Source organism: Platalea leucorodia (genome assembly GCF_965183815.1).
Source record: "Platalea leucorodia genome assembly, chromosome: 6".
Lineage (NCBI taxonomy): Eukaryota > Metazoa > Chordata > Aves > Pelecaniformes > Threskiornithidae > Platalea > Platalea leucorodia.
Genome location: NC_138828.1, coordinates 57698072 through 57986429, shown reverse-complemented (window position 1 = coordinate 57986429; position 288358 = coordinate 57698072). Strand labels below are relative to the sequence as shown.

The 288358-nt window shown below is 39.9% G+C and overlaps 4 protein-coding genes across 10 annotated transcripts in view; 1 reads left to right on the top strand and 3 right to left on the bottom strand.

The window, feature by feature from the left end:
- Positions 1-7002, bottom strand: part of COMMD8 (COMM domain containing 8) — a 9068-nt gene extending 2066 nt beyond the window's left edge. Inside the window, exons 1-6 of one of the 3 annotated variants that reach the window (XM_082316578.1) lie at positions 6930-7002; positions 5686-5841; positions 4507-4659; positions 2621-2776; positions 1230-1270; positions 645-728 (exon numbers count right to left, since the gene is read on the bottom strand). In XM_082316578.1, coding sequence (XP_082172704.1) covers positions 1250-1270; positions 2621-2776; positions 4507-4659; positions 5686-5841; positions 6930-6974 — 531 coding nt within the window. In that variant the 5' untranslated portion in view covers positions 6975-7002 and the 3' untranslated portion in view covers positions 645-728; positions 1230-1249. Of the gene's footprint in view, positions 729-1229; positions 1271-2620; positions 2777-4506; positions 4660-5685; positions 5842-6929 lie in introns of all 3 variants that reach the window. The other 2 variants (XR_014228686.1, XM_082316577.1) reach the window with 2 other exon arrangements.
- A 14210-nt stretch (positions 7003-21212) lies between these two features.
- ATP10D (ATPase phospholipid transporting 10D (putative)) lies at positions 21213-69360 on the top strand. Its single transcript, XM_082315507.1, has 23 exons — positions 21213-21263; positions 31433-31741; positions 32527-32721; positions 36087-36291; positions 40372-40457; positions 41536-41642; positions 42380-42511; positions 43347-43474; positions 43621-43873; positions 47734-47969; positions 48632-48820; positions 50923-51538; positions 53000-53106; positions 54022-54148; positions 57065-57249; positions 58912-59221; positions 59883-59959; positions 60490-60615; positions 61096-61296; positions 64022-64102; positions 64348-64452; positions 65761-65948; positions 68652-69360. Exons 2-23 carry the CDS (start codon positions 31473-31475, stop codon positions 69172-69174), a joined length of 4446 nt encoding a protein of 1481 aa, XP_082171633.1. The 5' UTR covers positions 21213-21263; positions 31433-31472; the 3' UTR covers positions 69175-69360.
- Positions 69361-76528: 7168 nt separating this feature from the next.
- Positions 76529-231795, bottom strand: CORIN (corin, serine peptidase; the record flags this gene model as incomplete). The annotated part of the gene is made up of 22 exons (XM_082315508.1): positions 76529-76711; positions 77166-77299; positions 78973-79244; positions 82612-82786; positions 84336-84385; positions 85792-85914; positions 98250-98379; positions 100034-100144; positions 102615-102728; positions 107018-107125; positions 109730-109875; positions 113015-113246; positions 120404-120502; positions 124067-124183; positions 125104-125214; positions 126792-126899; positions 141117-141230; positions 153347-153528; positions 176163-176373; positions 202758-203210; positions 213469-213613; positions 231721-231795. 22 exons carry the CDS (start codon positions 231793-231795, stop codon positions 76529-76531), a joined length of 3393 nt encoding a protein of 1130 aa, XP_082171634.1.
- A 3495-nt stretch (positions 231796-235290) lies between these two features.
- NFXL1 (nuclear transcription factor, X-box binding like 1) lies at positions 235291-287968 on the bottom strand. Of its 5 annotated transcripts, XM_082315978.1 has the most exons (23): positions 287729-287968; positions 286215-286385; positions 285748-285857; positions 283410-283543; positions 281531-281709; positions 281202-281363; positions 280996-281096; positions 279634-279748; positions 279140-279264; positions 277807-277929; positions 276339-276429; positions 273218-273338; positions 272413-272569; positions 271573-271664; positions 267948-267969; positions 261378-261518; positions 258735-258901; positions 257898-257967; positions 248444-248548; positions 247100-247186; positions 243566-243619; positions 241906-241973; positions 238406-238553 (listed from the first exon to the last, which is right to left on the bottom strand). In XM_082315978.1, the coding sequence occupies exons 1-23, from the start codon at positions 287886-287888 to the stop codon at positions 238523-238525; spliced, it is 2586 nt and encodes an 861-aa protein (XP_082172104.1). In that variant the 5' UTR covers positions 287889-287968; the 3' UTR covers positions 238406-238522. The 5 variants fall into 5 exon arrangements, 4 of the variants coding, with proteins under 4 accessions (XP_082172103.1, XP_082172104.1, XP_082172105.1 ...); XM_082315977.1 differs by lacking the exon at positions 241906-241973 and having other exon boundaries at positions 235291-238553; XR_014228600.1 differs by lacking the exons at positions 238406-238553; positions 241906-241973; positions 243566-243619 and adding exons at positions 243628-246236; positions 246273-246835.
- Between the last annotated feature and the right edge of the window lie 390 nt (positions 287969-288358).

Below are 288358 nucleotides of genomic sequence, written 5' to 3'. Positions count from 1 at the left end.
TATGGCACAACAAACTATAGTGGAAGAAACTCAAGACCCTGCTTTTGAAACTATGAAGAAAGTAAGCCATCGATACTTTGCCTTTTTATACATACAAAATGTGTATATACACACACATGCATGTTAAGTACACATTAGTATATATGTAAACATTACAGACAATTTGCTTTTTACATAATGGAAGAATGCTTTAACAAATAGTAGAAACCGTAAGATTCCTGGTGTACTCTTCTCTAGTGTTACGGCTTCTAACTTTTATTATGTACTACAATCAAAACCCAATTTGGTTTCAGAAAGGTTTAGACTAGGATTTACCAGTTACCTGCTGTATTAAGTGGGCTGGGAATATCCTTTTCACAGTCCATGTAGATCAGCTCCTCTCCAGCACTGCACTCCCTTTTGAAAACATTAATATATTAACTGAAAAGCCATCAACCAAGATACAAAACCAAAGCTAAAAACCCAAACTTTACTCTGAGTAAAGCCCCCGTGCTTCTTCCTCAACTTCTGAGCAGTGAACAGGTGGCCTAGGGAGGTTGTGGTGTCTCCGTCCTTGGGAGATATTCAAAAGCCACAAGCCATCGGGACGTGGTCCTGTGCAGCCTGCTCTAGGTGGCCCTCCCTGAGCAGGAGGGTTAGACCAGATGACCTCCAGAGGTCCCTTCCAACCTCAACTATTCTGTGATTCTACCACTGCTTTTGTTTGTATAGCTGATTTTTCCCAGCATCTAAAAAAAAAAAAATTGAGTTTAGCGATTAATAAATCAAGAATCAATTTACTGCAATTATTCACACACAAAATCAAGTGTTTATTTCCTATTTACAAGTATAAATACACAAATGCTACAAAGACTCTGTCATGTTCTTCATTATCACGGCACCTTAGATAACAATAACGTATTATGCAAATAAGACGCCTTAGTTTCACTAGGCACCTGTGCAGTCACTGCCAAAGTTTAAGCAAAACAAATATGGCACATGTCGTTAGTGATACTTTTCCATAGTTCTACAAAGCTTTAGTACTAAAAGCAACTGTACATTGGATTTTTATATTTTTGGTCAAACAGATACAAGGTTTTATTATCTTTATCAAAGGATTAGTAGTTTATTTGGTCACAAGTCATAAGGCCTTCTCAGTTCAGTATATTATAGCATCAACAACTTTCGGCTTTGCAGACAACTCCCCCCCCCCGCCCCCAGTCAACTGGGGAGCCATTGCCAGCACATACTGTCGATGATCTGAATTCCATCATTTCAGTTGCAAGACAACCTTCAAAAAGGAGAAAAGGAATGAGATTAAAGTTGGATGAGACCAAAACTTAAGCAGTCTAGGAAATACAGCTTTTTGCTTTCTATTACAGTATAATATGCAAATGCATAAACATGTCTTTCCTCTGGAAAATACACCATCCCTCTCTCCACTGTCGTTTACAACCTCACAGAACTACCGCTTCCGATAACCTTCTTTAGCATTTACTGCACACAAACCATTCCTCAGCTCCCTGCAATCGAAAAGTAGAACGGTAACTTCCAGGTCCAGTCAGATTCCTTCCACACAAAGCAGAACCAAGGGACTCTATGAGCTATAAAACTATTATTGTCACTTGTCATATACTGACAAAGATTTTTTTCTAAATGCTAGTGTTCAGATTCCAGCTATAGCATCATAACATTATATAAAACATCTAAAGAAACCCCTTACTTGCTAAATGTTATGAAGCAACTAGGAACTGCTAACTTCTAAAACATGTTGATACACCACTTTCACATCCATCCTGCAAGATGTCAGAGAATTCAATCTCTCAGATAACAGACTTAATAAATATTATCCAGTCAGGCACTGGAACAGGCTGCCCAGGGAAGTGGTTGAGTCTCCATCCCTGGAGGCATTAAAAGGCGGCTAGATGTGGTGCTTAGGGACACGGCTTAGTGGTGGACTCAGCAGCACTAGGTTAACGGTTGGACTTGATGATCTTAAAAGGTCTTGTCCAACCTAAACGATTCTGTGATTCTTCCCCTAACAATTTTTCTTCAAATCCTCACTTCCCTTAGTCTTTTCTATTAAGAAATCTGAGACACTCCAAACAAAGTTTCGCTTAAAATTTTCTTCTTGGGTTACTGTATTGGAACGTTTGTAACTTTCTTCCTGATTGTTTGTAACTTTCTTCCTGATTTACTATGCCATGGAAATTAAAGCACTCCATTTGAACCAAGCAACTCTCCCATGTGCATTCCCAGCCACTGATATTTTGTGAAGCTGGGAGAACACTGGAGTTCTTTCCAATCTTTCAAAATCAACTCTCATCTGACACTTTGTCATTTCATTTGCTTCTCCTCCTATTCTCACAAGACTTTTTAATGGTGCTCTGAACAGACTATGACACTTATCAGGATTCTAATTACATTTTAAAAAAATTCTAGACTAAACTGTGGTAAAAAACCTCTGAAGTATATCCACGATAGTCTGCCTTATGTAAGGCTTTCTGTAACTCTATAGTCATTTTGCCAATGAATTATTTACTTTGGGTTTTCAGCAAGATACCCAGAACAAAAAATTTCAGTCAAAATAAACTCAGTACATGAGAAGTCAGAAACAAAGGATGATATCCATAAAAGCTACCTTATTAGCGGCTTCCAGTGCATTTATTAGGTTCTGCAACTCTTCCTTATTCATCTCTATAGAAATTGGTTTAATTTCACCATTTTCTCTCACATCCAAATCAAGATTGAGAAGCGGCATTTGCAGCATGGAGATCTTATCACTGGAGAGAGCAAGCTATGCAGATTGATGAAACAACAACAACAAAGTGTAAGGTGGAGCCAGTTTTTAGTGTTTCATAGCATCACATCTGCACTTTATATTGAACGTGTACTACCAGAACAAACATCAACATGACAAAACTATACTCTCACAAGTCATCTCTGCAGTCTTTGGTTTTGTTTTTTATGCTCCCCGCCCCCACCCCCCACCCCGTTGTTGGGATTTTTGCTTGTTTGTTAATACCAACAATACACTGAAATACTAAAACGCCTCTTCATAGCAATATATTTGTCAAAACAATTTGTTAAAATTACTGGGCTGCCACATTTTTGTATTCTAGGTGAAAAGAAAGGATACATTTGATCATGACTCTTTAAAAGTGAAGTATATGAATTATGAAGTCACTGTATTCAAACAGTTCTGGTACTCAACACATAAAAAGGGTCTTATAGAAGCGGGCAGTTGGGAGAAAGAGAACAGCTCTGTGCATTTTGCAACTCTCTCTACAGCTGATCAAACACTGTTTGTCAGATATCCTATTTGACAATCGCTGATGAAGAGGATTACATACCAATTGTGCTTTCTTTTTTGTTTACCATTATACTCACTCTAGTATAAATAAGGTTTTTAAAATATATTAAAATCAAAGATCAGTTGATAATACTGTAGGTCAGTACTGTACACACCTATCTTGTTTATTTAGAGAGCAGAATGTGGTACAGCAGAGGAGAGACAATGTCCTTGGTAGGACTCAACTATGGTAACCAAAAAAAAAAAAAAAAAAATCACAACTAGCTCAAGGGAAAAAAAAAACCTGGTTTAAAGTAAAATGAATACAATAGTACAAAGAAACTAAAAAAATCCTCCAGAAGAAAAAGTTAAAACAAACCACAAGCAAAAAACAAGAGTTCACGTAAGTCTAGTTTATATTTTTGTCAGCAAAGGCAGTTAGCAAGAGTCCAAGCCCTAGTAATAGTTCCTCTGAAGCACATTATTTGCCATATTTGCTTGTGCAAAATCTTGTCTATTGTGGGCACTGCTCTTTGATTTCCAAAGCTGTTTGCTGCACAAATTATTTAACACTTGTTGAGATGGAAAACTATTTAACAGCTCCACAAATCTGTTTAACAGCTCCCATGGACTAACTAAACAACATTATTACTTATACTGTTTATAAGTGTTTGTTAGAGCTTAATTTAAAGCAGCTGTCTTCGTAACCCCAAAGCACCATCCAGCTTTAGGAAACACAGTTATCATTGGCTTATTATCAAAACAAGTCTAAAGATAAATGATTTCAAACTAATTATTAAATAAGTGTTTATTGCAGGAATCTAAGAATTTGAAAAAGGGAAACACATCCTGAATCAGTGTACTACTCTTAAACTTAAGCAAATATTTCTTCTTCCTTTGATTAAAAATACAGTCTATTCAAGCCTCAAAATCATAACAGCATATGAAACTTTCAGGTGTTCCTGAATAACACTCAATTTCCTTCTAGGAAAGAGATAGGTATTGCAGCTTTTGGGGGGGGGGGGGGGGGGAAGGGGGGCGCAGAGAATAGTTTTCCTTTTACAGTTTATACAAATTTCTGGCAAGTCTTTGACGTGTTATCATGAATGTGCTTTCCTGATACCTGTAAGAATTGAACCATGCTCCAGAATGAGCAGGCCGAAGGGGACTATATCAATAGTCACTTCTGTGTCCTGGAACGCTTCTTTCAAACAACATTATGGCAACACTCTCACCTTTAACTGCCAGTCAAAATCCTGCAGCTGGGCAGAAGAGATTGCATTCACGTTTTCCACTAGTGCATTCCTGATTTCTTCCTTTCTGCCTTTTAGACATTTTGTGATTGCTTCTTGATAGTTTGAATTTAACTCATTTATCTGCTGAGCAGCCTATAAAAATAAAAATAAAAATCGTGAGTGGTTAAAGTATGAACCACAGAAATAACATGTACCACCTATAATAGCTGTGCTCTGTAGATATGCAAGCTTCTATCCAGATAGCTGTTATACTAGACTCCATAGTTTCATCTTTCTTATACTGCCCTCAGTGGCTGCTCTCTATGTGTGATAGCTAGTCAGTATTTACCACAGCAACATTAAAAAAAAAAAAAATTTCTTGTAATTTCAATTGAAAGAGACCAGACAACGGAGGCTTTATTGGCCTTCTCAGATGCCACCCTGAAATCAAAACAAAAATCACATACACAAACAACACAGGTTTAGCTCTGAAAGTTTCTGAACATCAGAGTAGAGACAAAACACATTAGCTTAACTGAAACAGACATACTGATGTTCAGACTTTCCTATGCCTACACAAGGATCTTTCATTGATCTAGCTACTAGCAGGTAGTCAAAATACAAGCAATGGGCAAAAAGTGAGAATTAAGATTTCTGATAATGGAACAAGCTTTTGCAAAGTTTATACACATTGGAATGCCCTGAATTATAGTCCCTGTCCCACATCGTCCTCCATTCAGTCTTGGGGTTTTTTTTGGCTTTATATACAGTTAATATTTTAACACACTTCAATACAGTAGTAATGAGCAAAGAAAGCCAAACAAGTGTGTGAATTGCTTTTATTGCTAATAAACAGTAATGACAGGTTAAGTATTTTAAGGAAAACAGATTTAATTTGGTGGTACTTAAGATACCAATTTAAGTGACTCAAACAGTACTTTAACAAGTATTATGCAGTTCTATTGAAAAAAAAAAAAAAATCAGTGTCCAATTCCACTTTTTCTTTTAAAAGTCTTCACAGTGTATGTCTAAATGCTGCTAGCCTTCTACCTATTTAGGCTTAGTCTGCTACTATTCAAATGCTACACTATAAAAATACTTGAGTACTAAATAAACTACAAGACCACTCACTCCAGTATGACCTCTAAAAGTCAAGCCCAATCAGTGATGAGCCCTTACCTCTTCATCAGATATGTTTTTGCCAACTGCAGTTTTGAAATACATCGTTGTTTCTTCTAAAACCTCCATCCACTCTGACAAGCTCCAAATACTGCCATAATCCTGGTATCGAGGATATGCACGGCCACATATGCCATCAACTATTTTATGAAGGAACTGAGACAATGTGATACATAACTTAAGAACATGATTCTATCACAGTTAACCTACGCCAGATACGAGACCGATCAGGCAATTCAGTTATCACCCCTCCCTTCACTGGGTACTGTCTCAGTACTCTATCCGAGTGCAGCCCATGCACCATTCTAAAAAGTCAGGAAGAGGTAGCCTCTGAATAGGAACTGTCCTCCCCTCTCCCCCAAAGTCAATTCAAAAGGTTCGGCCACAGAAATCGCAATGTAATTCAGATTCACCTTCGACTTATATTTGGACTTAATAGTTTTGTGCACGACTATAGCGTATGGCTGAGCAGCAGAGCTGCCACACCAAAGGGCACCCCAGTCACCTCTGCACTGCAACAGTCAGGATGCAAAGCACAACTCAAAGGGCTGATCTCCGAGCCTGTGGATCTCTCTAGTCTCCCAAACCACTGTCCCCTAGCACTGAGGCTCTTCTGTATGCCTGGCTTCCCGGCCTGCTGTAGTCATTTTTTTTGAGCACCGTAGCGAGGCAAACCCAGCCAGTCCACTGTTTCACCGACTGGAAATCGACGGCGCCTCCCGGGAGCAGCCGCCAGGGACGCAGGCCGCCCCCTCAGCACCGGCTTACGGCGCCGAGCCCCCGGAGAGCGGAAGACCCGCGCTGGGAAGGGCTCAAGGACGCTTCCCACATTCTAAGAGCAAAGCGAGCGCAGAACACCCGCCGGGCGCACCCCCAGCGTATTCTGAGCTGGCACTTCAGGTTTCGCTTTGGAGAGGCCCAGAGAGGCCGGTGAGGGAGGGCAGCGCGGCCCACAGCCCCGAGAGGCCGGTGAGGGGAGCAGCACCGCCCTGCAGCCCGGGGGGCCGGCGGACGACGGGCTCGGCCTCCCTCACCGGTGCCGGAGAGCGGCACCTCGGCCCCTCCCGCGGCGAACACCGCCCCCCCCAGCCCCGAGGGGCGTTACCGGACGCCGCCCGGCCGGGACCGGGGGGCACCCGCCTGCTCCCAACGCGTCCCCACCCCCGGTTCGCTTCACGGCGGCAGCGGCCCGGAGGCCCGCTCCTCACAGGCGCCGCCGCCCTCCCGGGGCGCGGGGAGCCCACCTCGAGGGCCCGTCCCGGCGGGAGCTTCTCCAGCAGCCGCAGCATTTCCCGGCCCTTCCCGCCCCTCCGCCGAGCACGTGAGCGCCCCGGCGGCCCGCGAGCACGCGCTTCTCCCTCCCCTCCGGCGGCGAAGCGCATGCGCAAGGGCAAAGACCCGCCCTCTCCCGCCTTAGATCGCGGGTTCGAGTCCCGGCCCCGGCGCCGTGGGGCTTGCCCAGCGGGTTTGGAGGGCAAACCTTCAGTCAGACGGCGAATGACGTTGAATCCCCCCAAAATTTTACGAGCTTTTATCCAGCATTCTTCTGGAGAAACTGGCTGCTCACGGCTTGCATAAGTGCACTTGCCACTGGGTAAAAAACTGGCTGGATGGCCGAGCCCAGGGAGCGGTGGTGAATGGAGTCAAATCCAGTTGGCGGCCGGTCACGAGTGGTGTTCCCCAGGGCTCAGTGTTGGGGCCGGTCCTGTTCAATATCTTTATCGATGATCTGGATGAGGGGATTGTGTGCACCGTCAGTAAGTTTGCAGATGACACCAAGTTGGGTGGGAGTGTCGATCTACTGGAGGGCAGGAAGGCCCTGCAGAGGGACCTGGACAGGCTGGATCGATGGGCCGGGGCCAACTGCATGAGATTCAACAAGGCTCAGAGCTGAGTCCTGCACTTGGGTCACAGCAACCCCAGGCAACGCTACAGGCTGGGGGAGGAGTGGCTGGAGAGCTGCCTGGTAGAAAAGGACCTGGGGGTGTTGGTTGACAGCCGCCTGAACATGAGCCAGCAGTGTGCTCAGGTGGCCAAGAAGGCCAATGGCATCCTGGCTTCTATCAGGAATAGTGTGGCCAGCAGGACCAGGGAGGTGACAGTGCCCCTGTACTCGGCACTGGTGAGGCCGCCCCTCGAGTACTGGGTTCAGTTTTGGGCCCCTCACTGCAAGAAGGACATCGAGGTGCTGGAGCGTGTCCAGAGGAGGGCAACGAAGCTGGTGAAGGGTCTGGAGCACAAGTCTTATGAGGAGCGGCTGAGGGAGCTGGGGTTGTTTAGTCTGGAGAAGAGGAGGCTGAGGGGAGACCTTATGGCTCTCCACAACTACCTGAAAGGAGGTTGTAGCGAGATGGGGGTCGGTCTCTTCTCCCTAGTAACAAGCAATAGAACGAGAGGAAACGGCCTCAAGCTGCGCCAGGGGAGGTTTAGGTTGGATATTAGGAAAAACTTCTTCACTGAAAGGGTAGTCAGGCACTGGAACAGGCTGCCCAGGGAAGTGGTACAATCACAGTCCCTGGAAGTATTCAAAAAACGTGTGGATGTGGTGCTTAGGGACATGGTTTAGAGGTGGACCAGGCAGTTAGGTTAACAGGTTGGACTCGATGATCTCAGAGGTCCTTTCCAACCTAAACAATTCTATGGTTCTATGATTCTATATGCAATAACACTTCAGCTATTTTTACATTCTGCCTGTTTTGCAGCTTTGCTTTTGCACTCTTAACAGGCTAACCTTTCAACTGATGGCAGGGAAGGAAGCTCAAGGCTTACAACAAGCGCCACATCTCTGATATTAAATGAAATTGAGGAAGTTAGGAGAAGCACTAACTACAGAAGTCTATGCTGCTGGTACAGTGTTTACCATGAAAACTCATTTATTGTTTTTGCTTTGCCAAAGTGGGAGTTCAGTGCTAACCAGACCGTGGAGGAGGTTTACGGAACAGGTTTTAGCATTAGCAATGACCTTTCCATTCCATAAGTTGATTTGAATGTGAGCGTGAAGAAGCAAAAATGCCCTGACCATTTGTACGAGAAAACCAGTACGAATTCAAGTCCCAGCAAGACACAAAACTGCACACAAACTGAGATATCTGTAGGCAGACCTTATTTCACTGAAATCACTAGGCTAATTCACAGGCAAACCATTATGCGTATGTAAGTATAACACTGGGCCATAAGAATATGAAAGCAGCTACAAGTCTGTACTGGTGGATATAAGGTCTGTGGAAAACCCCATCCTGGTTAATTCAGTTTGCAGCACGTCTTCTCCAAAGACAGATATGTGGCCTTGTAGGAACAGTGTGGTGCGTGGGAGTTTTGGAGAAGAAACAGATAGGGAAGAACTGATTTCATGTTTTGCTGACTGTAAACTTTCAGATGCACCCAGCTTCTCTCAGGGTTTGCTACTGGTAATAGATTAGATTTTTAATAAAGGCTTCTGGAAAGTATATTTAATTTTATCATGGAGAAATTACTTGATGCTGCTGTTAAAGTCAGGAATAGCTGAAAATGCAAATAAAAATTATTTTATATAATTTCCAATAATAATTTACTTTATTCCCCTAGAACTTGCTTTGTTAGATAACTGGAAACCTACCCAAGTTTTTGACTGTACAATGTTGCACACTACAAAATAGAGCAGCAGGGGGAGCTTCTGCTCCAAACAAAACAGACCCAGAGACAACACTGGAGAAATAGGAAGGCGATCCAGACTTGGAGAGAAATAAGTTACAGGGAATAAGGAGAAAGGTATTGAGTGTCCCGCTCAGTTGAAAGGGATCAAACAAGTGACAAATGCAAGAGAGCAAAGATGTAACACATGAACGACAGGAGCACACAAAAGAGGACAGGGAACCACCATTCTGTCGGGCACAATCTCAGTGAACACTTTCAAAGCAGCTTATTTTTTGCAGGTCTGAAGAATAAAGAGTTTCACTTTTCATAGATGTGTAGTTTAAAATAATATTTTGGATTCAGCCTACTGACATATGAGGAGCAAAGTCAGACTGCGCAAGGAAACCAGAGCTGAGTTAGCTAAATCCATGTTTCTGATCCGATGTACAACTACGAAGTACTAGGGCATACAAAGCTGGCCTTTGGCAGTTCGAAGTTTGTTTGGACTTGCATTATTTGGATCTACCAACAGGTCTTAGGCCTTAAAAATACCAGCTTTTCATGCTTCTGTACCACAGCAGCAATAACCCACCCACCCACCCCCTGAATGTAAGCTGTCAAATAACCACAAAATCACTGACGGGGAGGCAAACTTGTAGAACAGTAAGTACGTAGGCAAGAGACTCCAGGACAGCAAGAAAACAAGCAGCTTTATGAGAGAGAAATGCAGAGTGAACTTTGCATTATATTATCCACATTGCTGCTGACTTACACAGGGGTTTGTTTGCTTTTGCAGATAACACACAACCTAAACTGCAGCAATTAAACATATTTTAAAATTGATCCTTTTGTTGCCCTTGTTTTTGGAGGAATGGCAATAATTAAAACATTGGGAAATAATTTAATAATCAGAGGTTCTTAATATTATCGTAGCATAAAGGTGTTTTACATTGCTCTAAGTATGTCCAGTTGGGGAGAGCATCTGAGCACCACCATAACTCTGATCCGCAAGGAGTTATTAAATTGGTATGGGAATAGAAATAAATAGATAATTCTGCATTTTACCAACACAGAGGGGCCAGTAAATGGGATTTTTAAATGCAGAGGATGCATGAGGTTGCAGTTCAGATTAAGCTGAACTAAATGTAGGTTGCCGTGGAAAAGGGTGGTCCCACTGGTCCCTCAGCCCCTGTTACCAGCTCTGCTTCATTTCCCCCTCCCTTTTGCCAGCATTAGGGTGCCAGTGGCTGCAGAATGACACTGCAACTGATATGGCTGAAAACGAATTATTTTTGCACTGATTTATTTTTTTCACGGGTTAGATTTCAGCCAGGTTGGAACAGAGCTTTGTCATTGGGACCAAGGGGGAAGACAAAACCACCCCTCCTGGCAGCCCACACTTAGATCAGATGAAATCGGTCCTGAAACTACAGCTTGACACATGAATATCAATCAGTGAACCACTTTAATTATTAAACCAGGAATCCTGAAAGCTTTTGTAGAAGCTTGCACACAAACATGCTCATAGTGATATGCTACAGCTGAAGGAGATTGAAAATTATGTATCTATTTAAGTTTTACGCTCTGACCAGCCAGTGAAGTTCTTAATAAGTGAGGCTGGATAAACAACATAGCACTGACATGCAGAATATTCTTTATCAGCTATTTGCTCTTCATAATCTATAATCATAATCTCTCCTGAAGGAGAAATCAGTTTCTTATATTATTTTACTTGTAAAATTTAAGCATATAAAACCATGGCAAGTTTTGGTTCTCTTCCTTCCTCCCCTGCCCCATTCTGTAAATATACTACTTGTGTATTCACTCTATGAGACATGAAGAGTATAGTACATCATGCATAGTGGATACAGTCTGTGTCCATAGCTCTATACTTGTCTCTATCTTCCCTAGCTTTTTCCAGTAACGAGATGTAACTAGAGGGACTTCCTTAAATGTTCTTGATTTCACTTCTCACTCTGAAATTTCAAAATCCTCTTGCTGGTTTCTGTAGCAGTTCTGTCCTTCCAACAGATTGCACTGAAGATCTAGCAATACCCGTGAGTGACATTCTCATGGTTCAACATCACCTCAGAGACACACAATTTATGTATCGAACTCTGTACTGCCTTTCACAGACAAGAACATACTAAAGAGATCATTCAAAACAGCTCTGCTACATTGCAAGATTTTCAGAGGGGAACTGCTGTTGCTGGACTCTCCAAGCATACATTGAAGTATCAGACGGGAAAAATCTTGTACATATTATTCTAAATCAAACAAGTTATTACCATAGGTTTTTTAAATATCTGTACTGTATACATCTCAACACCTGCCTGCCTGAGGTAGTGGAAAGACCAGGAGCTGGTATCCCAGCCACTGTTTGGTAGGACGGAGTCAGGGGAATAGTTTAGACCAGAAGAGTGACTTACTCAATAGGCCAAGGAGCTTGTAGTTGGCTTGAACCATATACCCACTAAAGTAACAACTCATAGCTCAGCACAAACTGGAGTCAGTAACTGGGGCTGTATGCTCGTGAGTCCCACTGGTCATCATCTGCTGCCCACAGCTGGGCAGGCACAGACTTATTCTGGGACCTGGATGTCTTTCCTTTCCTTTCCTGTCCTCAAGACACATTTCTTTGCCCAAGCTTCTTTGACAGGAGAGGGAGGAGCCTTCCTCTCCCACCCAATGGAAGTCTCTATGAATATTCTCCTAAGTCTCCTTTCCTGCAGTTCAGAACCATTATTTCTTATTCTGTGTTCAGGGAACCTGCAGAAGAGTTTATTTTCATCTGATTTATTGCTACCATTTTACAAGGAAAAATCTGTTGTTACCATTTCTATTCTTCTACATCTCTCTTTTCATGCCTAAGAGTTCTAGGTGAACTGAATACCAGGTATGCGTCAGGACTGGAATTCTACTCACCATGTGCAGGCCTAATAATTGTAATGGCTAGAATGCAAAAAGACAACAACAACAGAAAATTAATAATCACTTTTAGGGCAGATGCAGTAAAACTATAAACCAAATATTCCTCCCCTTCTCTAAGCCTAACTCTAAGATTTTAATATTAATTATGAATGGTAATAGTGTGTTGGTGCTTTTCAAAATTCTTTGGGCATCATAAAAGAGAAAAGAAAATGCCCTGTGGGTAGATTATGATGACTCTTAGCCCTATTAGTAAACAACAATTAGTAGACACTGGAATATGCTGCATAGCAAGTTCCACCAACACATCATAATAGCAGCGGGGAGAAAGTATTCCTAAAATAATAAACACACTACTAGGTACCTCTCCCCTCATCCATACAAGGAATTCATGGACTGCATGTATTATATGACTCTGAGTTGAGAGCTACTACAATAGCTACTATAGATTTTATTTTTATCACATAATATTTTAAGGTAATGAAAACAGCTGTTGGTCAAATAGTTATGCTGGCAAAACTCTGTTTTTGCTGACAGAGGTTGTTTCAACCTAGGGCATAGAAAGAGAAGGTAATTTTAACAGACTAAGAAAAAGCACAGTGTGTTGATACAGCTACGTCCATGTTAAGAGTGCTTTTGCCAGTACAGCACAGCAGTGCTTTTTTACCACTAAATCCCTCCCAGGGTAAATACAGCCAACTTGCTCCCAAGGCAAATGGCCATACACACAGTCTTGTCAGTCTGTGTCCAGTTTGGCAGCACATTGTGCTGGCCAGAATGCCTGGACTTCTTTGGGGTCTCTAAATAATATATAAGGGGCAGCTTTTCACATCTACCTCCTATTTCTGCCCTTCTCTTTTCCGTGAGAAATAACAATTGAATAGACTTCACTGAAGACGTTCCTCGACTCCTATTAAACAACAAATCCCATCTATCCATGCCTGTACCCAAGCTCTGGAAAGTGAAGTCAGTTAGCACACTTTACACATATAACTTTCCTTGAAGGATATTTGACATTTGTTCCCATTTTTTCTTTTCTGAGACAGACTGTGGGACTACCATACTTAGCACAGAACTAGGATAAAGAAAAAATTCCAACTCTGCCACTATATTATTTCCTACCCACTTCATCTTCTTGCATCTGAGTTTCTCCACCTGCAGAATTAAGATTGTAGTATCTGACTGCTCCTACAGGTGGTATAGGAATCCATTAAGTTTGTGTCTTTACACCACTATGTTTATTAACTTTAAATAATATCTGACAAGAACCAGCAGTTCTTCTGTATTTTGGGAAAAGTATGACAATGGCAGCAAGCCAGGTGTGTGTCCAGAATGATAGAAATTCCTTTTTCTTAGGAAACACATGGCAATGTATCAAACATAGCAAATGTGGTGCTCATGAGGAATACAAAGAAATACATTGCAGAGGAGAAGTAGGCCAGAAAAAAATAATTTGAAAGTGACATCTTCTCACAAAGCTAACTAAATATTCACGCATTAATTTGAAAAGTAGATTTTTGGGAAGCAGTTGCAAGAGTCCTGGACAACTTCTTTATAGTTACCAACTTTTTGAACCTTGCTAACTGTCACACTGTTGCTGCAGTTGTATAACCTCCATGAGCCATGACCTCCATGACTCCTGGAAAAAATTCTGCTTTGAATCATATTACTGCAACTCCCCTTTTTCTTCATCATGAGAGTGTCTCAAATTAACAAAGATACAAAAAGAATGTTTGCAATGGCAAACAATTTTCTCATGGCTTAGTCACTGATGAGTAAGAGAGTCACGCCAATAAAACCATTGTATCTCAGCTTGCCTATGTATAATCTCTCTTTCTAGGTACGAAAAAATGTTCTAATTTACCTAAAAGCATTACCAGCCAGCTGAAAAAGTCTGAAAACTCTCTGGCTCATTTTTTATAAGGTAGGAAAATGCATGTATTTAAAATAGGGTTTGCTATAGTGAAATAATGAATCTCATTATGCAGGTGACAATAGCTTTGATTAGTATTTTGCTCACACCAGATTTGCAGTGGTTTAATGTTAGAATCATAGAATTGTTAAGGTTGGAAAAGACCCTTAAGATCATTGAGTCCAACTGTTAACCTATCACTGCCAAGTCTACCACTAAACCATGTCCTCAAGCACCACGTCTACCCGTCTTTCAAAACACTCTCTAACATACAGGGCTACCCCACCACCTCTCCTTCCTTGCCTATCCCTTCTAAAGAGCTTGTAGCCATCCATTGCAGCACTCCAGTTGTGTGAGTCATCCCACCATGTTTCCGTGATGGTGACCACATCATAGTTTTCCTGCCACTCAATGGCTTCCAGCTCCTCCTGCTTATTGCCCACGCTGCGTGCATTGGTGTAAATGCACTTCAGTTGGGCTATTGATGTCTTCTCCAACACAGGCTTGCCACCCCTAGGCTCATCCCTAGCAAGCCTGGTTTTATCCCCTTCCCCCTTCGAATCTAATTTAAAGCTCTCTCAATGAGGCCTGCTAACTCCTGAGCCAGAAGCCTTCTCCCCCTTTGCGACAGGTGAACCCCACCTGTCTCCAGCAGGCCTGGTGCCATGTAAACTGCCCCATGATTGAAAAACCCAAAATTCCACCGCTGGCACCAGACTCTGAGCCACGCGTTCATGAGATGGGTCTTCCCGTTCCTTTACGTATGCCTCCCGGCTACTGACAGGATGGAGAAAAACACTACCTGCACTCCTGATCCTTCAAGTAATCACCCCAGTTCTCTCAAGTCCCTTTTGATCGTCTTTGTGCCTCTATCAGCTACCTCGTCACTGCCAACCTGAACAACCAATAGTGGATAATAATCGGACGATTTTACCAGCCTAGGTGGTAGCCTAAGTTTACCTACTGATGTTATTGCATCAGTAGAGATATTCTTAATTTTCAGTGAGGTAGCTGAGATGACATTTCCTTTTATTTAGAGTTACTCGGGAGCAAATTCTGGAGAAGAGCTGTCCAGATAATTTCTTTGCACTGTGAAGACATGGTCTACTCATTCTTCCACTAGCCACTGTAAGGAACATAGTAAGAAATTTTCCTTTTACAGTTTGGAGAATATTTCAGGAGAAATCCTGAGTGACTTAAAATAGAAAATTTACAATTACGTTAATTCTCCTAGTTTTCCTTAAATAGTTCCTCTACCTATAGGAGGAAAATAAGGAGAAAATATAAATTGTTCATCTGAAGACAGGATATGTTTTTTCCATATGTTAATTACAATGCATTATATGACATAAAATCCTAGCAAAGAGCAGTTGTTCTAATGTTGTCACATATAATACTAGTTAAAAGTAAACTCTAGGCTTCCTTCTAAGTTTGAACTTGACCTACAGATACCTGTAAAAGTATAAATCTCTCTTGTCTTTACCATGGCCATGGCTTTTTATTAATTAGTCTTGGATCTGTGCTGTACTGGGCTACCCAAGTGAGTCAAAACACATATGTAGTAACATTTTTTCCAAGTTAGCTAAAGCCGTACTTGTGCTTTGTCTTGGTCTTGGTCTATACTTTATCTTCATCTTGGTTTACACTGGCTCTAGAAGGTGAGATGATCAGATATAAGTCTGCTGGGACAAAGTTTCACCTTCCAAAATGTTTAAATACATGTGAACCATAAAAATGAGTTTTTATCAGTGTGGTGTCTTGTAGACACTTTTGATCTGATACTAGATATCCTAAAATTAGATTAACCATCTTATGAAAAAACAGCCTTGGATTTTCCCTTGCAGAAAATACCTGTGAGAACCAAAAGTCCAAATGGCATCTTCATATCCATCTGCTGGATTATTTTTATTTGTTCAAGAAATGGATATAGTAGTTGTGACGTAAGTAACTACGTTAAAATAATGACAAATTTTGTTTAGCAAGTTGGAGTCATCTGTTCAGCAGGAATTATGAGTTAGAAAAACTGTAAAAAAAAAAAAACTGAATAGAAAAAAAAAGCTTGAGAAAAATTATAACCCAGACAACAACTTTCTACAAGCAAAGAGAGAGAAAAAAGCAACATTTACTAAATAGTTCATTTGATGTCACTGACTCAGCTCATTTTATTAGCTGATAGAGTGGTTTGATAAAAAGAAGATGCAGAATTAAGGTTATTTTGTGGACCAGATAAAATCAACAAGTCAAATAACTTGCTTCTATATACAACGAAAAGGAAGGCACATAAGTACCTAAGTGCATATCAAAAGTGTTCTGATGCAGAATAAAACTGTAGCAGTGTAAACACGCTAATAACAAGTTTACAGCTGTAGATAAGATAAGGCTGAAGATTAGCCATGGGAAATTGCCACACCACAGCAAACAGAAAAAGAAGGGATAAAACTATTTATCTAGGTGCATCAAAGCTGTCTGTGTGAAATTCCACTTAGCTAGTACTACTTTCCAACCACACACACTTTCCCATCAGCCAGAAGCACGAGCATTAGATGGTGTTCCTTTTCTTTAGAGTTATAGTTTTGTGTCTTCTTATTCAATGCCCCCGTGTTAGTTCAGCAGGGTAGGGGACCTGGATTGTTAGAAGCTGGAGTCTCACTATAGATTACCAAATCAGCTTCCCTATTGTAGAAAGTACTAATGCCGAGATAAGAGGTAAATTCCTGCTGCATTAGGAGCTGCAGTAAGATGATGATATCTCATTTAAGATGATTTTCTGCTTGTCCTGGTAATTCAGAGCCCCTTAAAAGTGAAAGACTCTTTCAGATTCCTTGTTAAATTCCAGTTGATAGTTACTTTCTGCAGAACAGACAACAGAATGAAAATCCCTAGAACAGAAAGTCCCATCATCTTAGTGACTTTCAGGATGGAAGTTCCTAATACACATGATGGCCAAACCACAGTGAGTGGTATATCAGTAAATGCTATGTCAATAATAACTGCTACTGACTACTAATAACTGCCCTCCAGAACTGGGATATAAAGCAAGCTTTCTGACTCCTGGCATTCTGCAATTGGCTAAACATAATGGCATAAACCACAGGCAAAGCACGAGGATTGCATGAGTGAATACTACAGTCAGTTACTCCCTTAAAACTTGTCTACACAAGCTACCTCATGGCAATTTATCCAACATTCACTAAGGTCTGAATGGATTTGTTAAACTGCATTACACCTTTGGCTGGGCACTTTTATTCATAATTTAGTTAGCCTTCATTTGGTTTGATATAATTCATTCTTATCTGGTTTACTTTAGCAAAACAAAGGTGAATGGATAAGCACCAGGAACAAAAAGAACTATTTAAACCATTAAAACAGTGGTCACTGCTGGTATAAGAGCAAATGCATATGAGATTGAGTTTAGAAGCTAGAAGATCATTCTTAACCCTCACAGCAACCATAGTCTGGAACAGTTTTCTAATACAGTAATATGAGCAAAACACCTACTTACTTTTAAGGTAAAGCTCAGTCAGTCTATGAACAGATTACATGGCATGCTTGCAATAACAAGGGAATAGATTCAAGGCACCTTCTGGGTGCACCTTCAGGAAAGTTCCCATGATAATATTTACATACCTACTCTACCTCTCCCAAGATTTGCAAAATGTACATAATATACACAGAATATATCTTGCACTGTAAAAATATAAAAACAAATGTTAGATCTTTCAAACTGAGCATGTAGTCTCAGAATCACTGGCAAACACTTTCACGTTGTGGTGTTTATTCTCCCTTGTTTCCATTTTTATTTGTAACATGGAATTAGTAATACCTTCTTGTCTCACAGGGAGCTGTGAAGGAAAATTCATGAATGTTTATAAAACGTTCACTCCAGTGATGAACACAACCTCCTCACTAGGAAATCAATAAACCCATACAGATTTAGACGGTGTACAGTAAATAAAGGTTATAGCAACGCATAGACTAGAACAGATAAACAGCTGTCTCATTCACTGTGCATCCATCATCCTGTAAACTGAGTCAGACTGGGGTCCTGTCAGGAAACACATCTGAGGATCTTGTAGCAAGAGACTACCTTAGTGCATATGCAGAACAGATAGCTATAATTTGCACTAGCAAAATATTGGGTTTTCACAGGTAACATTGGTTAGGACTCTAAATACGTCATTTACAATGATCTTGTAAACAATAATTCAACGTCATTTACAATTTAATTTTCTGGTGACATCACTGCTACAGTTAAATGATTTGGGTTTACTGCAGAGCTAAGGAGGAAAAAGGTGGTCAAATTACTCGGTGATAATCAAGCCCCTTTCTGGCTATAAATTACGATTAATATGATACCACATCTTCAAAGATATTTGAAGCAGAGTGTGTATCATAGTATGTCACTATTTATACCATAAATACACACCAGATCTCTCAGGTACATCCACTGACCTGATATGAATGCACCTTGTACTTGCTAAGCTGGTCCAGGAGCATCCACACTGCAGTAATGATAACCATCAATGTCTACAAACCCAAATCCCCACTGGCACTGCTTTTTATGTGGATTTGGCACTGGAATGTCTGGGGAATCATACCCAGGTTCTTAGCATTTCATTAACTTGAGGTGCTCTGGGAAGTGTTTGATGGAACGCTATGACAAATTTCCCTCTTCCTTCCAGGTCTTCGTGGGAAAGTTTTGTCTGCCAGCATGTTTAGTTGACAGTTCCCATGATGTAAGTTCCTCTCTTTCATGTGTCCCAACCAGTGCCAACATGAGCACAGCTGGACAAGCTGTTCATGCTTGTACTTGCAGAGTTACTGCAGCCATGAACAGATAGAGGGTTTGAAGAGCACAGAAGACCAAATAGGTCTCCTGCTGTGCTGGAGTCATCAATGGCTCTTACACGCTCATATTTTCTCTTTTCATGTGGTGGTTCAGGAATGAATACGAAAGACACCTGCAGACCTCTCTGGAAAAAAAGGGATATATCTGTGTGGATGACATTCAGTGTTATTACCTCCCCACAGAAAAGCTATCAGTGAGATTTCTCAATCAAGCATTATCTTTGGTGACTATCATCTTTGTAGTTACTCTTCCATAGGATACTTGAGAGAAATCAGTTTACTTACAGTTCAGACATGCTGGATAAAAAGCTTTGCGTGCTTGCGATCAAGACCATTTGTACTACTGGACAGTAGTATAAAAGTGAAAACACGTATGTGTAATGGCCAAGTCAGGCACCAGTAAAGCCTCCCACCCACCCCATCAGACCTACCTCTCCAAACAGCTCATACACCCTGCTTCACAGCTAATTAAACTGCACAGAGTGCTGCGCTAAGGCAGCTATGCTCCTTCTAGCAGCGAGGCTAGCTCATTTATGGTTTGGTCAGGCATTTTTGCAGCACACTGATGTGCAGGCCTAATCGAGGCAATTGTTATTGCTGGGCAAACAAGGGAAACAAAATGATGCCTTTTGTAGTTGTAAGCTTACAGAATGGACTGACATGCATTAAAAAATATGAATGGGAAAAAATGTGGGACTCTGCATATGAATTATTTACAGCTCCGATGTGATTACAGAAGAGGTGGCTATTTTGTTAAAAGCTGTGTGATGTTCTCTTCTTTCTCAAACACCTATGGAACCTGAAAGTTCCAATACATCAATACGTCAATACGTTAACCAATTAAACAACATGAAAGCAACTGTTTTCTGGCAGGCCTGCTACCACCTTGTGTCTTGCAGCAGGTCGCCCTGCCCTCCCCAGGGCTGCATCCTCTTTCCTACAGCACCTGAGCCAGCAAAGGTGGTGGATCCTGCCAAGGAAACAGAAAAACCCTGTATCTTTTCCTGCCAGAAGAATAAACCTGTATAATTTTAAGGCAGCAGTTATGGAGTTCCCTGACGTAGATGTATTTTTATTCCATCTGACACGCCAATGTGTTTTGAAATTCCTGCTAGCCATATGGGCACTTCAAAGAACACACCGTCAGCTGACATGCCGGCCACTGACACATAACCGAAGTGTTTTCAGCGTGTGGTCAGGCGTGCGGGCCATGCTAAAACGCAGGACAACCGGGGAAAGCAAGGCCGCGCACACGGGAAGGGGAGCACCACCACCTACCACTGCTCGGCACCGCCCTCCCGGCTCTCAGGTAGGGATTCATACTGGACAAGTACTGGTAACTCCAGTCGATTTCAACAGGCAGCGAGGCGCCTGCAGATAACTTTTTCTGTGGTTTTCTTCTTCTTTTTCCAGCAGCAGCCGGCGGAGGGGCGGGCAGCACCGGCGGGGCGGGGCGGCCGCGGAGACGGAGCGAGAGCGGCGGGCGGGGGGGTCGCGGCCATGACGCTGGGATGTGCGCGGTGGCGGCGGTAAGCGCGGCGGGCCGGGCGGGGAGGCGGGCAGCCTGCCTGCGGGGCCGGGGGCGCGGCTGGCGGGGCGGGAGGACACCGGGGCCGGGCTCCCGGGCCGAGACCTGACGGGAGGGAAGCGTGGAAGCGGCGGTGGTGGGAGGAACCCGCGCTAATTCAGAGCCACCCGCCTCGCCGTGCGGACAAACGAGGCGGCAGGAACACGGGGCTGCCTGCGGCTGCCGGCCGGGTGCGAGGATCCCGGCCGTCGGGCCTCGCAGCCGGCCTCGGCCCCACGGGCAGCCGCCGGCAGGCAGGTGCCCCCCGCCGCCGGGGACGGGGCGAGGCGGGGCTGCCGCCTGCAGGCCCTGCGCGAGGGGCCCCCGTCCTGCCGGCGGCCGGGGGGGCAGGTGCCGCCCCTCAGCCTGAGGGGAGCGTGAAGCCGTCGGTTCTCGGCGTGGAAAGGGGCCGACCTGTCCGTTTTCGCCTCCCAGCCGGGGTCGCATGTGGAGGGAGGTCCCCTCTTCCTCACCGCGGGTGGCATTTTGAGGGCGTGAGGGGTCTGGTGCGGGCAAGTGCTGGGGAGGGCGAGCCGCCCCCCGCTGAACCCGGCGGCGGCTGCAGCTCGGCGGTACCGCGGCCGTCGGGAGCGGTGGGAAAGGGCGCTTCGTGCTGTTACGTTTTTAAATGTCTCCTGAGCTGCGAGGCCACCCCTGCCTACGCTGATCTCATCGACTGAGCTGCTCTGGAAGCAGACCAGAAAAAAAAAGGTAATTGAGACCTTGACTGCAGAAACAAAAGCCTTTGTTCTAATAGTTCGTGGCGATAATTGAGGGGAAAGGGTGTAAGCTTTTACGTACTTTACAGATTTATGGCAAGGAAGTAGACTTAGGTCCATATAAGTCATAGGGAAATCCCTGAAGCTTCAGGAAGGTACGGAGGGATGCATAGTGCACACGGTCAGTTACAGGGTTAGGCCACCGTAATAATTACTGGGCTTAGTGATGAAAAAATGTTTGCAAAGGTGGGAAAGAAAAATCAAAGTTCCTAAAAGGAAATTATCATTCTGTCAGAAGTACAGCTACTGAAGAAAAATGTACTTTTAGTATCAAAATTACTATTATTTTCATACTAAAATAATAGGGTATTCATGTCTCACCGATGACCATAGTATTGACAAACCTCTTATTTAAAAACAATCATAGAATCATTTAGATTGGAAAGGACCTTTAAGATCATCGAGTCCAACCGTTAACCTAGCACTGCCAAGTCCACCCCTAAACCGTGTCCCTAAGCACCACATCTATGTATTTATCTTCATATCATCACTATGATGTAACAGAAGTGTCATTATCCCTCTTGCAGGAGAGAGGCACTAAATAGTTTCCCCAAGATCAGAGTGGAATTTAATTCTCTTAACTCCCTTGCGTGCCCCAGAAGCTGGAATCTTTACGGTGAGTCTGTGGGCAGTTACTGTTTATAGGAGCAAAAGCTAGGACTGACAGACAAGGATCACACTCTTTTGTTAATTGCCACTGCTGTGGATGATCTGGATTTCAAAGGCAATAGCCGCAGCTGATATATATTTCTAATGAAAACTCGAACAAAATCAGGACTGAGTCCCCTACATAAGTATTCAAAGACACTCAGTCTAATCTGACATTCCTGTCCCACCTCCCTCTGCCAACATGAGTACTTTCACAGCTGTAAGCTGGATCGGGAAATCCAATAATGTTATTGTCTTTGAGTTAGTAAAAGGTCTTGTCGATCAGTGAGTTGAACCAGGTTCAGTAAGTATCACATCGATTATGAAGGAGGGGCAAAGCCAGGAGCAGGAGGTAGGAGAAGCAAGAGCAACTCCTGTCAGTGTTAGCTTTGAAATCAGTTCAGCTACTCACAGCGCTGCTTCTTTAGTGTCTTAAATAGTTTTGAGGTTACTAGGGTCAGAATCTGAGCATTCTTAACCCCCTGCATTTTTTTCTAGGCTCCTATATCTTTAGGCTTCATTTTTAATAATAAAACTTTTAAAGATTTGTAGTTGAGCCCTGAGTAGGACACTTCTCTCTTTCAGGCCTGAAATATCCTCTCAAAAGGCATGTTTTGTACTGTTGCAGAAACTATCTAGTGGTTAAAGTGGATTCACAGGTTATTCCTGTCAAAATATCCCTAAGCCGTAGACAGGTTTTATTGCTCCATGACGAATATCTGATTGTATTCCTGAGGTTATACGAGAGTCGGGTTTGTCAACAATTCACTACAGTGTTGGAAAATTATGTTCACTGCTGTCTTGAATTCTGCTGAACAGTGTTGTGGCTGATGACCACTTGCATCACACCTAATTGTGGTTTCTGTAATGACTTTTAAATGCCCCATCTTGTTCATATAAAGCCAGAAACCATCAATATATACTGATATGATGTTTAAAATGGGTATAAATACTGGCATAATTTCTGCTGTCACATTAATGAAATGAAAATACGTTTATGTGTTCCAAGTACAGGGACGATGCACAATTCCTGTCTTGGACAGCTAATAATTGAAATCAGTGTCATGAAATATTAAGTGAAGGCTGCAAGATCTGAGCCTAATTTTAGACCTGGATATAATAAACAGTACTGGAAGAGAAGTGAAAAGATAATGGGTGTGGAGATGAGTGAGAAAGGCAAGGACAGAAGAAGCAATACTAAATAGAAGTGCCACAAAGGATTTCATGAGGCTGAAATGAAAACTAGACACCCGCGTAGTTTGAGTCTGACCCTCAGAACTGCCCCTCCAAAGGGATCTCCCACTGAAAATCTTAGAATGCCAAGGAAAAAATGTGATGCATGGCTTATGTTCTAAAACAGCACTGTCACTTGCAGCTGGACTGCATGTGAGGAAGATGCTTTACTGGTAGAAAGTAGGAGCTGTGCTTATGCACAGCAGTTGTTGCTGAAGCTGCAACACAAATACACTGGATCAGCACAACAGCATTGACAATTAAGGTTCTGTCAGCTGTAGCATTACCACCCCTTTGAAATATGCAGTTATCTCACATCTGTTGTAGCTGTTGTTTCAGCTTCTTAAAAATCAGAAGGCTGTATGGAAATTGTTCATCTTTAAGATACACTTTTGGTAGGTATGATTGCAGTATGCCTAAGGTAGTTTTAATCTCTTTGGCCAAAATCCAGTGAAGCTGCACTGCTGCAGGCCTTGACATGAGCTGTCTAAGTCTGCACAGTACTTGAAGACCTTCATGGAAATCTGTACTTTTGTGGCTTAACTGCTGTTAGTTATCTAGATATTAAGTAGCTCAGGTTATGCCCACACATGTAGCATCCACATTTCTGGCTTGCAGTGTTGGCAGAGAAGTCTGTTTAAATCCAGAAGGTCTTTACGATAAAATCAAATCTAGTATATTCATTTAAAGTGAGTTGTGGAGGTTTTTTTGGATTTGGAGTTGTGCTCTTTTTGTAACCATATGTATAACGTCCTCTCCCAGATCCTTTGAAGAACCCTAGAGCATTAAACCTGAAAGCTTCTCTGGATGCCTTGGGAGTTTCTGCAACTCTTGAAGAGCTGATAATGTAGGTGTTTTAGAAAACCAGAAGAATATGACTAGACAGAGACCTAACCTAGGATTTTGGGAAATCAAGTACAGTTTCTTGCTGTAACAGGTACTTTCAGTATAAATTTCAATGAGTAACCTAGACCTTGTCTACACAACAGAGGTTTGGCCCTTTAAAGAAATCAGCATAGTTAAAAACCAGCAATACTGCCAATATGGATCCATGTCCTTTAAAACTGTTTACTGGAACTTAGGGAGCATACACTGACTACAAAAAAATCACATCCTTTTGCATCATATGAACACCAGTATAAATTTTTTAGCATAGCCCACACCTTAGTCTTACTGTGAAATTAATGTGAATTTCACACATATCAAAGCATCTGCAGTGATTAAATGCTGCATGACCATAAGCTAAAGATATACTTGTGAGAAAAGATGGTCATAAAAGAGTAAGGCTTAACCTGGAAAGTTTTGTTTTACAGTTTTGGGAGACCGATGTGGCACATGAGAACAGGGCATAAAGCAGAACTTCTCTGATGAATGGAGAAGAGGATGGAAAACATTTGCACAAATCATAGCTCTCCAGCAGTCTTCAGTTTTATTTTGAAACTGGTTACTTGTAGCAGAAATACATGATTCATCTGAGTTTTAAACCTGAAATCTGGTATTGCATGGTTCAGTTGTGTCTGTAGGTACAACATCTGATTGGCATCCTAAATAACTTTACCCAAGGTAGGGGCGATTTTTTGCTTTTATGTACCGCTCCCACACTGTAGCATGTTAATCAGCACTACTGCATGTATGGTTTACTATCAGATTACCTTGAGACTGACCTTGTGTCAGGGCCTTGGCACTTCCTGAGTTTTAATGCATCCTGCTGATTGTTTTTTAGTTGTGAAGATCTGCTCATGGCTGGCTTAAGGTACTCACAACCAAGAAATTTCCTTTCCAACATAAGGCATTTCAAGGCTTGCAGGTTTTCAGTGTTGCTCATGCTAAATCAGACTTTATAGGAAGGAGTGCATGGCAAGGCAAAATATTGCCATAGCATTTCACTTTTTGTAGTAACATCTGCCTTCCACTCTTAATCCAAGAGTTCGTAGCATCCCCTTTATGAATATAACTCAGAATATGTGGTTGCAAATAACCACGTATTTTTCTTAGTATTGAAGTTTTGATTCCTGCAGATTTTTGACTGTTTGTCCCAAAAATCAGCAGCACAAGTCTCTTATCCAGATCTATTCAGCGTATTAGGGTGTCTCTGCAGATTTCATATTGGCTTGCAAAGAAATGTTACAAACTTGTGAAACTGCATGTTACAGAGAAAGTAACAAACCTTAGGGGAAAAGAAGTATTTGTTCTTCAGAGTGTAAATTAATCTTTAGGCCATGGCTCCCTTAAGCTTCTCCATTGTCTAATAGGTTCTGTCAAAGATGATTAGGAGTCGTTTTTAACATTTAGCCTGTGTAGTTCTGAGGGTGTACTCCAGTCGTAATGTAGCGACACAAGTGCTAATGAGCCTGTGCAGTTACACTTGCTAAGAGGTTTAAATGGGACTATGTGTGGCTCAGGGAGGATCCACTCTTCCGTGGCGCTGCGTAGTGTGACCTCCATCGGGGTTGGTATTTTTTATTTTCCCTGGTTACTCCAGAACCTCAGACCTGCAGAGCATCCTGAAATATTTGGGTAGGGAGCTAAGAAAAGTGGTGTTGCTAAAGAGATGCATTGTCTGAATTGCTTCCCTTTTAGGTACTGTAGACATTTTTCAGGTAAGATAATGCAGTTTTATTGATTGCACTTATGTTTGCCAAGAATCGATTGATTAGTTCCTATGGGAAGCAGACCCAGAGGACACAGAAGGCATCCTGCACGTTGTGTCCAAAGACTCTGCCTAAGCAGGAACAGGATAGAAATAAGCACCATACACATGCATGTGCCAAAGGTCTGAGGAACATTCTTGTGAAATATGTCATTTACCAAGTGTATTTAATAAAGAATTTTCTGAAAGAATGAGAACTAACTATTTGGAGATCACAGCAAAAGAGAGGGATGTTGTCAGAAGGGAGGAAGTGGTCAAGAGAAGCCGGGGTAAATGGTAGGGCACTTCACATGACATGTGAGCAAACAACCACAACATAATAGTAAGGTGCAGTTTCAGAGCAGTATAAACATTGGCTAAATTGTCTACACATCTGTTTTGCAGACAGTCTCTAGAAAGAATTTGGGATGGGAGAGGTCAGTGAATGCCAAGTGATTTGCCAAAGGCTACCCAATAATACAACTGGAACTAAGAATTTTTTAGGCTCAGCTCTGTCTCCCTGCAGGAAAGTTAGGAGCGAAGGCTTGCAAGCAGAAATGAAAGTGATACTTCACAGAACTGGAAGGTGACAGAGTTTATGAGAGACAATGAAAGGCAAGTGACGGGAAAAGAAAGCAACTTTTGGACATGAAATGTACATACAAGAAAATGATTATACCGGGCTTTATGATGAAAGGCCCTTCTTTCAGGGTACAGACCATTTAAAAATAAGGTTTTTCACAGCATTACCAGTAGCAGAGTGTTATTAAAGGCTTTTTTTGCTGTGATGTAAGATGGTCAAACATGGATAGTGTGTAGTGCTTATCTGTCCTGTGATAAAAATGACACTGCTGTGCCTTGCTCTTACAAAGATTTGACAACCAGCTATTGCACATTAACTGTATCTAGTCCTTCCAGTTTTCCATTAGAGTATCTCAAAGTGTTTTATAAGAAGAGGAATGAGTCAGAGTACATGAGGCAACTGAGGTAGAGAGAAAGCAAATAGTATGTCCAGTGTCAGATAGTTCCCTTCCACATTTCATCATGATCATGGGACATTAGTGAGCTTGCTACAAAAACTTGGCTTTTTGCATGTAAGACATATCTGGATTAGCTGTATGTCGGCCGTTGCTATTTAGCAAGATCAAGTAGTCTTCACTAGAGTGTACAGTGTGAAAAAGAGAACAGAGCTTGTGTGACACTGTCCTCTAACTTAGAATATGATCATTTAGGCTTCCTGTTTTCAAATGTGTGAACATTATTCTTGGCTTTTTAAAACATTAACTTATTTTTTAAAATAAATGTTTACAAATACTGCTTCAGAGTTAAGTTCTCTCACGTCTGTCTAAAAGTAACTCGTCTTATGGGTCTTTTGCCAGTGTTTAAAGAAACATCTGTCATTTTGTATTACTGCTTCAAATTCACGTTAGGCTGGAGAACTCAAGAATTTACTATGAAAAATGACATGACAAGAGGGTCAAATAATGGTTTAAGAGAAGGAAGGGTTTTCTTAGAAAAATTGTTTAAACCAGCTTTTATTTGATCTTCAGCAACTTCATCCTTTACAGTATCTAACATGAAGTTGATGAATCTCCTTTTGAACTCCTGGCTAACCAAAGAAAAGGTGCTCATTAGTTTATGATCCCAGTTTAATGAGGAGGAGGAAGAAGAGAAACATTCAAAAGAGAAAAAAAATGCAAAAGAGATTTCTGAAGTTTGAAACCTCATAAATCCTATTTTAAAATGGAAATGCAAATGACTTAAAAAAAAAATAATTTGCTTGGTCAAATAGTAGCAATAGTAGCTCGGTCAAATCCCAGGTGAATCAGAGGGCGTTGTGGCAGAGCATGAGATCCAGATACTTTTTTCCCCAAGATGCTGGTTAACTGTATGATTCACCTTTTTGACCATACTTGTTGCCTCTCATACAGTGCTTCCAATGTGGTACGGTGGTGGTGGTTTTGTGTTAGTTATTTCTTGTTCATACAGTCTTCAGAGTTTCCTTAAACAACGTTACAATAAAATGCTGAGGATACTGGTAGAAATATGCAGTGCACACAACTGAGTCTGAGGTTTCCTGTTCCTTTTTAAGCTCTGCTTCTCTGAAAGAGGATGAGGAAGGGAGGGGCAGAGGTTTTGGAGCTGTGTCAGGGATGTGTGTGCAGTGAGGGGTGGCTGCTCTTCAGCAACACTGCGAATGCAGTTTAAACCTTTGGCTCCAGATCCAGTGGTGTGGAATTCTGTCTTAACATGCTGTCATGTTAAAATGTCCAGTGCTCCCCTCCCCCTTTTTTTAACAGTCGTCCCCAGGTATCAAATGCTACAAAAGGTAATAAATTATGAAAACAGAAAAGAGTTAGAATTTAGGAGGTTTTGAAATTTGTCAGGTGTTCTCTTTTGTTTTTGTCAATTCTCAATTCTCTCTTCCCATCTTTATTTGAATGTTAGTGATAATGTAATTCTTAAGCTTTTAAAGGTGGTTTAGCTGTATAGGTTATTTCACCTATATAATTTTCACTGAATGAACAGGATCAGCCGTTTAAAGCATTTGCATTCCCATTAGCCCTGGGAGTTTACTTTGAACAGAGTTTCTTTACTTTTGCTGCTGCTTCTGATCACAGAGGTCACCAATATCAGATGTTTGTTTGGTCTAATGAAAACAAACATTTTCTCTACAAATCTAACCTGCTCTCAGATACCTTGTTCATATGGCATCTTGAAAAATCTTGTGGTATTTGCTTCCTTAAGTTTTCCGCAAGGATATTGTACATTGTAACAGTATGTAGAAAGATGTCAGATTACTGCTCTTGGGCAAGGAATTATCATTTCCAGCAAAAGCATGGTTAATTGACACACCCTGTATGATTCGTGCTAAAGATGGAAGCTTGAAAGAGGCTGATAAACTTAACAGGACAAAGAAGAAATAATGTTAAAACTCTTCCTGATAATCCAGCAAATTAAAGCAATTTTTTCTTTAAAAAGGCCCTTCATTGCATAAGATCTGTGTGTGAAATTACTGATTTGTCACAGCAGAGACAGTTGAAGAGGAGTATTTTTTCCTCAAAATGGCCAAGCCTTAAGGGCGCCATCCAAAACCTAGAAGTTTTTTTTTAAAGAACTGAACTGCCAGAATTTGTGATTGCAAAAGAAGAAAGTACCATTTTTTCAGCCAGTCAGCTTTTAAACTCTTTGATTTTCGATAGTTTTTTACTTTTTTCAGTCCTGACTCATGTAGATGGGATGGTGTTCATTTAGTTTTTAAGAGCCCTATGTGTCTTGAAGAGCTCTGTATAGCAAAGTATGGACTCCACTAGCAGCAGGTTCTGCAGTCCCTGAATATTTTTGGAGACCTGGCTTCCTTCCAAATTTTAGACTTGCTTTCAGAATCAGTGCAGATGAATTGAAGCATCTCTTGTCACCTGTGTACAGATCAATATTCACGTGTCTGACTGTATGGTAGCCATACCTTAAAAGTAGTTCATTGCTGGGAAGTAGCTGCTTCTAGATGCTGGAGTTTCCATCTCTGGAGGAAGGACTAACCCTGATTAAAATGGGATAGTAGCTGCTGTGCAGAGGGCAGTCCCTCTGGGGACTGTGCTCCAGTCAGTAGGATTAGAGGGACCAAGGACGTGAAGATGCCACGTTCTGTGAAAATAAGAGGATGCCATATTTTTTAGAAAATCTTCACAATGTCCTTCTTGTTTCTCTGAGAAGTCCCAGACATAGTTGCCTTCCTGTGCAGCAGTTGCTTGCCTTTGGTAGTCTGATGGTTACTGGGACCACGAGGTTTAGCACTGAGAAAAAAGGAAAGTCTCTTTTCCTTAGACTGGTCCCTTACATTGCCTGGAGAAGTGCTACAGAAAGGCCTTGGGAGAACAGTAGTTCACACGGGAACTGCCAGGGGATGCTGAGAGGAGATGCTATATAGAGGTTTGGTTTTCTCTCGTCGTTCCTTGTCTCCCTTCGTGTGCAGATCAGGGTTTCTGAAGAGAAACATAAGTAAGTTCCACGTATGTGGTAACAGTCTTTCAAGACATTAAGATTGTAACAGTCAATAACTATCCACATTTAGTGATGATAGGACAAAAATGTACCGTCTTAATTTGATGAGAGAAAGAGACCAGTTAAACATTAGGGGAAAGCTTTCTAGCCAGGGTAGTGACGCAGTGGACCAGATTTTTAGGAAATCTGCAGAATCTTCCTCTTTTTAAGAACAGAATGGGTTGATGTAGATATTAATACTACCTCATTGTTAGAGGACCTGCTGAGGAGACCGTGCCCATGTTTCAAGATTTCTGCAATTGTGATAGAAGAAAGGAAAGATCAGGGAAGATATGTAAGAGAAGATTTGATGGTGTTAAATTGATAGTTTGGAAAATTACTTTTTACAGCAACATTTTGGAGGAATCTCAGCAGCACAGAGTGGCATTTGTCAATGGCAGAAAAAGAGATACCGCATGAATAGAAGTCTGAGTTGATTGAAGCCAAAATCAGGTTTAGTTTGGTGACTGCGTAGCGTAGTCCGTAGTAAAGAGATTTCATTTAGAAAGACCCAGCAAGTTTTAGAGGCAGCTTTTGTGTTGGAATTTAGGAAGAGTATTTAGTCAAAAATTTTGCTATAATGTATGCAGGTAGTAAGATACCAGAGGGAAGGAAAGTAATGTGCAGCAAGAAGTAGCTGTACTGATGATTTGAAGCCTATGCAAGTTATAGTTTTAAACAAATATAAGATGAGCTGTTCTATGGAAGAAGTAGTACAAGAAATATAGCAACTATTAATTCTAAAAACTCATTGTAAATTGTAAAAAAAACCTCATTGTAAAAACCAGAAGTTTTAAGTTTCTGTTAAAGCATGGTTTGTGTGTGTAAAAGTCCTTTTCTGACTACATCGGGTTGTTTGATAGAGTATCACCTATACCTATGAACTTTGGCTTTCTTTAGGAAAACAAATTCCTGGGTAGATTGCTAGAGCTTAGCTAAGGGGAATGAAGGAGAAGCATTGGCATGAAGTTCAGGTGTCCTCTATCAGCTGGTAAAAATTCTCAAACCTGTTTCTAATTTGATAGGAAGAGGGGTTTTGTTCATGATAGCTACTTCGTGCCTTTTAATGGCAATTCCTCACTTCATGTCTAAGGCTGTCCTCAGATGCCTGTTGCTATATTGTTGACTCCTGAGTTTAATAAAGGTTGTTAACCGTCAGCAAGGACGGCAGTGTCTGAGATAAGGATTGCTTCTGAAATGCTGTTCTCTGCAGAATTGGAGGCTTGTCTGCTTTTTCACCATACTACAGCACGAGAAACTGGTGGGCAGGCTGCTTACATGAGGTGCTCTTACAAAAATATTGTGCATTTTAAACAGAGTAATCAAACTCTGGGGTCCTGAAAGGGTGGATGAAGTTCAGATAAATTAAACCTTTGAAGCAGAGGTTCTTGACCTCACATAACCTATTAACTGTCTAGTTGTTTTTTTTTAAATCAAAATACAGAAGTGACTTTTTTCCTGGGCTTGTTCAAAACTGTAACTGTGACTTTTTAGTTGAAAAGCCTTTACAGAGTTATTACTTAACTTGCTGTATTTTAACATGTTTCTAGATAGAGGACGCTCCTTGGATTATAAAGCCTTTCAGCCACAATGGCAGATCCTATCCGCTGGGCCCGATACCGTTGGCAGCGACTGATATCTGCAGAGGGCAGAGAAGGTAGCAACAGCAGCAATTCAAGCAACAAGTGCTATCAATCATCAAAAACTATTGGCAAACATAGGATAGTGATACCCTGTTTGGGACATTTTAAGGAAGAGTATGAAAAAGTATCAAAACTGTACATGAACAACAAAATACGGACTACTAAGTATACTTTGTTGAATTTTTTACCACGGAATTTATTTGAACAATTTCACAGGTAATGAACACTTTTTGATTGTGGTAATTCTTCTGAAATTGAATCCTTTTATTTAAATGTGTGTATTACTATATAGATGAATATTCAAAAATTATTCTTCCTCGTGACCTGCCTATCACTTCTGAAAAGATCTGTGTTATTTGGGCAAAGTCTCTTGAGTATCATCAGTGTTGGGCTAATCCTTTTCTCCATAGCTTTATGTAACTTCCACTCATTTTGTTATTTGGATTATTGAAATATTCCTTACTCTTGGAGCACTGCCACACAGGAATCTGCAGTAGGATTTTCAGCTCACTTCCTGCAAATGTATTTCTCCCCTTCCCTCATGTCTTCCTCTGTTGCCAATTTTTTTCATCCTTCTTCTGCTTGGAGGACTGCTGATTTGTAAAGTTATGCAGGGAGGTTGTAGGATGGTTCCCTTTATAAAAACATGTCATCTCCCCCAGGAGATGATAAAATTAAGTTTAAAAGACCTGGAAGTCTGAAAGAGTGCAAGTTCACCGAAGTGTCACTAGAAGGCATGTGCCTGGAGGACAGGTTTGAAAACACAGGAAAATTCTTGGTTTCTGCATCTTCTGGTCATGCATATTAAACAATTGTGCAGCTAAGTAATCTATTGAGTGGAGAGTGAAAACAGAGTTCTGGATGCTTAGCTGTTAAATTGCAGGTGGGGGGGAAGGAAAGACAAATTACTGTTAACTTAAGTGTCTACATAGCATGAAGTAGGGGATTAAGGATGACTGTCTGCTAGCACAGCTAACTCCTATGTTCTCTCTTTGTTTCAGAGTTGCCAATTTGTATTTCCTATTTCTAGTTGTCCTAAATTGGGTTCCTCTGGTGGAAGCCTTCCAAAAAGAAATTACAATGCTACCTCTAGTAGCGGTTCTGACAATTATTGCAGTGAAAGATGGTCTGGAAGATTACTCAAGGTATAAAATGGATAAAAAGATAAACAACTTACTAACCAAAGTGTATAGCAGGTAAGAGACAATAGTCATTCTGGTTTATTGTTATTATTTGAATATGAGTATATGTGAAAAAGTTGCTTATAAATCTTTTGGTTTACTTTCTGGATACTCATAGAATCATAACACAATTTAAGTTGGAAGGGTTGTCTGGAGGTCATCGAGTCCAAACCCCTGCTCAAAGCAGGTCTAATTAGATCAGGTTGCTCAGGGACTAGTCTAGTTGAGTCTTGATCACCAGTTTTGCTAAATGGATATCAAATTAGTGTAAAATTTGCTGAAAAAAATTATTCTTTGGTTGAGGCAAGAGTGTTCATGCATGAGTTTGTACTGTATTAACCAAGGTAGTTTGGCTAGTTAAGCATTGTTGTACATAGCATTTGTTTCAAAAGGCGTATTTTTAATTCCTCTAAAATCACTGTAAGCATCATGGAAATTCAAGGGTTGTTACTTTATCACTATATTGGTAAAGCTCATTAATGGTATCAGGATGTACTCATAATGTAGTAAGATTTCCCTAAACAGAATTAGATAATTTTCTATTTGAGTGCATCACATAGTTTGGTGCAGATGTTAGCATCTGTTTCACAGTGCAGGACTGCAGTATTACAGGTTGCAGGTTCAGGTCAGGAGTGGAGCGTGCTAGTGGTGAGAGGTTTGCTGGCAGGCAGTTATTATGCATGGACAATAAAAAGACAGGAACGCAAACTGATTGTATTCCAAATTATCTGGCAAAAAACTTCTTTTAGTGCGCGTCAGTGCTGTCCACATCATTGTTTTTCTTTTATACCTGTCATAAAGGAGATTATGAGACTCATTAAAAGCCTGTAAAATACAAAGATAAGGGAGGTATAGTGGACCCTTTTTCTTTCTTGCATGCTCTGTGGTCATGCAGGGAAACAAGTATATCGAAAAAGGTCACTTTTCATGTGTTGTAGTAGCCATCACAAATAGCACATGTAGGAGAGGACTGATTGGCAGTTAGACACTTTAATGAAAAGAGGGAGCTTTAAATATGGTTTGGCACTACAGCAACTACTGTATGTTACTGCTCGGACCTTACTGAATTTGTTAAAGACGCACCTTTTCCTAATGAAGGCAATACACTGAAAATAAACTTTTCTAAAATCTTAATGTGCTAGCTGGTTATGCCAAACCCTAAACTCTGTACTGTACACATGACCTTAATCAGCCCGTGCAGCAGGTTTGCAATCTGGTACTACATAACCATTAAATATATTGTGATATTACTTAGAAGATGGAATCTCCAGCTTTCTGGCATTTGCCATTCTCTATTGGTATTTTAAGAGCTATCTTATGACTATAGAAAAAGTCTGGACTATCATTTTATATCATCAGAAGAAAAACAAACAGCTTTTTGTTCTGCAAACATGAATATATATAGCAGCTTTCCCAGAAACATTCTCCTCTATTCAACCTATAAAAATTTGAGCTTGAAACAAGTAAGTAACTGGGCTCTTAGGGAAGATAAACATTTTCTTTCTTTTTCATGTCTGCAGAGAAGGCTTATGGGAGAAGCTGGATTATTTCTGCTATAAATTGTCATGTACCCTGAAAGAATTCATTGCCAGAAAGCTGAAGCATTCAATATCTATATTCCTTAAAACTCTGTATTACTTGCAATCTCATATCAATGTCAGTGAAGCAGAATTAATTTCTGATCTTCTTTTCTGGCTTGATTCCTTCCCCGTCACCAAAAATGTATAATAATCAGTGGCCATATTAGTCATCTGTAAAAATTTCTTCTTGTGCCTATAAGTATTTAGTTTTTGTAACTTCTTTTTCTTCTTAGTTTCTTTATCATGAATTATTTTATATAATATAATCTGGTTTAAAAAATAAGCTTGGAAGCATGGTTCAGGAGAATTAAATGTTATTGGTACAAAAATGATTGTTCACCTCCATCTTATCTTCACTGGAGAAATTGTCATCAGTACACTGATTAATCGCGTGGGCTTTGTGCCTTGTGTTTGTAGACAAGCATTTTCAAAAGGGTAGTGTCAGATAATGCAGGTCTGAAAGGTATGGGTGCAAAGCTTGATACAGGGAATATTTTTTCTGATACTTTCTTTGTCATTACAAGTGTCTGTTTCTATTTCCGTATTTATCGGAAGCATTTTACATAGCTAGCAGTTTGATTAAAGCTAGTAGATAAGTGCCAGTCTACACACAATGGCCGTTTTGTGAAGCTTGTTAGCTTATGTTTGCACCATAGAAGCTAGGTGCACTTCCCAGCTCCCCGCTGTGAGTGTGCTTCTTGGCCAGCTTAGAATGAGATCCAGGGAAGGAAGCACAATGTGGAAGACAGCCCTAGCACAGCCCGGACTACACCCCAATCTGGATGACTGAGAAACGAAGACTGTGGAGAGTACGTGCTCCTCTCTTTAAACATAGCGCTAGGGTTAGTCTGTGCAAGGCAGAAAAGCCAGGCAGTCACTGAGGGTGGTAATAGTTTGTACAAAAACGTACTGCATCCAGACCTGTGCAATGTTTGTAACAGCAACTGTAGGTGTGTTTCATCACCCATATAGCAGTAGCCTACAACTGTGTGCCTCCGGCTAGCTTATCAAGCACTCCTTGCTGCTTATTACCTTGCATCCTATTCACCACCCTAAACCTGATTGTGTTTGCAATAAACTGCTGTGGTTGCGTGAAAGGAAGATTCTTCATCTCAGCTGAGGACAGAACAGCAGCTATAAATGGAAAGTTGAAAACAGTTCAAACTTACCTACATCATTCCTGGGTATTTCATATTAATAAAGAATTTCAACTCAATGCTGACAGGCCTGAGCTTTTATTGAATTCCTTGAGTACTGTGGAGTCTTGATACCTTACATTCAAAATTAATGGAAAAGGTAATTTAAAAGCCTGTAAATACAAGTATTTATACTCAGAGCATCAGTGCAGTGGTTGCTGAATATTCTGTGTTTGCTGGTAGCTGTTCATCGTCTTGGGAGACAGACATTTTTGAAAGGCCTTATCAGAAGGGAAAAAGATTTGCTGTTCTTGGTTGCATAATTGCAACAAAGAGTGGTGACCCAAAGAGAAATCCTGAAAGCACTGTTTGCTTTCTTGGAATAATGAAAATGCAGGAAGCAAGTGGGCTGAATTTTAAATACAGCTAAAATAATTCTGGGAGGGTGCCTGGAATGTAATTCCCAGAAAAACAGGGCTTGGTCCCCAGAGCTGATTCTTTGTAATTCTATTCACCTTGAGGTAATAGGCTATCTCATCAGAGGTTTTTTCAATTATATGGAAGCATAAATTAACTACTAGAGTAATTTTCGAGTTACAGTGTGTTTCCCTGGGCTTACAGTTTATGCATTTGTAAAAATATACTGTTTTTATATGTATTTCAGGAAGGAGAAGAAATACATAGATCAATGTTGGAAAAATGTCAATGTTGGGGACTTCATCCGGCTTTCACGTAATGAAATCATTCCTGCTGACATGGTGCTGTTATATTCTAGTGACCTGGATGGGATCTGTTACATTGAAACGGCAGGCCTTGATGGAGAAACCAATCTAAAGCAGAGGCAGGTGGTGAGAGGATATTCAGAGCAGGTGATAATTGTGCATTTCTAGTGGTGTAAGAAAGTTGACATGACAGATGGTCAACTAAAAGAACACAAACAACCCAATGTTCTAGACTGCCTAATTCTTGACAGCTCAGCAATCATCTGAAAACAAAAATAACTAGGTAACACAGTTTTAATTTTGCGCGAGTTATTTTGGAGCAAATCTTTGTGTGTTCACTTAACCCAGCGAAAGAGAGATCTATTTCACGTAATGCAAGCCAGTAAAAATAACTACTCAGGTAAATGTCAAGAAGTCATTTATGGTGTGTATCATGTCATGGTTGAGAAACTGGAATTTTTTAGAAGAGAGTTCTGTGCTGTATAAAGACCTAGAGAGAGAAACAGGTACTATCTTCTCTCTTTCACTGTTTTTTCATATTGCAAATGTATTTTTACCTCCATACAATACTTAGTATTATGCCTAGCAGACAAAATGCTGGAGGCTGGCACAAAGAAGATATCAAAAGAACAAAGAATTCTGGCATTTCTGCAATCTTCAACACACCTGGTACTGAGTTCTGCTGCTGAAACACCATGCTGAAAACAACAGCAGGGAGACTCTGTGCTGTCCATAATAACAGACTGTTTAGTCCTCTGGAGATAAAATTACCTGAACTGCCTCTGAATTGTCAGCAGTGGTGAGGGAGTGCACAGGAGTACCTTGTTGTGCATTAAGACTCCCCTGTTGCTTAGCGAGTATGGTAATACCAAAGGCATGATGTGATATACATGAACAAAGCTGTTTCTTATCCCCTTACAGTGACATGCATTTTTAATTTTTTTTTTCTTTCTTGATCTTAAAACAATAAGGCAGAAACCACTGTTTGATCTTTCTGTATATACATATATATATACATATCATTATGCAAGGCAAAATTCAAATGGTTCTACAGGCTTACATCATACTGAGGTGGCCCTGATCTCACACCAGCTCCTCCTACCAAGGTCTGATTTCAGTCTCACTCAAGAAAGAGAGTGTTTTCTCTGTTTCCAGAAAACTTGCACCAAAATGCTAGGAAAAGTCATACTGTCCAAAAAAGGTGACAATTCCTTCACTATTCAACACTGTTCATTTTTGTCTCAAATACAAATACAAAAAAAAAAAAAGGTCATTGCAGAGTCATGGTCAACTTCACAGACCTCTAGTGCCCTGCCAGCTGAGTTTCAGCCACAGGCTTTGTCCTTATAAACTCAGGCTCAATAAGACTCTGGCAGTGCTGTGTAGGAGGCAGGCTGGCTGATCTCTCAGTTTCTTAAGATGAGAAGAATAGGAATAAACTACATCAAATTAAAGAACATCTGAAGACAAGGACTAAAGAGACTTAACCTATTTGCAAGGCTGTTATGTTCTGCTTCTTTGTGACTGAGCAAGTAGAAACAAAATGAAAAAGGTTATCGGTGGGGCACCTGTTCTTTTACTTGGTATTCCTTTAAGAGAAGGCAAAGCAAAATTAAAGCATGAAACAGGAGCTGAAACTCTCAAAGTCAAATTTATTTTTTGGCAACTTAGAGTAGCATTTTTTTTTTAAATGCCTAAATGACAACAGGAATGAAATTGGGAAAGTAACTCAAGGCTTCTTAGGTAACAGCGGGTAACAAGGCACAGAACACAGTGTTTCCAACCATCTTGGCGTTCATAGAGGAATACACAAAACAGCTGAGGAGCTGCTCCCTGAGGATAATGAGCTGTATAGTGAACAAACTGACATTGCTCTGCTGCTTTCAAGATACTCAAATGTTGCTTACCATTAAAAAGGAATTAATCTCCTTTTCCTTGCACACCTCATATGGTTAGCTGAACCAAGCACAGGTTTGCTGGGGTGGAGAAGCTAATATGCCATTAGCACCAAGTCACTGTGAGCAGTGAATGTTTCCTATTATGTCATAAGAGAGGCCACAGTACTGCACTGGTCATTTCCTTCTCGGCCTACGTGGTCAATGACTGAATTCAGTCCTAGCTGTAGCATCCTCAAACCTAGTGGAGAGGAAAGTGCTGTCCTTTTCTTCCAGGCAGCCTATGAAGCCAAGCTCCTGAAAGGAGGTGCCAGCTCTCCTCTTCCACCTTGGCCGTGCACCCACTCCATTTCTTTGCTATGTTACCAAACCCTATAGTTTGTCAGAAACACAGCACGGCCAAAGCAGCGGGCATGGCCTTGGGAAGCTGCCTCTCTCCCCATTCCAGTGAGAGAGCCTGATGCAGGGCCCGTCACTCCCAGCTACCTTACTCAGTTCCCATCTTTATTGTCCCTCTTCTTTAGGGATCTTTACACAAAATCCGAGTAATTTTAATTCTGCCATAGAAAATCTTCTCTTTTGTGCCAGGAAACATAGGAAAGCATCTCAAGAAATACAGTGCAAAATCTTCTACTGTCAATATTTGCTTTGTCAAAGTTAAGATTATAATGAAGAAATATAGACCATAAACTTATAGTCCAGGAAGATCTGAGTGCCAATATCAAGATACCTGCTTTTGGACATAGGTTTTTGTCACCTCTGTTTTATACTGGCAGAGCGTAGACATAGCTTCTGTGGCCACTATAGGTTACACTCCAGGTTTCTGTGGTTGCTGTTTCAAGGTATACTGCAAGAAGCTCCTACTAACACCTTCACTGCTATTACAAATTGACTAAGTCAAATGGTTTAGTTGTCCATCAAAAATAAGATGCTTTCACCAGAAATACATATCTGGAGGCAGTTTCCAGGCTGTGGAAGAAAAGAATCGACTGCTTTGGCTATTTTATTTCCTTTTGGGGGTAGTTCTTATTCTCTTTGTGCTCTTTTTTGTGTAATCATCGTACAACATGAAATGCTTGATAAGCGTTCATCAATTATACTGTCTAACATTTTACAGAAATTTTGTACTTCCTGTAGAAATAAACGTAAGAAAGGTCAGTGGAGAGAGAGGTCTTTCACAGTTAATTAAATTTACAAAGAGACTGAAGGTATCTGTCTGTCTGAGACTGTGTTCATATTGACTTCAGGTTAATACAGTGCAACAAATCAATACGGCAAAACATAGCAAAAAAAAAAAATTTTTAATCAAGCCACCAAGGTACGTGTTGATAATATTATGTCTTCTGAGTTTCAAATTCTACTGACAGGATGGTGTTTTAACCTCACAGTTGCTATTCTGCCAGCGTGAAGTCACCCAGTTGTGGGAGTGCAGCCTTCTGAAGACCTGTTATTATGTAGAAGATATATTCAATTACACCTGTGAATTATAGATTTATCCTTGGAGTTTGAAACCTTAAATTGGTCATTCTTTTTTTCTAAAGAGCAGAACAAATGACTTCCCAAAGAGTTACTCAGCTTGGAAACAGCTCTGTTATACCAGAGGCTAGCCTCTGTTATGCTAGAGGCTAGAGGCATACTCATATGCCATTAAATGAAATTAAATTGCAAGTGCCTTTACAGGTAATTATAAAGATAAGGCCATTTGGTTTTTCTCTTACTTCTTGTCAAGTTTCATTCTTTAGTAATAAAGGATATTTGTTTTGCTTGGCTTTTCACTGAAAAGCTGACCTGTTCTTTATTTGCAATGTGTACTTCTAGTCTTTCATAACAGCCCTTTCTTTGGTACTGGTAAGGCTTAAACATCATTAAAAAGTTCTACCTGCTTTCTTTGCATTAGCACAGACAGCGTCCTGGTCATGGTATCGGAAACAATGGCTGTTTGGAAGTAATTCTACTTGTAGAGAAGACAGTGCCTCTTTTTTTTTTTCCCTTGTCATGAAAAAAACCTATGGGAAATTTCTTTTCAGATGTTCTTACTGCATTTTTTTAATTCTTCCTCACTCTTCCACCCATTTTCTCCTCTCCAGTGTTCTCAAAATATCAGCAATTCAACTGATAGTTACCAGGGCTGGATATTTACTAGGAAGTCCTTCCATGCTGTGTAAGTCTGATTTAGACTGGGTAGCAGGTCATCAACACCACCCACAACTTACAGTTTCGAAGCTAAATTGTTAGATAGTAATATCTGAACCTATGAATTTACGATGGTTTTAGGTTGCATCACATTTTGTCTGAGTTCTCTGTTGTTTTTTTTTTTTTTCTATGGCTTTAGGTCTCTGAAATTGATCCAGAAAAATTTTCCAGTAGAATAGAGTGTGAAAGTCCTAACAACGACCTCAGTCGCTTCCGAGGCTTTGTGTAAGTAGGCTTGGTGGCTCTTCAAACTATTGTCATTTGCTTTGGTGCTCTTCCTAATTTTCAAAGAGCTTGTAATGTTTGCTTTAAAAAATAATGACAATATGTATAGAAGTCAGTTTACACCACTGCATTTCTGAGTGCGGCCCAACATCTAGAGCTCCAGAAGGGCTTTCTGAGCAGCAGATTGTGAACTGGGAAGCCCACCAGTGCTTTTTATTTTGTATTGAATATTTTCAACATCTTGGTTCAGGCTGTTTTGCAGTAGTGTATTCCATATTTGAAATAGCTGTTTCAAATCTGCTCTTAATAACATGTGATATCTACAGCGTTTGGTCTGGACCATGGTCTGATTGGACAGGCTGCATTGCTCAGAATTGGAAATGGGAAGGACGGGCTTCCTCTCCTACTCTGATTTGTTTTGTGTAGCTATCTTGATCAGACTCTTTTTCACCAGCGTGCCTATCTGTGTCTTTTCTTCTCATGGGTTTATGATTTTCTATAGACAGTAGGAAAAGAAAATACTATTTCATGGGGTGACTGATTTTCAGTTTTTGAGAGTTATAATGTCTGTATTCTTCCCTGTGGGCACTGACAGATTAGAAATATGAAAAGAAAAATAAATATATATAAATCTTAGTCTCTGAGGAAACACGTTGACAAACAGTGGGCCTACCTGCACCGAAAGTATGCCACAGGAGTAAAGATGCTCACAGTATATTTAAAATGGGATTTTATATGTTTGAATTTTTTCTGGTGTTGGCAATCCAAGTAGAAGTTGTAGGCTTTCAGACTTCCAGTGTTTGTCTTGAGCTCTTTTCAATTGTGTTGCCTACTTCTCATATGCTAGCTGGCAAATGCTAGGCTTGTAAACACAAGAAAAAATTAATACAGTGCCTACATGCCTGGATTTTCAAAGGTGACCTGTATACCCCGTTCTTCTGAAAAGTCTGATTGGAAATTTCAGAATGGCAGTCAGTGACTAGCAGCTTCTTTGGGAAATCTGCTCCCTAATGGTTTTGCAAAGCCTGACTGGTTATTGCTGGAGTCCTACAGCTGAAGTAATGTGCTTTTTTTTCAGTGAGCATTCAAACAAGGATCGAGTGGGCCTCAGCAAGGAAAACTTACTGCTCCGAGGATGCACAGTAAGAAACACAGAAGCTGTTGTAGGCATAGTGGTATATGCAGGTTAGTGAACCACCCCAGCTTTGCCTTGCAAACAAGATAGAGTTATGTGCCCTAAGAAACAGTATTGTACAAAGGGGAATTAGGAGAGTAAAAGCTTGAATCTGGCAGAACGCAGCTGTAGCTAGAAATGCTAAGAACGCATGTCTGGATTAAGTTCCTTTCTATTTTAACAATGTAAAGAACTGATACGTCTGGTTATTCACGGGAGGCCAGCTGTGTTCTGTGTGGACAAGTCCTTGCCCTCAACTGTTAGTTGCAATAATAAACCCAGGTTTTGAAATGGACATGGAGATGTGTGGCTTGCTTAGGAATTTTTTCTGATCCAAAACTGAAGCTAGTGCTGTTCTTCAGTGTTCTGTATCAAAGGGCAGAGGTTTTTAAACTAACCAATATGATGTATCCAGCCAGATAGTTGTAAGGCAGGCACAGGATTTTGTAGAAAATATTAGAAATAATATAGAAAACATCAAGAATAAGATTGTTTCTATGGGAAGGGATATTATTGACAGTATAGAAGTTAATATGTACAAGACAGATTTTGGTTTAATTTATTCAGTTTTCTTCAGGACAGAATTCGAATTTGTATATTGTAGGAGCAGTTAGTTTGCTCATATTTATAATCTCTGTTCAAATGTTAGTTAACAAAAATGTCCCGTTTCCTAGAGCTTTATAAATATAAAGCACTTGTAGTTCTGATACCTGCTATTAGAGAATTTCAACCTGTGTTATGGTTACAGGTCATGAAACCAAAGCCATGCTGAATAACAGTGGCCCTCATTACAAGCGCAGTAAATTGGAAAGAAAAGTGAACACTGATATTCTTTGGTGTGTTCTGCTTCTAATTTTGATGTGTTTAACTGGTGCAATAGGTAAGTGAGAATCAGCAGACTGCAGCTATTTTCCTCTCTCAGCCTGCAGTGCTTAGTGTTTTATTTTGGGGCTAATTCATTTTAACAGCCCATCTCAGAAACTGCCTTTATCCATATGTAATTCCCTCGTGGTTGGGGATGCTGCCAGGTTTTAGTTCATGTTGTCATGTTTAATCTGGAGTGTGGTCAAGAAGTATGTTCCTGGTGGAAGTTCTTAGGACTGGAACCTGTTTCTCCGATGCATTTCTCGCTTTCTCTCACTACTTGCTCTGCAAAACTCCTACTCACTCTCAGGATTTTTCAGGTAACATGAGATGCATGTACAGCATTGTGGGGAGAGGCCTAGTGTGACCAGAGTTGTAAGGACTTGGTATTTTAGGGATTGATTAAATAGTGAGCTTGAGTACATCTAAGCAGACTAGCTTTTATGACAAATCAAAAAGGTGTTTAAAACATGTTTAAAAAAACTTCAGACTACACTTCATAATGATGACATGGTGTTCACAGGTTAACTAAAACCTGGACAAGCAAGGATAATACAATTAATTGCCAGAGGTTTTACTGGGGAAAAAAAAAAAGTGTTTATCAAGTGTAGTTAGTATTCCTTTAGTTCTGAGATGTCCTGTTGATAGAAATGCATGTAAGGTATTTATTCATGTGTGCATTGATGCTTAATTAATTTTAATGGGGTTCCTGTTGAGGAAAAACTCAAGGGATAAAATGGTGGTTTAAAAGCTTAGAAAGAACTGCAGAGTGTAACAGCTAACGCCATGACCCTGAACTGTCATACAGTTTACATACAACTGACTCACTTTATCTTGTTCTTGTTTTCAAGGCCATGGAATTTGGTTAAGTAGGTATTCGGAAATACCTTTTTTTAACATCCCTGAGCCAGATGGGAAATCGATTCCTCCAGCATTAGCAGGGTTCAATATGTTCTGGACGATGATCATTTTATTACAGGTAACTTTGGTCTGCTTTGAACATGGGTTATATTCTGGTCTCATTTATATCGTTGAAGTAACTCTTCAGCTTCAGTAGAGCTACTTCATGTTTGTAACTGGCCAAAGAGTTTGGTTTTATTTAATTCCCATGTTTTATTTTGGTAGGTCTTGATCCCAATTTCTCTCTATGTTTCAATTGAAATTGTCAAATTGGGACAAATTTATTTAATACAGAATGACATTGATTTTTACCATGAGAAAACAGACTCAACAATTCAGTGTCGAGCACTGAATATTGCTGAAGACCTTGGCCAGATTCAGTATATCTTCTCTGACAAGACCGGAACCCTTACTGAAAATAAGATGGTTTTTCGGAGATGCAGCATTGCAGGACAGGAGTATTGCCATGAGGAAAATGGTAAGACACTAAACCTATGTTCACAATGGGTCGTTTTTCTCTTCTCAGAGAAGCCGAAAGTTTTGGTAGGGGTCCGGTGGACTTCATGAGGTTTGTGTGGCAATACACCCATGAGGTTTGTGTGGCAATACACACCACACTAGGAAGGTGTGAATTCAGACTGATCCTACTAATAGCCATGCATCTTTCCCCATTGTTTGGATCCCTTCATATATAGTGTGTTAAGAGACTCGAAGGCTGTATGTAAGGAGCTGCTTTGCAGCTAGTTAAGTTCCAACATACTTGATACCACAAACAAAATATTCTTTACTCGCCCTGGAAGAAGTCATGCCTACTGTGTTTTGCTTCTCTCCTTGCAATGTTCAGATCCCAGAACGCTAGAAAGTTGCCCATCTAGTCTTTCCTCTTTTTTTTTTTTTTTTTTTTTTTTTTCAACTAGAGTGCCAATGCTTACCTAGCATTTTAGGGTTCAGACATCCTGTTGACTGCCACAGCAGTGTACCACCTTTATATAGTAATCTTAAGGCTTTGATTCGACGTGCTGTTGCCCTTGAGGATACAGTAACCCAAACAGAATACATGCTGAAGTCAGAGCTTTAGCAGTAACGTTAAGGTACAGTCAAGCAGGTGTGCGTGTTAAGGCTGCAAAGATGAGTACCTCTATCAGAAATAATGACTGTTGTATTCTTACTTATATCCTACACACCTGTTTATTGTTAGCCAGAAAGTCAACAAGCGGTGTTAATGGGTAGTTGCTGCCTCATTGTCTAATAGTATAGCATCTCTCCATATGCATTTCATGAGAGCCTACCTGGAGCCTTCTGGGAGCCAGGAGAAGATACAGCTCCAGGCACAAGAGAAAATTGGGCAAAGTGACATGAAGTCTTTGATTCAATTAGCTATTTTATTAATTAGGTAAAACCATGAAGTTTTTATTACCGTTACTGTATGTAAATACTAGTGGCTGCAGACATTTGCTGTTTTGCTGGTGGGCGATGCAAGTATTCCATATGAGATCAAAGGTGAGGTGCTGACAGGTGGACACGTGAAGCACAGCTGTGTATTAACCCCCCCGTGGTGGTTTTGGTGGTTTTGCTGCCCGATAGAACTGCTCACAACTGCGAGCAAAGGGCACACCCTGCTGGCCACAGCAATGAATCAGTTCAGGCCCTCTTTTATTGTGTCACAGATGGTTACAAACCGTTTTTACAGTAATTTCTGCACGTATTTTGAAAATTTTATGGTGCGGCTGTCCAGGTGCTTCTTTGGCTTTGCATAATTATACTGGGAAGGGTGACAAAGCGAGAAGAAACATTTTTAAGTTTTGAACTTGGTGAATGAACAACTTAAATAAAAAGTAGGATATATTTTCAGGCCATTTTCTAAAGGAAGGAAAAGTATTTCAGAAGAGATAAACCAAAGAGTAGTGTGAATGGTGTAGCTGTGGCTGATCCAGGTCTCATTGTGCCAGGGAAAGTGTATCTACCACTTACTTCTGCTAGTAGTTCACTTAAGAGTTATCTTCCAAAAAGATTAATGTGTTAATTATGTTTATAATTATTTCCTGCTGTGCCCTGTCTTTTACCTGAAGGGTAAGCATGTGCTTCTTCCTAACAGATCTAGAAGTTATATGAGCTCCGAAAATCAGTTTGAAAAATGTTGGAGGTCCTGTATTTTAGTCCTGTTTTACATTTGTGCAGTTGCATAGAGCTACTATTTGCAAGGCTCCTGCTACATATAACAAGAGTTGCAGTGCAAGACAGTACAGTCTTTTGCATATAAGCTGCTTAGTCTGTACATATATTTCTGTATTTATATTTGTATTGCCCAGGATAAAGGCGTGCGCATGAGGGAAGTGCACAACAGCAATGACTGTGATTCAGTATAATCTTCCATATAGGTGCCCCCATGCAGTGTTCTGTCTAAAGTATTGTGAGCCTCTCGGACCGTGGCAGCAGAGCAGTGTGGCGTTACAAGAGGTGCCGCATACGTTACTTCAGACAGACCGTGCAGGCTTCTCAACAGCCTGGAAGCAGAGCGGAATGGGCGTGTGTTGCCCAAACCTACCTCTACAAACACATACTAAGTCACTGTTGCTGCTTTCTGGCAAACGGTATCGATACCACATGTGGGATATTATATTTGGTAGTTGTGGAGAGCCACAGTTTGTTACGTTCCCACCTGTCTTTTTTTTTAAAAGAACTATTTTATTAATTCCATGTTGGCATCAGGGAGATGGCCTGCCAAGGAAGGTGTAAGCTCTGGTCTCCCTGCTTTACTTGGACTCATCAGAATGGCAGGATGAGGGACACGAGGCTTTCAGTTATGTTTCAGAAAGAGAAGACAACAGGAAAGAAGGAGAACTTAACAGGCTAGCAAATCCTGTAGCTCATTTCCTGAACATAGCTAAGCTCCTGTGCTTTGGCTCGGAGGAAAAGGACTCACAGTTGACATAAACCTATTCCCATCTCATTTTGAGCACCAGAGCTGGGGACTCTGAACTGTGGATAAGTTTCCCATTCGCATAAACCAGAGTAATATCCCACTTTTCACTTCTTTCCTGTACAGTACCTGCCACTTTAAGTAAGAAAAAAATAGGGAATTAGTGGTGTGGCAGGAGATGTCTGAATATTAATATTGTTTTTTTCCTAGGATGCCATTGTTTGTACTCAAGCTTTAATGAAATAAACAGGCAATGCACAGCTCTCAGAACAGTTTTTCCATGCTGTCAGTGGATGCAGACATTGAACTGCTAGTGTATGCTCACTGCATGCTATTTTCACAGTGACAGGTAAAAACTTGAAAGCTGAATAGCGTACAGTGATCCAGTGCTGACTGGATTGAGATTGCAACCTCTTGCATGTGGTCAAACACCGTCCCAGAACTCCACTGCAGACACTTGGGTGTGTTCTTAACAAGCACATGATAGCACAGGCATGTTTCCATTTGCTACAGGGGTTCTTTACACCACTGATCTTCCCAGCTGGATTTGTGGGGCACAGAACTGCATTTATATCTTTGGTGCAAAGGTATTAGACATGTCAATACAAAATTTTATTATTGAAACCTGCTTTTCAATTAAATACTCAGAAAATATGTGTGTATGTGTGTGTGAGGGGGTGTCCAATACAGAAATGATAAGAAACACAGTTTCAATGAGTTCCTGCTAGAAACTGTATTTGTCAAACTTGCATACAGTCCTGGTCCAGCATAAAATAATTACGCGAGAAAACATAGCAGAGGGTGATTTGGTCCCGTTTCTCTGGCCTAAGGCAGAGTTGTTGCTATCATTCTTTATGAATATTTTGTTTGTTTGTTTCTTCAGGACCTCCAGTGACAACCAATTCACTGCTTTTTCAGGCATTCTGTTCTAGTATGTCATGTCTTCTCTGACAAAGTTTTGCTGATACCTAGCCTGAGTCTGTCTTGCCATGATACAGGACCATTGTGTCTTCTGTTACCCAGTGTGCATAGAAAACAGGCTATTTCCTTTCTCTGTGCAATTGCCCTTCATGTACCTGAGGACTATTATTTGGCTCCCATCAATGTACCCTTCTGGAGGCTGTGTACCTCCAGCTTATTTTACTGTTTCCTTGCAGCTCATGTTGTCTAGAACCCTGATCATTCTTGCTCTCTCTTCTGAATTCACTCCAGTGGAGTGTTGCTTTTGAACTGCAGTGTCCCAAACAGAAAGTCAGTGTGATGGCGTGTCATGGGTTTTATTTTTCATAAATGGTGGATTATTTTTAACTATATACTAAATTCATTACTTTAAAATTTTGTTTCCTGAACTTCCAGGCAGTGTTTTGGACAAGTTTCTTTTTGCTCATGGAACAATATTTTTATTTCCCTTTCCATAGCAAAGAGGTTGGAATCCTATCAAGAGCTGGATTCAGAGGATGAGGATTCAGGTGATCGTCAGTGTGGCTCTTCAACCCATATGTCAAAATGTCAGGGGCACAACTGCAGAGCTGTGAATGAACCTTTGAACAGAAAGTCTTTGACTCAGTTGTCTGGTAGTTACCCTGCATTAGGAAGGGAAGATGGAGCAGGTGATGTTCCCCGCTTGGGACACGTTGCTTTCAGCAGCCCCATTGTAAGTAAAAGCTGTTGGTTTTGATGCTAAATTTCTGAAGTAACTCATGAAGGAATACCTTTTAATCCCCATTTGATCAGAGTGCTTCTCTTTTAAGAAATCGTTCCTCTCTTCCATCAAAACCAGAGCCTCCCATGATTGCTTGGCTGCATCCTATTTGCAGCTGACATTGCAGGTGTTTGTTAGGTCACGAAGGTATATGCTTTGGTTCTTGCTGCTGTGAGTCCGTGATCACTCCAGCTAAAATGACCAGCTTCATTTTAATAACAGTTTTTTCTTTTGTTTTAAGAGGTTTCTATCATTTTCTTTTGTTTTTAATAGGAAATATCTAGATGACCAATATTTATTGGAGGTTACGAGAGGTGGTAACTCTGTGTCTGTACCTGAAGGTGTCTAAATATCATTCATCGTATTTAATCTCTGTTGAAGTGTCTGTGAACTAAGGCTCTACTGTTTACCTGTCTGGGCATGAAGTTTGCCATTTTCAATGGGCAGCAAAGACACCAGAGTGTTCTTCTATTTCCTAGTATAGCCAACTCAACATCTGACAGGAAGGAAGTTGCATGAGCTTCTACACTTCATTCATCGATATCCAATTTAACCTCCAGAGACTGAGATTAAGCTTATATCCTAACGGACAGTTTTGTTCATTTCATCAATAGGAAACGGATGTTGTACCAGACGCACAACTGCTGGAGAAGTTCAGTCAAATTTCTTTTCATTCCTATCAACAATCAGAAGAAGCCAGCAGCAAGTTATCTTTGGAGACAACGTACATCGCTGACTTCTTTCTTGCTCTGGCAATCTGTAATACTGTTGTAGTTTCAGTCCCCAATCAGCCACGTCAGAAGGTAAGAAGGCCTTATTTTTGGCTATTTGGCCATATTCATAAATAAATGAGCTTCCTTTGGTTTGATTACAAAAGGAAAAAACAATTAACTGACATTTTAAAAATTATCCTTTTCTGCTCTATTGGTTTGTCCTTTTAGGAAGAACGGAATTACTGTAAACCCACAGAGTGCAATGAATTAGTATGTAATATGATGCTGGTAATGTTTTTCCGATGCAGAAAAAACTTGGCTTCAATATTTTTGCTTCAGTGTGTAGACTGTTCATAACTTTTACATGACAAATTCCGAGATTAAATTGCAATTGTGATTTTTTCTATATTCAAGTTATCTTTTTCCAGATATGCGCATAACTTCCTTTAAGAGTACCCTAACACTCAGGTTACCTTTACATATAGGTTATTGTTGGCTGAAAAAAAAGAATAATCTCAGAAGACTCCCAGAATAGTGGAACTGAGAATGCTCTTACCTTTTCCCTGACTATTCAAATAGAGTTTCAGCAAAAGTATGGAAGATCAAGTTTCGTATGTGTAATAATCTGAAGAAAAAATGCTTTGCAGTAAGACATAAAGTGGTCTCACCTTCAGTGTACAGTGCATTTGCTAGACTGTCCTGGTTTAATGGTCTGGAGTGTGTTTAAGTCTTCCTGAGACCACTTATTGTTTTCAGAGCACACAACCGAACATTTATTTAAAGATAGTACTATCTTTTTCAAATATTTTTTTTTCAAGGTGGGATTTTCATAAGCCCATCTTTTACCAATTTTGACTGTGTTGCCGGATAATTCCCATGTTCAGCTTCGATTTCCTTTCCCCTATCCCTTGGTGATTTCCATTTGTTGACTTTGTCTTCTGAAAATAATGTTTATGACATGTGCAGGACTAGATTTTTGGTGTCCATCTAGGCAGTGAACCTACAACCATGGCTGGAGACATTCCCAAAAGGTATCCTGTGGAGTATAAAGTACCTCCTATGTATAAATAAGCCTGGTATTTCAGCGTGCTTCCAAGCATTCCCAGAAAGCATAGTAGGCAGCTTAGGTCCATGTGTGGACGGGACAGCTGTGTTCGTAGTTACTAATCAGCTATTCCTTAAAGGTGGTGTAGAAAAATATATAGGTGAGATTCTCGTTTTTTTGAGAATAATATTTCTGGATGACTTGCTAGCAGGGGAGAAGATCACTCCAGGTCACTAGTAGGTAGGTTGGGAGGGGCAATGAGGCATGAGGTTTGAGTTCACACTTAGGGAATGATGTGAAAGAGCTCAAGGCAACGGAAGCTTTGAAGGTTGCTTTAGGGAGAGGCGATGAAAGGATGTTCCTAGTCTCTGTTTCCATGATGCTGAATGGAGATGCATTACAACTTGCACGCAATTGCAGTAGAACCGAAGCCGGAGTCTGTCCTTACTTTGTGGTTTTCAGTGGCAAAGGAGAACATGCTTCCTGGTGATAACTCATTCTTAACTCTTCACCAATAATGAGAAATGGATGTCAGCCTTGCATGCCTTGTTCCTTGTTTGTAAGCTGTTAGCTGCCTAACTGTTCCGAGTAACAGTAAGCCAGTTATTTTGTAACACTGATGAGAGGGGAACCGTGTTTTGTTTTAAATTCGGACATTAAAAAAGTATTGATAAGGTACGGTATTTTTAACAGTATTTGTAGCTAGTTACTGTGAGGGGTATGGAGTTGGGTTATTCTTCACAAGTATCTTGCTCATTCAGCACAAGAATTAAAGCGTTTAGTTCCATTTGCCACAACTTTTGAAAGTTACAATGTTGTACTAACTGTTTCATTACTGAAACAGTTCTAAAGAGAAGAACAGGGAGTCAGGAATCAAACTTGGAATGCATACAGTTTTCAGATCTAAATTATTTTTACAATTCTTTTCATTTGAATAATGAAGCTCTTAGAGAAGCTTTTTAGTGTACTCATATGGTTATATGTTTAATTGAGCTGGCCATCTTTAATACAAGCAATCAAACTCATGCTAAATTTTAAAATACTACATTCATTAAGAAACATACATAGTTTGTAAGCTGTCCTTCTTGTATATGTAATAAAATATGAAGAATTAATATAAATGCTTTCTCTAACTGTTCTGTTCCAGATGAGACTCTCTTCGATGGGTAGGATGCCTCTTAAATCGCTTGAGGAAATCAGGCAGATGTTCCAGAGGTTGTCGGTCCGGAGACTAAGTTCCTCCCCACTTCCAAGTGTAAAAGAGTCATCATCTGAAAGCCCCAATAGTTTTGTGAGCAAACTGTCTATTTTCAGAATGAAACTGGCTTCACCTGCTTTGGATGGAGCTGCACAAAGGGCTGCTGAGCCTGACAATACTGACAGCCCAGAAAATTCCCAAGTGCCTCGAGAACTAGATACGGTGATTGTAGCTGCTGGCTGTGAACACAACAGTGCTGCGTCATGTATTGAATTGTCTCCCTTACCTAAACTATGTTACGAAGCTGAGAGTCCAGATGAAGCTGCCTTGGTTCATGCTGCTAGGGCTTATAAATGTATTTTACAGTCCAGGACTCCAGATCAAGTAACTGTGGACTTCGCAGGTCTGGGATCTTTAACATTTCAGCTTTTGCATATCCTGCCTTTTGATTCAGTGCGGAAAAGGATGTCAGTGGTGGTTCGGCATCCAGTCTCCAACAAAGTGGTGGTGTACACCAAAGGTGCAGACTCCGTCATGATGGATTTGTTGAGAACTGCATCTGAAGGTATCTATAGAACTTCTAATTCTTGGCTCACCTTTGTCATTCTTTAGTACAGTTGAACAGATGGCCTGATTCATGAGAAGAGACAGGTAACCCAGCAGAACTATTATCTGTGAATAGTTCCTTATAGGGAACCCAGAAAGGTAGTAGTGCTTGTCACCTAGGTACGGCTATGCTGTGTGCTGGTGTGGAAACTGAGAAGAGAGAAGCAGCTGTTACCTAAAGAATTTAATGATGTCTAAGCAACCCTTTGGAGCCAACTGAAATATTTCCAGTTATGAAGTAAGGTCATCTGCTTCAGTAGTTGGCTTCTGCTACACAGAGCGGGGTGTTGATTAGAAGGAGATACTTTCTAGCCTTAACCTATGTTAGTGTTTCTGAGCTGTTGGAGAGGTATTGGTAGCAGATGTCACCTATCGGTGCTTTTTGAGGTTTTTTTTCCCTTGATTACTGACTATTTCTGTGTTTCTAGGTGTAACAATAATATCTGTAAAGTTGTGTGGTGCCTCCTGCTGGGCCCTGTTGTTCGGGAGTAAACGTTTTTTGAATCTGCCACAGGAGGGATGCACCATGTTGTTTAAGCAGTAACTGATTTATTCATACACTGTAGCGAACAGTCATTGATTTTTAACTGAAGGCAGTAAAAAGAAAATATAATCTGTGTATGTTAGAAATAAATACCTAAATATATTTAAGTTCAGAAGATGTTCCAAGTGTTTTATTAATGGTATGGAAAATAACATAAAGGAATTATTTTTAAAGGCTTGCTTTCTGCAAAAGGGAGTTTGGTTTGTATGTTCATTGGCTGGCTGATCTCAGTGAGAAAGAGGGATATTTCCAATTCCAAGAGTGGATTTTAGCTCACCCAACATTAGCCATCTAAAGTCTGGACAAAAAGCCTCTGTGGGCCATGGGGCAGAAACAGTACCTCCAAAATCTGTCGTCTCACAAGGGCGGTAATTTCATGTCTGGAGGTGCCTCTCCTTACTTTGATTCTCAAGGTGAACTTGGAACCTAACTTCTACATGTCCAAAGTTAGATGAGTTGAATGCCTGTCTGAATTGTCCACCCCTAAATAGTTATTTTTAAAAAAGCTTTTCTGAGACTGCCTTTTTAGCTCCCTCCCACTAGACCAGTGACAGTAAAGCTGCTGAGGTGTCTGCAGCCCAGTTCATTTTAGGAAATAATTTTATTTTAGAAAAACATTTTGATATACTAGTGGCATCCAAAGATGTATCAGTACCAGATGGGTTCCCCCTCACTGCTTGTGCAGGCTGGTGCACTGCATGCTCACTGTAGATACAGACACAGTACATTGTGCAAACATGAAGATACATTCATGGTTAAAATAAAACCTGTTAACATTTTGGTATTTTTAAAACATATTTAGACCTTCAAAATTTTCTGCTAAATTTAGCCTAAGAATGCGTATTTAATTTGCTTTCTTTGCTTTTTATGTGATAGTAGGTACTAATAATTCAGAAATGGAACAAAAGATTAAAGAGAGAACTCAGAAGCATTTGGATGGCTATGCCAGAAGAGGACTGCGCACTCTATGTATTGCTAAGAAGGTGTTCCTTTTAATACCTATTTTTAAGGATGTTTAGAGTCTGTGACCAACCTGAGTGGTATCGCCAATGGAGCAGACATCACAGCTTCTAAGCAGATGCTTCCATTGCCACACGTTGTTTATTCTTATGTTCTTTCAGGAGGAATTTTTAAGTTGACCCAGATCAATTCCTGACTTCCGTTAGATTGCCATAGTTGTTGTCAGTTTAGGAGGCCAAGCAGCTTAACAGCCTAATTCTAAAACACGGGTTGTCAAATAGCCTGTTTTTTTTCTTCAGGAGTCCTGAGCAGGTCTCCTTGTGTGAAACTTATCCTGGCTGGAATTCCAGACGCAGAAAACAAATGAAGTCAGACCTGTTTTATTGGGTTTCACAAACAGTTTGCAGCTTTACTAGCTCTGGATGCAAAACTTAAGTGATGTTTTGAGATTCCATTTTAAATTCAAAGCTGCTCAGAAGTAAAATTCCGTAGGGATTGAAACAGGCAAGAAAACTCTTTACAAAGCCTTATGCAAAGTGAAAGTACAGGCTGTGTAGCCATACAGTCGTCAAGCTGTATACGGCTGTGCAGTGATTCTGTGCCTGTGTCAATGCTGCAGTTAAAGAGCAGTAGGGAGATTATGCTATGCTCACTGGCCTGCCTGCCTTCCATCTAAATGGAAAGCTCTCAGGCAGCTCCAGAGCCTGCATGGTGCTGGTGAATAACCCGGCTTGTGAAGCCTGGCAAAGTAATCTAACACGATGAACATCGTACTATATCCATGGACATGTTGGGGCACATAAGCAATGTAGGGGCACACTGCCAGGGGCTGTCCTAGGTTCAGTATGTGGGCAGCAGAAGTAACTGTGAGGACACTTTTGAGGCACCCTTGAAAACACAATATAGATACATGCCATATGTTTTCTCTCCCTCTGTAGGTGATGAGTGATGCAGAATATGCAGAGTGGTTAAATCATCATTTTTTAGCGGAAACCAGTATTGACAATAGGGAGGAGCTGCTGCTTGAATCTGCCATCAGGCTTGAGACCGAACTAACTTTGCTCGGTAGGTACAAAATGCTTTAACTCCCGGGAAACTGCTTATGATGTTCATAATTGGAATTCACCTGAAGAGAGCTGTGCTAACCTCAATTTGTGTAACACATAGCTTTCTACAAAGCTAGAATTTATTGTCACTCCTGAATTTTCATAAATCTTGCTGGTAAGTTCGTACTAGTTGCAAAACACACTGAAGACAGGTAGTGCTCTTCTGTTGTTTGTAAAGGGTAAAGTTTTACTGATTTTTTTTTTTTTAATTGGGTTTCTTTTTTGTGCTCACTAGAGTTTTTAAGTGTCATCGTAAATAAGCACGTGAAATGATAATAACAAATCAAAGGGCTGCCTGGGCCAACATTCACAGGGATCTCCCTTCTGGGCATGTTTTCAATCACTGTTGCGTTTGTGGCACAGCAGGTATGCTTGTGCTGTGTCCTCCTGTAATAACATGGAGATGAGAAGTCAGGCATGCTTCTTCAGGAACCATTCCTCTGATGGTCATTCAGCTGTGCAGAAACGGGGAGGCCAAAACAAAATGAAAAACATTTGGTGTAGATCTGTAAAAGGTAAACTGCAGGCAGTCTGGGATAATAGCTCTAGAGGACTGCCCAGCAAATAACATTTGGAAAACAGAGGGCAAAGATCTGATGGTTGTAAAGGCAGCTCATACTAGAAGCTGAAGAGAGACAGATCCTATTGTGTGGAAAGGTGTTACTTCCCTCATTTTGTGCCACATCTGCTCAGGGCAAATGCCATAAACCTTGATACTAAAAGGAGTTCGGGGATTACTGGCTTCAGTTTCTGGAGAGAAGCCAGAGCAGTGCTGCTAGCTGCTGTAGTTTTAAGGGATGATGTGCTATACAGGTACCCCTTTGCATCAGTCAGCAGAGGGAAGTCTAGTTGCTGTGGAGACCTGCTGTCCTGCAGGCCAAGGTATTTCTTTGTCTCCTGTTTCTGGTGGGACAGTAAGCTGTATGGGTTGGCCCTAACATTAAATGGGAGTGAGAATAAGGGTAAATGGCTTCATACTGCCAAGGTGCTTGCTTTCAGTACCTCTGCTAGCTTAGTTACCCTTGCTTGGGCCATGTGTACATTGTGATCTGCAGAGTAGAACTACTTGCAGCACTTCTCATTCTGCTTCTCTGAGCCTTCCTTTGCTTTCTTAATAAACATTACCTGGTGTAGCTGCAGCTGTAACTCTGACTGTCCTCTTAGGACTGAGAAATGAAGACTTTGTCCTCAAAGAACAACAAGCAAAAATTCCAATCATCTCAGTATTGCCAGGATCATGGAGGACAGCAGTGGTTTGTAGTCCACTGCATAGGCAGGTATGAAATCCATATGGCTATATATAAAGCCTCAGGCCTTTATTTTGATGGAAATGCATTTCTGGAAAGAATAGGCCTAATGTGCAGTACTTAACTAAGCACAGATCTGGATCTCGGCAGTATACATATTGAAACTGGCTTCTGTTGGATTACGAAGTGATCAAGTACCTCAGAAGGGGCGTGTTAAGTGTATAGAGTGCCTCAGTTGAAACAATATTTTTCTCTCTTCCCTTTATGCCTGGCAGTGTCTCTCTAAGAAGCTTGCATCAAATAGATCCCAGCGTCTTCCTTCCTGCCTCTTTTGTTGACTTGCATCAAAATGCAGGCAGAGTGCAGAGCAAGACCTGGCGGTTTTCATCGTCCTGGTGACCAGGGACCGTGAGCTCTGTGTGCTCTTGGCAGCTACTTACTGAAGAAGTTGCTGTAGCATCAGAAATTTGCCTGGCCTGTTGGCTCTTATCCATCCCCATATGACAGTCAGTGTCAAATTGCTGGCCAGAGTCCTGCACTAGAAACATGCTAGGAGGAAAAATTTTGCTTTTAATTTTTTCATTGTTTGCCTTTCGGAATTAACCTAGCTGCAACTGGCTGAAGTTTCTTTCTGACAAACTCTCTTAGCCTGAGGATGGCGCAAGCCAAACCATGTCTCCTGGATATGATTTAGTAGTATTTGTATTGTGAAAAAGCCATGAAAATGTCCTGTACCATAAATCACGGGCACTGCAGCTTTTCAGAGGTGGTACTGCTTTACGCTGATGTTGTGTTACCTCATTGTTACCAGAACAGAAGATTTTGTAAGCTGGTTTTAGGAACACAGGTCTGCCTGCTGTGCACACCAGAAAAGAGGATATCTCTGTTAAAGTCTCTGGATTTTTTTGTTGAAAGTATTTTTATAACCACTGAGGGGTGTGTGTCAGAGCAGGTGTTTCCTCCCTGTGGGGGAATATGTCAAGGTTGGCAGCATGGGCAGGAGGAAGGGCAAAACACAGAGTTTAGTGCTATAAATTGAAAGGACCTGGGACAGGTGGTACTGCAGCGATAAGTTGTTGAGAAACCTGATGATGAATGGCAGGTCTTTGCAGCAGTGTGCAAAAATATAAGAAGAGGGGATTTTGGTGCGGAAAAGGTGAGGGCTTGTGACGAGAGGTACAGAGAATTCAGCCTGCAGGAGAGTTGAGAATAAGGAAGAGAAGTGGGCCTTGAGATAGGAAGGATCGAGGTGATACATGAAAGAAGGTTTGGGGTAGTCTGAGGTGGGAGGGAGTGGGAATAATGGAGTATATTTGTCATGAGAAGCCTGGGGGTCTGTGTCCCACAGCCACTATGGGATGAAACAACCGTGAGAATGAGAAAGGTTGGCTTAAAAGGGTCTCGTGAGGAGCTGGAGGCCCCTGAGGCTGTAAGGAGGGTATGTGTCAACAATCTCACATGTGATGGGCTCCCAGACAGAAAGATGTGGAAGGGAGGAATTCCTAAGCATCTCCCAGTAGGTTGTCTGTTTCGGGATGTGGATACACATGGGAGACCATCTTGTCCTGTCCCTCTGTTTTGGTTTTGGAAATACAGCAGCACTAATCCTTCTGCTTGTCGAAATTAAGGTGCCACTGGCATTGAAGATCGCCTGCAGGAGGGTGTTCCAGACACAATACAAGCATTACGGAAAGCGGGCATAAAAATATGGATGCTGACAGGTGACAAGAGAGAGACAGCTGTCAACATTGCCTATGCTTGTAAACTGCTGGAACCAGATGACAGAATCTTCACTCTCAAATCACAGAGTAGGGTGAGTGGAAAATTACACTTTTCTTCAGTCTTTCTCTGATGAAAAATTCAGTTAGGCTATATCACAGGGCAATATGGAAAAATAAAATGTTCTGTGCTTTCCCAACTGAGCAAACACAGCATGATTTCTTGGAAGATGAAAATACTGGAAAACTGACGGTTTGCTTCCTTGCGGGTAAAATACGGAATCTTTTATATGTATGGAACGTCTGTTTCTTTATATACTGTCCCTAAATGATGATTAATTATTTTAATTGAATGGACTGCTTAATTTCTTTGTGGTAGGTTAGAGAGTTGACATGCTTCACGTGTTATTAGAGATTTCAAACGGCTGTGTATTACAGCATATTAGCAATGTAAGAATTATTGTCATGCAAATTCTACTGAATTAAGTTTTGTGCTGCTTTGTGTAATATATTCCCTCAGCCCTGCTTGTCTTGCATAAATGTACAAAGAAGTGTCTCATTAAACTACATGGTACACTCTTCAAGAAAACTATCTGCCAACAATTTTATCAGAGAAAAAGCCACCTTCTGCCCACCACCCAGTAACTGAGTCATGTGATAGAGTCGTTAAAAATGCTGCTGTTTTGGGTGGCAAGTTTAATCCTACTTGATCATTGTGTCCTCTTGTGGATGCTTATAACCAGCTGTTTTTCAAATCTTGATTTTTAGTCAATTTGGGGTTTCTTAAGAGATGAATTACTAACTGTAACTGGTAAAGCCAAAGTATGAAGTGTCTCTTCTCCAGAGACACGAAATCTGAGACTTCTCTAAAGGACTGGAGGATTTTTCTAAGACCTTTCATTTTTTTTTTCTCTGCTTATATGTTACTTTAGAAATTCAATTTGTATCTACCATAAAAGATTGTGTGGCAAGTGGTAACTGTGGGGAAAATAAAGTGAAAAATAAAGGCTTTTTAGTCCATTTGTGTTTGAGGAAAGCTTGGGGTTTGATTTTCACTAACACTTTTCTTCCTTTTTTCCTACTGGGGAGCAAGTGTCTTAACAGTGAGAGCTAAGCCCCTTTTGCAGAAGTGCTCATCCTCCCTCTAACTGGGCTTTGAAACAAAGAATAGACAGGATCTGATACTGTTGCATTTCAAAGTAAAATAATGAGGAGATTTAAGAATACGCTATAGCACACGCATTACATATATTGATATCAAGAATCTTTTGGACATCTTATATTGATTCTGACAAGGTAAAAAATTCCACAAGGCCAGTTCTTCAGTAATTCATTGCAGCTCACCTATAATCTGGTTTGAAATGCACTTTTGGCTTTGCATGCCAGACAAAAGAAATGTAGAAAGCAGAAGTCTTCTATCAAAGCTGTATTTATGTTACAGAATCCTTAATGGCTGTTTTTTCTGCTAGTCTCTGAACATTTTCTGATTTGCTTCAGTTTTTTCCCTTCTCCTAGTACAATACCCAAGCCAATCTGCTTAAGCAAAGTTAAATCACAGGCCCTTTTATTAACAACAGACTGCATCCTTTCTGATTTTAAAGGGTTATTCAGCCTCATGTCTGAGCCTTTCTGGATTCATGTGAAATGCTACACAAGGCAGCATTTTGACCTTTTCTCCATATGTATTTTATAAATTGAAAAGGGAGCCAGCACAGAAACAGTATTTAATAAGTTGCCTTTCTCTTGTCTTTAATTAGGATGCCTGTGCCTTGATGATGAGCAAAATTTTAGAAGGCATTCAGAAAAATACTTCTGCCAAAAAAAGTCCCAGACAGAAACATGGGAATGTCACTGCAAGTTTCTCCACCCAAGCTCCAGGGTTCGGTGCAGGCCTGGTTATTGATGGAAGGACTTTAGAGCATGTCCTTCATGACAGCCTACAGAATATTTTCTTGGAACTCACAGAAAAATGTCGGGCTGTAGTCTGCTGCCAAGCCACACCACTGCAGAAGAGTGTCCTGGTCAGACTGGTGCGAAATAAGCTAAAGGCAATGACATTAGCTGTAGGTGAGTCCTGTGGTTATCTGCTTTTCTCTGAAAAGGAGTAGAAGCCAGTTTCTTCTCTCCTATGTTTTTGTTAATGTCTGTCGCAAAGGAATTTGTCTTCTTACTTGTCTTGTACTTTACAAGGAAGATAATCCTTTGAATTGTAGTTGTCTCTGGCATAAGACGATGTTAGTCTTCTGAACTAGCAAATTTAGTCCATAAACTTACTCATGGTAATTTAAAGCAAGAACAGCAGCAGCCGTGCATGGTGTTATGTAACACGTCCAAAGGAGCAAGTAAGGGGATTTTCCTCGTCATTCTCCATTACAGCCCCCCAAAATAGGGAGGGAGAGGAGAGATGACTGGCTGTGACTTAAAACACCCATATTTTCTGTTCCAGCATACCAACTAAATTTTGAGAAAAGGAAGAGCTAATATTCATTTGGAGACTATAGCTCAGTTCAGTCAGGCCTTCCGCTCACTAATCCTGCTTTCTGTAGGGTTTTCCATAGGCTGCACTGTTGGCCGTAAAAATGTTTTTCTCTGAACTCTCTGGTGTTCTTGTGTATATGTCTTTTCCTGCCACCTCCATGGCAATGTGATAACGAGCAAAGCTGCCGCCGGGCTGCATTCCAAATAAGAGAGGTTAGTTTTGATTTTTCCTCTTTTCTTTTCTCTGTAGGTGACGGTGCCAATGATGTCAGTATGATCCAGGTGGCTGACACTGGTGTGGGAATATTGGGCCAAGAAGGCATGCAGGTAGTGTATACAAAGACAGCTGCAAATGACATCAGATTCCATTTTAAATCGGTTCAGAGTTTACCCTGGAGGCCCAGTGGCTCCACAGTCCATTACCGTACATGGGCAAGAGTGTGCAGCCTGAGCTCACAGCCAGGCCTCAGCGCTCTTCCAGGAGCACTCAGAAGCTGAATGCTGCAGGGGTTCAGCCTCCAAGCAACAGAGCTTGCTGCCCGTCGCCGAACTCCCTATTACTCATGTCCTGCCGGGAAACAAGCAGCCTCATCATGGGTGATTTCTGTGCAGTTGTGTGGTATAATAAAGACAGCCATGTTCCTGCCTATGTTGTGTTGGGCTGAGCTGTGTGTGTTAGTGTAAAATGTTGTATGGAGGGGCTCAGATATGAGTGAGGGTAAGACCGTAAGCACCATGTATAAAAAAATCATAAAATAAGAATTTCCAACAGTAGGCAATTTGCTCACTTGGCAGTATCTGAAGCTTATCTTTAACAGTTTGGATATAATATATCGTTTCCTTCATGTGCATTGCAGGCTGTGATGGCAAGTGACTTTGCAATCTCTCAGTTTAGACACCTCGGGAAGCTGCTGCTTGTCCACGGTCACTGGTGCTACACCAGACTTACCAACATGGTGCTTTACTTCTTCTACAAGAATCTGGTACGTAGCTCTCCCATCCCAGGGAAATCACAGTTTGTGTATTTGAGAGCGCTGAAGGGTTTAGTGGGGCTTAATATTCTTTTTTAGTTTCTATTGTGAATGGGTTCAAAAAGACACAAAAAGCATATGTCAAACAATTCAGTTTCCCATTTATGTCTGCAGAGACCAGAGACTCTTATTCCTTGGATTGAATTTCCTACTCAAAGCCGTTGTCTAATTTGGTTAAGCAGTGGGTAACAGGCATTACTAATGTGGTGGCAACATGACTATTTAAACAAGTCGTGTCCAATTTTGAAATGTAAAGCTGCGTGCTACTCAAATATAATTTCAAAGAGGGGGATTGGCATGAACTTCACAGCATGTATACTTAATTTTCCCACAGATTACTGTAACCAGACCTAAGATCTGCCTATTTTCCTCCTGGCTTTTAAAACACTTGTCTACAGGTAACATTTTATCATGTCATCTTTGACTTTTCAGGCCTATGTGAACCTCCTGTTCTGGTACCAGTTCTTCTGTGGGTTTTCAGGCACATCAATGACTGACTATTGGATCTTGATTCTGTTCAATCTCCTTTTTACATCGGTGCCACCCATCATTTATGGTGTCTTGGACAAAGATGTGTCTGCGGAGATACTCATGCAGCTCCCACAGCTGTACCTGATGAGCCAGAAATCTGTGGTAGGTTAAAGAATGCTGGGCCTGAAGCAAATCAAAATGGTCAGCATTTGAGCCATTTCTGTCTTTCTTTCCTTCATGGTTTACATCAGGCAAACATGAAGTTTTAAACTACTTTCTTTATTAGAAAAACATCTAGGCCTGTGCACAAATGTATGTGCAGAAATAAAAGTGTTTTTTTCAAAAGTTTTTTGTAGGCTCTTTTCAGAGCCTACATTTCACCCAATCTTATCACACATTTGGATGATAAGAGAAATTAAGGACTTCAGGTGAAGCAATGGACTAGGTGAACATCGTTAGCAGCATGCTCGCTTCATTAACTGCCTCAGCTGTCAACATGCTTCCTCAAAATGGGTTCCTTTTGAGCATCTGGGCTTCCTTTTAAAGATAAGGGCACTAGATGCTGTTTTTTCACTGTCATATAAGGGTCTCAACTGCCAAAGTAATGAGGAATGCATAAGAACCAGAGCAGATTCCTTTCAAATAATCCTCAAGAAAGTTCTGGATTCTTTTTCCCTTATTGGTATGTTCTGGAATTTGCTGGTGGCACTTTTCTCCCACCTGAACACACTATGCATCATATCTGCTCTATAAGTAAATTCTGTCCAAACATTTAGCACAGAAAACCACAGGGAGCGGGGGCTAGTTTCTAAATCAAAATTATATAAATCAGTAAGCTTTTTCCTGGTTTCTGCTTTGCTTAGCATGAATTCTAGCATAATTTTAACTTTATCTTTTTTTTAAATTTAACACTTAATTAAAGTAATGTTTTTATTATAACAGTTGAAGGCAGTGACATACTGAGCCTGAGACAGAATAGATACTAGTACCCCAGAGAGAGGAAACATTGAGCATATGATTCACCTAAAACTCACCATTTTCTTTCTGATCACAGCCTTTCAATAACAGACTTGACATTAGGAAGCATTTCTTTACCGAGAGGGTGGTCAAACACTGGAACAGGCTTCCTAGAGAGGCGGTCAATGCCCCAAGCCTGTCAGTGTTTAAGAGGCATTTGGCCAGTGCCTTGAACTTTTGGACAAAGGCTTTTAACTTTCGGTCAGCCCCGAAGTGGTCAGACAGTTGGACTAGATGATCATTGTAGGTCCCTTCCAACTGAAATTATCTGTTCTACTCTATTCTGCTCTAGTCTAACAAATACTATTTAAAAAAACAAGCTACAACATGTGCACTAGTTGTGCAGTCTCATCTGTATAACCTGGCAGAAGTATAGGTCTGGTTTAGAAGGGAAAGAAGGATATACAGTGAGGGGACAATTTGTTTTGTTTGTTTGTGGACTTTTACATTTCTTTTTAGATACCCTTCAATATTTTATGTTGCTTCGTTTACAATATTTTTGCAAAATAAGTACTCTTTTGGTAGTGACACGAGCCTCTGTAGACTGGCTGGAGCAGGTTTGTGCTTTGTCAATCACAGAGAGTTTTGACTAAGTAAATCTTACAAGGCCTCAGGATCTGGCCCTTTGTTTTGATCTTCAGTATATGTACAGTGATCCGAGCTGAGATGAAGGTTTTAAGGCAACATAATCAGAATTACTGCATTACACAACAGGTTTTCTCTTTCACCTTTTTTTTTCCCCCCCCTTAACATTTACCAGAGTGTTTCTCTTTTGTGCAGCACAGCATTGCCTTGCTGTGCGGTTGGAGTTGTTAAGTAGTATATCATTTCCTTTCTTGCATGGAAGCACAGTGAAAGAATTGCTTTGAAATAAGTGCAGCATAGAAGAAAGAGAAATGCTTTCAAAGATGTAGTATCACAATATTGCACTGTGACATCACAGGTGCACAGCTCTGTACAAGCTATAAAAATGGCCAGTAACTTGGATTCATCTTCAGTAGTTTAAAGCACTTCCCTGACAGGCAAATAAGAAGAGAAGTTTCCCACACCACCTCCAGAGAGCAGTTCAGCTCTTGAAAGGGCTGAATGGCTTTTTGGAGAAACCCATCTCTCTCCGCTAATTGTAGAGGAAGCCCTGGGTGACTGAACTGCTCACCTACGTGTCTCAGTTTAGTGCCTGAAGGAACGGGATGTATCTCAGCCAGGGGACATGCAGCTATGGTTTCATAAGCCATTGCGCTGTCGTACCAGTTTACTGCCACTGGGTGAGGAAGGCTCATTCCTTCTCCTCCCTTCTTTTCTTCCCATTCCCTGTTTTCACCCACATAGTTAAACTACCTTCCTTGTGCCAGCTCGGTTGTCCCATATCTTTCCAGGAGCTGATTTAACTCACTAAAACAGCAATGTGTTATTCCAGCAGAAAAGTGAATTGATTTCTCGCGTTCTAGTGAGTTAAGTTAGGAGTCGACGAGCACAATTTAAGAGGCAGAAGCATATGTACCAAAAAGAAAGGGGGTGGAAACAGAAGAAAGTGGGACTTGGCATTCAGTGATGGTAAGCTGCTAGGGCAATTCACTGTCCCCTAGCCCTCTCCCTTCCTCAGTACTCAGTTAGGTGAGGCTCTGGTAGGTCTGTTCTGGCAGAAACAGCTGTAAGATCAGAGCTCCCGGCTCTGCCTGCTAACAGTTAGCTACCTGTGTGGAGTGAGCTCTTGATTCTTATTATCATAACACAAAAGATGCCGCTTCATTGGGAAACTAACTGGAGTTACCTCTGCAGATAATCTTTCCGCAAATCCAAATTAATGCTAATTAAGGATGCAGCAATTTGTTCAATTTGTTTCAATGCCATTATCTTTTTTTTCTTACAGGCTTACTTGCCTTCAACTTTCTGGATAACCTTGCTGGATGCGTTTTACCAAAGTCTCGTTTGCTTTTTTGTGCCTTATTTTGTAAGTGCAGCATGTGAAATCCATGTATACATTTTGACATACTAAAACCCCAGGCAAATTAGAGAATAAAGTGAAGCATTTGACTTTACTTCCTCACATATAAATGTGTACTAACAGATCGTTATTGGAACTGAGCTGAACTGTGTGAATGCAAATATGTATGGTATTGAAACCATTCATGCCACGTTGTGTATTAGGACTATACGTAAAGAATGTATTACGCTGACCGCTGTCTTCCTTTACAGACTTACTATGGCTCAGACATAGACATTTTTTCTTTTGGAAACCCCATAAACACAGCAGCGCTCTTCATAATATTGTTTCACCTTCTCATTGAGTGCAAGTCTGTGGTGAGTACTTTGTTTCCAAAAGAGTATATTCCTAACAGTATGTGCATACAGCTTTCATTAAAATTAAATGGAAGAAAGAGCTTTGTATACAAAACAGAAAAAGGGACAAAACCTAAATATTTTGTTTATGTGACCATGAGAGCTCTCCTATTGGAGCCAATAGAATTACTCGTATGACTAAAATTAGCAAAACGTGGCCTCAGAATTATTTGTAAATAGTGAAAGGATCCTGCCTCCTTAGGGTACGGTGGTTTTGGGGGTGTCAGTTTAGTTTTGCAAATGGTGAAACCAACCAGTGATCTGCTGAGCCTTCATTAGTTCCCAAAGCTTGCATCTCAAAGACAACAATGTGAACTGATGATCTGCTCTGTGGCCAGGATGAACAATTCAGAGGTATATTTTGGTGGCAGAACTAGAGAACCGATATGCTACAGAAATGCTATTCCAGTTTTTAATTAAGTCTGTGCAAGCTAAAGCATCTGCATTAGCTTGGATAAATTTACAGCCCTTACAAGGGTAATACTTGGCTATTTTGCACAATTTTAAAGAAAATACAATAATATTTACAGTAGAAGGACACAGATTAACGGGGCTTAATTTTTCTCTGTCTTTTTTTTGAAAAATATTTTTTAGGATTGTTTCATAATGGATGAAATTTCAGGTTGTGATCAGTCTTTTCATTGTTCTTTTGGGAGCATGGCAGCAGTGATAAAATGTCTTTATTGGGAATATATGGGCAGCATGAGTGTATCCACGCTCTGAATACGAAAACGTTACTTAAATGGGTTTTATTTGGCATTTTTGAATGTCAGCAAGCTGTCAGACCAATGACAGTGTTGTTTCCATAGTAACTATTATATCCGTTTAGGTATAAAATTACAGAAAACTCCAATGTAGAACAGTTAATCAATGTCTCAAGCAAGATATATAAGGGGGGGTGTCATGTGAAGATCTCGCCTCCATTTGCTTGAGAAGGCTTTGCTGCCAGTGGATGAGGTGGTCATCTAAGGCAAATGGCACAAAAAATGTTCTTCACAAAGGACTCAAAACCTATGCGTTTAGTAGAATAAAAAAAATTAAATGACTGGGTTACCAATGAACTGTAGGAAGGCGGCTTCATTCTTCCTGGAATGTTTTGTATAAAATTAGGAATGTTATCTGAACAGATCTATCCTCTGTTACATTAAGCAGCTGTCCTTGGAGGAGGAGTGTGTGCACGTTCATGCATGCGTGTGTACACACATACAGGTGTTACAGGTCTTTCCGTTTACAGCTTAGATCTGCTTTCTTTCCTTTTCTGGATTGCAGACTTGGATACATACAGCAGTTATAGCTGGCAGCATCCTGTTTTACTTTGTCTTCGCTCTGGCTTTTGGGGCAACCTGCAAAACCCACAACCCACCATCAAATCCATATTGGATCATGGAAAAGCACATGACAGACCCAGTATTTTACTTGGTTTGCCTCCTGACTACTTGTGTTGCTCTGCTACCCAGGTGCGTTTCTGTTTTATAATTGCAGATTGCTGTTGTTAACAAAATTAGTTTTCTTTGAATCAGTGATGCTATAAATCTCTCTGGCTAGAGGTCTTTCTCCCCCTCCCACATGCAATGTAAAGAAAATTTCATAACTCTACCAGACCAAGCTATGTGAGGACAGCTCTTTAGTGACGTGTTCTCAAAGTAGATTTCAGTAAATAAAAAATTTCTTTTGTGATATATATTATATTGAATTATTTATACTATATTAAATATTATCTTTGGAGGGGAAAAACTAGTAATCTCTGTAACCACAAAGTTTCTAATTTATATACAAATCAGTTAAATTAGTGATCAAAGTTGAACATGTACTATACATAGAAATACTGTGCTTTGTCTGTGTTTACTTGTGAAGCCATTTTCTGTTTGAAATTTATGTCATGAATATATATAAGAATATTTAGAATGAAGAATGCACATACTGGCTTCTTTGTGGGGTGGAAACACGCTGACTAGATTCACAAGGGGTCCTGAGTCGTGTTTTTATTGTGCCTAATGTTTAAGTGTTGTGCCTCACTGAAGAAGCTGTAACTCCAAGTTCGATAACTCATTCACGCTGGAAAGGCAGGAGCGTTGGGTGGAGGTCCCAGACACCAGCACGCTGAGCAGGGAAACGCCTGAGCGAGCCAACAGAGAAAAACAAAGGGTGTGAAAACCAGTGAAAGAGACGTCATCAAACTCTCAGTCTAGCTCCATTCAGTAGCCACAGCCATCTTCCTTTCACTGGCTGAACGTGAACTCAAGTCTGCAGCTTATTAGCGAAGTGCCTCCAGTGCTAATTTATTCATTCTTCTGTGTTATGTCTCTCTCTTTCCCTCTCGTATCATTTCAGAAAGAGTGGGACAGACAGATACCGAGACAAGTGTTGGGGAGAATAACTGCCGTTTCCTCCTCCCCTGACACCATTTTATATCGTTAGGCACAGTCTGAGCACACTTTCTGGGTCAAGTGCAGCAGTAGAGGCTGCGTGAGTTGTCAGTGCTGCCGGCAGAGCCGTGGCTGTAGGTGCCTGCAGTAGCCACCAAGTACCCGAGTCCCCGGTGAAGAAGTTGCATCTGTGTCTTAAGCACGTCAGCCAGGGTTTTGCCGCACTCACCAGAGGTCGTGACTGATAGCTTTGGTTCACACTTCAGTTCAGCAGAAGGACAAACCGTGAGGTGCAAGAAACATGTATGCCCTTCCCTCCCCATCCCTGATCTCAGCTTGGCTTCAGGTGCTGACGGTAGAGCCTTTTCTTTCACACGCAGTAAATCTCCTTACACAACAAATAAACAGATAAACGCTGCTCTAGGACCTTTTGGTAGGGCTGTAGAGAGCCTAAGTAGGAGAAAGCTTTCAGCTTGGTGACTGCTTCCAACGTACAGGTGTTTGGTTTTGAAGAAGACAGTGTTTTTCATGGTGAATTAAATGCAGAATATTTAGACTTACCAGTGAAATTCTTGGGAGTCATTTGCACTCTCCCTGGGCCCATACCTCAGAAGATTTGTAGCTGTTGTGGCTAATTCAAGCTTTTCTACTTCAGTGATTTGAACTAGAAGTGCCTATTATGGAACTGCTGCTGTCACGTATACTTTTTTTCCCTTGGTTATTTCTGATGTAATCCTTTGTAAGGTGCTGAAAAGCCACCACTCAGCGGGGACTGCGAAGCTAAAGGGTGCTCTACACCTTCCAGCCTGTGGGATTGAGATTGGGGCTTTCACTAGAGTTTTTAAGTGCAGTTCTCCTACAGAGGGACAGGCGTTGGATGCCCTGTTGACTGAAAATCCACTGTAAAAATCTATGATTAAAACCTTTGCCCAACCTAAGCTGCCAGTTAAGTCAGTTCTGATATGAAATGTTCCTAGAATTTAATTGTGGAACATCACTTGCACTCCGCATTCCTCTTACTGCATGTGATGCTTTGTTTCTTTGGCCTTTGCTTTCATGTTCATTCTTGCTTCTGGTGAATTCTCTGGCTCCTGCAAAAGTTAAAAATTTTAGAGTGATGCTCTGCCTACTCCTCCCAGCTTTCCAGGGCTATATTAGTGCTATATTATCAGTGCAGGGATAAACAGCTTCTCAGTTGGAAGCATGAATTTTTCTAGGCCTGATTTTTTCCACAGTAGCTCTTAACTCCTTCTGTCGGCACTAAAGCGCCAGGGAAACTCTAAACTGCGCACTGATTTTGATACCTTTTTTCTGGGGCCTGACACTGTACGCAGAAAGCTCCACTTACAGTGCAGTTGGGACCCTGGCCCTTCACTGAAGTTGCAAGTGCACATTGCTGCAGTGACTAGTCTGTAGGAGAACCGTGTTCAGGACAGAAGAGTGGAAGCACCTGAGATCAGTGCTGCCGGCAGAGCCGTGGCTGTAGGTGCCTGCAGTAGCCACCAAGTACCCAAGTCCCCGGTGAAGAAGTTGCGTCTGTGTCTTAAGCACGTCAGCCAGGGTTTTGCCGCACTCACCAGAGGTGAGTCTTTGAAAATGCCAGTTTTAAAACTTGTTCTGATGCAGTTGCTGGCCTTATAGTTCATGTTCACAAAACGGAACCTGCAAAAGCTGTTTCAGAGGCTGCTGCAGCCTCAGGGTTACTTGAATGGTGTTTGGTTTCCTTTAGCGTTGCTGGAAACAGTTTTGAGTCTGCTTCTAAACAGCTTATTTGAAACTGTGTTTATTTTGTAGATATTTGCTGAGAGTTCTCCAAGGAACATTGTTTCCGTCTCCAGTCTTGAGAGCCAAGCAACTTGACAGGCTGACTGCCGAGGAGCAGAGGGAAGCAATTAAAAGATGGAAAGATGACTGCGTTGTAAGCTGTAGAGTTGAGTTCCAGGCTACTTCTGGGTCTTCCAGCTCAGCCGCAGGTGCCGTATCAGAGGAAGAAAGCACTGCCAGTGTTTTGCCAACATCTGAAACACCTTTTCAGGCCTGTTCAAGAGATGGGTTAGTGGAGGACACCTCCTCCTTACCAGACATTCAGGAGGAGTCTGGGAATACAAATGGCTTGAACTCTGAGAAGACCGTATTTCTGAATTCATCAAAGGAGACTAATTCAGACACGTTTGGCAGTAATAACTCATGTGCCAAAGTCTCTGTGTGTGCTTCTGAAGAGGGCGGCAGTGCTGTTTCTCTAGCACACAAAGCAGGTTTGAATTCTGTTTTGTGTGAAGAAGATGCTTTAATGTATTTTACAAAGTTGGAATGCTAACTGTTTAAAACCCAAGAGTAATAACTGCTGATTTTTGCTACATTGAGGTTGTTTTCTTCAGCCAAGGTAGATGATGCGCATATTTCCTTAAAAGCTTTTTTGTTTATAAAGCTTTTCAATAATTTTATTAAGATGTTCAAGATGTAAATGGCTGGGTTGTTTTTTATATTTTTTTCACACAGTAGACTTTGCATACTGCTTATTTCTTGTATGCAACGTTGCGTAATACCTCGTTATGGACAGGACATTGCATGAAGATGGATTTGCAGGATCCAGTTCGGGTAAGCCAGCCTGCTCCCTTGCACTGCTATCCTAAAATCCTAGTGTTCCCTGGGATTCACCACTTGCTGAAGTATGAAGCAGAAGGGCGGGGATGTAGTGTTACTGGTTGGCTTGTTGCAAGACTCCTCCAGTATGTGTATACAGTAATTGTTTTAACCGTTGTGGTCCAGTTCGTTCACCAGGCTACTGCACGGGCCATCTTAGTGCTGGCCAAACACTATTTTAACCATCAGAAGAGTGGCCCAGGTGAGACATATGTGGCACGTGTCTCCCTCACCTCCCTCTTCCACAAAAAGAGCAAATCCTAGCGCAGCCTTTTGTTCTCCATGATAGTTCATCCTCGTGCTACATCCTTCCTTTTTGTCTCCACCTGCCGTTCCGTGTCATTCGCCACTGACTGGACTTCTTTTCCTCCGCACCCCACGCAGATGTTGGCTGCCTGACTCTCCTCTAAACTACCTCATGCCTGCACTGCAAAATTGGCCGCCAGTGCCAGCAGGTCGCTCCAGTCTGTCTCCAGGTCTTCTCTTATTCATAGCAGCCTCTAGCTGATGACATTACTCTTCTTCACTCTCAGGTGTTTTTACATTCCTCCAGACTTTTATAATAAACAGCTTAAGTATCTCTAAAGGCGACTCAAAAGAAGGTGTAGCCCATTGCGCGTCCCAAATTTGAGCTCTGTTGATCATCTGTCTTGGAGGTGTCCTGCCTCTGCCAGCTTCCCATTGCTCTGCACGCTGCACAAAAGCTGGCTGAGGTGCGTGTGGCTGCTTCTGGATTCCAGACTAAAATATTGCCTCCTTTTTACTTCCCTCCCCAAAAAGTTGCATGGCCAATTTATGGAGGAACTTAGGAAACAGTTTGTATCCACTCACACCTGTTGAACAGTTTCCTCAAACTGTAACTGCTAATGAATTATTAGAATTGAGCCCATTTTTTGATTCTGTTTCTTTCTAAAACTTTCTGATTTCAAATTGCCAAGATTTGTGTGTTTATTTTTAGGCACCGTGTTTGGAGCAAGGGCTCTACTTTTTAACTGAACCATGAGCTTTCCATGTCAGTGATCAACATTACATGTTCCACATCTTTTAAGATCTCTGAAAGAATTTAAACAAATGCTGTGAGGTCCGAGACAGCTGCTGCTATGCAAGACAGATATGGAGGGCATGCTAAGTTCATTCAAATGCAGGTCACCACATGTTGCCAAAAGTTTAAAACAGTTCTGTTTTCGAAAGGTAGAATGTAATTAGGGCTGACTCCATCCCTAGTGTTTGTGAGGAGAAAAATATTCTTTTTGTTTAGCCTGTAGAAGAAAAACAGTGGAAGGAGCCAGTGATGACAGCCATTTCTGCAAATATTTTTTTTTAATTTGGTTCAACATATGACAAAATATTTTTGCTAAGTTCTAACATAAGGTTAGCGGGGACCTTTGAAGTGATGGCAGACATTCAAATTCTAAGAGATCATGTCGAGCGTGTTGGTTTGCAGTTATGGTTTTCAGATGTTTGTCTGTAGCATCCTCCTTGCTGCCGGGGGCCCCTTGCCAGGAGTGGACGCCAGGTGTCCCGAGTGAAACACCGCAGCTTTCTCTACAAGCCACAGGAACTGCGAGGTGTCCAGGCAGATGCAAAATGGCTGGCGGGTTGTGCGGGGAGATGAGCGGGTACAAGGGCAGGGTCATGCAGGAACAGACTTGCTGGGACTCGGTGAGGTCAGGCGCCCGGCTCCGCAGCCCCAGGGCAGGCTCGGCTCTACCCTTGTCATTCCTAGCAGACGTTCTTCTGTTGTGAAGAGCTCCAGAGAAGCGGGCCAGGCCAGTGCCTTCCTGCCCTCAAAGTCAAATGTGGGGTTTGTTTCTGTTGTCTCACCTGAATGTTTCTTCTGCACCTTGAGTCTATGGCCTCTCTGCACTCGTGGCCCCAGAGAACAGGTTATTCTGTCCTGTGGTTCTGCCAGCCTGTGACCCTGCGACTGAGGTACGTTGAGCTCGCCTGGAGGAGCCCTGGGACTTGCCGTGACCTGAGACAGTGCAGGGCTCGGCTCTCTCCCTGTCACTCACTGTAGAAGGAGGCGGGGGACAGCCCTGGCCTGTGGCCTGCCCTCGTGTTGCCTCTGCTGCAGGAGCGGAACCTGCCAGCGCATTTGGCAGGTAGCTGATCACTTAGTCTGAGGAGTTCCTGTGTATCACACAAAAGCTGTAAGCATTCAGAGTAAGCTCTTCCAAAGTCCTCTGGGACTGCAAGCCGTGGCATCAGAGTAACTACACGAAGAAACATGCGTGGCAGTCACCCGTTAGGCCTGGGGCCCGCTGCACGATGCCTCCGGGACGCTGAAATTGCTATTACGTGGCTTTTCACAAAAAAGCCACTGCTCACTGCTCGTGTGGTGAGGCTTTCACGATGGGTCCTTAAATTGGATGAAGGATGATTTCATCTGGGTCTCAAAAGTGCCAGGCCCTGTGGGTTGCTTTGAAACTTTTAAGTCCTTTTAAAAGTTGCTCTGTGCTAAGATTGTAAGGACTTCTGTACCGCTTGAGGTGGTACCAAGTAACACACGCACAGACACATACTCTCTATTTTTTTTCTTGGTGTGTTGTTTCGCTGCCAGTGTGTGTTCCTTAAAACTGTCCAGTATAGGTTGTGTTCTTCTAGGACTTTGACAAGCAGCCTACGTGATAAAAATCCGTTGTGTAAAACCCATCTTTCCCTTTTTGCCTTTTTTTTGTGGACAAATAGCAGAAATATCTAAGGGCTGTCTGCTGTGATCACTTGCTGTTTTTTACTGAAGGGGAGATGAGGGTAGCGAGTCTCTAATAAAAGCTTCAAAATGTTAATTGGCCATATCTGACGTGGTGCCAAATGAAGGGTGCAAGCTGAATCAGTCTCCCTTTGCTTCGCAGCAGCTGAATGTTTCCTTTAGGTTTCTTTCGCAGTGGAGACGTCAGGACCCCCTGCGTGCTTCTGCACTTCGGCACAGCGTGACCTGCCTTTTCCATTTGGAAAACAAGCTTTTTAAGATCATCTCACAGGTGCCTTCCAGATGTCAGGAAGGAAAGCACAGCATTTACACTTTTGTCAGTTTAAAACGAACCCAACCAACCACCTTCAACTCCCCAAACTCTGTAGCTACACCTAGGGCAACTTAAACTCACTTTTTGATGTGCAATATTTGAGTTACAGAAAAAAATACAATTTTTTAAAATGATTTTTTTCACAGCAGCCACACCTGTGCTAAACATTTGCAGGTGGCAGCCAGCCGCAGCCTTTACTGAGTGTTTTTGCAGCACAGCGAGCGTTGGTCTGTCCCTGGGGCACGGTTTGAGCTGAATGTTTAACCCAAGCTGTGGTGTTTCCCTCGGCCCCGCTGGCTGCAGCACAAGGCTGAGGACCAGCCGACGCGGAGCACCCCCGCTCCTGCCAGCCCTGGCTCTGCCGCTGGCCGGCCCGGCCCTTGCCCTCTGCAGAGGCTACCGGACAAGTTCCGAAGGTGGCCGTGTCAAGAACGTTCTCATAGCTGAATTTCAGTATGGTTTTTGTACTGTTTGTTGCTGGTTTGTTCTGGTTATGTTACTCTTGCCCTCATGGTCCTGGATACCTTACTGTTGTCTGCAGTGAAAAGGCAAATTTTAACTATTTTAAGTTTCTGCATGCTTATTATTTTGATTTCAGCACATGTACGTGTTGCTGAAATGCTGCGTGCCAGTTAAAAGGAGATGGTTATTTCCAACTGATTGTATTCCTGAGGAAAGCCACAGAACAAAGCATGTTCAGGGAAGTTTGATTGCAGCTCTAGTTTTTCAGATGTTTCAATCCAGAGCAGTTGTTGGCAGTGGTATTGTTGGTAATATTCTGTACTGGAAGCATACATGCAGAAGAAACTAAAAGTTGTGCAGTGGTGGTAGTGCCAGAACCTCCACAAGTGGTGCAGTGCTAAGAGGGCTGTCAGGGCTGCTTCAAAAAGCTTGATAAGGGTATGCAAACACCTTTTCAAGGCTATTTTTAGGCATTATTGCTAAAGTTATCGCTTCACACCTCCATACTGTCACTGAATCTCTCTCTCTAAAGATTAAAACTCATTTTCAACAGAGAAGTTACTTGGAAAATGATTGTAAATTTTTATTAGTACGGCTAGAAAGACACACATCTGCTTGACTGTGTGACATTGCTTCCATTTGGAGCTACAGCTGTGTAGAAGTAAAACCAACAATTGTTACCTTACAGTGAGGCTACACCTGTAAGAGAAACAGCGTAACTGTGATCATAGCTGTTATGTCAGCACACAGGGAAAGGCTTGATACCGTGGAAGGAGGAGTATGTTTGCCTATTTCATGTGCACACATAAAAAAAGCAGTATAAAAATACATTTATAAAATTACAAATTTCCTCTTTACATGGAATGTTGTGTCAGACACAGTTGTGGGGAAGGAAAAGACCCAACTGCTCCCTCCTAAAGCCATTTGGGATGGAGCCCAGCCTGTAATTTCTTCAGACTGATCCCATACAGGAGGGGGCTGGACCATACGTTGAAGCAGGACTCTCCCTCATTTCCTGGGAGGGGCTGCTGGGAAACTGGTGGCAGGCCAAACCCCGTTAATTAAAATGTGTAATTACATATTATCATTTGGTAGTGCTAATATCTACATGAAATGATTATATGTACTCCAGTGCTTTACAAAATTCCAAGCTGCTAACCACTTCATCTGGTGGGGCGACATCGGGCTGGGCTGTTCAGTTCACGGCACCTCTCTGTTTTTCCTTCTGGAAAACAGACCTTGCTGAAGCCCGCCTGTCACGAGAGACATCAGAGGGACGGCGGGGCGGGCTGGCTCCCACAGCCCCTGGGCCGCCTACTCCAGTCACTCTCGGTAACCGGCTCCGGGATGCTGAATGGTGCTGCCCTACAGCTGCAGAGATCCTGGCCCCAGAGAAAAGCTGAAGTCGGGGACTGAGAGCTCCAGCTTCCATATCCATGAGGCAAGGGCATCAATAACCTGCTTCAGCTGTCATCTACTTGCACTGGAAAAACATGGTCACAGCTGCTTTCTCTCATTTGTAGCTGGGGGAAGAGGAGCATTTATATGTTATAGTAAAACCAAAAATCCTTAAAATATATATATATTTAAAAAAAACTAAACCCAAACCTGGCAAAGCCTAGAAGGGTTTTCTTTCTGAGCATGAAACAGTGATACCATAGTCATTTAAATAGAGTTTCAGAATCCATAACATAAACATTGAATACGTATTAATAATGCTGTCTAGAGTGCTGTCTAATATGTCTAATGTTAGGCACGTTAAAGGAGAAGATGTGGAAATAAGAGGTAAACCTTCACTAAAGCAATAGTCAGATCTGTGTGGGTTAGCTGTAACATGATTAGTAGTACCTGAAATGTCCGTTAGTTAGCTCTCTTAATGCATGTTTCCACATATGGCAGTCACGGGGTTGACAAGGCCCTGCCATATTGTCGTGGGGGCATGCCAGAGGTAGCAGAGAGGGTAATTATATGCCTTAGGCTGGATTCACAGCGAACCAGGCACAGCACTGAAAACATGCAACTTTTAAATGCACCGATCCCCGGTGAAATTCATCCTGCAGTCCTCGGGTTCCTGACTCCTCCTACTCTGGCCTCCCAGAAGCTGTGAGCTGCGCAGGATGTCACCCACAGCTGCCTCCTCTCGCACCATAAAGAGGTGCCCAGCTCCATCATCATGTTTTTCAACCAGACTCTCTTGGAGTGGAGGCTTAGCCTCTTACCTACTGCACAGAGCGCTCCGCCAGCTGGCTACCAGGCACTTGGGCTCTTTGAGCATTTGCTGATGAAGCTGTTGCACTTTGCTTAACATACTTCTAATATTCATTTGAACAGAAGCTGGAAGCCAAGTCTTCCATCATTCAGATTTCTTTCTGCCTTTTTGTTTCTCCCAATTGTTTAATCTTGCTAAGCAAAATGAAACTTTCAATGCAAGATACTAGAAGAGATCTATCCAAAAATACCCAGTTTCCCAGTGTCTGGGATACTGCTCACGCTGCATCTTCTGCACTTTAAATCTGCATTTTCCATATCTCACCAGATATTCAAAGTAGCTGAGTCGGGGCGGGGGGGGGAACGATTGCCATGGCATTGCCAACCCTGTTATGTTTCTAGAGGGCTGGAGATGCTCAATGCACGCTTTACAGGCTGTGGGGCACAGGTTTGATAAATGCACTGATGGGTGTAGTGCTGTCAAGACACGGGTGTTTGCTGGATGCATTAAGACAGCAGAAGCTTCAGAAAATTAAGTGGCAGAAAGCGTCCAAAGAGGCTGAAAAACTAAGTTTTGGTCTTGGGTGCCTCACGTGGTAGTTACGGGTCTGTTGGCCTACTGCTCCCTCCCTCACCCCGCAGAGATGCGCAGGCTGGCTCTGGGAACAGAAGCTGTGGAGTCGGGGTGGCGCAGGGTTATGCCCATGCAAGTTAGCCACCCCGAGGGACAGAATGCGTTAGCTCAGGCGCACCAGTGGCACCCGCCTACGTGCCTTTGGAGACCTGCAGGTGTACTTTGATGTGCCCTGCGCCCCATGGACATACGACCTCATCGATCTCTCCTGCACCCTCCAGTGTGTGGTGCGGCCATGCCTGGTGTTGCCCTTGTGAATATACGTCCTGTCAGTGCCCTCTGAATGCACTGAGCTAATTCCTGATGACAAGAAGTGAGTGAAAATGCATGTGCTACTGACTGAATAATATATAAAATAGGTTATCTAAAAAGGTTTTTCTAGTCTGTGCTACTGCTTAGTTTGAATAGCTGAAAGGCAGAGAGTGGCTGATTCTTTTCTTTTAAGCTTTTTGCTGTGTTTGGAATAGCACCACAACACAGTTAAAAGAAAAGTCGAAAGGATTATTAATTCTACCCCAAATATATTCACCAGCAGAGGGTTTACCGTTAACACACACTGCATATTCCATAGCTCCACAACAAGAACAGATAGAGCTTGAAACTCCTTTTCATGGAGTTTCTGGACTGCAAAATCTTCAGTGTTGAAGTGCTGATTGCTTTTTTCTTTTGTCTTTCAGCACAATTCTTACCATCTGGAGTTAGTTTAGCAGAAAGGTGTGGATGTATATTTGTCTTTCAATCCACTCAATAAAATGTGACACGTTACTGTAAACTCCAGGTCCCAAAACCTTGGAAAAGCAGACAGAGCCCCAAGATGTTAAACCAAACAAAGTCCAGCGCCCTGCAGGTTGCTCACACACAAGCGGTCCGCCACTGTCACCCTGCAACATGAAAGAAAAACACAGTCTATAGGGGCTACACGTGGCCAGCAGTCAGATGGTTAAAGCTATGTCTCAGTTACTACAGCGATTTGCCTTTAATAAATAACTCAGCTGTAAAAACTGGCTGCTCTGCTGAACTATGTAGCAGCACACAGCGTTACCAGTATTTATTCCCTGTTATATTTGTACAAAAAAATTACCTGCAAAAGGCTCATCATACAAATAAAATAAAAATCAGTCTAATAGTTAACTAATACAGATAAACCTTAGCGTCTTCCAGCAGCATTTCATTATCATAGACTGAAGTCCACACCAACAATAGAAGCTAGTTAAAATATGTAAATAACTTGTCATTCCTATAGTAGATGAAGTATGCTATACCTAATAATCATCATAGTACTTTGATTTCTAAAAGCAAGCCTGGCTGTGAGTTCCTCCTGAGAGAGAAGCCTACCATGCAAGAGTCCACAGTGCCAGACTCATAGCCAGCACACAGCATCCTGCTGGTGATGGTTTTCATGTCAAAGTATGACTGGCACTGTTCTAAGGAAATGATGCGAACCTCTCCTTCTTGAAGCTTGAAAGGCACTGAAAAACAGAATTAAGCATTAAACTATGCACACACAAACACTTAGCTATGATGGCTCTTTGAGATATAGGATAAATATTTTCATTAGGATAGATTATAAATATTTCTTTTTTTATATATATTAAACATAAGGTGAAAAGAATCCCCCTTTAGCACAAAGCTAAGGTGAAAGCAAGTCATTTTTTGCACTGCTGCATCGCAGGATTCGTGATCAGCATGCTCCTGAGTCAGGAGTGTATGTGTTGCATTCTGGAGCGGGACCAAGCACATGGGGACTGGTGTGACGCTGTTTATCGCGCATTTGCACCGACAAAGGAGGGAGAGCACCTTTACACGATATGGTATGGGACTTTTAAGGTGGGGGCAGTATTGGCTGGAAAACATGGCAGGGAGGAGGAGGAGAGGTTTGACTCATTGTTCCATGGCAGGATCTCCCCGTTTCTCAGTGTGTCTCATGGTAAAGCTTGGTATAATCACAGCCATTTTGAGTTATGTTTGGGTAAATTTGCCTTAGTGTACCAGGGAATCAGCATTCAAAGGTTACTGAAATTATTTTAGCACGTTCAGGAGACAATAAAGGACTTCTTCCTAGTCTAAACAGCTGACCGAGCTCAAATTCTAAGGAACATTGTTCCAACGTAGGGCATGAAGTAGTAAATGCTGTGTAGCCATGATGGGTTCTGATACTTCATAACATAAAACCTTTAAAAATAACACTGAAATGACATTAGAGAACAAATAACCTTTTTCCACTTCCTAGTGGTGCAAAAGCATTCTGTGGGGGTTTTTTCTTGCCATTACATGAAAGATATTTTTAGATGGGTAGAGCTCCTAGTAAACAGCCGATCCCTCACATGTGCAATTTAATTTTTGCCACACGTCTGACCTGGCCCCTACAGGTGAAGTCCCACTTGAAGCAATACTGAAAGGAAAATTGCCTTCTCCAGTGTACAGAACGACAGCCTTCCCTAGTAATCGCTATAATAGCAAAGAGAGAAACACAATGGCTAGACCACTAACAGGGTTGGGGCCAGGATAATTTGCATATGATGCATGCAGAATTGTTTTGTCTAAACAAACATTTACATAACACAACTGTTCTTGTCATGGGACCCAAGGATTGCAGTGGCCACAGAACAAGAAAACACACTAAGGTTCTGTCCAGAGAGACAAAAACAACACGTGGGATTATGCCTGCATGGAATAAATCGTGTCACAAGTCCGAAGTGTGACACAGAGGGCTGATGCGAGAAAATGTTCATTCAGCCTGCATGCCGATGCTTGCAGTGCCGTCCGCTTTCACTGAACTAAGAATGTTGCCCTCCCCGATGATCTGATACCTTCTCAATACAGTTCTGAATACAACCTAAACCAGTAAAATGATAACCAATCCAGGTGACTTTCTTGATAGGAGTTTCTAGATCTTCAATGTTTTTTTAAAATCAAGCCACTTGTCTAAGTAAGGATTAAGGAGCATAAATGCAGGCTGCTGATTTGGAAAGCTAGGCTCTAGTCAAGCTAGATCCCTTCATTGGTAGTTACAGTTCCTTAGTATTTAATAAGGTCCGGTAATAGTATAAACGGATAAAGCTTTGTAACGGGATAACTTATTTGATTAACTCAGTAGAAGGTTAACTTGTTTTTCCAAGAGTCCCAGAAATACTCATCTTACTTTTGTTGCCCATGTGTCCCCAGCCTGTGATGTAGCAGTAGGTATCTGGCCGAACCAACTGGTCCTTGCTGGGCAAACAGACAGGTCTTACGTAGCTTGTCTCGTTGATATCCTCGTCTAGTTCCACGATGCTGATATCATAGTCTACGACTGCTCTGTTGTAGCGTGGATGGAGGATAATGGTCTTCACTAGTCGGGTCTGCATGAAGCCTGATGGATGATCAAGATTGCTAATCCCAAACACGACTTTCCAAACAGCTGCATTTTCTCTCCTTCGTAAGAAAGAAAAAGACCGGGAAATTTCAATCAAGAGCACGCTTTTAAGCTAAAATACCTGAGAATTTTTTTCTCCCTGACTTTTTGCACATTGCACTTTGCAAAGCATTGCACATACAAATCCTACAAGAGAAAACAAATACTTGGGCATCATTACTTACAGCTAAGATCTGAGCAACAAAAGACAAGGCCTTCCATTGCCTTCCTGCCTGGTACCAAATGAATCAAAGCTTGCACCCTCAGAAGATACGTAACCACCTATTAGTTGCTGTGTTAAATGCCAAAGGCTCTCAAAATCATGCCTTGGATCCTGCCCAAGTCTTGGGTGCTCACATGGTCACTGGTGGGTGTGTACAAATTTCTCTGGGGTGACAATATTGTTCAGTAGTATGCTGCTGACAGCAGAAAGTCTAGCTGAAATCCCAAGAGAGTCTGAAAGAAGCAATTCTGTTATGAAATATCATCTTTTATGATAGCGATGGGAAAAGTCCCTTATTTATTGGGCAGTCAGTCTGTGCCAAGCATACTTCCTATGCCTAAAGTCAAAGGTTACTTTGGCTCTTACAATTGTTTAAGACTCTTTTGGTAAATATAGAAGATCACAAAAAAATGATGTATATGATACAAGAGGGAAGACTGAACTAGCATCTGGTGATGCACATGAGGAAAACATGGACTTTATGAAAGGCTTCAAGAGTGCAATCTCTTGATCGTAACTGGTCACAGGATAAGTCAGAGGTTCCTCATTAGTCTGTGATTCTAAAAACCCTCAAGAAAGTCAGCATTTTTTGCAACTGATGAAAGACAGTTCCATGTAACTGAGCACCTTTGACAAGATCGAAACTTCATCAAAGCAGTGTAAATCAAAGCATGCAATATTTCAGCTTTTTCACAGTACTCAACAGGATTGTAATTCCTGCAATTTGTAAGGAGATTTGGTTGCTAAATAAAGGCTATTTTTTCTGGAGTTGCATGAAAATTCTGGTATTTCAGACTATAATGATCACTTTACCATCATGATCAGTTTGCGAGTTTTTCCATAAAGTTACAAGATTAAGTGTTAAGAATATTCATATGCTAGTGTGTTTGGGAACATCACTGTAAAAAAGCATTGCTCAGAGCAATGAGCAGTCACAGCCAGAATGTATTGTCCTACAGTCAAGGGAAAAAACCTTAATGTCTTGGATGCTTTGGTGCACTGCATTTCCAAACCATCTCGACAAAACTCTGGGGACTATACTAATACAACTAGCAAAGGACACGATGTTTAATTTAGGCTCTCTACAAGTATTCTTGACTATTGGCATTAGTACTTTCTGCTGCATTACTGTTATATCATCGTCCTCATGTTTTGTATCCCAAACATCACATGAACTTCATAAAATACTTCACAAAATGGAGCATTTTGTTTAAAGCACCAGAGCACTTTAAAATCTGTTTTAATTGTTGGCTTATCTGGCCGGCTTGGTAAATTTTTAGATACTTCATATCAAGAAAGCTTCATGGCATCAAGAATGATCTTGCTGTTGCTGTATCAAGCTATACAAATGAAGAATTTAAAGATTTCAGGCTGCTGGGAACATACCCTCAAATCTATTCGGAGAGGCAGAACAGAAAAAAGTTCATATAACTCCTCGATGAATTATTAAACCAAAATATCTTAGTACTTTAAAGCACTTAGAATACAAATGCGAAAGAGACCTTTTACATGTAATATTCTGAGCTCACACAGATATTATATAGCCCTAAATGAGGGGTAAATGAACAGCTCCAAAATGTAGCGGCAGTCTTTCTGCATTTGTCAAAAATAGGAGAATTTTTACTTCATAAACTTGACGGCTTCTTTGCTTATCTTTCACTAATGAGCGAAATCCCTTACCTGTGAAATTCAGTAGCAGTCCAATATTGCTGAAGGATCTCCCTCTAAATCCCACCCTTTATTTTGGATCACCAGAAAAAATTCTTCCAAAGGTAAAGAAATATTCCAGATACTGCTTAGCTTTATTTAAAAATAGATGGGGAAAGAAGAGAAATTCCTTGTGCAGGACCCAAAGTCAGATAATACAGTATTCTTGTTTGTATTATTCAGGTTTAGCACTCTGTTAGTTTAGAAGGAAGGCTATCTAGGTTACTCTCTTAAGTTTCCGGTTATTACTCTTCTTCTCTCTGAATGGAATCAGTTCTTCAACATCCTTAGGGCTTGACATGATGTCAACTGAGGTCTCTCCCATGTCATTTCCTCTAGCCTTTCCATTAATAGCCTCACACCTTGAGATACTCACACCATCGCCTGCCTGATGTCTTCTGGCTTGGACACAAAGGCCACAAACTTTGCCCCTACCACAAGTTCCATCAAGAGCCAGGGCAGGGGGGATGAACAAATACCAAAGAACTCAGTGTTTCAGAAATAAAAAGACAAAATTGAAATTATTACTGAAAAAGGGAATGATTAATGTTATAAAGAAATATCAGTCAAGAGATACTTGCTCACCACAGAATTTCTGCTGGCTTCAACAGAAAAAAAGGTGTTTAGTCTAAAATAACTTCCAATGAGCAAGTACCAGTTTAAAGCAGGATTAAGCACTGATGACAACTGCATAGCAGAAAAGTACTTGCTAATTACAGCAGAAAACGCACATTTCAATTATCTTCAGAAACCCAATTTAAAAACTTCGGTACAAGACAAAAGAAACGAGGTAATAAACTTCCCTCCAACAGGGAGGTTCATTAAAAAGAAATGTTGGTTAGCACCAAAAAGCTGCCAATGACCAAGACAATTGCTAAGACATGTAAACTTCCTCTGCGCTCCAGACTCTCCATCCACCACAGGGCCTCAGATACTAGAAGGCACCGAGGAGTGGTTAATGCTGACTGTTTAATGATTGCAATCCTAATAAAGGAGTGGGGTGTTTATAATTAGAAAAGGCAGTGACTTTGACATGTCAGTTGCACTCTAAGTAAATACTCAGTTTTTATTTTTACTAATGGCCACAGCATTTTTCCAGGGTAATTTCTATGCTGGTGCCCAGAATGATTTTTTTAATCTACGGCAGTTGTATGAGAGCTATAGGATTACTGTTTTGGTGTTCTTCCTTTTCCAGTTTCCTGCTGAAAGCCAGAGCATCTTCATTTAGCTTTCATCAGTAGAGACGCCAGCAACAAATAACAAAGCATATGAAAACCTAAGCTGATGCTGTTTTATACCATTTACTTTCTTTTATAGTCTCTTAAAAGCAGGCCTTGGTGATTTGCCATTCTGCAAAGGTCATCACCTACCCGCAGTATGTTTGGTAGAGGAGGGAGGACTGGGTAATTCACATGTGCAAGTTTATACGAACAGTAAAAGTGTCTGAGCCCTCTCACCCTTCAAAGCAGTGTGCTACTGTCAAGACCCATCTCTTTGCAATCAAAACGCAGCCACATATGTGTCCACTTGGCTCACTCTGCAGGGAGCATTGCCACGGCCACCGGCCTGGGCGACTGGTCCTGCCACCAAGGATCCTCTTGTTCATGCGAGCAGCTGGGCGACGGCCACAGTCTAGGGAGGAACAGATGCAGATGGGAGTTAATCGTTACCACAAAGGCAGCGCATACAAGACCTTCTGCAAGATAACTGGGCACAGAACGATATTAACAGTCATGAAATTACACTGAACAATACAGTAAATGAAGTCATCAACAACCACACAATAATATCAAACACATTGAGCCATTTTCATCCTTCCTTTATATCAAAGGATTTGCTCTCGTGATATTTTGACCGGCTCAGCCTGAAATATTAACCAAGCTAAGTTTGGGATCCTGACTTCCTTTCTCTCAGGAGTTACCAGGCTGCCCTTGGGAAGGTTTCTTGGGTTTATGTCCTCGTCTTTCTGTCAGCTAGCAACTTGTTTGGGCTACTTTGTACTATCCATAAGAACTGCTTCTGGAAAATCTGCTCAGCAATAATACAGCTTTTCTTAAGCCAAGCATGAGGTGAATGTCACAGTTTGCTCAGCTACATAGCACCAAGCTTGCTTTGCCTGTGGAAACTACTAAGGGAGAATATTTGAAGATTTGAAGACATTCCAGTATTCTGTCCATTCTACTTTATAAGCCACTTCCACAGGAAATTATACCAGATTCCCATCTGCCAGGCAGTTACTTTTCTGAAATAGTTAGCCCTTCACTTTTGTTTCATTTTATATTCTGGATTTGTAAGATGGCAGACTTATTATTTATCCTGTTTATACTCAGTCAGATTTAGAGAACAAAAGAACACCACCAGTTTCTGCAATCAGCCTCCCAAGGGAGGATATGCTGCCTTTGCATATATCCATGGGAAATAAGTGGTGAAGAAATAAATTAGAGCAATGGTTATTTATTATTTGTAATTCTTACTGTGTTCACTTAACTTCAGAGGGCAAGGGGGTTTAAGTGTACTTAAAGCAACGTATGTAAGAAGCAAATACCTTTGACAGGCTCCTATGGGCTATTTTTTTTTTCTCGTAAGAGTAGTAAATGTTTTGATTAGTTTCCCAAATTTAGGTGATGCTTTGTGATTAATTTCCCCCGCATCAAGCTAATTCATAATTTAAGTGTCCTCCAGCCAAGCTCTCCTTGTCTGTAGAACATGCTTTCACTGAAGATGAAGAATTTCTGCATTTTCAAACCACTTAAACTTGCACAATCTGGTGTGCCTACAAACTTGGTTGTAGCTTTCTACTTCACGTTCTTCTGTGCCCTTGAGCTTCAGAACTAAACAGATCACAGCTTCAACTCCCAGGCAGATAGCCTGCTAACCACTCTGGTGGCAAAGGGTATTTTCAGCAGGAAGTTTTATCAAATTGATTTTTGGAACCTGACTGCTGACAGAATTCATTTTGTGGGTGCAGGACTGGTCTACTGCAATACACAGCCTCGTAGTCAAAAAATAAGAAAAGCTGATGAAATTGAATAGAGTAGGGAAAAAAAAATCCAGTGCAACACTGGATGTTGCAGAAGTCTAGTCAAATTTCAGAATGAATCTGCACTAAACATCTGCATTTGTTAAAGTAATCTAACGCATCTTGAAAGACATCTTTGTTTTATATGCACGTCTGTCTTACCTTCTTTAGTGCAAAAGAGAGCCACTTTGCTTCTGCTTCGACACATCTGTCTAAATATTGAAACAAGAACATGGTGGAAATCTCAATTAATTGATGTAATTTTTGGTAATTTGCAAATCAGCACGGGTATTGTACTCGTTGTTGTGAACCAGCTGTTAAAATTCCCCCAAACTGTAAAAAGAAACAGAAGTAGCTTCTTATGCCAGACCATCCATGGTTTCCAGCGTCTGCCTGGAGATAATTCAAAATATTAGTTCAGCTTTACAATTCATTTCATGAGTGGGTGCTACATATTTTGCAGACTACCTCGCGCTCTGGGCACCGATCCAGCTCTGAGGTCAACTGGGATGTACACTCTGTCAAGTCTTAATTTATGGCACCTGAAAGCACAGATACTGCCATTCTCCTCTTCCTTACAGCTGAAGGATAGAATTTCCTTTGAAATACCTTTGATAACAGATGATCTTTCATGCCCTAAAAGTTTGGGTGTTTTGAAAAAATCCAGGAAGTTTGCAAAAGTAAGTATTAAAACAACAAAAAATTATCATTTCTGTTGAAAGTTTTCAGATGAGAAAGAAGTGATTCTTTGTCAAAGGAAGGGAGATCCTTGTTCCAACAGCGAGCGTTGTTGCTCAGCTTGCTGGCTGCCTTTTTGTTTCCACCACTTTTTCACTCCTACTATATACGTGCTTTTCTGAGGCAGGTGCAGAGCTAAATTAGACTGTATACACAGATTAGCTGTTCCTCAGGTAATTCTCTGAAGGCTGTAATCTCAGTAGGTAGGCAGTATCTTTAAAATTGCAACCACCTAAAAAGAAGCTGCATTTGATTTTAAGTCACAGACACTAATGTGGGCACAACAACAGAGTGGCAGCAAGCTCACCAGATTAGCTTGAATCTGTGATTTGACCAGACCTCTGTCCCTTACATTGCATGTGCCCCACCCATACACTGTGCAAATCAGCCTACTTACTGTTCCTGAAAACACAGACCATAAAATTCTGTTTCTAGAGACAGATGACCAATTTCAGGAAAGAAAATTCTGTGCCCAATTTTGAGGGGCATTTGTGCTCCATAAAAACAAAATGCAGGATATAAATGAGACCAGCCACACCCACGTCTCACACTTGCTTCTTTGACTTATGAAATAGATAGCTCTAAAAGAGAAAGCTTTTATCTGTGCATAGCCTCCACTGTGCCATTCCCTCTTATCAAAACTTTATGAAACTAGTGGTGCATTTGTTAGTTCTTGCCCAAGTTCCCAGTAGTCCAGGAGCCTGACAGCTCCTTTAAACATACAACATACCCCACAGCACAGACATTTTACGTGCTGGAGTTGATCCAGATATACACAGACACCTTGGAAAAAAAGAGCTTACCAAAGGGAGTTTGTCATCCTCCATTGATAAGTGACTACCCACAGCTGTGAAATAAATCTCATTTACCTGTCACTTACCCATTCACTAGAAGCGCGTGTAAAGTGGATGCATTTTTATTCTTCCAGTCTGAGTGCAGATTCAGCCATTTTTGATGCTGCATTTCCTCATTCTCTACTACAATTTCTGTTTTGGATGGTCCTCTGAAACAAATGAAATACATTCATAGACCTTCCAGTAGGTTTCTGTTACAATTATATAGGTGAAGAGGCCCTAATGCCTCCTGTTTACTCCAAAGATATACAGTTGAATGTTACGTCAAAGCCACGTGTGGCAGAATCATAGTTAGGGGAATGAAATCACCCCAAGAAGCCAGGCCAGCTAACATATTACTGTCACTTATAGTGTATTTTCTGACAAGAACCAGAACTGGCATCAGCAACAGCAAGAGCCTTCTGATGGTGTTTACTGTAGTGTATACATTGACATGCTGTTTCTACAGTTTCTTGCCTCCAAAGATACAAAAAATACATCTTCATATGTAGAAGATGTAAAAGAAAAAATATTTTCTTACATTCCTATCTTTGGAAATCCATTAAAATTTAACAGTAAAGAGCAGTCTGGGTCTTGTTAATAATACTTGACAGTATCTCTAAGTCCAGGCTGTCTGCTCTCTGAAACAGAACAAATCATGGGTGATGATGTCAAACCTGTCCTTCTGCAGCAAATTAACAGGAATATGAAAATAAGTTAGAATGGTTCACCAGGAGATATTTTCATATATCCACTTCCTCAATTTAGTTCTTGCCTGATAGACTCAAGCTGCTGAAGAAATTTCTGTTTTAGTAAATCTCAACTGCTAAATGGAAAAAAGAGTGTATTATTTTTTAAATAGCTTTACAAGTCATGCAGCTCTCCAGCACAGAACCATCCATGATTAGCCATCAATCCTTGTCAATGACAAGGACTTTCAAGGACTGCTCTCCTGAACACTGGTCAAAGGCCAAATTCTAAATCCTAGTTCATGGAAAAGAGAATGAGAAAAGTTCAGAAAAACTGCGATGTGTCCTAAAACTTGCCTCTGAACCCAGTCTCTCATTGCAGTACCTAGTAATGCCAGCCAGGTTATTAGCTTGTCTTTAAGTCCGATTTTCAGTATTAACTATATTTCTTTTTAAATATTTACAAAAGTGCAGCATCCTTTACCCACTTGAGTGCATAAATTAACAAAGATCAAAGAATTCTGTTTTATGGTAAAGTTGTCAGTGCAACCATATGGAAATGTGTTCAACAGGGCTGGCAGAATTAACTCGGCTCTGAGGTCATGGCCCTAGATCCTGCCTGTTACATGACTTATTTTTCAGAACCTTCTCTGGGCATATTAAGCAAATATCATTCCATGATCTACTACCCAGATAATAACAAGCATTTTTAAAGACTGGGTTTTTTCTTCATTTAGAGAAAGCTGTCTGCTGCAAAAAGAGCTTTCTTCCTCAGTGCCTGCTTATAGCAAACACATAAAACTCTCCCCTTTTCATTTTCATAAGTTCCTTATTTCCCACTCTTTTTCCCACCAAACATACAAAAACTTTTTTTCTTAAGATCACATTCTGCCTTATGATCTTCTGTAAACAATTATGTTCACCATTTCATAACTGTGTACAGTGATATTTTACATAGCTGTAAAGTGTCTGATCTATAAAATATGTAACTCAAAAAATGTGCAAAAACATGCAAATATCATGCCATCTGATGGATCCAAATATATATTATCCAAAATACCACATTATTTTGCTGAAACCCGCAGTTCTGAATTACAGCTTGTGATGCTATAATCATCATTAAGCAGATATGTACTTCTAAACCAGGGCAACAACCTACAAGACACTTAAGCCTGTATGAAATTTTATAATTATTAATACAAGGTTTTATACTTAGTACAAGTAAAATTATGGCTATGCTTTTTTTCTGTGGTGGTCACAGCTTGATGTAATACACTCAAAACCAGTATGCCCTAATTTATGTCTTTAGAATGCTTTCTATAAACATTTATAGAGCGTTCCCCCCTTGATGATGTTTATACAAGGTTTTCTTTCAGATAGGCGAGGACCACCACCTGTGTCCTTTCATCTATTTTAATTGGAAATAGCCAGAATAAAGGGGACCCAAGAGCCTCATTTCTAGCTGAAGAAAGGTGTAGACAATGGTTAGCATTTGTGTAGAGACCAGAGCATACTGGGAATTGCCAGAGAATGAGAGAACACGAGCTAAAAATGTTAGAGGAGGAGTAAGGACTCAGGCTGGTGTGAGCTTCTGGGTCTGAGCCTTTCAGCGTCCAGGAAGGGGCCACTATGCAAGGAGTATACGTTACACTAGAGTGTACAAGGAGTATACGTAAAGCACTCAGAGAAAAGGAGGGAGGTAGAGAACTGGGGACTCATTTTAGCCAGGCCCATCCTGTGCTGCAGAAACACAGCAGACAGCAGGTTCTACTCAGCCCCTCTTGGAGCTGTAGCACACAATTTCTTCTGTAGACACACTCTAAAGAAAAGGGAAGAAGGATCTTTCAATGGACAGAACTGTGTCAACTCATGGTGTATAATTTCTTCGTAAGAATATTTTGCTTTACTGAGTTTCTTGCAGACGCCAACAACAAGGCTATAGCTGCTAATTACTTTAAGACATCAATCTACATCTTTGAGTTCAAAATTAGCTCACTTGCCAATTTTTTATTTTAGTCACCTGCCGAAGCTGACCTAAATTAAGTCAATCTGCATGAGTCATGTGTGGCCATATGTAATATCTTTCAAGATTTCAGGCAAGCCAAATAAAGAACCTTTTTTATGAAACACTTTCAGAAGGCTCTTTCACTTCTTTGCAGTTTTCTTTCTTTTTTTTTTCCCTTTGGTTTGCCTATACCAGAACAGCTTTGTTCAGAAACTCTGTGTTGATTTTAGACTAATGCTTGTAATTATTACCTGTATTGCAACAATAAGCAAAATTGAAACCGTATTTGTTGGCTGAAACCATATATACCTGGAACACAATGTGCAGTTTTGAGGCCCCTCAGTTTAAGAGGATATTCGGAAACCGGCGAGGGTCATGCAGATGGCTTTCAAATTTCCTAAGGGCCTATGGCACTGACACACAAGGAGAGGTTGAGGGAACTGGACTTGTTTACTCATGAAGAGGAAGGTAAGGGACAATTCAATAGCAACCTGTGCCTACTTGAAGAGGAGTTAAAAGGTGATGGAATTAAACTCTTCTCAATAGTGCTGCATGGTAAAACAAGGGGAAATGGCCTAGAGTTGCAGCTTTGGAGATTCATAGCAGATGAAAGGAACTACTTTTTCACTAGGAAGGTGGAGCAGCCCTGGGACATAAAGACTGTGGAATCTCAATCCATCAAGGCTTTCAAGACTTGGCTAAACAGAGCAGTGGTTGAGCTGATCTCATTTTGGTGATAGTCCTGCTACAAGGGGGAGATGGACTAGATGTTCTCCAGCTGCCTGTTACAATGGGGATTTTATGATTCTGTTGCACACTACAAATACACTGTAGCGACTAGTACCTATGCTGAAGAGCTTCATCTTCAACAAGGCTAACAGTTACCAGAACCGATTTTTCACACAGAAGAGCATCTTTAAACGCTACACTGAAATATCTACATCACTTAAGTAAGTTTGTTAGGGATACCTGCAAACATAAGCCATTCATACCATGGTTAACAATAACACACGCCTTTTGAGTGGTGATCTTTGGACCAGATCCTCCATCAGGCTTTCAAGATAATTTACAAATCCTACCTGAATCCACCTGACTTTATAACATCTCATTGTGCTATTTGGATGGAACCATTTCAGTACTGAATATTATTTTAAAACCCATGGGGTTCTAAGAATCTATTAATGAATAGACCACAAAAATTTAACTGTCACATGTGTCTCATATTCAATATCTGCAGTAAATCTTTATATCCAGAAGAACTATGCTAAAGCTTCTGAGCTCAAACCACTCAAACATAACACTCAATGAATACACTTTAGGATGCCTGTAGTCTCAGTCTATGGAATTCTCCAAGACCATATCCAAAGTGCCATAGTTAAGTAAATTTACAACAGATGCACAACAAACAGCAATGTTTTATGATTTTTTTTCCTCTCTACGTTTAAGGTGATAGAAATACCAAGCTTAGTGGTAAAAGACAAGTATGTCTTTCATCGAGATTTTCATTAGGTCCTCTGCACTGTTTTCAAGAATGAAATGGGATTAGGACCTATGAAAAAAATCCTTCCACGAGGCTTTCGTACACTAAACAGTTAACCAAAACAGTTCACTATCAGAAAATTCAGCTGAAAGGAATCTTATGAGGCTATCATCTGATCCATTCCCCTAATACAAAATAAGATCAACTCTATCTAAATTCTCTCTGTCAGATTTTTTCTGCCCTGTTTGTAAAAAATCTCTAATGATGGAGAATCCTCAGCATTTCCAGGCAATATATTCCAGGACTTACAGTTCGCAATTTTTTTCTAATGTTTGTTCTAAATCTTCCTGCCTGCCTTATAAGCTCATTACTTCTGTCTTATTTCCACTGGAAATGGAGAACAGTTTATTCCTTGCCTCGTTGCAGCAGCCTTCTACATATTTGAAGGCTCCTATACCTGCCTCCCTCGCCCAGACTGACCACCCAGAGTTTTCCACCTGTCTTCACAGACCATGCTTTCTAGGACTCTCATCATTCCTGCTGACCTATTTTGAACTCTCCCCATCTAGTCAAAATCTAACACAAGCTGAATACACCAGCGGGATTACACATAAGCACTGCTGGTTAATTCAGGCCATTTCTCCAGTCTGTCAAAAGAATTATGAATTATAATCCTGTCCTCCAAGATGCTTTCAGATCCTCCCACCTTGATGTTGAATGAGACATTATTAAGCGTGCTCTCCACTCCATCATCTGAATGACTCACAACACCACGGAATATCACCCCAGACACACCGGGATGTGTCTAGCCCCCCACCAATACATCTTTATGGTTTGACAATGAATCATCAACAGTCTCGTATCATTTCATCTTTGTCCATATCTCCTTACTTATTTCAAAAGTCATTCCACATAGTGTGAAAGTTAAAAATACCTCACATCTACTGTTTCTTCCCTATCCACAGTGTCTCTGCCTTTTCAAGGAATAGATTAAGGGAATCTGACATGATTTGTTATTGATAAATATACCATGTCTGTCATTAAGATCTTATACTTCTGTAATTATTTGTTGATAATTGAAGCTGGGCAACTAGTTTGTCTATCTCTGCATCTTCCTGTTTTTCCCTTTTCAATGAAAGACTGCATACCTAACAGTTTTCAGCCTCATGTAGCCATTCTCCACAACTTCTGAAAACTACTGGCTACCATTACTGGTAGCCATAATGAAGCTCTATTATTTTCTTACTCTAGCCCTAATTCTTAAGTCTTTGCCATCTTAGAAACATGTTCTCCTGAAGCTTCTTTGTGGTTTTGTTTTGGGTTTTTTGGTCACTTTCTTTGCTTTTTTTGTTTAATATCCCCGGCTTTTCTGATTCTTTCTCCAAATAATACTTATGTTGTTGTTCTATACCAGTTCTTGTAAGTTTGAACTACATTTCCACTCTCTGTAGAATTCCACTTCCAGTTTCAGGTCACTGTACAGCTTGTGCCTCAGCCAAGTTAGTCTTGCTGTTTCACAGAAAGAGGTCTGATAGATCTAATGAACATCAAAGGGCACATGTAATTCTAACATATCTAATTTCTTTAATCTAAGAAGGTTCCTTTAATCTAAGGCAATTTCAAAAAATGTTATTCAATGATTCTGCAAAATTAGTCACTCATAAAATCAGAAAGGCAAGAATTTTAATTTGCAGTAGCACTTATGTCTACCCGAGCGGGAAATTCTAACTTAGATTTTACTAATTTTTCAAATTTCAATTTAAGAATTAGATTATTCCTTTAACACATTTAATTTCAAGTTATGGATTCCCTTATGTGTGTTTAAGAGAGGGATTTTTAGAATTAAAAAAGAAAAATAAAACCCAGCCTGTCTTCTACATTATAAATGTGCTTGCAATGGGGAAAAGTAATGTTTAGAGTAATTTCACTACATAAGTTGTACAATGGAAACAGTAAAGAAATAGTTTTCAAAGCATTCTAGCCTCCTACCTGCTGATCATTGTGCACAACAGTCAAAGTTTATAGAATAGTTTATAGTGAAACACAAGGAACATTACGACTTGCATACTAAATCATAACAAAAAAACCAAAATAGAAGGCAGGAACTAATGTTATGTTATGAAGTTAATATACTGTTCATCATTAAAAGTAACATAATTCGGGATACTTCTGTACAGCAATAGTTTTAATACCTCATTCTCCCTATGTGATTGTGCAAAACTCTCTCAAATGTATTAAATTGCAAGTTTGGAATAAAGTATAATCCATAAACTGGATTCCTTCCCCCTTCAAAGTAACGGTAACATTCCTCTGTTCAGCTTCTATAATTCCATTGTTTTAAGCCTCATGCGACAGCAGACTTGAAAAAGGAAGCCTTGTGTTATGCCAGAAGGTAATGAATAACGTGTGTATGGGCACTAATATAAAACAAATTAGGCCTATTTCAGAGCTGGAACAGCATCTGTTTCCTGTCTGTACTTACTTACTGGTTAAGATGTTTCTTGGTCTTGAGCAGAGTTCTATAAAGCCATGGTTGTGCCATAGAATATGGAGTAAAAGATCAAAACCTTGATTTTAACAGCATTGAAATCAGAGAAATCTGAAATTTCAATGTGAAAACATATGGAGACACAGAAAATGGAAATTAAAAAGATTCACAGCACTGACAGAAAACTAAAACATGTATGATTAACTAGTTCTTAAAATTTTTGGTGGAAAGTAGGTAATCACTGTGATATTTCCAGGTTTCAAAATGCCTACAGTCTTATGTCCTAACTGAAAGAATACTTAACCCTATCAAGAATGAGTTAACATGTAATTACGCCGAAAAAAATTTTATATGCTTGCTTTTTCTCTGTCTTTTGAGTCTCTGTTAGTTATAGGACTCATAAAGTATGATTTTGTAGCTAAACTTAAAAAAGACTATTTTGGGCCATCTAAATTTAAAACTTCATACAAAATATAGATTTTCTTAGCTGGAAGTCTTAATTCAAGTTCAAATTAAATGTAAACTCCTTCATTTAAGGTTAATTAGCTTTTAATTTCAAAAAGATGAAGGATACATTTCAGAAAAAAATATGGTTTTGGAATAAAATTTTAAGCGTTTCATTTTAAAAAGTTGAAACAAAATAACTTGACTTTTCAACCTTTTTTGCCCTTCTGAACTATTCACTGAATTTGAAAAAAATTCGCTGTTGTTTTTGTTCAACATTGTCCTTTACAGAATTATTATTCACTAAGAAATGTTCCCACAGTTCTACTGGTAATAACACATTAGCCAGAAAAAACACTTCAACTTGCAGAGTCCAGAATGAATTTTCAAGACTGACAGATTTAATATCTGTTTAGTGTTAAACTGAGTAAATTTGATTTGGAAGCCACTAGGAAAAAAAAAAAAAAAGGTTTTATAATGCCATTTGTACAAGCTGTGACATAAAATAGTTGGAAAAAGGATTTGTGATCAATCATTATTAGAATAAGAACGTTTCTTTTGTTGGCAATATTCATGTGTCTTTCTATTTCTTTTAGTCAATCACAGAATGACACAATGGTTGAGGTTGGAAGGGACCTCTGGAGGTCATCTGGTCCAACCCGTCTTGGTCAAGCAGGGCCACCTACAGCCAGTTGGCCAGGAGCACATTCAGACAGCTCTAAGGTTGTTGGAGATATTAAATTGCTAATAATTATCTTTTTACTTAAAGAAAGAAAACTATCCAATCATGGAGCTAAAAAGTGTTATATGAGGTAAGTGACCATATGCTTAATGACTATTTGAAGCAATTGTCACAATTTGCAAGGAATTATTAGGTTGAAATTTCTTCGAAAAAAGCCTTATCCAAATAATTATACTTCAAACTATGTATGTACATGAAAGATGAGATATAATCTATCAGATTTAATCTAATACAACTCTAACACACTGATGAAAGTCTACGTATTTTAACATTGCTTTATGGTTGCTGAAAATTACTAGAACAGTCTTCCACATCTACCACAGCTTGTAATGTTATTTTCAGTAAATTTTACTTAATAGAGCTATTTATTGCCATTCTTAAAAAAATAAATTTAATCTGAAGAATTCACTATTTTGCTAAATCCGCTAAAGATTTAATAGAACACACTGCGGCCGTGGACAATGTGAATATATTCAAGGTAGGTTAAGCATACTTTACATTCTGTTGAGTGGGTCTAGAAATCCAGAGTGAATTAGAGTTCAAATACTTCATGTTTGGCATGGAATCTGATTTACTAAATGCCATCTTTATTCTTGGAGAAAATAAAGTAGGTTAAATACAGAAGTTCAAATTTCTGGGTAGGACAGAAGTATTCAATATTTTGTTTCTGTGATGTTTTTAAGCAAATAAGACATTAAACCTGTTGCAGAAATAGTTAGAAAGTAACTGGAAAGCGTAATAGTTCCTGGGAGAACAAAAGATTATTGGTCCAGCAGCTTCACTGCTCAGTTGCCAAATATTATTAAAGAACTTTGTACCAAAGAGCGAGAGTGAGAAAGTATTTGGAAAGACAAAAGGCCAGGCAGCAACAAGAGATTGGCCTTTCCCTTCCACAAACGCACACACAGTAGATGCTATGGCAGAAGAAAGAAGGAAAAGGAGCTACCTGTGTCAGTGGATCACCAGTGGCGCAGCCTCCAAGAAAGGGAGCAGCAGCAGCAGGAGGAGGTAGCAGAGCTTACTATAGATTTTTATAAACAAGTAACTTGGTAAACAGCTCTGATTTTATGCTGATACTGCCAGACCAGAACAAGCAGATCAGCTAAAATTCCCCTGTACTCTGCCGGGTACAAGCTGCTGAAGTTTATCATTATTACATTTGTTATCTCATCCTAGTGCAGGAAAGAAAGACAAACTATTCCATTACATTGCCACAGAGTAACAGAACAACTCCACTAAGTTCTGGTTTTGTCAAATTTCAGATCTGAGCAGACCATAGTTTTATGATCACCATTCCATCAACAAAAAATGTGGACTTCAGAGTATATGAAAATGGTTTTCTTCAACTAAACATCAAAACAAATCTACAGTCTTCTAACATAATGTTCTGAACCTGCACAATATGCCCATCTTCAGCAGCATAAACTCTGCAGCACACACCAGGATATAGCTAATCCTTGATCTGAGACACTGATGGCGACTGCTGTTCTGTTCTCTACCTGTGTTAGCAGGAAACCTAATTGCTAGAGACATGGTTTACTGTATTTAAATTTGGGACTCAGAGGTCTCTGAACAAAATTATCTGTCCTGAGATGAACAGGCAGTCATATCAGGTGATCTGATAGTCCCCTCTGGCTGTAAACTATGAAACCTAAAACTCAAACAAACAGTTCCCATTAGGCTCTTGGCATTATAAACAAAAGTTTTCTTCGTATCTAACATTCTTTTTGTACTAGAGGAAAACATAAGAACTGCTAAGAACACACATGGCATAATTTGAGCAACAGCCACCTTAGTCCAAAGGCCTTTCAGACAATGCTTGGCACTTGCACAGTTTTCTGTGATGTTGCATCATGCATCACACAACACATTGTATGTGTTGTGCTGTGAAAAACTGGAGAAACACATCATCTGTGGAATCAGAATTGGCCAACAGCCAGGAAAACAGCTCGAATTTTGTGCAATAGGCTGAATAGAATTACCTTTAATGTTGCTTCAGACACAATGCTTATACCTCCCAAATAGGCAGACTGATATTCTGTAAAACGTGTTACCACTATCAGCTAAATTAACCTAACTTTAACCACTGTCATTTAATTATCTTCATGTTTTTCAGATTAACTTAGGCTGAAGAATTAAAAATATCTACAAGCTGTTAGAAAGACATTGGTTTCGTATTTTAAACCACATTATATAGCAATTGGGAGTTGTCATTTGGGAAAGCACCAGACACAGTTATGAAAAATAGTTTGCAGAGCTTGACAGAAAATAAAAATACCATGTGCTACCATTCATTGTAATTCCTAGTCTAAGATATTAAGAAGTCTCAACTTTGATATCTCATGCTCACTATTTTTCTCTAAGAATAAACAAGAGAACTATTAAATCAAGTATCATCATAAGTCATTATTAAAGAAATCTGCATAGCCACAAAACTGGGGGTTTCTGCAGTGGGCTATAATATGGACAGAATTTCTATATTCACAGCCTTAATTTCCTAAAGGAGTAAAGTGAAGTATTTCCTGTTGGGAATACCTGAAGAAAAGCACTGTTTAAAATATGTTATATTTATTTTAAAAAAAGGATAAAAAGAATTTTTTCATCATTATTTGAGCTCTATGCAATGTACAGTCTAATTTACCTGTACCCTCAATGGTGACTGGAAATAGCTTATTATATACATCAATGTTATCAACCTCACATTCAGATTTTCTTATTTTAAGCCAAATAAATAATGTATGCAGGACATAATGGCCAACAGATGAAGTTTATGGCTTTAGATCAGATTTCACAGTGGCATGAAGCACTAATTTATCATTCAATCTTCCACTTCATCATATAGAAAATGTTACCCTCTGTGACATTTTCACTGAACTCCTATGCACTGTTCACAAAAGAATTAAATGATTATATTAACTCGTATTACTCCTTTTTGAAATTAGTTCTGGTGAATGCATTATAATCTTTGTTTTTCTTACAGATCTTCAAAGCTAATTTACTGTATTTTTGGCAGTGCCACTTCACAAAAACTTGGAGAATAGCTAAGAAAATCAAGCTTCAGGCGACTGACAAAATCAGGTATTAGGAAAGGAAAGACAAACACTACTTTGGTTTTCTGAAATACTGCCAGGAATAAATAGAAATTAGTATTAGAGTCAGACTGAAGTTGTAGGCCAGATTTGAACTGGAATTTCCCACTGCCCTTCACACAATCAACTCTCACTACAAAAATGAATTTGTAGAAAAACTGATTTGTAGAATATCTCCCCCTGTTAGAAAATGGATTTGTGAGATTTAACAATTATTTGTGTCTCATATGTTTCTTAAAAGTCATAGAATTGATAACATCTCTTAACAAGACTCAGTGAAGAAGCAGGAAGCTGTAAGTTTCTACTCATGCTAATTTCAGCCTAGGCACATCTCTGAAAAAAGGAAGGAATCAGAGGTCTTGTGATAACTTAATACCTCTTTCATTTTCCTAGCAGCAAGCATCATAGGGAAGTTAAGGGAACTTTATGTTAGGACTATGAGGCTGAAATATTAAGAAAAACAACATTGTTAATGTTAAGACCATCAGTTTGTTCTTAGACAACAAAGTAGTTGTAAAAGCAATAACTATTTTTAAAGGCATCGAGGGAGTTTAAGCTTATTAGGATGTTATATAAAGTTAAAGCATAAAGATAATGTCAGTATTATTTAGATATACTAAACTAGCTAGAGGAGTACAGAACTGTTGTGTGTTAGAATGGCAGGCAGCCCATTCAGTGCAGGTGGGCTTGGATTCAGGGCATCTCTTAGACCTGATGTCAAGCACCCATGCAGTGCAAGGCAACACAGAGTAGGTTACGTGCAGACACTGTAACCCAGGGTCTTTATCCCGTGTTTTTTGAGAAAGGTACAAAGAGCAAGATTGCATGTCAGTATATGTAGTGGTAAAATCCAGACAGAAAAGACACATCTTAATCCAGTTTGGGGATCAGACACTGACAAAAGATACCATTCTATACCATCAGGCTTGTCTTTTCCTAGTAGAAGACAGCTTTGGATATCAGAGCAGATGAACCTGGGTTTTATCCAGCAGTTATATTTTGCATCAACTGTTCCATAAAGCAGCTATTACTTTAGTGTGCGTGCAACAAGAAAGATGCATAGAGGCTATTTTTTTTCCCCCGAGTTCCACACAGAAATCTCTATCATCTTTAACATTTCATTGTTCAGAGATAACCAAGTTAAATATATCTGGTTGCCTGGCTCACAGTACTTACTGCAGAATGCAAATGAATGCAGAGAACTTTTCCTGTTTTTCCTAAGACAAGTCTGCTTTAATTCTTTAGGAAGGCACAGAGTATCACATTGCCAAACAATCCTGAGCCTCAGCAATAACTGCAAGTACAAATATTGAGGCTTGGCAAGACAGCATTATCTTTTCAACACATTCTTTTAATAACAATCATGTAATGTTTATAAAGTGGTGAAAGTGCCTAGATTTTAGTGAGCTTTTGTGCCTGCCATAGTTCAAAAATTTCTTTACCTCTTTTCTCTATGAACAATTTCCACACTAGGTCTAACATTGCAGTTATCAATGATCATTCACATCTAAGTCCAGCACTCCAATTGTCCTAAGAAATTCATCAATGCTACAAACTACTGACCTTACCCTAAACCCATTTGATTGCAGGCCAGTTGGCTTAAATTTTCTTGCCACTCATCAGCACAAACATGGTTATCAGCAGCTGACCTGTGAATGGTCAGGAACATCAAGGAATTCATGTTTTTAGACAGGGTAACTGCAAAGAAAAAGAACAAGTTCACTATTATTTCACATGGTTAGTTTTATAAATGGCATACCGAAAACATACAGCTACATTCAAAAGAGTTTTTTGCTGGCACTTTTGCTGATTTTATGTGCTCAATAGCTATGTAATTTAAAACCAAGGCAACCATGGCTATCAGAACCTTGCTGACACTCAACAGCATGAGACACTAAACAACAAAGGCATCCTGAGGATTAGAATAAACCAGAATACTCTTGACTCACCAGCACAGGTTCACTGGGTTTCTGATAGCCTTAATCTTGTTAAATGATGTTTTACCCCACAAATAGTCCAACTGACATCACTAAAGTAATTTGTGGGATGAATGCTGCTTGACATAAGAGTGATACCATCATTTGACTCTCGGTAATATGCACTGTTCCTGTCATAACAATACGTGGGTGTAATTAGAGAAAGAAAAAATAACTGCTGTTTACAAGAAAGATCATGACCATTGCTTCTCTCTTAATCCATGTATAAAAGCGTGTGAACTGCTTTTATCACACACAAAAAGCTTCTCAAAATGGCCCATAATGGAAATTTACATCCCTCCCTTTTTAGGATCCCTTAAAAGATGTTGGGCTGGGTGCATTCCTTCCCCAAATACATACTGGTTTTAGTTAAACAGTTCCTCTGGCTTTTGCTTTGATAGTACTAATCTTATCACAGCCAGTCATTACGCATTTTTCCTATATGCTGAAGGTGCTTTTGCTTCTCTCCCCATGAGAAAGGTATGTATTAATCCTAGCTTACTCCTTTTCAAGTATGCTTTTCTAGAACAGTTCTTCTGTTGCATAGGTTTTATTAAATGCTGTTGTTTATTAATGTTCATACAATGTTAAATGTTTTAAAAAAATCTACTTCAATATGAATGCAAAATATTTGCTTCTGTCAGCCGCCGTACACCTTTTTTCTGTATTTAAAATTACATACAAGGCATCTCAAAACTTAGTAATATAAACTACTGTCATGTACAGAAATACATGTTAACTCAGTGAAACCTCAGAGGACAAACTACTACTTTCCAACCTGCTTCTTTTCAGTGCAATTTTTTTGAAATCTACCTACATTTTTTATTTAAAGAATAGTACTTGGAGAGTTCTACTTTAACAACACACAAAAGCATGAGGCCTAGTCTGAATACAGATAGCAATAGCAGGTTACATCATTCTGCAGGTCCTTAGCCAGTGCAAAGGGGACCCAGTAGGACTATCTTCTCATAAGCTCTGAACCTGCACCATTGCAGTCAGTGGGAATTTCACAGATTTTCACAAGTACAGAAGCAGGGCTTAGAAGTTTTGTCCAAATGAATTCTACATCTGAACATCTTCCTATTCTCTCTTCTATCCACAACACTTTCCAGATTTTACACACCATCTACACATTTTAGTAGTTCCCTGCCATGTCACTTTTCTCATATCTTTGCACTGTGACGCTTCACACTGAGCGTTTCCTTTCTCTTTTGCCCACTTTCTTGCATGCTTTCCCAACCTCAACCCAGTCTCCCTTTGGTAATAAAGGGAGCATCTCTCCACCACTGCAATTGTATTCTAAATCACACCACCAGTGATTACTACCATCACCCAAACATCACTTCCAGGCAGAGTGCACCACAGCAGAAACTTACCACAGTCCCATTCATCTGAGCTGTCACTGCAGTCTGCTTGCCCATCACACCACAGCTCACGTGGCACACATTCGTGGTTGGCACATTCAAGTTCACTCTCTTCACAAAATGCTGCAAGGACAAAGACACGTTTCACTCTGACAAAGAAATGATCAATATGAAGTTCACATTGAAACTGAAAAAATGAGAAGGAGGGTGAAGGTAGGCACGGATCAGATTTATGAAGCAAGAAAGTGAGACAGATTTCCAACAAAATTCAGGATGGGCATCACTGAGGCAGGAGGCGGTTGCTGCCACACAGTTGCAGAGGGCATCACAACTCAAAGGGAAGGAAGGGTGTCTGGCAATGGCAAGATCTGTGATTACTTAGTATCATTTGTGGTCTTGTCATATGAAACCTGTCTAAGCCTCTCACAAGCTTTAAGTGGAAATATTGTGTTCCATGCTTTTTAGGAGCCTGCTCCAAATTTGTTTATTTCTTCATGTTCTTTGAAAATAATATTTTACTGTAATGCATATGTATTTCCTTTGACCCACAGCAATTCTATATTCACTTTTGGATCCTCCTTTGCTGTTTAAAATCATGGAATTATTCTTATCTCCATTTCAGAGACGGGGAACTGATGTACAGATAGACATGCTCCTGTTCACAGGTGGTTGCCAGCTGGCCGCGTTAGATAGGGATTTCCTGAATCTCTGTCCAGTGCAGGAACTGCAAGAGCTTCCATTTGCAAGTGACTTTTAGCTTTCCCCCAACCATAGCAAACCCCCTCCCAAAAGGCAGGTGCGTAGCATTACAGTACCCTCCTCACTAACACACTTCTCTTCCAGCTTCTATAAACCCTATCATTAGGGAATTTGGAGAGCCTAGGGGAGGACAGAGAGGGAGAGAATGCGTGGAATGAAGCTGCATTCACTTGTGCCTATGTCTGGGTGTTATATAGCATCTATACTGCCATACAAACCAAGCATTTATTTGCAACACTAGTGCAAAAAATGTACTCCACAGTGAAAACCATACAGATAGAGCAGGCAGTGCTGCCTGCTCTGACATAAGTGATCTTCCTGGCTCTGGAATAAAGCATGCAAAACTAGAAAAAGCTTTCTAACTCTGCCTTCCAGAGAGAGCATATTTCAAATGCTGGAAGCCCTCAACTGGGGAAACTTTGCTGCCATTTTGGAATATTCAAGCCCCGACACGAAAGCAGAGAGGAAATATAGTCTGATAATTATAGGCTAGCTTAACCTAAGCCCTCGAAGAATCTTTTCTCTGCCATGATCTTAATGTGTGATCATGAGCAAATCACTTTAATACTACCTTCCTCTTTTTAGATTACAGCACACAGACCGCTTGGAAGTCAAATGGTATAATCTTCACAATGAAAAGCAGATTAAGAAACTTTCTGTGAGCGGCCTCTTCCCAAAAAGAAACAAAGTTAGATCTAGTGATATGTGCAGGCTGCCAATCATTTTGGCAAATATATTCATATGCTCCACATAGCACATAAAATGGGCCTACCATCCTGACCCTGCCAACAGAACCCCAGAGACTCAGGAAAAACTTTTTTTTAAATTGTAAAATTATATCCTACAGTCCCAGCAAAAATGCTGAAATACTGGGATTGCCTGGAGAACTAAAATTTCAGCTTTCAACCAAGTTTACCAACCATCTCTTCTTTCTTGTAGTGGCTGAGTGTCACCCAGTATGTCTTTTCTAGTTCCTTGTCTTGGGGACACGCCCACACACCAGGTTTTCTCAAAAGAAGAGAATTCAGAGTACCACTAATATATTCATGAAAGCAAAGCCAACATCTCATGGCACCCTCTCCCAGCTCCACATGCAGGGTGAGAGCCTGCAAAACGGCTGCTCTTCACAGGTCTTCCACCTATTGGCATCCCACTAGTCAGCTGCGTAGTGGAAACACAACACAGAGCAGCTCCCGCAGGGGAACAGGGGGCCTACTGCACACTGTCAGCACTTTGAGCTGACTTACACCGTGCGCATGGACAGCATGCCCATACCGTCAGTGTACCACACTAAGTTTTGTACCTCTCATACTTATCCCAGTTTGGATTGTAGAAGAAGCCTGTGGAGCCAAGTGGGGTGACAGAATCTAAGAAATGTCAAGCAGAAGAGAAATCAAATAAAGCAGGGACACATATGAAATTTACTGAAGAACAGATCAGAAGGAAAATCAAGTGGAAATCAAGAAAAAAAGAGCAGTGAGCAGCTATAACTATATGGAATGAAGTTGAGAAAAGTTGGGAAAAGGAGTCAAGAAGCTACAAGGAATAAAGAAAAGAAGCACGAAGACACAAGAGGGAGGAGGGGGGGAGAGAGAAAAATAGAGAGGACCAGAGTGACCAAGGAGACAGCAAGGATGCAAGGATGTGAACAACAGAGGACACAGGATGAGGAAAGAGATAAATGGGTGCCATAGCAAAACTGAAAAGGAAACTGAGGGAATGACTAAGCCTATCTGTCTGTAGAAAACCTTTTTACTTTCATTTATTTTGCACCCCACGATCCCAAAAACGTGATCAGCTCTTTATGGGACTAACAAACTGCATAAGCCCTTACAGCAGTTCTTTTCATCCATCATGTCAGGGCAGTCTGGGAAACCATCACAGATCATAGTGTGTTTGATGCACAGCTTCTTCAAAGGACATTCCCAAAGATCCCTTTCTCTACAGCCTGGAGGCAGAGAAGCAGAGTTTTGAAACACTTGCATGCAATATCAAATCAACTGTTTTCTTCTTCCTTAATAATCATGAAACACCCAAAATATTTTCACTTGCAATATAAATTTATAAAAGGTATCAAGAATAGTTACCAACAAAGAAACGGAAATAAGACTGTCACAGTGCACACTTGATGAATGGGTATAAAATATATAACACTTCATAATACTTCAGTGCTTTTTAAATAATAATGAGAAATACGTAATTTTTTTCTGGCAGTGCTGATACAGATTCTAATGCAGATCACAATGACAGGTAGAGAGATGCTCTAAGTATTGACCACAGTTTTCCTGGTTCCATAATCTGAGACCAAACCAGTTTGAAATGATTAGAAAGACCCAATGGCTGTATGAAACTTCAAGAGGGTTCATTATTATGCAGGGAACACACTGCATTATTGTCTCTTCAAAGTCGTGCTAACCAGCTTCTCTGATTTCCAGAGAAATACTTATAAAACTGTGTCAAAGTGCTTTGACAGTAAAATTCCTGTTAGTCAGCTAGGGGAAATTAAGAACGGCCCAAGGTGCATTTTAGAAAGTGGTTTCTCTTGTTTTATTTCACTATTTATTTCCATCAGCTAATAAAGCACTTCACTGTGATTCCAGTTTAAATACTTTGACATACTCATGTCCTGCACATCTGACATCTGGTTTTATAAGAAGCCATAAAACCAATGTGCTCTCTTGACTAAAACAGATGGTTTGATTGCCTTGTTTGGCCTGTTCTATAGATGATAATACCAGTTTTCATTTTAATCCAAGCTCAAATTCAGGTGACAGCCATGATGTCCCCACACACAAATAGCTAAGGTACAAGCTCACAAACTGCATCTGAAGCAGCACCTCCATTTGCCTGGATCTGGAACCACAGCAGCATATCAGCAGTAAGTTACTGAGCAGATACGTTGTTTCCAAGAAGTGTTATTTCAGAAGTGAATATTTTACAAACATGAACCGGAGATTCACTACTAGCTCATATGATTACTGGAAAAATCTACTCACGTTTTAACCGTAACTGGATGTGTGGAGTGCTTGATTGTGTTTAGATTGAAAAAGCCATGTAAATAAATGTTACAGCACAGAGAAATAAATAGCCTTGAACTTGTGAAACTAATTTCACATGATCAAAGAACTTTCTTGGGTATCACCATTTTCCAAGTCTCCTTCTTGACAACATTTGTGATTAACTATTAATGAAAAATTAATTGAAACCAAATAAAACCTTTACTCTAATAGAGATTAAAGAATGTCAGTCATGCTAGGAACTTGACATAAAAATAAAATAAAAAAGCTTAAAAAATATAATTTATGAACCTTGCAGTTTTTTAGCAGAGTGTTTACAATTAATTAAATACATGTTTGCTTTTTCCCTTCATCACACATTATAGTGTTACACTGTGAAGTGCTCCATGACTCTCCAAAATTTATCTTTGAGTACGACATAGACAAATATAGAAACAATTCCCTAGGAAAAATTCACTACTTAGTGAATTCAGTGTTCAAATATACTGTTTTGTTGGTTAGAGCCATCTACCGTTTGGTGTATTTATATTCTTCTTTAAATATTTTTGTGACATACATACATTTTTAATTTAATGACAATGACATGGAAGTGAAAATGGAGGTAGGAAAACTTGTCCATGTTTATATTACCCCCATGTCAAACATATGTTTCAGCAAAAGATAGGGACTCACATACGATCTTACCTTCATTCTTCTTCAAAATATGAAGGAAGTTACCACTTTTATTCATGTGTATATTCCCCATGCAATTAGTATTAAGTCATTAACATTAAGACCACCACATTCTTCTCTCAACTAAAATACTACACTCAGAACTCAGATTGCAGAAAATAGTCAAGGACAATACTGTTTTGAATGTTACGTCTTCAATTTCTTTAGTCCTCTTCTAGGACCCTCTTCTGCTCTCTGCCAGAGGCATTGTTCAGCAGCCAGTAAATTAATATGATCAATTACAATCAAGCATATTTCATACCACAAATCTTAAGATCTATCATAATAATAATTTTCAGAAATTACCTTCCTCACACTTTACTGCAATGCACTCAGAAGTCTCACATTCAGAAATCTGGGTCAAATTTTCTCCCCAAATCCTAGTCTAAATGGCACTAAAGTCTTAGGATTTCACTGCAACTGCATGGGTGAGATTTCCTCTCACAAAGATCACATGGAAGTATGATAGGGATTCCTAACAGGAGGAGACAGTGGGTGCTGAATACAGCTCTATTCTGCATGGGCAGAATATACCTTAGTCCCTTTGGACTGTTCTACCTTACTTTTTTGGCCAGAATAGCTTGAGCATCCAAAAGCTGTAGCTAGTCTTTTCCAGCCTCCTCTTCCGTGCACTGTGAAGTTGTTCCATGCCTGTCATTTAAGGCACTTCAAATACAAGGTTTTAAATGACAGTCAGCATTTAAATTAAATGGTATAAACCCAATTTAAAAGGATAAATCTAATTAAATGTGAGCTAGCCATTTACACACGGAAAGATCATCAAGTTTTGATTTTGTCCTGCACACATGGAATATGAATGAATCAGAGACAGTTACTTCTGCAGCTCTACAAGGACTTTCTGTTTTTCAGTAACAACATTGCCCCCGGTCAATGTAATGTCACTCTGACAGCACTAATTTCCTAGCAGATACAGTCTTCCATATTTATAGAAACTGATAAGAATTCCGCTGATTGCTAGTGACATTCTGTCTAGACTGCAGAGACAGAGAGATATCCACTCGAGAAATTAATATTATCTATTAAAGCAATATTTCATATGTTAATGTCTAGGAGAATAAAATTATCCTAAAAGACGCATAGCAATTAGCATTCTAAGGAGTTAAGAACAGATGGCAACAAAGAATATTTGGCAGGGAGGACAATTGAGACAATTGATTCAAAGGTAAAGAGATGACAAACTCTGAAAGAGTCACTGTGATCATCAGCTCTGCCTTTTATAATCCAAACAAGAGAACGACCTAGTATTAAATCCTGTTTCAGTGAAGGTATCTTTTTTTTCTTTTTGCTTTCTTTTTGCAGGGGAAAAGGAATGGGGCAGAAAGAGGAGAGAGAACACAAGTGTGATTTGAAAACTCCCAGAGACTGAGACTACATCGTGCCTTAGCAATAAATAACCCCTTGGTTAATCCAATCATTAAAAAAATCTGCTCTTAAAAAAAGAAGCATTTTATAGAGCTGACAAGCTTGAATTTTAGCCTAGCTTCAGCTTTCAGGTGTTGGATCTTATTTTATTTTTGTGCAGCTGAGTAGAAAGTCCTTTATTGCCACAGCTTTGTTGCTCATATAGACTGTTCTTCCATCTTAACCTGCTCTCTGTTAAAAAAATTAGGTTGTCCACCTTAGCCCTACTCTGCTGGCATGTTTTCCAATCCTTTACTCATATTCACATCTCTTCTCTAAATCCTTAGTGATGTATAATTATTCTCTTTGCCCCTAGGGATGCCAGGCCAGCATGCAGAACTCCATGGAGGCTACACTTTAGTCACATAAAGAAATAGTATAAACTCCTTTTTCCTTCTCAAAATTCTCCTGCCACCACATACGAGGATAAATAGTGGCCAAGAGATCTGTTGGTTATTCTCAAGCTCAATATATCCCCTTAAGTTAAAAGCCAAGAGCATCTCTACCATAACTAAACTCAGAAATATACTGGAGAATAAACTTTGTGGTTACCACTTTATGCTTGTGCCTACAACTTGAGGTTGACCAAGCTGAAAAAACATGTAATTCTTGACCCTTGCAGTACAGAATCCACTTCAGCAACACAGATCTTTTGTCAATACATCATAATGAGAATATTACCATGTATAAATTTAAAACTGTATTTATGATTTCAAGATTTAAATTGCCAGGTAGTCACGTTTTAGTTCAGTAGAACATCCAGCAATGTCAGAAGAATTGAATCTGCAGCGTTTTTTATCTTGGTTACTAAAGGAATACTCAAACATCCTGGAATATGGTTAGCAGAAACTAAATGATCAAATATCATAAATTGTGTTGACATTAATCAAGAAGGGTGCTTGCTAAAGTATTTTTACTGCCACTAGTCTTAAAAAAAAACACTTTCAAACATTTTTCTTAGGGAAAAAGGGGCTTATCCTCTGAGCTGTCATGCTATGGTTCAAACAACTGAAGGAAAAACAAAACTCATTTTCTAATACTTCAACTACTCTCCATTCAAAAGATCCAGCTCATCGAATTTATTTACCACAGCTGTCCTCATCGCTATTATCCTCACAGTCAGCTTGACCATCACATCTTCTGGATGCCAGGACACACCTCCCAGAACGGCACTTGAAGTGACTGGGTGAGCATTCTGTCAATGACAAGGAACAGAGAGAAACAAGACTCATAAGCTGCAAGCTTAATCATCACATGGGTACTTATTTATTTATCACGGTGACTGTTTCGGAAAGGTAAACAACAGGAATACAAAGCCTGTGCAATACTAAACTGGAACTATGTAGCAGGCAAGACTTAACAATTGCACTGTGAATGGGGTGGAGCAATATTTTCCAGAGCTCTCCCTCACATGCTACCTTCTGTCAAATTTCAAAGCTTTGCCAAATAACTGGCATACAATGTTTAGATTGTGGTCATGGATTTTCTAGCTACTTTTCTCACTGTTGTGGTGTTGTGTGAAGCAGAAATAGATCATCTGATGTGCTGAAATGAGTATAAGAGATCCCCAGGATAAAAAAAAATATACGTATTTTGGCAATTGTGTGGCTATTTGAATTAATAACGCCACCTATGAATGTCCACTAATTAATCCTTACATCACTTCTGCCTCATCTTACACAGTATCATTTGGAGAAAGCTTCATTTAGATGGTTTTGAAAAACCCACCCATTTTTTCACACTGTACATGTCACTGACTTTGATGTACGACCTCCATCATATGTTGCCATTTTTTTTTCCTTCCTGCAAAATCTCCCAGATAAATACCACGCAGTTCCTTGGGTAAATTTTAGGATTCAATAAACAGTTGTACCAAAAATATCATCAATGAACTCAAGAGCCTTAGAAAATAACATTCTAACGATTAAAGGTATGTGAACTATACTGCCAACATTTAAGAATAACTCATTATGAAAATAACTACGTTTACAATGCATACTGTCTTGGCCAGCAGTATTCTTGGATTGAGCACTGACTGGAAGAAAAAGTTAAGCGATTCAGCACATTGTAATAACTCTCAATTATAGCTTAAGTTGGAAAATCACCTACATTTTGTAATCATAAACATTTTAAATGCTCTCAGAAGCTTAATTTCTTTTGTTACATGTGTTTTTTTCAGAAATATTTAGATAAGATTTTAAACTTCCCAGGGAAGACTTTCTAACCAACATTCGTAGTCAGTAGAAATCTGGCATTGAATCCACAAAAAATTCTAGCAGTAAGTGAACCCAAAACAACTCTGATAAGACTCCTTAATTAGTTACACTGTTTCTAAAAGAGTACAAAAACCCCCTCCTTTTTCATTGATTTTCCAGGAATATCTATTTCAGTCCTAAGATGATCAATAAGCAGTGAATCAGCTTACTAGGCACAGTCCCTCTAATTAAAGTGAGAATTTTTTTAAATTGTAATTATTATAAGTGAATAGAATTTATGTTCCAGAAATGGAACACACTAGTCCTGTATACAGTAGTATATTTAAAAGATAACCTTTCTATGTTACATTTCAATGCCAAATGATCTAATAACACAGGGAGGAAGGTTAAAACATATTTGATACCTGAGAAAATTAAGTCACGTTATTTTTCTTTAATTCATCTTGTTGTGCCAAATCTTACTTTTCCTTTCCTACACACTGCTGTGTAGTAATGGATAACTCCTTTCCACCAGCCCACTGCTGTAGAGGGAAATTATCTCCTTGTCTCTTCAGGAATCCCATAACAGAGGATTTCATTACTATGGTATTGCACATCGTTATAAAATCCTCACGGTGATATATGTGCACATGGATTTTGCCTGAAGAAAACTGACCACTATATATGCTTCACTGGTCTTTCGTGATTCCTTCACTATATCCGCAGCAATACATCTTCACTAGAAGAACTATAGTCTAACTAGCTTTTGACATTGCTTTCTCTGAGCAAGATCAAGACTGGAAGGACCGTCGTCACCGTGTAGGAGAATAGGAGGAGAACAGTGAGAACTGAACACGATCAGCATATTGCAGGCACTGTGGCACACACCACCTCACTGTTTTCCCAGCTACTTTACTGGTGTTTTGGCAAGAAAAAGAAAAGGCATGGCAGAATCCCCACAGACCTCACATCCAATGACCGCTGCAGAAGGAAAAGCTGCACAGCTTCTCTCCTAATGCACATAAAGAATATCTAGAAGCATTTAAGGCCATTTCGTTCTTTTGTACCATGCTCACACCCACAATGATTAGTATTATGGCTGAACTCAAAAACTGAAATTTGTCAGTTGCTACTGAAGCTGGTTTAGCACAACTGTCTACAAAACTTTCCCCAAACAAAAACCAAGAGCAATTAATAGCTGGCAAAGACACTAACATTACAATATTTTTCTCTGAGCTGTCGTGGGGCTCAGCTTTTTTAAGATTGCCAAGAGTCTGCCTCCTGGTTAGAAAAGCATTATTCTATCATCTGAATAGGTAAAAAAGTGAAGTATAAACACAAGCAAGCAGTAGGTGTGGTGTTAGCAACAAATCTCAAACACTGACTTTCACAGAGTGAGGGTAATTGATCCTTCCCTCGAACAGACTTCTTAAGAGAGCTTCCTCTTATCTGCAAACTGTAGGTATCCAAACTCCCTGAAATCCAGTTTGGAATCATTTCCACAGTTTAGACATTAAAGAGGAGGTACAGGAAAAAAAAAATCAGTGACTTTGGGAACCTAATTACCTCTTCAATTTCCTGTTATATGTATTTATAGGAGTTACCTTCTACATCTTCATCTGGTGTTAGACAAGTTTGGTTATCTGAGTTCTCATCTGGAAACTGAGTGCAGTCAGTATCTTCTGGCCACTGCAGACCTACAATCCCAAGCACAGACTCACAGCGTTCCTTAGACTGTACACATAATGTCCTGAGGAGACAAAGTGGAATTGCACAAAGTAACTGAGTGAAAGTCTTAGAAATTCCCAGTTATTGGAAGTTAATAATCCTAGCCAAAGTTAAAGATCAAGGAAAAATCAGTTAATCAGATTTCTTTACGTGAAAAAAAGTATATATCAAAAGATATGTTGCTACTGTTGAAACATTATTTTAAGTTACTGTATGCAGACCATTACTTGAGTTATAACATAATAGCCAAATATAACTACTTTCAAACATCCTCTTCTCTGTAAGGGATGGCAGAGAACCTTTTTTAAGAAGCACTAACTGCCCTCCTTCAGAAAAATAGCTAAATATATTTCGTACCAGTGAAATGCCACCTCTTCTGATAATGCTACCTCAGAAACCATGTGGTTTCAGAAGGACAAAATATTTCAACCTGCAAACAAAAGAGCAAAGAACTCCCCAGGGAATTCAATAAAATTAAAAGTTTGGGGAAAATCAAAGCACAGATCAAGCTAGTCAGAGCAACAGAAGCCTGTATCACACCTGGGAAAAGGCATGAATAACATTTTTTTTTTTTTTTTACCATAGAAAGACAGGACTTGCCACACAAAATTAGTACAGTCCATCTAGATTAATATCTTGTCTCTCAAAATACCCAATGTCAAATGCTTGAAAAGTACAAAGAGAAAACACATAATAGAAAAATCCCCTATTATTTTAAGCATTAATTTAAACATTCAGCAACTACTTTTGCCTGAAATCATAGCTGATGTGCTGTTCAATACAATAGTTGCCTTTTATCTGTGGTATTTTGAATCCCTGTTTGTTTCAACTGCCTCTCTTTTTTTTTTTTTTTTTATTTTTGTGGAATATTAGCTAGGCAATATGGGATTAGGTACCTCAACATCCTTTTCACCTCTTCCTCCAAACAGAAACATGAATCATGCTTACCAGGTATTTGTCTAAGCTGTTCTCAAAAACTCTTCAGTTAGTTAGCAAGATTTCATATACTTCCTTATCACTCATTCACATAGACAGATATCTATTATTTTCCTTATATCTGACCTATAGCTCTCCTGATGTACTTTAAATCCATTGCTTCCTGGTTTAACCTCAGTGAACATGGTGAACAATTTATTTGTTTTCTTACAGAAGCTCACTTTTACCTATTTGAAGGCTATGATGTCTCCCCAAGTCTTCTCTTGTTTCTAGACTCAGCAACTCATTTAATTGCAACTTTCAGATCATATTTTCTAAACCTATAATCATTTCAACTTTGTCCTGCTGTTTCAAAGAAAATTCTCCTTTGTCTTCCAGGTTGAAAAATATTCAATAGTAGGATCCCACCCATTTCTATTTTTTTTCAGTTTCCTTCATGTCACTTTTAACTTGCCTTTTATTTAATTTGATTAATTTTTCCAGATCTTCCTTCTAGGAAAAGACACTTCTTTCATGGAAGGCATTTTATTCCACTTATTTTCCTTTGATCTTTTGACCAATGGGGCGTTTTTTTTCCTGCAATAAGCTTCAAGAAATGCAGTGACCAAATCCAAGCAAACAAACAGATCCATTTAGGATCAATTATTTTATGCTCTTTTGAGAAAACAATACATCATTAATATTCTTAAATTTAATCTTGTTTTGGGGGATTGCATGAAGAAGAGTCAATGTTTTTCCACAACAAATGATTCAGCATTGAGTTGAGCAGCTGGAAGGAATGGATGAATGGATTGACATTGTTTAACCATGCTACAGTTACAGACTCTTTCTTTCCTTTTAGATCCTCCTCAGTATCAAAAAGGTTGACTCACACCACTTTATAACCTCAGCTTTCTGAATGCCAGAATTTTTATTTACCAATGACAAAAACCAACAACAATAATATGGTGAATACATTTTAAAAATTTGATTTTGTTAGCTGAGACATCTAAGCCATTTCTGTCCTGTGCTCTCTGCACACTCACAGCTTTGGCCAAAGCTGACCCTTTCCAAAAGCTATTGCAAGCCATTTAGTTGTCAGTCTGTGGTGAAAGAATTAAAATGTAGATAATCTTCAAAGTAGTGCCCATCACAGTGCATATGGATGCCTATTGCAAAACTGCTAGGAAAACTGGAAAAGCAGTTGGTATTTTTTTTTTTTTTTTTTTAATCCTTCCCAACTTCCCATACCAAGTCTCACAGTTGGGGTATCAGAAAACCTCAGTAACAGACTTCTTTATTTACCTCTCAGTCAAATCTCATCTGTGGTATTGTCTATGAATCAATCTAACAGGTTAACAATTAACAAGAGTACACATCACAAAGCAGAGAAATCCCCCCCTTCTTGGTAGGAGAAAGAAATACAAGGTAAAAAAAAAAAAGATGTAACATAGAAATGTGTAATTTTCTGCAACGGAATTCAATCCAGCACTTTTTAAAGAACATTAAGCATATTTAGCAGTTAACTAAAATACCTCTACTCTCCTGATTCAAATACAGTAATGGGATGCCTAAATTGATGCCAACGCTAAGGAGCATGAGATTCGACCAGGATTGTTCTTCATACACATCCGTCACAGTTCTGAAATAACACCAAAGTCAGCTGGAGACTACTTAAATACACAGATAGTACAATCTCCGTGTCATTATAGGCTAACGTGTCTAGGATAGGATATGTCCTACCTAGTGATAGGATGCACAAGAACTGTTCAAACCTGTGCCAGGGGAGGTTTAGACTGGACATTAGGAAGTATTTCTTTACTGAGAGGGTGGTCAAACACTGGAACAGGCTTCCTAGAGAGGTGGTCAATGCCCCAAGCCTGTCAGTGTTCAAGAGGCATTTGGACAATGCCCTTAATAACATGCTTTAAACTTGGTCAGTCCTGAACTGATCAGGCAATTGGACTAGATGATCATTGTAGGTCCCTTCCAATTGAAACGGTCTATTCTATTCTATTCAATATATACATTTTAAAAATTATTGAACTGTTATTCCTCTCCTTGTTTTGAATACTTCAGATACTAATCACACATGTGTAGTAAAGTGCATTTAATGATCTTATAAAATATGGTTCTCCACTTTTTGCTATGGAATTCCAAAGCAAAATTTCTGGCATTTTCAATAGAAACAGAAAATTGGGAACTGACAATGTCAGTCAAGAATTAAATGAGGTATAGCATAGTACCTGCAAGGTGGGATCCGCTGATTTGTATGGGGGTCACATTTTGGCACTAAGATCGTACAGGCAAAAAACATAAGGTACTTGTAGCAGTTGGTCTGAACCAAGGCTGGGAAAAGAGAAGACTCCCAGCTGATAGAGGCTTCCTTCTGCGTCCTGTGGCCCAGGTAGTTTGGGTAATAAGTATAGTTGTAAGGCAAGTTCATACAGAGTTCCAGAGTAATTGGTTCACACTGACCTTTCACAGAAAGAAAACAAAAAAAGAAACACAAATGGTATGAGATTGAATGAAATACAGAAGAAATAATTACCTAAGTATTTAACAAATTTATCAGTCAGGGATTTCCTCTCAGGCTTGAGAAACCACAAGTTTCAGAGCTCAATACCCCATATGAGCCTGTTCATACCAGTAAAGAAAGGTGGGTTTGACCTCTGCCTACCAAATAACCTATTCAGAGACTTATATTCCCTTACCAATATGCATTAACTTCTTGAGCAACATCTTACATTTAACATGGTACAATAAACCATTCTTTAGAAACAGATTTATTCATTCTTTTCAAATCAAGTTTCTGATGATTTTCAAGACCTCCTGTACCATACAGCAACACACTTCCTACTGGTGTACTATGCTATCATAATACACCTCATACTGGCAGGGCAATTGTCAAAATTAAGGATACTTTGGGTTGGAAAAGATCTCAGGAGGTGTCTAGTCCAATGTCCTGCTCAAAGCCTGGCCAGCTGAGGACTGATCAGGTTTCTGAAAGCTTTATTCAGTTGGGTCTTGAAAAATCTCTAATGGCAGAGACCACACAATTTCTCTGTATAGAAAACAGAAAGCAGGATTTTTTTTTTTTTTTTTTTTTTCACTCCAAAATCTGAAGGAAGAATGGGGACAATGAGGTTATGTATTGCACAAACACTGAGTAAGAGACAGTCAATGTGCTAATCATTTAATTCAGGTAAGACATAAATGATAATACAGAGAAAGATAAGCAAGAGCAAAATAAATGCAACAGCTACAAGTCCATATGATTACACAGACTATAGCTATATACAAAAATCATCCAGCTTTTAGGGGGTTTATCAGAACACATATTGAACTGACCGAGTATTTTGGATTTAAAAAATTGTACAGCTTTTGTATTTCTTCACAAATTGGTAGTCAGAAATATTTATTTTTCAATTTTCCACTGCAACAGAAAACAACAGAATTTCACTTCAATTCAGACTGAAATTCAGCTTTTTATTTAGCACTGAGACCAATGTGAAATTATTTAATTTTATTTACTTTTGAAATATGAGAAAATTTTCCATGAAAAAGTGCACTATTCAAAAGTCATGTGTTATCAAAAGACTGGATATATTTGCCTATTCTGGAAGCAAATGCATCTTAGCACAATTAACATTCTCCGCCAGCCAGTTGCTAGCGTCAGTTGCCAGCACAGTATGGCAACTGTGTGATCCTATAGCTGGATCCTCAAGAAGAAGTTGCAAGAAGATCCAACAGTCAATTATTCAGATGATCAGCAGAACTGGCATTCCCTGTTACAGCCTCTTTTAGGATTTACCTCTGAGGATCACAAAGCTCATTTTAGATACAGCTTTTCCTCTCTGCTAAACCCTTGCATACTGCTAATACTGAACTATTTCTGTTGTCTCAAACCACTTAGTCCCAGCTTTGGGGTATATGAGGTTCAAAGACTTCAACAATCCTCACATTACTGCCATTTCCTTTTCTTCACGACGAACTCTCCCCTGTCCTCCCACACTTCAGCCCCAGACGCCCTCATCAGTTTGGTTTTGTCTTTTGATTTTTCCCCAGTAAGCACCTTTTCTTGATGTGTACAGAATATTAAATGTTCATCAGTATTTCGTGATGAAACCCGAGTAAATGAACACAAAAGTACACGCAATGTTCTAAGTGTTTGTATAACATAACATTATTCAAGACTAAAGGGTAGAAATGCACATATATCATTCTCTCTTTTGTTATGCCTCACATTTATAGGGGTTCAGGTGAATTCTAGAAGAAAATCTAGTCCACCGAAATGCCTCTGTAGGATAGCTCTTCACATGTTTTCAATATGATTACAATTTTGACACTGTTTAGAAAGCTTCCATCACATTATGTGCAAAAGAGTCATTGTAGGTTTGAAAAGAATAACGTCGACTCACACACCCAATTCCCTATGATCCACAAGCAGAGTACACTCCACAGGAACATCTGACTGAATTTCAGTAACCCAAATGTTAATCTTTCCTTCTGATGTCTGTCCTACAGTTTAAGAGATCTTGCTACTCCCTTATTTACAGTATACGTAAGTACAACCTAATGAGTGGGGAACAAGGAATAAAATTCATCACATCTTTTATCCTAAATAAAAAAAAAAAAAAAAAAAAGATTATGCCTGGGTTTAATATCTTCATGTATTTATTATTAACTCGCTCTACCTACTATATAGGAATTAGTTCCAAACATAGTAACAGAAGTGAATGGGCTATTTCACAGAATCATAGAATGGCTGAGGCTGGAAGGGATGTCTGGAGGCCATCTGGTCCAGCCCCCCTGCTCAAGCAGGGCCACCTAGAGCGGGCTGTGCAGAACCATGCCCAGACAACTTTTGACTGCCTCCAAGGATGGAGTCTCCACAACCTCTCCGGGCAAGCTGTGTTCAGTTGCCCTCACAGTAAAAAGAGTGCTTCCTTACGTTCAGAGGGAACCTCCTGTGTTTCACTTTGTGCCCATTGCCTCTGGTCCTGTCACTGAGCACCGAAATAGCCTGGCTCTGTCTTTTCGACGCTCTCCCTTCAGGTATTTGTTCTGTTATCCTAAATATGCCGTAACTGCATTATAATGCAGAGCCTAAACTGACCAGACTTTATCACACATGGAGAACATCCATCATATTCAATATTTCAAAACGTGGCTATGCTTTGGAATTTTCCAACAAAAGAGTTACTTGGGACAGAAAATACTGCTTTGTCAAAACTGAAATTTTCCACAGGAATTCTCATCTCTTACCAAAGATGAAATAACTGGCCAAAACATGAACAGTGAAAATAACATGAAAAAAGACAATAGTACTTCTGGATGTTATGCAAGACAAATCTCTCCCAAATTCTCTTGCTGTTTCATTGTGTATAAACAATTAAATATTCACTGGACCAGAAAGGGAGAAAGAGAAATGATCGAGAAGCCTAATTCAGATTATGTGTAACTCAACTCCTGTTGAGCATTACGGGCTGTTGCCCATAATATGATGAGGAAACATCTTCACTAGAAAGGTCTTGACATGGAATAGGAACATTGTTTTAGAACTCAAATATCACATCAGAAAATGTTTTTCACTCTCTTGTAACATAGTTCTAGCCACTCGAACATTTTCCAAAATTGCTGTCCATACATACAATGGGATACAAAAACCTGCATTGATCAGGAAAAGATTTTTGGATCACAGGACGAACTGCTTTGGACCACAGTAAGTCTCATACTGATTTATTCACAAGGAACATGATGAGTCCAAGAAAGAAAATACACTTTCAGCTCTCTCTCATTGTGAGAAAGACTGAATTGCAGTCACACCGATTGAAAGTCCTGTCTTTAACAGGACTGTAGTTGCTGTTTACGAAAGGTAATTTGCTTAAGAGAGAACTACTCCCTAAGTATACAAGAACCAGAGGCTACAGTTGGAATTTACATCTTTTCCTACTTGTTGGGTAAGTCTGCTGCTGACACCTTGTTTGCCAGCCAAATAGAGGACCTGTCTTATGCACGACTGGTGACTACACAGCCACCAGCTGTGAGTCCAATGTTGATCCTGTCACAATATAAGCAGTTTAAGTTATATTTAAAAATAAATAAAATTACAAAATACTGTCTTTTTTTGACCTGAGTAAATGTAGAGTTGCTACATATAAAACAGGGTTTAGTGTAATGCCTGTTAGGTTTTGGAAGCATTATGAGTAAAGAAGCTTTGAAACAGCAGATAGAAATATGGAAGCCCCTGTTCCTGGGTAAACCGCAGTTCTGTGGCAAAGTCAGTAATGCTCAAATATAAAAGCTGAATCTTCACATGGAGAAACTGAGAAGCAACACATGTTCTGAGAGGCACAGGCTGCTAAAGCTTCTGCTTCTCCTGCAGGCAGAGAGATCTGGGACTAAACATCCTTCACTCCCATGAGCCTTCACCCCACAGAGAATCAATCTTATCATACAGATTTAAACTTGTGACTAACTAGAGTGGAGTTATTCAAGTCAGTAATTATATCTCAATGAATATTCGTGTATTCTGACCTTAAAACATCAGGAAAATATGACCTTCAAATCTCACCAAAGAAAAGAAAAGATTACTTGAAGAACTGTTTTCTTTGGAGATGCCAGGTACCTACAGTTCCAAGGGTTTTCAGCAGGAACTGCAGATGTAGTTAACAACCAAAGTAATTTGATCTGTTGTGATATCTCATGTTGTGATTTCTCCTTGATTAGTGCACGTATCCCAAGATATATTGCTTCCTTTCCACCAGGAAGGGGACAAGCTCTCATGGGAGATAATATCTGACCATGAATTGCAAGACACAGAGGAGAAAATGACCAAGATAATTCAATGAAGATATCTGAGATTTCAACCAAAAAAAATTTAAATTATTTTAAAAATTTAAGTTTTATTAAAGATTTTTAAAAATGAAGTGAATTGTTATTAGTTTTGTGTTATATGGATACCTTCCTTCCCATTTCATAACCCTTTCTAAATATTTATCTTGAGGGAGAATGATGGTTTGGTTCACAACAGGCAAGTAAAAAAACCCAACACCTACTACTCCAATCACCTTAGAAGGCTCCTTCTCACCTCAATAGTTTGGTTATGGATATGGATTAGAGGACAGACCTACACAGGTGATGTACATAGTAGGAATCTGCTACAGACCACCTCAGCAAAAAGAGGAGGTAGATGAACCCTTCTTCAGAGAGCTGGAAGATGCCTCATGATTGCAGGCCCTGGTACTTGTGAGGGTTTTAATGATGCTGATATCTGCTTGAAGGACAGCGAGTTGGTCTTAATGGAGAGCCTCCTCAGACCACAGGAAGAGTCCATTCCAATGCAAAGCAAGTCAAGCAAGTGTGGCATAAGGCCACCTTGGCTGAACATGGATCTCCTGACTCAGCTCACACACAAAAAAGAAACATACAGAAGATGGGAGAGGGGATAGAGCACTTAAGTGGACAAGAGACATTTCCCAAGCATACAAGAACAGAGTTAGGAAAGCCAAAGCTCAGCTAGAGTTGAAACTACTGAGCAATGTAAAGGGCAAGAAGGAAGGCTCTTGGAAGTACATCAGCAGCAAAAGGAAATGTAAGAAAAATGTGGGTTTGCTGCTCACTGGGGCAGGGGAAGTAGTGACCAGGGACATCGAAAAGACCAAGGTACTCAATGTCTTCTCTGCCCCAGTTTCCACTGAGCAATGTCACTGGAAGGCTGCTTTATATCATCTTCAAAAGGTCATGGCAACCCTGGCACCTGATGACTGGAAAAAGGTAAACATCACATCCATCTTTAGGAAGGGCAAGAAGGAGGATCCAGAGGACTACAGTCCAGTCAGTCTATCCTCAGTACCCAGGGAGATTATGGACCAGTTCCTTCTGGAAGAGATGTCCACACATGAAGAAAAAAAGGTGACTGGGAACAGCCAGCATGGATTTATCATGGGAAAATCATGCCTGATTAATCTGATTGCTGTCTCTGACAAGATGACTGGCTGTCATTCCGTTTTATTCAGCATTGGTGCATATCTGGAGTATTGTGCCCTGTTTTTTGGCTCCCTAATTCATCAAAAGACATCAACATACTGGAAGGAGGTCAGCAGAGGGCCACCAAGCGAGTTAGGGGACTGGATCACATGATCTGCAGGCAAAAGTTGGGAAAAGAGGGTTTGTTCAGCCATCAGAAAGGAAGGCTAAGGGGAGATCTTACTGCTGTTAACAATTACCTAATGGGAAGGTGTAAAGCAGACAGAGGCAGACTCTTAGAAGTGTGCAGGGATAGCGTGAGAGGCAAAAGACATAAGTTGTAACACAGAGAATTCCAGTTACATATATGAAAAAAAGGTTTTTACCATGACAGTGGCCTGACACCGGAACAAGTCTCCCAGAAAGACTGTGGAATCTCTGTCCTTGGAGATACTCAGAACTCAGCTGCACAAGGTCACGGGCCACATGACTTATTTGGCACTGCTTTGATGAGGAGTTTGGGCTAGTTGACCAAAAGTGTGAACTAACTTCCTCGTAATGCTAACCATGGTACCTATCGTTGTCCCTTCTCAAAAAGTTAGGAGAAACATTGATAGGAGCACACGTAAAGCATTCATGCCCAAGTATCTTGTATGTTTACTTTAGTAGCATCTAAAGGCCCCAGCATGAATAGTGCCTGTTTCACTTGTGGGTGACAGACACAACTGTAGAGCGACTGTGGAGTTTGGACTGACCTTTGGGCTGACCCTCCCATATCCATTCCAACCTAAATGGAGTAACATTATTGAAACAAGCTACCATATAGTACCAAACCACACCTTGCAGAGATAACTGGTCAGCACAGAGCAATTATAGGATATGTCTACCCATTCATATGTAAGTGAAGGCAAGCCTGCCCATGTCCAAGGTGACCTGAATTGATGTGACTCTAATTAACACATCACCAAGTTTTATTTAATTCTCAATAATTCTGAGTACAGTTCTGCCCCAGTTTCAAAACGTAGCCAAATATACTTCTTTTGAGTATCTGTTCACAGTGCTGCATTGAACAAGTGAGAGAGAGCTACTCAGAAGCAAGTGTACAGTAGGTGCAGGAGGCTTGCGTGGAGTGCTACAGTACAGGACACAGAAATGAAGATACGCAGTGTTGAAGACCTTGATCCTCTACAATACGTATTAGCCAGAAGAATAACTAGCTTTGCCAGTTTGAATATCAAAATTATTCCTTCATAAAAGGGCTAAAAGTTCTCCAGACTAAACACAGTACCATGTTTTCTTATATTTTGAAAATAAACCAGTAGCTTCTGCTTTACACTTACACTATGTTGTTTACTTTATGTAAACAATGAATGTCATTAAATGTTAAGAAAAAGTGCAACTGTAAACACCCATTAAGAACACATCAAAAACTCACAACAGGAAAAATATCTCAATGTCCAATGTTATGAGTATCTCTTAGTACATCAATAATCAAGAGTTATGACGAAACTTTTGTTTCAGCTTTGCCCCTTTCAATACTTAATCATTACACATGTGCATTAGAGCATAAATTAAAGTATTACTTACTGTGTCCTACCCTGGATCCTCATTATACTCTAAAACACCCTAAGAGAGTGACAGTATGAAGCATGTGACCTACTTACTGCAGTTTGTCTGGCTGTTTCTCATCTCACAGAGAGAAGTTCCACAGGGATCAGGACAGGAAGTACATCTCTGGTCTCCCTCCTGACAGAGGGTTTGACCTGAGGAAAATAGAAATTTACTATTCTAATTATTTACCAGACTAATGAAAATGACTGGAGTGTAGTGATGAGAAAATACAGTTTACATTACAATTAAGTATTTCCTTTACATAGTTGAGTAAGTACCCTACAGCATTTCAAGTGCAGTCAGGAAGTGTTGTAAGGAAGAAAAGTGTGTGGCACTGTCCAGATGTCACTTTTCTTTACCCCTATGTTTAATATAAGGATTTATATCCCAGTTTCTGAATGAGAGGTCTGGATCTGGACCATGATCCTCTGGCAGAGTATGAAAAGTCATGTAAATCAGATTTCAAAGGGAACAATAGGTCCTAGCTGAAAGAGCATTCCCTCTGGGAATTATTCTTCAGTGCCATTCAGTTGATCTATTTCTCATTTTATGATTGTTTTGGTGGACAATAAAAACCATTCTGAAGAAAGGTCGTCAGAGTTGAAGCTTTAGTGTCCTTCTTTGGCTGGTTAAAAAACAAACAACAACAACAAGACACCCAAAAAGGCCATGGTCCTAAAGACGGAATTCAGAATAACTAAAACCAGCACTTCATCAAAAAGTTTCTGGAGCACATTACCTGGGTAGTTAGTTTCTCTGACAAATCCCTGAACTTGTTTCTGTCTCATAGTGGTGATAGCTCCTTTCCAAACCACTAAATTCTCTCTTCCATATGACTTTTGCAACATCAGTCATTTAATTTACTATTCTGTACACAGACACTGAACAGTTTGGATTTTATCATTTCATCCTGTTTAAAATGGTTTATTGCAATTATTGGTTAGTGTTTCTATTGCACTACTGTCCACGAATATTAATCATTCAGTCATGGCATCCTTATATTGGGCATACAGAAGATGCTGAAGAAACATCTTGTTTCAGTGACCTTGACAACAACCTTGTCCCAAAGAACTGATGATGTAGTCATATCTACTCTACTTCCCTTCATACATGTTATATATTGAACCAATGAAGCTACTTTCTTTTGCTGTAGCAACTGGCTGTCTTATTTTACAGGTGGATCTTATTGCAAAATGGAACTTGAAAGGCAGGGAAAACCTTTTAACTTCTAAAGCTATCACAAATCTTTACATTAAAATTCATTTTTAAAGTTTGCTCCAACTCCTCCTTATCCCACAGTGGAAGAGTTTCTCAACTCTTTAAAAATAATTGTGTAGATTCTTTTGATCCTAGCACAGTCAATGCTGAATTTCTATAAACAGACTCTACCCTGTCTTTGAAAGGGATCACAGAACCAGCTGCAAGTACATCTATATTAGATTTCTATTGTCACAAAATGAATGACAGCAGTAATGTTAATAGATGCCGTATCATAAATTTTCTTAAGGAACGTAGTGAAGGATACCATTTTTCTAATTCGGGTATAGATGAAGTAATGTTCATTTGTAGTCCCTATATGTATATATTCGTACTATTACACAAGGTCCCTGTATCCTTATATAGGCAAGTGGCAAGTCACTACATCTTGACCTCAAATTTCTATGCTGATTTCACGTATTTACTGTGTTTGTAACAATACCAATATTCCAGATCACTTCAGCCCTAACTTCACTGCCTCTGCTAGGCAGATCCAAATTGTTTGATTTGTAGAGCAGAGAAGTCTTTGTATGAAGTGTATGTCCTATTACATTTTCTGTAGTTGCAGAAATCAACAACATAAATAAGAAATACAAAAGAAGGCTACAAACAAGAATTCTACCTTGCTTTTACATGGACTTTGCAAGGAACTAAAGAGGAATAATCCAAATGAAGTCCAAATTCTGCCTACATATTCTCATGCAAATTCAGGATGGACAAGATATGGTTGCATAAAGGAAGAATTTTGCTTTACACGATATTGCAAAATATTAGACAGAATTTTTTGCACATCAAAGAATGATTTATAATAAGAACAAGGAAAACTTTCGTATTTAAAAGCTTTGCAGTTTAATGCTAAGCAGAAAAGTCTTTTAGCGTATAGTGAGATCATTGACTACATAATTATCACCCCATCCTACTCCTCTGCATTTAGTAGCCTTGAATCTGTATCTGTTCATCTTACCAAAAAAAGATTTTCAACCATTTCTTCAACATGCACACAGGCAAAAAGCAGTGAAAACAAAACACATCACTGACTTCTAGCCCAGATCATGCATCAACGTTTCCAGTGAAATTCTCTTTTACTAGTGATAAACAAATTTAAGAGGCTTAAGTGGGGTGAATTTTAAAAGTTGAAATGGTTGCTTATAGAATGCTCTAAATAGTTTTGTACTTTTCAGTTTATCCCATTCTCCTGCTTCATCTCTTTTATATTAAAAATGATAGTTTCATTATTAGCAAGACAAATGGAGGATCACGGAATTCATAGAATAAGACTGAGGTTGGACACCAGGAAAGATGAAGAATAAAAACTGAGCATTTTGTGAGATTGCACAGTCAGAGATAAGGACAAAATCTGGTCCTCAGATTTTAGATTGCCACAGTCAGAACTGGAAGAAATTTCATGCAAGGCCTTTTTGCAACGTCAACATTAATTGCGAAAAAGAATAACAGTAATGTCTATGCTTCAACTTCTCAGTTATTTTTTGGAATAGAGATGTTTAAATTGGAGTAGGAAGATCCCGAGAACTTAATATGAAGAGAAGGGACTGAGTAGACATGCTTATGAATGGAATTCTTCTAAAGAAAGGAGGCTTCTGTAATTACACTGTGTATTTATCTTATGATAACAGGTCTGGTTTAGTCTAATAACTTTTGAATAGGTTGTCCTATTACCATTACATCTGACAGCACTAGAGTTTTCTAAATAAAGTGAATTCCTTTAATTTCTTAAAAATAAGATTCATAAGAGAAAGACATTAATAATTCTTATATTGAATGAAAGGCTGCAATCTGAACCTATACCTTACCAGAAACAACAGAATTACATGTGAAAAATACCTTCAAATGCTGAAACCATCACAACATGACATCATCTCATTCTAAGTATCAAAATGTACCACAGGACACAAGTGTTTGGGAAACCATGTTCCTGGGCTCAAGAAACTGCCTGGTTTCCTCTTCTCTCATACAATCCATCATGAGACAGCTATTATGTAGCTGTGAAAATTTACATTCTCATGTATTTTCCCTTAGTCACACAAAATCATTAGTTTGCCTATGAAAACATCCTTTCTCTGACTTCCAAGTTCTGATGAAAAAAGGATTTTCATGAGAAAATTCCTCCTCAAACAACACCAGTTCCTGTGATAGTAGCTTCTAATTGCTGCAGACAATGTGAATATGTATTAATTTATTTCGAGTAACAGCTGATCATGTCAGATAACCAAATACTATGCTAAATATCACCTCCATTTCTTTAACTTCTTATATTTTTAAGAACTAATAAAACTCTGCTTACAACTTCCTGTGTGAAAGCAGAAACCAACCAGCCTTAGCAAGTGTTATTTGAAAGGCAAAGAAAGTAAATTTGTCAGACAGCTTTAACTAAAGGCACTTCAGAACAAAGCAGTCAATGTTAAGTTCAGTAAGAAGAGTAAAATGAGGGATATCCTTACTTTCACTGCAGTTTTCTTCATCACTTCCATCTTTACAGTCATTATCTCCATCACACTGGAATGCACTAGGAATGCACTGCCCATTTCTGCACTCCACCAGACCCTGACTATGACATGCTAGAGAGAAAAAAAAAGACGATATTCTGATCAACTTAGGTTAATGAAGGTCTTAATTATTTTTGAACATCATCTTGAAACTATTTTAGGAGGAGCTGATAACACTGCTTAGCACTGAAGGTCACTAGACATTTTTCATTATATGTAGGCTGTGTTTTCAATAGCCTACAGCTGTTCTGATCTTTAACTACAGGGACTGGAACTATATATGTCAGGTATTAGCAACAGACTGAGATGAAGGTTTAGCTTTTCCAAGAAAAAAAACCACCGTAATTTTTACTCATATAAAAATTGGCACCTTTTCTTTGCCCCCTTACTTACATTCTTTTATTCAGATTAGGTTCTTAGATTTCAGGGAAACTTGTACGATAGTGGTTGCAAGGTCAAGCACTGAATGGCAGCAAGAATGAAAGCAGCACAAGCATAACCTTAATCACATTAAAACATGTGCTAGTTCCCCAAGACTTGATTTTGCAACCTCAGCAATATTCTAGTATAGTTGTTTTGCAGATATACACCATCATCACTGGAGTAGACAGAAGTCCAAACTCTGACAAGGTGTGATAAGTCACACACAGACACATCAGAAAGCTGTCACAAACTCAGAATGCCTATAGTTTAAGAGGTTATATATATACATTCATTCATTACTCTTTAATGGGAACATTACAGTTAACAAAAAGCTAATTCTGTAACTAACAAGAAGCTGAAACAGAAGGCAATGCTGGCACTTCTCAACAATGGCAACAAATGTTCAATTTGCCGCAGCTGTCTACCAGAAGGGACATTTGTCAAGTGCGAACTTCTGAAATCAAATAAGCTTATAGTTTTTCCTTACAAGTAATAAATAAGTATACTACTTATCTTACATTTTGTTTTTTGTTTTTAAAGAATTTAATTTAGAGATTAAGGGAACTTACAGCAATTGATTTCATCTGATTTGTCTATACAGTCATGGTCACCATCACATACCCAATCAGCTGTTATACATCTCCCATCTCCACACTGATGATGTGTCACTGGATTACAATCTAAATAAAATGCAAATTTGAGGACAAAAAAAAAAGGATGATAAGTTACCATTTGTATAATTTATATTATTGATCAATTCTTCTATGCATATAAGCTAATCATTCTTACTAATGAGCCATTTTGCATTAGTAAATTACAATAAGAGATTTTCTGTACCTGCAGATTTTTTTGCAGGTGGTAGTTACATATGTTCTGAATTCTATTGCCTATACAGATAGTGATGCACTCATTCCTTCTCTCAGGTGCACAGTTGTTTCCGTCTACAAATAAACAAGTTTCTAAGATTTGTTAAGCAGACTAAAAGATCTTCTGGCTTCCTATCTCATGGAATGATTTTCAGTTAGCCAACATTTTCAGTTGCCATCAGAGAAAATAATTCTCCATGTTTATTTACATTAAATTTACTAAGAAGTAAAAAAAAATGTTTCTCAACTGCCATATTTGGAACTTAATCAGAAACTACACTTTTCGCATACACTCAGAATTTTCCATAAGAATTATCTACAAAGAAACTACTCCAATCTTCATCTTACTCTTTCTACCCGAATGCTTCCACAAATAAAGAAAAGTATTCTATTGAGCAGGCTGACTTTACACCAAAATAAACACGGAGTGTAGACACAGTCCAGTCTGCCAAATCTGCTATGAAACTCATTTATAGCCTGTACAAAAAGTTAGATCTTAAATTTTATGTGGAAAAAACTATCTCAAGATAGGAATGTTAGGAGTCAGATTAATGTTTAGAAAAGCCTTTACTCAAAGATGGTTTATAAAAAAAACACCAAAAACTGACAAAAAGTAGTGGAAGATCTTAGAGTATGTTTAATTTGGAGAAGAAAGATAAAACAAACCTCAGAAAAAATTGTGCCTTGATTTTTAGTTTTGAAATTCTCTATGTTTTTCCTTAGAAAAGCAAAAGAAAAAAAGTGAGAAATAATATTTTAATTTTTAAAGAATTATTTTAGAGCACTTAATTTTTCTCAAGTGTAGTACCAGGAGCAAAAGTTAAAAAAATAAGGCTTTCAAAGTTTTCCAGTATTTACATGTGAAGATTATTCTTTTTTATCACAAAACTTAATTTTTTTCCTATGAAAGTTAAGTGTAGGTAGAAAGACAAATATAAGGAGGCAGAACATACAAAGTTGATTGAAAACAGAATTTGAAAGAAACAGAATTTGATTATCAAAACATACAAGTTCACTATGAAGCTTACGTAAAAACATTTCAGCTATAAAACAGTTGGCATCACCACTGTGTAGTCTCCTATGGTTTGCTCTAATCTCAGTTAAATTCAGCCAAGTTAGCAAGAAAGCAACCATAACATCTTGAATTAGTTTAAAAGAAATTGCAAATTAGAATATTTTTCAAAATACCACTACCTTCAAAATTTGGATTAACCCAGAACTCTCCTTTAAATCTTTTCAATTGCATATAGAATTTGTGAGCTGCTTTTAATTTGCCCCAAAAGAATAACAGCAGGGTATATTATTCTTTTAGTAGTTTAAGGAAAAAGATTGCTGGCTTAGGCAAGACTGCTATCTTAAAAACTTCAGAAAACCATAAAACTTTCATTTACCACAGTTTTGTTCATCGCTAAGGTCTCCACAGTCATCGTATCCATCACAAACAAAGGTATAATTTAGGCATTTTCCCGTGTTGCAACGAAATACATCATCACTGCAGTCTACAAAACGAAATTTTTAAAATGTTAACATGACATTGGAACATTCATACAAACTGGAATGTATTGACTAAAACAAGTTTAGCTAAAGATAACCTACAATTTACAGGTCTGCATTAATATTCAATGTGTACCAGTTTATTAGAATCTCATACAGAAGAACAAGAAAAATCAAAAGCAATTTTTAGACATTTTTGTTCTGTTCCTACCAATTGCTTTTTTGATCAATACCATGAGGAGAAAGTGCTCTGGTTACACATATGGACCAAAATGTTTAATTAATTTGTACACATAAAGTTCTCGAGAAAGGTTGTGGGTTTCATCAGCTAGATTACTAGGACAGTCTGAGCAACTGATGTGGCTATTAGGCGGAGCTGAAGCTTTTAACAGGAAAATCAAGATCCCCAGACCCTGCTTTTGAGCCTGCCTTTGATCTTACAATGGTTTCAAATAAGCTTTATGCTTTATGCAGTTTTGAGCTCAGAATTTGGCCTGATGCCGTCTCATCCATGAATTCATACCACTGTCAGCCCTAAGTGGGTTTAGCCTTCCTTTCCACGGCTGAGGCCTTCAGTAAAGCCCTGATGAATATTCTCTCAGAATATCCAAAATGCTTGAATAATACCAGGTTTGATGAAAACATGCAATCCACGTTAGTTAAGAAAGGGGGGAGAAGAGAAAATAGGGCTGGTGGTGTCTGGTCCCATTAGTAATAACTTTTGATTACAAACACACAGTTGGGAAGCCTTCCTCTAGGCTTTTCCTTCACATCTGGCTTTTCCAGGGAGAATGCCAGGATATAGAACAGCTGGGTGGACAATCCCTCCTTCCCGTTGAAGCTATGCCACTAGAACCAAGGAAGTTCTTTGTGCCCTTTCTTACTGCGGTATGTGGGCATTTTAAATGAGCTCCTTCCTGGACAACACACAGAAAGAGCTCCAAGAGCAGGGACTGGAACACAAATCTCTCCCTCAGCTGAGATGCTCAATCACTAAACAACAGAATCATGCTACCACTTGCTTCTCGCCTCTTGGCGTGTGACTCCTGTGTTCATGATTGCCATGGTCCCACTTTGAAAGAAGGGTGTCCTTCTAGGTATATTACACACTGAAAGGTGCAGCACTCTTCCAGAAGGTGCACTGGGGTTTCTGTCCCTCCAGACCAATGTCAGCCAAGTGTTTCACCTCCCTAGGTGAGTGCTCTAACGTTAAGTTTCTCAAGGCTTTACCAACCTCAACTTGAAAATGAATCACTTCTTCCCCTTGCCCCCACGGAAGTATTTATGCTTTCTACAAGTTTCACATCATCTCAGAGAGTCCAAACAGGATTTATAGCACAATGCAAAGGACAATGCTTCAGGACATAAAGTAAAATAATATGGCTGAGCCATGAGCTTTGTAGTCAATAGTTAATTTAGCTTTAAAAGAACAAAAGGCATGAAACAATAAATACCAAAAACCCCAAACTAAATGAAAATATTTAAGTTCTAGTTTCATGTAAGCAGAACAATAGCCATCTGAGAGTAAAATTCTAAACATTACTTGTTTTGAGTATGCAACAGCGTGAAGTACTCTGGCAACCTTTACCCTTATTGATCAGTTTGTAACTTGACAGTTTCTATGCTTCCATTGCCCCTCAAATGAAACAAAGCTGTCTTTTTCTATGTTGTTTCCTCAGGATAAGTTTACTCTTTAATTTCCATCCATACCCCTATTCCTGTTTACATTCATACCTCTGTAGCCGCAGCAGTGTCCTTCAGGGTATGGCAGCTCTCAGGCCCACACAGATAGGGTAAACAAAAAGAATACAAACTTCCTTGCAAGGAAATAAGATTCACTTGATGAAAATCCAACAGTCTTAACGTACATTTTCTTCAACAGGCTGCCCAGGGAACTGGTTGAGCCTCCATCCCTGGAGGTATTTAAAAGACAGGTAGACGTGGTGCTTGAGGACATGGTTTAGTGGTGGACTTGGCAGTGATAGGGTAACGGTTGGACTCGATGATCTTAAGGGTCTTTTCCAACCTTAATGAATCTATGATTCTAAGATGGGCACTTTGCAGCTGCCATTTGTAAAAGGCTCAACTTAAATTTTGTTAATGATGGAACAAGTACAGTTTTCATAAAATTAAATACAAATTTCTATTATATACTCCACTAAACACAAATAAAGCCTGGTCAATCTTTTGCATTCAGCAGCCCTTTGATCTCTGTTCATGCATACCCTGTTTTCACTTCACTGTTGCATGATGTGTCCTTCTGACCGTGAATAACCTCAGCCCAGGTGATTTTAGGAGTCCCACATTTTAAAGATGTATGTTTAAAGATTTATGTTCAGACTCAATGTACAAATTCTGCCACTTCTAGGAGTAAAAAAGACCTTAATTCAACAAGACGCTCTATTCTGGAATGTGGCATGCAGTGGCACATGTGTAAACATTTTATTTTGTATCTTATTACTAAAGTGGCCTTCATCTTGTTCACCCTTTGTGAAAGAGAAGTATGACTGAGAAAGTTATACGAGGAGGAAGAGGAAGCAAATGTACGTATTAGGGAAGTGTGTGTGTGTAAGTGCAACCAGAGGGATGTAAGAGAGCCTGTTGCATTTGGTACATTACATGTAAAACTTGCTCATCGGGATCCTTCTGACAGTTCCAAGTTTTGGCACTGATAATTTATGGATTTGCAGATCAGTGTTACAGCTTCCTTCCTGTTCATATTCCTATCTGATAGCTGGTTGAGCTGAATTCTGATTCCTCAGCTGGGACCTTCCATTGCACAAAGTCACAGAGTAGATGGTATAAGCTTCATCATGAAATCCTAAATATCTGTGTAAAAAAGTGACACTGCTAAGTAAATTAAACTATACTTTCAAAAAGAGGGATGGATTCTGCTAAAGCCTAACTATTGCTTGCATACTTATTATGGCCTATCAAAGGGAAGAAGAGAAAAATGCATGTCAAGAGCCAGGAACAGAAAAGCAATTGCATTATGTGACCAATTTCTTGATGCAGAATTCTGAAAGGAGATTGTAGGAAGAACTATTAATACGAAAAAGATTAAAACCAGAGACTTCCACATTTCATAACGTATATAATTTTCAACATTAAAACTAAGGAGGCACAGCTGTAAGATTCACTTGTGTAACTTTAGACATCTACATAATTTAGTTTCTAAAGCACATATCCCATTTAAAGTATCTGCTTAAAATCAGACAAGTCATGCGTCAGAAGTGTCTGTTTCTCTCAGCTGATTCTCCGTACAGCCAGTTTAGACATTTAGCTCAGATAAAGCCACCTGCACAGGGACAGATGACTCCTTCCCTAATGTATGTAACTTCATAACTAAAAACCAGAGACATCTCCCCAAACTGGTAGCATCTAAAACAAATATAAGAAGTCCGCTTCAACAGAAGCTTCTGGACATCCCAGAAGAATGCCTCTGGATATATTTACTTTTTTTTTAATCTGGAATTATGAACCAAACCTGATTGAGCAGTACCTTTAAGACCAAAGGTACTGAGGTGGATGGGCTTCATCTCTTGTCACCTCATCCTGCTATCAAAGGAGCTGATCACAGCATTACAAGCATGAATCAATGCACCCACCAGCTTACTGGAATTGGCACTGAAGCAGCAGACAAGCAAGCTGCTCTGCTATTACTGCAGATGTCTTTAACAAAAATGGAGGAGGAAACGTAGAGATGGATAAAAGAAATATTAATATTAATATGAATTAAATACGAAAGGAAATATGTATGTGCAAGAAGGCATCAGAAGCAAGAGCAGAACAAGATTCAAAGGAATGCTATATGTTAATTGCTACAGAGCACTGTAAGTGTGACATTATTTAAATGATCAGGCAGCAAGTAAATTAATAACAACCTGACCTAAAGATAAGTAAACAAGAATCACAGAATCATTTAGGTTAGAAAAGACTCTTAAGCTCATTGAGTCCAACTGTTAACCCAACACTGCCAAGTCCACCACTAAACCATGTCCCTAAGCACCACACCTACCCTTCTTTTGAATACCTCCAGGGGTGGTGACTCAGTCACTTCCCTGGGCAGCCTGTTCCAACGCTTGACAACCCCTTTCAGGAAGAAATTTTTCCTAATATCCAATCTAAATCTCCCCTGGCGCAGCTTGAGGCCGTTTCCTCTCGTCCTATCGCTTGTTACTTGGGAGAAGAGACCGACCCCCACCTCGCTACGGCCTCCTTTCAGGTAGTTGTAGAGAGCAATAAGGTCTCCCCTCAGCCTCCTCTTCTCCAGGCTAAACAACCCCAGCTCCCTCAGCCGCTCCTCAGAAGACTTGTTCTCCAGACCCTTCACCAGCTTTGTTGCCCTTCTTTGGACACGCTCCAGCACCTCCATGTCCTTCTTGTAGTGAGGGGCCCAAAACTGAACCCAGTACTCGAGGGGCGGCCTCACCAGTGCCGAGTACAGGGGCACTGTCACCTTCCTGGTCCTGCTGGCCACACTATTCCTGATACAAGCCAGGATGCCATTGGCCCTCTTGGCCACCTGAGCACACTGCTGGCTCATGTTCAGGCGGCTGTCAACCAACACCCCCAGATCATTTTTCGCCAGACAGCTCTCCAGCCACTCCTCCCCCAGCCTGTAGCATTGCATGGGGTTGTTGTGACCCAAGTGCAGGACTCAGCTCTGAGCCTTGTTGAATCTCATACAGTTGGCCCCAGCCCAATGATCCAGCCTGTCCAGGTCCCTCTGTAGGGCCTTCCTACTCTCCAGCAGATCAACGCTTCCACCCAACTTGGTGTCATCTGCAAACTTACTGAGGGTGACTCGATCCTGAAGATCAAGAACAACCCTGGAGACACAAGGAAAGCAAAAAAAATGTGAGTCTCAGGAATATTTTCAAAAGAATACTCAATCCCTCAGACTGCAAAATGCTTGTCAGAAGAGTAAATTGTCACTGCTAACCAAAAAGAAACCAAGACATTATGAGGACACAAATCCAGTGTTTTTCACTGTCAAAAAGAAAGTGATTCTGGCCAGACCACTTGTGTACACCCTAGGGGTGAGACAATTAAATCCACGAGATTGAGTGCAAGGGAGTGAAATAAGTTTTGTTTAGGATACATATGGCTTTTCTTCTCAATGAGGTCACCCATTGCATCCAATTACATTGGCAAGCTTCAGTCTTTTGAATCTAAATCTGTCAAATACCCTTACAAAGATACAATTAGTTACACTTTACAGAATCCTGTTCTGAAATTCTATAAAGTGCTTTAACTATCTAGATGAAAAAATATGCTATTTTTTAGCTTTTTTATTTTTTTCAAAGCTTAAGCTTTAAGTGCCACTGCCTAGACACACTGAGGACCATTTCCATTCTCAGAATCTCAGAATAGTTGAGGTTGGAAGGGATCTCTGGAAGTCATCTGGCCCAACCCCCTCTGTTCAAGCAGGGACACCTAAAGCCAGTTACCCAGGACTGTGTCCAGACAGCTTCCGAGTACCTCCATGGATGGAATCTCCACAACTTCTCTGGGCAATCTGTGCCAGTGGTTGGTCACTCTCATAGTAAAAAAAAGAAATGTTTCCTGATATTTGAGAGGAACCTTCAGTATTTCAGTTTGTGCCCACTGACTCTTGTCCTGTCACTGAGCACCAATGAGAAGAGCCTGTCTCCATCTACTTTACAACCTCCCCTTCAGGCATTTATATACATTGATAAGATGCCCCCTCAGCCTTCTCTAGGCTAAATAGTCCCAGTTTTCTCAGCCTTTCCTCATAGGACAGATGCTCCAGTCCCTTAAACATCTTTGTAGCCCTTCGCTGTACTCTATCCATCATGTCCATGTCTCTCTGGTACTGAAGAGCCTAGAACTGGTCATAGTACTTCAGGTGTAGCCTCACCAGTGCAGAGTAGAGGGTATGGATACTTTTTCTAATGCAGCCCAGGATACCATTAGCCTTCTTTACGGCAAGGGCACATTGCTGGCTCATGTTCAACTTGATGTCCACCAGGACCCCCAGGTCTTTTTCTGCCAAGCTGCTTTCCAACTGGGTGGCCCCCAGCATATACCAGTGCAGGTTCCTTCCCAGGTGCAGGACTCTGCGCTTCTCCTTGTTGAAGTTCCTGAGGTTCCTGTCATACCATTTCTCCCACCTGTTGAGGTCCTCCTGGATGGCAGCATGACCCTCTGGTGTGACAGCCACTCCTCCCAGTTTGGTGTCATCAGCAAACTTGCTGAGGGTACACTCTGCCCCATCATCCAGGTCATTAATGAAGATGTTGAATGCATTTGGACCCAGTATTGATCCTGGGGTACATTGCTAGTTAGTGGCCTCCAAACAGACTTCCTGCCTCTGACTGCCACCCTCTGGGCCCAACCATTCATCTAGTTTTCAATCCACCTCAATTTTCAATCCATCTCATTAACATATATCAGAATGAAATGAATTACTGTGACTCCAATACAGTGTATAGCTGAGAGAAATCTATTTCTCCCCCCAGAATTCATTATCAGCACAATTATTGTCATCCCCGAGAAACCTATCTGTTTGCGTGCAGTTCTATGTTATGTTACAGCTTTTACAGAGTAGAGGAGGCAGAGTGAGAATTCAACAAGGAGCGAACTTAAATCACATCAGAGACTGAAACAAAGCTGGAAAGGGCAGGAAAAAAACACATGGACAGGGCTGCACTGTGATAAAGAAACTGCCCAAGGGCGAAAGAACACAGAACAGAATTTGCTGAGAAAAAGAAAGTTCCTGAGATTACTGAAACCAAGCCCAAAGACCCAGCCTTCAAGGTGACAGTCAGCAAAGGCAGTTTTGTTCATAAATCCTTTTCATTTCTATTCTACCTTATCAAGTTTCTTTCAGTTTTCCCTTTTAAAGGGTTATTTTTTTCTCTTAAAGGGTTAATGTTTTCTTTTACATTCTAATAAAGCTTCGCCTTTTGAGTTTAAAAGGCTTTTAATCTCATTTGGGAAGTAACTGTAATGAAAAGATTCTCCTCACAGCTCTGACCAACTCATGGAGATAGTGAAGAGTCTCATGTGGTCTCTTCACAAGACTCCAGCAGTAGAAATACTTGCCTTTCTGTATAATTTTTGCTCCTAAACAATCTACTGCTACATAAGTTTGTTTGCTAGAACAAAGAGTCCAAATATTTTTCTCCATCTATATTACCCACACTCTTTGTTTACGATTCTCAAGCAGACAAAACAGCTCCCCAGCAAGCAATGGAGCAGAAATTAGACTAGAAGTGAGCCACATGTTTATACCTAGTTACCCTGGTCAATGCATTAATGCTGTTTGCTCTAAGCTAAATCTGCTGCTATTGTTTCATATACTCCATTCCCCTCATCCTCAAGGTTAACAGCAAAAATTTGAAAATAAATTTCACGCTAGATAGAACTTTCCTATGAGCAAACATAGTTTGGACTTAATAAGAAGGGAACAACTTTTCCATGTGTTGTTCTGGATCCCATTAAATACTGGAAAGCTATGTGTAAGCACTAGCAGTCAGAATTCAGTTTATACAAAATAGAACAAAGCATAAACATTCAAATTTTTATTTTCTTTCTCAAATATTGCTAAATATTGCCAAATATTTAATAATTAAATGGTGAATAGCAACCAAATTTTGGGGAGTACTGAATATTTTCATTATTATGGAAATGTCAGTCACTGTGAAAGTTACTACTGAGCTATCTTGAAACTGAATAGAAACATCTTATGGATGAGCCTAGGATAAGACTTAAATTTGATAGCATATACTTTGATCGAAGGAGAAGTGTTTTAAGAATTCAAAAACCACCATTTAATAAATTTAATTATGAATTCATTATAGAATTATAACCTTCAGTTATCTATAATGATCCCTACAGGAATAAGGCAGACTCTTCAAACTACTCATACACTTAAAACTTGCATACATTGGTTGGACTTGAAGTAAATATATTTTTAGGGTAATTTTTGCCATTTATTTTTCATTAATGGAAGTTTAGTAGTTTTGCGTTTTTCTCAATAGAAGAAGAAACTTCTTCATTCCAATGACAAATAAGAACATAGCTGCCCTCACACATGGCTGTGGCCTTTTGTCAGAAAAGGGGACATGAACTGTCAGGATGCCCAAAGGTCTCTTCTTAGTAGCAAGAGGGAAGATAATGAAAATATCCCAAACTAATGCACCTTTAAAAGTGTGTTAAACTGAAACCAGGAATAAAATGCTGCTGTGCAAAACCAATAATTTTAGGGTTATTACTTGGCAACAAAAATAGCTAGTACAAGGTAACAGTAAGGTTGCCCTGAGTGTCTTCATGGTGTATTTCTATGCCTTAATAAATTTTGGTAAAAATGTTCCTCTAATCCTGGTCAGTCACCGAGGTGAGCTGCTCCGGAGCCAGCCCGATCTGCAGCGGAGCAGCAGATGTCAGTGCACAGAGGGGTTTCCTGAGGCAGGGAAATGCCAGGGGAGCAGAGAGACCCACTGGGAGCCAGCAGCTCTCCTGAGAGATGCTGACAAGGCCTGGGCATTGCCAGAGCAACCGTGGCCACCCCACACCTATAAAAAGCAGCCTGGGGAACGCTAGCGACCAGAGTGTGGTGCGGCAGTTTGCATGGCAAGGTGTCATCACCCTACCAGCTCAACAGGTGAGTTCAATTGGTGGTCATCACTCTCAGAAGGAGCTTAGCTATGGTATCCACCTGGCAGAAAGCCATGTCCTCTGCACTCGCCAGAATGGATGTGGCAACCCAGACAGAACTCCCACGAAAACACGCAGCCATCCAGGTCTCAGGCTGCAGGGCGTGCAGGGCTGCCTTTCACTGGTAAGGATGGCAGCAGTGAGGTGTGACCAAGTGGACGATCTGCTCAGCCTGGTGGCAGAGCTACGAGAGGAAGTAGAAAGGTTAAGGAGCATCAGGGAGATAGAGAAAGAGATAGACTGGTGGAACCATGCTCTGCCCTCCCTGAGACAGGAACAGGAACAGCCACCAGAAAAAAAAACAAGATCGAGGGGATTCTGTATCCTCCCCCTGCCAGGCTGAAGGCAGTAGCTTAAAGGAAAGGAGTGAATGGAAGCAAGTCCACACTCGGGGTGGCAGGCAAACCCCCTCCTTCCCCACCTCACCTTCCCAGGTGCCTCTGTACAACAGGTATGAGGCTCTGGATGTAGAAGGCCAGTCAAAGGATGATGTGGATGACGGTCCATCTACACCAGAGGTGTTGCCAAGGTCATAAAGGCCTACATCCCATATCATGACCACCTCCACGAGGCAGAAAAGACATGTTATAGTTGTAGGTGACTCCCTTCTGAAGGGAACAGAGGGTCCAATATGCCAGACAGATCCTCCTCTTAGGGAAGTCTGCTGCCTCCCTGGGGCCTGGGTTAAGGACATCACTAGGAAACTTCCTAGCCTGGTATGGCCCTTGGACTATTACCCATTATTGCTCTTCCATGTGGGTGGCGATGAAGCCGCAACGCATAGTTCAAGGGCGATTAAAAGAGACTTCAGGGCCTTGGGATGGTTGGTAAGGGAATCTGGAGCACAGGTAATTTTTTCCTCTATCCTTCCAGTTGTGGGCAGCGACACTGGAAGAAACAGATGGACCCAGTCTATTAATATATGGCTGGTGTCACCACCACAATTTGGGGTTTTTTGATAATGCGATGGCCTACATGGTGCCAGGCCTGCTGGCTTCAGATGGGATTCACTTTTCTCAAAGGGGGAAGAGGGTCTTTGCTCACAAGCCAACAGGGCTCATTGACAGAACTTTAAACTAGACTTGAAGGGGGAGAGGGATAATATCAGGCTTGCCCATGACAAGCTGTGGGACAACACACTAAAGTTAGAGGGATGGGGTGCTAGCAAGGGCCCTCAGCCTGTTGGTCTGAGGCGTGCTGGGTACACTGGCGCACACTTGAAGTCTTACAGAGATGAGTCAGGGGCTCCTAAGGTAATAGGGGCCCAACAGGGAAACACCAGTGAAATAGCTCAAAGGAATTAAGGTGTGTTCCTCTAAGAAGGTGACACGGCCGACAGCCCAGCTGAAGCACCTCTACGCCAACACACGCAGCATGGGCAACAAACAGGAGGAGTTGGAAGCCACCATGCTGCTAGAAAGCTCCAACCTAGTTGCCATTACTGAAACTTGGTGGGACAAATCCCATGACTGGAGTGCAGCTATCGATGGCTACAGACTGTTCAGAAGGGACAGGCGAGGAACGAAGGGCAGAGGAGTTGCCTTCTACATCAAGAAATGGGTAGAGTGTGAAAAGCTGTCTCTGAAGAACAGCCCTGAACAGGTTGAAAACTTATTGGTAAGAATTAGAGACCAACACAACAAAGAGAACCTTGTGGTTGGTGTCTACTACAGGCTGCCGATCAAGGAGCCTACTGATGAAGCCTTCTTGCTCCAGCTACAGGAGGCATCGCGCTTGCAGGCACTCATCCTGTTGAGGGACTTCAACCACTCCGACATCTGCTGGAAAAGTAGCACAGTGAGCTGTAGGCAATCCAGGAGACTCCTGGAGTGCCTTGAGGAAAACTTCTTAAGCCAGGTAATAAGACAGTCCTACCAGAAGGGACGCGATACTGGACCTGATGGTCACCAACACAAGTGAGCTAATCAGTGATGTCAAGATTGCAGGCAGTCTGGGCTGCAGTGATGATGCACTGGTGGAGTTCACAGTCCTGAGGGATATGGGACAGGCGACAAGTAAAGTTAGGACCCTGAATTTTAGGAAAACAAAATTCCAGCTTTTCAAGGAGTTAGTCAATAGGACCCCCTGGGAAACTGCCCTCAGGGACAAGGGAGCAGAACGGAGCTAGCAGATCTTTAAGGATGCTTTCCATAGAGCACAAGAGCTCTCAATCCCCAGGTGTAAGAAAACAGGAAAGGAAGGCAAGAGACCGGTACGGATGAGTTGAGACCTGCTGGTCAAACTAAAGGGCAAGAAGGAAACGCGTAGGGAGTGGAAGCAGGGACAGGTATCCTGGGAAGAGTATAGAGACGTTGCCTGATTGTGTAGGGATGGGGTCAGGAAGGCCAAGGTGCAGCTGGAGCTGAACTTGGCAAGGGACGCAAAGAATAATAAGAAGGGCTTCTATAGATATGTCAGCCCGAAAAGGAAGGTCAAAGAAAGCATATCCCCCGACAAACACAACTGATAAACTGGTAACAACAGATGAGGAGAAGGCTGAGGTACTCAACAACTTTTTTGCCTCAGTCTTCACTGGCAACCTCTCTTCCCACACCTCTCAAGTGGATGGATCACAAGACAGGGACTGGGGGAGCAAAGTCCCTCCCACTGTAAGAGAAGATCAGGTTTGTGACCACCTGAAGAACTTGAACGTATAAGTCTATGGGACCTGACGAGACGCATCCCAGAGTCCTGAGGGAACTGGCTGATGTAGTTGCCAAGCCACTCTCCATGATATTTAAAAAGTCACGGCAATCAGGTGAAGTCCCTGGGGACTGGAAAAAGGGAAATATTGCCCCCATTTTCAAGAAGGGTAGAAAGGAGGACTCTGGGAACTACTTACCTGTCAGCCTCACCTCTGTGCCTGGGAAGGTCATGGAACAGATCCTCCTAGAAGCTATGCTAAGGCACATGGGGGACAGGGAGGTGACTCGAGACAGCCAGCATGGCTTCACCAAGGGCATATCTTGCCTGACCAACCTAGTGGCCTTATATGATGGAGTGACTACATCAGTGGATGAGGGAAGAGCTACAGATGTCATCTATCTGGACTTCCATAAGGCCTTTGACACCGTCCCCCACAATATCCTTCTCTCTAAATTGGAGAGATATGGATTTGATGGATAGACTTTTCGGTGGATGAGGAATTGGTTGGATGGTCACTTCCATAGGATAGTGGTCAACGGCTCAAGGTCCAGATGAACAGTGGGATCAAGTGCACCCTCAGCGAGTTTGCAGATGACACCAAGCTGAGTGGTGCGGTTGACACGCCTGAGGGACGGGATGCCATCCAGAGGGACTTGGACAGGCTGGAGAAGTGGGCCCATGTGAACGTCATGAGGTTCAACAAGGCCAAGTTCAACATGAGGTTCAACAAGGTCCTGCACCTGGGTTGGGGCAATCCCTGGTATCAATACAGGCTGGGGGATGAAGGGATTGAGAGCAGCCCTGAGGAGAAGGACTTGGGGGTACTGGTGGATGAAAAGCTGGACATGAGCCAGCAATGTGCTCTTGCAGCCCAGAAGGCCAACCGTATCCTGGGCTGCATCAAAAGAAGTGTGGCCAGCAGGTTGAGGGAGGTGATTCTGCTCCTCTACTCTGCTCTGGTGAGACCCCACCTGGAGTACTGTGTCCAGCTCTGGAGTCCTCAGCACAGGAAGGACATGGACCTGTTGGAGCAGGTCCAGAGGAGGGCCACAAAAATGATCAGAGGGATGGAACACCTCTGCTATGAGGAAAAGCTGAGAGAGTTGGGGTTGTTCAGCCTGAAGAAGGAGTGGCCTTTCAGTACTTAAAGGGGACTTATGAGAAAGATGGGGAAAGCCTTTTTAGACGGGCCAGTAGCAACAGGACAAGGGGTAATGGTTTTAAACTAAAAGAGGGTAGATTCAGACTAGATATAAGGAAGAAATCTTTTACAATGAGGGTGGTGAAACACTGGAACAGGTTGCCCAGAGAGGTTGTACATGCCCCATCCCATCCCTGGAAACATTCAAGGTCAGGCTGGACGGGGCTCTGAGCAACCTGATCTAGTTGAAGATATTCCTGCCCATTGCAGTGGAGTTGGACTAGATGTCCTTTAAAAGTCCCTTCCAACCCAAACTATTCTGATTCTATGAGGTGACTTAAGAATTTGAGAGGGGCAAGGACTGCAGGAAACACAGCATCTTTTATCAGACAAGTTTTCAGGCAACCAGGTTCTCCTTTGGTTTTGTTATTTCTGCTGTGTAATTCAAGAAGGCCTTATTTGACCTACACCCCAACTCTTACCAAGTATTCTGCCTATAAACCTGGTATCATTTAACAGACAGGCTTTCTTTTAAAGGTAATCTTAACTCATTAAATTTATAATGCTTGCTTTTTCAGGACACATAATATTTTTATTCTTATATTACTAATTTCTTCTTTTCTCATTTCTAATGGAACTTGAGAGCCATAGTCCCACAGGCATTTTAAAATTTTTTAGCTTACATTAAAAACTGAAGTTAACACTGACAGGAAAAATTCCAAGATAAAAACATACAATACTTTTCATGTAACAGAAATTATATCAACCTCCATTAAATCAATTGTAGGCTATTAAAGGAAAATCAAGCTCTAGCCTCATTCATATTGAGACCAGGGGGAAATTGCAGCCGTCATTTATTCCTTGGAGTATCCCAGATAAAAATCTATCAATCAGCAACTTCCTTAAAAACAGCTTTGTGTGTCTTGGAATGCCCAGGCTCTTAAATCACTGATAAGAACAAATCTTTTGAGGTGAGTCTAAACTGCACAGTCTGGAACTCAACCACAGGTCTGACATTTTCCAATGTCTGAATGCACAGCACTGTGTCCTACTATAGTCCCTATTTAGTCATTGTTCCACATTTTCCTTTTTTCTTTTTTTTTTTTCCCTTTTCATTGTTTTCCCACTGTACATTTGCTCAGCTTTTCTAAAGGTGTTAGTAGTCCAAGGATGTTTTTTTCAACACGGAAAAACACATAGGAGCTCTAAAGATACACACTACCACAGAGAACTAAATAAGAAATTAAGATGTTAAGCATGTATATTCATTTTTCTTTTCTCCTGCACCATATACTGGGATTTATTTAAATAAAACACACCCAGGGTTGAGGCCAAGAGAACTTTCTAAACAGATGATTTTGCATCTGCTGTAAAATCAGTGCCAAGGACTAGGAAAAAGATACAACTAACAGTCTTCAGTTTATTACCAGAAGTGCTCTTGTGATGCATGTTATTGATCCATTTTAAAAAAAAAAAGCCCCAAAATACTTCTAATTTCCACATGGCTCCTTGCAAAAAATCTTAGAATCTGCTTCCAGGCATAAAATTTGATAGATCAAAACCACATGCTGTAGTCGAAGTGAACAAAGGTACACATATTCAACGGCAACTGAGAGAGTTCAAATGTCAATATACGCAAATACTATGCAAAGCTCCTATTCTGTGCCAATAGCCTTCTTTAGTTTTTAGGTTTCCCTGAATGGATTCAGCGCCTCAGTGGAACGAACACTGCAAGGTTTAAAAAACTTACTGCAATGGACCTCATCACTCCAATCATCACAGTCATTGTAGCCATTACACTGCAGTTTCCCTGGGATGCAGATCCCACTGGCACACAAGAAACTCTCCTCTCCTCCACACAGTGCTGGAAAAGAGAAGAAAAGAAAGAATGCATGTTAAACTTTTCAGGGTAAGAAGAAATAAGCAGAAATGAAAGACAGTTAGAACAATTGAGTCTCAATTGATGTACTTAAGCAACAAACCCCAAATTAATCAAATTCAAGCAAGTGCAAACTGGCATTTTCATCTAACTTTTGTTATTTCAAAAATAGGTATCTAGGCTGAGTTAATCAGTGAGGTTCAATCTACCATTACTTCTAAAAAGCAGCTGTACAGAGTAACTGTTAAAAACTGACCTTAGGAGGGGATTAAACAAGCTCTTTTTTCTTCCCATTAAATAGATGCATCGGATTAAATATCCAACTAAAGTTACAATAGATGGATCTTCCCAGCCTAGGTGTTCAGGCAAAAGATTACCACATTGAGACTTAACAGTGTCATAGCACAGACACCTTTCTAGAGGGGAAGGATTCCTCAAACATTCTTACCACTCCCTGAACATTAGAAGACAGTCATCATTGCTATTCGATATATGGGGAACTGAGATACCTAAAGAAACAATAAAACACCCTAGAGCTTTAGGTATCCCACTGGAGATACCTTTCAGGGCCATTATGGTCAGAAGGATGGAGCTCATAACACCTTCCCATTCAAGTCCTTCAAGGCACTTAAAATATAGAGATGCAGACCACCATTAATTTGTTTACACCTTAGTCCACGCAACAGAGACCAAACTTACAAGCCTTTGCTTTAGAAATCATTGGCTGAGAAAAATTCCTGTAAAGCATACAGATGAGGAAAGATATCAAGTGAAAATTACATGGGTATGCAAAGTAAAGATGTCAAGTAGAAAAGCAAATATTCAGTACAGAACCTGGTGGTGGGTTTTTTTGGGGGGGAGGGAGGCAGTCCAAAAGTCACAGTTAACAGTCAGGCTACTCAACAAAGCTAAACAAAACAGAAAGTTTCACCTCCAGTAAAAGATCAGCAAAAAAAACCCCAATAACTTTACTTTAAGCATACATACCTGAAATGAGAATTAGCTGGAGGAAAAAAATCCTGTCACTTTGCAGTGTAAAAATCCTGTCACTTTGCAGTGTAAAGCTACTAAATGTATCCATGTGTGAGAACAGCAAGTTCAAACAATAAAATCTCATGACAGTTCAAAATTCTACTCATAGAAATTCCAACGTAATTCAAACTTTGTATCCAAGTTTGCCAAGAACAATAAAGATCTCTAATTGTAGCTTTCAAGCTTTACCACAATGCAAATCACAGGTATGAAAAACCATCAGTTTCAGCAGCAGCAGCTGTAGAATCTCCTCCTCCATTAAAGGCACTTTGCACCTGATCACAACAAAGCTCCATATTCCTCATTTTAAAATGCCTAAATTTGCATTTTTCCCTACTGCTGTAGGAGAAATTCAACATTCAACATTCAACAAAAGTGTTTGTTTTACAGCATAAGACAAGGCTTTTATAATTTCCACAAATAAAACTGGAAATCTGGATAATTAATTGCACTTAGAGTCAGTGCACGCTGGAGCTATTTCTCATTTTTGAAAAACACACTCTGCATGCTTAGGCATGTCCAATGCTCAGTGGTACATGACAGCATCCACTGTGCACCTAGTGATTTGGCAAATTGTGAAGAATATCATGTTGCTATACAGAAAGGCTGATCATGAGCAGAAATTATTATATTTTTTGTAGGCACATTAAAGGCTCCTTCTTTAGTCCCAATGGCAGATTTAATATGGCAGGTGTAATAGTCCTAGCTTAGCAGTCCTTTCTCTTGCACTATGGCAATGGATACCCACATTCTCAGCACCTTCATTTTTACTCTTAACTTTCGGCAGCAGGGGATTATTTTTTTTCAACATATTTACATGCTTTTCTAAGCCTGAAATATTATTTTATCATCCCCAGAAACAGGGCAATCTTAGAGTTAGTCAAGTGACACACACACCCTTGTACGAAAAATGTGTTTGTAATAAAAACTTATGTGAATAATGTCAAAATCTTTTCTAGTACATTCCCAGGTGCACTCTCCACTTGGGCAGCACATGATCTTGATTTTGCAGTAAAAACGTTATTTTCCAGTTGTGTAATGAGGCCATGGTTATTGCAGTAAAAGCTACGTATGCAATATATTTTAAAGAAGGTTTCTAATTTTACAGAAAAGTGCCCAAAATACCTAAGAGACTTTAAAACAAAATTTTTCAACTAGTTTGTGCCATTTAATGTTTGTGCCCCTTTATCCAAAGCAAGGTAGGGCAAAAATCACTAGCACCATCCTTTCGCACACCCTTATAATGTGCTCCTCAGTAGGTTCCCTCACTACCCACTGTGTAGTTGGACATGTTTCCTAACTTCTAACTGAAGAGTTACAGCCTCACCTCTATTCTACCATTTTGGGAAGGGTATTACAAATAGCAAAATATGATAGTCTTAAGAGCAACGTAAGATTAGATAGCATTCACATTCTCATTTTTCTGGGGAAAAAATGAGGCACTGAGATATTAAGGTGAAAGTTATAAGAAATAATGAAGAATAATTTCAATTGTCCAATCTAAGACATGTCAGTATGTGATTTTTTTTTCTGGAGAGTAAAGACTCTGATGTTATTTTACATGTTCAAAGAATAGCTCCTGTTACCTTTACTTGCAGCTGCAAGAGCACGTTCCAGTTGCAAATAAACCCCAGCCTTACAAATGAAGAGTCCAGTTAATTGGAAGTGTGCAAAGAACGGTTGAGAAAATTTTGATTCCAGTGCCTTGCTCAACACTACATATGGTCTCTGCAACAGTGACAGGGAAAGAATCTCATTCTATATTATAACATCACATTTTCTTTATTATGAGCAAATCTTTTTGTTTCTCCAGCTCCCTACCTCACGCATTGCACTTTCCAATTGCTACAATCAGTAAGCCCTACAGGGGGCCCTAGAAACAACAGCCTTCCTCAGTGTGGGCTCTAGTTCCCTGTAGACCAGTGTTTATCCCACAGATGATGATGTCAAGTAAAAATAGAATATGATAACATAATCAAAAGATTGTAATTCATCATACAAGAATGGCTGTTTGAGGTTGGAAAGGCAACTTTAACTGACTTGGAAATCTTACATTCTTCTAATTTGGACTTTTATGCAATTTCCTGCATGTTCAAGAAAGAAAACATCATAAATAGATCAAAAAGAACCATTAAAAGAACCATCTTGATTTGCTTACAGATCTCCATCAGTACAGATCTTCACTGGTACTAAGAGAGCAACAATAACAGACTTCTACCTTCTGTGTGAATATGCCGATTTGGCCTGGGAGAACACAGGTAAAAAACAGGAAGGATATTTATCTGACCATTTTTCCTACAGATCAGAAGAGCAAAGATTCTGTAGTCCCATCTTAATTTCTGGGCTGTGAAGAAAAGTGTGTTCAAGCACTTTTACAAAACATTCTGACTCTCCCTTCCTAATACATCTCTATCCTATTCTGTTCCTATCCGTTCTGATTTCCATCCCAATCCACTACTCCATTTCTTCTTACTTAAAAGTAAGCATCTTGCCATTTAGCTTGTATGTTATATGCAAACAAGAGGAAGAATGAAATCATTCTTCCTTCTCACAGTTTTAGCACCCAGCAGCAATCAGAGGGAATTTTAAGAAAAATTGATCTCACCTCTTGCAGTCTTCTAATAGGTGATGACTAGATATGTTTGGTCCAGTCAGTGCAGCGTTCAGGACAAGGAGAAAACACACACTGTGAACAGTACCTCCAATGAACGTAATTTCTGCTTTCTAACGAGCTGCTGCAAGAAGAGGTTTTCAGGTTGACAATTCGACCATACCGCCAAAGATCAGATTTTGATGGAAATTATAAAAGCCTTGTCTTATGCTGTAAAACAAACACTTTTGTTGAATGTTCAATTTCGGTATTTGATCTGAAACCTAGAGGATTTAGATACACAACCATTTATAAGACTTTCTTGAACACAGGCAAACAGCTGCATACTTAGAAATGCTGGGACTTTTTGAAATAAAGCAGAAGAAGGAGAAGAAATAAAGCCTGAAACTGATGTCTGAAGTAAAAAAATTATGGACCATTCCACTCAAATTTTCCAAAATTATTAAAAATTGTAAAGGTGTTGTTACAAAGGAATGTGCTGGGAAATGTTAATTATTGATACCTCTGTCAATAATTCACGATTTATTAATATAATCATGCAAATATTCACACACCCAAACTCCATAACAAGAAACAATGTTAGGTAAAAGGAACCCAAAGAAAATTGAAGCAACCCTTGCTGATAGAGAAACTTGCTTGTTTTAGACCTTCCCCAAAAAAGGTCTGCAACCTGGAAAAGCTTCCAGAACCCCTGACTAAACACCATTGGTGCTTTATTTTACCAACGTCTGGTGTACTATCTAAAGTGTCTCTGAGGAGCCAAGACCATTTATGTGCTGTACTTCGCAGCTGGATTACTGGAATGCCATCTATAGAAGACTGGAGAAAATCGGTAACGAAGTGAGGAGGAGGAGATGGAGTTGGATCGGTCATGTCCTGAGGGGGAAACCGACGGAAGACTGCGCTGTGGCCCTTGACTCCAGAGCACGCAGCCGCGGACCGATCGAAGTGGAAGAACGATGTTCGCGCCTTGTGTGCCTTCTGGCACTGAGAGAATTCAGATTCAGATTCAGATCTATAGAAGATTATGTGGGCAGGTCCCTGGAAAGCTGCAGATAGCACAGACTGAACATATTATTCTACCATCCTCAAGATTGATATCTGGTTGCATGTCAAGGTACAGCAACTGATAAAGCACTGCAAATCTGTGAAAATTACATTGAAAAGTGCTGCTATTTTTTTTTTTAAGTGAAGAGGAGACAACATTCATGTCTAATGCTATGAAAGAACTAGGAAGCATCAAATAAAATTGCTTTTAAAACAATCAAAAGGTGGTACTCTTCATAAAATGCTTAGATAAGCTGTAACACCTTGCAACAGCATACTATGGATGCTAAAATGTACACAGATTCATGAAACAAAGGGACAAATTAATAGAAGAAAAATCTATGGTGGGTCACAAATTACAGAAAAGTCTCAAACAGATGGAAAATGCAGGAGTATTTTGGAAAAGTATTGTCACACAGTCAGTCATGCCCTGTTCTTCTATTCTTCTCTGGGCATCTGATTTTGGCAGCTTTTGGAGTCAGCATTACAAGATAGATGGACTTTTCATCTGACTCAATACAGTCCCAATAGCACAGTGGAACACAGAGGAATCCCTGTATTCTCTTGCCTGCAAACTTTTATCACCTGCTCCCTATATCCTAAGTACCCTGAGGTACAGTGTATGCATCTTGTCGTTATCAATTCTAGGAAGTTTTGGTACTAGGATCACTATCACAGAATTAGGAAAGTTGGCAAATCCTTCCCTCCAAGAAACTGTCCATTTCTCTACTTCCTTATGATGCAAAACACCGTGGGAGAAAGAACACAAAAGACTTTTCTCTTGCACTCTAGAGAAGTGGCCTAAAAAGGCCACACAGGAAACTCCAAGCTGGAAAAGAAACAGGCAAAGAACAGGAAGGCAGGCAGAGATACATGGTGGGGGAGGCAGAATGGGAGAAAAAACAAAATCAAAGGACATAATAAAATATAATGAGGAGTCAACAGAAGTAAAGAATGAGTGCTTGAGGGAAATATTTTTTTCAACTGTGAATGTTTCCTCACATGAAACACCACCACAATCCTGAAAAACATTCTGTCTCCCTCAAAGAATTATTCCACTATTGCTGTTTTTGCAGATGGTCAGTATCAATGTTACATATACACAGATCATCTCTTTCTTCTTTTCACTGCATCAAGTGAATGCAAGGGCACAAAAGGAAGATAATGTCTCCCTGATTTTAAAAGCTTTTTCTCAAATAAATTCTGTATTGGATATGTATAATTAGCTTCACATGGCCAACAGAAAAATAAACACCTGGTTGTAACCAGATACTGCCTTTGAATCTCTGCTCCAAGGTATTCCTCAAAGATAATTCTCTAAATTAATAACAGTGTGAAAAATCCTGGAAGATAAACTGGGCTCCATGGAAAAAAAGAGAATCAGAATAATTTTCATTGGTGTTTGATTCTTGAAACAAAACAAAACAAGACCTGCATTAGTTAAGCATATTTGATTAAGAAAATTGGTCATTTCTTTGTATACATTATATTAATTCTCTTGAGTATTTTCTGTATTGTTTGCACCATTGCAGCTTATGCAGGACAAGATAACGTATGAGGACAGCCACTAGAAGAAAGTTTGAACTGTTCAGCTGAGTTACTGCAAAACTCAAAGGTAAACTTGAGTAAAGGCAATGCTATTATCATAAGAGAGAAGTACAGCTGAAGTCTATAGTTGTGGCATTAATACATCTATTACCTATTTGTTTTTACAGTATCTTAAAAAATGTTACACGTTAACTGTTAATGACTATTGCTAATATTCTTAATGTGGTGCTCCAATTAAATTCTCCTTATCCAGCTTAAAACAAGCTAAGAGCTCCTGTGGTGGCATCGTCAAACAGCCAAAAGAGCTCACTCCAATTATTCATGCATTCAGCCCTTTCATGCCCTTGAAAATCACAGGGCATTTATCAACATGTACAAGAAGTAATTTCTATGTTTTTGCTAAGAAGGGAGATCATCCAGGTTATCAGCAATGGTTTTCCTGCTCACCAACCACTATGTTTTCTAACCAGAAAAAATTAATTAAAAGACTGTATCCAAGTGAAAACTGCTGCAATAACCAGTGAGTAAAAAGTTCACAAAGATTTGTCTTACAGAACAGACAAGTTCTGTGTTACTTATAATTTAATGCTACTTATAATGTCATGTGTTACCTATACACATACTTACTTACTTTCATTCCTTTTCATTATTCTTTTTTTATTCATTCCTTTTTACAGATTTAAAGTTTAACCACTACTAGGAAGGCATTCATAGTATATAGGAATTATTAGAATACCCAGAAACCATTACAGCATGTAAAGTCCCTTTCTTACATTGTTCAGAAAAAAACAAAGAAAAGAGCAATATTTTTTAAGAAACTAACATAAAGAAAAAAAACTAAGCTAATGTCTTCATTAAATCCGAGTCAGGACTAAAATCTATAACATTCACTCGAATAGGAATAAAATTGTGATCACAAGAGGATTTGCAATAAAATGTACCTGAAAAAAAAATGTACTTTCATATACATTGCAAAACATTGCAAAAAATTCTGTGAAACACTGCAAAAAAAATTCTGTGGAGAGATAAAATCTCCTAAGACAAAACTGTAAATTTGTTCCTGGAAAAAATGTTATGAAAAATATTTTCATAATTTGACACAACTGATAGCTATTTAAAAATAGTTTTTCACTGGAAAAAAGGTCTCATTGGTTTTTGTCATATACTTTTTTGTACCTTTAAGAACTAACAGTATAAATAATATGCAACATAACAATGCAACAGAATTTATATTCTATATTTAAATTTTAATGTACTATGACTTTTACATAACTTAAATAGTACTATCTATTACAAATCTTATGGCTATGAAGTGCAGTTCAGGTCTGTTGTGCATTATTTTTTAATAGAAACAGACATTCATAATGCCTCTTTAGTAATAACACAAAAGTGAACATTGTCTGACAGTTCCATACTGTCGCTTACACAGTTTCACTGTATAAAAAGCAGAAGCATCATACTCACTGCTGTTTTTGAAAGCATTTTACCATTCAAATTAACTGAAAAATAATGTCAGGGCTCTTGTGAGAGCTCCATGTTAATCTAAGTCAGCTCATTGTGTTGCTTTACTTCTCATTCAAGCTACTGTGGGTTTTTTTTCTCCACAGTTTTGACAGCATTAGCTATGTTGGCTGGTCAAAGCAAATAAAATAACAGAAAAACACAGTGACGGCTGCAAGAAAGAAAATCAGAGCTGGAATAATTCTGTGAGTAGCGATACATATAGCAGCCCCCAGGAATGTTTCTGAGATTTCTCCCCCCAGAATGCATTACTGGATTCGTGTGGAGTGAGTGACTGATGATGCTTCCCCCTCACTGCCTTACATGCTCACAACTCTACAACTGTGAAACCAGTTCAATCACCTATCTTAAATCTCAACTGCTGGATTCCTAAAAATATTTTTGGAGTAGCTGATTTTCTCACCTACTGGCTATTCACTTGTCACTTGTGTTGAAAGGATATCAACCTGACTGAGGCAGCCCTGTCTACAGAACTGCACCTTTTTCTCTGTGACTCATTTTGTACAGTCGGATGGTTTTACTATAATGGCACATGGCTCGGATTTTCTAGTACATTCAGTACATCTGTGGTCACATCAGGAATGTATGTCATAATAGTTTCTCCATAGTGGTAGCATGCACTCAATTTGCAATGCCTGTGGAGAAAAAATCTAGACAAAGAGATAAATATCAGCAGTGACACATGAACAAGTATATATCCACTAGATAATCCCAATTCTAAGTAATAAACATTTTTCAGGAAAGCTAGTAATTGTCCCCAGGATAAATACCCTGGATTCTAATTAGAAGATCAGTCAAGCATACATTCTCCAACAAAGCTTGGAGAGGCATGTGAGGTTCAAGGATTTTTGGGAGGAGTGATAATTTTCAATTCAGAAAATGAGAAGGATATAGAGTATTTAGCCACGATCAGACAAAAATAATCAAGAGAATATTTTGTTTTGGATTGGGTGATACTGTGCTAAAACAAGCAGGTATAGCAGCCAGACTTTATTTTTGATAAATACAGGAAATAACTAAAGCCTCAAAAGAGAATTACATCATCACAGAAAACAAATTGTATGCAAGGCATATGTGGGCAGGAAGGGTTTTACTGCACGTAATCTGGAGGCACTAGTCCCCAAAAGAAACCACAAAATTGAGACATAAGCAGCCATATGCCAAGGACATGCTCACGGAATTTCCAGGAACTGAGCCCTCAGACGAGCATGAAGAGTCCTTTGGGCTGAGCACTAGGTAAAAAGGGATTGGAACAGTGAACCAACCCCTGCTGTTTTGTTCTACTGTATTCAGACAAGTAAATTCTTTCAAATATACAAATTGCAGAAAGAAATATTCAACTACAGCATAATTTATTTCTGTAGGAGAAACCGCCTAGTGAACCTGGACTCTCACCTTTTTCAGTCATAGAGAAATCACATTAGAACCATTCTTTTAAATAAAAAATGTCAAAATAATCTCTATAGTCTATCATTCTACATGAAAACTATTCATATCCAAGCAGAATTATGCACAGTAGTTCATGAAAAAATGAATTAAAAATGCCTTTTGTTTTATAAAACAGGATGTCAGAATTGCCAATAAGCAGCCTAGGTCTCCATGGTCTGCCAGGTAGGGGCCGTGAATCTCACAACTGGCTCTAGAAATTTTCCCCTAGTGAGAAATGGCAAGCTTCCACTGTGTACTTCTCTGTAATTTACGCAGTTCACTACTAGATAGATATAAATCCTGCCACACAGACTATGTAAGAATCATCAACCAGGCACTATTACAACAAACTTATTCTCTAGCAGTATTAAAGACATGATTTTAGCAAGAAGATATTATGAAACTTGAAAATTTCAGAAGTCAGCGGTCTCTTCTGGCTTGATCTAGATGTTCAGCTATCTAGATTTGGTGGGGCTTTTGAACACTTCAGCCAGCTACAATTTGTCAAAATTGAATAGGCACATTTATATCATACCTTGCATTTAGTCTGTGTGCCACACATGCATGAAACCCAGGTCTCTAACATCCTGTTGCTTTTTCAGAATTATACCTCATTCTGTGCTCACTTAATGATATGCTAGTCACTCATTGCTCATTGCTAGTTACTCTCATTGTTCAATGTGCAACCCCTTACCATACTTATGTATTCACGCTACAGCCTCTTACCTTATTTGTTATTTGAACCTGTCATGAAGACAAAATTATTGTACTCCTAATTCCTATCATGTTCATCATTATGATACCAAAGGCATCAACACACACATGGTTGCAACATCCCTGTGAGCTAAAAGGACAGTTTTATTTCCATTTTACAAAGGGAAGTCGAGGCATGGAAAAAAAATATGCATTTTTATAATGACTTGCTTATGATTCCCATTTGGAGAGATCCATTAGACCTAATTTTTCAGCATATTTAGCATATATTTATATCATATGGTTAAAACAGAGCTCCCAGTGGCTTTCACTACAGCAATTTGCCCAAAACGCCATAGGAACTCTACAAAAGGCTTGTGGATGGTGTCCAGTTTTCCTGGAAAGCATTCAACTGCCTTCATCAAGACACAATCCCTCTTTGTGTATTTCCCCACCTCAGCCATTACAAATGTTCCCACAGGTGAAGGTAGGTATGGATAATAGCCTCCTTTACTTCATGACCCCTCAAAACATGCCCTAAGAGATGGAGAATCCAACTGGTAAAAAGACTTGGTCCAATAATTTAAGTCTATATCATTATGCATATTCAGAAAGTGGAAGGAGATAACCAGGATATACAAATAATCTTAATTGTAGCATTAACTAACGTTCAAAGATACACTGTATAACCTCACTGATCTTTTAAGGTAGTTTTGAGTGTGTAACTTCTTACGTTTTTTAAACAAAACTGAAAAACAATTTCTATGATATCATTTCTTCTGTTTTATTGTCACCCAGAAGTCATTAACAAAGTTAGAACCCACAGATGGACTGTACAAGCCTCTGTCACTTAGGCTCATGGGATGATGCACATCAACAGTAAAGTCTCAGATGCCAGCAACAGAACTCCAGCAATGGGGTCAATGAGAAAAAAGAGTCAGGCTTGCTGCTCTCAGGCCTGATCTCGCCTAGATTTGGATCTAGAGAACAGAGCAGCAACTCTGAGGAGATGGAAATACCTTGTATTTAGAGACTGGCTGCAGAGCTGCCTGACAGAAAAGGACCTGATGGTGTTGGTTGACAGACAGCTGAACATGAGCCAGCAGTGTGCCCAGGCGGCCAAGAAGGCCAATAACATCCTGGCTTGTATCAGGAATAGTGTGGCCAGCAGGACCAGGGAGGTGACAGTGCCCCTGTACTCGGCACTGGTGAGGCCACACCTCGAGTACTGTGTTCAGTTTTGGGCCCCTCACTACAAGAAGGACATCGAGGTGCTGGAGCGTGTCCAAAGAAGGGCAATGAAGCTGGTAAAGGGCCTAGAGCACAAGTCTTAGGAGGAGCGGCTGAGGGAGCTGGGGTGGTTCAGTCTGGAGAAGAGGAGGCTGAGGGGAGACATTATGCCTCTCCACAACTACCTGAAAGGAGGTTGTAGTGAGGTGGGGGTCGGTCTCTTCTCTCCCAAGTAACAAGCGACAGGACAAGAGGAAATGGCCTCAAGTTGCACCAGGGGAGGTTTAGTTTGGATATTAGGAAAAATTTCTTCACCAAAAGGTTTGTCAGGCACTGGAACAGGCTGCCCAGGGAAGTGGCTGAGTCACCACCCCTGGAGGTATTTAAAAGATGGGTAGACGTGGTGCTTAGGGACATGGTTTAGTGGTGGACTTGGCAGTGCTAGGTTAATGGTTGGACCTGGTGATCTTAAAGGTCTTTTCCAACCTAAATGATTCTACGATTCTATGATTCTATGAGTGGATGTATACAAACCACGATTTTTGTAAAGTTCACCTCTCAATCAGTTCTGGGCTCATTTTTACAGCAAGAAAAAAGGAGATACACTTGAAATTTGGCATGTGTATCAGCTTCCTGCCCCAAATAACAATACAGTATTTACTACAGCTTAGCGAAAAAAAAAGTCAGTACAACATTTTTAAAGGGCATATTGCTTTTCTCCTACCTTCTTTCCTTGAAACAGCTCAGAATTTTTGATGCAAAAGAAAAAAGCCTCAAATCAATACAAGTCTGAAAAAATTCAGCCTGAACACCTGAAGCACAGCAAAACTATAACTAACTGACAAACAGACTTTATCACAGTAATGTGAAGGAACATAATAACAGAACCAGAAATACTAATTTCATCCCAGAGCTTTTCCTACACAATAAAAAGTACATTATTAAATAGGAACTCATGAACATAGTGTAACAGTTAAGAACGGGAACATACACTGCTTTCCTTTTTCTTGGTGTGGTGAGAAGCATACCCTTGCAGTGGTGTCATTTTCGGTTTTGTTTTGGAATTGAGAGCACTTCAGGAATTCTGGCCAAGAAGCATTTACCATACCCAGGACTGGTTCACAGCCTTCTTTTGCTGCCTCACAAAACGTCCTGCAGGGCAAGAGGCCTTGACTGGAGAAAAGAGACAGAGAACAAAAATACAAAGGATTATTACTCTAGTAGATTGTGAAAACTTTGTAAAAAGATAAAAAAGTAATAATAAACAATTTTGAAGAATTTTACATTCTAAAGAGCTACACCAAAAAGTGCCAAATCTTCATTATTCATTGAAGGTGGCATCACCTCTGGCTTTCAGGCTAAATTTAAGCCCAAATCAAGCTCAGAACAGTTTCTAAGTTCAACTCTGTGCAAGCTGAAGCTGAGATTTCATCAACAGTTGAACCAATATAATGGTGCACTGACACCACACAGAAGAAAAGCTTGCTTCTTCATCCTCTCCTTCCCTACACTTGTGCAGACCTATCCCTCTCTGACTTCAGCAAACACTTTCATGAGCTTATAAACAAAATCATTAACTTGGAAAAAAACTTTTCATGTGTTTGACTGGGTAAGCTTCTGACAACTTAAGTGTGCTGAATCTGCTCATGGAGAGAACCAACAAGCACCGGACATAAACTGTAGGAACGCACAGTGGAGAGCACTATATCCCCCCACCCCCTTTTAGCATTTATGAGCTCTTACACTATTTCCCCTGAGCGGTCAAAACATACTGAGTGTCAGATCAAATGCAATAAATACCAACATGACTTGAACTGCATTTTTTTTTAAGAAAAGCACTACAAATCAGCAATTTTAAAAGTATAACAAGTTTAAAAGTATAACAAGTTTAAAAGTATAACAAGTTTAAATGCAGCACACTTGTCTATTTCTTATTCTGAGATATATACCTGCATATGTATTTTTTCTTTATTCCTCTTTTACGTGTACATAGGGAAACCCATTAAAATAGATCGCTATGAACTGTCTCCAGGTCTACATAATTAGAGTCAGCAAAGTCAAGCAAAAAATCTAGAAAATCTGTTAACATGTTTACTGCAGATTTGGAAAAGGATAAAAAAAGTAAAGTTACAAGATTACAGGTAACACAATGCTATCCAAGTTAGTCAAGATTTGAAAAGACAAGAAATTTCAAAGATGTGGCAGCTGTAATTCAGCACAGACTATTGCAGCATAATGCAACAGGAAGGAAGCTGGTGAAAGGTCTAGAGCACAAGTCTTATGAGGAGCAGCTGAGGGAACTGGGGTTGTTCAGTCTGGAGAAAAGGACGCTCAGGGGAGACCTTATCGCTCTCTGCAAGTACCTGAAGGGAGGTTGTAGCAAAGTGTGTGTCTCTCTTCTCCCAAGTAACAAGCAACAGGACAAGAGGAAATGGCCTCAAGTTGCACCAGGGGAGGTTTAGTTTGGATATTAGGAAAAATTTCTTCACCAAAAGGTTTGTCAGGCACTGGAACAGGCTGCCCAGGGAAGTGGCTGAGTCACCACCCCTGGAGGTATTTAAAAGAAGGGTAGACGTGGTGCTTAGGGACATGGTTTAGTGGTGGACTTGGCAGCGCTAGGTTAATGGTTGGACTTGATGATCTTAAAGGTCTTTTCCAACATAAACGATTCTATGATTCTATGAACATCCACACGTACAGTTCTCTGCTTTACTGCCAGCTTCCAGTAATCTTTTATCTGAAAACCATTTTGGTGGAGCAGAGGAAAAGCTCTAGCAACAGTCAACATTAGTCTTAGCTATAAAGAAGTGTTCAATGCCTTTCCCAGCAAGGATCAGTACCGTCTTCGTCACGTGAGAGAGCTGTCAAACAGACTAACATAACTTATCACTGGAGCACAGTGGAGGAAAGCCTCTCAGTAAGCAGGTGCAATTGCATCTGTAAGTCCACACACACAAACAAATAACACAGCCCAAATGAGATGTGCTGCCTGCCTGCACAAACACTTTTCTCATCCGTATGACTGGTAAGTCAAAAAGACCCAGCTCTTCTTGCTGGAAAGCAGAAGCACTAAGGCAGCTAGATGGTGGCATCTACTAACACCAACCTGTTCACACTGAATAAATATCAAAACTCCAACTTGACAGCATGACAGCCTTCCATAACCTCTAGAGCTAGAGAGTGTGTCATAACTGTCAAAAATTAGGAAGAAGAGAGGCCTGGATACACAGTAGGAAAGACATCTGAGCAGTCTTCGCCAGAAGACTATGTCAGCCTTCTGGATGAGGTAACAGAAAGAAGACATATAAATGGCAAAAAAAAAATCTCTCATGCAAGTACCTAATGCCCCATCACTACATTTTATCAACGTGTGGATTCCTTCCGCAAATTTACTTCAGTGCTTTTAGCATTTCTTAAAATATTACAAAAAATTACCAACAGAAGACCAAGAAGCTAATGTACATTCATAACTTAAGAATCAATGACCAAAGAGCAGAAGTTGCGTACATGCTCTAAGCAGGAAAGATCTCATTCACATTTAAAACAGTTTAAGTTTTCTCAGGCATAATTAAAATTGGGGCATTTATTCCTAAGAAAGTAATGAAAAAATGTAACTCTGGCTCTGACTTGCAAGTAAAATGTTATTTTTTTGAAAGCATTACTATGCATTGCTGGCTTTGCTTTATTACAAAGTATGACATAAATTTTAATTCTTTACTTAGCTTGAAATCAATGTTTTGTCATTCAGGAAAAAAGAATGATGAATTTCTAAAATATGCAATGTTTAAATTATGATTAGCATGTTAACTTAATGTGTATTTATTATATTCTTAATGATACCTCTGACTTTATAATATAATATTTTATTCTACACTATATATATTTAAAAAAAAAAAAAAACAGTGAACACCAAGACTGGGAAGGCATGCCTTGTTTTTTATTAATTTTCTTGTCTAATTCAGAAATACAGTTGTGAATGTCCACTGTCTTCATTGTCTATAACCTCAGGGTCATCTGCTAAGATTACCAACAGCACTGCAAATAAAGAAAATCAGAGAGTTACTTGTACCTAAACAAGTATATCCTTTATCATAATCGTGAGCTGCCACCACCACTACCATACATGATTTTCTTATCATGACCATTAAATTCCAGAAAGACTCCATAGAGGAAGTGATGCCACTGAAGTGAATTTCAGCTAAACAACATTACATGGACCTGGAAGGTCATTTGGCACGGTATTTTGAAAGGAAACAAAACTGCTTAAAGTGTAAAACGTCAACCAACTCTCAATGGAAGGAACAACATGTACAGAGACCTAGAAATACATGTAACTGTTAAGTATGGCTCCCTTACAGAAACAGCTAACACATTCAGAAATGCTTGAGAGAACTTCACCCATACAAGTCCATGGGACCCAAGTTTTGCGGAGCAAACTCTCCGGTGCTCTTGCAAGGCCCATCTCTGTCATCTCTGAAAGTTCATGGACATCAGGGGAGGTTCATCACAACTAGAAAAAGGCAAGTGTTGCACCCATCTTCAAAAAAAAGCCAAAAAAGTCCAGGTGGGTAACTTCAAGCTGGTCAGCCTGATTTAGTCCCGAGAAAAATCACAGAGCAAGTCTTCCTTGAACACATTTCTGGGCACAGGAAGATCATCAGGAACAGTCAGCACAGATTTATCAAGGGTAAATCATGGCTGACCAGCCTGATTGCCTGTTATGATAAAATAACTAGGTGTATAGTACTGGGACCTGTCCTGTTTGACATCTTTATCGAGGACCTGGAAGAGGTGACCAAGCGTGCTCTTGTCAAGTTTGCAGATGACACCAAACTGTTCCCACAATGTGGGAACAATGTACTAGATGGTAGAGCTGCCATTCAGAGGGACCTACACAGGCTGGCAGAATGGGCCAAGAGGAACTTTATGAAGTTTAACAAGGATGAGTCCTGCACTTGGGAAGAAAGAACCCACTACAATGATACAGGCTAGATACTGACTGATTGGGGAGCAGCTCTGCTGAAAACAACCTGTGGATCCTGGTAGACAGCAAGCTGGGCATAAGCCAGTAGTGTGTCCTGGCAGCAAAGCAGGCCAACAGCATCCTGGCCTGTATCACACGAGCACACAGTCAGTATATAATGGGAAATGATTGTCCCCTTTTGTTTAGCACTTGTTAGACTGCCTGTGAATACTGTGTCCAGTTTTGGCTGCTCCAATACAGGAAAGACCCTGATAAACAGCAGGGAATCCAGGGGAGGGCCACCAAGCTGGTCAGAGGCTGGAACACTCACCTGTTGGACAGGCTGAAGGAACTGGGCTCCTTCAGTCAGAATAAGAGACAGCTTGGGGGTAACAGCAACCACTACACCCTTCAGGACCCATGGGGAGGTTATGGAGTCTAGCTATTCACAGTGGTGTATGGTGGGAGGATGGGAGACAACTGACGTGAACTGAAACAAGAGATGTTCAGGCAGGATATAAAGAACTTCTTCAGCATGAAATTAGGGAGTGAAACAGGTAATCCAGAGAGGTTGTCTCCCTTCTTGCATGTTTTCAAGACATAACTAGATAAAGCCCCGAATACATAATCAATGTACTTCCGCTCCACTGAAGAGACAAGGGATATCATGATAACAATGAACAGTTTCAGTAAAATGAAATTATTTACTGCTTGAGCTATTTAAATTTGGTCTGTTGAGGGAAATTCACACAGAAAATGAGAACAAAACTGAAAGAAATATCACAAACTAACATAAAATAAGGAAGTTGAACTGAATATACTGAAATTTTTCATAATGTTGGGCAAACTGCAAATTCTTTATGTTACTGGAATTTGGAAGCAACTTGAAGAACTATTACAGAAGTAGTTATCCAAAAGAAAATAAATTGCCTAGCCAAGAACAATTCAGTATTCTGATATCTCGTTTGAAGTTTCAGAAATAAATACGTATAAAAACACAAACACACATACACATGCACAGACACTTCTAAATATTTTACTTAAAGTGAATTATAGTAACTCTAGTCATTAATGAAAGTTGTCATATTTGAAATAGCTAATTTATTGCAAAAATATAAATGCATAGGACTCTGAATCCTTACCATATTCTTTACTGTAATGATACATAGTCGTCTTAGTGTTTGAGAGGGAACAAAGGGCTATTTCGAGAAATAAGTCAATCTGTCACTCAGATTTGCATCTTGGGGATCACCGTCAGCCTGCACTTCATTCTGTGTCTTCACATCGAGGCCACATTTAGATTCCACACACCACATCTAACATGTTTTCTCCTGTACCCCTACACTGATTAAATTTTCAACACAACTATTTGCAGTTTGTACCTAAATTACTGCAGAACCTTTTGGGCTTTAGCAAATGCCATTTTGCGTCACTCATAACCATTCACAATGCCATAGAAAAGATCTTTTTCCTAGTACCCCACTTAGGTCATATAATCTTTCTTTTTGTGTCTGACTCTTGGTTGTACCTGCTTACCCCAAAAACATGGCTAGAACTCCATGTTCAGGCACAAGTAAGTGGCCTGAACTGAAAAAGTCCGGAGCACCCAACAGTTCCCTTACTTAGTGTTTCATTTTACAGTAATAGAGAAAAACACAGTAGTATTACAAACTGTGTGATACTGCAGCAAACCCCACAACCAAGGAATGAAAAGCTGCCAGAGCTGCCTGACTACTAGTGGTAACATGAAGAAATTGGTGTAAAGCAAAACATTCACTTGCATAAGTATTCTGAAGTCAGTATGCTTGCCTTTCTCTCTCTGCTTAGTATCTAACAAGAGGAACGTGCTTCCAGTGTTGCTACTGAGTTCATTACATACGCCAGTTGAAATCACTGCTTCAAAACAGATTATCTTTAGAGATATATTCTCCAGGTAATGATAAGGACTTCCACACAATGCACTTTACATGCTGCAGTACTGAAGTTATCGCAGAAACAAGCCAAGGACCTTTATCTCTAAAATTGTCTCTTGCAGCTTCCTAGTTGGCAGCTTACTTATGGAAAGAAGCAGCCTGGAAAGAAGCAGATAGATTCTAAAATAGTGCTTTTCACCACCAGATTGCGATGTGTTGAAAGGCAGAAAATTTCAGCACCATAAAGCACATATCTGGCTGTGTACAAAACCAAGAACAAATGGTCCCTCCTGATGACAGGAAGAGCTGCCACTTATTAGTTCTGCACATTGTACTGGCAAATTAAAAGTTTACTATCTGACCTGTAATGGCTCTTCAGATAAAGATGTTCTAAAATACTCTTCTGTTTTTCACAGAACCTATTTGATACGGAGAGGAAGAAAGAGCACAGCAAGAGCTCTGCAGTAGACATCACTGCCTCCTGACTGGAGCCTGAAAAATTCCCTAAATAAAGGGGATTTGACAAGGCAAGTGACTGTCTCCAGTCACTTTCATTTAGAGTTCTGGATGGTTTTTAGCTTTTCATTTTTAACTGATCCACTACTTCTAAAAAGTTATATTAATATAATCACATGTGGGCAGAGGTATTCACATGAGCAGACCCACTGGTTTAACAGAGGCTCCTTATAACAGAACATGCCAAAAGAAAAGCCGCTACTTACTAGGGAAGGTATCTGAATTCCAAAATATCTGTAAGAAAGAAGATGCCACATAACTAAAATGGAGTATTGATTTGATCTCTTTGTGGATGCTAGCCATTTAATTTATTGACTGATATGCTTAGAGTTAGCTTTTTGTTAATTTTTTAGGAAAACACACAATACACTCCAAAATTACATTACGGTGAAAAGAAAAGTAAGCAGTGATTCTACTTTATTAACTGTAAATGGTTCCCACTGGTCCAATGGAGCATACCTGATGATCACAAATAGTAATTTGAAGGCAGTATATTCTGCTTTTTTTCCCCCCAAAGAATTGATAGCAGGGGCATTGCTTGAATTTAAGTCTGTGACTGAGATCTACTTGAGTTTACCACAGCTAACCAAGTCTATACTGCTCTTAGGATTTGTACAAATGTGGCTGCTATATGAAAAAAAAACAAAAACACCACAAACAGTTCTTGAGGACTCTCAGATGAAGTTTTATACAAGTGTGAAGTATTTGATACGATCTCTGTTCTCCCTGTCCCACATCTAAATCATTAACTTCCAAAGCACCACACTGCAGCTATAGCCTGACATAGACCCATCAGGTAATAGTAGTATGAGGATGCTAATTTCTTCAAATGTAACTATAGCAAAGTTTCATTGTTTCCAAAGGTCTTTAAACATACCGACCATTCATTTCAATGGGAATTTTACAAATAATAGTAAAAAGTTATATTAAAATACAACTACGCACAGTTACACATAACAGTTAAAAAGTTTCTCAAAATGTTAGATCAGTAATTTTTTTCAGAATATTCATCTGCATATTAAGTTATTTACATCTATATGAAAAAATCACAAATAATAAAAGTTCAATTCATTTGTTCAGCTTATGCAGTCCACCATTTGAATATTACAGTGCAGTGTAAATGTTTGGATATGTATACCGCACAATAATAATTCAGAAATTACTAGGCTTCTAAAAGACAACAGCATAGTGATTAAGTACACCAAGTAGAATTTTCAGTCTCTAGAGAAGCTCTGACAAACAGAAAACATGGGATTATCCAGCAATTACTGCAATATCTGGCCCAGTTTCAATGTTCAGTCATGTGTGCTCCATAAATTAAATATTTCTGGATAATGATCAAGTTTAGTATGGACATATTGCTTAATCTACTGGAGGATGAAAAGATGATTAAAAATCTCCATCTTGATTAGTCTTATTTACAGCTACTTAGAGACCAATCATTTTTAAAATAAACTGGCAGGTCTATGGCAATCTTACCATAATTTATTTGGTGCCACTGGCAGAAACAGAAGCAGGTTATAACATATTAGGGTACGATTCTGCTCTTCAGGATATTAATGGAAAAAAACTCTTGCTGAAGATGGAGTTTGATGAAAGAACAGATATGTGACATATTTTTAACTCTGTGGTTGGTTTCCCCACACTTAAAAGTTCATACTTCAGTTGTTTCAGCTGTATAGAAATATCAACTTTAAGAATCATATGGCACCAAAAGAAATAAAAATTTCTTTCTGCCCACCAAAGTCACTCTATCACTCCGCATCTCAGCTGGACAGGAGAGAGAAAATATAACGAAAGGCTCATGGGTCGAGAAAAGGATAGGGAGAGATCACTCACCAATTACCGTCATGGGCAAAACAGACTTGACTTGGGAAAATTAGTTTATTACCAACCAAATCAGAGTACGGCAATGAGAAATAAAACCAAATCTTAAACAACACCTTCCTCTGACCCCTCCCTTCTTCCTGGGCTCAACTTCACTCCCGAGTTCTCTACCTCCTCCCCTCCAGTGGTGCAAGGGGACGGGGAATGGGGGTTGCGGTCAGTTCATCACACGTTGTCTGTGCTGCTCCTTCCTCCTCAGGGGGAGGACTCCTCACACTCTTCCCTGGCTCCAGCATGGGGTCCCTCCCATGGGAGACAGTCCTCCACAAACTTCTCCAGCGTGAGTCCTTCCCACGGGCTGCAGTTCTTCATGAACTGCTCCAGTGTGGGTCCCTTCCATGGGGTGCGGTCTTTCAGGAACAGACTGCTCCAGAGTGGGTCCCCCACGGGTCCACAGGTCCTGCCAGGAGCCTGCTGCAGTGTGGGCTCCCCACGGGGTCACAGCCTCCTTCGGGCATCCACCTGCTCCACCATGGGGTGCTCCACAGGCTGCAGGTGGATATCTGCTCCACTGTTAAACCTCCATGGGCTGCAGGGGGACAGCCTGCCTCACCAGGGTCTTTACCATGGGCTGCAGGGGAATCTCTGCTCCGGCGCCTGGAGCACCTCCTCCTTCTCCTTCTTCACTGATCTTGGTATCTGCAGAGTTGTTCCTCTCACATATTCTCACTTCTCTCTCCTGCTGCAATTGCACAGTTTTTTCCCCTTCTTAAATATATTATCCCAGAGGTGCTACCACCACCACTGATGGGCTCCACCTTGGCCAGCGGCGGGTCCACCTTGGAGCTGGCTGGCATTGGCTCCATTAGACACAGGGGAAGCTTCTAGCAGCTTCTCACAGAAGCCACCTCTGTAGTCCCCGTGCCCCCCACTACCAAAACCTTGCCACGCAAACCCAATACAAGAATAAATACGGGTTTTTAATTTGCATAAGGTATCTTCAGAGAAGCTATTTATCAAGAGTTTTATATTAAATATTCATTGAAGCAGATATATACGATACAGTATATTCTCTAAAACTATTAACTTATTTTAAGCTTCCAAAGAGGCTCCACACTGCCTGAGAGCAGATGATCTGACTTCCTCTTCATGCCAATCACCTAGAGTTCACTTAGATTGGAATTCAAATTGCCTGATTATAGTCCTACATGGATCTAGTCCTTATCACTCACTTAAAGACGTTTTACATTTTTAGATGAATTCTTTTCAGAAATTGCTCCTTCTGTAAAACTGACTTTCTTCTTTGCAATCACATTACCATGCACAGGGCTCATCAGCAGACTGTAAGTCACTTAAGTGGTTGTTTTGAGTACTAGAAACTATCAAAGAAGCTGTTAGGAGGGGGAAGATCCTTTAGGCAACTATTTTCCTCTTGCTGCAGAACTTAACAGATTTTCTAAGGAACAATTGTTCAAGGTAGCTCAAGGGTCTGGCTCTGAAACTCAGCAGCCACTGAGGGCATGGCTCTTGATGTGTCTTTTCTGGAAGCAGCAGCAGCATATGCAGCTCTTGGTCCCAAATGTCTGTGTCTGTTTCTGTGCTGCTTTCAGTCTTGCAATAACAGCTGTTTGTAGGCTGTACAGTAAGCCAGGTCAAGTAACTGATTCAGCTGAAAAGTAATATGACCAAAAAAAAAAAACCCGTATTTTTTTTTCTCATCTGATAACTCAGTTGGCCCCTCCAAAGGGATACAGGGAAAGCAAGAATAAGCTGTCAGGAGAGGGAGAGGTAGAAATTGCTAAAGCTGACAAAAGCATTAAATAAAATATACAACTAACCATCCTGCAGGGACTCTCCATGCAACCTGGTAAATTCTGTAATATATCTAGTCCTCATTATTTTCTATAGCATTTCTTTGTATCTTCACATTAGTATCTCCACTGGTAAAAGCACTGCCACAGCCATGCTCTATTGAGAAATTCATTATTGCAATTTTACAGATTGAAACAATAGAGGGTAAATGACTTGCAAAAGGTTATAAACGAAGCTGGTATGCCAGAGCTGAAAATACAGCACGAAGATCACTCTTAGAACACACAACGGTTGACTGCACCTGGCTAAAGGTCACATTTGCGGTTCAGTAGACAACCTGACTGAAGGCAGACTGATGAACATTTTCAGCTACTGCTGGTCCTCATTACTGTTCTTTCCCCAACTCCATCCCTTCAGTTGTTCCAGGATAACTGTTTCTGTGGCCACACAGTAAGCCGTTTTCAGGTATTGAGCCAAGTTAAAAATAACTGTAGGGTATTTTGCTGGATTACTTTTTCAGCCAAATCTGTTTAAGGAAAAGTTTAAACTGGCATGGCTACCAGAGGAAATATTAATCATACTACAGCCTTGCTATAGAGCACTGCGGGGTAATCCACTGTAGCATTCACAGGCACACAGGCTAAGAATGATGACAGACCTAAGGTCTGCAGCAGAGTAAAGGAACCGGTAATACAATTGTGAGAGCCTGCTGGGGCAGGGGGAGGGGGTCAGGGAGAAATGGAAAAACCCAGGAAACATGCAAAAACTATGGGAAGAAGAAAACTGAGATTATCCTTTGCGTTTCTACAGTCCTGAAATCGAACAAGTTGAAGTGACAAGCTGACACACCAGCCGTTGTTAGTTCTAATTCTTATTAATACTTTGGGGGATTTTCTAACAGTAAAGACTTCCACAGAACATACATGTCACAGAAGGAAGTTTCTACAGTAGAGCGAACACCTACACCCAGCAGTACCGTCTTTTAGAGTGCTGGTTCTTGTGAAACCTTTCTCTGTACCCTCTGACAATACTCCGACATGCAGACCAGCACATTCAGAGCCACTGAACAGAGTGGCAAGCTCATAAAAATCTCAATACTACTTTTTGATTCATGGATTTGTAAATAAATGGGCTGTTTAAGGTTTCAATTTCACATAATGAAGAAAATAATGTATTTTTGTCTTTCATTGTTTGGTTTTCATCTTTATCTTGCAAGTTATTTGGAAAGATTGCATTTTCTTTTCTATTTTGTCTCCAGAGATGGGTTTAAATCTGAAATTTGCTTCTTTACATAGTAATAAACTCTGAAAAGAAAGCAAGATTATTTTAGATTTTTGTGGTTATTTCACTTTACAAACTCATATTGAATCCATAGAGCAACATTTAGGGAAGGCACCTCAACTCCATGCAACGCTTCATAGTATTGAATGCAGAGCTAGCTACACATATGTTTCTGACCTCCCACCTTGTTTTTAGCTCAAATGCACGTACTGTTTTCTTGAAGCAGGTTCCTATGTCTAAGTACAAAGATGCATAATTAACCTGTAAAAGGACTACGTAGGACCCACAGTCTGAGAAACACCTAACATCTTAAAGGAGAAAAACGGCTTCAGAGGTGATCCTGGCAAAAGGCAGCAGCAGCTCAGTTCCCCCGAGGTGGGAGACTGAAGAATGGATCCAGCTGTTTACACGAGATTAAGGGCCTACTATTAATTGGCTGAATTGCTGTTAGGTGCCCACTCATCTGCCCTACAGGGACTGAGTATAAGGATTTACAGCTAGTGCAGAAAGCCAGTTCTCACTCATGAATATTTGATCTGCTGTCATGTGGCTGGCAATTACAGATGAGCCACAAGAGGAATGCCCTTTCCAAGAGATTGAAAAAGGCCTGGTTTATACAATGAGAATGAAAAAGATGGAGATAGTGAATGGATTGCCTGCAGCATGGAAGAGCATGCAATCTGTTTATAGGCTATGAGAACACAAGTCTCAGACTCAAATAAAATGAAAAAATTGGACTGGAATTTGTGCCATGGGTCCATACAGATGCCTTATATTTTTTCCTCTTAAAAATTACAGGTCCAATTAACTATTCCTTAATAGTTGCCGTATCTGGTGGTACAGAAAAGAGACAGCTAAAGAGTTACACTTGCAAAAGTCTTAGAACAGATCACTGATATCCAGGAGTACCATCAAAGAGCTCACACAGGAAATATAAATTCCTGATTCCAGTGAAAGTGGAACTGGGAAGAAATCCAAAGATACCATTATATTAAAAAGACTCCTTTTATCCATCTAGAAATGAATAAAGGAGGCAGCAGCTGCTGTTGAATTTAAGATCTCTTTCAGGCCTAGCAACGCTCTTCAATGTGGCCAAACTCAGCCGATATCCATAAGGATGGACACATACAGTCTCTACAATGCAGTTTAGAATTTTTAGTCAGTGTAATCATTTATTTTGTAGACAAAACCCAGATAAGTTATTTTGACCAAAATAAGGAGTCATTTCTATCTGGAATCAGCAAAAAACAGAAATCCAGAAATCCACTCTGACCCTTCAGTCACTTTCTGGATATGACAGCACCATACGTAACAGCTGAGCTTATTATAATACCATAAGAATCAAAAAACACCTAATGTATACCATGTACAGCAGAAGCATTTTCTCTGTTCTACCATACTTAGCAAACTGCTACATAAATTTTGCCCTATAGTATTGAAATTATTACCACAAAAAAGCTAGCAAAATCATTTAATGTGTTTTGTATGATGACCATAACCAGCTGAGAGGATCTGTCCTGATTAAAGCAGCCAGCCCTTCCAGATTTCTCTTACTCATCCCATCACTTGATTCAAACATAACAGTGAAAATAGGAAAGATGTAGTAAATGAATTCATTAGAGCTATAGTTCAGCCAGGAATCATTTTAAATAAATATTATTGAGAATATTGCTGCAGTTATGAGTTATTTTTACAATCTTGTACCATCTGCCCAAACTTCTCCTAAATGAAGTCAAATTTCTGAAAAGTCTCACCTGATATTTCTCATGCAAATGCTGAGCACACTGTTGATTTAGTTTACTCTATAGAAATGTCTCCTGCAAAAAAGAAGCTCCTAATACACCTAAGAATTCGGGTTACAAGATCTTTTGATGTTGGCAAACAAAATTCACACATGGCAAAGACAAGCTGTCGCAGTGAAACGGAAGTCCTCTGAATCACACAAAGCTATTTCAACCACAGCATTGCTACAGAAATTCTGGAATAACAGTGAGTACATCATACACTGCACAGCTGCTCTAACTATTTGTATCACCAGGATAATAAAGGCACCCAAAACAACACTGTGCCTAAAGGACAGCCTTCCATTTCCACAGATCACTGTCATCACCCTTAATTTCACATAGCTTTCCAGGACTCCCTGTGCACTTCAGAGCACTGTCGAAAGGAAGACCTCAAGAATCAGTCTAAATTAAAACTTCTGCATCTTGTCAGGAATCCTAAAGAATCTCAGACACACCTATCACTCATTTACACTCTAGACTCCTCTCTGTTGAGTAGAAATTCATTGTAATGCATTGTCATGCTGCTTCCTCATGTTGAAGTTGTTTCACAAACACTTCAAGCTGGCAGAAGCAGATGTCATCAAAAAAGAAAGCAGCTGTCCTACCCCTCCTCAGCTTGGCTTCTGAACTCCTCCCCACCTCTCTTCCCTCCCTCTTTGTGCCAGCATGACACTTCATGCTGTTACACAATGAATCAGATCAGTCACTCCCAATTTAATTCAGATCAGTTTCCTAATCCAGTATGTCATGGAGCTGAACAAATACTCCTGCCAGGACATGGAAAGGGCACCGCTGAGCTGGAGAATAGCAAGCAGGGAAATAGGATAAGACTGATTTTTTTCAACAGCATTACCAAATTGTATCAACTTAAAATCTACCATGGAACAGTGGTCTGGAACATGTTCTCCAGAGAGGGTGTGGAATCTCCATCCTTAGAGATACTCAAAACTCAATTGGAAATGACCCTGAGCAATCTCATCCATCTTTAAAGTTGGCCCTGATCTGAGCAAGGGGGTGGACTAGAGGTCCCTTCCCACCTGCATGATCCTATGACTCTAATTTGCCTGTCCTGCTCAGACGGCGAGTGGTAAGCCTCGTGCTTACCGCTACGGTCTCCAGCAGGGCAACAGTAACTTCTCACAGGAGAGACAAACTTATGAAAGGTTAGCATGTCTCACTAACTGAACTCTCATTAGTTTTTAACTGCAGATGCTTTAAAAGTTATTTGTTAGTAAGCTGGGCACTAAAAGAGGCTAAACATGAGCTGAAAAGCATATGAATTCTTGTAGAATCCTTTAACCACTGTTCAATCCAAACCCCTTTTGTTTATTAACTTCTGCACAAGACGGTGTACTCATATCTACTAGAGGAGCTTTGCTATAGTAAGATAAAATGTTCCCTCGTCTATCTGTTTCTGGTTTTGAGTCCAGGTGCACAAGTCTGATTGATAGGAAACTATCAGTGTTAATACTCCTGAAATGTTTGTGAAAATGCAAGGTTTTACTGAAAGCTCCTGTCCTACAATTATTGCCATTTATTAAATGAAATCTCATTTTGTAAAAACAAAGCGTGTTTTTCTAGCAGATATATTAAATTGCCAAACAAGCATTAACAAAAAGCCTTGTTCATTTTATGATTTGTTGTAAACAATTATTTCAATTACTTAAATGATCAGTATTTATTTATAAGTAATAATATATTGCATGTGTAGGAGGATGACCTGTGATCCCTAGTTAACATACCAACTTAGAAACCAGAAACCACAGCTTATAAAAGATAATGCACACAGCAAATCATTATGACAACAGGGCTGGAGGCAATCAATCAGTAAAATATGCATTCATAAAATAACCAGTCCTCCTGATTTCCTTTTCTGCCTCCTTCCCTTCTCTGAACTCCTCTGAGCAGCATTGTGAAATATGTTTTTCAAAGGGACATTTCCATGCCCAGATTGTTCTCAGAAATGTTTCTCTGCTTGATAACCTTTTAACTCCGGTCTATCCATAATTCCCCCCAACACACACACTTTGAAAGACGATTCATCTGTGATTTGGAAGAGTTTTCACGGTCACTACATCAGATCAGTGGAGAGGGTGAAACACTGTGTGCAAGTTTGATGCTGCCTGCTATGGCCAACACTGGCTTCACACCCACTGGACCACAGACATCATTCTGGCCAATGTAGGACACCATTGCCCATATCTCTATATTACTTTTCTAGCTTTTAATTTTTTAGTTAATTTCTTAAGCAATCCTTTCCTTCTGTACATTGATTTCTTTACAGATCATACATACCAGTAGTTGTAAACAGCGTCTATTTGTGGGCAGGGAAAAGACAGTCCTCTGAATGGGGGAAAAACATTCTAGCATCTAATTTCTCTGTCCTGCTTTCCCTATATTTTGTTCCTGGTTTGTCCTTCCCCTACACTGCATCTGCCATCTACTGGCACATAACTGTAAAAGAGCCTGGCATCAGAGACAATTTCAGGCCCTGTTATGTAGGGGCCTGTACCTGGCTCCAGTGCCAACCCTAGCTATTGGGAGGGTCAGTGACATGGAGGCTTTCTTAGGCCCACCCACACCAGCTGAGCCATGACATTGACAGAGAAGCTTTCAGAGACTCCATGATTTTTCAGAGACACGTAAGCCAAAATTTGGGGATTAACTTCTGTAGGTATATATAGGTACATAAACTTTATACACAGAAGTTCCTCTAAAGTAAACACATATTCTCTTCTACTTCCCTTATCCTCCTAGCTTCCAACAGTCATGATAAAGAGCTTACCACTTATTAGAGCAACCTCCCTGCCAAATTTTAAGTTACATTGCTTGAATACTTGGAGATACTAGGAACTCTTGGTGATTACAGGAATGCTTCTTCATAAGCAACACATTTTTTCTTTCTGTTTTTGCTCAGGACAGATATTAGGCACAAAAAAAATCTAAATGGTGCCCTCCCCCCCCAAATTATACACATTTGGAGAAAGGGTTATCTGAGAAAACATGTTAATCAACTTTAAATATAGGCATTTTGGCCAATGCCATATCATTACCTATACTTTCCCTAGCACTCCTTGCAAAAACAAACTTTGTATTTGTCACCTTTATACTGTCTCAGCTTGGGACCAAGTAGTAATGGCTCCTAAGGTGATGAGTATGACACCTTGACTTCAAGGTCTGAGTTCTGAGGGACAATGCAAAGTGTACTCTTCTCATCAGCACTTTTTTTTTTGCCTTATAAGTAACAGTTACACAATACTAATGAAAAAACCTCATGAAGTATGAAATTATTCATGAGTAATACAGACTGCAGTGAGAAGAAAGACAAATCTTCAGAAATGCTACTTCTTGAATGTTGTTTCTTCAAGTTTTTCATTTGTTTCTTGGCAAGATGGTCAACGCCAATCTTTCAGAAATATGTGAACATTCCTTTCTTCGAAGTCAGATGTAAACCAGCTGTTTCTTAACTCAATGTCTCACCTGTATCTCATGAAGAACGTGTTCTAGTCATAGGACAGCAGAAATAAAATTTTGTTTCTTGAACAATTATCCTTCCTCAGAGCATGAGTTGGGGTTTGATGATTTGTTTTCTTCTAATTCCTTTCTCCATGCAAATACTCCATTACTTTCTGAATCTGCATGTTGTAGATTTTCTTTGTTCATATGTATCAATTTATTACTTATTCAATTTTCTGTTTGAACTATCTCTGATTTGATTGACTGTCCTTTTACTTAGGAAAAGAATTTAGGTATGTTCAGCACATTCACTGAAACATGGTTTCAATCATGACCTTGCATATAACATCTGTTATTGTACACAAATATTTCCAAAAATACACAAGAACTGTTTACTGCAATTTTACAGATACCTTAAACAGACATTTTTGATACTTTGAATCTCTACCCCATGCATTACACCTGCCAATAATTTCACTTTCTTGTTGCTGTAAATCAGTTCTATTTCACCTTGAATTAGTGCATTATCAATTTGAGGGCAGACTGGAGCTGAAACTGAGTATTTACATTGTGCAGAAAACACTTCACTACATGTTTTTCATGGCGTGTTGACTATCTACCATTAGCAACTTTACCCTCAACGTTTTACTTCTGAAAGAATTAGACCATGCAATTACTATTATTATAACCATTGGTGAAATTACAGCTTACAGAAGGCATATTGACTGGTACAAAGGGCACAATGAAAGAAAAAAGTATTCATTTGTTCTGCTGGTCTGGGCTTTCTTAAGTACCACACACCCTGTGTGTCCCTCAGTTTTTCTGCTAAACAGTAACAATTATATCAATTTCCTTTGTAGAATGCTTTAAATCAACCATGAAAGACACAAAAATGAATAACAGTGGCAGACAGAGCACACTATTTGTGTGGGCAAGCATTCACAACTTTATCACACTCACTTCCCTTCTAATTTTTGTGTTTACTTTTGACAGGATTTGGCTATACATGTTTTGCATTAGCTGGATCTCCAAGGTTGTGTGGTTCAAGTCACAAATGTGCTTACATGAACCACAACAAGATTTAAAAACTGAAGGCTGATTATGACTCGGTTAGGTATTCAAAGGCAGATTTTACAACTGTGTGTTTTCTTGTACATAACCGGTCTGCTGGATTCCCAAGGGCTCAAAGCCAAGACATGGCAACATTTAAAACAAAACACATGTGATTTCAAACATTCTAGATATAAAGCACTTCATCCACTGAACATCACCTCTGCTTTATTCATGATTAAAAAGTCAAAGTTTATAATAAACTGTTTCAAGGCTGATGAATAGAATAGATGGATCTCCTTGATAGACAACCATTGCCAAAACTCCAGCTGGAATAGCTTCTTTGAGTCATGTTAACTTGCTTGATCTAAAGAGGCACCATCAAAAAGAAAGCATATTAAAAGGATGAAACAACTCCCACAGGGTGTGAAAAACCAGACTGCAAACTCAGGAAACAACTGGTAGCCACTTCAGAAGCATCTGAAAGCAGCCTCCACCCCATATGCTTGGGTCATGGCAAGAAATATACTGAATGGAGTTATGAGCAGAACGTAAAAAGACAAGGCAGTGGGGGCGTAGGAGAAAATCATCCCACCTTCTTCCTCAGAGGACTGGTAAGTGATCGTCACCAATGCTGTAGTTTAACTTTTTAAATCAGGTAGCACCAATTCTAATGAAACCATAGCAGATAGGATTATGATAGGGAATTCTAAATGTCCTTCCAGGAGGATTTCTCAATACAGTTACTTCAAAAATTACTCTGAAACTGTAACTTCACAAATGTGTAAAATTTAAACATTTCTTAAAAGCTGCAGAGTGGCAAAGTTATCTGTACAACTACAGTTTGGCATCTCCAGGCAGGAGCATTATAAAAAGACAGCATAGCAGCCACGTCACAGACTACTTATCAGACTGCTTACCCAGAGTTCCTAGCAGCTGCTATTTTGTCTTGGCATATTTACCTGCTTTTGTTACCAAAATTAGGTAGATTAGATTAAAACAAGACTGAAACATGCCAGTGGAGTATTGCCTATCCAAACTCATACATATTCATACATCATTCATGCACAATTAAACCCATTATGGACTTTGCATAATAGATATTGACTTAAATGCATGCTGATAGCTTCCTGTTCAAAGTCTTAAAATAAAAATTCTAGTTAGCTATGTAAACAAGATCTATGTGACTCAGTCAACTTTTTCTCCTGAACACTTCAAAAGCCTCAATTAACTCTAAAAAAGTTTTTATATAATGTCTTGATATTTTTAAAAGTCTAAATATGCACTGTGATAAAAGAAAATCAAATAAAAATTAATTTCACTGTAAGCAGGAGAAACAGAGAACATGGATAAACTTTGAGTGCAGTTCACAAAAGCAGGAAAAGGGAAATAGCCACATCGCTGATCTCGTTCATAGGTTATATAAAACATGACAGACAGAGATCCCCTACTCTATGAAGTTTGATTCTTTTCCATATTCTAAGAGAGGACTTGAAAGCAATTTTCTTCCTCTCCTTCCTTGTATCTCAACTCACTTAAGACCTTTCTTACAACAAGTATCAGTGTTGCACTTGGTGGTAAGAGGTTGCAGACTAATGCTACCCAAAAGGACAAAGACCTTGGATGTTTTAGAAGTCACTAGTTAAGCACATCAACTAGTTTAAGATGTTCTTGCATCATTGGTGTTACTCTTCAGGACTGAGTCATGTACTCTTAGCAGTGCTGCTGGACTGTGTTAAGATGGGTTTTTTTAAGTCTGATTTTGAAGTCGTATTGGAAAGATCTCATCCATTCACCCAAGGAGGAAGAAGTTTCATGCCTTTAAATAAACGGTCTCTTACTATCCAAATTATAAGCAAGTAATAAGCAAGCAAAAAGTCTTATTGCACTTCAACTTTTCATGTTCCATTCTCACACAGGTTTTAGCTGTACTTTCAAACTTTACCTTTACTGGAAAGTAGTATTTTAAAGGTACTGTTATATGTTTTCTTAAAAGAGCAGGCTAGTTGTTTGTACATCCAGTTGCTGGAATTAAATACAGCTTTTTAAATGAAGATATTTGTACTGCTGCACATGATTTTCATTGCAGTAACATACAGAAGAACAATTTTTAAGAGCATCAGTATTGTGGTAGTATTCAGAAATCCCAGTACCTAACTACACTGTGTGTACACAAACACTGAAATGCTCTCTGCCTAGAAACTTAATCTCCTTCAAGTGTTAATGAATGCAATGCTTATAAACACATGAAAGATAAATGTGAAACAGACATAAGTTTGAACATCAGAGCAAAGCTATGTAATGACAGCACACTGGATGCCAAAGATTAGTGTTTGTAACTTTCCTTCTTGTCACTTCTTGTAATGCATTGTTATAATTATTGCTCCCATGGCTGCAGCTGCCAACACAGGCTCCCTCGACAATACCTAAGAATAGACATCTCAGCATCACATGAGTTTCATTTCTTCTCTACTGTGTAAGCAGTATTTGTCAAATTATGCTTTACATAAATTTGAAACAATTGCTCTATAAAACAAAGAAGTATCAATAGATGAAAAATTATGATCAGAGATGCACTGGCAATTAGCATGAAACAGCTGTAATTGACTGGAGGAACAAGTGACAGTGTCAGTAACACTTGTTCTCCATACCTAGTGTATGTTTTGTGATCCTGTATGTTAAAAACAACCATAGTTCCCAAAAAGGCCTACAGCATATGGACATATCCCCGTTCATTATCATCAGAGTCTTTCCACAGTGGCTCTTCTGCTGCTCCTTCAGTATGTTTCTACTTCCCAGATTCCCCTATTCAAGAGACCTAAACCAGGCCTGTCTCTTCCATTTTTGTATCTGCACTCAACAGAAAGTAACTTCGAGCTTTTCATACCAAAAATGAGCTTTCTCCAGATCTCACTGAGAGAGGTTATTGGGGGGGAGGTGGGGGGCTGGGGTGAGAGGGGAAGGGAAGGCATTAAATAACTACTTTATGCAGATATGATGCTTCTTAAAATCATTATTCTTGGCTTTGAAACACATCTGTTTGTCTGCAGTAATTGGGTGCTACAAGAAAAAGAGTAATCACTAAATTCACTCAGTTGCCTACAGAAAAAAAGTATTCTTTTTAAAGAAGAAAGCAGAAGTTAAACTAGGACAACTCAGGTTTAGCAAACTAGATCTAACAAACCAGCACTCTGTCAATCCGCCCTTATGGTTCTTCCTGTGTTTGCCCCTCAGCCTACTTTTTTGGTGTCACCCATGACACACTCTGGAGACATATGATTACTTAAAGTGAAGTCAGATTCTAATGTAACCCTGCATCATTTACAGTCTCACATTGGACTTTCTTCCTGATCAGCCTGCAGGGGCCAAAACAGTTTCCACAAAAAAGATTTTAAAATAAGAATGGAGGGAGGCATTGTGACCTCCAGAGCATAAACCAGGACGTGGAAATCCAGTTCCAGCTTTGACATTAAAAATTCATGGGAGAAGGTTGCTCCTGTGGAAAAAAAACCACACACAAAGAAAAACCCTGACTCTCTAATCTCGAAGTGTTTTGGTTGCCACCCAAAACCAGAGCAAAAACCTGTATGTTCCAAACATTAGCTTAACTTCTGTTCTTTTTAAATTAGCAAGGCAGCTGTCATAATTTACGTCCTGCAAGAAAGATGTCTTCAGGAAAGAAACTGAAAAGGAAAGGCAAAAATCTTATCCTTTCATGACTCTGATTGATTGATTGATTCATGAGCTTTGCACTTTTGACATGCACCACTCACTCTCAAAAGGTTTGTGAAAGTCAAATTCCAAACAAGGCAGAATAAGTGAAGCAACAGAGAAATGGCCTCTTCTGTTGTTGAATGTTTAAACGCATCGATTTATCATCTCAACACACTTTTTACTTATTTTGTTCTATGATTTCTAGAGACAGCAGGCAGCTTAAGGCTGTATGTTATCAGATTCTTTAACTTGAACAACTCTAATACTGAATTGGAGCGGGGGGGACTATAATTAATCATGCACTGAATTAAACAGCATTAATTGAAAATAGTTTTCAGTAGTCTAACAAAGATAGGCACACAGGCTATTTGGATTAAACTGCTCAGCCAGTCTAATGGTCAGTCTCGTTCCACCGTTACCCATGCTGCCTTACCCCCACCCTAACCCTATCCCTATAACCATCTGTACACTTTTTTTCTCGGTAAATTTTCTGTCAGTTTAGTGAGCGTAACTGACCGATCAAGGAATCACACTGGTGCAATGGAAATGGCAGACATATATTGCCTAGAGTGGGACTGTACCTTTCACTGACAACTATATTTTAGACCAGCTTACCTCATCTCATAAAACTTTTTTCATAAGCATCCTATCCCTCCTAAACGGCAAAGCTTTCAGCTCCTTGGTTCTTGTTATGTTAATTGAATCACTTATTCAATCGCCATATACTCTTCCACTGAATTTCACAATGGAGAAATTGGAAATAAGGAGAAATGACAATAAGGAGAAAGAAATCTACCCTCTCTCTTTCCCCCTCCAGAAAGCTCAGAGATCGTGTACATATTAAAAGAAAAAATTCCTTTTTTTCCTTTTTGTGCCATATTTTGATTTTACCACTGTTAAACTCACTGATCCTTTTTCAAATCAAACCCAATGAAAAAAGTGCATGCACATGATACTAATGCTGTGTAATTATGTAAATGCAGAAAACAAGACATGCTGCTTAAGCTTCCCGAGCAGTTTATGTCACTCTGAATACATCCTGCTAATCTAATACCATAAAATATATTTAAAATAGTAACTTTTTTGAAGGAAAAGACTAAAAAAAATTGAAGTTTAATTTAACTAACAGCCACCACACTTTATGCCAATACTATAAATATCCAATGCATTTATGTTGCTACAAAGCATTTAATTGCACCACATCCAGATTGGAGAAATGAGGTACAAGAATTTTGGGCAGCCTTTTTTTAAGAAAATAAGCCTGACTGCCCTAATATCACAGTTTTATTCCATACAGTAGCAATATTTTTTCTAAGAGAACTCTATTGCAGCTGGCTTATCATGGCAGAAATGTTGTGAATAGCTTTGACAGACAGGAGCTCTGCAATGAGAAGGTCATAGGCTTAGTTTGGATCTTCCCTTGTCTGATTAGACAGAGAGTATTTTACTGCAATTGGCTCTAGTCACTGACTGATTTTCATTCCCAAATACCTGTCATCACCGTCACTGATGCATTCAGGAAGAGCAAGACTACAGCCAAACAGCATGATGTGTTGATAGCAGCTGAGACGATTGAGATAACTGAAGAACTTCAGGAACTTTTCCATTTCAATACTTTTGACAATGGAAAAAACTGAAGTTATTGTGGTGTAGTTATATGGCAGCATTTGGCACTGGCTGTTGGTGATATTTATGCAGGCACCTGTGAAATCAAAACAATATATTTAGAATAAAAGTATCACCATTTAATAGTTGGTTCAAAGCATATATTGAATTGACTAGTCAGTCCATATAATATATAAGCAATGCCTGTACCTGACAGATAAGATGACATTCCGTAATGCTATCATAATACTGTCAAAAAATAAGTGTCTAAGAAAAAAAGGAATGTGGAGAAGCTTGGTAGCTTAGTTTGGAAAACCAAATAAACTCTTAGACGTTTTCACAATCCTCTGACTCTCTACAAAACTGGACTAGAAATAACACAAAACAAATTTCTTTCTGACACAGGTTGGATGAACACACCATAAGAATAGCCTGGATACAGCCAGCCTTGGCTGAAACTAGGAATGGAAGTCATACAAAAAAATTAAGGCTAATTGGGTCCTGAAGCTGCTCTGGTTTTGGTGTCTCCATGAAGTTTCTCTTTTTGCTACCATTCTACTTTGCAGCTGGCTTTTGTGCCAAAATCATTAACTTGCTTACCTATTTTTCCCAAGGTGATGGTTTTACCTCCACAGTCCTTCTTCCCTATCCTATCAACATAGAATTATCTGATTTTACAGATTGAACACCTACCCTGTCCTAAACTGTTGTCCCATGCTCGACCTACCAGAACAACCTTTCTGTGCTGATGTCCTGTCACGTGCAGTAGGCTCGCTCAGCTATGCATGATCAGCAGGTTAACCTACTACATGAAGTTCTTAAGAGTGAGTTTCACAAGCCATACACGAAATGCAGAATTTTCATCAAGAACAAACTATTAAAATCTAATATTTATGACAGCTCCCTACTTTGATGAAGGCCTTTCTAGGCCATCTACTCAGGTTCTGGAAGCATTTTTTTAACACTCAGAGCATATCCACATTATATAATAAGCACAGACCTCAGCCCATTCTCAAGACCAGACTCCGCCACTGATCATGCTGTAAAGAAATCAAACTCATGCTAAATGACCATCCCAACTCTAGCTTTCTGAAAGGGGAAAACTCTTGAGCACATTCAAGCCTTAGCACTCCTGTTCTCATTATCTGAACAAACTGGGCATAGGTAGCACCAAGTGGGGTAGATCCTTTCCATCATCAGATCTTTTGGGACTGGCTTCTTCCAAGAATTGTGTGGGTTCTGACCTCCTGACTTGATAAAAGCTGGGGATGTAAAGCACACAGGAGACAGTTCTAAGGGTTCAGCAAGTCTGTCTCTTCCTCACCCTTCAGTCTAGATACAGTCTTCACTGTCTAAATGCACTAGTGGCAAATTCTGTTATCGATGGACTAATACAACCTCACATAAGAGCAGGGAAAGCAAAGCATCATGAAGAAAAATTTCATTAGAGCTTTTTCAAGTTGCAATGTCTTTGAAGGTATGGACAAAAAAGGTGGGTTTCAAATTTTATCTAGACTTGGTGACAACCAATCCTTATTTTTCCAGTGCCTGATGAGTATACTCAAAGTTCCCCCCTTTGTCTTCTCTCTCTCCAGAAATCTCAACAAAAACTAAGGAATTGAATCTTGCCCCACTGAAATAAAAGCAAGTCTCTCCTCTCATTCTAATCAAGCTAAAAGGATGTCCATCCATGTTAAGATTCCCCACCTCCCAGTACTGCCAACAAGAAATCTTAGCACCAGCGTACACCCATTTTCTGCTACAATCTCTCCTCACTCACACAGTACAGTGACTAATGGATCTGTTCATCCAGGAACCACATTTTTCCATGTAATTCAGGGACAGATTCTCCATTCAGAATTAAAAGTAAATGCTGGGAGATCAGCAAAAGAGTGGTGACCCTCCAAATTAAGAGAACTTTCAAAACTGCAGAGTCGAGTTTTCAAAAGTGACTATATGAGTTAGTACCACATGCCAGTGATTTTCAGTGCAACTTCTGTTCTGAAGCTGTACAGGTATTTTTGAAAAATACCACCAGGATGATCATCAAATCTACCTGTTAGGCTGTGAGACCAAAATCTGGTGATACTAAAATAGCTTTCCAGAGAAAAGGGGAAAGGGAAAAAAGGTGGACGGAAGGGAAGGAAATTCACTTCAGAATCACAAAGCTTTCTTTTAAAAGATGCCATCTCTTTAACGACTACTCACTTTGTGACTTTTGCATAGTATCTTGACCTGCTATAAAAATGTAAAATCTCCCTCCATTTTTTGCATTATATTTTGTACTTGAACAAACTCATTGCCATTTGTTTGTACTGCAAAGATTATTTTTAACAACATTTTTATTGCTTGGGAAAGCTTAACAAGAAGACACAAAAGTTCTGATTTAAAGATTAAAAATATTGAAGGTTTTACAGCAGAAATTCTTTAAATTGCTAACCTCCCCACAGTTACCTCTTGCCTACATTCTTTTGCTGATGCTGGGACTACATTTTTCAGTAACTCTTGTGATAAGAGGATAGCATACCCAGGCAAAATTCTGGGTCTCTCCCACCCACAAAAATTTCACACTGAAATTATTTAAATGAATCAAATTAAACTGGGGGCAGGGGGGACTCATAGGGCTTACACAGGTGGAATTTCAACAAAATGATTCACAAAATCATCATGTGTCTCCTGAGCCACAATTGCAAAATAGTCCCTGCCATGCCATGTGCCAAGAAGCAGTGACATTTTGGCTGAGATCATGTGCATGGGCTGCTTTAGACCTTTTAAAGTTCACACAATCCTGATAGAGAAGAGCTAAAGTTCCTTGGAGCTATCTGATCTTTTAGGAGTACCCAGTGGCTGGACAACACAGCACTGAGTTCAACATTCATGACCAAGAAGATGGAATTTTATAGCAATTATACAAGAATTTTTAAAACAAAGAGAGATGGAAGGAGAGACTAAACCCAGGACCTGTCCTTGCAACAGAATCATGATCCATCTTGAGTTCCATGAATCTTGCCTTCCTGCAAAATGACATCAGTTCAATATTAAACTCAGGCACCTTCATATCCTGGAAGACTCTTCTGGAAAGCAGGTGCCTGGGTTAGAACCTCATCTTTTTAACACAGGTCCTCAATTCACCTCTTCTATTTTTTTGTTCCATCGTTCCCCCAGCAAGTCAATTACAGTGCAACAGGTGAGTGTCCCATACCCTCCACACCGCTGAGTCAAAAAGCATAATTTCAAGGTAATAGCAATTGTTGTATCACAGTGTTATATACATCCTGGATTCTCACTGCAGTAGTAACAAGTGCTACAGTCTCAAAAACCTTCTCTGGTAAACTAAGGAAAGCTACCTTGCGTTTGTACACATGTAGTTCTCCACAGGACTAATGAGCTCAGGAACAGCACCCCACTGGCTCACTTACACCCCATGGAGCTGCAGAGCACAGATGCATCAGCCCTCTCCAAGCTAGCCCACAGACCTCTAACCCTGCAGCAGGCAGACATATCCTTATTGCTTTGCAGGGGACCTCTCCAGTTCCACACAAGTGCGTAAGTTGGTCATACTTTGAGTAACACAGTATTTCAGAGCAAGGTTGTTTCACCTAAGCTGAAACCAGAAGAAAACTCAAAAATTCTCTATTCTGATCATTTGCACAAAACAAGTGCCTCCATTAATTCTTGCATCAAGCCCAATAGTTTGTGATAGACGGAACACGTCTTTCAGAGAGGCAACTCTGCTCAGTGCCAAACTGCTCTGTACGTAGGCAAACAGTGATACAGACACAGCATTCTAAAGAGCAAGGAATAATTTATTTTAAAGGACATTAAAAGCAGGAGAAAAGCTATTTAAAATACAAGCAAAAGGGACTGCTTGTTTAGTAGGTATTTAAATAAAACATGAAAGAGATAAGGTAAAAATATATTTTAGTAAAAATAACAGTATTCTTTTTTGTTCCAAATAAAAAGAAAATCTGAGTAATTACACTGACAAACAGCCACAGATATAAGAAAAGAATGCAGTGCACCTCAAACTGCATAACTATTCTACCAAATTGCTAAATTCTGTTCTCTATGTACAGGCTAAATGCATTTTATAAACTATATGGCCCTGCAGTGCCAGAATGCTAATCTGACTGATGGTATAACATACTAGTACTAAACATGTTACAAACCAAGCAGTAAGCAGACCAGAGAAGGAGATAAATGCCAAATACACACAGAAAAGCCTCAACCTATTTATTTCTCTTCTCCAGTAAAGATTCATTAATTATGGGGAATACAAGGCACATAAACTAGTTCTGGCAATACCTAGGTGGGGGAAAAAAGAGCAGTGAATGGGAATAACAACATGTGCAAAAGCTGTTGATCAGAACAGCATGGTTCCTAATTATATGGGTCATTTCTGACATTCATCTAAATTAAGAGTTTTCTGTTTATCACCAGCTATCACCAGATGGACTGAACTGGTAAAAAAGGGCCTCCTTCTACTACAATTGCAATGCAAGTCTACAGTTTCATATTCAGTGCTGCTGAAACTAATTTAAACAACGTATTTTCCCTTTCCCTCTCTTGTCTTCAGAATGTTCGCAGATTGCACTACCTATGCATCTGCACAAAGTGAACTGAACTAGAGGACTGAGCTGACTGAAAATAACCACCCACATTCTTTTCCAAAAGGCAATGTTTATGGCAGCCCCAAAGAAATGCAACCAGAACTGCAGCTTAAGCTTGCTTAATCATTTTTGTTTTAAAACGCTCAACCATCCCTGTAATGATAAGGTCACAATTCCTCACCCAGCAGTGGTTGTTGATTCTGGATGTTTTTGAGGCCATGCAATGAAGTAGCTCTGGACACTAGCCTGCCTGAAAAAAACAGCCTTTCCTCTCCTGCCATACTTTTTAATTTTTTGGTGGGCACAGGGGGGAAGAGAGAAAGAGGGAAAAAAATAACTATTTCACTTGGATCAGATCATTGGGTTGAATAAGCAAACACATTTGTTCTAGGACAAGAGAATGGGCAGTGCAGTGGCAGGAACCAGTGGGTACGATCAGAGCCTGCTCACAGCAGCTGAAGCAGTGCTTTTGCAGAATGTGTCCTCGCTGCCCAGCACCATAAAGCACTTTGGAAGGGTTAGGAATATTTGAACTGCACCATCAGAGTCAATTCCTGTTTGATGAGAAACGGAAGAACATCTTTACTCTAAAAATGGGTTAATAAATTTAGTGCAACTCTGCATTCTGAATGCATCCATTTTCTAACTTGAGCTATAAAAACAGATCTGGGATCTTTTCTCCTGACATCAGCCATTCTAAATATAATGCAGTTAAATGATGCCTTGAGGTAAAGCTAACGTGAACTGGCCTAGATACTAGCTAGGGTTTATTTTTACTAGAATTGTCGTAGTAGATCTGCAAAACAAGCCTCTGTCTCAGCTATGCAAAGCATAACATGGTATATGAGAGTGCTTGAAGAGGAAAGTATACAGCCTGATTTTCATATCCAGGTCAAGTTTGCTGGTATTTCAACTAGAAAATAATCTTTTTAATCAAAGCAACTTTTACAGAACATCTTTAAGAAGCTTATAGAAAACGAAACAGTGTTCAATTTGCAGCACCAATCACCACCCACTTCATTACAAAGCTTAGCTTAGTACACTCCCAGTACTAAGGAGTTGCATGGTTGCAGTCCATAGATTCATTGGTAAAGCCTCAGTAAACCCAAGGAAAAACAGCAACATTCACTTGGCTCTTTCATAGCAAAAGCTCTACCAATGTGGAATGAAATCTCATCGTCAATCCTAAAATGTCTTGAAAACTTCTGGGAATCCCATTAAAAAGAGCAAAACGAAACCACACCCACCCATTCTAACTTACAAACTTGTCTAACTTGCCTACCGCAGCAATTTGCAGACTTCTTGATACAGGAATGACCTTCGACAAACCAATTCTTTTTCCAATCCCAAGTTGACATGTTCTCCTGACCTTAAAAGGATCTTGTGACTCTGCTTGATTTCACAATCTCATATGTAAGACATATGAAGCTATAGAATGCCTTTTTTACCTCCTCTGTCCTGTTGCTATTGAATATCCAGATTGTCATGGACTTTTGCTCCAGATCAAAGGAGCACAGCATTCCACCTAGCATCTGGTCTTTTCAGCAAAACTTCTTTCCAAAACTCATTACTGTCTTCAAAAAATTTAATACTTCTTTTAATTTACTATGAAATCTTGGTACATTTTTCATTTCAATTAAAACAGAAGATGGACAGGTTTTCTTGGCCTTCCTCCAGCTATGAATTTCTCATGTACAGTCCACTTGGACTGAACATCTGATATTGCATTTCAGATGTTTTCGCTGTAACTCAGAAAAAGTGCCCCAATAAATTACTTTCTTCTGACACACTTCAATAGATGCCAGGAACTAGGATCCATCCTTTGGAATCCACCCAGCAGGGAAATCTACAAACTGTTTTCTCCCTAGTTGAAGTATCAGGAGTTAAAATCAACTACTTCACAAGAAAAGCATAGTCTCTGCAATTTTTTCACATGAACGCTGGCTTGAAAACACGATTTCCACAACCCACGGCAGCCTCCGTTTCCTGACGCGAGGGACAGTTGGCTGCCCAGCGCGTACGCCGGGTGACTGTTCCCTTCTCAACACGTTCTCAGGCCCTCCCTTGCATTTTTTCCACACTCCTAGAAAAGTTGCGTATTTGTTCTCTTCCAGGACACATTATACCATAACAGAAAACATGAACCAATCCTTCCAGAACAGCACACAGTCATATTACACTACTGAAGAAAATAAAAAGGATACATACACATTCTGAAGGAAGAACGTCAACATTTCTACAACTAGGAAGAGCACTGGTTGGGTGCTCTTTTAACTCCTTGGAAAAGTACAGTTAAACACAGGATAACAGATCTTAAGAAATTTAAGAAATTAATTATATGATAAAAGATTAATAAAATCAAAGTAGTAGTGGTGCGGTACTCATAAGCTTTAACACTACAAGAAAAGTAAGGTCTGGAGGAAAAGATAATTTTTATTAAAACACCTGATACAGATAAAGTATTATTAGCATTTCTGTCAAAGAAAAACTCAGCCGACAGATTATAATGGTTTATGAGTGTCTTCTGGTCTTGATGGTTCCACCAATGGCTAAAACATATCACACCACCCTCCGGCCAAAAGCTTTCACTGTATTAACTACTGGTTTGTCTCTCATGGATATAATTAATTTCTCATAACTAAAATAAAATTGATATATAATTTCTCTCACTTTATTTCCCTGGGTTTTGCTTCCTCTTGTATGATTTAGTGAGAGGATTATGTCCAGCGAAACTTGCCTGTTGTTCCCAGCTTTCTCAGTAGCAGGTGTAAGTGGCAAGAGGGGGGCTGCAGGGCGGCCTCTGTGAGGAGTGGCCGGGGCTGCCCTGTGCTGGACACGGCCAGTTCCAGCCGGCTCCAACCGACCCACAGCAGGGCACAGCTGAGCCCCGCAGCCATGATGGCAGCGCCTCAGGGAAAGCATGTTAAAAAAGGGCAAAACGCTGCACAGAGGAGTGAGAGCGAGGAAAAAAGAAGTGTGACAAATAATGCTGTGAACACTAAGGTGAGAGAAGAAGGAGGGGAGGAGGTGCTTCAGGGGCCAGAGCAGAGATTCCCCTGCAGCCCAGGGAAGAGACCCTGCTGGAGCAGGTATCCTCTCTGCGGCCTGCGGAGGACCCATGCTGGAGCAGGCTTATCCTGAGGGACTGCAGCTCACAGAGAGGACCCACACGGGAGCTGTTCTGGAAGCACTGCAGCCCGTGCAGGGACCCAACACTGAAGCAGGGGAAAATGGGAGGAGGAAGAAGCAGCAGAGAGGAACTGTTATGGACTGACTGCAACCCCGTTCCCCATCCCCCTGTGCCGCTCACAGCGGTAAGGAGGTAGAAGAGATGCGAATGAAGGAGTGAAGTTGAGCCTGGGAAGAAGGGTGGGGTTGGGGGAAGGTGTTTTCGTTCTTGTATTTGCTTCTCACCACTCAACTCTATTTTCAATTGGCAATTAGTTCAATTAATTTTCCCCAAGTCGAGTCTGATTTGCACCTGATGGCAATTGGTAAGTGATCCCCCTGTCTTTACCTCAACCCAAAAGATTTTTCATCTTTTCTCCCCTCTCTGTCCTGTTGAAGGGAGGGAGTGAGATAGCAACTGGGTAGATATCTGGCAGCCCTCCAAGGGCAACCCACCGTAGTCTAATAAAAATATTCTTTCTTTTCAAATTCAAGTAACATGAAAGAATAACTGAAAACACTAAAACAATTCTACAAAGGAGATTTAGTTTCAACTCATGCATTGCTGTACTGTCTCTTGAAATCTTTTCTTTAGCTAGCCCAGATCTCACCTAGCCATGTCAGATTTGCATAATTTTTATGTGCTTCTCACTGCATGAAGGTGTCCGTAACGGGGAAGATAAACCCCATGCCAACCAAGCAGACCTTAAATAGAGACACTGGACTCAGAGTCATGTGGAAAAATTCCAGTGAAGTTGGGAGAGGAAGCGCGAGAGAAGGGGAAATTGTAGGTCATCTTTCTGTATGGAAGGCTAGACAGAACCAAGGAAGAGACAGGGACACACCAAAGATGCAGTAATGGAATTAGGTCCTTTGGATAGTTCCTACTACAGGATAAAATCCTGATCAGTCTCTGTGTCGGGCTACATAGATTATAAGGGTATAAATTGGCGGATGACATAACATGGACAGAAAACCAAAATCAAGCTGTGGAAGGAAATAGCTTTAAAAAAAATCCTAAGTCTTCAATTCTTTTCAAGTCTCATCAACATCTTTGTATCATTTGTACTATTTCCTTCAGTATAGAATTCTCAATTCTTCCAAAAAGTACTCTCTTGGCTCTTCTGCAGCTGTTTGAATCACAGTTTGAAATCAATAAAGAAAATTCACAGACAGTTTGGACATACTACTCAAAATATACTAGTCAAACTAAGTCACAATTTTCTTCATACTTTCAGGTTGGATCCAGTTTACTTGGCTTTGTTTTTAAATCAGCCAGTTAAAGATCAATTTTTTTTTTTCTTTTTCTGCTTTCCCTTAATATTTCCCTTTCAAGACTCCTGAAAATGCTTGTTTTTCAGACATCTGTGCTAAATTTGCCATTGTAAATCGTGAGACAAAGAATGCATTTCATTTCTTCAACAATGCCAAGCTCTTCAGTGTTTGAATGATTCTTGCCATCTGCTGGAGACCCCTGCTTTCTTCTTCCCAGAATCTCTCTTATTCTGGATGCAGTGGAAATTAGTCTTTACATGACTTAACCTCCCATGTAATCACATTTCCTTTCATTTTTCATCTTTACCTTCCCTTCACTTTCTGTATTACAATGTCAGCTTCATTCTATGATTTCCACAATCTTGTATTGTCAATATAGCTCTAATTTTCAGACAGTTTGTATGTCCCTATTTATATACTTTCTCCCGTACCCAAGACATAACAATCATTACTTATAATGAGTGCAATTATAATGAGTGCAATTTACCTTTCAACACATCCCACCTTGCTTGTGTTTCTTTGTTCTTTTCTTCTACTTGGATTTCAGCCAACTTGTCTGCACTTAAAGGCTTATGGTTTAGATAAGATTTTAAAAAATTGTTTACACAAGAATTTTAAAAATACTTGTGAGGGCATAGGCTATTCAGACACAAATAATTTGTGCCTATTTTAAAATTTATAGTAGCTGGGGGGGTTTTTTGCATTGTTGTCTTAGGCCTAAAGAACCATTACACTTTTACATCACTTACCCCTCAGTTCCATTTTTTCCCTCATGGAATGCCGAAACACTTAGAATACAAATACTGCAGATGCATTTTTATCTAAATAACATACTAAACAGTTGTTGCAATCAGGGTACCTAGTCATCCTTCCAAAATTAAATCTATCTAAATGAGAGGATAACATATGCTTTATAAGCAGTTCAAAATTATATATGTTAATGAAAATATTACAAATAAAAGGAGTGTTCTTAACTTTATTTGCCTATGTATTTGGAAGCACTAAACTGAATATTTGAGACTTCTACATGAAGATTTAACCTCTTTCATGGGATATCCGGAATGAGATATCCAGCTCTGAAAGGCACTGAACATGCACAATGCACAAAGTATTACATTAAAGCTTCATCTAATTAGAGGTGCACTACTCTAATAAGCACTAGTTGGATGTCTCAAATCAGAGGTCACAGGCTTGGGAAAAGTGGCAGAGCCTCTCTGGCAGACCATGGGTAATTAAGGGAATTCCTAAATTTAGCATTGTGCTCAAGATCCTCATAAGAAATTGCTTAAAACTCTTCATATCCCTGCATGTGGGGATAAAAAGGTAACCACAGAATAAATGGACAATTTCTTCAGAACTACTGAGCACCAGCAGACCCGATTCAAATCAACAGGGGAGGCAGGTGCCAACTACTTTTTGAAAAGCACTGACTTTTGCGTATTTGGAATTTCCATCTTGAGGCTAGACAGCTTCTCTACTAAGAGAATCTTTTAAGCATGTGCTGAAGTGCTTTCTGAATAGGGATGAACTTAGCATATGCTCAAGTGTTGTTCTAAATAGTTGCCTTCCCTTTTTAAACGTGTCACTCTCTTGACCTCTGTAGCTCCTTAAGATTCAATGTGAGCCAAGACACATTGTCACCATTATACTGGAAAAATAAAAACCTTGCTAAAGAGACATCTGTAAATGAAGCAGGTTCCAACTTCTTCATGACAAGGAAAGTGGCGTGAAAGAAATTAAAGTAACACAATGAATGAAGAACAGCTGAACACCATTTACTCATCTCTGGTTCCTGCTAGGTTTCTTTTCAATTGCATATATTCCTTTTGTATCTACTGAGTTACATTTGCACAAAATCAAAACAATGTTTCAAACTTCCATTCAAACTGACGCCTAAAAAGGAATATCATGTACATAATACATGTCATCTGCCTTTGATTAGCGCAAAACTTATGTTAGGAAAATAGACACAATTCACTTCTGCAACTGTATTAAATATAAGTAAAGTATTTTAGGATATCAGATAGGAGTAATTTTAAGAGCGATTCCATGCAAAAAAAAGAAGTTATAGGCAATAAGAAGCTTATTTTATAAGACTCTCATGATTCAAAAGCATTTATTTCTTAAGTTTCAGGCTGTAGAAGTTTTACTAACAGCTCCTATGGAATCAGTGCAGTTGGTGCTTTCATCCTGAACCCAAGTATGTAAATAATGGGACAAATAATACAAATACAGTTAAGAAATGCTTTCTTAGAACAGAAGTTCTCGAGCATTTTCATAATAGAGGCCACATCTTTATGGATTATCACACATGCACCTCCTTTCCCCCCAGCTGTTATTTTTCATGCCATATCGCAATTTCACAACATCCCTAAGGCAGTTACAGCAGTTGTTTTTTTCCTGCTAAAACAACATACTGGGGGATTATGTCACTGTGACAGTTTACTTTTACAATCTCACCCCAGCTATTTACCAAATAGCCCAAAGGTTTCTTCACTGATGTACACCAGACTACATTTTCCATTGTCTTACAACTAAAACCAAGGTTCTCTTACACGACTAAAGTATTCCTTTATTATATATTCACTTCCTTAAAAAATACCATAAAAAGCTATAGTTTCAAGATTAAAATTAATCTCTAATATTTAAAGATGGATACTTAACGAGGAGTAAATTATTCTACAGCTATCTTTCTCTAATCCGATACCAACTACTACCACACAGGTTATTTGCCAAAAGAAGTCACAAGATCAGTCTTTAGTTTGTTGCTGTCTCCCACTTATATCTGCTCTCCATTAAAGAAATGCTAAAACTATAGAGGGTTGCTCTATCACAATCATTAAGAGGGACAGATTCTCCCCATCTTAGGTTGTTACGGTGATTATATTGGTCACTCCAATGAGCAAGTCAACAGAAGTGACTGTGGATGGAGAAAATATTCTAGAGCCATACGAGATTGCTTAGAACCTTAATCATCCTTCATGACCCATCCATTTTGACTCTTTATTCACTAGATCACTGAAACTCAAATATCCACAAACTTATTCCCACACTGCATACATTCCATGGTCTGATGCAGCTAAATTGTCCCTTTTACACCATAGCAAAATAGTTAGATCATTTATCACCTAAAACATGAAGATTTGTCAAAAGATTTCACAAATTTAATTTTAACAAACTGTTTTTGCTATAAAACATGTTAGACGTCACAAAAAAAGAGATTACTCTTTCAATACTTTGAAACAAGGTCTTGTCAGCAAGGACCCATGCTGGAGCAGGCTTATCCTGAGGGACTGCAGCTCACAGAGAGGACCCACACGGGAGCTGTTCTGGAAGCACTGCAGCCCGTGCAGGGACCCAACACTGAAGCAGGGGAAAATGGGAGGAGGAGGAAGCAGCAGAGAGGAACTGTTATGGACTGACTGCAACCCCGTTCCCCATCCCCCTGTGCCGCTCACAGCGGTAAGGAGGTAGAAGAGATGCAAATGAAGGAGTGAAGTTGAGCCTGGGAAGAAGGGTGCGGTTGGGGGAAGGTGTTTTCGTTCTTGTATTTGCTTCTCACCACTCAACTCTATTTTCAATTGGCAATTAGTTCAATTAATTTTCCCCAAGTCGAGTCTGATTTGCACCTGATGGCAATTGGTAAGTGATCCCCCTGTCTTTACCTCAACCCAAAAGATTTTTCATCTTGTTTTCTCCCCTCTCTGTCCTGTTGAAGGGAGGGAGTGAGAGAGCATCTGGGTGGGCATCTGGCAGCCAGCCAAGGTCAATCCACAGCAATGTTGTCCAGTTCGTTTAAGTATCTACTTTAAGAATAAAAGGGTTTGTGTCATGATAGACCCTATGTTAAGCAGAATTAATATGTAAAACTAGTTATTATCCAGAAATTATGTAAAGATAGTAGAAAGTGCTAGGTAACTTAGTTTTGAAGATTGTTTTGTCACTGGTAGGTAAGTAAAGCTTCCACATCTGTGCTGAAGTGTACCAAAGCTTTAACGCATATGATACAAGAGCACAGAAAAACACAGAACAAGATGGGTCATCCTATTTCTACTTAGAAAGTATGTACATCATTTAAGGGCTGGGACAGTTCAAGATCTCTTTAAAGCTACTCGGTTTGTAAGATCTTTTGCTCAAAATGAGCTAACTCCTTTTTAAACTACTGAAAGAAGACTCTATTTCCCTATTTGCATGTAAGTTTGGGTTGTTAAATAACTGTGTTGGGCTGGACTCCGTTAAAAATGCTAAAATTGCCAGAACCAAGATTGATAATATACACTTTAAGTTCCTGATGCCTCTGCAAATTAAAATTAAAGTCAAGCTAAATGAGCTCGTTCAGCACATCTTTTGCAGGCTTGTTTCTATAAGAACTAACCTGTGGTTAGTTCCAGTTTGGCATTCAAAGCATTTTGCTTTGAGTCATCTAAAGTGTTTTGAAAACCAAATTTCACAGAAAAAAAAAAATTTCCACGGATTTTGTAACATCCACACTGATTTGGTCTAAAGGAACCTTTTCCCTTTCTAGAACTGCCAAAACCACAATAGATTAATTCCCAGCTAGCACAGGAACAAGTTCTTCAGTGATAGAATCATCACTCCATGACACTGTCATTTCATTGGCAACTGACAAACTATCTAGTTGTTCCATGGAAACAGAAAGCTCATACCTGAAAGTATCCATTAAGCTCTCAGGAAGTGAAGGAAAAGACAATGGGAATACGTAACTCTACACTCTGTTGTAAAAGCACAATATTACAAACAACTGCCAAGAGCAGGTTCCCCATTTCTAACAGTCTCTATTGACAAGACCAGTATGTCATTGAGGAGCTGACCAATATTTCTATCTCAAGACTGCTACCACAGTCAATAAATTTTGGTAAACACCGTGTCTGCAGCCGATGCAAAAGAAAAAGTGTGTGCAAACAGCAATATCTCCAGTACCAGAATGTAAAAATGACAAAGGGATGGAAAACAATGTAAAAATAAGCTTCCCTTCAATCTGTGAAAAATAAAAATCTCTCCTTTGCTAGAATCGAGATTCTCTACAGTACACTGCAAAGTGGAAACAAGGATTAAGAAGCACTTAAGTAAAAGCACTAATAGCTTTTCTTTTAGGTGATTATGGGCATAAATGACGCTGCAGATTTTGGGAAATCTGGTTTATCAGAAGCACTTTACACATGAAATGTAATGTCTTGATCCCTAAAGAAAGGTTTAACAGGAGTGCCTTCATACATACAGCACAAAGACGTAACCTCAAGTGGAGTAGTATTAAGTTTGTTACATTTACATGTGGGTAGATGTTTGACAAACTCGTGTCTCCTGAGGGCTGACACTCATGTTTCAGTAACAGCCATGGTAGCCTAAAGATATAAGCAAGGTACTGTCAGTAAGTTTCTTACAGAGGGTCGTGACTTTTCTTAGGTCAACTGACACAGTCAGAAAAACATTTCACAAGACAATTGAACTGATGCAATGGCGCGGTACTGCTTCCTCTCAGCCGTGTGCGCTTGCCATTTCCTGTAAAACAACTTTGGTGCCAAACCAGCCAAGAGCTCACTTAGCCAGTGTTAGAGCTGAGGCAGCTCATCGAGGAGACAGCAAATACCAGCGCATAAAAAGAAGCGTACAGCACTGCGTGGCTCTGAGCAAAGGGAACGGGGACACCTTCTCAGCACCGCTAACCTCCAAATGAAGCCCAGGTGACTTGTAATAGCTTATGTGGGGAAGAGGGAAACAAGCTTTTGAACAGCAAACCCCATCTGCAGATCTGAAATAGAAGTCAGACTCCAAGACTAGCTGAAAACAATTGCTCTGCATTTAACTTCGTTCAGCTAATGAATTATACAATTTGAAAGGAATGAGTGATTCTCAACTCCCCCTTGGGCTCCACAGGTACCAAAGGGAGAGGTGATAAGGCTACTGACCACCTGCAGTAGAGAGAAAAACAATTCATTATCTCCCAGGTCACAGAGAGGGGATTAGCCATGAGGGAAATAAAACTCATATTTTAGATCAGAGTTGAAGTGTTATCATAATTTTTTTAAGGCAATCTGTACCAGCTGCTGTACAGTGGAACACCACATCCAGTCTGCACCACACACTTCTTGCTCAGAGCTTAATGCAGTCATAAATTCCAACACAGTTATTCTCCTGACCAAAGAATATTGCAGAAGGCTGGACTCTTCAGCAAGCCACCTCATTTTTTGGAGCCTCAGTTCTTTCACCGAGGTGCTTCCAGATGCTGCCCTTCTTGGCTGAGGCACGTACTTGCTGCTTTAATCCCTTGGGCAGGCACAGCTGAGAGCAGGTAAGCTCATTAGCCAAAGCTGAGGCTGAACACCTACCCCTCATGAGGTGTGAGCTGGCCTGTATTCCAGATCTGGTATTTTGATTAGACATTTCCTAATTACAGGATTCTTTAGTGAAATTGGAGACATATTTCTAAGAACCTACCGTTAAATAAACAAAAGGCACAAAATGGAATTAATTTTAGGATTAGATCTATCATTAGAGACTATTTTCCATGGCATATTAGGTTGGACAGGATTTTGCTATTGTTTTGAAACATGTGCATGAGTTTAGTACTCTTGATAAGCTTTGTTAAAAAAAAATAAAAATAAAAATAAAAAAATGGTAGCTTCCACAGGACCTAGCAAGCATCCAGATGGTTTTGGTTAGTTGTTTTTGTGGGGTTGGTTTTTGGTTTTTTTTTTTGTTTGGTTTTTTTTTTTTTTTAAATGTGTTTTCAATAAGTGAAAATGAATGCTAGCTTGATTGACAACATTTAATTATGCGCCAATACTGTTATGTTCAAAACAAAATTAAAAAAACACAGCGCTTTTAAAAGACTTACAATAGTTGAGATACTCAACAGGCTCTGAATAGGTCAGCACAGAAATAGAAATAGGCTGTGCCTGAGCTGTCCAAATTGTCTCTGGTTAATTACTTTTCTAGAATAGCCAAATTACTCTTCCGAACTGTTCAGTAAGAAATTAGGATCCTTTTTTCCAAGTATATCTCACAATGATAACTTTTGGCCACCTCACTCAGACAAAATTAACACAGCAAACCCCTCCCTGTGAAATCTGTACAGAAACTAAGAGCAGAATACAGCACCACACTTGCTAAGCAGAACACAAGTATGTCAAAGCTATGCTTTGCAAACTGCAGTCTCCTGCTTAGCAGTTTGCAGGTGGAGCTTAAGATCCGGGTGTTGATCTTTAAAGCCCTGGCTAACTAAGGACCTATCAGTCTAAAAAATTATTGGTTCCTCTATGGAAAATTCCCACAAGTATATTTTTCAGAGGTATGTATGCGCTTGTTTCATTACAGCACAGATAGTCATTGTCTGTAAAAGATTATTTGCATTAGCCAGAAATACTGCAGCCTAGATCTTCTGAACTTGATGGCACATTTGGCAAGGTATATGTTGCAGAACGTGATATACGACTTCCTGGGCCCTTTCTTTATTCTGAGGGGCTGCTTCTGACTCTCCTGTCTATATCACAGAATTTTCTTTTGAGCATCATATTTTTATTCAGTGATGGCCTAATTCTGTTTCTACCACTAGAGTCCGAATGCTTCTGTTCATAGACAAGCCTAGCTATCTACATTAATGGAGTTATTCTTTAGAGTTCCAGTTACACTATTTGATTGTTGTGTGAACAAAGATGAATGCTGACAAACTTTCACAGCCTGAGCAATTAGAGGTCAAAAATCACCCTGTTTTTTTAATGTGTAAAAGGATTAGATTAATATATAGTTTTTTAAGAGCTTAACATAACTATGGTGAAGTTTTCTATAACTGTATGTCAGTTCAGGTTGCATTTAAATCTTATGAACATGATGCTTGCAAGTTGCTTGTGCAAACTGAGATCTTTAAATCCTCATACTTCAATTGCTCTTACCAGAATGGAAAGTCCATTTATTTCTTCCACATAATTCCACTAATAAATACAGCTAGCTTCCTTCAACGGTCTCTCTCTTATAGCTCATTGTTTAATTGCTGTTGTGGTTTAACCCCAGCTGGCAACTAAGCACCACACAGCCACTCGCTCACTCCTCCCACCCCAGTGGGATAAGGGAGAGAATTGGAAGGGTGAAAGTCAGAAAACGCATGGGTTGAGGTAAGAACAGTTTAATAATTGAAGTAAATGGAAATAGAATAGTAGTAGTAGTAGTAATAATAATAATAATAATATAATAATATACAAAGCAAGTGATACATGATACAATTGCTCACTACTACAGCCTCTGTGGGCAACGGGTTCTACTGCTGCCCTACCTATCTGGTGAGAAAGCTTTTTCTAATTTCTAGCCTGAACTTCTGCTATTTTATTTCATTGGAGAATATCATTAGGACTTTTTAAATTATCAGTCATAATAAAGGTGAGAAAGACAGATTTTCTGTATGGATTAGTAGCTAAATTAATCTTTAACTCTATTGGATTATTTGTCACTTTCTCAAATTCCCATCCCCATAACGATTTCAAATCATGGTACTCATTATGTTGTTCTTGAATTTCACATGATTGCGAAAGATGACAGTTGACTGTAAATCACTTTCTGTTGTATCAATACTTTGACCTTCCAGTTTTTGGACAAGAGTTTATATCTTACCATTTTATATTAATAATGGCTCTGTACCCACACCTGGCTGCACTCTATCTATTATAATCCATAGCAGACCATGCAGAAGCATAAAGCAGATCACCTTTAATCAAACAAAATCACACGCTGCTACCAGTTTTACGGTGTACCTTTGGAAACAAAGTGATCAATCACAATACGGAACAAAACATGTATTAGCATCATCTTTTGTTGAAATAACCACACAAATAATTTTTAAAATAGTTTCAGAGAAGCTGATGGGTCTGTAAAGGAAGTCAGTGGCTGCAATTCTCAGCCAATTATCTTAAGAGATGCCTTGCTTCATTGTTCCCATCCTTGAAAGCTTCATGCCATGCTAAGCATATGACGTCTTGCTTAGTCTCTTGGTCAGTTCATGGTTCAATTTTAACAAAAACCTCTGTTGAAACTACAAGCAACAAAGTGTAAAAAACCACCATGGATGCATAAAAGGTGTAAAGCTGAAAAGACTTCTAAGTTTTAAAGGTACATAGAATCATAGAATCGTTAAGGTTGGAAAAGACCCTTAAGATCCAACGAGTCCAACCGTTAACTTATCACTGCCAAGTCCCTCACTATACCATGTCCTCGAGCACCACATCTATCCGTTCTTTAAATACCTCCAGGGATGGAGACTCAACTACTTCCCTGGGCAGCCTGTTCCAATGCTTGACCACCCAAGCACAGACATGTCATTTAAAGACTAGAACAAAGCTGACTTTGTAGTTATTTCCCAGGAGGGAATCTCCCACTTTTAAAGTAAGCCACGCCGCTGAAGGGCCAAAGAGTAGAGATGCATGGAATCGCAAGGGGGGTGTGATAGTTATTCGCAGTATTCATTACAGTATTAATCCCATCAGATACTTGAGGTCTGTTATCTTAAGGTCTAGATATCTCATACAGAACATTGTTTCATCAGACTGCATTTGGACAGATGATAATCTATAAACAAAACAGTTGCAATAAGGAGCCATGAATTTATTAAAGGGAATTGAAATCACAAGCTTAGCTAGAGGCAAATGTATGAACGTTTTAGCAACCTCATTATTATTATCACACAAGTATTTTAAGTTTTTGGCAAACTTACAGTTACCTGAGAGCAGCAATGCACCAGGTGACAAAAGCTAGTAAACTTTTTCTTCCTTATAAACGTAAGTTGTAATGAAAAATCTCTCTATATTCTATATAAAAAGTAATGACTTTCAAGAATTTTTTGTATTCCAGCTAATACATCTTATATGTCAGAAATTTAATGCTTCCCTTGCCAAGCTGTGCCCATGCACCCATATGAAACTGCAATGGTGGAAGAGGCAAACTGATGAAAACCAAGTCCTTGCTATCAAATATAGTGAAAATTCACCATGTGTTTCTCTTGTAAGTCACTAATTTTGCCACGTCAACTGCAAATTTAATTTTAAATTTCTGCTAGATGAGAAAACCTGAATGGCTCTAGTGAGTGACTAGTGAAATAAAAGGAATTTTTTAATGAGGCCCGCATTGCCAAAATTTTAGGACAGCTTTTTTCACTTTGTTTCTTTAATTTTGAGAGAAAATGTAGGTATAGGTGAAATAAAGAAACAGAAGCTACTGCTGGAAGAGAAAACACTCTCAAGCATGAACTCAAGCACCAACAAAATTAATAGTTACCATATTAGTCTACTCATGCTTGCATTTGCATGAAAAAAACACAGCTGAATGGCTAAACTCCTGGCCTGGGAATCAGGAGACCACTGTTTATGTTCTTCTACGCCAATCTGAAAAACTAAAACCATTTTCCCTTCAGGAGAAAATCATGTTTTAACAAGATTTTGAGGGGTTTTTTTGAGGACAAGAATACCCCTAAACATCTACCATGCTATTACTCCTTATATAATTGGGTCTATTCCAACTTGTATGAGTAATTAAACATAAATTGAGCTAGAAGACAAAGTGATTTATTACATCACTGCTTGAGATACTGGGGATTAGGGAGATGCAAGCCTATGGTCTGACTTGGAATGCAGTTACTGGATACCTTAGCTTCAGTAGAAAAAAATGTCTTTAGCAGCACAAGGCAGGGAGAGAGAGGCAGAAAATTTCTTGTTTCTGTGCCACATGTGACAGATCCCATCCAGCTATCCCCACAGTGGTTCTCATATTGCTCTTTTCTACCAAACAGAAAGCTGGGCCAGACTAGTTCTCTGCAGAGAGTAAGAAATGCTGGGTAGAGACAGAGAAATTTATTTCATGTATAAATTAAACATAGTTAAATGACAATCGAGAGGATTAGGATAACTTCTAGGCTGAGCAAGGGATTGCAAATAGATTACATTGCTCAGTTTCAAAGATGTGAATGAAACATGAAAAGACCCAAGGGTCCTCTGCATAAAAATAATATTTGTTATTTAGGAAAAGAGTAAAAGTTGCAAACATAAGGCACTTTTCCACTTCATTCTTCCAAGCAACCGTTTAGGGCTCAGGGGTTTCTTCACCCTCCTGCACACTCGTGTAAGTGCAGGGAGCAGCTGAACGGGAACCAAATCCATGTTCATCTGCGATGTGTGCCTTTTCCTAGCACCCCGTCAAGTACATTCAGAATAACCCACAGCTGGAAAAAACATGTCCCTTATTTCTATACACCTTGCTCTCTACTCAGTTCTCTTCCTACTGAAAGGTCTAGAGGCGCAGTGCTCTCCCTGGACTCCCCAGCGTAGCCTGCAGCTGTGCCGCCAGGCTGCCCCTCAGACGGAAGCCTCCCCAGACACCTCTTCCCCACCAGTGTCCCCCAGCCCCGCTAACACAGGGGGGAACCTGCCTCTCCTTCTCCGTCCTCTCAACGCAGATGAGGCCTGTGCCTGTGTTCCCCACCCCGGGTGCGCCCTTCCTCCCGGGAGCGGCCGGGGCCGCGGGGCCGGTCCCCGCGGGGCCCGGGCCGCCGGCAGCGGCAGCAGCGCCCTCTCGCGGCCGGAGCGCAGCCCCCGGGGCGGCGGCGGCGCGGCGGGAAAGGGGGGCTGAAGCCGAGGTCGCTGTGCGGCAGTCAGAGGCCGCAGGAACCGCTTCGGGCACCAGAGAGACCCGCTGCGTCTGGCGGGGCTGTGCTGAGGAACGGGTCTTGCTCCCTCTGCTCCTGACAGCGTTGGAGCCTGCTGGGGTGGGGGGTGATGCCCAGCACAGAAAGGTATGGCGGGAGACCACGCTTGGTCATGTTACCTTTCATGTTAGGATCTGAACACCGTCACAGTTCTCCACTGCAGCTTTTTTTTTGTGAAACGGCAGAGGGGTTACTCGACTGTCTGCTAGGAGAGAAGTATGAGAGACTTGGCACAGAAAAAAAGGGATATTAAATATACATATGCATAAACACCAGTGAGTAGAAGAAACAAGATCAGACACTAATACCTCTTGTCCCCGTGCGTATTCCATTAGTTTACAGGATGTTTTCCTAGGAAGAATGTCAGCCCTCGCGCTCCTCCTTCCTGCCTCCCCAAATCGGCAGTATTACAAAACAGGGAGTCTGCTTCATTTGAAATGAAAACATCCCGCTCAATCTCATACACTTGAGCTCTCTCCTGGTCAGTCTCCCACTTTACCGCCTAACTGCAGCCTACTTTTGTTTCAAAGAGAAAAAAAGTAGCAATGAAATTGTACTGATATTTATCTTGGAAAAACATCCTTTATTCTTTAAGATAATTACTATTTAGTGTATGGTTCTTTTTCTGTTAAGCATTGATTGAAAGATGAACAGAATATTACTGCATACACTTCTAAATTCCATGAATATACACTACTGAACCTATTGGTTCACCTAAGACTCCCTTCCTGATGTTTCTGCTATCAGAAAACGCTCCAATGAACCATCCTAGTGACTTAGGAACATGTCCCATGCCTTCGGAAAACATTTAAACATGAAGTCACACAAACTAAAATCCCTCAGCAGGAAAAACATATTCCTTCACTTGCTTTCCAACCGAGGTAGCACAGGATATGTTTAACTCAGAAGCTGGCCTTTGGTAGGGGCCAGCATTATATGTTCAAGAAAAATTCTAAGAATTTAGGGCAAATATAAGGAACAACCACCTAGAAGTATAACAACTTCTGGCAACCTAAAATCTTGAGCCTTCACAAGTCAGACGTTGCCACTGGACTACTGTGTTTAAAAGCCCCCAACAGACAAACCCCTCATGAAGTTCTCCAAGTATTTTCATACTTTCTGGTTTTCTCATCATCCTGTGGCAATGAGTTCCATGATGTCTCCTTTTTTTAACTTACTGTCTGATAACAAAAAAAAAAAAAAAAAAAAAGGCACCTACTGATATAATGAAAAACAGTGAGTAACTGTTCCCTGTTCTATTTCTCCAGGACACTCAAAATGGTATGGATATGTACCACAACCACTTACTCCTCAGCCAGCTGTTTTCCAGGAGGAAAACAGTATCTTCCTCCTATTTAGTACCTCCTCACATCTAAGCCATTCCATGTCTCTAGTGGTCTGGTTGCCTGCTATTTGCCTTTTCCAATTCTACTATTACCTTTCTGAACTTATACACTGATGTAATGAAATTTCCTGGTTTGGTCTTCGCAGACTTCATGATGATACCTAACACCCTGTTTGCCTTCTTGACAGTCATGGAGCCAGAACGCTGTCTGCAGCAAACCATCAGGTCTTTTTTTTTTTTTGGTGGCAAAGCTAGCTGAGAGTCCAGCATTGTATTACAGAGAGTTAAGCTTGTTCCCCTCTCTCCAGCATTCTTTTGCACCTATTGGCACAAAGTCATCTAAGCATTTTATCAGTCACTCTCTCCGTTATGAGACCTTTATGTGATTCCCAGCTATTCATTTTGGACAGGTAATTCTGTACTAGCAGAAATGTTGTTACTTGACTGTTCACTGCTTTCCCAGATCAGAAAACCCTGTAAGACTCCATCAGTAACCTTCTTCACTGTGGAGTCTAACCATTCATTCTTATTTTTCCTTCTGTCTTTTAATGAATGAGCAATTACTCTGTGAGAAGAGCATCTTTAAGACTTCTCAGTGAAGACTCGTTAACAGCATTTTGAAAAGCCAAGCATATTGTATTAACCAGCATTTTCACTGACTCCTTCAAAGAACTTTCTAATAGACTTGTGAGACATTGCTTCCCCTTGTAAAACGAAAATAAACTTCTTCATCTCTTCCTTATTGTATCATGCATTTCCATTTACCCACTAATCTCTTCTTTACTAGAATTTCTGCCAAATAACTTCCTTCTGCTTCAAGGAGTTTTTAAATAATTGATGTCATATGTGCCAAATTTCATTCTTCTCCAGTCAGTAACTCAGCAATGTCTTACTTGTGTTATTTTGAAATCTTGAGTGAATACCATATGGTCATAACGTTTACCATTGCTCTTATTAATGTGTTCTAATGTCTTTTATTGAAGCTGTGGTTCACCAGTAAAGCAAATTCAGCGCTGGGAATACTAACACCACCAGACCAAAAACATTACAGCCACATGAATGCCAGTTCAAATGCGTTCAGAGAATTTTGTCTGGTTGGTTTCGCACTGGCAGTCTCTATGTTGTATGACCTATCATTTGTCTTTTAACACCCTGCATAAAACCAGCATGAAGTCCAAGTTATGCATGCTTACTAAATCAACAGAAATGCATCCACCTCCCCACATTTGAACCAGATGAAACTTGTACTGATGGATGATCTGCTAGCATGCATTGATGATGATGGAACATCACCCTCACACTTCATTTGGAGATTAATTTCCTTATAAGAGATGCCTAAAAAGCTCAAACCTCCATTTTACATGGGTTCAAAAGTGATTACATAAATTCATGGGAGAACTCTCATCAGGACTCACTGCAGATCACTGCAATCTGCTACCATATAATGCTGATGTGTCTCTGTACGTTAGCCCTAGTTTATTCTTCTTTAGGCATGTGCTAATGGTCGCAGTTGGATCCAGGCACTAAGCAAGAGAGACTTAATTTGATCTACTACGACCATTCCCATGTGGTCATTGAGTTTTACTTGTCCCAAAAAATCCTTTTTACTCCAAAAGGCTATTCCAGTCTCACTATTCCAAAACTTATTTATATCTTATCTCCCAGTTATTCCCCATCTCCCTCCACATCAGAATACGTAAGAACTTCCTGCGGACATCAGACCATGTTCTCTGTCACCTTAAAGTTCTCGTCAAGAAGCAAAGCTTAGTGGGAAAGGAGAGATCAAAGAGACCGAGGATGAGTGTATGGAGTTAATTTGCAAAGGCCAGGAGAAGCGAGGTAGTGAGGAGCCCTGTGTACTCGTCAAAATCCCCTGCTTTCTAGTCCTCCATGCCTTGGACAGCCATGGGAACACATAGTTATTCTGAGACCATATTCTTCTGGATCCCCAAAATATATATACATTTTTTATGTATCTACACATAGAATTAAGGCAGCATCCACATGAATACAGATAAGCAAAACACTTGAAAGTGGAATCAAAGACTGAGAGGTTATTGATTAGTAACATACTAGCTCCTGGTGCTTCTGATAGGGGCAGAAAAACCTAACTTGAAGTATCCCAGTTTGGGATGGGCTTTTTTTGTTGTTGTTTTTGTTTTTTAAAGAAACCTGTGGTATTTCAAATTTGTCTTTGAAAAATCTTTTGTCCTTTTTTCTTTACACAGAAGAAACTACCTCACAGTAGAATCCATGTAGTCATGCCTGCTGAATATACACACAGTCATACTGCTGATGGAATGAACTGCACTTACCAGAATATAGCACACACAAATTTTTTCATAGGCTACAAGTGCCTTTCTATATAATACCAAACCCCAAATATTTGAAAGTTTTGAATTCCAGACCTAAGGTTGTCCTGAGCCACTGTAGCACTGTGCCTGCATCAAAATCCTAGGAGGGAAAGATCTCACTTCCCATACACATACGCATACTATATCCATCTCCTAAGAGTTCATTCCAACATGATAAGAAAAGGGAAAAAAGTTTTACACTGTTTCATCTATATTTCTGGGAATTCCAGGTATCTCAGCTATGATGATTAGGCAGCTGAATACAAACACAGAATCTTACACAATACATCTATACTGTATCTACCCAGTTACTAAGACTGCAATGCAAAGACACCATCTTCTAGAATAGGAACAGTTAGACCCCACAACACATCAAAGATGACCTAGTAAAGAAAAACAGGCAGTACATTGTCCTACGGTTTTGCTCAACATTAATCATCAAGCCACTAACTTTGAGGTGTCCTTTGCTACAGTAATTATTGAAAATCCTATGGGTTGGAAGTATCTGTAATGTAGCACACTATGCTTCTATGCTGTTCTTTGGCGCGGTGATAATTAACCAAGTTATGAAAAGAGGTGAATAAATAAATCACTAATAGGATACAAGTGTGCATTTACTGACATTTGTTCTGAGTTTGGGGTGCCGGGGGAGAAAATAAGACATAAATCTGTTTAGAAAAATTATTTAGCAAACAGAACCTACAGAAAGCCTGCACCATTCAAATGGCCTGTGGAGTCACTACAGTCTAGAGGACAGGAGAAAATGTTGACAAATCATTGATTCACAGTAAGTTATTATTTTTAAAACCTTGGTTTTGAGTGAGAAAATAAGCAATCACTGAAATGCCCTCAACAGGAATCCCTTCTGTGTACCAGGTTTTAAAGAGAGAAAGTCTTATTCAAAGGTTTTCCCCTACTTCACTCCAGAAAGAACAAGAAAAAGACATGACCAAGGCTGTTTGCCAACTTTTATCTGTATGTTTTATGAGGGGGGTTGGGGAAAAACTCCTGAAGGGAGAATGTTTAAAAAAAAAAAACAAACCCAAACAAACAGCAGAGCAAAAAATCTTGGATAAGTAGTATCAGGTCTTACAACTTAACTAAGCACAGAATCCAATAGAGGAATGACACACAGACCTGCTCCTCAAAATAACATATAATTCAGTGGCCTTTCAGAGTGATGACCACTGTCAGATACCATCTCTTCATTTTCATTTTACAGAAATTTCAAAAATTCATTTAATAGAGTGTGCCACTTTTAGGTCACTATCTGCTTTCATCTATTTCAGATCTCTCTATAACCCGTAATAAGTTTTGCTTTGTGCTCTTGTGGGATCAAGAGCAGAGGAATGATATGCAGTTCAAGAGAAACAAGTTCATTTTAATATGGTACCCTAGTGTTTCAGTTGTTAGAAAAACAATATCAGGGAACCTTTCACTACCACTGACATGATGAATCAATAAAATTACCATGGCACTAATGAAATGCACCTACTTTCGTAGTCAAACCAAAAAAAACCTGATCGCAGTTGTTATTCTCTCTAGACATGTTGATTATAGTCCTCAGAAACGTCACTGGAACTTCATTGCTACATAGAGAAACTGCTTCAAATTAGAAAAGAATTTATCTATTAACAGAGAAAGTTGTAACCGTAACTACATCTCAAGTTCAGGAAGGTACTTGTCACATACATAATTTTAAAGAAACACAGAAAATTCAATCTACAAACTGAGCACGGTCTGCAATAACTCATTTTCAGCCTTGGTAAGCATGCATGATTATCACCAATTGAAGAATGTATTGTAAGTATTCATACCTGAAAGAATTCACTGCATCTTCCACAACGGGGTCAATCAAATGTTCTGATAAGACACCAGTTGCTTGCAACATGGAATGTGCACGACAAAATAAATTATCAAAAGGGACACATTCCTCAGAAGTCATGGGAACACGTTGGGAAGCATGCCAACAGTATGTTCTGTACTTTTTGAGTCAGAATTATGGAGCCAAATAAAATGTTAACTTACTTTTTTTCTGATCCATTTTTTGTGACACAGATGGATGGGTAGGACTTAATACTGGCAGAGTGGTCATCCTCTCTGTGTTGTTAAAGGATGAATCTGTAGACCACAAAGTCGCCTCCTCTGCAGTGGCAAACAGCTGGGTGCTGTTCTCAGAGCCCTCTGCCAAAGCAGCATCATAGGTAGGGTGAGGATTGAGCACTGTGGCTTGAGTTGCGAGAGCAAATGAATTTTCCTGGAAAGTCTCTCTAAATATATTTGAGTTCTTGTTCATTTGGTCAATGTGGGATAAAGGCGTGGTGGTCCAGGAAGAGGGCCGTGTGCTGAGATCCATTGTGGGATCAGTCTTGGAACGGTTTTCAACCATGTTTGGCAAGAGAACATCGGATGTTTCAATGTCACTGTTAACCGTAAGGACCTCACTTCCATTTGAATAAAAGCATGTTTTTTCTAACACCCCTGGAAGAAAGGAAAAAAAGCACCAAAATTACCATCACCTGGAAGGGCAAGTGTTACCAATGTGTTTTGGAAGGTTAATAATAAATATAATGGCACAGATTAAAAAAGTAGTATTTATTTCAAAGTTAAAATTAAAGAGAACTGAAGTTAAGAGTTTCATGTAGCAACAAAGTAACAGTAGCACATCAAAACAAAAGCTATGACTACTATAGGATAAATAAACATATAAATAAACAAATAAACGCTTCCGTGAACTAAAAGTTTTTAATCTTACTTGCAGTAGGTCACTAAATTCTTACATGTTTGTAACTATAGAGTGTAATTTTGGGGAGCTCCAACATGAATTCATTCTATCATAGTGTTAACAAGATTGGCAATACTACTTTTTTTTCTCTTTTTAGATTGCATCATCTCTTGTTTTCATAGTACCACCATCTTCAGAAAGCTAATTCTGAAGCTTCAAGGGAACCAACAGATTTTTAATATATTTTATATTCACTAATTTTTAAAATGGAAAGAGGTATTGTTTTCTCTATATAGGATTATGTAACTTAACTACCATTGCTAAATAGAGTCCATGAGTTCTTTGTCATTCTTCTCTGATGCTGGATTTTAAATATATAGTTATGTCCAAAATTTTAGGCACTTGCTTTATTTTATTTTTGTTCATTTATTATATCATAGACAAATACAGACTTTGCTTAGTTGTGGGTGTTGAAGTTACAAGTAATTATAGTTCACAAATCAAAACAGCTGCATAACACTAAGGAGATGCATCCCATAAGCATCAGGGAATTAAAACTAAATAGTAAGAGAATCTATTTTTAATCTGTGACTATTACTGAAATATTTAATTAATACAAACAATAAAGTAGGCATCTCAAACATATATAGGACATATAACTTAGTTATCTATAATAAAAACTACAAATACTAACTCAAATTTTTTTAACCAAATATATTAGAGTCATATTTAATGCTAGAAGAGAAGCACCACTTTGTATCACAATGTAAGAAATCTTTGGTAAATAGCAAAAGCAATTTTTGCCACTAGCTAGTCATGTAAAAGAGTTTAACAATCATAATAAACACAGTTCAGCTAGACTTGAGTACAGATAATTAAAAGGAATCCCTTAAAACATAAAATCTCCCAACTGTTTTTAAATACCCTGGCAACGATTGATAATTTTAATGGATTTTCTTATGTCTACTCCTAACCGATATTTAAGCACTCTTCTCACATTGTTTCAAGACAATAAAGTAAAAACAAGGGAGTGAAGAATAGTTGTCCTTTCAACGATGAGACACAAATACAACAACCTTTCCTTAGCGAAAATCCAAAGAAAAGGCCTAAAACATGGCTTCCCCCAGCTAGGCTCCATATAGAAAGAAAAGAGTTTTCTGCTTATCCTTTCAGCTCCTTTTCTTCTCTCTCACCGTTACACTAGCTATAGGCCCTCAAGCCGAAAAGATGGTCACACCTGAAGCGCGTTAGCAACAATTCACCTCCTGTTGCTCCCTACAAACCCTCTGAACTCCAGACAAATCACACAGATCTTTCTCTCCACTCTAATGTGTAAATTGTTTTTTCCTAGGCTTTCATATTGATTTGATCCTTCATTAGCTGCTTAGTACAGATGACTCGAGTCCACACAACACCCACCACCATCTCTCCTGAACTTCGTTTTCAGTTTGGTTGTTGCGTTTACCAAAATGGCCAGTCGCACGATCACCTCTCCACCTGCCACCACTCCAGGCTCTCTGCCGAGCCAAACCCACCGCTCTGCCAACTCCAGGCACCACGCTCAGGTATCCTGAGACCCTTCCCACTGCTGTTACTGAATTCCTCTTCTCACCCCTTCATGCACTCTGCAACTAGACTAACTCAGTTGACTAGTCTGAAATTCAAGGACTGGGTAGGAGGAAATCTTCATTAATCACAGCTACAAATAACTAACAATGCCAGAAGAACCCAACTTCCAGTTACAGTCTGAAGTGACTTTGGGTTGGAAACCTTTATAGGTAGGAAGAAAAGAGAACTACAATAGCTGAGAAGGCGCAGTCTTCTTAGCATTTTCTTTTTCACTGAGTAACCTTTAACTGTAGCACCTGGAACCAGCAAGAAAAACTTCTAAGATCCCTAAAATATAATGGGGCTCAATGAAAGAGTTACCCTTTGAGATTTACTATATCCTCCTTTATCCAGCCTGGGTTGTTTTGGCTCCAGTGTCACTAACTGTGAGTAAATCTTTGTGTCTAACTTCTACTGGAAGAACCCAGGGGAACTTTATATATAAACATGTTAAGGTTTCTGGTTTTTCACCAGCAAATGTTCGTAATTCATTGGGATTTGGTGGAATTTACTGCATGTATTCTACAGAAGCAACTAAAAGTCTCCCACCTGCAAATTATTTCAGCAGCAATTTTTTTTGCTTGAGTCCTCTGGACAGGCCAAATGGGAAGAATGAATGTGCTCTTGTTTCACAAATAGGGACCAGTAGTAATATGGTTTGCTAAAATCTAAGGAATTGTGACTGATTGTGCTCAGAAATTGTGCTCACTCACATGTAGCTTTACTTGGATGCTTTGATTCCAAATAAAGCTTTGAATCTCTATGATTCAGAAGCCTACTTTGTTTCAAGTTTCAAACGCCAGTAGTTTTTTCTGTAGTTTTCAAAAAGTTAAGATGAGCTTTTTTTCCTCCTTTGGAGGAGTGCATAATTTTTTTCCATAACTCAAAAATAGCTGAGGGGATTTTTTTCACATTCTCTCTCCTCCTTCCTCGGCTCGTCTCTTTTCCTCTACTCAACACAAAAATAGAAAAAGCCTGGAAAACATTGGTCCCAAAGAGCTATGAATAATGATTTAAAATTAAAGTAAAAGTGATTAGCTATTTATATATCACTCAGCAGAACAGCAGGCAGTACATTACAAGACAGGTAAACTCTTGGAAGAAGTTTAAAAAACCTTTTGGTTTAATACAGTGGACCAATAAATACTGTTAAGGAAAATACTGAAGTTACCCACTGGATTCTATCCTCTCCCCACTCAGCCTTATTTCATTCTTTTTCTGGAACTACAAATAATAGCTATGTCTATCACTACCCATAAGGTCATTTACTTCTTTCACTGAGATCCCCTTGATTCCTTCTTCAACCCATCTTTCCAATAGCATTTTTTGTTCTATTTTCACAGTTTCCTAGTGATAATAACTCCCCTTCTCTTCTTGACAGGTATACCACACAATGAACCTCTTCTACACAAAAGGCCTTCCCAATTGTATCATCTCAGCTGACAATGAGGAGTATTAAAATTATTTCTAACAGGTTTTTTTCCCCACAAAATGACATGAGCCTGGGCTCTGGTGCATATGCCCTTGGGAAAGGCAGGTGTAGACCTCTGTTTGGCATTCCCCACTGGCTAGCTCTAGATGACAACTCTGTTTCCACTTAGTATGTGAGGGTTTTGGATCACCTTCCTGAGTCACCTTGTTCTCCCCCCACGTTTTCCTCCTATCCTCTCACCTTCCCAATGCACAGTAGAGAATTCAAGCACTTAATTCTAGGCTATAGAGTCCACTCTCTGAGTTAGGCTCCCATTTGCTTTGATTCTCTTCCTTTTCCCCCCTAAAAAGATCTTCAATCTTAAATTAAGCTTACTGGATATTTTTTATAGCATCAAAAGCCCTGAAGGAATTATTTACATTTTAAGACACCCAAGAAAACAGTGTGATGCTTTAAAACAATCAATTCTTTTTTAATCTCTTCAGTAATGAGAACTGAATTACTCTCTATCAATGTCTGCTAACAGCCATACAACACATACAGAACATGCATTTTATTCATGTATACATGCACACTATATCCAACTATTCTTCAGATGTGAGTTCATACAGAGCTGTAGACAGTAAATCATAAGCCAGATAATTAATTAGCTGCGAAATAGCTGTAACCATTTCGGATTTGTGTCTCCAGCTACAGCTGGACATGTCCAGATGACAGAAATATCCAGCATGCTGGCCTTCATTGTGTTTGGTACAAAAACGAGGAACTGGCACCAGGCTCATTCGGTTCAAAGCGATGCTTTGGCAACATTTTTACTGATCATTTTCCAGTTGCTGTTCACTATTGGGGAATTAATGTTTTATTTAAAGATCTGGAATGGACAGTTATGAGATCTAAGAAATAGTCACACTGTTCAAGCTATTAAATTGAGATTTTGGCAGTGTATACTGTGAATGATTTCTAGCAGTTCACAGCAGGAAATCTCAAAAAAGACCAAGTTTGTTTAAAAAGCTAATGAAACAGAGCAAAGCAGCCTACCAATGTGTAATGGATGAGGCAGTTACACAGAGAATAAAACGCTGGTTCACCACTATAACTAGCCCACATGTACCCACTGAGATTTCCTCTGCAGGGTCTGTCCCTATGACTCTGCACTCTGAAGAAACGGGGACATCATTGGTAATATGGAGGTCCCATAGCATACCAAACCATCGCACATCAGTTGAGCTGCAGTAGTAGACTTTATCCAGCTCCTCCTGTCAAGTAAAGACACTACCTTAAACTGGTTACCAGCTGCCCAAGGGGCCAAAAAGGAGGTCAGCTGTATTTTTTTTATTTTTTTTTTTTTTGCAACTGAACAGGTGACATGCAAATAATGGATCAGTTCCCAGATAAAATGGAACTCAAAGCAGACTTTGGGGAAGGCATCTCTTAAAGAAGCTGCAGAAGCAAGCCGGGCTCCTAAGGTCCCGTGCAGAAAGGAAAGATTTTCCCTTTCATCAACTTCTGGCTTTCAGGCAATGAAGTCTCAGCAAAAATATCACGATTGTACTAAAGGGCTGGAGGGGAAGACAGTAACTACCTTTCATATTAACAGCTGTTGTTGCCTGAAAGTTCCCAGTTACAGCCATAACATTGTTGTCTAATAAAAAAGTTTTATCTGGTGTCTTTCTTTTTTCTTGTCTCTTGAGCACAATGTGTCATGTAACTAGAAATTTTTATTTATAAAGCTTTTCTTAACCTAAGAAATGGAACGTAACATACACATAATGGCTCTATTGCAATTCAGAAACCAATCCTGAACTCTGTGCCTGTGTTAAACACTCACTTTGCGCTGGCTAATGAATAAAGCTCCATGGGCTCCTTGGGAATCAGTTATGCCACACCAGAATCCATGCTTCAGTCACTGTGACCTTCTGTCCATCTGTGCTGGGTGGACTGCCAGGCTTTCATCATTATTCTCTAGATCACAAGAACAATTTCTCGCTAACCTCAGTGATGTCTCACAGCAGACATTCTGACCTGGAGCTGTATTCACAGCATCTTTTTTTTCCCCCCCCCAACATTCCAGGTGTATCAGTAAAGAAGGCTTGCTAGACTAAATTAGTTCTTATAGATGGGTGAAATACAGGCTGCTCTGGGATACACCTCTTTGGACATTCCCCATAATATAGCTGTGTTGGCAATACCAAATTAAAGAACTGGCAGATCATTTAGCTGATGATTACCATCTTCCATCAGAAAAACTCCCAGGACCAAATGGTTTATTTATATGTTAGTGTTAAACTCCTAAATTTAGAAACCTGTCTTTTACACCAAATCTTGCCATTGATTGATTGACAACAGAATTGTTTATGGTTCATGTTGCTTTCACAATTATAACTTTTGGATCTCCATGCTGCAAGTCACTTTAGGTTTTGAGGACACATCATATCACTTGGAGAACTACCAGCATCTCCAAATGATTCAGGAATCAAGATCCTTTCATGCTAGAGTATAACTGTAACTCCCTGCAACTTCAACTGCCTCTGCGTGGCAAAAAGTTCCTTATGGGCCAGTACAGTTGGGTTCCCAAATTGATTACAGGAGTATTGACATATGCATGTTACCTTATGAATGTGGAAGATCCAACAGCCACCAAGCTAAGCCTAGCAGTTTTACTATAATGCACTTTTCCTGATGTTTATTCTTTGAAGGAGACACAGCTCTTTCCGTGTTCTCAGGAGGTGAACGGAAAGGAGAATACAGGTCTCACAGATAATATAATAGTAATGATCATTGTTCAACCAGTGGCATGCAAGAACATTGACAGCATCTCTCAGGTGGACAGAATCTTGCTACAGATTTCCCAAACAACAGAATGATTTGAGAACTACCCAGGCTGGTTCATACTTACACAGGGATAATAAAAATGCAGCTATTAGAGTGAGCTTTGTTTTTAGGGACAGTAAGATGAAAATGCTAAATACAACGCATCACACATAACACTTGTAATAATTCCGAGAACCAAAATTAATCTCAAAACACATGTCAGAGCCAAAATATAAACACTGCATGCTGATAATATAAGGACAGTGAGAGAACCAAAACCTCAATTATTTGCATATCCATACTCAACAGTGCCTCTTAGAGACTTTAATTGTAATCCTCATTCCCACCAGTGTTGACAGACTAACAGATTTTTAAAATATTATTTTGCAAAATGTATGACTGCCTAACATTGTGCATAGATAAGAGGGTATACTACTTGCCTGAAAGGCAGGCTTATTTGATGTGATCCTGCAGTGTGATCATATGCCCAAAAATTACACCTGGACTGTAAAAGTCTGACATACATGAAACCATTCTTTATGTGTGTCACAAGACTGGTTCTGAATTCTACGGAAAACAATAGACAAAGCATTAGTTGCAGATGGCTGTTAACAGGAGGTGGTAGAAGACCACGTAAGTATCAGTTGAGGATACTGATGTGAAGGAATGGGAGGAATGGGACATCTACCATGGAATGCATTTATCACTATAAAATAAATATAATTGATTTTCCTTTATGGAACTGTAAGTATAAAGCATTTTGTTTTCCAAGATAAATAACTGCAATGGTAAGCAATTACGGTACCATCAAAAAAAATTTAAATTTGTTATAATGCTCACCAGCTATAAAGGACTTCTTAAAAACAATGTTTCAGGTGGTTTAGAACACTTCCTCTCTGCAAAGAAAAGAATGAAAATGCCAGAGGATTTTCATTCTTACAAACATGCTAATTTTCACCTTGCTAATGTTTGCATATTATTCGTTACTTAAGGATTTTTTTTTCAGTGTAAGCAAAATGGGACATAGACTACAGATTCTAAAACAAGTTGAAGGTGATCTTCCATCTCTCCATTTTAAAGAAAGATTTAGCTATTCAAACCATGGATTCAGTTATTGTTTGTTTTTCTGGAAAGTAATGAAGATTTACTATACTATACTAACTATAATCCCCACAAAAAAAAAATACAGACCAGTCTTACTAGAAGGCTCTAGCTGTCTATGGGGGTCAGATGAAATTGTAAGACATCAGTAATTTTAGTCATGTATAATCTAGCCTTTTCTCCCCCCTTTTTGGTTTTGCTGAGTTAGGTCTTCATGGTCAAGGTTAGGTCTTCAACAGTCCAAAGCAAGCACCATTCCTAAGCCCTCCTGTCCTCTGATGTAACACAGGCAATCAACAAATTATTATGGTCATGGCCTGAAGGCTAGACTTCCTTCATAGCAACTGGTACTGCCTCTGCTTCAATGAGTGAAACAACATGCATTCATTACAAAGTTTTCTTCTACAGGTTGAGTCCTGGTGAGAGACAGAAGAGTATGCACAGCCAGAGTATAAGTACTTAAGAGAAATCAAAGCTAAACAATTCAGCTTGATATTTTCTTCTACGGACCATAAAAGTCTCTTGTATCTTTATAGTCAAAATAATGCGTATCAATCATCTCTACTGATAATTTGCTTTGTCCTTTCTTTGTACACAATTCTAACAAAATAATTTTTTCAAGGGCTTTGCATCTTGAATACTTTGATAGTAAATAATTTTTGAAAGGTTGATTAATGACATATTCTGAAAACAGGCCCCCATGACACACCTCGAGTAGGATATTCTCTGTTACTACAATATAACTGTACTGCTTTACCTGTCTCCTTCCACCCATACCAACTTTTCAGTTTCTTCAACATCAGAGCTTCAATGATGTGCAGGCAACAAAACAGATGTAAGGAAAGTGAACAGGAAAGTTCTAAGGTGCATGCACACTTTTTCATGTGTATATGCCTCATTTAGTTAAAAAATATTACAGAAGGAAAGAATAATTACCTAAAAATTTACCACAGTAAACAAAATACTTTCTTGCAAAATCTAAAAGGCCTAATTTTCTGGTAAGTTCATTACCACAGTCAAATCAAAAGAGTTCATAATGTTCTGAAGGATATACTGGGGCTCTCTGTTTATCTTTTAAGCACCAGTACTAGAATGACAACCACAGAATTTAACTCCTCCATTTCGTGAAAAAATAAGAACAGAATTTCCTATGTATCAAATAATTTGTGTTAGCCAGTCAGGAATATCAACTCATTTCTTACATTGAAAGTCATCATACCAATATTAGACTGTAACAGAATTCAGTTATTATTGATATGAAATGAATATGAACTACTATTCTGGGTATAGTGTATTCTCAATACATAGAACAGACTATATTATATTACACACACTTTGAAGATGCCCACAGAATTTGTTTATTTAATTCCAGTCATCAGATATATTTGTTTCTAGGCTATCAATGCACATAAAATGAAAGCTGCTAACTGAGAGAGAATACTAAATTATAATCACACTAATTCAAAAGATGCTGAAAGGAGCTTTGCCAGTTTTACACTTGGGTAATAACACCAAGGCTTATTCGTCCCCCTACAGTAATAACATTGACTTAAGAGGAGATAGTGCTGCTGATTTTTGCTATGTAAGTAGGATCAGAACAGGTCCCATTTCCTTGGAAGATTTCATACATTTTAATGAGTGTCATGTCGATACATGCCTCAGAGGAGGAGATTGAGTAGAGCTGACGTAAATACACCTGCTTTTTTATCTGCTTTCTCACCAAAGAATGAAAATCTAGGGCAGAGGATATGAAGGATATGAATGGAATGCTAAACATAAGGAAAGTAAATTGAATGGCATCGTATTTCCTAATTGCCAGACTTACTTGATCTTAATCTACTTCAGACTGTTCTTAGTTTAAAGATACATCCCAACACTTTCTTGTCAACCATAACATTCACTAGCTGTTTGGTTTTTTTTTTTTTTTTTACTTCCCTAACTTAAGCTAAATGAAAAGAACAGGCCTATAACATCTTGTTGCAAATCCTTTACAGACTGAATTGAGAAAACAGATTTAAGTTGTCTTGATTTTGACAGTGCTGAAGGTGCTATTGAGACGTGTTTAGTTTCTTCCTGTGCTTGCTAACTGTTTGATTGCATGATGTGTATTAAAGTTGGGGGTTTAAAATAGGAAAATAGATTTATATCTATATAACTCACACATTACCCCACTTGTTACAGATGTGCTTCTGAAGTACTTAAGGAAGCTCAACTGGAAAATACTCTCATTAACAAAAAAAGTAGTAAAAATCCCAGAAACTGTCAGCACTGAAAGCAGATTTTTTTTTTTTTTTCCTGAAAAAGCAATGCTTTAACCTAGCATTACTGTCTTTCTCATATTGTAGTTGAAGAAATTTAATGATAAGACATGTCAGCTTCTCTAAAGGTAACAAAGGGAAGGCTTTTTAAAAATTTTTTGGTAATAAATTATTACCTTTTAATTCTGTAACAGACACAGAGTTAGTTAACAGACTAAGCCAGTATGAAATCTAATATACCTGGAACAAGTTTCCACAAAACATACTTGGGGTCCTGCACTGGTACATATTTCATATTTAGAAGAAATGAACATATTTTTCCTTAGTTAAACAGTAATATTTTGTAGGCTGTTCAGAAAGATTTGTGTCTATTTATAATTAACTTTCACCTGAAAATAAAAATCAGATTTGCACATCAGTGTGTGACATAAAGGGATAAATATTCCATTCCACTGACAGTGATCTAAAGTTCTAACATAAATATCTTTTTGTACTTGTAAAATGACTGCTGAAAACCATCTACATGCTACATGCTCAAGGTAGTGTGCTCCTCAAAAATCTACTTTGAGAAATTCAGAAAAGGTTTCATCTTTGGTGCCTTAAATATGTTTTAAATCTATAAATCTAAATAGCATATTTATTTCTCTGCAACAAACATTATTAAGTCACTAGGCAGATTAGTTTGTTAGGTAGATGTGCTAAGATATATCTTTAATGTCCACAATTACATTAGCACTTGAGAATGCAGTCTCAGTTTTAGTCTCCTTAATTAAAAATGTTTCCATTTACTCCATTAGCACTCACCTACAAAGGTAAGCAGGATCACCAACAACAGGATAAGGGCACAGATGCACGGAATCAGTATTAGGAGCAAAAGTCGAAGGAACTTGGCAGAAGCCAGTTTCTGAGAGCAGCCATCCCCCATATTATCCTCATCTGTGCCTAAGACCTGAAAAACAAAAGAGCACAGTTTTATCATTCTGGTGTCAATTAGTAACTCTTACGTTTTCAATAGCAGTCCTCCCCATTACACGGAACAGCTATATGATTTAAAGATATGCTATAAATGGCTTTTAGGTTCTTAATGAAAAGCTGTATGTAAACTTTCTTTTTGGTGGACAGCCTAGCGTAATCCATATAATTCAGTTTAGTTCACCCAATATCCACAAACTTACAGCTTCATTGAAATTTCTAAACATTTCTGATGAACTAGAAGTTGGATACGCATTTCATTTGAAAAACATGTAAAATACATAATAAATTTAAGCAATAAGGCTAAATACAGCTTATTTTATAATGAAAAATAATCCATTACTAATTATTCAAGAGCTCCATGTTCTTAAATTTCTTTTATTAAGGAATCAAGCAACTGTTATAATCTTTTTTTAAGTAACAGTAGAAGTGATAAGGACTGTTCCCTTTATTATGCACCATAATGCTGTCTCATTTTTTAAGTACTTTACAAAATTATAACTTATCACAGTATTCTGTAGAGTTTGCAACTAATATTTTCTGTTCTATAAATGCAATATAGAAGAATAGAGAAAAATTATTTTCTGAATTCACTTGAGCTGCACAAAGCACAAAAATTCAAACCTTTGCAAAAGCCTAAACAGGTATTTCATGTATATATTTTAAAACATAACTCCATTAAGACTATGATCTCATATAAGTTACCAGACTGACTGCCACAAATGGAAGTTGAACTATTTCTTAAGGAATTACTGGACAGAGACTAGATTTATACCCCCCAACCTCACTGCCTTGCTGCCTTGACTGAGAAGACTGTAGGCATAAGTGGGATTTACAGTGTAATTTTCCATCATTCTGCAATGTCTCTTGTTCCAGTATGGCACAAAAACTATTTGTAAGGAAACTCTCCTTGCTGATAATATTAGAATTATCGTCTATTTCTGACACCCCTGGTTACTAGACATTGTGGACACTGTACAGACAGCAGAAATTAAGAAAACTGCTCTTGTGCAGTCTCAACACTGTCCCACTACTGGGCCTATCTAGCAAGCAGGATGTAAATTGATGATCAACTTAAAGATGGTGGAGTTACCTGAACATCTGAAACAGCCAGCTCAGGGTGAGAATAATAAGAGTGGTAGCTCAGTCTATTCAAAAGGTACAGCCTGGGTGAGTTGACAAGGTCTGTAATCTCATCATCACCATTTCCCACAACAAGAGAAATATAAAGAATGTTGCAGAGAGTTAACTGGTTGTCAGAAGTGTTTTTATTAATCAACAGCTTATTCAGAAGTTGCAAATGCTGCAATCCAAGATGTCAGGGTATCTCGGCGAAATTACTGCCCTTACCCAAAAGTAACACCTCAAATACCCAGGCACAGCAAGGTAAGGATTTAGGTGACTTTTAGGAACCTAAATCCAAGTGACATTTAGAAAACCCCTGCTTGACTATGTAACTTCCTGCAGTCCACACTTGCCTACTTTTTCATATTGAAGTCTTCAAAGTCTGCCTGAAGTTTTGCTTCTGATCATGCTGGAATGTAGCAGCTTAGCAGCTACTCATGGCAGGCTTCCCTGAATTCCATAACCTTGGTTTGCACAGCCTGTATTAGGCCCCCTTGGGAGGTCTGAGCGCAGGTAACAGAGGAATAACACAGCTCTGTAATAACACAGCCAGGAAAGAAAAAAAGAAAAAGAAAAATGGCATAAAATTGCCCTTTCTAACAGTGCAGTGGTTACAGTGCTCCCACAGGAAATGGGGCTGTTGAGTTCAATTCCCTCTTCAGCCTGAAGCAGTTAAGAATTAGACCTACAACTCAGTACTGAGTATGACGACCACCTGAACATAGACTCCTCTTGAATTAGAGCACACTATCCCTTGAAGCCACGATATTCTGTAAAAAAGAACACAGTTCTGCTGGGTCAGATAATAGGGAGCAGGACCATCACTACACAGCCCAGTGATTATGGCACTCCGGAGCTGACTCAGTTTCTTCAAGACAAACAAATGTAAGATCCAGCTCGTTTTCCTGAAAGAATGACTCCCAGTCAAGATGTACTTCTTGCAAATCCCAGGCAAAAGTGCCCAACTCTACCCAGTGTAATACAATGTAAATGCTGACCCATGACTCCACAAAGAGCTTGTCTTAGGAGTAAAAAACTTATGTTATCAATAAACAACAAAATTGTATTCTCAAAGAATTGAGAAAATACACAGAAATAGTATTCATCATCAATTTTTTTGACTCTTCTTGTGAGAATGAGGTGATGTTGAATATTTTGGAGATACACAAGATCTTAATCATCCCAAGCACAGGTGTATAACTGAGAGCAGAGTTACCACCACTGTTGTACAGATGCCTCAGAGTTAACCTAGGAGACACATTAAATGTGTGCCAATGAGAACAGTGAGCTGCTTACGTTCCTCTGTTTCTGTGAGAAATTTTTTCTAAAGTCTATTGGCATTGCGGATACCAGCTGCATTAGGCAAATGTTCATACTAAAGGAGAACCTCAAACATTTTCTTTCTTGTCAACTCCTGAAAGCAACAATAAACCTCAATCTTTGGATTGACAACTTACTACCACAGATTTTAAAAGGGACTGTTGTATCCAAATTTGCTTTCAGTGACTGCTCAAGAAAAGAATGTTGGATTGTGAAAGACATGCTTCTCTAAAAACCACGAATTGCTAGTTTTGTATAATAGCAAACTAAATATTTATAGGCAACTAAACAGCATGTTGTGTTTTTCCCTTCTACAGGAAAAGACCTCATGAAAAACACTAAACCTATTTAAAATCATCATCGGTGACTCAGCAAGCATAAACTTCATTTTTCCAGTTTTCCAATTTTGCCAGTCTTCCATCACTTGAACATCTACGTGAGTTTTTTCCATCAGTTTCTGTGGTGAATATGAAATAAAACTAGAGATAGTGCTAATGGTTCCTATATCATCAATGAGAATTTAATAAAGTGTCCTATAGATAAACATAAATGCATTATACCTACTCTTTATATATTCCCTGATACTGTTTCTTTCTTTCTTGACACCAAATATTGCAATACACAAAGAATATATGCACCAGTTTTAAGTGCTCTACTAGGCCAATGGTATCTGCATAAACTTCAGACGTGCTCTGTCCTCTCAATTCTAATAAATGATGGAATAGAGGCATAAATCGTAGAATCATTTAGGTTGGAAAAGACCTTTAAGATCACCAGGTCCAACCATTAACCTAGCACTGCCAAGCCCACCACTAAACCATGTCCCTAAGCACCACATCTACCCTTCTTTTAAATACCTCCAGGGGTGGTGACTCAGCCACTTCCCTGACCAGCCTATTCCAGTGCCTGACTACCCTTTCGGTGAAGAAATGTTTCCTAATATCCAAACTAAACTTCCCCCGGTGCAACTTGAGGCCATTCCCTCTTGTCCTATCACTTGTTACCAGGGAAAAGAGATTTGACACCCACCTCGCTACACCTCCTTTCAGGCAGTTGCAGAGAGCAATAAGGTCTCCCCTCAGCTTCCTCTTCTCCAGGCTGAACAACCCCACTTCCCTCAGCCGCTCCTCATAAGACTTGTGCTCTAGACCCTTCACCAACTTCGTTGCCCTTCTCTGGACACGCTCCAGCACCTCGATGTCCTTCTTGTAGAGAGGGGCCCAAATGGGACCTTCAGTCCAAATAATGGACTAAAGGCATAAATAATGGAGTCTTCAGAGAAAAATGGGCCTGTAGAAAGAAACGAGGGGTGCTACATGCTTATTCACTTGACTGACTTCAAGCTTCCAGGTTAGTGGCCAAGATAAGAAACCAATCTCCCTCAACTCTCTCTGTAGTCAATAGTTTCTCTGAATCATTCTCTAAGTCTGTAAGACTGAGGTACCTTGTAGATACACATTTATCTCCCTTTCCAAGGCAAGGGCAAGAAGACTTAGAAGCAGAATCCTTGAGGGCAGACTGAAAGAAACCAACCCTAAATGCTGGAGATCTTGGCATAAAATAGATTTAGCACAGCACTGGAGCAAAATATATTATCAATACTTGAAGAACACTGGTGCAAGTTCCGTTCCTACCACTATTGTAAGAAAGCTCAATTCAAGAAGGACTGTTTTGAATTAAATACTCTGTGCACCGTAGTTAGGAAATGTCAGTGTTTGTTTTTTAAGGCAACGAGTCATTTGCTTTTAATACAATCAGGTTTTGTATTAAACAAGAATATAGTCAGAATACAGGATGCTTAAAAACATCAGATAATTTCTTCTGACAGCTAAAAAATTCTGTCCCTAATGAAATGCCATTAGCCACTGCTTACCCGAGTGCCATTCTTTCAGTAATGACTGCAATAAAGGAAATACACCATTAAGTAACTCTGAGCTAATTTCAGCACAGATTTTTAAAAAATCCTAGGTTTATCTAGGACTGCTGGATCAGACTGCTCACAGTTGATTTTTCTGAAACCACAGACACAGAAAAAAGTAAGATGGAAAAAAAATACAGTCCCACCTGACTACAGAGAGACTAAAAATTCATTGGATCAAAATTCACAGCTTATCTTCTGCAAGATGTGCGGAGAACTTGAACTCATGGGCATCATTTCAATAACATGCCTGTCATATTAAAGCACAGAAATGACAGACTACATTAAGATTTATGGGTCAAAAGCGTATGGTAGCATGCAATTTTCCTTTTAGACACAAAAAGTATCTAAGTTACTAGTCTATAAAACAGCCTGAATCATGGTATAAGCACTATCTCCCGCTGTTGTCACCACAAAACTAACAGATGTTCTCCCAATAAAGAAATATCATTAGGGCTAATAGCCTACTGTCAGTATCTTCTGTGCATGATTGGTCTCTACAAAGAAACATCGAAGACAACTGTTGGATCAGAAGCATCAAAATATCTTGAGCAAGCCACACACCTAAGTACTACGCAGTGTTTATGCTGGAAAGAAGTGGAAAGAAGCCAAGTACTACCATGAAATGCAGAAAGACTGTCATTAGGGGGCAGTAAACAGGTGGCCTTGTAGAAGTCCTCATAATGCCATCGAGGAATTTGCTACCCAGCCAAGCAATAGTTCGTGTATGGAAAATCTGCTAGCTTATGAAAACTATCTGCAGTTCTTTCCACGTCCTTTATATTGTTCCTCTCCTAATGTTGAAGCAATGCTCTGTTGTCAGCTCCTGTGATTTTATCAACCTCATGATGCTGGTCTTAAAGCTCTAGATACTGGATTCACGTGACCATACCAGCCATTACAGCTTTCCTTTCCCTGTAAAGGACGACAGTTCCCAGTTCTCATGGCTACAGAGCAAAAACTGAACATCTGAAGTGTCAATGTTTAAACACACAACAGCATATATAAAGAATTTAAACATACTCATTCTTACAGCCTCTTTTGACAGACTCACAATATTCAAATGCCTGGGAGTGAGCAGCAGAAGCTGCAAATGTTCCACGTTTTTTATCAGTTCTGTCCTGTTCACATCAAAATTTGGGAGTCAGCAATGCACTTCTATTTGACTACTTTATCATCCAAAAAATACAACACCATGCTTTAATAGTCACTGTAACAAGTAGAAAGTGTAAGATAAATCCTCCAAAGGCGCAGGCAAAGTGACACGCTAAAAACAGGAACAGGCAAAAAGTCACTGGAAACAAGGTTTTGCATAATCTTTCATTTTCAGTGTTACAGGAATCATAGAGCCAAACTGAAATGGACCAACTGAAGAATGAATGTTAAGGCAGCATAAGAAACTGGATACTAAGCAGCTTTTATCTGCAAATACAAGCAATAATAAAATTCCTGTGTACAGGAATTTAAGAACAAAAGTGCCATAGTTATTCTGAAAGGAAATAGTGCAATTTAGAGGGGAAAAATAAATCTTTTCCTACAGCAAGTCAGCGAACATGAGAAGCGTGTTATTATCACATGAATTGTTATTTGCACAATGAAATGCACTAGTTTTCCTGATAGTTCAAGTTCACTGTAATCCTGTAACGTCTCCCAGGAAATTCCATATCCTCAGACAAACTACAAATTGCTGACATAATTCATGCAAAGTTCATTTTGATGACCAGACCTCTTTTCCCATCTGTGAAATAAAATACTCTGATTTACCCCTATTTTAACCACTGAAATATAAACATACTGAGTCATCATACCAATCTGAAATACACAGTATCCCAGTAAGGGAGAAGTCATATAAAGCTGGGCACATCTTTCCAAAAGAAATATTTGGTTGGTGCTAAATGCCATGTCCAGACAGATTCTTTTGGCTGAAGCATAAACCCGAAACACATTTAACCTTCCTGACTTATATTTTCACTTAAAGTAAGTAGAGTGTAACTGTGTCAGTGGGGTTTCTTCTGTGTACAGAAGCCACAATGCGTAAAGTAAGGTGATTTTTTGCCTTTCAGACTACCATAGAGACCCATTGGCCACTTCTTCTGTTCGGGTAACCTTTCAAGCTGTTATTAATCCAGCATGAGACACAGTGCAGTAAAAATCCAAACTGGGCATCACCAGAAGTCACCAATTCAGACTAATGAATGTTGATATGGTATTCTTTCCTTCATTTGTCGGACAAATGTGGGGTTCTTAACTCCTGACAAATAATTTCAGCAGTTTTGTGAGCCACTGAGACAACTTTGGAACTGAGAAATTGTGGAGATATGCATGAGAAGCTCAGAAGAGACAAGGTGACATTCAGGTATGTCTCACCCAGCTCGATGACAACACAGTTCTGATGCTGCCCCAGCTTCAGCTTGAGATAGAGCCAGCGGTAAGTTTGCTGAGACAAAACCCAAACACAACTGTGGTGTTCCCGCTATCTGTGTTTGAGACTCTGCACTGCTACCTGCCAAGCTAGATCTCCTTCGGAGTATGCCTACAGCGCTGTCCAAACAGCGTGACAGCAGACCCCTCAGACATAACCCACCCTCGCTTTGAACTTTCTAGCTGAGGTACAACCAGCTATCAGAGCCACCGGCACGCTGAGTTCCAAAGCTGTTTTTATCCGGGATGACAGATGAATGCTGTGCTGCCAGTGGTGCTACCAGTGTCCAAGTTACTCTCTTGCAGCGTATGCTCAGTTTAAGAGAGCTAGCTCCTGGTGCAACGTCTCTTTCATAATTCATTCTTCCCTTTCTGAAGGCTTTGAGGGAGGTGGAAATAAGTTGGTCACTCAGACATCAGCACTATGGCCAGGAGATCTGGAGCTCCGAGTTTATTCTCATTTCATCTAGTTCTTTTGGGAAAGGCTCCAATGTTTTATCTTGGCAATGTAGTGATTATAAAGGCACTTTGAAAAGCATCTATTTGATACTGAAATAAATCTAAATAAATAATGTAATAATTGGTCTCCCTGAGAAGATTTGATTTAGAAATCAGAAAGTTAGTCACATGCAAACTATTGACCTTGGTTCGCCATTACAAGGTTCTCCATTACATAACGGTTCGCCATTATGGGTGATCTATGCTTCGCATCTCATGGAAAGGGGCGGAAGTGGAAAAGAAAGGATTTTCTTGGATTCCGTATATCTGGTGTGATACCAATAACTGCTCTCTACCTCATTTAAAATGAGCATTAGACACACCATTTAGCCATCACATAGGGTCAATACTGACCACTCTTCAAAATTTGAATTAGAAGAGAGGAAAAAAGGGTATTTGTCACTACTAGAGAACAGTAGTATCACCTCTTCAATAGCAATGTTTGAATCTCTTCCTTTTTCAAAAGAAGTGCTGCTGAATAATGATTCCACTTTGGCATAAATGTCAATTGTTTACGTACTCACTTATATATTGTACATATTTACAATTATTTATAATTGCACTGATGTAAACCTGCAACTACAACAATGGATGCTTCCCATATTTACAATGGAACTTTGTTGAATTTTCAGGCACATTCAGATTAAGAAATTGTTCAGCTGATGGCAAACTTACTACAATTCTAAGCTCTCTCTTCTTTATTACTAACAGCTGGTGGCAAAGATGTGTGATGTTGTCATGCCTCATAAGCTGAGCAAGATTTAGTAAACATATGGAAGATATCAAAGATTTTTCAAAAACTGAAGTGTCTATGGAAGACATTCATTTTAAGAACTAGACTATGGTTAGCATTATCTGATACTTCTCAATATCAGAACATGAACATCCATTCAGCCTACCTCAGCAGGCAGTGGGAAATTGTTCTGGGGAAAGTAATCTTTAATTAATGCAGAATTTATGTTTGGGGGTTATTAGTTTTCTTTAACTTTCTAGGGCTTGCAAAAATTACTCATGAAACAGTGCCATGCTGTTTTTCTGAACACACCCAGAGACCACTCTTCATGACTACCCAGATGTTGACTGCATTAAGGTTTGCTAAGCAAGTAGAGCAGCGATGGCAAGTCTCTGGCTATACACTGCTGAGAATCACAATTCAGCTGGCGGGGGGTAACACAGTACTCGTTTCAGGTTCCTGCTTTGCTGGGAATTCAATAAGCAGATGCCTGCACAAGAGCCATTAGCACCAGAAAGCAAAATTGGAAACCATTTAAAAAACTAAAAAAAAAAAAAAAATCTTAGTGGCCTAGTTTGTGACAATAAAAAGATTTTGAAAAAACATTTTGAGGGGGTGGAGGTATACAATTAGAGGAAAACCTCCTCTTAAAAGCAGCTTTCAAGCCTGGAAAACTAGAAGGGACAAAAAGAAATCCTGCCTGCCCTGTGGCTCCCATTCAGTGTATCAATCACCGCCTGCGTAGAAATCTCACCACAAGCCCCATCCTGCGCCAGGCAACTAGACCTCGTAACTGGACATACCGTGGGTTTTTTTCCTATTAATACCTGATCAGTCACTTGCAGGTGACCAGTACATCACGTATGTGTTATGCACATTGCTGATTATACAATTACTTAACCTATTCAAAATCAGAAGCTTTCAATGACATGAATTGGATGCTAAACTGGAATGCAAGCTAAACAAATGGCAGGAATCTTCTTAGAAGCATTTGTCTCCTTATGTTTCATGCATTTCTTATTCATTTTTCTCTAAAATGTATAGATTCTTCTTACACTGTGAAAGTCTGACTAGAAGACATTAAAATTTTCAATTTGAATGTGTAATGTTAACTTTACACTGCTGACTTTTTTTCTGAATTGTGAATAAAAAGATACTAACTCTTGGACCAAGGATAAGAGAAGCAGCAATATTAATCAAAGGAAAGGACATGGTTTAGAGTCAAAGAAAAGCTTCATCTGTGCAGCATAGCTGGATATTTATTTGTCCTCTTCTCAAAGATGAAAATGGACTTACACAATGCCTCACAGGTCGATAACCTAATACCTATAAAATTATAGAGGTGACTCATTCATTTTTCAGTGGGGTACCACTTTGTTCAGAAACATGTCACCTTTGAACATTTTGCTTCAATAGGAGAAAATAAAGAAAGAAAAGGTTATTTTTTTTAAACTACCAGGACATCTTGACAGAAATAACTGAAGAGGTGACTAGAGATTAAACCTATTGATTATTGTTGAAGTTATGAAACAACGAGCTGATACAGAAAGCTCAAGATTAAGTGGGTTAACAAGGCACTTACACTGGTTTATGCGTTTGACTATGACTTTGATATAGTATCAAAGGTTTATGGATCACATAAGGATTTGTAGGATAAAAAACTTCCGTCTAAGTCACTGAAACAGTAACAATCTGGTGAATTATTTTGTCAAAGAAGAAAAATCCTACTGTATTTATGGCTAGGACTATTCAATTTAATTGTCATCCCTAAAATGGATGCCAGCTTTCCTCCCATTCACATTTTCTTCGGAAATCTCCAAGAGTCACATAATAATCCTATCTATGATGAGGAAAAAGCAAATGGAAACCATCTGAGTTCTTAGCCCTTCCAGACCACTATCAACACTACTCCATATACTCTTGACTTCATAGGGAAAAGGAGAACTGTTAACAACTTCTAAACACATTCAATCATCATTTCAGACTTCCTTTCCAGCCTTGTCTACGTGCACTACAAATTGTTTAAACTTACACCTTTAAAATGGCTGAGCAGGGACAAACTGAAGCTTAGAAAAGGTATTTACCACTTAATTCTTTTGTTACATGGTTGCTACAAATCAAATAGCAAGCAAGAAAAAAAAAGATAGCTACTTACTCTACAGTTCCTGATATTCTTTCAGATCTATCATCCATTCGGACAATATTCATATGTGCACAGAACTAGCATCTTTCAAACAATAAGCTGCCTCTCACCAATGTCTGTCCCTCAACACTGTGTGATGGCAAAAATGCACAGGCTGTTAAGGCAAGGTGGGCTCGGCCACCTGTGTTTATTCCTGAAGATGCGAAAACGCAGGAGCTTGGGGAAAGCCTGACAACTGTAGCATGTTCTGCTTCTATAATCTCCAGGTCCCACTGGTTCTGGGACAACTTTAACATAGGCAAAATAACCCACCCAGCAAAAGATGTGGCATCAGAAGCAGGAGCAATGGAAGAAATCTCCGTGTCGCACCTCTGGCCCATGGAAGTCCAGAGCAGACGTAACTGTATATTACAGATACATGCTGTATTTTTCCTTCGGCTGGGGCTGCACGGGTAGAAGGCGCGTCCCCTGGGTGGTGGATAGGGGATCCCTCTCTGGAGGGTGCACCAGATAAAATTGAAGAAGGTGTCGCGAACCAACGCAGCCTAAGGGAAGGCCACCCTGACAGAAAAACCACTGGCCCTCCAAGTCATGGGGGTTGGGCAGGAGGCCAACTACCTCCTCCCGGAAAAAAAAAAAAAAAAAAAAAAAAGTTGCAGAAACAACGAGCATCAACTTGGAGATGGAGAAAATCAGTAATGAAGTGAGGAGGAGGAGATGGAACTGGATCGGTCGTGTCTTGAGGAAAAAACCAACAGAAGACTGCGCTGTGGCCCTTGGGACTCCAGAGCACGCAGCCGCAGACCGATCGAAGTGGAAGAATGATGTTCGCGCCTTGTGTGCCTCCTGGCACTGAGAGAATTCAGATCAGATGCTGTACTGTTACATGAATGCAGAGCTGCAGGTCTGAGAGACCTGGGGATGGAAAGCTCCTCAATGCTACCAGTGGTTTTATTTCCAAGAGAATGCCCTGACTGCTTTCTGAAATCTAATGAGATGAACAATGCAAGGAGGACATAAATGATTTCTTACTGCTTCCTTCAGAGGCAGCAAGGGGGAAAAATGAGTCTTTTCCTAGGAAATGCTTCCCGAGTCCGAGAAGCTCTCAAGTAACTTTCAGTAATATTGGATTCACAGTAAAGGCTATTTGGAAACTAGGAGCATTTTGAGGTGATGAGCAATGGCAATTGCTCTGGGCAATTACTATTACTGTTAAATCACTGTTAAGTTAAATCTCTCTGGTATCAAACAGATCAGACATGAAGATTCTAGCACATTAGTTTTTAAAACACTAGGTTCTGTATATGGCAGAACTGAGTGTTACAGGTTTGAGGAAGAGAAGAAGGGAAAGACAGACTTTGAGCATCACTGACCAGGGGGTCCCAAAGCACAAGCATCATCCGCTGAGCGCTGATCTTGAACTGTCTCTGAACTACGACACATGAATTGGAATAGATGCAGTCTGATGCAGTCCCAAAGAAGGAAGCTGATGTCTACCTTCACTTCCTTTCCCCTAAGGACTGGGTGAAGATGACTTAAATGTTCAATATAGAAAATGCTTCTTTTGCAAGAAAAAGTGAGCCTTGGAATTCAGGAAGAGCAGTAGCTTATAGGAGCACCTGCAATGATGCAACCTGACAGTCTTCTTTCCCACAGGTTTACAGGAGCTGTCCCCCGTGGATTCTATGAGGAAAAGTTTTTAAAACTGGCTCAGTTTCTGTGTCCTCTCTGAAACAAAGCAATATGTATTAATTTAGCACGTATACAAAGGCTGGGGTCCCACAGAATGCATACTGCTGTGGGAAACATGTTTTGCAATGGGGGGCAGGGTTTGAATCATCAAAGCGTAAACTTCACCATTCCAAAGCAGTTCTGGCAGTATCTGATTTTCAGCCTCTTTTCACTTTCTAAAGGGCAATGCACTAAAAACTACCTTATGCTGGCAACAACACTAACAAAAATAGAGAATTATAAACTGTGTGGTACCCAAAGAAGCAGATTCTGCAGAGGTTCCACTGTAATGACAGAGATGGTTAAAAGGAACTGAAGGACAGCTGGATTAATTTTATCCCTTCATGATTTGGGGATCAGGGAAAGGGACAGGGGAGCAGACAACCATGGAGGTAACACTGCCACTTTGGTCAGTTGTGAGCAAACAAACTTTCCCAAGCTGATGCTATGATGAGGTGGTCACCACTTCTAGATGATTCTGCCCCTGATTACATGGACCCCTGTACTGGGTGTAGGTGGCAAGCTGCTGGCAGTGGGGGACTGCAGGGGTGGCCTCCATGAGAAGAGACAGGGGGCTGTCCCGTGCTGGACATGGCCAGTTCCAGCTGGCTCCACACCACAGGCCACAGCTGAGCCCATCAGCCAAGTTGGTGGTGCCTCTGTGAAACCATATTTAAGAAAGGGCAAAAAACACCACACAGGCAGAGAAGTGGAAAAGGAATGAGAAACAGCCGTGCAAACACCAAAGTCAGAGGAGAAATAGGTGCTCCATAGCGGAGCAGATATTCCCAAAAGGACTGCAGCCCATGGAGGATCCACACCGGAGCAGAGGAAGAGTGACAAGGAAGGAGCAGCAGAGAAGAACCACAGTCCTCCCCTGCTTTGCTCGTTGCCTCACTGAAGGGACTGAGCGCCACCTGCGGCGACAACAAGGTGGGAGGAGAGGAGTCTGGAGTGAAGCTGAGCCTGGGAATGGGGGAGGAGAGGTGTTTTCTCCAAGTGTTTCAATGCTTGCTTCTTTTTTTGTTTTTGTTTCACAATACCTGAATCAGCAATTAAACATTTATATTAATCAGTAATAAACCCATTTCCTCCAGTCAAGTCTGTTTTGCCCACAACAGTAATTGGTAAGCGATCTCCCAGCCTTTACCTTGACCCACAAGCTTACTCACTCTTGTTCTCCCTATTTTCTCCTCCGTCCCGCAGGATGGAGGGCGGTGAGCGAGCAGCTGTGCGGGTGCTTGGCTGTGAGCTGAGGCCACCCCACCACCACACCCAGAGCAGGCCGTGCTCCAGTGGGCGCTGAGGGCCAGGAACTGCAAGATGGATGCACCAGAAGGAAAAGGCACAGCAGCAATCAGACAACACTTTCTGGTATCTATCGCTGGCTTTAACCTCCAGACACTCAGATTTCACAAGTAAAACAACCAGAAATAACAGCATATGCATAAATAAATAATTACAAGCATTGCTTTAAATTATAGTGGCTTGAAACCGCAGCTGAGGAGGATCTACCCCTTCAGGGGAGCAGTCTTCTGCACAAGGCAGGCACGGGATGAAATCTAATTCAGACTTCAGAGGTATCAAGATTCTCATCTCTTTTTGAAATGGCAAGCTCTTGCTTAATTGTTGTCTCATTATTATTTTTACATTTAGGATATTAAACCATTACCCCTGTTTCTTTCATGTTTGCTGATTAGAAAGACAAGCCCAAATTAAAAACACTACTTGGAAGGGAACTATCTGTTCCACAGCAGCACAGCAGAAATGAATTATGCTTCCATCTGACAGTTAAAAAAGGAGAAAAGAATTCGCCATTAGGGTATTAAAGCGCGCACATTAAAGCGCGGATGCCGGGGGAAGCGCTCAACGCCGCGCAGCGGGCGGCGCGGCCAGGCACGCGGCAGCCCTTCGCGCGCGCGACTGCGACGGGAGGGCAGCCGTTAGCGCCGGGGGAGCGGTCAGCGCTGGGGCTGGTGGGGCACCCGGCTGCTCTATTTTTACTACGGTATTTTTTGCATTCAGACTTTCCACTGCAGGCAGCCCGCATGAGGGGATCCGCTCTGCCGGGGGAATCTGACAGGTCAGCCCAGCCAGAGTTATTTATAGAGGGGCGGGGGGGCAGAGGGAAGGGATGCGATCGGCATCATATTCTTCCGTCGCGGGGCTGCGGACTGGGCGAGGCACCACGAAGGAGCGCAGCACAGCCGGGCAAAGCGGCTGTGGCGGGGAAACCCCAAGGCTTGACCTGCGCTTGCCAGCCCGCCCCGCGCCGCGCCGCCGCTCACGGCCTGGGGAGAGGGAGCAGCCCGGGCCGGCTGGAGGGCACGGAGGCTGCAGCGTGAGCCAAGGAGGCAAGCCACCTAGGCAAGGCCCAGGCGCTCTTCCTTCCCTCTTTTCCCTCCATTTTTCCTCACGCAGCCTCTCAGGAAGGGAGGACCCACCTCACAGATGTAGTAACTCCCCCCCAAGTTACAGATCCCAGCAAGCGGAGGGGGACTCATGCCCTGGCACCCAGACTGAGGCTCAGGACAGCTCCAGACGAAACTGCACACCCTCACATGACAAAAATTGACTGCGGAAAAATTAAAAATACAGAGGCAATGAGGGTAGTCAAGCTGGAGCCTGTCTGGCCACCGTCTTCAGAGGTTGTTCTGTGTGTGAAGACCTTTTCAAGGAGGACTTAAGCTTTCCTTGTCCTACTGTAACAATCCATCACTTCACAAGGGGATATCATCCACCTTTCTCCCTGGGCGCTGGAGAATTGTACTTACCCAGCCTGCCATTTATGAGGCCCGTTTCTTTTTGGTAGGGAAAGAAACTCGGACAGAATAAAAACATCAGTATTTCAAACTGTAATCAGACTGCCCCCATCAAGCCGTGCTGCTTAGCTACTTCGTCCTGAAGGCATTTAAAAACCAGGAGGTGTCCGGCTGCCACATTTGGAAGGGCCTAGAACTGCCCTGCTGCAAGTGGCCTGACGCCCGCCCCTGCCAAACCCTGGCCGGCGTTCAGAAACAAGGCATTCATCTGGCCCTCGCAAGTCCTTGCTGAAGATACCCGACACGCTGACAGGATTCGACTCTTCCCACACAATGTAGCAGTAGCCGCCATCTTTTAAAGCCTGACCACACCAGGAGGCAGTGCCGTTGCGTGTAAGTGCCTCACAGCGCCTGCTGTCCCGCCTGAAAGCAGACGACCTGGTATCCACGGCTTCCTGGTCCAGGTGGGGTCAAAGCCACAGCTCCCATCCCTTAAGGAGGTGCCTGCAGTGTTTATACTGTGCCTCCTGGACTGGGATGGCCTGAATCTGCTGGGCCTCAGCGTGGCAAAGACTCACAGAGACCAAACGGCCACTAGGCCACACCGATGGAGGCAATGTCTTCCCGCTTGTGTACAAAGGGCTTATTTAGAGTTCAGCATTTGTTGGTTAGAGCAGTTGAGTAGCGGTGAGAGCAGGAGCCGCTGGGTTTCTTTGCCAGGTGTAAGCATCCCAACATTCCCTTGCCTGTTCCGCCTTCTCTTGGAAGGACCGTTCCCCTTCTGGTAAATGAGATTTCTGTCTGGGTGCTTATCCACCTCAGCCTCTGCACGCACTCCTCGCTTGGCCATGCAAGTAATGACAAGAAATTATGTGTCTGGCAGTACATGGACTTAGTGTAACAGCAGGACGGTAATGTTCCTCGAGGGAGCAGAGTGCTAAGACCTAAACATGTACATCAGCTTAGCAAAAAGAAAAAAAAAAAAAAAAAGGCAGCTCCTACATTCAAGTGAACTTGCATTTTTAAATAATTACTGGCACAGTCCTGGCTTTCATTTGTATCTGCAGACATCATCTAATACATGATTAACAGCTAAACAATAATACTAAATTGCCCTGTGTGCACTGCACATTTTATAGAACACCTCCAATCGTGACACATTTCAAACCATCCCATACTTTTGATTCACTGCACACTCAAAGTTATCTACCACAGGCACACAGTCGAGTGCCAGCAAAGATTTCTGGAGAGGAAGTGAATGCTGTCTTCAGTATTTTATAGTCCCAGCTCCAAAAGACTGAGGAAAAACAATGTTTTGTCCCAATGGTCCCGTCAGATACTAATAGAGCACAAGTAGATTCCTCTAATCTGGGCAAGCAAGCTGTGCTGCCTGGCTCACCACCGCGAGAACCTTCTCAGGGAAAGGAGTACCGGTGGCTGCCTTAAAAATGCATGCTGAGTGATGATTATATGCGAGGTTGAAGGTCCAGGCTTCCCCACAGGCAGAAAAACCCAGCTGTCAGGGTACCCCAAAAACAGCTGATGGAGGAAGGAAAAAAAAGTCACAAGCGTTTCCTTTCTAAAGGAGGTTTGGACACTGTTTGGGATTCCCCTGTCCCCCAGAGGAGCCCCCAGCTCCCTACAGAGGGGGGATGATGTCCAAGACACTCAGGAGATGTCACCAGCTTTTACAGAGACACATAAGCAGAGTGGCTCTATAATTCCTTGTATTATTCTTTTATATTTGTTTGGATTACCTCAGTGATACACTAATTCAATGCCGCCTGTGTCACAGTACCTGAGAAGCTTGTAAGAGAGATCTCCAAGGCATCCAGTAGAAAAACAAAACTAAAGAATTACAATTCAGTCCTGCTGACTGCTCCGTCTTTTAGGAACACAGGAAGAGTCTAAGTGGCCATATGGAAAAATCCATTCCCATATTTTTACTGCTGAAAGCTAAACCTTCCCAAGAGACCCCGTGAATGCATTAAAAGCTCTAGATACTTGATTTCACTTAAGAGTTTCGCCGTCTCAGCCAGACAGCTAATAATGTAAAATAAAGGTTAATCAATTAATCGTCTGCCGTGAAACGCGTCCAAGGATTCTGCATTTTAAATCGAGCGGAGCAACGGCACCACTGAAGTACACCGCCGTCTGTACAAACCTGTAAAGCCCGCCGCCGGCGGCCCGGGGTCGGCGCGGCAGGGCGGGAAGCGCCGCCGCCCTCCCCTCAGGTGCTCCGCCGCCACACCCCGCCGCTGCGGCGGGCGCAGAGGGGGCCAGCCCGCCCTCCCGGCCCGCCCTGCCAGCCAGCCCGCCCTGCCGGCCGCTCGCCGCGGGCCTCCGCACCGGCACCGCCGCGGGGAGCGCTGCCCCCCGGCCCCGCCGTTCACCGGCGGCCCCCGCCGTGCCTCGCCCTCGGACGGCGGCACCCGCGCCGGGACAGCGGGAGACGCCCGCTCCCCGGCCAGGGGCGGGAAGGGCGGGCTCGGGGGCTGACCCCGAGGTATTCTGGTTCTCCCTGCAACGATTAACTGCCCCCCGCCGTGACCCTCCACGGGATGACCACCTCCCGCGGGTGGTGGCGACCAGCGGTGCCATCCCGCCGGACAGCCGTGGGCGGGGGAAGGCGTCCCCCCACCGAGCCCGGCGTGCGGCCAGCCCGCGCTGCCGCCGGGAGGCGGCCACCGCGCCGGGGAGGAGGTCACGGCCCATCGGCTCCCCGGGAGCCCGGCCGCCGGTGGAGCTGCCGCCGGCGTCCTGCCGGAGGTCAAGCCCAAACTTTGCTCTTGCAAATCCCGGCCGGAGCTGTTGCCGTCGGGCTCGGCGCGACTCCGCCCCGCTCCTCCCAGCGCCAGAGCGATTCACAGGCACAGCAGGCCCGCGGATCTTCCCCGCTGACTCTGTGAGAGAACCGGGGCGGGGGCGCCGCTAAGCTCTTCGAGAAACGCCAGTAACGACCGGTTTAACAACCGCCACTCACCTACACCCCGCGCCCTGAACTCGGCCGCCGCCGGCGCCTCTCCCGCACGGCCGCGCCCTGGGACGGCTCCGCCGCGGCAGGTGGGGCGCGGGCGGTCACTCGCCCCCGGCCGCGCCTCCCGGGGACACGGCACCGTCCCTGCCTGCGAGCCGCGGGTCCGCTCTCACTACGGCAGATGGCGGGGCTCGGAGCAGGGCTCGCCCCTTCCCCGCTTGCCCGAGCAACCTGCCGCTCGGCCCCGCGAGGCTGCGCCCGCCGCACGGGGGTTCCCCGCCGGGCCGCGCTCCCCTTCTCCCGTCCGCCACCCCCGGCACCCGGCGGCGGCCGGGGCCGTGCCCCCGAGCGCTCTGCCCCCCGCCCGCACCCCGGGGGTCGCCGAGCCGCCCTCGGAAGCCCCTGGCCCCGAGGCGGCCCCACGCGTGGAGGGGAGCGCCCTCGGGCTCGCCTTACCCGGCTGGCGGAGAGGACCTGCCGGTAGCGCTCCTCCTCCGCCGGCAGGGCAGCGAACTGTTGCATGGAGAGCATGCTCTGGCTGCCGCCGGACCCCCCCACCCGCCTCTACCTCGGCCTCAGACGAGCCGCGGCCGCGCGCCTCCCGCACACAGACATTGCGGGGCGGGGGGGCTCCGCATTTTGTCTGCTCGGCAGACTCCCCCTCCCCCCTCCTCCACCCAATAATAATAAACCTCCGCGAGAAAGCGGCCACATCCCCACCCCCTTTGCACACAGGGCTCTACCCCTCGGGGACAAGCTGAGAGACAGCCCACTTGCTCATGTCGCCCTGTGGCCGTCCCCCGGGGAGGCGGATGAGGTGGGCGCAGCCTTTGCCCCGCTCCGATAAAGCACGTCTCGCCAGGCCGCGGCGGGCTTCAGGTGGCAAGGCAAGGCAAGCCGGGGCCGGGGCCGGGGCGGCGTGCGGGGCAGAAGCCCGCGGGGCTCACCCTCGCACCCCTCACCTGCGCTCGCCGGGGCGCTGCCCGCTCAGGGCCCCGGGGCCGCCGGCTGCCGCCGAGCCCCCGGCCCGCCCGGCTCGGGGCTGCGGCCACCCGAAGCCGCCCCGGGGCAGGGGCCCGCCGAGTTGGAGCGCGGAGTTCAGAGCGGGGGGCGGCGAGGCCGCGGCGGGCTCCCGGGTCCATCCATCCGCGGCTCCCCGGCGCCGGAGGACCCGCCTGCCTTCCGGATGCTCTGTATTTTACGTTACGGTCATGCAAAGGCTTTCGATTCACCCCAGGGGTAGGAAGTTTCGCGCCTACAGGGACTGCAACGCTTTCCTCCGTAGTACAGCGGCTTGCCTTTCCCCAGCCGCTCCTCGTCTCCAAAAAGAGGGCTGGACGCGGCGGCGGGCGCTGCCGCCGGCACGGCATAGGGGAGGGAAGGGGCTCCGGCGGGAGGACGCTCCCCCGCAGCCGGCGACGGGTCTCTCCAGCTCCTTCCCCGCGGTGGGGCTCCGGTCCCAGCGCCCCGGGGCCACGCCAGCCCGCCCTGCCCCGTCCCTCCCCTGCGAGGAGGCGCTGGGCGGGAGGCCCGCGGCGGCCGGGGGCGCTGCACCTCTGCCCCCGCCAGCCCCGGCCCCGGCCGCCCCCAGCCACCTGAGAGCTGGCGCGGGGGGTGTCGCAAATCTCCCGTGCTAAGAGACGAGTGCCGCCTGAAGCTGCAGATGGCAGAGCAAATGCCCCACCCCCGTGAGACAGCGGCTTTTAAGGCTTGCATTTTGATGCATTTGTCCCCTCTTCCCTGTATCTGCGTCCAAAGGTGTCGCGTCTGAGCGAAGCCCAGGGCTGTGTACCTAACGGAGCTCGCAAGCGCTATCCAAGAATGATAAAGTCAACAGGACAAAAAGCATGGTTGATGGGCAGAAGTGGGCGCTGCTGGAAGAGCAGCAGTTCAGGACCCTTCCAGGAGCCACAGAGAGCTGTCACTGACACCACGACTGGGATCCGAGCTGACATTTGCAAAACGGAAAGGCTTCCAGTTTTTACTGTGCATGTTTTAGTGCTTCTGAAATGCTATCATTGAAAACGTGAGTCAGGAAACACCCAAAAAAATGCAAAGAGCCACCTCGACATGGATACAGCTGCTATCCCTTCTATCCCACTCTTGGTTATCAGTGAGGATGATACCCCTCATACACAGAGTTTGTTTATATATGTTTAGGACAAACACTCCTTCCTAGCTTTTTTCCAGCTTCTCCAGATATCTTTATTTCCATACCTTCGGATTTAGGCCCTGTCACTTTTTGTTTGTGTGCAAACTTTATGGGGCAGAGACTGGGCACCCCGTGCTTTGGGAGTGCCATTGTACGCAAGTGCTGCTCATGGTAATTCAGTCCTGCTTTTTTTTTTTTTTACCCAACCAAGCAAAGTCCCCTCTGGAGGAAAGCAGTGGGTTTGTTTTTAAAACAATTGCACAAATAATAGGAAAAGCATGGAAAGAGACGGAAGCAAGAGCATTTATGCAAAATCTTCAAATTGCTTAATGTAAAACAACAAATATTCTGTGCTGTAATGCTGATAAAAAGAGGAATCAAACCATAATTCATTACTTACTATGGCATTTTACAGAGATTTGTTAGCCCTGTCAAAATCGACAGTGAGAACAAATGAAAACTGAAATCGAAGGGGTGCAGTACATGGCTCAGAGTGCAAAGCCAGCGTGGCCTTGGATGGAGAATCCCTTCCCTTCAGCAGTAGTACTGTGAATCCGAAACCGCTCTTGACTCCATACTAATTTCCTCAAGTGTGGGAGCCATTCAAATTGCAGTTTCACAACTACAAGATTCAGCCACAGTGTTCAGCGCGCAGAGAAAGCCTAAGCCGAGTTCTGTTTTTGTTTGCAATTTTATGAAAATCACTGCACGAGAAACAGTTATTTAGATTAAATAATACTTGGTTGAATTAAGCCACAGTTCCCTCAGAGTATGGCTTATTTCTAGACAGCTGCCATTTAGCCTACCCTATGACTGACTTTAATATATCAGAGAGCTCATATTGATACACTATCCATACCAGAAACTTGTTTGCTGGTAGCATGGCATATAAACATTTTAATGCAGAGTCCGAATAATTCATTAACATGTAACCATTAGTGGAAAGAAGCAAGCGTATCTCATTATAACTAATTTGACTTCATTTGATTTTTCTCCGATTTTCACCCTCCATTCCCCTTCCTAGTAAATACAGACCACTACAGTATCTTCATTTTATAATTCTTTAGAACAACTGATTGATTTAATTGAATGATAAGGGCGGACACAAATACAAATTTACATTCACGAAGCAAGAAAAGGGAGCGACATAAATGCCCATAGATAACCGCTGGTAATGGGATGAAATCAAAGCAGAAGTGGGATATCTGAACTAAATGAACCCGAGGACAGGGTCACCCACGGGCTGTCCCCACGAGCATACTCCACCCTAAAGCTTGCGCCAGAGAGCGGCTACCGCACACGTCAAGCTTCCACTGCCTGGCAGAGGCACGTCCCTCACAGCAAGCATCCCTGTGCTCTAACCCCACAACACACAGGCTCACCACCCTCAGAAAAACTGGCATATAGCAGATAGGCTTTGCAGCCAGAACTACCGAGATTATAAACTCAGAGTTCAGTGCTTCAAAGCCACAATCAAGCTTTTATGAACAAATTTGGTGCTGTCTACATAGTGACATTTCCTTCTCTAGTAGTTAAGGTCAGGACAAATGTCTAATAAATCAGCTATATTTCCCCATATGAGGCCAAAAAATTATCTAGTAAATCCATTCCAATTTGTTTCATCTTAATCTACTTCCCCAACCCATTCTCGCCATGTTGTCAGAGCGGTAACATGAAGGAACGTGACTACGTAATTCCAGCCCTAATCTGAGCAGTAAGAGCCATCGCTGCCAGAGAAGGGAACAAAAAGCATGCCTAAAACCTCCGCTGCAGTACGTCAGTCATCATTACCCAGGAGAAGTTTGCTGCTTTACTACACCAGTCCTTGAGAACAAACAAATTTTCAAGTTTTTCGATGCGTTTATTGTCTGACTTGGTTTTTACATTAAATGAACACACACAATGGCTCTGTTATTGTTACAGGGAACAAACTTGTCCAAGGAGTTTCCAATCCAAAATCTGTTGACAACTTGTAAGCACCTTGGTTCAGCGGAGAGACAAATGCTCACCAGGATGCATTCAGGATCAGGAAAAGCTCCCCCCCAAGGTTTCTTCATTTTACACATAGCTAAATATTCTGCATGTTAAGTATCCTCGTTATCAGGCTTCTCTCTCTCTCCCCTTTCCCATCAACAGCAGGTCAGATCATTTGTTTTAATGTGTACTTATCAATATGCATTTTTTTGTAAACTGTTAACATTCAAAATATTTGCTCATTGCATTACATTTAAATTGCTAAAAAAACCCCCTACCTTCAGTTCAATATTTCCTTTCTAGAATTACCGTCTTTCATGTATACTGAATAACAGGTGATTTTATCTGTACCTTTTACTTCAAAGGTTGTCATGCTTGCAACATGCAGCTCCAACCAAGAGAAAAAAGGCAAAAAATTAATGGTAAAAATAATTTTAAGAACCAAATAGAAATGAGTGCTTTATTAAACTGCAGATTGCTCGAACCCCCACACTTTTTTTATGCCAAGAAGCAAATATCTGGTTCAGCAGGCAGACCAACAGAGTGCAAATGACTCAGATGGTTGGAGAAGATATACAGAACTATTTTGAATAACATTTCAAAAATAGGTATGTCTCACATATGTGAGGTTCAGGAGAGATACAAGTCCTTTAAGAAAGGGAATATGCTTACTCATATGCACATTTATATGAATGGAATGAATTTTTAAAGATTGGTGTGCTTTCTTATTATAATAAAGATGATCAATGAGAAGCAAGTCTTTTCCTCTCCAGTATTTCACACAAACACTGCAAAATATGCAGAAAAGAACACTAAGAATGACATCAAACATATAATTCAAGTGCAGTTCACCTTTATAGCTCTGTAGAGAGACATTTCTTCTCTTCCTGTAGAGGCAAGGAGAAACTTTACATTGTACTTGTTTTTTTTAAAAAAAAGCTAGCAGTAAATATAAAAATGACTTATAGTCATGTGAGATAAAAGATGTTTCCACAATGGTCTCATTCATGTTGATCTGCATAGTTCAGCTATAAAGGTATCTTTCTGTATTTTTGGACAATACATCATGCTTTACTTCAGCCGAACAAAAATCTCTCTTCTTTTTCTTTCAGTGACAGGAGAGTTACTGGCATAAGCAGTCACATAATAGCATCACCTCACTTGGTTAAAGAAACAACACTTATAAATGGAATTATCTTCCAGGCATTAATATTATAGAAAAGAGTTAAAGTAACAATAGGGAAAATGGTTTATTCCTTATAGTAGAAAAATAAGAGAATTCAACAGAGATCCAACTATGATCGCCTAGTGTAATTTCAATTAATCTACAACTTTACATACTAATGGCCTGACACATCATGACAGAAGTAGTATGCATTTCTAAAAATCATTTAAAAACAAACCATCAAATACTATCAAATAGCACCAATCCATGCTAAATATTGCCCAGTTTTCCTTACTTCTTTTCTCTTTTAACAAACTTAGGTGAAAAATTGAAAAGAAAGTGATTTTCTCCCCATTTTGTCAATCTATGCAATCAAAAAGCTACTGCCTTTTGCAGCTTTTCTATTCTTTTCTGCTGCTGAACTGTAATTACAATTGGATATCAGCTCAATTTAATACCGGGTCCCTTACAAGTGGGCCAAAATCAACCAAAAGAGCTCTCAAACAAACTGCAGTCTTCTCTACTAATTCACACAAATGGTCCCACTGCTTTTGCAGGATTTGTGATGAAATTATACGTCTGAATTACAAGGGCAACCTAATGCCCTTTGGCTTTGTACCCCATCTTTCACAGGATCTCGTAAGCACTTTTCAGTTACCCACAATGCTCAAGTACCAGCATAAAATTTCCAGCACAGGTTTAGAAATTCAGTTTTCTGATTTCCCCCGCCCCCAAATTTAACTTGCAGTCCCTCCGCTGAGACAGTGTAGCTTCTCTAATAATCTTGAAGCCATGTAAACCTTTCAGTTCTAGCAACCACCACTGATACCCCAAAAGCAAGGTATTCTAAACTGTCAGTAAGAAAATATTGAAACATTTAAAAAGAACAGCTAGATAGTTTATACATGACTAGCAAGCACCATCCAGATGGGTTCAGAAGGACATATACTGGTATTGTTATGCTATTCAATTACGTTTTTGCACACCTATGCAAATATTCAAATGTGACATTTATCTATACAAATAGTCAAGTGATGCTCTAAGTTCAATTTCAAATTGGTTTTCTGCTGCTGGCAATGGGGCCAGTGATGAGAACACATCCCTGTACCCTGACACCCCTGCACATCCGTGTTCAGCGCATGCACCTGTCCACTAAGTGAGGTTTTCCATTGGTTTGAGGAAACAAGGGCGGGGGGGGCCGGACACAACCGAAAAAACCCCTGCACAGTCTGTAAGGGGGTCATTTTATTGTTTGTGCTACAGCTGACTTGACAGACAGTTCACATTTCCTTTCTCTGAACAAAGTTCTGACATGAGGCCCCAGAATATTCAAGCCTAAGTGATCTGAAGTTCCCCGTTGGTTGTTATAATTAAAACTGACATGAAGCACAGAAATTACTGTGTGATACAACATAAAGACTAGCATAAGAATACTAATCTTCAATAAACCACTGCATTGATTTTAGAGGAAACAAATATTCAATAAAGCATTTTCTACTAAGCTATTTTCAATATATGAAATGGAGACAAGGAAAAGTAACACAATATATTAATAGAAGAGATGTTAACGGATCTCAGTCAGACAAATTACATCAGCACTTCAGTGTAGACTCAAATCTACTATTACTTTCAGTGTCTGAATTCAGTTTTTTGCTGTGAATGTAGTAACACAAAAGGTGACGTTTCTTCCCTCCTCTGCACTTTTCTTGGCAAACAGTATACATACATAATCTATGCATATTAAGTTCTGTTACACACAGACTAACGTTCTAGGAATAATAGCTACCTAAAGCCCAACCGAGGTATATTAAATATTGAGTTGTTTCAGTCATTGTAGACCATGAGCCATGCAACCATCACAACAGCAACTCCGAACATTGGCAGCATAATGAAGTTCTTGTATTTTTGCCATGATGATTGTTCAACTTCTACTTCATCCTTTCTTTTCTTATTCTTTCTTCGCCCTTTTAATCTGTTTTCAAAAGCTTCCAGTTCAGCCTAGATGAAGAAAACCAGAAGTAGTTGACATTTGTGTCAGAATTAAAAACAAGGAAACGTGCAGATTTTAAATAACATTCCCAAAAAAACTTTTATAAAAATAACTGGCAGCCAATGGAAGTTATCCATCTCTTACAGATGAGATGGTAGCACTATACCCCATGGTTACACAGCACTTCGCTTCCAAGTATTAAACCATTGTTTAGTTTCCTACAAAAATCATCGCCAAGTGCAACCAACTGAAGTTCTACATTAGATTTTTAACTCAGGCTGAACGTTAAGCCAAAATGAGATTGCTGTTTCCATTAAATATGTTAAAAATACATTATTTTTCCTATTAAAGAAAAGCACTCGTAAGTATATAAGCTATTACAATAACATATATAAGAGCATAGGCTGAAATCTTCAAAGGCCTTCCCCCCATAATAAGGATGTGCTCTCTGCTAAAAATAAATGAATAAAAATATAAATAAAAATCTATCATCTTCCCCCAATTCTTTATATTTTGCATGCTCAGCTAAATTTTAGATTAATAGCTATAATCTTAGACATGCACAAAAAGATTCCATTTGTTACGTGCTATAACTTAACACTTAGTCACTCATACATGACTGTAATAGGTACATAGCATCCTTCAAAAGAAAGCACATGCCCTTAGGCCCAAAAATGAAGCATAGCGACTGGAAAAATAAGAAGAATGCCAAGCTTCCACCCAGAAGAGCAGTTTCAGGGCAATGCCTGGAATGAACAGTAGGATCCCCTGATCCCTGTTCCTCATCCCCCTCCACATCCTTTTAAAAGGGCATCAAGAGAATATAGACAAAACTCATTTTAGGGTACAAAGCTGAAATCAAACTGGAACTAGGCGGCCTGAACAAACAGTGTAAGACTGGGATGAGACTCCAATGAGGAGCCATCTAATTGCTAGGAAAACCAGAAAAGATGCTCCAAAGACAGACTAAAACCAGGAAAGGTCAGATGATTATCTGGATTCTTGGGTAGAGTTGTCAGCTACTTGAGAAAGCATGGGACAAGGCGCTAGGGAGCAGAGAGACGAGGTGAACTGAAGGAGAAGAGAGAGATGGGAGCAGCAGAGTGCAGCAGGCCGGGACTGGCTGGGCAAAAGGCGCAAGATTGAGCTGAAGCAGAGGAAACATGGACAGTGAACAGAGACAAAGCCTGGCCGTGAGAGGAAATAAATCTACATGACACTGCTGCAGTGCTGCCAGGAAGAGAGGGACTAAGACAATAAGGTAGATGCATTAAAGAAACAAGAATAAGACTGTTTTGGGAAATGGGCAGAGAAGTAGTCCAGTAAATATAATTTTCCTTTGGAACTCGAGACTGCCTGATGTCTGGTCTTCCTCTACTGACAGCAAATATTTGTCAGAGTTTCACTTCCCTCCATGTGCCAGATACCACTGTTAGAAGGAGAAAGGGACCTATTTTGATGTCTATTCCTTTGTACCTAATAAAGGCAGAAATTGTTGGCACTTCTCTGATGGTATGGGAGAAAAGTTCAGACAAAGTTCCACAGCCTGCTATTTGAAACAAGATTACTTTCAACTAGCTAATCCTCCTTTCGAAAAGCAAACTATTTTAATGAAACAGTTTTTCAAAATCCAAAATGTGGAGGCAAGTGCAGAGTCCTTAAGGTTTTATAGATAATATGGCAGTATTTCATTTTACACAGACGCTAAATAAAATTTGGGGCTTCTATAGTTATTATATACTTGTGATCTGTAAGTTTTAAAAGCAGAGTGCTTCATGAATTGCAGTAATCTGAATTAAAATATAGGGCTCGAACAATTATATAACAGGTACTGAATTGCTTTCCTAGTGATCTTTATAAAAACCCAGCTAAAAATAAATACATTATAAAAAACAAAACACAGAGTGAAAAAAGGTTTGTGGGCACAGAATACGAGAAAGAAGCCATCACTATCCTTGAAAGCTACCTACGGATTTTATATAACTGTCATCGTTCCAGAAGTGTCACCTCAATGATCCCTGAACAATAAAGTAATGGTTGTGCTCGGTCTTCAAACTACCTTAATTTTGCAAGCTAAACAAGCTCAAGCTTTTCATTTAGAGTAAGAACCTAACTTCTTTGTGTACAGACATACTAAAAGTACAATGAAATGCATTTATTTCAACTGGATACTCAAAACAATTTGAAGTCAGATAACGTCTAATTTAGTGTTGCTTAGGTACTGGATTTTGCTCCTTTCATGTGTTATTCTCAGTATTCTTCCTGCACTGGAAGGAGTAGCAGCCCCATGGGAAAGTGTAGCTAAATGAATGCAAATAACAGTGACTATACAGACACAAAGCATATATCCTGAAATTGCAGGTCTTGTATTTTACGGGGCAAGGGGGGTGGCCAGGCACTTGACTGCTGTAACTTCTAAGGAGCTGTTAAAACATTTTTCTTTCTAAGAAAGAAAGAAACAAAGTCTTTCATACAACTCATTAAATTAGAATTCAGGTTTCAGACCTCAGCTTTCAGCATTGAAACTCTTTACTACTACCAGTTAGCTCGAAAATTTAACCAAATCTTTTACACTAGAGTGGGACTGAGAGAGAGCTTGGTCTGAATTGTTAAATAATCAAAGCACTGATCTTTTTTCCACCTCTAGCAATTGTGAAAACCCTGGCCTCACATGGTGCCTCTGAATTAGAAGCAGAGGGAAAGTTTGCCTGCTAGGGCCATAATGAGAAGCCAAACCAAGCCGTCTCCCTTCCACTAAGACACAGGTGATTCCATCTCTAAACGGTATTAGCAGAAGCTGCTGCCAAATATAGCAAATACCAAAATATAAATGTGCAGACTTCCAGAGCACTAACTAGTTTGTATATACAGGATTTAACGAAGTATTAATCAAAACAGGCCTCGAGAAGCTATGACTAACAGATGGACTGTCTATATAAAAATGTGCTAATGAGATCAGGAGGGTAGTACGAAACACAAACTTTTGTCAGAAGGGAGTATACTCAATAAATATATACTCTTAATGTGACCCAGCATCCTATGATAGTGATGTCCCCCAATTTGTGTCACCAGATGGCAGATTATGAGGTCAAATTGGAAGGGAAGCAATTTTAGATAAAAGGCTGCAGTAGCTGAAGTTAGTACTCGCGTGCAGTTCTAAGGCCTATGTGTTAGTTACTGTTGTCCTATTTTTTTTTACTGGTTTTGTCCTACTGTTTGCTATTGTGCTATATAACTGGCCACTCTTAATTAACCTTTTAATAGGCTTGATTATGTATAGGTGAAGTCTTCTATCCCTGAAGCTGCATCCAACACAAAACACGTACACAGAAGCAGTTGCCATATACTGCATATACATACAAGGGTACTGCTGGACTGTAACTGTCAGACTTCAGTGCATGTACAAGTAGAAAGCAACGGTGGCATGACTGCAGAGAGAAACAATCACTGCTGAAGAATCAAAGACAACAATAATGTTGCACACTATGCTGGTGGAGTGAATCTGCTACAGTTTCAGAGGAGCCTCATTACTGAGACTTTACTAGAGGGACTTTGATTTTGAGGCAGAAATCATTAGTAACTGGGATGCCGTCTGGAGTGCATGAAAACACAATCGGTGCAATACATACACCAGCAACTTCGAATTTCTCACTCTAGAATTGTAAGCATGTTCTTTTTATGTGTAAATGTCCATTAGTACACTTCAGTGCTTAGCTTGCAGAACCATCAGTTATAGGTTACCTCTGCCTAACAAAATGTTTCAGACATCTGTATGCAAGCTACGCTTCCTGACCTATGTCCCAGAACTAACATTTCCAAGATCACCTTAGAGAACAAGAAAAATTAGATGAACTGTCTATGAGTTGCATGAGGGAATACGTGACCGATACTGTAGACAGTTGAGGCATGAATGTAACAATAAGCATTACAAGATGATCACAAAAGAGTCCCTGGTCCCCTGGACAACATGTACATAACTGCATGCTTTTCCTGCACAATGTGTAGACACACTCCCCTTTGAAAAGCCAAAGCAGGCCTTGCTAGAGCACTGGTTGGTAGACATAATGCTTTAATAAAGTCTCTAGGCAATTAATCAAAGTATGCGTAACAGAAGTTGTGACCCACAGAGAAACTGTCTATCCTAATGAGACTGGGAGAATGGTACAAGAGGATTGGGTCTGCGAGTAAGCCCCCCGTTCCCCCTTCCAAGCAGGGAGCGAGCCAGTGCACCGCGATAAAAATGGAGTGTGACATCCAGGTGAGAACACAAGTATAACCTAATACGTATCTGTTGTGATCACTGAGTAAAAGGAGAGTCAGAAAGCACACACTGGACTTATCATATGATTTGGTGTCAAATGCTCAGGCACAGGCATACACGCATGAACTGGTTGGAAGGAGTGCATTAAGGCTGTGGCCTCCAGATGACAAACCTGGCCTAGCCACCGTGCCACCGACCAAGCTTACGGTTATCGCCTGAAATACGATTAGCATTCGTGTCTCCAGGCAGCTGCCACAGCAGCTTCTTGGATTACAATGCCGACAACATACGCTCACCAACAACAGCAATTACAGTAAATACACATCTTCCCCCCCCTCAGAGACCCATTCAGGCTTCCTCATTCTTTCATGCTGGGAGGGAGGAGGGAAGCTTCACCCAATATTTAAATCTCTATGGAGGCTATTCAGCAGTTCTGTGGGGTTTATGCATTATAAAGTGTTCGATTAAAATCAAGAGTACTTAGTATTTTAAAAATAAATTCTACTATACACCATTATAGTAATGCAAGATTAAACTGATAAATTATCATTTTGCATAAAATTATGAAAATTCTTTGGGAAAACATGGGCTCTTAACCATGGTAAATCATTCACAGCACACAGTAAGGTAGCAGCTGACAGGAATGACTGTGCATATCACATTACAAACTATACATCTTTAGTTGCATGTAAATTAAATTATTTACTAACAAGAACAAGGTGGGGGAGGAAGTGGGTGAAGAAGAAGGAAGGTTGATACCTGTTGTCTTCGTTTCTCTTCTTCAATAGCAGCTTTGGCTTCTGCCTCTTTTATCTGTCCAGACATACAAAGTGATAAGCAACTGTTGTAAACAGCAGCTAAACCAATTTTCTTAGAGAGTCATAGAATGGTATGTCCTGTAGAATGGTTCTCAGCAGAAGCGAGCCAAACCTCTATTAAGTGAGCTCTTAACTTATTCAGATTACAAAATATTCTTGGAAAACCTGCATCATCTCACATTTGGAAAACATGGAACATATAATGGATGCTACAAGGTTGTAAATTGAACTTATGACTTCAACCTGACAGGCTCAACTGACAAATATAAAACCTAAAAGTAATAGTTTGTTCACTAACAACCGGGAAAATCCCTAAAACCAGTTATTCTAAGTTTTCAGCAACTTCATCCTCAATTCAGTACACTTTACACATACAGATAATTCATATATATGTATATAATTTACACAAACATATTTAATTCCAAGTAATTTAAATGTTCCCTGACTACTAGAGCAAAAGGAAACCTCTATATTTGTACCACATACAACATATACTGGATAATGCATAACCAAACTGCTTTAAAGCTCTTTGTGTAATGCAAACCAGATATAATTAAAAAAATGCTCCACCATCAGAAAGTCATATGAAAAGAAGTCATGGGAGTTACAACTGATAATTCTGTAAAAGTTTTTTGTAGTGTTCAAGAAAGCAAACTAAATGCTAGAAATTATTAAGAAAAGAACGGTACAGAAAAAATGTCAATATGTAAACACACGATGCACTTGAATCTTAGCTCCTGCATTCAGTTTTGGTCCTGCAACAACAAAAGAACGTACAGCCTGAACACACACACAAAAGTCAACAGGATGGAGCGGCTTCCGCCTAAAGAGATGTGTAACTGGGATTCATCAGGTGACTCACAGGGCACAAAATCCTGAAGAGTGTGAAGATGCCAAATACGGATAAAACATCAATAATTATTTTTCATAGTACAAAAGCAAAGGCATAAAATGAAATTACCAGGAGGCTGGTTCGTAACAGAGGGAAGTACTCTACTCCCACATAGTATTCTGCTAAATTTAGAAAGTCAGTGCTACAGGATGTTTATAGATGCCAAAAGTTTACATTGACTGAAAAACAATTAGGCATGCTAACAGGAGATAAATCCAAAGACCATTGAACAGAAAGACAGCAGCTCGATCTCTAAAATTCCCATAGTTAGAGATCACTACAGTAATAGTAGCAACAGGAAGAGGATACTGGGAAAACACGTCTGCCTTCTTGTGTACATTTCGTGGACCTTTAGCATTGCGGCCGCTGAATCGCTACCTTAGAAAAGTTAGATGTAAAAATCCGATTAATAACTTGAAAGAAAAACAGTCTTGATCCTAATAACTGGATGATTTGCATACTGTCAGTGACAATAATTTACTAAATATGGTTTGCGCAGGTGGAATTTGTTCCAAACAATTTGCAATTCAAGAGCTCTTGATGAGTAAGGAGAAAGCACACCAGCCCATGCTTTAGCACACTGTAGCTCAAACAGCGTGCACTGAGGACAGGGTCAATAGAACAGTCCTATTTGCAGGTTTTCAGACAATTTTTGAAATTGCTAAACTGTATATCAAATAAAACCATTATTGACAATTTCATTAATCTAGGCACAATGGCAGAGTCTCTCTTTAGAAAAGTGTATAAAAGACCTTTTCAGCCACGCACATCTGCAATCGCAGTCTGGTGTGGAAAAAAACTGCACAACTAGCCTCCTGGTATTTCACTGCCATCTAACGGCAGAACTTCAGCTCCAAAAGAAAAAAGTGCCCCACAAACGTGGAAAAAAAGCAACAAAAGAGCTTCTTTTTACACTGGTGTGGTCATATTTGTGTAAGATACATAGGTAGAATACACACAGGTAGAGGGAAACTTAACCATTATAATCACAGTATGGAAAAACATTTCTAGAACTATTTCTTTAATAAAATGTACAGTAAGAGACTCAATTCCTCAGAAGTGCATACTCACTAGGTGCTACACATGAAGAGTTTTATTAAGAGTTAACACACTTTGGTTTTGGAAATTGATGGTTGCTTTGCAACTGTGCAGACTAGTTATCTCTGTAAACGTTTGCAGTTTTTAACAGACTTTTTCCAGTCTTGAGACATTAAACACTAATTGACATAATAAACTACTTTTGTCAAGTGCATATAATAGATCATTCTAGTATGACATTTACAAGTCAACACAGGCTACAAAAAGGTGCCTGGTAAGAATTTAAATAGAACTTTATAACTTCATATAAGAAGCCCAAAACAAATCCATGTTCTTCTGTGAGGAAGGTACACATAGCTAGGTTATGCCACACGGTATATCTGTGGCATTGCTTACAGGAGAAACTTGTAGTCATTTGCTCACTGCATTAGACTTCCTCCCCATGGATTACAACGTCGGGGCGAGAAATAGGAACTAGTATCTGCTGAAGTAAAACAGCAGCTGACACTGCTCTGCACCACACTGAGACCTGCTGCTGTGTCCCAGCTCATCCAGGCTCCTGTGAATTCACCTCGCTTCAGTGCACTCCATGTCCTACGAACTTATCTTCACACTCTTACTGGAACTGTTTGTTATGGTTGGGATTTTCTAAAGGCATATCCCAAGAGTCTTAGCATTTGACCTGCTTGCAAACTTGCAGGATTTGGTCTATGTTGACCTGCTTGCAAACTTGCAGGATTTGGTCTATGTGGTACTTGTTACAACTTGCCAATCAATCCTGAAAGCCTGAGCAGAAGCTGACAAAAGTCAGCTTTACCCATTGAGCTTTTGGGTTGTACCTTCATTACATCTAACACTTATCTGATAAAAACCAAGCAAGTTATGCACCCATTCTTTTTGTTTATGTTTTCATAAAAGGCTTGTAAGAGCAGGGTTGATATTCTGTCTCTCTGGGTGACAGCATGCAGCAATTTCTTTGCTTCGTAAAACAGCAGAACTAGGGAGAAGTCACATTTACAGCAGGCAAAAAAGTATACTGCAATTGCCCAAAACTCGCCATTCTTCTGGTACAGGGTAACTAATACAGTGTGACAGGATTACACTCTTCATGCTGGACAAGTTGAGCATTCAACGGCTGCAAAACTTTCACAGGAAAGAGCAGATCTTAACAATGCCCTGTGAAGTGGCTTGGCCCTCATCCTACAGCTCTAATCATCAGCAATGACGATTTTATCATCGCTGATCATCACTTGTTCTCAGCAGAAGAGGAAAGCACCAGTTCTAACAAATTAAAAAAAAAAAAAAAAAGGAAAATAACAGAATGTTATTTTAACATAGTATTTCACTGAGTTAATTAACAGTCTACAAACACTGTAATTCTCCCCACTAAGCCAAATGCAAGTCTGAAAAAGTAGCTGCTATTAAAAAGCACATCTACTTATGTTGTACTTTTTGCTGGTATTGCCTTGAAAAATCATTGTGTTCATTTTTTCCTACTTTTCTTGAAGCACTGACAAGAAATTATAGCTACAACGGATACGTTACCTCAGCTGCTTTCCGTTTCATTTCCTTGCATAATGCATCACATTCCAGTGAAACCTGGCCTTCTTGTATCTTGCTGCACTGTATTTCCTGTTAAGTATAATTTGAGTCTTTTATAATCATTTCCCTATATAAAATTTTAGTTATCATGTCCATTTCTTTATGAAAATAATTATAAAACATTCTTATTTAGGAAAAAATTGGTTACACAGAAAATAAAGCTAATGATTAAACATTATTTGAACCTGTATTGATTCTATATTAAATTGTCATTTTTTTTTCTTTCTTTCCGATAAGTGAAGCTGAAAGCAAGAATAAATCAAATAGTCCAGTTTAATTTCTCCTCTCTTTTCTCACTTGTTTGCCTAAGACAAAGTGCGATAACCTTCTGAACTCTGGCAGAAAAGAGCTAGCATTAAGAGTCTCAGTAATGTTCATACACGTTCGCTTAAGTGGGTGAGATTACAGGGCAAGGTCTGGTCATGGGGGAAAAAAAAAAAAAAGAATTCTCACTCACACTTTTTCCCTTCCCCCTAATATTGAAGGAAAAAAAAAAAAAAAAAGGTGGTTATCTGTAAGCAGACACTGTTCAACTTGAAGCACTTGTTCTGTACATGTCGTCCCTTCTCCTGCTGAACACCTCACCTGCAAGACTTCTGGTTGCACAAGACATTTCTTAGAGAAGCTGAGAACTCTGGGGAACTGCAGCCTGTTTGGAAGGCTCAGAAGTTAACTGGGTCCAGAAAGATAATTTAAGCACCTTTTAATTAAGCCAGATAATGACTTTTTCATTAAGTCATTATTATTTGCCAAGACCTCACATCAATTTCTGTTCTTCCCCTCATAATACTACTAGCTATAATAAACTTGTTACATTACTTTGTCCCTTACCTTTGTTAGAAGCTAAGGATGCTGATGCCTGTACTTACTTTTAGGTTTGCAGAGAACCGTAACTGATTACGTTAGTTAGGGATTCACAATATCTGTGTTTGTTCCAACTTATGTAATTATCAACTTTCCCAATATCATCGGAAAAATGTATTTTTTTCTTCTCAAATCATTCCAGGTCATCTGACAATTCTCCCAATGGAGCTACAAAAATTCAAGTGTGCTTGAAGATAAAGCTATTTTGAGTCAGGCAGCTAACATATTTCAGAACTAACAGGATTTTACATTCTCCAGTGAATCTTTTGATATTGCAGCCCAGATCTTCAGCTGATGTGAATTGTCATAGCTGTTCTAGAGTAACTGGACCTATTCTAATCTGCACCAGAGACAATCCATCCATACAAGCCTAGGAACATGCAAAGAAAATACATCATTCTCAAAACTAACTTACAAATTTACCTTCTTCAGTCTCTTACAGAGACATCGGAGTTTAACCTTCTGGCTGCAGTTCAGAGGACAGCTACCTGAATGGCAAACCTCTTTACACCGGTGACCACAGGGCAACTATAAAGAACAAAACACACAAACAAAACCCCCACACCAATAAATGATTGTAAAATTACAAAGAATCTATGAACTGTTTTTATTTCAGACATAGCAGCTTAACAGAAAACTCATCGAGCTTATCAGTTTTTCCACTTGTGAAATAGTTGATTTTTCTTCATTTTTTGGCAAATGTTTGCTTGTTATTTACCATATTTCAGTTCCTGTAGAACAATTTATCTTTTACTGGCACAGCTTGGTTAAAAACCAATTTCTCCTTTCAAATGTTTCAAGAATAGTCATCTCCACAGTAATTTATACAACGATTACCCTAGCTATCTATATTTTGGGGGAATACGAGTAGATAAGGTAGAAAGAAACTGAAAACTGAAATGAATCGTACTGTAGCATCTTGTAGATCAGAGTCAACAAAAGAAAGAGGAGAGAATCAGAAGCGCAAATACCACAAAAGAAAATTTTGCATGCAAGAATCTTCTGAACTACGCAAAAGTCAAATACAGGTTACCAATATTCTTATCAGGTATTAAATAATTTCACAAAATTCTGAATTTCTGCATTTGGCAGATCATCCCATTTCTGACATCTGCGAGAGAGAGACTTTTTACCACCAGTGTAATTTTTAACATCTATAATGAAAATATTATCATTGAATTACTGTGTTAAGAACCAAGATATTAATTTAAATATGCTGTTAGGAATGTAGCAGTGCTCCCAGCATTATATTAGATAAAAATGACAAGAAAGCAAACGCTTTCACTTTCTGTTAAGTCCTTGACTGAAAACATACCTTGCTCATACACATACCCATAAGAAATCTTCACAATAAAGATTTTTCATTTTCAATTACATAACCCAATACGTTAATAACTGAAGGTGAATCTCACATAAGACATCTAATCAACTTATTTTTAGAGATAGCTTTAATTCCCCAAAGTATTTAAAATGGCATTGAATAGTGTTCTTTATTAAAAGTGAAATTTCACCTCCTCACTGTCATCAAGGGATTAACACAACTTGGAAAATGCTGTAAGACATACAATTTTAAAATACATTTTTTCATATTTATTAAAAATTGAAAATGTATCCGTAATACTTCATCCACAGGAATGAGAATACTACATAAGACAAGTATAAAACCCAGGTGTATACACTTCTTGTGGATTAGTAAATTTGGATTCTCAGAAGTCCATTGGAACTGGCTCAACCTCTGAGCTAGTATCACAACACACATACCTAAACAGAATGCAAAATTTTCTGATGAAAAACTATGGAACAGACATACATATTTTCATGTCCATACCAGTCACAAACTATTATTACACTGACAGATACTCTGTGGTTTAGGCTCGGTTTTTTTTAGTCACCGTTTCAGCACACTTCACACAGGACTAGAAGGAACCTCTAAGTCATCATGTTCAATCCTAAAGTCCAGTCCTCCTAAAGGCAGGCACCTCCTATGATCCCTCTAGGACTGGGTGAAGCCTTACCATGAAAACAGTCCCCCATTCTGCCCCCTTTCTAACTGTTTCGCTAAGGATGCTGTTCCAGGAGCTCACTACAAGATGCAAGACTTTTTTTGAATTTCCTACATTTATTCTATCCAGTCTAAACCCCTTAGTTCTTACCCTCATATTGAAATATTTCTCTACTGTCCTTTCATAAAAGGCTCTTTATTCCCATAGTATTCCCTTCACTGAATTTCAACCAGCTTAAATCAGTGTTTCTTGAATACAGTAGCCAGAACCGCATGTAATATTCCAAATGACATCTCAGCAGGAAGGACGTTGTACAATGCCTTAATTGCACCTTATTCTTAATAGAATATCTTCCCCCGTACATCTTCAGCTCTCATTTGCATTTCTCTCCAGCTAATCATGCTGTGACAATAAGAATTTCTGCTGTTTCCTGGGAGCTTATTATTAGTCTTGACATGCATGGTCTTACTGTTTTTTCTGTATCTAATAACATGACCCAAATACATGTGTTCTGCAGATGCATCTCCTCCATTGTCATGTACTGACAACACTCCACAAGCTTTCATCAGAAAATTCCCATGTTTTTTGGTGCCAAGGTCATTACTGAAAACAATGCAAGGTCAGGAATCAATCCAGTCCTTGGGAAAATTTCCTTATTGTTAACATCTCTTGTTCCAACTTTTCGTTTAGTTTTGTTGTTGTTGTTTTGGGGTTTTTCTTGGGGGTGTGCGGTTTTATAAAAAATAATAAAATACAAGCAGTTGTTTCCTTTAGCCCACCTTCATCCTTGTATTTACCCTCTTCTGTATCTGAGCTAGTTGTTCGCTAAGTGGCATTGACTCAACTGCTCTGCTGAAGCCTTATGTAGCAGATCTAATCTATTTGTTTTATCTGCAGGGAAAAAATATAAATTGGTCATCTTATCAAAGAAGGAATTTAGGTTTGTTCAGGCACAACCGATCATCAGCAAATCTATCTTGCATTTTGCCTCATTTTGAAAAGATGAGGGGAGAAACTTGTCTTTCAGCCTTGCACGCTACTGAGGTCAGACTACCAGCCAGGACCACAGAGTCCAACAGCTGAGTCTGCTCACTAGTGACCACAATCTTTGCAAAACCAATTTGCTACCACATGACCTCTGTGCAGTAGAAGGGCCCTTCTCCTGGCTCCCTACCCAAGAGCATCATACACAATAACACAACCTAGTCTCACCTGCAAGTCATCCCATGCTGGCCAGAACAATCCATGGCTAGAACTATTACTTCCAGCTTACTCTTCCATACTAATTAGGCACATTTCCATTAATAGTGTCAAAGCCCAAACAAACAGTCTTATAAGTGACATGTCAGAGCTGCAAATTCAAGACAGTAGAATCACAGAATCATAGAATCGTTAAGGTTGGAAAAGACCCTTAAGATCATCAAGTCCAACCATTAACCTAGCACTGCCACGTCCACCACTAAACCATGTCCCTAAGCACTATGTCTACCCATCTTTTAAATACCTCCAGGGATGGAGACTCAACCACTTCCCTGGGCAGCGTGTTCCAGTGCCTGACTACCCTATCGGTGAAGAAGTTTTTCCTAATATCCAACCTAAACCTCCCCTGGCCCAGCTTGAGGCCGTTTCCTCTCATCCTATCGCTTGTTACTAGGGAGAAGAGACCAACACCCACCTCACTACAACCCCCTTTCAGGTAGTTGTAGAGAGCAATAAGGTCTCCCCTCAGCCTCCTCTTCTCCAGATGAAACAACCCCAGCTCCCTCAGCCGCTCCTCAGAAGACCTGTGCTCTAGGCCCTTCACCAGCTTTGTTGCCCTCCTCTGGACACGCTCCAGCACCTCGATGTCCTTCTTGTAGTGAGGGGCCCAAAACTGAACCCAGTACTCGAGGGGCGGCCTCACCAGTGCCGAGTACAGGGGCACTGTCACCTCCCTGGTCCTGCTGGCCACACTATTCCTGATACAAGCCAGGATGCCATTGGCCCTCTTGGCCACCTGAGCACACTGCTGGCTCATGTTCAGGTGGCTGTCAACCAACACCCCCAGATCATTTTTCGCCAGGCAGCTCTCCAGCCACTCCTCCCCCAGCCTGTAGCGTTGCCTGGGGTTGCTGTGACCCAAGTGCAGGACTCAGCTCTGAGCCTTGCTGAATCTCATACAGTTGGCCCCAGCCCAATGATCCAGCCTGTCCAGGTCCCTCTGCAGGGCCTTCCTACCTTCCAGCAGATCGACACTTCCACCCAACTTGGTGTCATCTGCAAACTTACTGAGGGCGCACTCGATCCCCTCATCCAGATCATCAATGAAGATATTGAACAGGACCAGCCCCAACACTGAGCCCTGGGGAACACCACTCGTGACCGCCCACCAACTGGATTTGACTCCATTCACCACCCACTCTGGGCTCAGCCATCCAGCCAGTTTTTAACCCAGCGCAGAGTGCACCCATCCAAGCCACGAGCAGCCAGCTTCTCCAGGAGAATGCTGTGGGAGACAGTGTCAAAGGCCTTACTAAAGTCCAAGTAGACAACATCCACAGCCTTCCCCTCATCCACTAAGCGGGTCACCTTGTCATAGAAGGAGACCAGGTTAGTCAAGCAGGACCTCCCTTTCATAAACCCATGCTGGCTGGGCCTGATCCCCCGGTTGTCCCACATGTGCCATGTAATGGCACTCAAGATGATCTGCTCCATGACCTTCCCCGGCACCAAGGTCAGGCTGACAGGCCTGTAAGTTCCCCGGATCCTCCTTCTGACTCTTCTTGTAGATGGGTGTCACATTTGCTAACTTCCAGTCATCTGGCCTCCCCAGTTGACCAGGACTGCTGATAAATGATGGAGAGTGGCTTGGCAAGCTCCTCTGCCAGCTCCCTCAGTATCCTCGGGTGGATCCCATCTGGCCTCATGGACTTGTGAGCATTCAGGTGGAGGAACAGGCTGGTGACTGTCACCTCTTCGACAACTGGGACTTCATTCTGCATCCTATCTCCATCTCCCAGCTCAGGGGCCTGAAAACCCGAAGGACGACCAGTCTGACTATTAAAGACTGAGGCAAAGAAGGCATTAAGTACCTCAGCCTTCTCCTCATCCTTGGTGGCAATGTTTCCCTCTGCACCCAACAAAGGAGGGAGATTCTCCCTGGCCCTCCTTTTGTCGCTGACATATTTGTAGAAACATTTTTTGTTATCTTTAACGGCGGTGGCCAGTAGCCTTCTCCTCAACCTCCAGGTGCTACTGCAATAAAATTCTTACGTTACACACCATTAGAGAAAAATTTGCATAGCACAGAAATGTGTTTAAACCAATACTGAAACCAAAATTTACACATTTAGTTCTCTGTTCACAGTTCACATTCACAGGGATGCAGGACAAGAATGAAGCTGGCAGTGTAACTTTCTTTTTACTCCCTCCAATGCAAAACCAACATTAAAAAAAAAATTAAGAGGAGCAGTGAAATGAGTGGCAAAACAACATTTCCCCATGATCTCAGAAAACAAAAGCAACCCTACCACTGCTTCTTCTGGATAAATAATATAGTGGTAAAGGGGGTTTTTTTGCTTGTTTTTAAGTGTCCATGCTGAGCTACCTGGCGCTAAAATAGAAAGCGTGTGCCCCTTTAGATCTTTTTAACCATATAAGATCTCTTGTCAATAGCCCATGGACTAAAGGCCAAAATGAACAGGCTTTATTTGTTTGACATGGCAAGGCCTTTAAAAGAAAGGGATTTAATCCACAGGTCTGAAAATAAAACAAGAAATCCTACAAGTATTTTTTCCCTAGGCAATGCATTTAAATCTTAACATTATGTCTGATGATGATAAAACCCATCAACATTTATGGAGGCTTAACTGATCTCCACCAGAAGGTAATAAACACAACCTGTTAATACCCGATAATAAAGAAAATAACCTGTTAATAAAGAAAACAGCACTTTTGAGCAGCAAACCCAAAAGCTAAGTACAAAAGATAAGTTCATCACTTCCAAACAAAGGGGCAGACTCTTTAGTTTAAAGGGTGGCTCTGCTTCCAGAGATCTTATGAAAACCTCCACTGCTTAAGCCAGACATTGAGGAAAATCCCTCATTATGGACCAAAGCTGTGCATTTGCCTTTTAAAATTAAATTTTTGCAACGCACGTACATTTTCAAGGTGTGTTTACAGAATTTAATTAACCATTCTGGAAATAAATTTTGTTTTATTTATTAAAAAATATATACATACTCTTAAAATTTATGACATTGTCTCTACTGCACTATCACGTTAAAATAAATTTTTCAAATGGGGTCCCATATTTCATATCAAGACAGTAGCAGAGTGCACAATAAAAGTACAAACTACAGCTATTTTGTCAAAAAATAGTAATTACACAGAATAAAGTGTTAAATACTGATCCACAAATACTGATATGAATACATAAACCGTGAAAACTGATGGACTGTTAAAACTTCTATGTAAGAGTTGTCCCAAAACATCTGCAAACATGAATTTAATTACCCTGATTAAAAAAAAGTTAAATTTCCTTCAACAGGATATTTTGTTATTGCTACCAAACAAGAGAAAGAACTTTTTAATTAAAGCTTCTCATCGAACAGCTGTGGCAATATCAAAGACTTTGCTTCTCCCTAAAGCAGAAAGGAAATGTGAGCTGTACTGTATAATACTAGAAGTCATTTTTATAGTTTTATACTGCCATTGCCAAAACAAAAGCATGAAATCTTTCAAGACTTTTAAGTTCCTGTTGTATTTTTCTCATGGCACCAGACAATATAATTGTTTTCCGTAATCCCCAAATGTACCCTGCTACCTGTAATTCCAATATGGTAGTATACAGTATACCACAATTTCCATTAACCAATAATAAAAACATCTCAAAACTAAGACTCCAGTAAAATACTGTATTCTGTTGAACCTAGAGCTGCACTGTGCTAAGCTTGCTGGAATTACAGCGCACACTGATTTTTAGCAAACAGCAACTTCACTGAGCTCTGCTAAAGACACAAGGTCAGCTTCTGACATTGAATAAGAAAATAAATAGTGTTCTCATAAAACACTAATTTGAAATTTACTTGAGGCTGTCAGGACTACAAACAAACCACTTCCAATTTAGTTTTGAGCAGTCATATTTGATTTGTAAACTTTACATGTTCTAAATTCAGTAGTCTCATCCATCTTATCTATTGGCCAAGCTGTTTGTAAGTTCTTGTCATGAGGTCCCCTCAATGGGCTTGATCTATATTTGCTGGGAAGGGGTGACGGTGGTAGTGGCAGGGTGACGTCTGTTAAGGCTGCTCCTTCAAATTGTGTTTATCAACGATTCCTTTAAAAGAGAACTATCAATACAATTTGTATTATGATACAGCTAGGTAATTTTCCCCAAAGTTGCAGACAAATATTGTATACTTATAAAACAGACAAAATATCCCTGGCATTGTTCAATATTCAGAAAAACGTGAACGAATTTTTCTAATTAAAAAAAAAAAAAGGTAGAAAACCCATACAGTACATATGAAGTTACCAAAATAGGATCTGGGGAAAGTAGGATGAGCTGTAACACAGAGATATGAACTACCTGAAGCAGGGCTGTGCTAATACTTTTATGTTTCATCAAAGCTAGTAAGAGCTAGAGCTAGAATCACAGGAAGGGAAGAGCATGCATTTTTACATCATCAATTACACTAAAAAGATTCTCTAGATAGCAGAAGCTGCATAAAACCATATTTTTCTAAACATCTATAGGAACAAGAATTTGAGAGTTAAATAAAAGCTTTATAAAACTAAGTAGACTCTTGTCTTAAGCTTTCTTTCACATCCCACTGAATTAAGTAAAAAAAGACATAATCTGTGCAACGGGGCAATTCTGAACTGTAAGCTAGAATTCAGGACCACTAATAGATGGATTTTAAATCCCAGACTGAGTCTTGGGAAAATGTCCAGAAAAATCACAAGAGTTACATTAATCAAAGTCAAAGATGAGATATGGAAAAAAAAAAAAAAAGTCTTTGAAGAGAAGCTGAAGTACAGGAACACATAGTTCATGTTAAGATATTATAAGCACTCTTGAAAATAAAGAGGAGGAAGTCTTGGAGCAAATAAAACCAAAGTAACAGAGATGGAAATGAAAGCACAAAATTAAGAGGTAAATGGACAATGAAATAATATCCAAAAGTGTTCCCTCGCCAGGAAGAGAGCTTTCAGACATCCAGATGAGAAAATTGTGACAGGCACATTCATTTACAGAAAAAAAAGACAGCAGAAAGGCATCTACAAGGGCAAAAAGCAGAAGATACAAGTAGGCACACAGCACAGCCTTCCTGTTGGGGTTAACACAATCTCATTTGAAAAGCAGAGGAACAGAGACTGTTGGGAAACAAGCAGGAATCCTGTGAATTTCTGCATTTACTCAAAACCAAAAAGAGTTTTCCAATAAAGGCAAGGATTCAAATTCGATGCTTCTGACACTAGAAATAATGAAACAAAAGAAAAGTTTTGAACCTACAGTTATTAGGTTGAGGCAGAATTCAGAACTACAAGAGATGAGATAAGAAGACAGAAATCTCAGACTACAGGACATCATAGGTAAACCAGCATAAGGGAACTGAGTGGAATCAGGGAAGGAGAATGGGTTGAATCAAATTATTTATGAGTGCCATCTAAATATCGCATGAGACAAAGACCCAGCTATGCAGTAAAAGGCCAAACCAGAACAACAAAATAATAAGTGATTATGGGATAAAATGTTTTCTTTAGTACAAGCATTTTTATTGCAGGGAAGGAGAATTTCTCAGAAATGCTGGAGAGTTTAGCAGTGGAAACACTTTCCAAAATATTCCTGTTTTTCCACTTCATAACTTTTCTAACCCTACAGTGGGGAATGGAGTGAAGAAAGGACTGTTACTCTCACCACAAATACAGACAACTAAAGAACAAAAGTACAATGATAAGTAATACATGGATTTCTGAAAGCACACAACCAGCACATAACAACAGCACGAGGAGGGACAAGGAAGAAGTCATTTGGCCCATCCCTCACATCTTACAGCAGTACTATCCACAACTGGACAAATTCCAATACATGTCTAAGCTGTTACTGATGAAAATTTGGTAGGTTCTCCAACGATATGATTTTGATGAAAATTTGGTAGGTTCTCTTCTTCCCCTGCTCCACAAGCTTTACTACTCAAAAGTAGTATTTAACATGAATCTTCCTCACTGATGCCTATATACACTGGTTCATAGTCTAAGCATCAAGCAATAAGGGTATTATTCTTGTCTTCTTTACAGCAACCCTTTAGATACACGCAGATACAGTAGAAAGATTAACTGGCTTGTTTTCTATTTCACACTACTTAACACATATTTCGCTAATGCAGCCAGGCATTATTAACTCATCTCACTTGTTAAGTATAAAATCCTCCCGCCGCACCCCCCCCCAAATTGTTGCACAGATGTGGATTACTAGACCTGCACTTAGACAAGAACAGTTGCAATCACAGTTCTCGGTATTTTTCCTAATTAAACAGCATCCCATAATTTTGCGATATAAATTCAAAACCAGTTTTTAACCCCGTTAGAGTACATGTTCTTCCACATTCAACCTCATCTGCGTGCTTAAACATTCAAACCGTTAATGCCTTGGAGACAAATCTCTGATCCTTCAATATAACTTTCCAATTTGACAGCAAGACATTAATAACTTGTCCTCTGAGTACAGTTCACTAACCACCTTTGTATCTATCATTTAGCATATTTATTTAGACTAAGGTTCTCTAGTTTGCTTGGCCTATGAAACTGTATCAAAAACCTTACAAAAAAGTAAAATCCACAAAATTCTACACATCCATCAAATCAAGTATTTCTTTGTTAATATGGCTTACCTCTTTTGGACACTGATTTTTGCAGGAAATAAGAAGCTCCTTTTCTTTTAAATCAGCACATGTTAGTTTTCTGTAAAAGAAAAGCTGTATTTGTCATAAATTCCAAATTAAAAACAACAAACGTCGATACAATTAGGGGTATATTTTAAGTATATCCTACTGTAAAGTGGGCTCATTTGTCCACATCCTGTGGGACTACTATAAACTACACTATTTTACAGACAAAACCACATAAATTTACAGGATTTGAGGTACTTCAAAGAAAACACACAAGGAAGAACATACATGCATGGGATGAATGTTTTCAGAGCAATACGCAGAGGATAATGCTTAAATCCACAAGTCCCATCTTATATTTAGTAAAGCCTAGCTTACCCTCTATCTACACACACAAATGATTAAAAAGAAGTATAGATGATTACTAAGAAGTTTTCCAATTAAAACAGCTAGAGTTTGAAGGACATTAGTTGTAAAGACCTTTTACACTAACTACATTAATTCTAACTCTTGTTATAAAATTATTCTTTACATACTGTAAAAGAACCACATATAGATCAAACATTACGTAGATTACTATATATTTGCATAATTCAAAATATTACTGTATTATAAAAATATTATAAAAACGAGTTCTGCTCACAAGACTCCATGCATTTACAATAATTTTAGCAGTAATACCAAATAAAACACTGGCAAAAAACCCATTATATTACAAATTATAACCTTCAAGAAAAATTTTATAACTTGCCGTAAGAGTAGCTCCCATCCCCAGACATTTCAAACAGTTTCCAGTTAGTAGCATTCAAATGAAAAGCTGGGTTCAGTTCTGACACTTACAAGCATTCAATATACAGTACTGATAGTTTGCAGTGACACTTTATTTTAAGCATCTGGAGACACGATGGGCAATCCCCAGGATGACAGGGCAAAACACATCGGTGAGGACAACCAGATGGCCGGGGCTTGGTACACTCCTCTTCACACTGCGAACATTCTAGACCTGCCTAACAAAATAAAAACAAGGTACTAAAGAAAGTGCCAAACATTTGCTTGTTAGATGCCATTAACAAGCTTTTATATAGAAGAAAGAATTGGGGTGTTTTTGCTAAGGGAATCCAGCTATTCAGTATGATATGCCTCGAGCAAAAATAATTATTAAAATATGCTTTTAAAAGAAAAGCAGAAATGCCCGTGTTTGTCAGTCGAAGAGACAGAGTTCTATTTTGCTTCCTGGGCTAAAAGGACCTCTTAATATTAGTGCTTTGGAAAATTGCCATTAAGCCTGTTAATTCTCTATGGAAAACTGTTAGAAAAAGAAGTAATTTCATATTCAGAACTAACTTTTCCCACCCACCATGTTATTGTAACACTTTAGTCATGACATACTGCTCTGTAATACAGGGGTGGGGAGGTTTGTTTGCTTGATTTTAAGAAGCAAACTTTAAGTCACTCTGTTTCCACACATATACAATAGTTTACATAATCTTCCAGAAAGTACTAGCTTAGGTATATGCTCGAGCTGCTACGGCATTGCTTCTGCTCCATATACTACACAAAGTCTACCCAAGCTGTGGTGTCATTCTCTTTCCAGGTGATGCAATCAACATCAGCACGTGATCAACATCAGCACAGTAAAATTAAGCTCCATTTCTATTCATATTATCTTAATAACTCATCCAGAACCCCAGTCTGCAAATACACACAGATATATTGACATGATTTATCAACTGAACCTACACAGCACAGTATTTAAGACCCACCATCACATTCAAATGCTCAGTTTCACAGAATTCAGCCAAAGTAAAGCCAATTTATCTAAGAATGAACCTACACAATGCTTCCCCAGAAGGACTAATTTCATGATAACGTTTCACTTTATGCTGTTCCAAACAAGGGCATAAGAATTGAAGTTTTTAATAGTTTCCCCCCATTTTCTTCCAGACCCCTTTTCTTTGCTTCTACAGTTGAATGATTTTTGCTGAAGTTTAAAAAGGAACCTTTGTACAATGATCGTTTACAAAACCTAACCCCCAAAAATTCACATCTAAGACAATAGCAACTGAAAGCATTTAGAAAACTGTGATATAAAATTTAACAGCAGGTAAAAGCCAACAGCCGGCCTTTCTGCAACATTTTCTCACACAACATGCAGAACAAACCTGAATTCCAGAGAGAGAAAAATCACTACTCAAGACATATAAGCAAGAAATTTCATCAGCCCTTTTCTGACTACACCTGCAATTTAGTCTATCAAAACAACAGAACAAAAGCTCTAAAGGTCAAAACCAACTTGAGTTCATAAAAAGCCAAAGAAAATTGAGAAATGAGATTTACTCATACTTCACATGTACACATACTCTCGTTTTCTGAGAATGTATTATCTCTTTCAAAATGGAGCTATGAATAATCCTGACCCATTCACATTTTAATTGGTTTAACTGAAGGAGTAGGCAGACAGCCTCTTATAGTCATAACTGGAGATGTTTAAACAACTGTCACTCAGTATTTACTGATGTCACTCTACTGCTGCAGGTTACTGTTCCACAAGCTGCACTAACAGCTCATACTCCTCAGACAAAAGTTCCACAACCATTAATAGAATAATATGGCAACTGCAATATATACAGTTATTAGATGACAACACCACTTCTAGGATTGGAATCCACAGGGAAATCACCCTATTTAAGTTAAAATATAACATTTATGTTTCATACTCAACTGAGTACTTGTTCAGTTTTCTAAATGTCCAGGGAGACCATGTTGTAACTTTTTCTAAAGTAATGCTTTAAAAACTTAAAAAACGGTTTTCCTCCAAATCGTGACTCTCTCAAACCACAAGCTATGTGCTTTTGACTGCTCAAAACTAGAACAATTTTCAGCTTTGTACTTACTTTTATTTTTGTTATATTATCTTCACCAACTAACACCTGCAGTTTCTTAATTGCATAAATGACAGTTTCTAGTAGATACTGATAAACATGAATATATCGCCCCAGTGCTTTAAGAAGTCTTAACCTATTCTGCAACATTTCCAGTGCTCTCTCCTAAAGATTTGCTGGCCTCCTCAACCCATTTACAGCTCTCCTCAGTAAAACGTTTTCCCAGTAGATTGCAAGTGCATTTGTATATAGGGATTATGAGTAGTTCACTGGATCTTGACAGTTACAAAAACTGACTTTAGAAGAGACTTGTCAAGAGTGTTAAATAAGGTTTTGATGAAAACAAAGTAATGTATGTTAACATAAAACAAAAAAGTGTAGCATTTGCAAAATATATAATATTGTCTCAGTTTTATAGTCTAAAGGAAGTATAGATTAGCTAAATGTCACAGCATCAATGGGAACAGAACACATGCAAGTCTCCCAGTGGAATCTGGAATGGATCCTGTGCCTTCCAGCTGAAAACTCTTTATTTTCCAGTTAAAACTGAAGACAATGTATAAAATACACAAAAACAAAATAAAAAAGGAAATCAACCTACCTTCTTTCCATCTGCACTACTGTTCAATTTAGTAACATGATGGCATTCTTTCATACAGGTGTGATTCTGACAATCAAGAAGCCGCCCACAAAATCTTTTACATGAGTAGGGATTTGCAGAGTGACATGGTAACGGACTAACCTAAAAGTTAAAAATAAATAAATATATATATATACACACATTACACCTGTGCTTTGTGTGATACATATATAAATACATACACACACACAGAGGTACAGCATCATTACAGAGAAATTTTGGTTCTTGAGTATCTCTGTTAAAAGAAGAAAACCAGTGCAATGTCTATTTGACCTTTTTTTAAATAGACTTGAGGTTCCTATCCCAACATAACCACACACATTTGTTTTACACTGATTATAGCAGGTAACAAAAGCCTGCTTTATTAATTAAACAAGCTATCTAACTTTTGCAACGTAGTTTCCTTTTTTTTTTTTTTTTTTAAACTGTTACATTCTCTAATCTTTTAGTGTGATTTATTCCTTCTTTCCAAATTACACTCGCGCCTTCCATTAAACGTTCCTATACTGCTTTACGGTTATTGCAGAAAACAGTTACAGTTTGCTTTCACAGGGCTAATTGTGTAACAGTCATCATAAACCTCAAAACATTTTAGAATTCTACAAACAGAAAACAACCTGCAAGCCAGAAATTCTAAAAACCAAATACTGACTATATCAAATATAACTCCCAGCAGTGGAAGGGAAAGAAGAAATGGCTCTATGACAGGACTAGGATTTTATTGTTTTATATTTGTACTTTCTAATTCGATGTTAACACTCCAGTTAACAGATCTTTGTAGTACTATTCAGAGCATCTACTTAGAAGCCTTTAATCTTCATTGGTACTGAAATGGAGTGTAAACTCCTAATTTGGTTAACTAGGTTACTTTCCTGAAGTTGAATAGTACAAGTTCCTCCATATCACAAATATTAGAAGAAACTCGCTGTTCCCATTTTCCAACCATTATATAATATTCACATGAAAAAATTACTGTGATGCTGTCAAAAAAATTGATTTTTTTCTTAATATCATGATCATTTCACAGAGAAAAACAGAAACTATTTGTGATGTTATTACACAGTAGGCTAATGTGACATAACTCACTTTGACTAGACTAAGGGTGTGATTTTGTTATGGCTTAAGTTGACTGAACAGCTTTGCACTGTACCCCTTCCTTTTCTCTCTTCCAACTCTATAATCCTAATTGCACACTCCTACCACTTACTTTGAACAAGTCCTACCACATATCTGTCCTTAGAGCAAGGCAATTCAACTAATCAAAATGGAAGAAAAGGAATTAATAGAAAAGAGTTCCTTGTCTTTTGCTAGGTTTGCAAGGTGAATGGCCATACAACCAGGTGAGCACTGGAACTGAAACAAAGGAAGAGAGGATGGTCCCCCCCAGGGCTGAGTGAGGGACATTGCCCCTTCAGCACTGTCCATGTTGATTTCCCTCAATCCTAAAGCAAAAATATACAAGGTAGGATTTGAATCCATTTGCCTATAAAAACGTTTTCCAGGCTTCACCCCAAAAGAGACTGTATTCTACATCAAGTCATTGCAAAATGCAATTCATTCACAAAACTCCTCCTTTTTTCATCCTGAGCCACAGAGACTCTGTGAACAGGAGGAGTCTGCATGGCAGGCTGAACAGCAAGCATGGAACACACAGAAGAAAACCTTGAGGCTACCATGCCCAACCACTCCCCCACCCCTATGTCAGCGCTGAAGCTCATTACACTGGCTAAAGCACTAATACAACCATAGCAAGTAGTCTGTAGGCCTGGTTCATACTCCCTGCTGCAAACATCCTACAACTCAGTCTCTGACGGCTTATGTTTCTGTTGACCAAAGGAGCAAAAGCCAGCCACAGGCCTAATAAAAAGAGGGTCTGAAGTGGAGAATAGTACTATACCCAGCAAACACACACCAATTATCAAAGCTTTCATCTTTCCTAATATCCTGTCCTTTCTCATCCTCCTCCACCTCCTCCTTCCTCGGAGTCACAACTTCCTTTCAGTAGCAACATGAGTGGTCACAGGACGCTGGAAGGTAAAAGAATGAATGGTGTACTAAACATTAAGACCTGCCACTCCCCACTTCTCTACCCTTCCTTGCTCCCCCATTTCAACTCAATTTTTTATGACTACTAGTTCTGCTGTGGCTCAGGCAGTTACAGCAGATCAGGGCAGTAAGAGCAGATTAGCTCTATGGCTGCACAGTGCAATATGCTGAGACTTCTTTTACCGAGAGTTAGTCTTCCAGCAGGTAAGGACACAGCCACTAGCTCCAGTTAAAGAGAATTAGCAGAAGCACACAGGCAGAAGAGGAGCATCCCTTCTGGTAGAATCCTTCAAGTACACCGGATGAGATGCAATGTTGAATGATCGGTTGGACTCGATGATCTTAAGGGTCTTTTCCAACCTTGATGATTCTATGATTCTATGAAGCCAGCGGCAGGATAGCACACAAGCCAGTAGACAACAGTAGCAGCTTTCAGACAGCCAGCTGCAGAGGACATCCCATCCCTCTGGCTGCATTCAGCATAGCTTCAGCTTGCCCCACTCATGGACTTTCCTAAGTCTTGAGTCCAATAAAACATAAGAGAGTCTTCTGGAATCAATTGACATTGTAGCCAAAACCAAAAGAATTTCAATTAATTCAAGCCTACATTGTATTTTCAAATTTTGTTTCCATGTCTTGACAAGTCAATCTGTTGTGGATATTAGTAATAAATCCATAGGACAAAGCAGAGAAAAGTTTTACTTTCTATAGTTGGAATGCATTTCTGAAATGCCTAAATGGAGGTCATTACTCTTGCTACAAAGATAAGTATCAAAGAAGCCACAAACTCCAGGAGGCTGATGAGCTGAAGAATAAGGAATGCAGATGAGAACCAGAAGTACTTTATGAAAGCTGAATGGAAAAAGAAAGAAAATAAGGAGGTGGCATTTTGAGACCACAAGTCTTCCACAGGATAAGGAAAGGAAGGCAAGAAAAAAAGGACAAGACAACTTTCAGAAGCTTTCCAGTCCACCTCCCAAATGCATAAAAGCAACTAATAGATACATGACTTGGAATATGAAAACAAAAATCAAGTAGAATAAGGCAGAGACATTTTGGAAACATTCATAAGGTATTTAGCCATAAAGATAACTTCCATCAAGTTTTACATAAAATTTTACCTAGAGGCAGAGTAATGGTCTTTGCTCTACAAATGAACCACAACTAAAAAAAATAGAATAATAAAATATAGCATTAAATTCCTACCAAAAAAAAAAAAAAAAAGAAGAAAGAGTTCTATCTGCCCGAGAACAGCAAGACTGATATTACAGGATATTCAAAACACTCATCACAGAAACAAAAACAGAATGTTTACCTTCCCCTAGAACATTTAATGAAATGAAGCAACTACAAGAGAATTAAATACAGCAGATAAATTAATACCATATCCTCTTAGGATTTCCTTGTTTGTCCTCATTTACCTTGTATGGGCTTTAATTAATGTTTTCCCATTAAAAAAAATTATATAAACATTAGCTTTCATAATTTGATTTTAAAAGAGCACATGTATGCTACTGCTATGAAATGTCAATGCTTATAGCAGTTCAAAGAAAAAGTAAAACATCACATTTTCATTTTGGGGTGGCAGCAACTGTTGATGATATGTGATTTTTCTGACCTACAACCTGAAATCAAATTGAGAGCTACTTTTAAGCACCTACAAATCAAAGAATGAAGAGTTATTAATTCTTCTAAATATACATAAAAACATCCAAAACTTACACAGTAAAGTTATTTCAAAGAAGGTCACACACTGTAGCTAAAAGAAATCTTAATTTAGGTTAAACATCATGTAGAATCATACTACCACTGAACACAGATTTTATACAATTATATCATCTGAAAAGTAGATTTGTCTGTTGTTTCAAGTGATAAATTGCTTGTTCTAAATACATAAAGACATGTAAGAGCTCAAACTAAATCAATCCCTTAAAAATACTTTTTAAACTAAATGCCAAATTAAAAAAAAAACACAACCAACAAAACCAACAAAGCAACCAACTCCAATACCTAAAAATTAAAATTACCATCCAAGTAAAAATGTAAAGACAGTAGATTTGCTTATTATACAACTCCTAAGCTGTTTGTTTTCACTCTCTGTTCTACTCATGGTCTGTAGGCATCCTGGTAAAATACAAGAACTCTTTATAACTTGTTTCATTCCTAGTTTGTTTCTTTTATACCTCCTCCATTATAGGAGGTATAACAACAGTGCAACGTAAGTAGTAACATAGTACAGCAACAAGCCCCTCTTCACAGCAAAACTTTGCTTGAGAAAATTGCTACTTTCATCACCTGTGAAAAATTCATATTTCCCAGTGATAATCCCCTCAGGGGCTGGAAACTACTATAGGAGGGAAGTGCTCATAAATACATACAAGTGTTTACTCTTGTTAACAAAAGTAAACTAGTTTGAGGTGAGATCAGTTGTTAAGAGCCAACAGGGCCGTAAAACACTGAACAGACATTACATGTTTTTTTTTTCTTTTTAGAGATCTCAGAACAACATAAAAATGTACAATGCACATAAAATACACTGTAAACATCCCCTCACACACACACATTAACAAATCATTCTTTTCCTTGACTGCTATCAAAATCTCAAAGATTAGGACACTTCATTCCACTCCAGAAACTGCTGAACTTCAGCAGGAAGGAAGCACTGCGCTCTGCTGGCTGAGAGAAGGAACGTTGAATCTAGAGTATCATATAGCATCAATAAATCTAAATAATTAGTTAGTTATAGACTCCCTGGGATTTTTCCTTATTTTCTATACTAACCCATAAAGAGAACATGGCCCAAAGCCACTGACTGATTCTGCTAAGACTAGCATGCAACAGACAGGGGATTTTTTTTTTTTTAATTATTTTGAAATAAATAGTTATAAATACATAGTAATTGGAACCATTTTCTCTAGTAAGAAGAGCCATACTGTCCTCTGTTATGGGGAGGGACATAAACTTCACAGCCATGTACATCTGAACAGTACAAAAACCAGTAACGGTGTCCAGAGCAAGTTATATATTGGGTCTATTGACCACAGCTTATATTTTGTTCGTACATAAATTCATGAAAGTTAGGGTAAGATTCGATATGTCTTATCTCAAAACACGTCATTGACTTGATAAAACATTGGTTGATACACCTGCAAGTTTTACTATTGAAAGCAAAAACGAAACCCAGCTGTTTCAGCAACAAACAAATAGGCACAGTTGTTCTTTTCATCCATTTCCACAGCACATTTTTCTTTAGCAGCCAACAAGCTGCAAAGTAGCTCTATGGAAGCTGTATTCACAGCTTGGGTGGATTAATAAATGTGCTGCACAAACAGACTGCAGATATATAAACTTTGTTAACAACATTTGTAGATGTTGCCACCACCTAATCAAGCCACCACTGCAACATATACTAAAAGATTATTAAAGAAGGCCAACGAAAAAAAAGGGGGGTGTGTCTTTAAATATTTTTAAGTGTTTACTGTTTTCTAGAATTTTTTACTAGCTTGAAATGAAACTAGGTTTGTTATAATATTGTTAGCTGCACTTTTATAGTGAATTTATGCCAAACTTTACTAGTAGAGATATTCCCAAAGGTACAATAACAGTGTTTTTTTTAAAGATTAGTTTAGCAATCATCTTTTAAAACAGAGGAAAATGAGTTGATCTTAAGTTTTATGACTTTTAGAAATTACTGGGAATAACGATGATAGCTATTTAGCTTCAAGCATCAATCATGGGAATAATCTCCCCAGGGAAGTGGTTGACTCCGCTACGCTGAACACGTTTAAGATTCAGCTGGACATGGTGCTGGGCCATCTCGTCTAGATTGTGCTCTTGCCTAGAAAGGTTGGACCAGATGATCCTTGAGGTCCCTTCCAACCTGGTATTCTATGATTCTATGATTAGATTTTCTTCTCATGTAATCCAAAATAGACAATGACTTCATCCAAAACTGGAGAAGGCTGCACACCAAAAAGAAAAGCTAATAAGTAACACTAAAGAAGTTTCCACTATATTGTCTGATTTCATCCATGCATGCTTAGATCCAAGTCACATGAGAATTTCCCTGTATGACACTATGTTCCTTATCCTTTTAAAATTAACACAGCAGTTTCTAGGAGAACTGAGGAAAGCACGTGACAGGGAGAGAATAACAACTATAGAACGAGAAAAAGAAACCCAGAAGTATGTAATGAAAAAAGACTCTCCCCCCAAATTACACTATTTAAACAACTGCAAGAATACATAAATAGCTTCATAAATCATGAGTTTAAATTTCTGTCCAAGAATTCTAAGAAGTATTTATATATACTTCAAAAGGGAACTAAAATACCTTCTGATATGTAAGCCCTTGTGATAAGGTACTTCATTGGTTTTAAAATATAAAAAAGCTATAGAATATTTCTCTTCAATACTTTTTTTTGCAGTCTAACAAAGTGAGATATACTTCATATTCCACTTAAAAAGGCAGTTTCCATGACTCACCTCATGCTGCCCAAGACACTCCCTGTTGAAGAGAGAAAAATCAGAGATTTAGAAAACATGTATTTCTTTAATAACGGACTTAAAACAGTGACAGTGCTTTTCACACAAAAATAATGCAATCTATTTTTAAAAATAAGTGCAAACTAAGAGAAAATCACCAATTTAGGCAGATCAATGCCTTCTCTTTTTCAACAGTTGTTTGGATTGCTGTATTTTATGACGCTAATCAGTGTTTCATGTGCAGATTAATTATAGTTGTATAAGAAATTAATAATTTTTATTTTAGAAAATTTATTTAGAAAATTACCTGAATTGCTTCCTAATATCTTCCCTTTGGGTCTACTAATATAGCACTTCATATTTTTCTGTTATTTCAAAGAACTATCTAGTCTACTCTTATGTCTACAATTCTATTCCTTTTAGAATGGTCTACCATTCCTAGGAAAGAAAAACTGCACACTGATCAAAATTGTGAAGGTATTAAATGGTGACTCATTCAAACACTGATCTCCTAAAAACTAAATCAATCTTTTGCTCAATTTATTTTGAAAAGTATCTTTTGCTTTTTACCTCTCATTTCATATCTGTCATCTCCTTCCCAAGTATTATTTTTATTTCTCTACTAAAACCTTATAAGGGAGAGTAATGAAAACATCATTAATATTCAAGGTAGAATACCTGTAAGTCAGTTCCTAAAACTTTTCTAGAAGAGTATTTAAAAAAAAAGTATCCCTGATAACTTCTCTAATACAAAGCAACCAGCAATAGCTACGGATGGTCTTTAGGACGGCAGGACATTAACAAGAGCAATCAGTCTTTCACCTAGTATAATAAGAAGGAGATGTAGCACAGGAGCCTGTTCTTCGCTCTATACAGCTCAATTATCTTATATCTAAGATAATCTTCCCATAACCAGTTAATTTGGCTTCTAGGACCTCTGCATTCCAATGTAGCATGCTTCTGTTCCACTGCAAGGGGAAACTGCTTCATCAGCCTCATTGCCTTCTGCCATGTAACTACTAAATCTGCGGATGAGAGGTTCCCCACAGCAACCATGCATTCAAGCTGAGATATAATGGTGTCAGATGAACTACTAGATTCATGAAAAACTGGCAGGATCACTGGGCTCAAAGGGTAGTGGCGAGTTGGTTGTACCCTGCTTGGACACCAGTTACAAGTGGAATTCTTCAGCCTGGGACCTATCTTGTTTAATTTTTTTCCCCCAGAAAGTTGGAAGAGGAAAACATGCACCTATTTTGCAGACAATGCTAAAGGACAGTGCAATCAATCGAGGACATGGTATAGTGATGGACTTGGCAGTAATAGGTTAACGGTTGGACTCGATGATCTTAAGGGTCTTTTCCAACCTTAACGATTCTATGATTCTATGAAGACAGGGATGCCATTCAGAATGATCTAGGAAGACTGGAGGAATAGGCTGAGAGGAAATTCATGAAACACAGAGACAAAAAGTCCTGCATCTGGGACTGACTAAATCCCAGCAACACTGCAGGCTGGGCACTGATGGGGTGGGGATATAATAGTAGTCTTTCAGCATTAAGGGGAAGTTACCAAGATGATGAAGCCAGGCTCCTTACTGAGGCTCACAGCAGAGGGGCAAGAGACAACAATCATACTCTTAAACAAGGAAAGTTCTGACTAGATACACGGTGGAGGAAAAATTTTAAAAAGAAAAAAAAAAGAAAAAAACAAAGAAAACAAAAAACCACAGTATAAGTATAATCAAGCACTGAAAGAGGTTGTCCAGAGATGCTGCAGAATCAATGTACTTGGGGATTTTCAAGATCCAGCTGGACCCAACTGGAGCAAATTGGTCTGAATTCAGTGTTGATCTGCTTGTAGCAGGAGGCTGGAATAGATGACCCTACCCCAAGGTACCTTCCAGCCTCAATGGTTCTGTGAAAATAGAGCAAATAATTTTCCAGAAACTCCCTTTTAACTATTTACAGAAACAGATACCAAATACATTCCATTCCAAATCTCTGACTGCTCATGTTCAAAGATACCAAATTATTAGAAAAAACATCAAAAAGTATTGCAAAACCTCAGTGGTAAAGGATGGAATCCCCACTAACATCCATGCATACAGAAGAGGATTATTTAAACTATTCTCCATTATCATATTCATTCAAATGCCACTGTTCTAGCAATGATGATCTAAGAAGGTATTTTGCTTTGTAGCAACACATTACTTTATATCTATGGTTTTGTTTACTATTATTTTGTTAATTCAAGAAACTTATATCACTTTCATTTAAAAAAAAAAAAAAGAAAAAAGAACGTTACAGTTGCAAAGATCAATCAAGAGAGTTAGGATATTCCACAATTAATGTGATCTAATGCTAATAGAGCTTTAATTTGCCCAAAGCACTATGAAATGTAATGATGTTTCCTCTAGTTAGAAAATTAAGTACAACTTTTCCAGTATGGTTTCCTTCTCACTTGGCAGACTTACCTCCTCTGGGGAGGAGTCTTCAGCCTAAAGGAGGTGATTTTGAGGTTGGAATTCAGAGGAACTAGGAGATGTGCCCTACATAATGCACGATGTTACACAATGACCTGTGCTGAATACCTGCATGCGACAGTTCCTACAGGCATCTACCTAACTACGCATTTTTCACCTTTTGGGAGTCTGGCTTTGAACTTTGAGCCCAAGTATCAGAAGTACTGAGCAGTCATAGTTTTGAACAAAAGTACAACCTATCACAGTACAATTCTTGAGAAATTAACCTCTAAACATATCTACGTAGGCAGCTAAATGGATATTTTTTGTCATCTTCCTCTGTCTATTTCTCACTGCATAAAATGAGAACATAATATTCCCTCATTAAGGAGGGATGTTTAAAAAACAAATAGGGACTAATGGCTGTGAAGTATGCAGGGTTTAAAACAGTAGGAGACCACAACACAAAAACAGACCAAAAACCCCAGTATTTCCTTTTTCAAATAAACGTTGAATTCTGAGTCCTTATTCCATAATGTAAACAGAAGTTCTATCAAATTGAAAAAGAATGGTGAAAAAAGTCGTCATCATATCTTCCGTTATATCCTCAGTATCATCACAGAAAGAGTTCATTCAGCTCTAGTCAAGGAGCAGAACCTTCCGGACAAGTCAAAAACAGAAAGGAGAAAAGCAGACGGAATGAAGGGTATCCACCTGCTACTCATTAGCATATAACAACTGAAAAACTGAGAAACAAAATAGCAATTAATTACACAGAAAATTATGATCCCATAAACAAAACAAGCTAGAAACTATATGGAAAAAGTTGTATATTACTGAAGACTATCAAATTACAATGGCTGTCTTTGCCATTTTCATATTTTTCTTTTAAGGTAGCATTGCGCACAACGTATTAGAAACAACCAATCTTTACTAACACGATCAGTCTTTTCCTACACTCTACAAAAAAATGTCTATTAAAGAACCACTAATGCTCCCAGTTTTATGAGAATGGTGTTCATGTAGGTTCATTGCATCTGAAGAGGAAAATATGGTTATCTTCATGTCCATCTCTACAATAGTATAAAAAGAAAAAAAAAAAAATCTCTTTCCATACCAAAACTTACTTTTTTTTTTTTTTTTTTTTTTTTAAATACTTACACTGGTATAGGAACCTCACAGGGAGGGCATGGCAATGCAGTTTGAATAAAAGCTGGCTCAGATGGCTGTTCCCAAGGACCTGCAGACTGATGCTGAGAGCAAAAGACAACACTAGTTGAATACAAAACACAATTGGAACTTCTCTGCTTGACCATAAACAAACATATCATCTAAAGAGAACCCAGTTCTAATAAATCCACTTTCTAGTAACTAGCTTTTTACTAATGGAAATCTCAACACCCCCTACACACAAAAAAATTACAATTTCATCCTTGGCATGGTTAGGGATAGGAAAATGAAGGCCTGTGGCCCTTCTGCTAAAAATCAAGCACAAAGCCAAACAAAAACCAGCAAAACAATTCTAAGCATTTAATAATGGTAAAAATATTTATATATTTCAATTACTAAACAAGTGAAATTGTCATCATGCAGTGTCATGTTTAAAGATGCCGAACAATTTCTCACTTCTAACTTGTGCAAATTTTGATGGGTTAGTAAATATCAGAGTTAAAATTTATTTTTTGTTCTTATGTTAAAAGTAATTGCTTACATTTGAAATTAAACCTTTGTTACACAACTCTAAGAAAAAAAATCTTACAGTTTCTTGAGTAATTATAACTGCTGAAAACTGCACATTCAATTATGCTATTACAAAATTAATTAGATTGCAACAAAGGAGCTAGAACCACTTAGTTTCTTGGTTAAGCAGTATGCATAACTCTGTGCTTGATTATTTATTTACTCTGAACTCCAAAAGCCTCCAACACCAGATTAAGGTCAAACAATTGTTGCTCATTCTTCAGAACACAAATAACACACCATTTTTCACTATTTACTTACTAAGCCAGTTTGCCTCACAAGTGCTTCATCATGGCAGGAAACAGGGCACAAATGACCACACGCTAACGTTTTCTGGCAGGACTGACGACACGGAGGACAGCGACCAAAGTGACAATAGTGTTTCTCCTGTGTAGAGTGGTGACAGGTAGGTGGTCGACTGAAGTAAAATCCAAGAATGAATCAATATGACAGCAAGAAATTTGAAGTTACAGTCACTGCACAATTATGATCAAAATACAAAGAATTGAGATGAACAAGTTTGGTTTTTTTTCCAAATTAGTTTACTTCTCACCTTCAGCAGTGGATAATATCACAGTAAAATTATACAGGAGTTCTAAATTAAATTAAAATCAAAGTTGGGTTTGCATATTCAAACCACTATTGCAATCCTAATTCTATTCTGCGCTAAGTAATCTTGCTACATCCCAGCAGAAAATATTCTCCTTTTTCATTTTGCTAGTCAAGTTTTCTAGGTAAACTGCCTCATGGAGGTGCTTCAAAATGTACCAGAGGTGACTTGAAGAAGGGAGTGGGACTACAGAATTAGAAGTGCCTGGTGGGACAGAACCTCCCCCTTGACAGCAGCAAGCTGCTCACGAAACCACAGCATCAAAGTGTTGTTTGATAGGAAGGATTATGGCTAATCTCCATCTGCATAATCAAGAATACAGAAAACTGGTAAGTAATATCTGTAATCATATTAAAGGAATAGGTTTTGCCTTTTAAAGTTATATTTTACTACTTTCTTTAAGGACACCTTAAACTCCACTGAAGAACTGGAAACACACACACTTTCTATACTGACCTGCACAGCTGTTTGCATTTGGGAGGTTTGATGGTGCGCTCTCTGCCACAGGGCACTTTAATGACAGTTTTTCCACAATTACATTTCACATCTACAGTCTCTGGACATGGATTACAACTACCTAAAAATAAATATATTAACAATATGATAATCTGAATAAGCTACTGATTATAAAACATGGTAACTAACATAACTCTGAATATGCCCAGGAATTCTCCTATTCTGTTTGATCTAAATAATAGATGGCTATTAATTTTTAATTTCTGCTTAGTTTCAAATCCCTCTTGGGAAAGAGAATTTCACCATTCTTAAAGAATAGTAATACTAATCTTGATTATTCTACAGTTGTTAACTGGTATCAAGCTAGAAACACATTTTAAAAAGAAGTCAGCATTATTAAAGCCCAGTCATTTGGATCACACACCACTTAAATATCTGCTATTTCTATTTTAGTCTTACATAGATATGAAGACATGTCATCTTTCATCTATACTCAAAAGATAGAAAAGAGACATTGAAAAACTGGTACAATAAAGTTTTGCAGATTTTGTACAATATTAAAGAAATGTTCATCCTCTATGTATAATTAATGCTTTCTTGAAAAGATCCTCCTCCTTTATAGAGTTACTCATGCTACTAACCTGATACATTTAAAAAAAGATCTGTAAAATATCTGTTTTAATTTATAGCTCTCCTACACTATTTCTTCATCAACTACCAACTGCTAAGTTTTATTATTAAGTAATTAACAGTAAGGATATGCACCTTCTAAAAAAAGCAAATTTAGATGTGGGATTTTGGCTTACTAATCATGTTGCATTCTGAAACTTTAAAGAAAGCAATGCTTTGAAAGCATTACCCACAGCACAACTTTTTAAGCAATTCTGACTTGTTAGCAGGATCTGAGAAGCCACGCTTCAAGAAGCGGATCTCTCAATGAAAAATGGCTGCTGAAGAGAAAAGGATGGAAGTCTTCATATTGCAAAGCAAATTAAATTATAATATATTATCAGCACACGTAAACAGCTACTTTTACAAAAGAAACTGAAGGTCTAAAGTTATGCTGTCCAGAGTGGCTAATATGTTTTAAGTTTTATTTACTTAAATATTCTATTAATGAAGACAACTGCCTACATTCTCAAAAAGATGAAAGGGCAGAGATTACTTATAAGTCTGAAGTTAAAGTGAGAGCACACTGTTCTCAAATCAAGTGTTATAACATACTATAGTAGGAAACAAAACATTTCTATTCCCTGGCAACACATTCTAAATTTCAGCAAGCATGACTAAGTACTTAAGAAAAAAATCAAACCACAAACAGAATAGATTAAGTTACCTTTTTTCAGGAACCCCCGCTAAAGGCCAAGTGCTTATTATCAGCAACATCTAACAATTCTGAGACCAGGTACTTTTTAAAGGACCTGATCTGGCAAGTTATTTTCTAGGAGGAGTACTATTTCCTTCAACATTAGGGGTCGCTAAGATCTGGCAGCTCACTGCAAAATTAACCTGACCTGGTATTACATACTGAAGATAAAATAATTAATCATAAACTTCCAGCAGCTATTAAAATATTGGTGTATAAGGAGAAACACATGAATATAAATATTTTGAAATCAAAATCATTGCCTTTATTAGGAATATTTTCAAAAAAACTGACAAGATATTACAAATTGTATTAGACTGTAATTTGTTAAAGCACGCAAGTTATTTTCTTTTCTAAATTTATCACCTGATATCATAGTTATTAGCTTCATTAGATGCAACTTTTGCCAAGAGTTAGCACTTAAATATTGACAATTGTACTGTTTTGATAAATTACATACACTTTAAAGTGTATATATTTGATATTTACATTCTCAAAGTTCACTTTCATTTTCTTATAGGCACTGCTTTATTATTTTTATACTGCTGTTAGTTATTAGAAATCGTTGTCACTTTTAGCCAGGCTGTAAGATACAAGTAGTATCAAATATAAATAGCTATTCAATGTGAAAGTTTCTCCTATAATGCAGCATTAGCTCCTTAGTTTTCCAACCAGAATTTTATTCTGTGATTTAGTTATCAACTAAACCAATGCAGAAAAACAACGTTACCAGTTTTCTTCTGACAGGACAAAAAAAAAAAAAAAGAAAAAAAAAAATGTATTTCCAGGATTTTGGAGGGGTACAGGGGAGGAAGAAGAAAGGAAGGGGAAGAAGAGAAGGGGCACAGTTAACAGAGAAAAAACAAACTACTAGTTTGTGGTGACAGATTTAATAGCAAGTTAACTGAGACAACTGCCACATTTACCTGTCCTGTCCTCTTCAGAATCCCTGCCTCAAAAGCAAGATTGGCTGAACAAGTTGTGAATTATTTCCTGAGTTGTTGCAGTTTATAGTTCAGAATACTAAGGGAAATCACATAGGCTACTCGGCTGCTGTTTCAGCAGGGCAGCAGCTTCTGTGGGGAAAATTGCTGAGAGGGCAGCCACTTTTTCAGTCATTCCAGTTTCATCCCCTACCAAGTGAATGTCAAAGCAATTGGCCAGGATAAGAGCTGCCAGGTAATTTTGGCCGTTTTCAGCATCTTTTTAACCAAGGTCACTGGATGCAGAAGTAAACTTTTTTGTTATCCTTCATATAGTCAGTAACAAGTTCTTATTTTCTCTTTTACCAGTAAGATAACAATATGCATTCAAATTCCATCTTTTTTTTTTTATTTTTATTTTAAGCCCACTCATATCATACATTGTATTCTAGGATTTTTAAAAACCATCCGGACTCAACCAGCACAGTAATTTCTATATGTAGTTGGACTTTGTTATGCATATTCAGTGAACAGAATTATTTGGGAAAAAAAGTCAAGCTATGGATTTTGAATTAAGCAGCTAGAAAGGGGACAGAGCATTTTCACAGGAACAATGCTAAGCAAAATTACCAGGTAAAAACTAAGGTCGTCATTATGTAAGTCCTTAAGCACTAACCAGCACTAAAAACTTTTCAAACACATTGCCCCCACAAAAAGCCCACATGCAACAAGGGAGAGAATTCATTAAGCATCACACAGAGTCATGCAAGCACGAAGTTTGGCAAAAACAAACAATATTCCATCACTACGGGGATCTTTCACCTCTTCTTACCTCTGTGGCAGCCTGAAGGACATTTGTGATTTCTACAGCCTAGAGTCCGCCCACAGACTTGATCACAAGGTGGACAGTTTCCAGAACAGCACTATTGAAAAAAATATATACTCTATATAACTGAAAACTTAAACATTTCTGGTATGAATTTGCCCTCTTCTACTATCTCATTTTTTCAATGCTTGTTAAAAGAATTTTCATGCAATTTAGTCAAATTTCCTCAAATTCATGCCAGGTATAGAAAGAAGGTCATCTGTAAAGTTGTTTTAAAAATTTTAAATTATAAACTAACAATAAAACACATATTTGAAAGCATCATTTCAATAAACTCAAAAGGCAGAGGGCTTCCAAAAACCATAAGAACATTTTAAAAGTTCAAATTCTTGTAATATTTTAATCCGAAATAATTTCAGAAGATTACATGTAGAATATCCAACAGTTTGCCCAATTACTCTGCAATTTCTTCCACTTTTATACTATATCATCCCTGGCACAAAAATGTTTTAAACACCTTTTAGCTTTGTAGTAAAGGTAAGATAACTTTAGAATCAGCTATCTACTTTCTGTTCTTAGATAAAGTAGTAATGTGCAGGAATCGGAACACATCACACCACCACCACACTGGTGGATACCAGGTCAGGAGAAAACGCCATCTTTTCTATAAACTTGAAAGGTACCCTCCTTCCAAACTGTATAAGAAGGATGGCAATTAGGGAGAGAAACCTGGATATTTTAGCATGAAGTAGAGATAACAAGATTGCATTTACTTGTTTTGCCATCTTTTCACATAAAGTAAATTCACTGTAATAATAATACTCAAAAATACCTAAGAACAAAACTGTATTTTTCATGCCTCTTTGTGGTAACAAGTCGAGCTTTCGTAATGTCTTAATTCACACATAGCAGGCAACTTTCAGACCTTCTTGAATCAATAAACTGAAAATACAAATCTGAGCTATCAATCATTCCTTTGACTTCAAATGAGAAGGAAACAAAACTCAAATTCCCAATTGTCAGACCACTGCTCTTTGGAGCTATGCATATTAGAAAGTGGGGTGGGATGCTGCGTTGTCAAAAATAAGAGTGTGTCCCTTACAGAGTTATGAGATATTCCCAGCTCTTCCTACAAATAAGGAAATAAATGGATTTAACTACTCCAGAATGCATAAAGCATCAGTAACTACTCAAGGATCTGAAAGCAAAACTGCCTTCTGGAACTGGAAAGTTGTCAGAATCCCCTCCCAGTTCTTAAGGCCACTGAGGTTTTCTTGGTGACATGCTGTTCAGAGAATTCTGGTACATTGTAAACTAATTTGAATGACATTGAAGAAAATTCCTCTTTCTATACAATAACATGAGGTGGAACAACAGATTGATGTGATTTGTATATAATATAAAATATTATATCTAAATTTAAAAAAAGTTATCTAAACAATACACTTGAGAAATATTATCTCTGAACACTTACCTTTCTCCTACATTGGTGCTTTTGGCAATCACGAATTTTAGTACACTTTGTTTCACACAGGTATGGCTTATGACATGGCATGCGTTTAGTGTGCTTTCCACAGCGACACTGTTTTTCAACTTCCTGGGCAGCAAGATAGGGAAAAAAGCAGGGTATTTTTAACACCAAAAAAAAAAAAAGTGGAAAAGAAAATGTTCTCCTACTAGCTGTAAAGAAAAATTCATGGGAGAGTAACATTACGATACTCTATCGCAACAGGAAGTATATCACATGCTCTGAGCAGATTACCTATCTGTGCAATAATTACTTGGGGACCTTGTGTCGGTATTGCAAACACTGTGCTCTAGACAGCACCTCACTGTAGCCTTGGTCTCACCAAGAGGGAAGCCACTTCAAGTGAACCAACTCAAGTGTGTGGTGCAAGATGTCAAGCATAAATGCAAAACAAATTCAGACAAAAAAGTACCTCTCCTGCATAATAAGTTAGATTAATCCATCATGTATACAGATAATTTAAGTAGTAGGTGAGCAGGTTTATCTGACCTTCATCCCAGCTATCATGTACTAACTACTTTCCCCAAAGACTTTGTACCCAAAGCTGGTTCAGGAAGAGAAAACCGAGCAGACAGAGCAACAGCTTTATAGGCTAGACCACATGTTGTGGTTTAACCCAGTGGACAGCTAAGCACCACACAGCTGCTTGCTCACTCCCCCCGCAGCGGGATGGGGGAGAGCAGAAAAGGCCTTGACTCTGTGTAAGCACTGCTCAGCAATAACTAAAACATCCCTGTATTATCAACACTGTTTCCAGCACAAATCCAAAACATAGGCTCACACTAGCTACTACGAAGAAAATTATCTCTATCCCAGCCAAAACCAGCACACCACAGAAGCTCCGTAGATATTTAGAGCAGAGCAAAATATTATTTTCTTACTAACAAGGAAATAATGTTATGTTACAGCATCTTCCATTTCACTAATGAAGAAATAGCATAAGATGACAAAGCAGCAAGGAAGCTAGAAGAGCTGGCGAAAAAATTAAGTGTCTTTTAGGGCATAATTAATTAAAAAAAAAAAAACACAAAACAGAAACAACCCAAAACAATAAAACCCTCATCTATGCCTCCATTCAGATATATAATGCTCAACTATTAATTCAGAATTGTGTTGGGGTGGAAGGGGGATAGGGAAAAAGTGTGTTGCTTTTAATGAACAGAAAGTAATAGATTTTGTGGTAGATATGACTTCATTTTCCTCAGGAGACTTGCACTGTTCCAGGCATATAGTGTTTAAAAACCCTAACAAAATGTGAGCCTGCTACAGTAAGACTAACCTGTCTGCATATTTCACAGGGACCTCGATGACAGCGCTGTGAACATCTATGGATGCCACATTCCAGAACTTTGTCACAACTATCACCACAGGTGGGCACATCCTCTGTACAAGGCAATGTAAACTCTAGATGAAGAGAGAGAAGTACAAGCAAACCCTTAGAAAAAAAGCCAAAATATTCAGAAAAAAAAAAATGCACTGTGTAATATGACTTCCAATGCCAATTCTCTTTCATTTTTTTTAAAAGCTTCTCTAGAATTATTCATTTACTCACATTGCCAATTAAACCCCTGGTACTAAATAAAGCTTTGAAAGAATTAAGCAAAAAAGTTAATATAAGCTGTCACAGTTCACTCTTTGTAAGAACTTTTTATGGACCCTGCCCTGCAGAATTAACCTAAACTACGGACTGTCAAAGCCTGGATGACTTTTTTTTTTTTTTTTAGATTTATCTTATTTTAAACAAACAAACAAACAAACAAACAAAACACTTACTTGATTTTTCACATGGACAGGCCCTTTTCCCAGAACGAGGACAGTCTCCACAGGGACCAGCATGACAAACTTGTTCACATGTGTGATTACCACAAGGCAAAGGTTTCCCACACACCTGGAAAACTCAGAGGAAACCAAGTGAATGCAATGTAACAGAACTACATACCAAGACAAAGCAACCCAAGGGGAAAAACTAGGGGCAAGACACATCTGGATGGAATTTAACTTTTTCTGAATTTTGTTAACAAATCTTATATTTTCTGAGTTTGCCAAATAAAACTGATCACCCCTGCAGTGATCCTGACTGGAAGACCACTGTATACTGAGGAGTTAGTGGTTCACAGAACAGTTAACCTGAGTAGTCCCAGGCCTGTGCTGTGCTGCACGTACAGCTTGGCCTTCAGGTCGGTGTTGTGCTGCACATATCCCTTGGCCACAGAATAAACTTATTGTAGCAGAGGAGATTGGAGGCAGCTCCCACTTGGTACCAGCGCTTATGCCACCTGCGTGTCCTTGCCTTTATCTAAAAGTGCAGCAAGAAGTTCTCATCTGAACATCCTGTCTGTTTGACCGTAGAAATGATAAATAGAGTTGCTTTCTTGTAACAAAATCCTACAATAGCTTCAATGACCAAAATGGGGTAACCCTTTTTACAGATGGGGACTGCACTGCATGCTGCGCATGGATCAGAGGCCCATTCAATGCTGCACAGCTTGGGGTTCCCAGCATCTAAAGGGCCATACTATTATTTATATTATACTCCATTTCTCTATAGTGTTAGCTGACATAAATCACATTTTAATTCAGATTTTACAGAGGCTGAGTGCCTTTCTTACTGGAATCATAACGATTGCACCTCCTGGTGCAACCTCCCCCCACCACTTAATTTTTTAAATTATTTTTAGTTTTTACAGTCTGTCAATCCATTGCCTTGGTCCTGGGAATGAGCTGCAAATATACTTCAAAGAATGAATCTCAAAGCTTTCATTCTGTTACAGTCACTAGAAGTAAATAAGCATGAAACTCTTATCTACTAAGCTGTGGATTCATGCTTATTTTTGAAGACAGCAACTGAAATTTCAACCTCAAGTACAAGAAAACAGAATATACAAGGTCAAATTCACTTCTAGCTTAACCCTAGCACAATTCCAGAACAGTAACATTTTAACTACTGTCAGAAATTAACTGGGCCACCAAGTAGATCCATTCTCAAACACTGCCGCTTACATTGTTGACTGCACTTTCAAAACCTAAAAAATAAAATTATTTTCTTACTGAATCAGTTTTTCCAATCCTTAATACAATGAGTAATCAAATTTTATAAAAATGAGAAAGAAGCTAAAAAGGACAGCTTCAACATACCTGATCACACTGCCACTGAGGACTTGCACAAAGCCTTTCTGCTGTCTGTCTGCCACAGATGCACAGTTGTTTACTGACTCGTGGACAAGGCTGACAATCTCCTGTACGTAATTGCAAAGTGAAATTGAGAGTAGGAATTGCAAAAGAATGATGTATCTTAACAATTAAAACAACTACTCCTCTGAAGTTTAAGAAGGCAGGTCTACCTGCGTGACAGGCATTCTCACAAGCGTGTTGTCCACACAGCAATGTTCGTCCACACGGCAGGCGACATGACCATTCCTTGGCACTGCACCTTCGGGGCACTGGTTTAGCTTTCTTACAGTGACAGGTTGTCGTGACCATCTTTGGGCAAGGCGGACAGGGTCCTAAGTACAGGAAAAAGAACACCTCGCTAATGGCCACTCAGCAAATGCAGCCTTGACTACATCTGATTTACTCTGAGAATTTTAAATATAGTTAGCAGATTTTAATTAAAACTGTGTAACAGCTACATAAATACCAGTCATACAACCAAGAGACGCAATGGATTTACCTGGATGACAAAGCAGTAAACATTTATGACCACAAGGAGGTTTGAATTCCCTCTCACATATCTGACCACAGGAGTGAGGCACCAGCCATGGGTCCACTGTTGGATTCTCCACTTTTCCACAGTAACAGTAATACCTACTGGGAGTTTCAGACCGTTTGTATTCAAACCTACATTTTGGACTACAACAAGGGAAAAAGGGAGTGAGAAGAAAAGGAATTTTTGGAAGAATTTTCAAAAAAGAAAAGCAGTTTTTATCATTTCGGTTTCCTAAGATTGTTACCAGGCTACCAGTTAACATTTTTACAACTACTGTAACCAATAACAACATAATTAAATTTATAATATACAATAAAGGTCTTTCTATGTGTCAGATGTTACAATACGTTCACTGGAATGTCTAAGGAATTGTCCTATCACTGCAGTCTTTTTTCTCTAAGAATACATACAAAAAAATTCAGTGTAGCAAGCATACAGAACAATTTTTACATCAAGTGATACCAAAGGAATGTATGCAACAAAGAGTTAACCTACTTAAACAGAACCAATCAAAAAAAAGAGATTAAAAAACAGGGGTTTACCTGTAGCGATTTTTAAGCTATGTAAAACAAGATTTAGTGATGTTATTAAAACTATGCATAATAAAATTTTATCTGAAAGATTTTAGGTTCTATCAGTTCAGCATCTTAGATATTATAAGATGCACACCTTTATTTGTTATCCTTGATCGTGTCAGATATTAAAAAATACATTATTCCTAAAGGTAGACAGGTACCAAAGGCCTGGAACTTGTTAGTGCCACAGGCCTTAAAGGCTTTCAGGTGCAAACCATGGACAAGGGAGGCAACACAAGGAAGGAGAAACAAAGCAGCTCCCATTTCTGGCTACAATGGGAAAAGACAACAGACAAGGAGTGCCTCCTCAGAGAAGAATAGGGGCTTTAAAAGACCTATGTACTCATTTTTATCAAATAAAATGCCAATTTGCCCCTGTATAATAGATTACAGGCCATAAACCATTTCTCCATAGTGACTGCACAGTTTTATCATGTGCTTAAATGTTAAATAAAATACATTCACCTTGAAATTTCTTCATTACAAACATTATGCTTAAACACCAAACTAGTTTGTAGTAGAATAAGCATTATCAACTTGAGACACTGCGAGCCAACAATTTTATACCTTATTTCCTAAGCAAACCTGCTCTCTGAGATCCCACATTAAGAGAGCTTTTGAATCCACCAGGCACTTTCAACCAAATTTGAGACGATTGTGTCTCAAAGATATTGCTACAAGTTTCCACATAAAAGTAGGTGGACAAATAAAGCATAGATCAAACATGCACGGAGAAACCTTGACTGAACTTTCAGACACAAACGTACTGAAAAAGCAAGCTTCATTATTCATGCAGTCACAATATTACCACCTTCTTTATATGATCTCACGTAAAACTGCAAGACTGGCTTTAACACTTGAATTATACAGAGACAAAAAAAAAATAATCCCTAAATCTTGCTATTTTAGAACTGTTTTTTTAAAATTTATTTATTTCACAGTGCCTATTTTAAAAGTGACAAATATGTAAAGCATTCATAAATAAATATTAGTAGCTGAGACACATAATAGGTAAGTTACCTTCTCAGAGGTTAAAACAAATTTGATGCAGCAGGTTTTTAATATCACTGCGAAATATTCCTGAATCGTGTTAATGAAAATTTAAAAATAATTCAGAAAAACAATAGAAAAGTCAGCCTTCTAAACTTTTTTTTTTTTTTTTTTTTGGTGTGCATGTCATTTACAAGTACCATTCCTTTCTAAAGTAACTCCGGTTCCATACATTTCACAATAAAAGTATCTTTGTAAATGTACCATGAAGAGCTCACCATGGCCAGGGATAATCTTTCTTCCCAAAATCATCATCCGTCAAAGGAGAAGACACAAGGAAAAGGCTGTCCTTAGCCCACTTTTGGATACACACCAGATGAAATATACAAAAGCATCCACAACAGCTCCAGACCTAAAGAGCAGATATAAGTGCCAATTGCTTTATATTAGGTTTTATTCTGTTTCCATTGACGAACGTCGGTAATATCTAAAGAAATACAAGCTTGCTATTTTTCCAATTAAAAAATGGGTTTCCAAAGATAATCATACCTATTGTTAGATTAATACAGGCAGTTTTACCGTTACAGATTCACACCTTAATCTTTTTTCCTGCTGCTGTGGGAAGTTTTTGCCAAGGCTTATGGAGCCCAAAATACTCATATAATCATAGAAATGTTGATTTAAACACACTGTTGGAGGTCATGTAGCACAACCTCGTGCCAAAAGTAAGACTACTGCCAACTTCGCTCAGCTCAGTTACAGCTTTGTCTAGCAAAGCTGGAAAATCCTGAAGGATGGGGACTCCACAACCATCCTGGACAACCTGCTCCAAGTATCATACTACCGTCCCAGTACCCAGTCTGCACCTCCCAAGCCCCAGTGTGTGTCATTGCCCCTCATTACACTACCTGTCACCGCAAAGATGACTTTGGCTTTAGTCACCTTCACAACTCCAAGCAGACAGAGGCTGCAATCCTATCATCCCTTAGCCTCCTCTCTGCTAGACTAAACAAGCACAGCTCACCCTCCACCTCTCTCCCTCTCCCGTACTCTAGGTCTCTAGACATCTTGGTAGTAAAAGTACCAAAAAGATTTTTCCCCCATTCAAACTTTAGGATTTATATAGAATGCTAGTAAGAAAAAGATTTGATTAGAAGCGTGGCTTTCAACATAGTGTCTTTTGTTCAAAGAGCAAGAGAGGTATAAAATGGAACAGAATTAAAAGCAAGTGTGTTTAAGAGTTGATTTTGCCAGTAGTCTGTCTCCATCACTAAACCTTCATTTTCTTGTTCCCAGTGTACTTCTCTTTGTCAGTTCTGGAGTGAAATCACAATCCTGTGCTTAGAATATCAGCCTGCTGCTGAAAAAGCAATTTAAATAACAGAAATGAAATTTTATTACTTTGGTACTTTCTACACATTGATGTCTTAAATTGTCAGTTTAGAATGGCTATAACAATTTGGTAAGAGAAACGCAGCAGAAAATGTTAGTTTTAATTTCGTTATTTTTTTTAATAATTTAAGACATCATTATAAAATTATACTGTGAAAACAAGGAATATTTCCCCATTAACTTATAGAGGACAAAGTCAATGATATAAGTTTCTAAAAGTACAGTAACTAACTTCTCAAAACTAAAGCTAAACAGGAGACGTTAAGTAAAAAAACACACTTGGCTGAATCGTTACAGATTCAAGATAACTAACAAACGACTGAGTTACAAAAGAAGACTTCCAAGTTGCCAAATCATCTCACTTCTGCTGAGATGAGATTAACTCTATCGAGAGACACAGAACTTTAAAATCAAGCTAAACATATACGTTAAGGTCTGAAAAAATTTGGATTAAATATGTTAAGAATTCATACAAAACACACGGCATTTCTTTCTTAAAAAAAAAAAAAAAGTTAATGACTACAGTTTCATTGGATACTTGAAGTCCATGTACATCCAGCATAAGAAGTTAAAGATTTTCTGCACTTTTTTTTCCTTTTATGTTAAACATACAGTTGCAAACTTGTACTTGATTCAAGTAACTAACAGAAACAGGGTTGGGCCTGTCAACATCAAAGGAAAGTTGATACATAACAATAGAAGTGAAAAAGATTTGTCCTGAAATCGCTCCCATGAAATATGTACCTGTATGAAATAAGACAATCTTCTCAGACATGCCACCCTTCTCTTTCACCTGATCAGCATTCGGACCAACGAAGTTTATCTTAGCTCCCCTGCTATAAATCTAACAAGAGTATTTCCTACCTTCCTAGTATTTCTTGCTTTGGTGTTTGCTATAACATAGCTTATTGAATACACCATTGCAAGCACTGGCCTTCCTGCACTTTTTTTTTCATCTGCTACTCTCTAAAATTTAAAAATAACTATTTTACATTACAATAACAAACATCTGTCAAAAAATACACATTCTGATTATAAGCTACGTATATATAAGCACTTATTTCTTCAAGTGTTTGAAAAATCCAAAGATGCCAAATGTTGCATTTAGTACTCTATCATTTTAAAACTATCAATCCCAAGAATTACCTCAGTAATATAATTAAACACAAGTTATTCAGACAGTTATATTTGCTTTATTCTAAAAGACTACTGTAGAATACTTACAGCTTGGTTCCTTTTAACTGAAGCAATGCAGATCAGACATGTCATAGCCCCTGACTGAAAAGCTTCATTCATGTACTGTCTTGTACGTTCCAGTTCACTTGCATCTCCATCTTTAATGAATAAAGATTTTTAAAGCAATCAGTAATGTTTGATCTGCTATTCTGTACATGTTGAGACTGCTGTAAAAGTATACTTTTTTTCCCTCTGAGCAGATGCCAGTCATATATTATTACAAAACCACATTATTAGAAGTACTTAAGACAGTTTCAAAACTATATCATTGATTCTGCATAAAAAGGCAAGAAGTACTGCCAGCATGCACTGCTGGGAACAAATATTTTTAATACAAGATATCAGAATAAAGTGCTTTCCCTCTAATTATGGAAAAATTGTAATACGCAGCCAATAATACAGCATTGTTTATGCTTTCATACCAAAATAAAAGTCAATAAATGAAAAAAATTTACCAGTTTGACTGGTGTAAATGGTAAATGTTTTGGCCAAAATCTTTCCTTGTTTTACTTCAGCATCTTCATCATCATCTTCAGATGAGGAGCTAAATTGGTCTTCAACTAGCTTTTTTGCTGCAGCCTGATTCGCTTTCTTAATTTCATCAAATTTCTTCTGTGAAGATAATTCTATTAAGAGAACAGAGTAACGATGATTAATACCATGATAGTTAATCATAACACCACATGCAGTTCTACATACTTTCAACTGTCGTTTTCTTTAACGAGCTTGCTGATGTTATAAGGGCAGTACATGGCTACATTTTCAATACCACACAAGAAGAGATAAATTGGATTTTCTTCTTTACTGTGCATTATCCATAAAATTCACAGCAGGGATTATTATCTGTCAATCACTGCTGACACATCCAACCAAACATACCAGAATATATGCATTTATAATGCTGCTTTACAAAAAGGATACTCCAAAAAAACCCCACGCACACATCCCACACAAACACAACTTTCATAGCATGAGGCAGAAAAAAAAAAATCAGGCAATTCTTGACAAGAGCAATTGTTATAATTTGCTGATACCCTATAGGTACCTCTCCCAGCACTTGGTACTTTTTAAATTATGACTTTTATTGATCTCCCTCCATCCAACAAGTCTTTATTGCAATAGTGGGCTCATGCTAGTTCACAGCTGGCAACACGAAAAGTGACAGGGAATTTTAATATAAGCTTTTTTGAAGTTATTGCATGTGAAATAGAGGAAGATTCTCACATGGAGAAAAAAATTATATAACTTATCAGAGTTCATAATAAACCAAAGTGCCTTTAAGGTAACACACCACGGAGATATAAAGGTCTTCAGCAGATCACAGGTCTTAAGTACCTCCTAATTTTCCACATAAGACTACTGCACCCAATATATTTACTGGGGTTCCGTCAAGTTCAGTTTTAGGGCTTTCCTTAAGAAACTACGCTGCCACCTGAAAGAGCTCAGTACTTGGCACTTCTCTACCTGCCAAGTACTACACGGGTATTCACTTGCACCCACAGCAGCCCTGGGGCACCAGAGGCCGGCAGCTTTCCCAGGCCGGGGCAACGCGGTGCCCTGCCTGGTCCCTAGCGGGGAGCACGCTCCTGGGTATTTCCGACCGTGCAGGAAAACAGCTGCTTCGTCCTTTACTTCATACTTCACTATTCTGCTGGAAGGGCACTGCCTGTGCACCCTGGGGAGGACGCGGCCCCCCAGCCCCTGCCTTTCCCCCCAGAAGGCGCCTGCAGGCAGCAGGCGGCACACGGCGAAGCAGCGGCTCGCTACCGCCGAGCAGCGAGGGAGAGGGACCGGGGCCCGCCGGCCACACGAGCACCCCCCGCCCGCCTCCCTTCCCCACGACGCCGGGGAGAGCCCCGACCTGGGGCTCCCCAAGCCCCGGCTGGGCTCCGGGCCGCAGCCGGCTCCCCAGCCCGGGACCCCGCAGCCCCCGGCCGGGCCGGGGCAGGGGGGAGGACACGACACTCACCGCTGGCCCCCTCGCCGCTGATCCCCGCGGCCGCAACGCAGATACCGCCGCGGGCCCTCGGGGCCGGGGGCCGGGCAGCCGCCCCAGCGCGGGCGGCGAGCCCGTCCGCGGGCCTGGCGCGGCCCCGGCCCCGGCCGCCCTGACGCCAGGGCGCCTCCATTTCCCCCCCGCCAGTGAGCGAGGGGCGGCGGAGAGAGGCCGACCCCTCCTCACGACCCCGGCTGAAGCCGCCCCGGGGCGAGCTCTCCCGCCCAGCCCGGCCCGGCCCCGGCCCGGCCCCTCCGCCCGGAAGCGGCGGTGGAGGCGCAGGGACGCCGGTGGGCGCCCGCCGCAGCGCGACTACAGCTCCCAGCGCTCCCCGCGCGGGCGGGGCGGAAGTGGGGGCTGGGGACTCCAACACCCAGCGTGCACCGGGGCGCCACGCGGGCGCCTGGCCCCGCCCGGGCGGCGGCGGAAGGCCGCGGTGGAGAGCGTCCGCCGTGGCGGCGGGAAGGCCCTTCCCCGCCCCGGAATCAGGAAAATGTCTGCTAATGCCCCGTCTGTCCATCTCTTTTACTTAAAGCTTGAATTTCTTTTTGCCTGCCGCTCTGGCCGCAGAAGCAATGGCTTCAGCTCTTTTTCTGGCAGCCG

Bases quoted from the DNA above. Each gene is read 5' to 3' on its own strand.
- NFXL1 (XM_082315977.1), bottom strand. From the start codon at position 287,888: ATGGAGGCGCCCTGGCGTCAGGGCGGCCGGGGCCGGGGCCGCGCCAGG. The intron at 281,364-281,530 runs GTAAATCCATTG...TCCTGTACTTAG, and splicing joins TTTACTGCTTTGTCATCCAG to GACCCTGTCCGCCTTGCCCA. The intron at 271,665-272,412 runs GTAAGTAAATAG...TTTTGCTCTCAG, and splicing joins TTGTGAGGCAAACTGGCTTA to CATCAGTCTGCAGGTCCTTG.
- ATP10D (XM_082315507.1), top strand. From the start codon at position 31,473: ATGGCAGATCCTATCCGCTGGGCCCGATACCGTTGGCAGCGACTGATA. The intron at 53,107-54,021 runs GTGTTCCTTTTA...CTCCCTCTGTAG, and splicing joins CTCTATGTATTGCTAAGAAG to GTGATGAGTGATGCAGAATA. The intron at 64,453-65,760 runs GTGAGTACTTTG...TCTGGATTGCAG, and splicing joins TCATTGAGTGCAAGTCTGTG to ACTTGGATACATACAGCAGT.